This window comes from Bos taurus, chromosome 8, assembly GCF_002263795.3.
Source record: "Bos taurus isolate L1 Dominette 01449 registration number 42190680 breed Hereford chromosome 8, ARS-UCD2.0, whole genome shotgun sequence".
Classification (NCBI taxonomy): domain Eukaryota; kingdom Metazoa; phylum Chordata; class Mammalia; order Artiodactyla; family Bovidae; genus Bos; species Bos taurus.
Window position 1 is genome coordinate 88,918,453 of NC_037335.1, and position 288,358 is coordinate 89,206,810.

General features: G+C 43.2%; 2 protein-coding genes and 1 pseudogene across 8 annotated transcripts; 1 reads left to right on the top strand and 2 right to left on the bottom strand.

The window, feature by feature from the left end:
* Nucleotides 1-335: 335 nt before the first annotated feature.
* On the bottom strand, nucleotides 336-1,515 carry LOC107132722 (large ribosomal subunit protein uL23-like; annotated as a pseudogene).
* Nucleotides 1,516-11,388: 9,873 nt separating this feature from the next.
* SHC3 (SHC adaptor protein 3) lies at nucleotides 11,389-203,080 on the top strand. Of its 6 annotated transcripts, none has more exons than XM_059889513.1 (16): nucleotides 11,389-11,858; nucleotides 12,181-12,354; nucleotides 12,954-13,762; nucleotides 66,158-66,228; nucleotides 71,542-71,632; nucleotides 71,979-72,058; nucleotides 117,747-117,810; nucleotides 120,281-120,400; nucleotides 123,894-123,947; nucleotides 132,976-133,027; nucleotides 148,325-148,451; nucleotides 166,034-166,184; nucleotides 167,178-167,265; nucleotides 169,722-169,880; nucleotides 173,833-174,128; nucleotides 194,622-203,080. In XM_059889513.1, exons 3-16 carry the CDS (start codon nucleotides 13,307-13,309, stop codon nucleotides 194,748-194,750), a joined length of 1,938 nt encoding a protein of 645 aa, XP_059745496.1. In that variant the 5' UTR covers nucleotides 11,389-11,858; nucleotides 12,181-12,354; nucleotides 12,954-13,306; the 3' UTR covers nucleotides 194,751-203,080. The 6 variants fall into 6 exon arrangements, with proteins under 6 accessions (XP_059745496.1, XP_059745494.1, XP_059745495.1 ...); XM_059889511.1 differs by having other exon boundaries at nucleotides 11,391-11,858; nucleotides 167,178-167,277; XM_059889512.1 differs by having other exon boundaries at nucleotides 11,391-11,858; nucleotides 12,181-13,762; nucleotides 167,178-167,277.
* A 1,130-nt stretch (nucleotides 203,081-204,210) lies between these two features.
* S1PR3 (sphingosine-1-phosphate receptor 3) lies at nucleotides 204,211-217,441 on the bottom strand. 2 transcript variants are annotated; one of them, XM_005210473.5, is made up of 2 exons: nucleotides 216,871-217,070; nucleotides 204,211-207,893 (listed from the first exon to the last, which is right to left on the bottom strand). In XM_005210473.5, exon 2 carries the CDS (start codon nucleotides 207,748-207,750, stop codon nucleotides 206,614-206,616), a length of 1,137 nt encoding a protein of 378 aa, XP_005210530.1. In that variant the 5' UTR covers nucleotides 207,751-207,893; nucleotides 216,871-217,070; the 3' UTR covers nucleotides 204,211-206,613.
* Nucleotides 217,442-288,358: the final 70,917 nt, after the last annotated feature.

Below are 288,358 nucleotides of genomic sequence, written 5' to 3' on the forward strand. Positions count from 1 at the left end.
CTGGCAGAACCACTTAGTATGAATTTCTATAAAATAAGCCATCCGTCTTGGCAGTCTCTCACCATGCATCCTGACAACCATAAGAACCTTCACCCAATGCATCAATTCACTTAGACTTGTAGAAATATACTTTACAGCCAGTTCCTCCTGGCAAGACCACTAAGACACAAAACTGCCAGAATCAGAGGCTTAAGGGAGAACACTTTTTTTTCCTGGTTGGGTATCGGATCATAGTACTTGATCTACAAACCTCCGGTCTAAAGTTATGTATGCACGTCATCTGCATGCTCCATCTGCTGTATAAGACATGTTGGGAGAAATGGCAGCCCTCATCCATTGTTTTCCCAGCAGTAATGAGTTTCCATTATTTCTTGGAATCAATTGGTTATTCAAAATTTATAAAACATTCACACCATAAATTCACTTCCCAGACCACAATTCTCCCTGTACAAATACAGTGTATTTTGACTAGATTAACATTCAGTATTTACATTATTTTGAACATGCGAATATTACTGAGAACTGAGCCATGTATTACATGGCAATTATTTTTCCTTTTCTGCACCAATTTCTTACATTCCTTGGAGTTGAAAGGTTGCCTTTTTAATTTGTTTCAGATTCTTTGTACTTATCATGAGTAGTATCCCAAGTTCCATCAGGAGTCTGAACTGCCTCTCTCTGTGTCCAGTTTTGCATTCCTGAAACATGCTTTCCTGTCACCCTCTGCCTGCTCTTGCAAGGCCATCTTGGAAGTCCCCTCATTATCACCCCTGAATTTCCCTTCCCCTCTGTCTGGGATTGGGTCCCATTTCTTGCATCCTATGGCTTCCTCTTTTAAATATTTGCCCTGATGGGTAAGGGGAAGTACATCTCATAGTAGCTGCCTGAGGAAAAATGCAGAATTTTTTTTGAGATTTTTTTTTTTTTATGCATAGTGAAAACTTTTATATTTGGAATTAGCCAGCTAGACTCAGTTTAGATGATCCCAGTTTTGTTGGTAATGTCCGAAGCATCATAGTCAGGAGCCAGTCGTACATATACCTTCTTCTCTCCATCAGGCCTGATCAGAGTATTGACCTGACATGTCAATGGGATAGAGGTTCTTCACAGCCTGTTTAATTTGGTGCTTGTTGGCCTTGACATCCACAATGAATACCAGTGTGTTACTATCTTCTGTTTTCTTCATGGCTGACTCGGTGGTGAGGGGGAGTTTGATGATGGCATAGTGGTCAAGTCTGTTTCTCCTAGGGGTGCTCTTCCGAGGATATTTGGGCTGCCTCCTGAGCCACAGTGTTTAGGGCCGTCGGGAAGTGGGTGACGTCCAGATTTTTTGTGTGTATGTGGGTGTGGGCGCCTTTCAACACTACTTTCTTGGCCTTCAAAGCCTTTGCTTTGGCTTTGGCTTTAGGAGGGGCAGGGGCTTCCTTCTTTGCCTTCAGTGCCATCTTCATGAAAAGGCTTTTTTGAGACTTGGAATATCTAAAACTGTCTTTGTTCTACCTTCACCTTTGTTGATTATTTGGCTGGGTATAAAACTCTAATCAGAAATAATTACCCCCTCATTATTTTGAGGGCATGGCTCTAGGGACATCTGCTTTCCAGTGTTTCTGATCCTGATTCTTTATATGTGACCTGCTTTTCTTTTTCTGTCTCTCTCTGTGTGTCTCCCACTGAGGCTTTTCAACATAGAAAGATCTCATTGTGCCCCAATCTTGGTCAATCTCAGTATTCATGTGCTTCAGTTCAAGGGAATTTTGCTATTATTTTATTATTTCCTCTTCTCATTTTCCATCCCTTCCTTATCTCCTTTCCTTTCTCCCTCCCCTCCCACCTCTATCTTTATTTTTTCTTCCTGCAATTCCTACAATTTGCTTGATGAATTTTCTGATATGGTGTTCTAATTTCATCTTTTCTTCTTTCCATCTTTTTGTAATTTTGTTCAGCTTTCTAGATATCCTCAAAAATTTCTGTTGGGTTTTAATTATCAGAAAGGAAGAGCAGGGGCCCTTTGTGGTGGATTTACTGTGGCAACATTTGCCAGCCCAGCCTCTCCCTGGCGGTGCTTACTCTTGTCTGCACGGGGTGTGTCAGGACAGATGCCTCCATCCCACTTTCTCCAAAGCAAAAACAACTTATCTTCAGCAGGGTGGGCAGGAAGCTACAGCCTGGATGTGGATGGTTGGGGAAAGACTTTGGAAACTACCTCTAAACAGACTTTCAAGTAAGCCTGCTTACTTCAGCTCTTACTCTTTACATGCTAGTCCCCAGGTACCTGGTGTTGCTAACTCCTAAGACTGTAGGTCAGTCAACAGCCTGGTTGACCAGAGCTGCCAAAGCCAAGGCCTGGCTCTAGCTTGTGACTGTGAACCATTATTTAAGCTCTCTGTGCCTCAGTTTCTCCATCTATAAAACAAAGACAGTGCGGTGTATATGTAATTTGGGAATTTGCAAAAATGAAAGACCATTTAGAGTACTTAGAAAAGTATTTGGCACATCTTTTTCACTATTATTATTTTGGAGGTTCTTGGTTTAAATTTCTGGTTTCTTTGACAAGGAAGTTCTCGAGATTTCCAATGTGCAGCCAACATTGGGAACTCTGTTGCAGAGGAATTTCACATTGTGAAGTTCACCAAGAGTTCTACTGAACTCCTTGAAGATGCTGTGTAAGGAATTTGCCAAGATTTTGTCTTATCGGGCTTCTCAAGGTTGACCACCTTGATGTCCTGAGATGTTGGCAGGTGGAACCATTTCAGTCTGTTGGGTACTGTGTGGCTGGAACATATCCAGGGGGTGTGCTTTCAATTTGGGATCACTGACCTGATTTGCACATTTACTGTGTGGTCAATGGACATTGTTCATGTGGGAAGTAATTGGGTAGCATAACTGGGAACCATCAACATCTACTAAATCCAGGAATGCCAGGTGATGCCAGCCTTCTTCATGGTGACACATCCACCAGGGAATCCTTGTCTGAGAACCATGACAACACAGAGGGGCTGCTGGTGGCTGCAGTGGGAAAACATACAGAATTTTTATTCTCAGTCTTACTAAGTGCATCAAAGACAGTGAAGTCCTTTCTAGTGTACCAGTGTCAGCATATTGATGCCCCAGCATTGTTGCTTCTGACTCCACACATGAAGAATAAATAATATGTATAATTAATATACATAAATATTATGTTGACAAAGATTGTATAAGTAGGTCAGTATATATGCATGCATGCTTAGTCACTCAGTTGTGTCCAACTCTTTGTGAACCCCATGGACTGCAGCTGGCTAAAATTCTGCCCATGGAATTTTCCAGGCAAGAATATTGAAATGGGTTTTCATTTCCTTCTCCAGGGGATCTTCCTGATCCAGGAATTGAACCTGTGTCTTCTATATTGGCAGGTGGATTCTTTATCACTGAGCTACCTGGGAAGCTCCTATGTTGGTATGTATTTTTTCTTTCTAAGTCACTTCAGTCATGTCCGACTCTGTGTGACCCCATAGATGGCAGCCCACCAGCCTCCCCCGTCCCTGGGATTCTCCAGGCAAGAACACTGGAGTGGGTTGCCGTTTCCTTCTCCAGTGCATGAAAGTGAAAAGTGAAAGTGAAGTCACTCAGTCGTGTCTGACTCTTTGAGACCCCATGGACTGCAGCCTACCAGGCTCCTCTGTCCATGGGATTTTCCAGGCAAGAGTACTGGAGTAGGGTGCCATCACCTTCTCCGGAAAGTATGTATAATTATGTGTAAATCATAAGACATAATACATGCATATCAAAGAGCAATAATACATATAATTAATACACATAAAGATGTATAAATGTAGGTTATATAAGTATATTAATATATATGGTTGTGTATTATAGAAATCATAACACATATTCATATGAAAGAGAAATAATACTTTAATATTAATATATATCAATATTATACCAATATAGCTTATATAGGTATATTAATATACAAAATTATGTGTAAATAATAATGCATAATATATAATCTGTAAACAATTATATAACAATGTAACTATATTATACATAATTATATATATAATAAAATATTTTTTGAAAAAGCTAAAAGTGATAAACATTTGACTATAGGGAGAACCCACACAGAGTCTAGAAGAAATAATCTAAATTAGAAATAGCCAAAACAATGCTGTGAGTCCAGAAAGATAAGTGTGAGATTCAAAACAGGCCCTCTGTTTGATGGAAAGATGTAGGTAAGGGTCTGTACAAGTTCAAGTCCACAGGTAGACCGGTTCCCACCACCCTACTTCCTTATCCAAATCTGGGCAAATCTTGTTAATTTTGGTTTGGAGCCAACCAGTCCCTATGAAGGCAGAGTTATGGCATCCCTTCCACCAATCAAGAGCCCAGACTAGAATAACCATCTTGAAAACTATTAAATAAGAAAAAGAATTTGTTACTATGAAAACCAGAAAAACAACAAAAACCCAAAACTGGTGAGGTTGCAGAAACACAGGTCTACCGATTGCTGTCAGAAGTGAAAACATAAAGAATTTCAGGAAAGGCACTTGGCAATGGCAATCAAGAGGTATGGAAGTTTGTTTTTCCCTGTGATTTATACTGAGAGATTACCCAATGATACAGAGGAAGCTGGGTGTGTGAAGTCTCTCCTTATGTCACTGTTTATGGCGTTGATAAATTAGAAACAACCAGTGGCCAGTGATGGGGAAAGCCTAAAGGAATTGTGTTTTCTCAATTCCATGAAACATGAAATGTATTTGTGGAGATTATATTATTAACTAAAACATCCCTGAAAATAGATTCTTTAGAGGAGAATGAGGAACACGAAATTGTTTCTACATAAAACTAAACATGCATATGATCAAGGAATTGATGGGAATATAGAATTCACTAAGTTGTTTTCTGAATAAATTAATTCTTCAGTAAAAGCTATAATTTATTTTACAAAGGAATATAAGGAAAATTATGACACTGATGAAAGAAATTGAAGATGACACAACAGATGGAAAGATACACAGTCTTCACAGATAGGCAGAATTTATATTGTTAAAATGACCATACTACCCAAGAGACTCAGTGCAATCCCTATCAAAATACCAATGGCATTTTTCACAGAACTGGAACAAATAATTCTAAAATTTGTATAGAAATATCAATACAAAAGTCCCCAGATGGCCAAACAATTTTGAGAAAGAAGAAGAAAGCTGGAGGTATGACGCTACCTGATTTCAAACTATATTGCAAAGCTATAGTGATCAAAATAATATGGTATGGCACAAAAACGGACACATTGATTAATGACACGGAATAGAAGGCCCAGAAATTAACCCACATATAGATGAACAATCAACACATATATATCTGTGTGTGTTTGTATGTACGTGTGTGTGTGTGTATAGGACTATTACTCAGCCATGAAAACAAATAATATTTTGCCATTTGCAACAACATGGATAGATCTGGAGGGTATTATGTTAAGTGAAATAAGACAGAGAGAAAGACAAATACTGTATGTTATCACTTATATGTGGAATCTAAAAAGTAAACAAACCAGCAAATATAACAAAAATGAAACAGAGTCACAGATATGCAGAACAAATTTGTGGTTACAAGCTGGGAGAGGAAAGGGAGTGGTGGAGTAAGATAAGAATAGGGGATTAAGAGAATCAAACTACTATGTATAAAATAAATGAGATACAAAGATATATTGTACAGCACAGGGAACATAAGCCAAGATTTTATAATAAGTAGAAATGGAATATGATTCTAAAAATTGTGAATCACTCAGTTGTACACCTGAAACTTTTGTAATATTGTTAATCAGCTATACCTCAATTTAAAAATTAAATTAAAAAAAAAACAACTGTTGGGGCTTTCCTGGTGCTCTAGTGCTTAAGAATCTGCTTGCCAGTGCAGGGGACACAGGTTCAATCCCCAGTCTGGGAAGATGACACATACCACAGGGCAACTAAGCCCGTGCACTGTGACTACTGAGCTTGCGCTCTAGAGCCTGTGCTTTGCAAGAGAAGCCACCACAATGAGAAATCCCCACACCTCAACGGAGAGTGGTGCTGGCTCACTATGATTAGGGAAAGTACTTGTGTGGCAATGAAGACCCAGAGTAGCTAAAAATAAGTTAATCTTTAAAAAAAAAAATAGAAAAAATAAAAAGGATGTCCTTGATGCTGAACTGTTGGGCACACCCAGTTTTCAGCAGCCAGGTTTGTCGCCTCCGGGTGACTTGTTACAGAGGATTCCTGTACCACAGACAGTCCTACCTTCAGGCACCTTAGGAGCCCTACAGAGAAGACATCTGCCCACCTCAGTCTGGGAACCTTTCTCCACGGTCAGGTCTGGGTTTGACTCACATTTCTTCCTGTCTAAACATCCTGTATTCTCGTTCTGTCTTCCCTAGTGCCCATCCCTTCCCACCTTGTTGTGGGAAATGAGTTTTCTTTTGTTCCCCAGCCTGCCCCCAGGATGACTCGAACCTCTGGTTTTAGTGAACCTGTCACCCCTGACCCCTGCTTTGCCCTCCTGTGAGGCAGCTCCTATGTTTCAGGGGCATAGTTAGGGGCTTTCTGCTCCCTCCCACCTCCCTTGGATATGCATCCCAAAGGATCCAAGCAGCCACCTCCCCAGTGCTTCTCCTCGATACCACTGTGCTGCACTTGCTGCTGCTTCCACAGCCACTTCCATCTCTGTGCTTCTTCTCCCCACTGCCCATCTCCCACTCCTGCTAGTCTGCCTTCTCTCCTTCCCGCCTCTACCTGCATCCTCGAATGAACCTTCTACCTAATGATATGCTATCTTCCAGCTCATATGTCAGCAGATGAACCTTTAGAAAATCACACCTCTGCCCTCATATAGTTATGGTGGATTCATAATGCAGAACAGGAACATCTTTGCTTTTCCTCATTTGTCAGCAGCATCATCTCTTTTCCTCAGCAGGCTCTGTACGCGTTCATCCTCACTTCAGTTTTCTTACTTAAATGGACTACCTTAACTTTTTAAGTACAATCTTGGTCTTTGTGTTACAGAGATCAGGTATAACTCCACATTAGGCATCAAAGTCTTTTGGCTTCCTACCATGAGCGCAGATAGATTTATCTGCAGACACAGTCACGGTGACAGCCGCGGTCCACCTCCCTTTACTCTTCCTTGCCTGCTACGTTCCTGGGAGACTGGTCCCTCACTCCCCACCACCAAGTTCCCTGAACCTCTGGCTTCTTGTGAATTTGGCTAATGGAAGGTGCTAACAGGAGTCAGAGACTGGGAAGAGAGAAGCTGGGGTATTTATTCTCTGTTTCCTCCCATCATTGGTTCTACTTCTCCATCAGTAACTGTATTCCTTTAAAACTACAGCTCCTCCCAGTGGCCCTACCTCTAAAATTCCCTCTGAAACTCCACTGGTTCTAGAAATTCAGTTGTTTTCCCATTACTTCAGCCCTAAAGGTGGGAATGACTTTTGGCTCTTAGGAATCCCTGGTGTGTCACATTGACCAAAGAAAAGTGTACAACCTAAATTTGCAAGTTAAGATTTATTTGGGAATCTTTCTGAGGACTATACTGGACTTAGCAGGAGGTGCTAGTGATAAAGAACCCACCTGCCAATGCAGGAGACGTAAGAAAAACGAGTTTGATCTCTGAGTTGGGAAGATCCCCTGGAGAAGGGTATGGCAACTCACTCCAGTATTCTTGCCTGGAGAATCCCCATGGACAGAGGAGCCTGGCGGGCTACAGCTCATAGGGCACACAGAGTTGGACACTACTGAAGCAACTTAGAATGTATGCACTGAGGACTGTACTCAGGAGACAGCCTCTCAGGTTGCTCTGAATGAACTGTTCTGAAGAGGTAAGGGAAGAGACAGGATATATACAAGTTTCTTTTGCTGGGGGGGGGGTGGGGAAACATGTAGTTGAACATCATAAGATTACTGCTAATCACAAAAATCCAGACATCTCAACTTAATGATTTCAGTGCTTTTCTGTATGTATAAGAAGATGCAAGAATCTGAGTCCATTGAAATTATTCCTTGATATATGTGTCTTACGGGCTTCCCTGGTAGCTCAGCTAGTAAAGAATCTGCCTGCAATGCAGGAGACTCTGGTTTGATTCCTGGGTTGGTAAGTGCCCCTGGAGAAGGGATAGGCTACCCACTCCAGTATTCTTGAGCTTCATGGGTGGCTCAGATGGTAAAGAATCCACCTGCAATACAAGAGACCTTGTTCAATCCCTGGGTGGAAAAGATCCCCTAGAGGAGGGTGTGGCAATCCACTCCAGTTCTTGCCTGGAGAATTCGCAGGGACAGAGGAGCCTGGTGGGCTACCGTCCACGGAGTCATAAAGAGTGGGACATGACTGAGCGACTAAGCATATATATGTCTTACCTATTTAGGGCCAATATCCAAAGCACAGAATATTTTCTGTTTTCCTCCATCCTGAATTCCCTTCAGGGTGCACTGTTGGGCAGTTACAGTGGCTAATGACTTGATGCTAATAGAACTGGTATATTCCTTGTTTACAGTCACTATCCTTTGGAATTTCTTAACCTCTTCTCTGAAAACGGGTCTCCTCCTTGGAACCACCTATTTCCTGCTCAACCCCAAATGACCTGCTCCCCAGTTCCTCCATCTCTCCCACTGTCCTTTCTAGGGTGATAGCTCCACCTATCCTCTTGACCCCCACCTCTTTCCTGGATCTCCATTTCTTCCATTCTGATCTAATCTAAAGCCCTCACCTGTATTCTTTTTTTTTTGTTTTTGCACAAGGTGGGATGTAGGACCTTAGTTCCTTGACCAGGGATAGAAACCCCAGCCCCATGCATTGGAAGGCAGAGTCTTAGCCACTGGGCCGTCAGGGAAGTCCTGCCCTCATCTTTCTTCTAAATATACCCCCAACTCTTCTATTATCTGTTCTAAACTCCCTGCTGTACCTCCAGCCATTGCCCTATATTCTCCCTTTCATGGCAATTAGTCTTCTGGAAAGTATGACTGCTTTCATCCATTTCATCATCTCTCATTCAGTTGGCACCACCCCGTGACCTAAATGACAGTCCCTCTGTTACACTGCAAAGGTGTTGTCTTGGGGAACCACCACCTCCATAGTTGATTCTCAGTAGGTCCTTACTCAAGCTTGCTGAGGCCGTGGTCATGAACATGGATTTGGAGTCAGACAGAATGGCCAGTTCCTAACCCTGTGTGTCCTGGGCAGATCTCATAACCCCTCTGATCCTGCTTCTTTCTGTGCAGAATGGAGCCTCTGCTGTTTGGCTGGAGGCCATTACTCCTGGGGCAGCTGAGGGAGTGAGTAGTGAAGGAGAAAGGAAAGCCCACCAGGCCCCAGGGGGACCCTCAGTGGGGAGCCCACCAGGCTGGGGTATGTGTGGCTTCACAAAGGCCCACTTCTCCCTCTGCCCATACCTCTAGCCTTCTCCTGCCTCCCATGGAGTTTGGTCCTTAACAAGCATCTTGCACCCCAAACTCCATCTCAGCTTTGCCTCCAGATAAGCCAACCTGGCCCACTTTTTCTCACCCATCTTTGTCATCCAGGTCATTTTATTGTCTCTTGTTCAGCCCACTGCTTTGGTCTTCCTTCAAGACTCCATCACTTTTCATTTGTTCTGTAAACAACTCCTCAAGGCCACCCCACCTCACTGTCAAGGTGCCCACATAAAATATAGACCTGACTGTGTCACCTCTCTCAAGCCACTGCAAACCTGCTCAAGCATCTCAAGGAAGTCATTGGTTATTCCTAGATGCTCTGGGTCAGGCCATCTTAGTGGCTTGGCTTCCCAATACTATGCATCAGCCCAACCAAGATTCTGGAAATCTTGAACTCGCTCAAGACTTGAGCTGTTCCCTACCCAGCATCTCCTCTTGAGGTACCTTTTTTCCTCAGCCTATCTGGAAGATCCCAGTAGTGCCTCAAATATTTTCTTGGGGGGTCATCTGCCTGCTGAAGTCAACCCTGACATCCTTAGTTCACGCTACTTCCGTATGGTACCCTATGGATACGTTTTGTATATCACACATACTACAGCATTCACATAGCATACTGCATAGTAATATTAATTTTCAATTTTCTGCCTCTCTAGTTGGAATGAAATCTATGGGCAAAGCCACGCTCCCCAGGGTCCAACTTATGGCCCATTCTCAGGAGCACAGGTTCAGACAGCCTCTGGAAGCAGGAGAAGGCACAGAGAAGGCAATTCTTCTCTAGAAATCCCAGAGGAATGAGCCTTGCTCACACCTTCACTTAATCTGCTTGTGAGCCATTTTGGACTTCTGATCTACAGCACTGGGAGATAAATTTGCATTGCTTTAAACCACTGATTTTGTGGTTATGGCAGCAATAGAAAATCAATACACTTTTAAATGAACAGATTTAAAAAGAAAAGCAGATATTCTGGAAAGGCCCTAGGCTGCCTGGCTTTCTTGAGGCTGACTTAATAGTGGTTTCATTTTTTCTGTTTTGTTGTTGTTGTTGCTGTCTGTGTCACCAGACTATGAAAATTTCATCCATTATCCATCTTTATATTGCCACAGGCTGATAAATCTGATACTTGGGCTTCTGGGATAATGTTTAAAATAAGCAATAACAGCCCCCAGTGAGGGCCCACAGGGCTGTCCTGGGAAGGAAGGTGGAGGCGGGGAGTGCTTCTTGGCTGGGTTGCAGCTTCTATTTTGGTGCTGAGAAACCTTTGGGATCCTCTTTTTGCTTTTCTCCTAAGTCCCCAAATGCTGATACCATCTCCCTGATAAGTGAGGTTTTACTGTCCTATTGTATTCTTAAAATATTAATCTCCCTCTTAGATTATATCTTCTTCACATGTGGTACATTTATATTGCTATTTACTTTTTTAAAGTGGTCAATTTCCCTTTACTTGCCTCATTATAACAAAAGAAACGAATGTCTCCTGTTGGCTAAAGGGTTAACGTTGTAGCTTCGGGTTTTTTCCCTCTCCTTGGGGACTCAGAACGTGCATGCCTGTTCTATATTCCTTTCACAAAAAGGATCAAGGGCGAGGAGCCTGGGTATTGAATGTGCATTCACTGTACATTCATAATAAATGCTGAACAGAATGGCACATTCATGATTGCTCTTGATGTAAATGAATGGCTGAATGAAAGTTTTAGGGCATAGCTCACCTCCAAGAGGGCAGTCCTATTCGCACTCATACCTGTCCAGTGGATCTTGAATTTCCTTGGAAAAACTAGTTTTTCCTCTCATCATAACAGCCGTCTCCTTCCTCCCTACATCTTTGTAATCAGGCTTTTTTTTTTTTTTTTTCCCACACTGCTGTTGGATGAAAGATCCCGCCTTTGATTGAAATGGAATCTTCCACTATTGAGCAAGCTTTTGTTGAATGAGTCATCGGGGCGGCTGCTCATTGGCTGAGGCCGCTGGAACCAGGGGATTGCCTGGCGCCGGCTGCAAGGCCCGGCTTCATTCACAGAAACGCTGGCTCGCTCGCTAGCCCTTTCATTCACACAAACAGCATTTCATTCACATTTTGCTGTTTTTGTCTGCTTCTAATGAAGATCACGGTTTGGGAATGATAGGGAAGTTTTGCTTTAGATCTGGGGGGACTTGGATAACCATCACCACCATCTCTGGAGTGTGCATTTGCTGTTGCTATGCCAGCAAGGGGAAGAAAAAAAATGAGTGCCATGCGGCTGCTCGGCTAGGCCTGCGGCCCTGGGAGGGGAGCTGCCGCTTCTCCACGCTCCTGCGTCCCCGCAGCGGGCCTCACCTGGCCCACCTTGAGTGGCACTCGTCACACCCTGTTCCATAAAGCTTTTCAAGGCTGGGTGCCTCAAGTGTCACATGTCTAGCCGTGGGTGTGAGAAGACTAAGGCTAATCTGATAACGTGCTAGAGGTAAATTCATTTTTTGCATAGAAGTAGACGGGAAACTTGGACAGGGAGCGAAAGCGTTCCACTGTGAAGGGCAGCTTCTCTCAATAGACCGATGAAGACCGATGAAGACCGGCAGAGCCCGTGGTGACAGGGGTCAGTGGGTTTGCGTCTCCGCAGACCTTCTGGGGTGGGGTGGAGGGGGTCAGTGCTGTGTTCCGCGGACAGCAAGGAGGCCTGTGTGTTTCACTTGCAGCCGGTGTCTGACTCCTGAAAACAAGGCATCTTTCGGCGGGCTTGATCAGTGTACTGACAGCAGCTGCATTTTTTCTCTTTCTTTCTGCAGGGTTGCAAGCAGCAACCAAAGGGATATTGAAATGTATCTGTAGCGTTTCTTAGGCATTTCTCCAGAGCTTGAACACATTCAGTTGGAATAAAGCTTCAAGCACAGCCCCCCCTTTGGAATGGATTTCTGGAGCTTGTTGCCATTCATCAAAAGAAACACTCTTCTTTTTCAGAAGTAGGTTTTCAGCTTAACCCTGGCTGAGAAAGACTGCTGTAAATTATCAGGGAAGAGACCCTCAGTGGCTCTGGGCAGAAGTTCATACGCAGATTTTTTTTTTTCCTGGGAGGGGGAGGAACTGCATCGCCACAAAGACTCTTGTCATGGCTGCTCTGTTGACTTGAAAAAAACCTTGGAGATTGATATTTTATGTTCACCTGGGAATGAATATTTTCTTTTTGGCTATTTAAGAATTCCTGCTGCTTTCCAAATCAAAATTCATGAGGATCCGCTGAAGATCTTATTCTTAAAAATCCTTCGTCACATTTTAACGCTGCACCGTCAGACACTTTTCTAGGCTCACAGATGGGCTGAACAGGGAAGAAAAAACCCTAGCTTAGAATAATGGGTTTCAGAAAGTTCATTTGAAAGAACAGTATTTACCTCTGGCATAGATGCTGAGAGGGGGCAGGGAAAGGGGAGGTGAAAAACCAAAGGTTGGAAGGAAATGTCTGGGAAGGTAGAGAAAGGAAATTTGAGAATTGATTGGCTCTAGTGTGCTGTCAGTGGGTGTATGTGGTTTTTTTTCTTCTTCTTCTTTTTTTTTTTTGCTACAGGAAGTGATTTGCAGTGCTCACCGAGCCTTTGTTGAGAAGGGTCTCCTCTCGGAGTGAGTCATGCTTTTGCTGTGAGCAGCCCCAAGCAGCTGGGCGCGCAGCAGAGGAAACTATGACTTTTGCAAAGCGAACGTACCGCCCTCAGCAGCCGAGTCCGGGGCCGGGGCTGCGCGGCCGCGGCCGTGCGGGGTGTTAGCGGTGGGAGGCCGGCGCCGCTGCTCGCGCCCCCCAGCCTGCTGTCCCGGCCGCTCCGTCCCGCCCCGGGGACCGCGGCTCGCCTGCTATGCGCGGCAGCCTGCGCCGGGGCCGGCACCTGCAGCGCCCGGGCGGATGCGGCGAGCCCACGGAGGGGCATGCTTCCACGCACCAAGTACAACCGCTTCAGGAATGACTCGGTGACATCGGTCGATGACCTTCTGCACAACCTGTCGGTGAGCGGCGGTGGCAAGGTCTCGGCGGCGCGCGCGGCCCCGGCGGCGGCCCCCTACCTGGTGTCCGGAGAAGCGCTGCGCAGGGCGCCCGACGATGGGCCGGGCAGCCTGGGCCACCTGCTCCACAAGGTGTCCCACCTGAAACTCTCCAGCTCGGGCCTCCGCGGCCTGTCGGCGGCCAGGGAGCGGGCGGGCGCGCGGCTCTCGGGCAGCTGCAGCGCGCCCAGCCTGGCCGCCCCGGACGGCAGCGCGCCCCCCGGCCCCCGCGCCCCGGCCATGCGCGCCGCCAGGAAGGGCCGACCCGGCGACGAGCCGCCGCCCCGCGCCCCGCACGCCAACGACCAGGTGCTGGGGGCAGGAGTCACCTACGTCGTCAAGGTGGGTGCGGGCGCCGGCCGCCGGGTGGGAAAGCCCGGGCGCAGAGGCGTCCGGCACAGTGGGTCGCCTTGGAGGCCCGGGGGTGCGCACTTTTTCGCAGCCAGCTCGTTTGGCAGAGGGGACCCAGCTCAGAAAACGCACCCATTGCGCATCCAGTGGGAGAAGCTTTGAAATTGGTGACCTCACTGTCCTGGTTTCCCCTGGCTCCGCTCCTTTGGCATGCCTTTGCCACCGAGCTTTGCCATGTGTCCGGCCAGTACCCCTCTCGGCATGGACCACTCTCCCTGGGAACTGTGCATCAGGTCTGCCTAGGGTACACACTTGGAAGAACTGGGCAGTCCCTGCGATGAGAAAGGCAGGTGGAGTCACTACTTCTGTGTTTGCCCCAGGCGGCAGGGTAGATGGTTTCATTTCTTCCCTTAGCAAGAATTTCCAGCTTCTTGCAGTGCAGCCCAAGTACTGTCTTTTATACCAGATAGGTAGCAATTTCTTAGCCAGCAAGGTTTTCTTTGGTTTCTGCCTTTCCTTCCATACCTCCTTTGGTTTACAGCAGCAGAAGGAAATTTGGGACTGTTTTTCCCTGGGGACTGGCCTTCCCTTTAAATAGGCTAAAGGAAGCTGAGCCACAGGCTGGAAAGTAGATTTTTTTTTTCCTCCAACACAGAGAATTATACAACCATGCCTGATGTAGTCCACAAAATTCTTCTCTTATGCAAGTATTCTATGATATTTAAAGAACAAATACTTGGCAGTATTCCACTGGCCTGCCACATGCTTATCACATCCTTCTGGTCGTTGGGCAGCAGAGGATCACCACAGTGCTCTTCCAGCTGGGCAGACAGCCTCCAGACAGTGGAAAGGGGCCAAAATGACATTATTTCAGACTGGTCACTCCAAGACATGACTTTTTGTTTTAAGAGAAATGAAATGCACACTGTCCCCACGGTGCTGTCAATCACACTGAGAAACCTGCAGGCTCTTAGTGGATATTAATACTTACTGGCTACAGATCCAGTTTCAAAATTCTACAGACCACATCCCCTGGCAAAATATATCTTGATAATTTTGAACCAAATATTAAAGGAAACAGTTGACTTTGTGGATTATCTTTAACTATCTCAAAAGTACTAACAAAAGGAATGAGATCATCAGCATTAAAAATGGACCTGTTCTCCTTTTGAGTCTCCTTTTTAATTTAATCTTCATTCTTAGCTTCTGAGAGTGAATTAATCATGTATATTACAAAAGGGATGAAGATCAACATATAGTATGCACAGCTGGTTGAGTTTATTGTAAAAGAAAAGGAATATTCCTCTTGTATGCCTTCTTTAAGTTATATAACCAGGAGCCGAAAACAAAAGGAAAAAAGAAGAAACAAAACCAAACAACAAAACCCCTGACAACGCTGAGGTTAAGAAGTGATGCCAGAGTATATTACTTGTGGCATGTGTAATATAGTATAATTGCTATCTGAAGAAAAAAAAGAACCATGTTAGACAGATGTTGGCAAAGGTTTTTATACCTGTCATGTTGAACATAGAGGGTAGTTTCCAAATGGAGGGAGAATTTTAGAAACTTAAGTCTCTAAAGTTTCCTTTAAAAAAATAACTTGCTTTGCTTAGGGCTTTACTCTTGCTTTTTGAAGGATGAAGGCTGACATCCAGTTCTAAATGTCAGTTGTGGCCGAAGAAAACTAGTCTACTGTGCTGGGCTATTAGGTTGTGACATCCGGTTCCCTCAACCCCAAAGCAAGAGCAGCACTCAAATAAGTGAAAGGCTGGGTCTGCCTAGAGCCTTCTGGATTTGGGGTCATTTTGCTGTGCCAAAGGATTGTAGTGACCTGGGGGCACATAGCATGCCTGGTTAGTGCTCCTTGCTGTCGCCTGGTCCATCTTCAGTGGTGAATGGTGGCGTCACAGGAATATAAGCTCAGGTTTCCCTGGAGAAGTTTGAAATCACACAGCAAAGGAGTCCAGACACTAAAGGACAATTTCTTCTGCGCACGTTTGATTCACAGCATCACATGGCCTTCTGTCAGTGCACATTTCTGAATTGCCCTTGTTGAGTTTAGAACCGTGAGTTTATTTTCTTGAAAGATCACAAAACTAAAAAAAGAAAAGAAAGAAAGAAACCTGGTATTATTGGCTGATTTGCAAATAGTTTTATTGGTGTCCTTACTTTGAAAGATCTCTGGTAGATAGAAAAGAGGTAGTCTTTATAACTTGCTTGTACATCAACAGCAGAATCGAAAGGCTTGGAGTTTGGGAGAGAACTTGTTATTATTCTCTTTGATTTAAATGTATGTCTAAATTAAGGAAAACCCCAAATGTTTTCTAGTTTCCTGGAAGACTCATCTGCTATATAATTATAGATTTCCTGCCTCACAGACATATCTACCTAAAGACAATATTAGGATATTGCACACAGATTTATTCTTTAAAAACATTTCAATGTAATCTACTTACATAAAAATGGACATTGTAAAATATAGATGTCTGGTGTATCAATTAGGAAACACCAAATTGTTTGAAGAGCAGTTTGTAATATTAATTAATGAAGGATTTGAAATTTAAAAATAGTAATACCTGAGCAGCAGTAGAATTCCAGGCTCAGAGCACGTTTAATTTGTCCTTCGTGCCTTCACTTGAATCTGATGTTAATAACAGCATGAGATTATGCAAATGAGCAAGGGTTCAGGTTTGTGTTTGTTTACTTCAGGACACCCATTGGTGGTACCTTTGTACCTGCCTAAGTATGCCTGACACTGGGTTTTGTTTTGTGTGTGTGTGTGTGTGTGTTTCTTTTTTGGTGACACAAAAGGAAAAGAACAAGAAAGTATGTCCTTGAGATAAAGGAAAATCATAACAGCAAAGAGCAATGGATATTTTCATTATAATTCTATTTTAAAACTATTTTACATTTGGGCTTAAAAGGCCTAGAGACAAGTATGGAGGACACTGCTGCCCACTTTCAAATTCTATTGCCTAGAAATCCAAGCTGGCGAGGAGCCTGAGTGCCCGTGGGGGCTGCTACTGATGTTTAGCAGGTCCCAAAGGCAATATTGGGATGCTCTACACACAGATTCGCAGGGCGAACAGTTTAGGAAGGAAAGATAGCCAAGAACAGTTGGGGGTCAGTTCTTTAAAATAGCCACTGGCTGTTGTGAAAGAGTCATTTGAAGCAAGCTTGTCTTGAGGTTCAGCCTTGACCACCCCTGATGGAAGGCAATACTGTGTGGGCTACACCTGAGTTAGCTGTTGTCCCTCAGTGGGAGGGTTCTGTAGAAGAAGAGTTCGCTTTACAGCACATGACACCACAGGCTCAAAACAGGATCAGGATAAGAAGTGGCCACATTCAGGGCTGACCCGAGTGCCCACAGCAAGAATCAGGAGGTCAAGATGCTTGCTGATCACCAGCAACCCAGTGAGAATGTAGGTTGTACTTCGTCACTCAGTCATGTCCAACTGTTTGCAACCCCACGGACTGTAGCCCGCCAGACTCCTTTGTCCATGGGATTCTCCAGGCAAGAATACTGGAGTGGATTGCCATGCCCTCCGACAAGGGAACTTCCCAACCCAGGAATCGAACCCAGGTCTCCTGTATTGCAAGCAGATTCTTTACCGACTGAGCCAATGGGAAAGCCACCAGAGAAAGTAGGTTATTCACCCTTAAATCCTGTGACAGCCCCCTCAGACAGCCAAGGTTTTGGTCTGCAAAGAGTGGTGCTGGGTCTTTACTGACAATAGCTTCACATTATGAGCTGTTTATAGGAGATTTTAATAATCAGAGAACTGCTGAATTATTTCCTGAAGTGCTGGATTGTTTTTCTTTTGGGATGAAGCCTTGTTTTTACAGAAGCTCTTTAAAAATTATTTTGTTTCTCCCATTTGTGACTCTGATGATATTTAGGGTGTATGAATTATTCATTTTATTTATAAATGTTCTATTGCTTTTTATAGGTGGTCTTTATTAACTGTTCTTACTCTAAAATTTATTCTTAATTGGTATTTTTTTCTCACTTGCCTCACTGTCTTTAAAAGTATTTTAAATTTATTCTTAGAAAAAGTATCTACAATCTTTTTTCTTTTATTAGCACTGTATTCTTTTGATAACTATGAGCTAAGTAAGGTCATATTAAACAGTCACCAACAAAGTTATTTCATGTATAGCCATGATATAGTATTGTGGTGGGATTGATCGAATTTTGTTTTAATTCTAGATTAGTAAGTTGTTCCTTGATATAGAACACAATTTTAAAAGTTGATTTTTTTCTTAAAATTGTTGAAAAATCTCATGAGTGCATGGCTTATATGTAAACTGTCAAAATGATTTGAAAAACAGTTTAAGAAATTTTTGTGAGATTAGACAAAATTATTTATTTGATCTGGAAAGCATGACACCTCTTTTTTTTTTATGTGACACAAGTATAGCAGATGTGTGAAATGTGTGTATGTATACACACACCACATCACACATAAACACATATACACATATCCCACACCACACACACATACACACACATATACACACATACACACACACTGAGTAGACAACTTGTAATGACTTCAGACAGGGTCATTAGAAAATAGTAAATGTTATATTTCCAGAAATGCCTGATTATTTCATTCATTATTTTTACATTCACATTTAAGAGAAAATAATTCTGAAAGATAAGCTTTTGGTGAAACTTAAATCTTACAAAGAGTGGACTTCTTGCTCCTTTACGTTCCCACTCGGTTTTATTTTTGAATATATGTCATATTTGTCATATATGAGAAATATCATTTAAGGAAAGTTGTGATAATGGGACACTTGGGCAACAGACATGTAAGACATGTAAGAGGCTGATTTTCCAGCCAACTGGCTTGTTCTGAAGGGTGTGTGAAGCCTGCCGCCCCTCACTTGGTTGTGGTGTCTCCGAGCAGGAACATGGCCTGGATGTGGAGAATCTGCAGGGTGCCTGGACACCAGGACCCCAGATCCATTTGGCCACCTCAGAGTGTGGGGCTCAAGAGGTCAGCCTGTCATGGCTGGGGCAGGTCTTTGCTCCTGAACCTCGTGCATTTGGAAGAAAGGGGCCTCCGGCTTGCACCATGGTGTCGGGCTGTGCTTCCCCAGGTCACGTGCCTTCTGGGTGGCTGCGGCCAAGACCAGACCCCATGGTGCTACTGCCCAGAAAGTTGCATAGGGTTCAGGGGGAAGCACAGTGAGGATTCAACACTTCAAACGAAAATACCCCAAAACAAATAAAGTTACATGGAATTAATTCAGAAAAAGATAGTTTCAAATGAAATGCAAAAAAATGATCAATTGGGCATATTTCCTGGGTAAAGCACAAGAAAAAAATTGAATTTAACATAAAAAATTTACAATGTGTAGTGGATGAAGAATGTCTTTATGGTGGGAGGAATTAAGTGTAAGAATGTCCTGCTGAGTGGGTGGATGTTGGCTTTGTGTGTGTGTGTGTGTGTGTGTGCACATGCAGCTGCGCAAGTTGCTTTTGGTCCTGCAAATTCATAAGCATTGATTTTCAGTTGAGGTTAAAAAAAAAACCACCAAAAAACAACAAATCATTCTGTCCCCATGTGGTTTAGCCACTTCCCTAACCACCACCAGCGTGGAGACAATAACCCGTTGATATGTGTCAGTCTGGGCTTCCCATGTGGCTCAGCGGTAAAGGCTCAGCAATAAAGAATCTGCCTGCCAATACAGGAGACACAGGAGACACGGGTTCAATCCCTGGATTGGGAAGATCCCCTGAAGGAGAAAATGGCAACCCAATCCAGTATTCTTGCCTGGAAAATCCCATGGACAGAGCAGTCTGGTGGGCTCTCGACCATGGAGTTGCAAAGAGTCAGACATGACTGAGCAACTAATCACACACATATACAGACACACACACAGGCATCAGTCTGTGCCTCCCAGCACTAGGATTGGTGCTGCTTTCCTAAAATAAACAGAAAGACACTAGTTAAACTTGGAGGGCCAGGGCCAGGAATCCCCACGAGAACCACTGAATTCCAAGATGCTGGGTCAAAGGCTGAGTTTCCATGGTTCACGCAGGGCTGTTCTCTTCACCTTGGTGGGGAGAAGGTGCCATGCATACCTGTGATGCACTTGGGAGGAGAGGACCAGTTGCTGCTGTCCTTGGGGAACTGGTTTCCTCGAGCATCTTCTTGACTCTGCAGTGCCTCAGGCTGGGATCAGCCTCTGCCCTTGCTCTGGTAGGTGATAGCAACTCAGGGCATCCTTGGTCTTTGGCCCTCAGACTCTGGGCTCACACTTGCCTTGCCTCTCGATAAGAGAGGTCTGGCAAGTTCCACCACCTTCCAGCTGAGATCTCCATTTCTAGCCATGGTCTCATCTCCTGCAGGAGCTGTCGGGAAACCTGGGTGCCGGAGGAGAAGCTGCAGAAATGGGAGAGTTGAAGGGCAGGAGACTTACCTCATTACTGGTGTTTCTGACGCTCAGCAGCTTTAAAGTACCTGAAACCCTCCAAGCCAAGACTTTCTGAGGAAGAATGTTCAAAGAGCTTGTTGTTATCATGCTCCTTGCTTTCTATATTTATTTATTGGCCACACCACCTGGCATGAAGGATCTTACTTCCCTGACCAGGGATTGAACCATCGTCCCCTGCAGTGGAAGTGTAGAATCTTAATCAGGGAGGTCCCAGCTGCTTACTTTCAAGCTGACTTGAAGCCATCCTAGTTTTTCTGAAACGTGTTGTTTTGCTAAAGTAAAAGCCCCTCAGAAGAACCTTTCCTCACTTCTGTCTATTGAATGGGCAAAAAATCTGCAAAGATTTGATTTCAAATTTTAAGAAATTTAAATTTGTACCAACTCCACAGACTCAGTGGAACTTAGCCTTCACCCAGCCTCTCTGCTGGGACCCTTCTGACAAACTTTATTTTATCAAATTCCATTAAGCATAATTGTTTGGCAGTCTAAACAGCCTCACAGACCAGGTTCAATCCTATTGCATTTGCAAATATTCAGCATTTCTAATACCGCTTGCCCATATAAAAATCTTCTGTTTAAAATTTTTTTGAAAAACCACAGCACAGCTCTAGCTCTGTTGAGGGAAAACTAGCCCCTAACCTGTTTTCAGCAGAAACACTATAAAATCAGGGTCTCTTATGCTTTCCCCCAAAGAGGGAGAAACAACGTTTTTATCTCTGGTGATGAAACCATGAAAAGGTGACTGTTTTTTGAGTGTTCTTCATGGTGAAGAACCAGCCCTTTCATTGGCCCTCCTGGAGGTGGACTCAGTGTGTGTGCACAGTTCGGGTTCTGCTGCGATCACTGTGCTGCACCAGGTCCGATCCTGAAGACCCCTTTCCCTCCTAGGACTTGGCACATACTCCTTACTTCCTTTCCCTCCGGGCCTCGGTTTGGACACTGATGTTACCGAGCAGAGACCTGTTCAAGCAGAAGTCCCCACAGCCTGCTCAGCAGGAGAGGACCTTTGCCCTCCCCCAACCCCGGGGAGGAGGGCGTATGGGGGGAGAGATGGTTGTCCCCTAATGCTGAATCTGTAAGGCAGCAATAATGAGAAAGGCAGCCTCTGGGGCCTGGAACCCATTATCTGATGGGTCCCAGGGCCCGCAGAGAAACACGGTCATGGACTCTAAGCCCAGACACTGATGGGCCACTTTCTGTTGCTGGCAGTCCTGCAGCCTTGTGATGTCTCTCACCTGCTTCTTTTGTACACCTTTCTTTTTTTTTTTTTCTAAATGTATGTTATTACTGTTTGGCTGCTCCCAGGTCTTATTTGCAGCATGTGGGATCTTTAGCTGTAGCATTCGGACTTTCAGTTGTCATAAGTGGAACCTGATTTCCTGACCAGGGACTGAACCCAGTCCCCCTGCACTGGGAGGGTAGAGTCTTAGAAGTCCCATCAACCTTTCTTTATAAAATGTAAACATGTGCTGTGGAGATTTTCAAACACACACTGAGCATACAAAACATCAACATAAAAAAAAGAGAGGATGGTCTGATGAGCCCTCAGTTACCCGAGTCAGCTTCTCCAGCTGCCAGCTCATGGCCTCCCCCACTTCCTGAATGGTGCAGGGCTGGGGCGCTCAGACAGAACTCGAGGTTCTGATGAATAAGTTGCAGGATTGGGTTTCATAGTGCTTCCACATCTGGCAGAGCATGTTCAGGGTCACAGGCCCTGGGACACCCTTGCATTCGACTCTGCGGTCCCCAGCACAGAGACAGTAGGGCAGCCCTTGTGGTTTCTTCTTTAAAGGTGCTGACTTTGGGCTCCAAGAGGCACTGCTGATGGGCACCCCCAGGGGATGGGGTGGGAGCTGTACCTCGCTACCGACCCTGCTCGGGCTCCCCTGGACCACCCCTCTTCTGACTCTCTAGTAACCAGATGACCCTTTGAGGAACGGGTTTTCTCCCAAACTGTTTTTATAGCAGTGTATTAGTCCAGGGTCTCCAGAGATAGAGAACCAATAGGATGTACGTATAGGAGGAGATTTGTGACAAGACATTGGCGTATGTGATTACTGAGAAGTCCTCAGGGTGAGTCAGCAGGCTTATGACCCAGGAAGAGACAACATTTCAGTGTGAGTCCAAAGGTAGGAGAAAGCCATTATCCCAGTTTGAAGGCCCTCAGGTGGGAGGAATTACCTCTTATCCTAGGGGAGTGTCTGTCTTTTGTTCTATTCAGGCCTTCAGTTGATTGGATGAGACGCACCCACATTGGGAAAGGCAGTCTGCTTTACTCAGTCTATCCATTTAAATGTTAAAGTCATCCGTAAACACCTTCACAGAAACACCCAGAATCACTGTTGGTCCGTCTCTGGGCACCCGGTGGCCTAGCCAAGTTAACACACAAATTCACCATCACAGGCATAGCCACAAACTTTTGGAGTCTCATCTAGGATGGCCATTAGTTCACCCAAACAGTTAGAGAGATTCATGTGCCCTGGAAGAATGGAGATGAAAGATAAGAAACGCCTAAGTAAATCTCCTGGAAGAATCTCAGGTTTTCTTACCATTTCTCTGGGCACCAAATGGAGACACCTTTAAAAATTCCTCAAGCAGGACCTCAAACCAAAACCCTGGAGTATAAGACAGATGAACTCTGACCCCTGCACACCAGGAGAGCTGTGGAACTTTTGAGACCAGTGGCAAGAGTGTGTCTGTGGTTTGACACTTGCTCAGAGTGGAGGCCGGATACGTGCGGTGTCACACCTAACATTATCACCAGAGGCCAGAACAAGTTCACTGGTGGAAATACAGCCCCCTTGTGTGTCTGTGTACAGGCTCTCAACCAGGGACAGACGCTCTAGGAGGGAAACAGGTGTTTCTAGATCCGTGTGTTATTGTTGTTGTATAGTCACTAAGTCATGTCCAGTTCCTTTTGTGACCCCATGGTCTGAAGTCTGCTAGGCTCCTCTGTCCATTGGATTCTCCAGGCAAGAGTACTGGAGTGGGTTGCCATTTCCTTCTCCAGGGGATCTTTCTGACTCAGGGATCAAACTCATGTCTCCTGCGTCTCCCGCCTTGGCAAGTGGATTCTTTACCGGTGAGCCACTTGGGAAGCCCCACTGGGAGTCATTACTAAAATGGAAAAACTGTGCATTTTCTTTATGATTTGCAAATAATAATAGTAATTTATGGGCCTAGTTTTCTCAATTTAAGAGTTGCTCTCATAGATTTTTAAAAAGTGGTTTCATGTGAGCTTCTGTTTGTAGCCTTGAGCAAATTAGAGAATGAAGAGTATATATTACCAGACAGTGGAAGTAGCTAGGGCTGGTCCCTTTCAGAAACTGGGCTTTGTGTGAAAAGCTGATTATCACTTGAGCAAGCTGGCCTGAGTCCTGGGCCAGAGGAAGCACTGTTAAACACTTGGGACTTTCCTGAGCTCACGTTCTGAGAAGCTCCTATCTTTTGTCCATGTTCTTGTAACTGATGGAAGCTGGGGCACAGTCTAGAAGTCCTGATTCTCGCACGTGTCAGCCTTGTTTGTCCTTGTCTGGTTCTGCTGGCTTCAGTCCTTCAGGAGCCCCGCCTTTAGACTTTCCTCCTGGTCTCTGGGCTAGAGACATTGTTTTAAAATTTTTAAATTATTATTATTATTTTGGGGCCTCACAGTGTGGCATGCAGGATCTTCCCTGACCAGGGATAGAACCTGTGTCCCCGGCACTGAAGTCCGGAGTCTTAACCACTGGACCACCAGGGGAGTCCAAACACTGCTTTTTAAAAAGTTGTCTTATTTATTTATTTGGCTGCACCCAGTCGTAGTTGCAGCACTCAGCATCTTGAATCTTCATACAGCACAAGAACTCTTATTTGCAACATGTGGGATCTAGTTCCCTGACCAGGGATCGAACCAGGACCCCCTGCATTGGGAACATGGAGTCTTAGGCACTAAACCACAGAGAAGTCCCCAAACACTGCTTTTTTTTTAAGGATGGTTATTTGTGAGGTGGTGGTGGCTGCACTCTCTAAAGGACTGAGCTGTGAATTTGTTCACTGGAAGTAGCAACTCCTGTAATAGATAATAATCTTGTTTGCAGAGTGACTTAGTTACTTATTCACTAACATGGGAGAAGAAAATAAAAATCATCAAATGATGGCTAAGAGGAGGGGGGTTCCAATGTTCCAGTGTGATCCACAAACTCCTGTCCTTTAATTGCATTCCCCATTTCTGTTGCACCCTGCCGCCCACCCCACCCTCTCTCACTCCTGCACTATCTGTTGGTTAAGACTCCCAGGGCAGGGATTTGCTGAGAAAAGTTAACACCTGGCTTTCTGGACAAAAGCATGATTTATGTGCTGTGTATGTTCGTGCATGTTCAGTTGTGTCCAACTTTTTGAGATCCCATGAACTGTAGCCCATTAAGCTTCTCTGTCCATGGATTTTTCAGTTAAGAATACTGGAGTGGCTTGCCATTTCCTGCTCCAGGGGATCTTCCCAGAGTTTGCCAATTCTTGGGGTGTAAATAGTTATGGGATGTGGGAAAAGATGTGTAGTAACACAGCTTTGCAGACTCTTAACTTCAAGGGTGTGGATGATATTGACATGTCACACAATACTTAGAAGTGCTGAGTTTTGAGTATTACTTTTTATAAAATATAACTGATTGTTTGGACCTCCTCCTTAGGCTGTGCCATGCTTAGTCACTCAGTCATATCTGACTCTTTGCGACTCCAGGGACTATAGCTCTCTGGGCTCCTCTGTCCATGGGATTCTCCAGGCAAGAATACTGGAGTGGGTTACCATGTCCTCCTCCCTCCTTAGGCTGCTTGTACCTAAAACAAATTCCCCTCCAAGTATCCCTTCTTCCCTTGCTACTCCACCTTCCTCATTTCACTTTCTTTCACCTAATTCATGCCAACATGAGACAATTGACTTCTTCTGACCTGTGGACAGTGTCTGGAAAAGGTTCCTGGGTGACCCCCTAATTATAAAATCAAAAACCCACTTCATCTGGTGCTGACACCTCACAGCCTCTCTCCCAGACTCCTGGCATCTGGTGTGAAGGTTCTTCTTCTTTGCTTTTTCTCCTCATTTTTATTCCTGGATTATTTATAAACAGTCTTACCCTCTCTGTTCCTCTTCTCATTCATTAACTCCTCCATCAATCTACTAACCAATTATTTTATTCAGTTCAGTTCAGTTCAGTTCAGTTCAGTCATCCAGTCGTGTCTGACTCTTTGCAACCCCACGAATCTCAGGACGCCAGGCCTCCCTCTCCATCACCAACTCCCAGAGTTCACTGAGACTCACATCCATCGAGTCGGTGATGCCATCCAGCCATCTCATCCTCTGTCGTCCCCTTCTCCTCCTGCCCCGAATCCCTCCCAGCATCAGAGTCTTTTCCAATGAGTCAACTCTTCGCATGAGGTGGCCAAAGTACTGGAGTTTCAGCTTTAGCATCATTCCTTCCAAAGAACACCCAGGACTGATCCCCTTTAGAATGGACTGGTTGGATCTCCTTGCAGTCCAAGGGACTCTCAAGAGTCTTCTCCAACTAAGTTCCCATCCTGGGGTAATGTGTTGGGGATAAAGAGGTGATTGCTGCTGCTGCTGCTAAGTTGCTTCAGTCGTGTTCGACTCTGTGCGACCCTATAGATGGCAGCCCACCAGGCTCCCCTGTCCCTGGTATTCTCCAAGCAAGAACACTGGACTGGGTTGCCATTTCCTTCTCCAATGCATGAAAATAAAAAGCGAAAGTGAAGTCTCTCAGTCATGTCCGACTCTTAGCGATCCCATGGACTGCAGCCTACCAGGCTCCTCTGTCCGTGGGATTTTCCAGGCATGAGTACTGGAGTGGGGTGCCATTGCCTTCTCCAAAAGAGGGGATTAAATAAGCATAATTCCTGCTCTTTTGGTGCCAGTGGTGGAGACAGAGGAGAGAAAGTACCAGGAGATCACATTGGTGGTGAGGATGTGGAGATCAAGGGTGGCTTCTCAGAGGAGGTGATATGGAAGTTGAGCCCTAGATATCCAGGAAGATGGATGGAATTGGTATGCAGATGTGTTCAAGCATGAGTGAGTGTGTGTGTGCATGCATGTTCCATTCTAGGAGGAGATGGAAACTGACAGTAGCCAATGTAATTAGTGTATTGAGTCAGGGGAGGGTCCCTAGGGGCTGGCCAGCACTAGGCAAGTACAGTGGGAAACCACTGGAGATTTTCTGAAAGACTATTCTATCTTCTGTGTGGAGAACAGATTGGAAAGTCAGGAATAAAAGTAGAGACAGTTGAGAGGTAATAAGGAGGAGTGATGGTGGCTTGGACCCGTGTCATAGGTCAAAGGCCAGTGGCATATGTTGGGCGCAGGTCCGTATTGTTCACTGTCCATGTAACATGCACATCCTCTCTTTCAGGGCCCCTTAAATGAAACAAATCTCAAACTGAATTCATAACCTTTCCCACCTCAGTTAAGGGTTTCATTGCTCACGTACTTCTCAAATTCAAGACCTCAAAGCCATCCTTGAATGCCTCCTTTTCCTAAACTCATTGTATCCATTCAATCACTGAGCTATCATTTCTATTCCACAGGGTTTCAAATCTTTTTTTCTTTTCCTTTTGCCCTGATTCATACCTTCATCATTTCTTGCTGTGACTATTACAATGTACTAACCAGTCTTCGATGATTGCTTTGGGAAGGACTCTTCTTTTTTAAATTAAATAAAAAAGATGATATAGTCTTACTTAGATGTTTCAGAGTGTCCTCTCAACAGCCTTCCCTTCAAATTTTCTTCCTTTCATAGATAATCACCATCACCTGTTTGCTATTTGTGTTTCCAGACACACATATGCACACTTTTTTACCTTTCTTTCTTGTATCTTTTCTTTTCCCTTTCTGTTTCACAAAGCAAAATATCCTACATACACTTTTCTGTGACTTGCTTTTTTAAAAAATTTAATATGCCTTGGAAATCGTTCAGCATTAGTATTTATAATTCTGCTTCCTTCTTTTTGGCATTTGCTTAACATTCATGCACATGTTACATGCACAGTATACATGCATGCATGTATGTGTGCATGCGTGTGTGCTAAGTCGCTTCAGTCGTGTCTGACTCTTTGCGACCCCATGGGCTGTAGCCCACCAGGCTTCTCTGTCCATGGGATAATCCAGGCAAGAGCACTGGAATAGGTTGCCATATTCTCCAGGGGATTTTCTCTACTCAGGGACTGAATCCATGTTTCTTATGTCTCATGCATTGGCAGGCAGTTCTTTACTACTAAGCCACCTGGGAAGCCAAATATCCACCTGAGAGGCCAAATATTCATGTATATGGAGGTGCTAATACTTATTTAGTCAGTTCTCTATTGTTAGACTGGAGAAGGCAATGGCACCCCACTCCAGTACTCTTGCCTGGAAAATCCCATGGATGGAGGAGCCTGGTAGGCTGCAGTCCATGGGGTCGCGAAGAGTCGGATACAACTGAGTGACTTCACTTTCACTTTTCACTTTCATGCATTGGAGAAGGAAATGGCAACTCCCTCCAGTGTTCTTGCCTGGAGAATCCCAGGGACTGGGGAGCCTTGTGGGCTGCCGTCTCTGGGCTTGCACAGATTCGGACATGACTGAAGAGACTTAGCAGCAGCAGCAGCTATTGTTAGACATGTAGATATTTTCCAATTTATCCCAGTAAAATAATGAACATTCTTCTACACACGTGTTTCCATTTGGGCAAATATTTTTGCCTGTGAGTACAGTAAGTTTTAGCTAATATTAATCTTTTCCTATGATACATGTGGGAGCTAGAGAACAGTGATCAATTCTATTGATGAAGGTGACTTTTTCACTCCTGGCTACAAAGTGAGTCCTCTTACTTAACTATAAAGGAGGACATTTACTGTCATATACCCTTTTACAAGTTAAGAAACATTTCTTATAATCTTAGTTTCAAAAACTTTCAAATTAGTTTCCAGCATCTAGTGAGTAAATATATATTTTTTGCATTCTTCTCTTAATGTGGTGAGTCATTTATCTTTGTAAAATGCATATCTCATCTTCTTAATTCAAATCTCTCTGTCGCTTGATTTGGCTTATGGAATTTAATCCAAATGAATTCCATATGACACCCAGACTTTTACAATTTGGCTTCAGTTTAGTTCTTGAGCTTCAACTCTTGCCCCTCCAGTTTCCAGCCTCATAAAACAACTTGTTTTCCTCAAACAAGTTGCAACTCTGGCCTTAGTTCCAAGGCCATTTTCCCACTCTGGGCCTCCTCTGTCCACTCCATCTTGGCCTGGAATAACTCGGTTGTTGTTCAGTCGCTCAGTTGTGCCTGACTCTGTGACTCCATGGACTGCAACATGCCAGGCTACTCTGTCCTCCACTGTCTCCTAGAGTTTTCTCAAAATCATATCCCTTGAGATGGAGAGTCCATTAACTCTGTTAGCTTTCAAGAGCTTTGGGCAGCTGTTCCCTCCTGTCTCTCTGGTGAGGCAGAGTTAGTGTCACTCCTCAGGGTCTCCACAGCCCTGTAGGCCTGTCTTTGTGTTCATCAGTTCAATCCATGCTGAGTGAGAACCTGCCAGATTCATGTTGCTGGAGCTCCTGCAAACCTAACATGAATTCAATGGTCCCTGCTTTCAAGAAATCATTCTCCAGAGAAGGTTTACATGGCCATGCACTGTGGAAAAGGAGGTCAGCTGGCTCTCCCCAAAATGTCCCTGGGTAAAGAGCCTGTGACAAACATTTATTATGTGAAAATGGAGGAATCAAGGTGGCTGGAGGCCACTGGGGTGTATGACAGAGCAACAGAGACTGGTTAGGAGGGAGACCTGTGGTCCTGTCATATATGGTTGGTGATTAAGAATGTGACTTCAGAGAGGCACATTTTGAACTCTGTTCTGTTTAAAAGTCCCTTGATGATTGTTCTTTCTGTGAACTGGCATGTATGAAATAGCCCATCCAAAGTCTTTACAGGGTGTTCCCTAGATCAGAGGGACCCATGAATTCTGTTTTGTATTGCTTTTTCTCTAACACTAATTGCAGAAAGATTTCAATAAGAGAATCAACTTTAATGAGAGCCATGAATAATTATTATTAAGTTAAAATATTGTATAACCAAATGTCACCAGGACATTTCCAAACAGAAAGCTAAACTGAACACTTCCACATGCTCCCACCTCTAATTAAAGCACGTGGATTTATGAAAAAGAATGAGGGAAAATGAATGTATCAACAAGTATTTTCTGAGGACTCAATTACTTGCCTTGTCCTGTGGAAGGTATTGTGGATTGTGAAAGAGGTACAGGGTGATTTTACAAAAGGAACTTGTGATCCAGTTGAGAAGGAAAAGCAGCTTCATTTTAAAAAGAAAGAAAAAAAAAATCATGCTCAATAAGGTTCTAATGGCATAGTGAGAGATTAGTGGTGGCTGGAGTTATCAAGAAAGGCTTCACAGAAGGTGTGGGATTTTTTTTTTTCTGAGTCCTGAAAGACTGTCCAGATCTGGGTAGGTGGAAGAGTGGAGGGTGTTCAAGCAAGAGAGCCAGGGTGAGAAACACTTTGAAGGTGGGAGGAGGCATGGTGTTTGACTAGGGGTTGGCCAGAGTCAGAGGGACGGTGAGAGGTCAGCTGCCATCTCTAGCCTCTTAGAGTCAGGATGCTCCCTATTTAATGGAGGGACCATTCTAACGCTGGTCCTTGTTGGATTACACTGGATGGCTTCCCCCCATGTGGTTGACGTTTGCAGGTCTGATCTTCATTATTAGGTTACAGAGCCTGAGAGAGCTGGAGGAATGTTTCCCTTACTTTCTTCTCTCCAAGTTAAACATTTCTCACTCAATCAACAGTCCCAATCTCATGATATCCTGGATTCTATTTGTTTATGTATTAGTTTGTTAATTACTTTTGAGAGACGTTGCTCGTGTGAAAAATTTGGTGGAATTGTTTGGATTAGTGTATATTATATTTTTAGAGTTTTGTCCTGTTCTCATCTCACATGCTAGTAAAGTAATGCTCAAAATTCTCCAAGTCAGGCTTCAGCAATATGTGAACCGTGAACTTCCTGATGTTCAAGCTGGTTTTAGAAAAGGAAGAGGAACCAGAGATCAAATTGCCAACATCCGCTGGATTATGGAAAAAGCAAGAGAGTTCCAGAAAAGCATCTATTTCTGCTTTATTGACTATGCCAAAGCCTTTGACTGTGTGGATCACAAGAAACTGTGGAAAATTCTTCAAGAGATGGGAATACCAGACCACCTGATCTGCCTCCTGAGAAATCTGTATGCAGGTCAGGAAGCAACAGTTAGAACTGGACATGGAACAACAGACTGGTTCCAAATAGGAAAAGGAGTACTGCAAGGCAGTATATTGTCACCCTGTTTATTTAACTTATGTGCAGAGTACATCATGAGAAACGCTGGACTGGAAGAAACACAAGCTGGAATCAAGATTGCCGGGAGAAATATCAATAACCTCAGATATGCAGATGACACCACCCTTATGGCAGAAAGTGAAGAACTAAAGAGCCTCTGGATGAAAGTGAAAGAAGAGAGTGAAAAAGTTGGCTTAAAATTCAGTATTCAGAAAACTAAAATCATGGCATCCAGTTCCATCACTTCATGGCAAATAGATGGGGAAACCATGGAAATGGTGACAGACTTTATTTTTGGGGCTCCAAAATCACTGCAGATGGTGATTGCAGCCATGAAATTAAAAGACGCTTGGTTCTTAGAAGAAAAGTTATGACCAACCTAGATAGCTCATTAAAAAGCAAAGACATTACTTTGCCAACAAAGGTCCATCTAGTCAAAGCTATGGTTTTTCCAGTGGTCATGTATGGATGTGAGAGTTGGACTATAAAGAAAGCTGAGCACCGAAGAATTGATGCTTTTGAACTGTGGTGTTGGAGAAGACTCTTGAGAGTCCCTTGGACAGCGAAGACACCCAACCAGTCCATTTTAAAGGAAATCAGTCCTGATTATTCATTGGAAGGACTGATGCTGAAGCTGAAAGTCCAATACTTTGGCCACCTGATGCAAAGAATTTTCTCATTGGAAAAAATCCTGATGCTGGGAAAGATTGAAGGCGGGAGGAGAAGGGGACAACAGAGGACGAGATGGTTTATGGCATCATTGACTCAATGGACATGAATTTGAGTAGACTCTGGGAGTTGGTGATGGACAGGGAGGTCTGGAGCGCTGCAGTCCATGGGGTTGCAAAGAATCAGACATGACTGAGCGACTGAACTGAACTGAAGGATAATTTGGGCCTTAGTTCATATGCTGCCATGACAGAGGTAAATTCACATTTGTCTAAGATACAGCTGCTCTGTTTTCCAAGAAAGGATGATAGGGCTTTCTTTGTGGATTATTCGTTATAATCTACAAACAGATGATTTTCAGAGTCACAGTTCCTTTTATCAAAAGACTCAGTGCAGATTCATCTGTGCCCTCTTATCCTCCTCCTATAGGCCATACAACTACTGTGAACTTCCAACCATCAACCTCGGTCATCAAAACTCAGAATCACAATTAAGAAGGACAGCGGAATCGTCACTGAAAATAACGCTACCCATAAAATAAAGCAAATGTCCCCCAGCAGAATGGTGGAATAAGTTGTGGTGTATTAACACCACACAGTAACATGCAGACGTTTAAAACAGTGAGTTAGAGTTTTATAGTTGATTGGATTTCACAAGGCATTGTTGGATGAGAAGAGCATAGTTTAGCTACATGTGTATTATGAATTAATTCTTGTAACAGAAGCAAGTACAGGAATGCTTGTATATACCTACAGTTATAGATGGAGGTTTCTACAGCTCACCCCAAGCAATGGATAGGTTACTGTGCTGAAAATCAGCTGCTGCAGCTGCTGCTAAGTCACTTCAATAAATGGTGCTGGGAAAACTGGACAGCTACATGTAAAAGAATGAAATTAGAACTCTTCCTAACAGCATGCTGCTGCTGCTGCTGCTGCTAAGTCACTTCAGTCATGTCTGACTCTGTGCGACCCCAGAGACGGCAGTCCACCAGGCTCCCCGTCCCTGGGATTCTCCAGGCAAGAACACTGGAGTGGGTTGCCATTTCCTTCTCCAGTGCATGAAAGTGAAAAGTGAAAAGTGAAAGTGAAGTCTCTCAGTCATGTCCAACTCTTCTCGACCCCATGGACTGCAGCCTACCAGGCTCCTCCATCCATGAGATTTATCAGGCAAGAGTACTAGAGTGGGGTGCCATTGCCTTCTGCAGAAAATCAGCAAAGATATACACAACTGAGCAACATAATCAACTATAGGGGCGGATAGACATCTGTAGAGTCCTCTATGAAACCACAACAGACTAAACATTCTTATCAAGTACTCATGGAATATCTACTAAGATAGACCACAGTTCAAGCCATAAAGCAAGCAAACCTAACCAAGTTTAAAATAATTGAAATCATACAAAGTATGTTCTCTATGACCACAATGAATTCAAGTTAGAAATTGATAAGGAAAGACAACAGAAAAATATACAAACACTTGAAAATTAAGCAATATGCCTATAAATAATCCCTGGACAAAGGACAAATTGCAAAGGAAGTTCAAAAATACATAGAAGGGAATGAAAATGAAACTACATCATATCAAAATATGTGGGACACAGCTAGAATAGTACCAAGAGGGAAATTTATAGCAGCAAATGCTTACTTTGGAAAAGAGAAAATTTCTCCAAGCAGTGACCCAAGTATCTAGCTCAAGACACTAAAAAAGAACAAAATAAAGCCAAATCAAGTAGCAGGAAGGAAATAACAAAGATAAAAGCAGAAATCAATGTAATGAAAAACAAAATCAATAGGAAAAAAAAATCATGAAACAAAAATCTGATTCTGTGGAAAAAATAATCAATAAGATGGATAAGCCTAATAAAACTGACAAGTATCAAAAGAAAGAAGATACAAGTCACCATCCCTAGGAATGTGAAGGGGCTGATTCAAGAGATCCGGTTGCCATGACAAGCTATTCTAAGATAGCTTGGCCAGGTTCTCAGTTGTCAGCGTCCAGATGCTGGGCTGGCAGCCGCTCACTAAGAGCCAGGACAGTGAGGCAGGCTCTAGGCAAAAGGGAGTGTGGCAAGGAATGGAAGACAAAGCCAGGCATCCAGATACAGTCTGATTCAATAATACGGAGGCCCAGTGCTGAGATTGGAGCTCAAGGCCCAGTGGGTCCACAGAAGAAGCCTGGCTGGGCTGAGAATGTGGCTGTTGACACTACACCTATAAAGGTTCAACTACACAGAGAGGAGCTAAGGAGACTTCAGGGGCCATCTTGTCCAATAATCTTTTTATTTATTTTTTTCAGGTGGGGTTGGGAAGTAAAGAAAACCAATTCTACAGGCAAGAGAATGTATCTTCTGAGACCAAACAGCTAGTTCAGTGTCAGAGTGAATGGAGTCTTTGTAGGCTAAAGAGGGCCGGTCAGCTTCGCCTCCTTCACACATTAGCTATAACGTGGCTTTAGCTGTCATACCCATAGGTATTTTGGGAATATTTCTTCCCTCTTTTCCTTTGGCTTTGAATAGCAGATGTGGCCTATTGCGTTGCCTGTGATTTTCAGATGAAATGAAGCACAGTGGTTTACTTTTAACCAAACCCCAGTCATACTTCCTCTCTCTGACTCAGCTTCCTCGTCGTAAATGAGATGGATGACACACGCCACCAGCTAACATTTACAAAGACATCCTGGCTTTTTTTTTTTTTAATGAAAGCCTATATGGCATTTGTATTAATATAATTTTCTCTGTTAGATGAAAGATTAAACGAGAATTGTCACACTAGCTAAGGAAACGTAGACGTAGGATGCCTATGGAACCAAATGGCTAATTTCTTCCTTGTGTAGGAGCTGAAAAAAATCTAATAAAGAAAATAGGGAGACTGAAAGTGGGTCATCACCTCTCTCAACACTCAACCCTTTCATTCCCACCAGACCGTCCTGCAGCGTGCTCCTCTTCATGTGCACTTTTTTTTTTTTAACTGCACCGGAAACATATTTTCTGGCTTTATTCTTAACAACAGATACCCTGAGTTCTCTGGACTTAACAACAGGTACCCCCGGTGGCTCAGATGGTGAAGAAACTGCCTGCAATACAGGAGACCTGGGTTCAATCCCTGGGTCAGGAAGATCCCCTAAAGAAGGAAATGGCAACCCATTCCAGTATTCTTGCCTAGAGAATTCCATAGACAGAGAAGCCTGGTGGGCTACAATCCATGGGGTTGCAAAGAGTCAGACACGACTGAGTGACTAAGCTAACATTTTCACTTGCACTTTATTATTCCAAGTTCTCTGAACAGGTGACAACTTTACTTAACTCTTAGTTGTCCATTCCCCAGGGTGATGCCCACCAGGAGGAGGTGCATCAGAGCCTCAAGTCTGAAGTGGGGATGACTACAGCACCATCTCATAGGGCTGGTCAGAAAGAGTGCAGTCAATGAACATTAGTAGGGCAATTGGCTCAGCGCCTAGCAGGTGATAGAGGCTTCCTGAAAGCTTGCTATTTGAGCCATCCGTGTCCCTATTATTGAATCCGGAGCTCACCTCTCCAAAGTTTTATGAGTCAGGGACGACCTCTGTCTTCAGTCAAAGAGACTGATTATTCATTTACTTTATTCAAGAAAGAGTACTGTCATATCACAAGATTGTGACTCCAGCTCTGTGTCAGCTCAGCCTCCTAACTCATGTGGATCTGTTCCAGGAGGCAGATGTGATGGTACAGTGCTGTTCTACATGCCCCTGAGGGGAGCTGAGGTTGAGATTTGATGGGATGAAAGCTGGGGAGTGATCACTTGCTCTTCCTGGTCCCCATTTTGGGTTGTCAGCTTCCCAACTTCTGCAGATTTTCTTTGGGGCTACAATATGAACAGCATGGGTTTGTCATGGAGGGTGAGTAGCAAGGTAATTACCAGCAACTGGTTTTTGCTCCTGGAAAGAAGCAGTGTGGATATTGGAAACAGGTTTCATTGTGGGTGAGTGATGTCTATGTGGCTGCAGTGCCCAGCACCAGTGTTGAAGTTGATAGGTGTTGGTACAGAACTTGCTAGCTGCCCTATAAGCCAGTACACAGAAGCTGAGTTGTCATAGGGCTTCAGACAACATGTATCATAATGCCAAGTTATTTTGGTGGGTGGATTAGAAATGATTTTCATTTTTTGATGCTTGTCTGTATTTTCCAAATTTTGCTACAAGGAACATACATTGTCAGAAGAAAATGAGCATTAAAAATAAAGTGATTTGAGGATTTTTTTTAAAAAGCAATGATCTTTTGTTCTTTTTATTGACCACATAGTAGACTATGTGACCTTGAGTGTTTAGCTCAACGAACATCATATATATATAGAAACACATTACACCTACAGAGCACCTGACAAAGATCTAAAGGACATTCCCAGGCTTTCTGTGTCCCAGCCAGTCAGGAACCTCCCAAATGTACCCATTCTTCTGACTTCTGCCACCATTGATTAGTTTATGTCCATAAACTTTTTTTCCCAACCTTGAAACTTCTTATTTTGTATTGGGGTATAGCTGATTAATGGAGAAGGCAATGGCACCCCACTCCAGTACTCTTGCCTGGAAAATCCCATGGACGGAGAAGTCTGGTAGGCTGCAGTCCATGGGGTCACGAAGAGTTGGACACGACTGAGTGACTTCACTTTCACTTTTCACTTTCATACATTGGAGAAGGAAATGGCAACCCACTCCAGTGTTCTTGCCTGGAGAATCCCAGGGATGGGGGAACCTGGTGGGCTGCCGTCTATGGGGTCGAACAGAGTCAGACACGACTGAAGTGACTTAGCATAGCATAGCATAGCTGATTAACAATGTTGTGGTAGTTTCAGATGAACTGCAAAGGGCCTTAGCCATAAAAATACATGTATCCTTTCTCCCCCCACAAAGCCCCCTTCCATCCAGGCTGGCGCATAATATTGAACAGAGTTCCATGTGTTATGAACAGGTCTTTGTTATCCATTTAAAATATAGCAGTGTGTACATGACCTTCCCAAAGTTCCTAGCTATCCCTTCTTTCCCAGCAGCAATAAATTCATTTTCTAAGTCTATGTGTCTCTTTCTGTTTTGTAAGTTCATTTCTATCATTTCTTTTTAGATTCGGCATATGAGGGATGTCATATGCTATTTCTCCTTCTCTGTCTGAGTTCACTCAGTATGACCCTCTCTAGGTCCATCCATGTTGCTGCAAATGGCACTATTTCATTCTTTTTAACGGCTGAGTAATATTCCATTGTATATGCACCACACCTTTATCCATTCCTCTGTTGATGTACATTTAGGTTGCTTCCATGTCTTGACTATTGTAAGCAGTGCTGCAATGAACATTAGGGTGCATGTATCCTTTCCGGTCATGTTTTTCTCTGGTTACATGCCCAGCAGTAAGATTGTTGGCTCACATGTAGCTCTAGTTTTAGCTTTTGAAGGAACCTCCATACTGTTTTACACAGTGGCTGTACCAATTTACATTCCCATCAACAGTAAGAGGGTCCCCTTTTCTTCACACTGTCTGCAGATTTGTTCTTTGTAGAGAAGTTACTCTTGAACACAAATGTTTGTGGTTGATTTGCTAAGATGGTTGGGCCACAGCTAACTTCAGCAATTCTAAAGAATTTTTCAAACCTAAAATTTCTGGAACAGAATTTTGCTTGAATTTAAAGTTGTCACACATTCTGTAAGTCTGTGACATTTGAATTCTAATTGATTGTAGGTGTGTAGTGAAGTGACCTGGAATATTAGGCACTCAGTCACGTTCAACTCTTTGCAGTCCCATGGACTATAGCCCACCAGGCTCCTCCATCCACAGAGTTCTCCAGGCAAGAGTACTGGAATGGGTTGCCATGCCCTTCTCCAGGGGATCTTCTTCACCCAGGGATTGAACCTGGGTCTCCTGCATTGCAGGCAGCTTCTTTACCATGTGAGCCACCAGGGAAGCCAGTTGGTTAGCCCTTGTCTGTGCTTAGGTGCAATGGTCACCACTGGGGATTTGGATGAAAGAGATGAAGTTCACAGCCTGCCCTGGGCCTTTGGGTTCCCACAGGTTATCGAGTGATGGTTGACCAGGTCACAGATGAGACTCAGGCAGGAGCTTGTTTATAGTATATCTTATATGCCTCACATCTTTAACTCGAATTTCCCAGAGAACACATCAAAAGTGCCAGTTTCCCTATAGAACCTGAAACCCTTTAAGTCACTAGCGATCTGTACCACTAACAACTAAAATCTTAAAAACAGAACCATTGACTATTATTGCAAATCTGAAAGTCTATAGACAACCTTACCAAATATGGATACTTTTAGTTAATAACGTTATCTTTCTCTTATGAAGGCAATGCAAGAAAATTGCAGGAAAAGTAGAAACTAAGGTATAAAGAAGAAAATTAAAATTACCTGTAATCACAATTTTCCATAATAATTGCTATTAAGATTTCCATGATTGTTTTAGCCCTTATTTTCACTTATGCAGAATTGAGATCGAGTTCAATGATTCTCTGAATTATTAAATATTCTTAGAAGGCATTTTTTTTTTTTTTTTGGCCATGCCATGCCATGCAGTTTGCAGGATCTTATTTCCCTGATCAGGGATTGAACCCAGGAGTTTGGCATTGGAAGGGAGCCTTAACCACTGAACTGCCAAGGAATTCCCTAGAAAATATGTTTCGCTTTTGGCTGTGCTGTGGGGCTTGTGGGATCTTAGTTTCCTCCTCAGGGATAGAATCTGGGGCCCTGCCAGTGAAAGCACCAAGTCCCAACCCCTGGATCACCAGGGAATTCCTGAAGATATGATTTTTAATGATTGCATAATATTCTATCTCATTAATTCATTATAACTTAAACACTTTCTTATTTTTTAATATTTATGCTATTTCCAATATTTTTTTGCTATAAAAACTTGGATATTCAATCATTCATTCATTTACTCAATAAATCACACTGAGTTTACACTCGGGCCCTGTACAGGTGCCAAGGGTAGAAACTGGGAATTAAAGAAAAGTAGATGTGGTCTCTTACTTCATAGAGCTTACATTTCAGTGAGGAATCAGAAACTAATACAATAAACAAGCTAACAAAATAGAGAATTTAAAAATTAATTAAATAATTTAAAAATGCAATCATGCTCAGAAGAGCCAAAATGATCTTGATAGGAAAAAGTTAGAAGACTCAAAGTTTTTGATTTCAAGACAGTATGATACTGGCCTAAGTGTAGACATATAGATCAATGAATATAGATCATACAGAATTGAGAATCCATACATTTATGGCCAATTTATTTTTGATAAGGATTCCAACACTGTGTCTTTTTAGCAGATGGTGCTCAGACAACTGGATATCCACAGGCAAAGAATGAAGTTGGACCCCTTCCCACATCATATATCAAAATAAATTCACAGTGAATCAAAAACTTAAATATAAGAGCTAAAACCATGCAATGCATAGAGAACACATTGCGGTACATTTTTGTGACCCTGGATCAGGCAATGGTCTCTTAGCTGTATTACTAAAAGCACAAACAACAAAAGAAAAGTGGGTAAATTTAGCTTCATTAAAATGAAAGAACTTTGTGCTTCAAAGGACACTGTCAAAAAAGTGAAAAGACAACCACAGAATGGGAGAAAATATTTGTGAATCATGTCTGATAAGGGACTGACATCTAGAATACATAAGGAATTATTATAATTCAATAATAGAGATGAAAATAACTCAATTTAAAAAAATGAGCAAAGGATTTGAACAGGCATTTCTCCAAAAAAGACATACAGATGGTCAGTAATCACATGAAGAGATGCTCAACATCTTTAGTCATTCAGTTCAGTTCAGTCGCTCAGTCGTGGCCGACTCTTTGCGACCCCATGAATTGCAGCACACCAGGCCTCCCTGTCCATCACCAACTCCTGGAGTCTACCCAAACACATATCCATTGAGTCGATGATGCCATCCAACCATCTTGTCCTCTGTCATCCCCTTCTCCTCCTGCCCTCAATTTTTCCCAGCATCAGGGTCTTTTCCAATGAGTCAGCTCCTCACATCAGGTGGCCAAAGTATTGGAGTTTCAGCCTCAACATCAGTCCTTCCAATGAACACTCAGGACTGATCTCCTTTAGGATGGACTGGTTGGATCTCCTTGCAGTCCAAGGAACTCTCAACAACACTACAGTTCAAAAGCATTAATTCTTTGGTGCTCAGCTTTCTTTATAGTCCAACTCTCACATCCATACATGACCACTGGAAAAACCATAGCCTTGACTACACAGACCTATGTTGGCAAAGTAATGTCTCTGCTTTTTAATATGCTGTCTAGGTTGGTCATAACTTTCCTTCCAAGGAGTAAGCGTCTTTTAATTTCATGGCTGCAGTCACCATCTGCAGTGATTTTGGAGCCCAAAAAAATAAAGTCAGCCACTGTTTCCATTGTTTCCCCATCTATCTGCCATGAAGTGATGGCACTGGATGCCATGATCTTCGTTTTCTGAATGTTGAGCTTTAAGCCAACGTTTTCATTCTCCTCTTTCACTTTCATCATGAGGCTCTTTAGTTCTTCTTCACTTTCTGCCGTAAGGGTGGTGTCATCTGCATATCTGAGGTGATTGATATTTCTCCCAGCAATCTTGATTCCAGCTTGTGCTTCCTCCAGCCCAGCGTTTCTCATGATGTACTCTGCATACAACTTAAATAAGGGAAATACAAATCAAAAATCACAATAAGATATCGCTTTATGCCCACTAGAATAGCTGAAATAAAAAAGACAGACAATAAGAAGTGTTGTTGGTCAGGATGTGGAGGAATTGAAACTCATGTTGCTGATGGGAATGTAAAATGCTATACCTGCTTTGGAAAAAGTTTTGGTGGTTCTTCAAAATGTTAAATATAGAGTTACCACGTGGCCCAGCAATTCCACTCCTAGGTATACGCCCAGGAGAACTGAAATCATATGTTCATGTGAAAACTTGTACATGAATGTTCATGGCAGTTTTCTTCATAATAGCCCCAAAGTGGAAATAACCCAAATACCCATCAACTGCTGAGTGGATGGATTCAACTGTAAAAATGAATAAAATACTGATGCGTGCTATAACTTGGAAGAGCCTTGAAAACATGCTAAGTGAAAGAACCCAGGCACAAAAGGGCACATATTGTATAATTCCATTTATATGGAATGTCCAGAATTGGTCATTTTTAGAAATAAAAATTAGATTAGTGGTTGCCAAGAGGTGTGGTGGGGAGAAGGTAGAGACTGCTAATGAGTCCCTTACCCAGATTTATTTTGGGAATGATGAAAGTGTTCTGGAATTAAATAGTGGGGATGGTTATACAATATAGTGCATATACTAAAAATGACTGAACTGTAAATATTGACAGGATGGATGACTTTTCATAGCAGGTGAATTTTTTTTTTAGACAAGGCTTCAACTTCTTTCTTTTAAAAGCTATGTATGTATTTATTTGGTTGTGCTGGGTCTTTGTTGCACGAGGGCTTTCTCTAGTTGCAGTGAGTGGGGGGCTGCTCTTCCTTGCAGTGCTCAGGCTTCTCACTGTGGTGGCACCCCTGTTGCGGAGCACAAGCTCTAAGCCCATGGGCTTCTGTAGTTCTGGCCCTTGGGCTCAGTAGTTGCAGCTTTCTGGCTCCAGAGTGCAGACTGACACATGGACATCGCAGTTGCCTCGCAGCATGTGGGATATTCCCGGAGCAGGGATTGAACCCGCATATCCTGAACTGGCAGGCAGATTCTTAACCACTGGACCACCAAGGAAGCCCACATCTCACTTCTGAAACAATAAAATTCATTGTAAAAGTTATTTTTCAGGTAAATAACAAAATGAAGATAAATCACAGCCTGCAGACGTGGCAAAGAGGAAGGGGAAGGGTGCTCTCACATACCATGAATGGATGTATAAATCGGTACAAGTTTATGAAAAGCCAATTGAAATCCTTATCACAGGAGCCTGATGTGGATGAATCGTCAGTATTCTGAGTATAGTACACGTAGCTTTCACAGCTTAATTAATGCCACTCTTCTACAACCTGTGCTGTCTGGTGTATCTTTCACAGTAATTCCATTTTATAGATGAGAAAAAATAAACTCAGAAAGGCCTGCAGTAAAAAAGTTTGCTGCAGTTCACACAGCCACGAGGTGGGTCTGTGACGTAGGGCTGTGTGAGTCCAAAGTCTGCTCTTGTCTGACTATCAAGATGAATGCAGGAATATATGCAGGTTTTGCAGGGCTTTGTCATTTGCCATTCAGCAAAAGTGATACGTTGACAAAGGTCCCTCTAGTCAAAGCTATGGTTTTTCCAGTAGTTGTGCGTGGATGTGAGAATTGGACCATAAAGAAAGCTGAGCGCTAAAGAATGGATGCTTTTGAACTGTGGTGTTGGAGAAGACTCTTGAGAGTCCCTTGGACTGCAAGGAGATCAAACCAGTCCATCCTAAAGGAAATCAATCCTGGATATTCATTGGAAGGGCTGAAGCTGAAGCTCCAGCTCTGGCCGCCTGATACGAAGACCTGACTCATCAGAAAAGACCCTGGTGCTGGGAAAGATTGAAGGCAGGAAGAGATGGGGACAACAGAGGATAAGATGGTTGGATGGCATCCCTGACTCGATGGACATAAATTTTGAGCTAGCTCTGGGAGTTGGTGATGGACAGGGAAGCCTGGCATGCTGCAGTCCATGGGGTCTCAGAATCAGATAAGACTGAATGACTGAACTGAACTAACAGGTGGCGCTAGTGGTAAAGAACCCACCTGCAGTGCAGGAGCCACAGAGATGTGGGTTGATCCCTGGGTCGGGAAGATGCCCTGGAGAAGGAAATCACAACCACTCTGGTATTCTTGCCTGGAGAATCCCATGGACAGAGGAGCCTGGTGGGCTATAGTCCATAGGGTCGCAAAGAGTCAGATATGACTGAAGCGACTTAGAACAATGCATAAAAGTGATTTGCCTTTTGTAGAACAGTCTTCTTATGCTTTTAAAAGAACGGAAGACAGAGGAGTGAAATTTGAGATCAATGATTTTTCTTGTTCATTTTTGTATTGTAGTGGTTGGCATATAGAAACATTAAATACTTGTTGAATTGTGTAATTATGGCATACTCAACAGAAAAACACACATGCCAGTTAACATATAGACTTAGAGAGAAGGTAGTTGACTCATAGAAAATGTATTTATTTAAAAATTATAATTAGTCACTGGGAAACTCTAAGCATGTAATTCATTTGGAAAACTACCAACTACTGACCTTTTAGAAAATGCACCTGTTATACCAATTGAATGTTACCTGTATCAATTTCCAGGATACTGCTCCATATGGGTAAAAACTGGCACGGAGGTAAACTGAGAGAAAATGTTGAAGTTTATAGCAATAGTGTTATAGTCTGCTTTTTTCTATTCCTGAATTTTTAAGCATCTTTTTATTTTGAAATAATTACAGAATATTGTTGCAAATATTTATTGTGCTTTTTACTCTTCTCCTCCTTTGCTAGGATCGGCATTCCCATCTCCTACTGTGTTTTCCTTATTGTTCTTTAACTTAAAATACACACTGTCAGACACTCACTTGGATTAATATAGCTAAGTGAAAAGGCCTATTTAACAGTTAAATATCTAAATTCCAGAATAATTTCAGGGAAACACAATCAGTGAATGTTCGAGTATGTTACATATCACAAACCAGGGTAAACTGCTGCTAATAAGTGAAATAAAAAGTTAATTAAAAATTATGATTCATGAGATTCCCACATTATCAAATGAAGTGTTATAAGCTTTCTGGTTCTATTGCTGGAGAGATGCTGAAAGCATCTTTAACTTCATTAGCCTTTAGTGAATATATTCACCAAATGTTTACTTTGTACCCATTTCATTGAGGCATTAGGAATGCAAAGAGGAATAAAGACACAGGCCTGTGGATTCTTCCAGCTGACAAAGTGTGTGAGTGGGTGCTGGAGCCTGCACTGGGTTTGGGGATGAGGGTGCAGGGCAAAAACGGGATATTTTGGAGACAAGCTGAGATATTGGGGAATTGAGAGGGAGGGAGGGCATGGAAATGTCAGAGAAACTTAAAGGTTTAAATTTTCTTCATTTTGAATTTTGGCAGCATCACTTTGTTACATTCTCTGTGTAAAGCATCATGCCACACTAAAATGGTGAAAAAGGATCATGCAAACAGGCAGAGGTCATGGCTGCAGAACACAAGAAGTGCTCTTGCAAGATAAGGGATATTACCACTTGAGGAGGGAGGGCACTTTCTGGGTGTCTGATATTTGACACAAATCATGAAGGATTGGAAGTCATCTGAGAAGGGGAAGTGGGGAGGGAGGAAAGGAAAGAAGGAGTTGTAGGGAGGAGGATATTGCCTCTATGGACACAAGAGGTGTGACGAGATGGGATGCACGAGGTAGAGATGAAAGATTTGGTTTGGTAGGAGTATGGGTGTGGAGGTGGTGTGTGAAACCCAAAAGGCAGGTGAAGGATAAAATCATGCTTTATTTATATGTATTACCTACTTTCCTGACTAGCATGGACCTTCAGTCAGAGCATGCTCTCGTCTATACTGTTCGCTGGTGTCCTTTCATCTGTCTAGACCAGTTCTGGCACAGAGTAGGGGCTCCATCAACATTTACAGAATGAATGATGTGTTGGAAGGATCTGCTTTTTCAATTACAGAGAGAAGCTGTTGCATATCGTTGAGGTGCTTCCAATTTTCACTGCTGCATCATCACCTTGTTTTGTGAATATACTGCTATGTATTATTAATTACACCATTGATGGGTATTTGGTTTTCCTTCAGTTAGGGACTACTATGCATAGTGCTACTGTGAATATTTTCATACATTTATTTTGGTGGGCAGATGGATTTATTTCTCTTGGAGTGGAATTGCTGTATCACAGGGTATGAACATATTCAGTTTCAGAAGAAAATGCCAGTTTTCCCAAGTGTTTTCCACAATTTATATACCTACCAGCAGTGCAAGAGTTCCTGTTGCTCCACCCCCTACTCTTGATATTGTATTTTCCACTTTACCAACCAGGTGGGTGTGTAGTGTGTGCACTGTGGTTCAATGAACAGTTACTTGATGACTAATGAAACTGATCACCTTTTGTTCATGTATTTGCCACTTGAAGTTACCTTAAAATGTAATGCACAATTTAAACTGCTATATTTCTAATACCAGCTTTAGTATCTGATGTTAGTATTCTAGTCCAAAGGAGACAAGAGCCTCACTATCTTATCTTTCATTTCTCTTCATTCCCCATCTTCCCTCTGCTATGCTCCTTCTATCTTCCATGTCATTGTAGAACCTTCAGTTCAGTTCAGTTCAGTTGCTCAGTCGTGTCCCACTCTTTGCCACCCAATGAATTGCAGCACACCAGGCCTCCCTGTCCATCACCAACTCCCAGAGTTCAGCCAAACTCATGTCCATTGAGTCAGTGATGCCTTCCAGCCGTATCATCCTCTGTTGTCCCCTTCTCCTCCTGCCCCCAATCCCTCCCAGCATCAGGGTCTTTTCCAATGAATCAACTCTTTGCATGAGGTGGCCAAAGTACTGGAGTTTCAGCTTTAGCATCAGTCCTTCCAAAGAACACCCAGGACTGATCTCCTTTAGAATGGACTGGTTGGATCTCCTTGCCGTCCAAGGGACTCTCAAGAGTCTTCTCCAACACCACAGTTCAAAAGCATCAATTCTTCGGCACTCACCCTTCTTCACAGTCCAACTCTCACATCCATACATGACCACTGGAAAAACCATAGCCTTGACTAGACGGACCTTTGTTGGCAAAGTAATGTCTCTGCTTTTTAATATGCTGTCTAGATTGGTCATAACTTTCCTTCCAAGGAGTAAGCGTCTTTTAATTTCATGGCTGCAGTCACCATCTGTAGTGATTTTGGAGCCCAGAAAAATAAAGTCTGACACTGTTTCCACTGTTTCCCCATCTATCTGCCATGAAGTGATGGGACCAGATGCTATGATCTTAGTTTTCTGAATGTTGAGCTTTAAGCCAACTTTTTCACTCTCCTCTTTCACTTTCATCAAGAGGCTTTTGAGTTCCTCTTCACTTTATTTGCATATCTGAGGTTATTGATATTTCTCCCAGCAATCTTGATTCCAGCTTGTGCTTCCTACAGCCCAGAGTTTCTCATGATGTACTCTGCATATAACTTAAATAAGCAGGGTGACAATATACAGCCTTGATGTACTCCTTTTCCTATTTGGAACCAGTCTGTTGTTCCATGTCCAGTTCTAACTGTTGCTTCCTGACCTGCATATAGGTTTCTCAAGAGGCAAGTCAGGTGGTCTGGTATTCCCATCTCTTTCAGAATTTTCCACAGTTTATTGTGATCCACACAGTCAAAGGCTTTCGCATAGTCAATAATGCAGAAATAGATGTTTTTCTGCAATTCTCTTGCTTTTTCTATGAGCCAGTGGATGTTGGCAATTTGATCTCTGACTCCTCTGCCTTTTCTAAAACCAGCTTGAACATCAGGAAATTCACGGTTCTCGTATTGCTGAAGCCTGGTTTGGAGAATTTTGAGCATTACTTTACTAGCGTGAGATGAGTGCAATTGTGTGGTAATTTGAGCATTCTTTGGCATTGCCTTTCTTTGGGATTGGAATGAAAACTGACCTTTTCCAGTCCTGTGGCCACTGCTGAGTTTTCCAAATTTGCTGGCATATTGAGTGCAGCACTTTCACAGCATCATCTTTCAGGATTTGAAATAGCTCAACCGGAATTCCATCACCTCCACTAGCTTTGTTCGTAGTGATGCTTTCTAAGGCCTACTTGACTTCACATTCCAGGATGTCTGTCTCTAGGTCAGTGATCACACCATTGTTGATTATCTTGGTCATGAAGCTCTTTTTTGTACAGTTCTTCTGTGTATTCTTGCCATCTCTTCTTAATATCTTCTGCTTCTGTTAGGTCCATACCATTTCTGTCCTTTATCGAGCCCATCTTAGAACCTTAGTTCCAGATTATTGTTATTATATTAAGACACAACCACAAGACATTTAGACTTAACAGTTAATTTCATTGATTATTAAATATTGTGTTTTATTTACCATTTCTTTTTCTAGGATTTAATTCTCACTGAATGCAACATCAGGTAATTCTTTCAGAGAGTTTCCATACAGTAAACTTTCTGAATCTATGTGTATCTGCAAATGTTTTCGACCTGTTCCCCTGCACAATATAGTTTAGCTGGGTGTTGAAGTCTATGTTCAAAAATTATCTTCCTTCAGAATTTTGAAGATGTTGCTGTATTATCTTTTTTTGTATCTGAAGTTGCTGGTGAGAGGTTGCTATCCATATGCTTGTTCTTTTGTCTATGTATTTATGTATGTATGTATATTAAATTGTGCTAAAATATATACAAACATAAAATTCCCCATTTTAACCATTTTAAGTATACAGTTCAGAAGCATCAAGTACATTCACATTTTCGTGTTTAACTCTTTTTTTTTTTTTTTTTTAAAGTAACTGAATACTCTTATGCAACACCCAAACTTTTGAGGATTTCCTCTATCATTGTTCTGACATTTTATCAAGACATGGGAGCTTTTGTTCATTTGTTCTTTTAATCTTTTTTTGATTGCACTGTGCAGCTTGTAAGATCTTAATTTGCCGACCCAGGATTGAACCTGTGCCCCCTGCAGTGGAAGTGAGGAATCCTAACCAACTGGACCACCAGAGAATTCCCTGTTCTTGGTGGAACATTTCAAAGGAGAAATTGGATCTTCTCTATTATCTTTTCTCTATATTCTTATGCCTGCATCTTATATTTGATGGGTCCTGAAATATCTGAATCTATCTTCAATGTCTATATTCAATGTCTTTTAAATTTTCTTTTACTCATCCCAATTCTTTGTTCTTTTATGCTGTTGGTGTTTAGTATGGTTGATCCCACAGTCTCCTTTTGCTCTTTTCATGTGTGTAGCCGCAGTGGGTTTTAGGAATTGTGTCCATCTCTAGGTGTGGTCTTGAATACGCTGTCAATCATTGTAATCGAATCCTCCTGTAAGCACTTAGTTCAGGAACCAGGATGAAACCTCAGCAAGGCATTCTCTTGGCAACATCCTCTTGATGCTGTCTGCGCATCAGTGCTCCAGTGTCAGTCCCATGCTTCATGCATGACTGTGACTTCCTTCTTCAGCCCTACTCTGATTGGCTTTCCTCTTTCAGGGATGCCTTAATGTGGCCGGTCCGCTGATACACCCCTTCTTCTGCTTCCCATTGTAATTAGGGATTCACCTATTCTTTCTAACTCTTCTGCCAGTACTGGGGATTTAAGTGGAAGTGAGAGGCTGCAGTGTGCATGCAAACAGCCAACATCATCCAAAGACTTTATCAATTTTTAAACAGAAAAGTTTTTCCCTCATTCATAGTATGAATGCATTTCCTTTTTAACTTCCCTAGTTTCATTAAGTCTAGTTGTATTTTGGGGTGATGCCCACTGTTAGGGAAAGGATATGTGTTGCCAGCTCTGTACTTGTCTCCCACCCTGGAGAGCTGAGTCCTGCTTGGAGCTCAGCTCAGGTTCACACCAGGAAGTCCCTGCCTCAGGCAGATGCTTTACTGAGCAAAGGGTATGTTATGTTATTACATAACAAAGTTATGTAATTTTTTAAAATTTACCAAAGCATTGCATACTTATGAACTTTGGAAAATGCAGAAAATACAGTTTAAGGATTTTCAAGATGAGTTGATATTATACTTAAACGTCCAATAAGTATATTTTAAAAAATAGTCAAAAAACAAATCCTCTTTAATCCCACCACACAAAGAAGATAACTCTGGGCAGCAGGTGGTTGAGGTCAAGATTTAGGGTCTGATATGAGGTGGCCGGGGTTCAAATTTGGACTCCTCCCGTGATCCTGTAAGCTCAGCATTTCACCTTTCTAAGGACTGAGTGTGGCTTCTTCCAAGTGTGACTTCTGACCAGATATTCGCATCAGGCCCCTTACAGACCACTGAGTCAAACTCTGGGGTGGAGAGGGCTTAGCACTCTGGGCTCAACAAGGCCTTCGGGTGCTTCTGATGTGTGCTCAATTTTAAGAGCCATTATTCTAAGCATGGTTTCCTTCATGTGCCTTTTAAAGTGAAAGTGAAGTCACTCAGTCGTGTCCGACTCTTTGCAACCCCATGGACTGTAGCCTACCACGCTCCTCTGTCCATGGGATTTTCCAGGCAAGAGTACTGGAATGGGTTGCCATTTCCTTCCCCAGAGGATCCTCCTAACCCAGGGATTGAACCCGAGTCTCCCGCATTGTAGGTAGACGCTTTACCATCTGAGCCAGCAGGGAAGTCCTCATGTGCCCTTAGCTATTAATTATTTGTAATTGCATAAGTAATATGTGGGTACATTCTTGTTGAAAAACATCATGTCACACAGAATGAAAAAGCAGAAGTCTCTCTTCATTACCGTCAGGTATTGAATTCCTTTCCACCGGTCACTGCAGCTACCAGTTTGCTGCCTGTTCTTGTAGATTTTTTTTTTCCTGTGGATATATTTGTATCTTTGCAGTCATATATGTCACTAGGAATAAGTAGTTTTGTGGGTTTTTTTTTTTGCTTTTAACTTAAATGGTATCATAGCATGCATACTTTCCCAAAGTTAGCTTTATTATTGTTATTTATTTGCTTGCCTTGAAAAAAGTTTCAAAAACAGAGCCATATTTTTTTTTAATTACTGCTTGATCAACCATGATTAAATTTCTTTCTGATATAAGCACACAGTAAAAATCTTTGATGTGCCCCCTCTTAAAATGTATGAGAATCTCCACAAGTACTTTCTCATGGGAGAGGTTTTGGGTCAAAAGGGAGAAGTGCGTATTTAAATTTTTGAGCCATTCTCTGAAATGCTTGTATCAGTTGTGGTTCCACCAGTAGTAAATACAGACTTTCATCTCATCTCCAGCAACACTGATGTGGCTGAATTTTTCAAAATTTTTTCCCCAATTTTCAATTTCTCATTTTGCTCTAACTACATAGGTTTGTGTGCTAATGAAATTACATAGGTTTGATCACTGCTCATAATGGTCAGCACCATGTCTGTCACATAGTGATTGTTTAATAAAAGTTAGCTTTTAACGATTAACATTTTGGTATAGTCCTTCTGATTTTTTATATATAGCTTTTGAAAGACCTAGTTATTATCATACTATAGATAGTTTGAAAAAACTGACTGCACTGCATTCCTTTTTACTAACTTATTTATTTTAAAAATATTTAAATATTTATTTATTTGGCTATGTCGGGTCTTATTTGCAGCACATGGGCTTCTCTCCAGCTGTGGCTTGTATAGCACAGGGTTAGTTGCCCCACAGCTTGTGGGAGCTTAGTTCTCTGACCAGTGATTGAAACCATGTCCCTTGCAGATTCTAATAAGGCAGGTTCTTAACCACTAGACCACCAGGGAAGTCCCTATTGCATTCTTTCCTCAGTATTTATGTAGTCTTTATAAATATGTAATGATGACATAACTCCTCTGATAGCTTCGCCACACTGACCCTCATCTCCTGAGGAGCACTTAGTTTGTGTCTTTGTTGTTTTTGTAACAAATAATAGTTGATAGGGCTTCCCAGGGGGCTCAGTGGGAAAGAATCCACCTGCCAATGCGGGAGACACAGTTTCAATCCCTGCAAAGATCTCCTGGAGGAGGAAATAGCAAACCACTCCAGTATTCTTGCCTGGAGAATCCCATGGACAGAGGAGCTTGGTGGGCTACAGTCCATGGGGTTGAAAAGTGTTGGACACGACTGAACAACAAAACAACACAACTAAACAGCAAGAGGATCTTTATGCATAATGGTTTTTTTAAGAGTAGGGATCATTAAGATCCATTCCTTATGTTAAAATTTCAGAAATGGAATTTCTGGAACAAAAGAACAGTGTTGAGCCTCTTATATGTGTAGAAAAAATATTTTCTGTGTGGTTATATAAATTAAAAATATTTTTATTACGAGTAATGCATTTACTCTTATTGCACTTATTACACACACACGTGAAAATCCAACAGTCCTAATGTGTGAAATCAAAATGCGAGGGTACTTCTCTCCCTCAGCATACTCCTGGTGGCATACCAAGTATATATCTTGTCAGATATCCTTTATCTATATAAACACACACACAGAAATGTGGATATATGTTTGATTAGGCAGAGAAAACTTGAGAAAAAAGAATGCATTTGTTCAGATTATAATGATTATTTTAAATAAAAGACAATATTGCCCTGCTTTTTTTTTTTTTTTAGCATTTGCAGATGTCTTTTATTGTGATTTATGTTGGGAAGATCCCCTGGAGAAGGGAAAGGTTACCCACTCCAGTATTCTGGCCTGGAGAATTCCATACACTGTACAGTCTATGGGGTTGTAAAGAGTTGGACACGGCTGAGCGACTTTCGCATTTCACTTTCATGCTTCCATTTCTTAGGTTCGTGGAATTTCAAGCTAAACTTTATCTTTCTTTAAATATGATCCATTGCAGATGGATCCTCAAGGTGAAAACTCAGATCTGGTCTGAAGAGCAAGCACTAAGGGCTCAGGACACAACCCTAGAGCCTGCTGAAGGCCCAAGAAGGGGCCTTTGAAAGTCTGGATGTTTCTCCATGCCCTGAGAGTGGGCACATAATTATTTTCCTCTCCATGAAGAGAGAGGTTGGAAGAAAACTTATGACCAACCTAGACAGCATATTAAAAAGCAGAGACATTACTTTGCCAACAAAAGTCCATCTAGTCAAGGCTATGGTTTTTCCAGTGGTCATGTATGGATGTGAGAGCTGGACTATAAAGAAAGCTGAGCACCTAAGAATTGATGCTTTTGAATTGTGGTGTTGGAGAAGACTCTTGAGAGTCCCTTGGACAGCAAAGAGATCTAACCAGTCCATCCTAAAGGAAATCAGTCCTGAATATTCATTGGAAGGACTGATGCTGAAGCTGAAACTCCAATACTTTGGCCATCTGATTCGAAGAACTGACTCATTTGAAGAGACCCTGATGCTGGGAATAATTGAAGGTGGGAGGAGAAGGGAAGATGAGATGATTGGATGGCATCACCAACTCAATGGACATGAGTTTGAGTAAGCTCTGGGAATTGGTGATGGACAGGGAAGCCTGGCGTACTGCAGTCCATGGAGTTGCAAAGAGTCGGACATGACTGTGCCACTGAACTAAACTGAACTGCAGAATGAGGGGCGTGTATGTAGCTCAAGTTTTGCTTGCCAGTTTGTGAAGCCCACCGACACTAACTAACCATATAAGAGGCCCTACCCCTCAGGTTCTGGAGGGTCCAAGCAGCTGGCAAGAGTGAAATGAATTTGGGGGCCTGGGAGTTATTGGTTCAAGGTGGCAGGTTTCAGTGAGCACTGTAAACCTTTCTTGGCATCCCGGCCCTCCTGTGAGTCCTGAGCTCCTGGCAGTTTTTGGTTGTTCTAGGACCTGAGTCTCTCTGTCCGTGAATTCCTGCATCCCATGGGGAACTTCTAAGGGCTTCCCTGATGGCTCAGATGGTAAAGAATCCACCTGCAATGCAGGAGACCTGGGTTCAATCCCTGGGTTGGGAAGATCCCCTGGAGAATGGAATGGCTATCCACTCCAGTATTCTTGCCTGGTGAATTCCATGGACAGAGGAGCCTGGCGGGCTACAGTCCATGGGGTTGCAAAGAGTTGGCCACTACTGAGCAACTAACACACACACGTTGGGGAACTTTTACAATTCTGGCTCCAGCAATATGTCCCTGACCCCCAGTCTCCTTCACTTCCTAAAACACTTGGTGGGGCAGGGGGAAAACGCAGCTACTAAGATAATTCTGACGTCACCTTCATCCTCAGGCACTCAGGGCCAGGGCTGTGTCTCCAGGTAGACTTCTGAGATGGCAGTCCCAGTCCTTGGGGTGAAGCGAGAGTCGGTGGAGGGTGACAGATCTGTGGCTAATCTTTTCCCAACCTTTTTTTTTTTTTTGGCTCCCTGCCCTTTCCATTCATTTGAAACTGGCTCAGGCACACAGCTGCTGAGAAACGTCTTTATCAAGACCCTCTTTTACAAAATGATGACTTCTGTCTTAGTGCTATTGGCGGTTATCGCTCTTTTCTTCTGTATTGAAGGAACATTTCCCCTTATTTTCCTCCTGCTCTGGATGAATTGAGTTTTCTTTCAGAATCATTGTAAGTTGCAGTTGTTTTTCTAAGGGCTCTGGATTCTTGCCTACACACCCTATTATTTCTTTGAATCCTTTAAAAATTTTTCTTTGAATTCTTGAACAAGCTGGCTCAGTTTATTCTCACTGACACTCACTTCTGTTACAGGAACTCTGTCTCCAACCCCAGATGTTTTTGCTTTGAACGCTTCTCATCCAGAAAGCTGATTTTATTCTGTGCCCTTGAGTTATTATTTTTAATAATAGTGTTGTTTGCCTGTATTCCTCTGTTTCCTGAAGAAAGTCTTCGGACACAATTGGAAATTCTTTATTTTAATATCATGAACTTGGGTTTTCACAGAGTCCGTTTACCAATGTTATGCCATCAGTTTCCCAAGATTTGGCGTGTTTGGACGCCCTACCTGGGGGCTATTACCAGGTTTACTTCAGAAAGCAGGAGAAGCCAAAAGCTACAAAACTCTGAAACACCCAAGGTTAGCTGGAGAATGAAAAAAAAAAATAAAACGCACGAAAACATATGCCATTTTTAACTAAATATAAACTGTTTATATTTAACCTCAGCCACATTCTTATGAAGATACCCTTAGGAACTTGGCCTGAAGTGTACAAAATAATAATATTACTGGTATCTTAAGCCATGTATATGGCAGGAGTTATGTGAAATATTTTACAGGTGAGTTTTATACTCACAGCAAATCCATTTAAGGAAAGTAAGGCTGTAGCTGTGCACTTGTATGCTCGCTCAGTCGCTCAGTCCTATCTGAGTCTTTGTGACCCCATGGACTGTAGCACTCCAGGCTCCTCTGTCCATGGAATTTCCCAGGCAAGGATACTGGAGTGGGTTGCCATGCCCTCCTCCAGGGGATCTTCCTGATCCAGGGATCAAACCTGCGACTCTTACACTTCTGCATTGGCAGGCAGATTCTTTACTACTGTGCCACGTGGGAAGCCCAAGGCTCTGGGAGAATTAACTAAAAAGCAAGCAAACCTAGGTTTCAAGTATTGAATGGAAAAACCAAGATTTGAACTTGCATAGCCTTAGACACGGAGAAGGCAATGGCACCCCACTCTAGTACTCTTGCCTGGAAAATCCCATGGACAGAGGAGCCTGGTAGTCTGCAGTCCATGGGGTCTCAAAGAGTCGGACATGACTGAGCAACTTCACTTTCACTTTTCACTTTCATGCACTGGAGAAGGAAATGGCAACCCACTCCAGTATTCTTGCTTGGAGAATCCCAGGGACAGAGGAGCCTGTTGGGCTGCCGTCTATGGGGTTGCACAGAGTCGGACACGACTGATGCGACTTAGCAGCAGCAGCAGCAACAGCCTTCGTACAACATTGATCAGATAAAGAAAGGTTGGAATGTTAAATCAGTACTATATAGACAAATCTCAGACTTGAGTGGACATCAGAATCCCTGGAGAGCTTGCAGGACTTTCTAACAGGTTCTGAGATGCTGCTGCTGGCCAGGGGACCACACTTTGACATTCACTGCCTCATATACATAGTACATTTGGACATTGCTTCATGGTCTCTCCTTTGATTTCCCAACAATTTGTCTTTCATCCTGGTTCTGACACATTTCTTTTGCTGCCCCATGATGTAGCTGTCAAAGAATGACCAGTAAACTGTGAGTTCTTCAAAGGCATGATGCCTGTTCAAGTTCTTTCTATGTGAGCCTCCTAACAGGTGCAGATAAGTGTTCATTAACACTTATGATGAGAATGGTGTAGGGTCTTCTTACATGTAGTTAGTAAACAATGGGCTTCCCAGACGTGTTAGTGGTAAAGAACCTGCCTGCCAATGCAGGAGATGTAAGAGATGCAGGTTCGACCCCTGGGTCAGGAAGATCCCCTGGAGAAGCAATTCACTTAGAATTTAAGTAAATAGCAATTCACAATAGCAATTCACTTCAGTATTCTTGCCTGGAGAATCCCATGGGCAGAGGAGCCTAGCAAGCTACAGTGCATAGGGTTGCACAGAGTCAGACATGATTGAAGTGACTTAGCACATATGCAGTAAGCAAATGCTTATATTCAGTTCAGTTCAGTTGCTCAGTCTTGTCCAACTCTTTGTGACCCCATGAGCTGCAGCACGCCAGGGCTCCCTGTCCAACAGCAACTCCTGGAGCCTGCCCAAACTCATGTCCATTGAGTTGGTGGTGCCATCCAACCATCTTATCCTTTGTCATCCCCTTCTCCTCCTGCCCCCAATCTTTCCCAGCATCAGGGTCTTTTCAAATGAGTCAGCTCTTTGCATCAGGTGGCCAAAGTATTGGCATTTCAGCTTCAACTTCAGACCTTCCAATGAACACCCAGGACTGATCTCCTTTAGGATGGACTGGTTGGATCTCCTTGCCGTCCAAGGGACTCTCAAGAGTCTTCTCCAACACCACAGTTCAAAAGCATCAATTCTTCATCGCTCAGGCCTCTTCACGGTCCAACTCTCACATCCATACGTGACTACTGGAAAAACCATAGCCTTGACTAGATGGACTTTGTTGGCAAAGTAATGTCTCTGCTTTTTAATATGCTGTCTAGGTTGGTCATAACTTTCCTTCCAAGGAGTAAGCGTCTTTTAATTTCATGGCTGCAATCATCATCTGCAGTGATTTTGGAGCCCAGAAAAATAAATTCTCACACTGTTTCCACTGTTTCCCCATCTATTTGCCATGAAGTGATGGGACCAGATGCCATGATCTTTGTTTTCTGAATGCTGAGCTTTAAGCCAACTTTTTCACTCTCCTCTTTCACTTTCATCAAGAGGCTCTTTAGTTCTTCTTCACTTTCTGCCATAAGGGTGGTGTCATCCGCATATCTGAGGTTATTGACATTTCTCCTGGCAATCTTGATTCCAGCTTGTGCTTCATCCAGCTCAGCGTTTTTCATGATGTACTTACTCTGCATATAAGTTAAATAAGCAGGGTGACAATATACAGTCTTGAGGTACTCCTCTTCCTATTTGGAACCAGTCTGTTGTTCCATGTCAAGTTCTAATTGTTGCTTCCTGACCTGCATACAGGTTTCTCTAGAGGCAGGTCAGGTTGTCTGGTATTCCCATCTCTTGAAGAATTTTCCAAAGTTTGTTGTGATCCACACAGTCAAACACTTTGGCATAGTCAATGAAACAGAAGTAGATGTTTTTCTGGAACTCTCTTGCTTTTTTGATGATCCAACAGATGTTGGCAGTTTGATCTCTGATTCCTTGCCTTTTCTAAATCCAGCTTGAACATCTGGAAGTTTAAGATTTGCATATTGTTGAAGCCTGGCTTGGAGAATTTTGAGCATTACTTTACTAGCGTGTGAGATGAGTGCAATTGGGCGGTAGTTTGAGCATTCTTGGAGAAGGCAATGGCACCCCACTCCAGTACTCTTGCTTGGAAAATCCCATGGATGGAGGAGCCTGTTAGGCTGCAATCCATGGGGTTGCTAAGAGTCAGACACGACTGAACGACTTCACTTTCACTTTTCACTTTCATGCGTTGGAGATGGAAATGGCAACCCACTCCAGTGTCTTGCCTGGAGAATCCCAGGGACAGGGGAGCCTGGTGGGCTGCTGTCTATGGGGTCGCACAGAGTTGGACACGACTGAAGTGACTTAGCATAGCATAGCATTGAGCATTCTTTGGCATTGCCTTTCTTTGGGATTGGAATGAAAACTGACCCTTTCCAATCCTATGGCCATTGCTGAGTTTTCCAAGTTTGCTGGCATATTGAGTGCAGCACTTTCACAGCATCATCTTTTAGGATTTGAAATAGCTCAACTGAAATTCCATCACTTCCGCTAGCTTTGTTTGTAGTGATGCTTCCTAAGGCCCACTTGACTTGACATTCCAAGATGTCTGGCTCTAGGTGAGTGATCACACCATGATGATTATTTGGATCATTATGATCTTTTTTGTATAGTTCTTCTGTGTATTCTTGCCACCTCTTCTTAATATCTTCTGCTGCTGTTAGGTCCATACCATTTCTGTCCTTTATTGTGCCCATCTTTACATGAAATGTTCCCTTGGTATCTCTAATTTTCTTGAAGAGATCTCTAGTTTTTCCCATTCTATTGTTTTCCTCTATTTCTTTGCATTGATTACTGAGAAAGGTTTTTTTTTTTTTAAATCTCTCCTTGCTATTCTTTAGAACTCTGCATTCAAATGGGTATACATTTCCTTTTCTCCTTTGCCTTTCACTTTTCTTCTTTTCTCAGCTATTTGTAAGGCCTCCTCAGACAACCATTTTGTCTTTTTGCATTTGTTTTTCTTGGGAATGGTCTTGATCACTGTCTCCTGTACAATGTCACGAATCTTTGTTCATAGTTCTTCAGGCACTCTATCAGATCTAATCCCTTGAATCTATTTGTCACTTCCACTGTATAATCATAAGGGTTTTGATTTAGGTCATACCTGAATGGTCTAGTGATTTTCCCTACTTTATTTGATTTAAATCTGAATTTTGCAATAAGGAGTTCATGCAACATGGATGACATTCCCATTTAGGGGCCATGCTTGAAAATTATAAGCCTAGGCTTACCATCATTCCAAATGAAATTGGAATGGGGCCTCTTATAGGCAATGAAGCTAGAAGTCACCAGGGTTAGTTATTCATAAACTCTTCTAACCTCTGAAAGTAAAGGTATGGGGACTGAGGAACAGTTATTAATTGGACGGAAGAGCCTGGCAGGCTATAGTCCATGGGGTCACAAGAGTTGGACATGACTTAGTGACTAAACCACCACCACCACAGCTCTCAGAAGCTGCTCTGGTCCAGACAGTTCCACCAAAACCCCCAGGACTCTGACTTGTTGGCCTGGATGGGATCACACACACATCCTTGACCAACTCTGAGGCTGGAGTTCAAAGACACCCATCATAGAAGTAGCTTTCCTGAGAGGTGTGGCTGGTTTCATGGATCACTTCCCTCACTATTGCATCATCAGAACAAGGTAGCTCTCTAGAAGTTCTGGGAGGGCTGCTTAAGATCCTTTGTCATTTGAGACACCAAGATGACCTTAATAACTTTTTGGTCCATCTGCATCTTGGCTTGGAGGTCCAATTTTATTAAGCATGGTCTGTTTCTTTTGGTGGAAAATATTTTTATTTTTCCTCATTTTGTAATTGTATGAGTAATAAACGAACATGTTCTTGCTATGTAAAATGTCTATAAACAACACAGAAGGATTCAGAGCTAATACTCCTTCCGAATCATTCCTCCTCCCACTCTTCTTCCCAGCAATACCCACGCTGTCTTTGGCTCCTCTCTGTGCCCCAGGTCTCTGAAGGTCGACCCAGTGAACTAAGCATCCTCATGTTCATACGCTTATGTGGTCCAGTCTTCTTTAGCAAGTTTCCCTTATCCTCCTCAACCACTTTTTTCTTTGTCCCCTACCAGCCATACTGAGATCATCTGAGATTTCAGTTTCCCGTCAGTATAAAAAAAAACTTAGAGTTATGCATCAATAATTGCTTAGGTATAAAGTGTACCTGAAAATTTTGTTGATTCTTTTCTTATCATTGTTTCTTGCAGCCCACATCCTTCTCTTTTTTTGTAGTCCTTGTTTTCCTGAAATGCTTCTTTCATAGAACGTCTGTGGGTGGTTAACTTTCTGAGTCTTTGCTTTGCCCTCCTATTTGAATGCTAGTTTGGGTGGATATAAGATTCTTGGCTTAATACTCTTCTTCATCCTTTCTATGGTATTTGTTTTCATATATCTGGTGCTGAAAGAGAACTTTCCCTCTACTTTTTTCTTTTATTTTCCTGGAATTCCCATGAAGCTAATGTGGAAACTTCTGCATCTAAATTTCATGACTTTACACTGTGTTTTATGTTTCAGTCTGTTTGGTGGTAGGAGGTTGTCTTCAGTTTTGGGAGGTTTTCTGGGCTCCATTGTCCAGGTTTGCACAGTTCTTCAATTTTGTACATCTCTGGAGCCCAGTGATTGAATTTTCTATGTAGTAAAAACCAGGTAGACACATGATGGAAAAATCAAACTCTCATTCCTTGTGGTTACCAAAATTTATACAAAAATGCCTTCAGTTCAGTCACTCAGTCATGTCTGAATCTTTGCGAGCCCATGAACCACAGCATGCCAGGCCTCCCTGTCCATTACCAACTCCTGGAGTTTATTCAAACTCATGTCCATTGAGTCCATGATGCCATCTAACCATCTAATTCTCTGTTGCCCCTCCTCCCACCCTCAATCTTTCCCAGCATCAGGGTCTTTTCCAATGAATCAGGTCTTTGCATCAGGTGGCCAAAGTTTTGGAACTTCAGCTTCAACATCAGTCTTTCCAGTGAACACCCAGGACTGATCTCCTTTAGGATGGACTGGTGGGATCTCCTTGTAGTCCAAGGGACTCTCAAGAGTCTTCTCCAAAACCACAGTTGAAAAGCATCAATTCTTCTGTGCTCAGCTTTCTTTATAGTCCAACTCTCACATCCATACATGACTACTGGAAAAACCATAGCCCTGACTAGATGGACCTTTGCTGACAATGTAATGTCTCTGCTTTTTAATATGCTGTCTAGGTTGGTCATAACTTTCCTTTCAAGGAGTAAGCGACTTTTAATTTCATGGCTGCAATCACCATCGGCAGTGATTTTGGAGCCCAAAAATGCCTTGGAATACACCAAGAAAAGTATGAGATTTATATAATAAAAACTGCAGTCTTATTAAAGACAATAAATAATATCTGAATTTGAGACAACTCTCATGTTTGTGGATAAAAAACTTAATAATAAATGTAAATTCTTTTCAAGGTAGCATATGAAATTTCAATGGAATTCAAATGGTTTTTTAGGTGTGGGAGAATCTCATTAAATAATCTTAAAGTTCTTAAGGAAAAATATGCACAAGAGACTCATAAATTGACCAATGACATATAAGAGAGTTCAGATAAAGGTCCATACAGAAATAGGAATTTAACATACCACAAAGTTGGCACATTAATCCAGCAAGACATGAATGAATGATTAAATCAGTGATATTCATATAAATTCTTACTTAAGTACTTGTATAAGCCTTACAAATAGCTGAGAAGAGAAGAGAAAGGCTAAGAAGAAAGGGAAAGATATACCCAACTGAATGCAGAGTTCCAGAGAATAGTAAGGAGAGATAAGAACACTTTCTTAGGTGAACAATGCAAAGAAATAGAGGAAAAAAATAGAATGGGAAAGATGAGAGATCTCTTCAAGAAATTTGAGATACCAAGGGAACATTTCATACAAAGTTGGGCACAATAAAGGACAGAAATGGCATGGACCTACCAGAAACAGAAGATAATAAGAAGTGGCAAGAATACACAGAAGAACTATACACAAAAGCTCTTAATGACCTGAGTAATCATAATGGTGTGGTCACTAACCTAGAGCCAGACATCCTGGAGTGTGAAGCCGAGTGGACCTTAGGAAACTTTACTACAAAAAAGCTAGTGGAGGTGATGGAATTCCTGCTGAGCTATTTCAAATCCTGAAAGATGATGCTGTTAGGATCAAGTGCTACACTCAATATCCCAGCAAATTTGGAAAACTCAGCAATGGCCACAGGACTGGAAAAGGCTAGCTTTTGTTCTAATTCCAAAGAAAGGCAGTGTTGAAGAATATTCAAACTACTGCACAATTTCACTCATTTCACATTCTAGCAAGGTCGTGCTCAAAATCCTTCGAGCTAGGCTTTTACAGTACATGAACCAAGAACTTCCAGATGTACAAGCTGGATTTAGAAGAGGTAGAGGAGCTAGAGATCAAATTGTCAACATCTGTTGGGTCATAGAGAAAGCAAAGGAATTCTGAAAACCTCTACTTCTGCTTCACTGACTATGCTAAAACCTTTGACTGTGTGAAGTGAGTGAAAGTCGCTCAGTCATGTCCAACTGTTTGCGACCCCATGGACTGTAGTCCATGGAATTCTCCAGGCCAGACTACTGGAGTAGTTAGCCTTTCACTTCTCCAGGGGATCTTCCCAACCCAGGGATTGAACCCAGGTCTCCCGCATTGCAGGTGGATTCTTTACCGGCTGAGCCACCAGGGAAGCCCAAGAATACTGGAGTGGGTAGCCTGTCCCTTCTCCTGTGGATCTTTCCAACCCAGGAATTGAACTGGGGTCTCCTGCTTTGCAGGCAGATTCTTTACCAATTGAGCTATCCTGTGTGGATCACAACAAACTGTGGAAAATTCTTAAAGAGATGGGAATATTAGAGCACTTTACCTGTCTCCTGAGAAACCTGTATGTAGGTCAAGAAGCAGAGCTAGAACTGGACATGAATCAACTGGCTGGTTCAAAATTGGGAAAGGTGTACATCAAGGCTGTATATTGTCACCCTGCTTATTTAACTTATATGTAGGGAGAAAAGTGAAAGTTAGTCCCTCAGTTGTGTCCCAGTCTTTGCAACCCTATGGACTATAGCCTGTCAGGCTCCTCTGTCCATGAAATTCTCCAGGCAAGAATAGCAGAGTGTGTAGCCATTCTGTTCTCCGGGGGATCTTTCCCACCCAAGGATTGAACCTGGGTCTCCTGCATTGCAGGTGGATTCTTTACCATCTGAGTCACCAGGGAAGCCCCAGAGTCATTATGTGAAATGCTGGGCTGGATGGCTCACAAGCTGAAATCGATTGCCAGGAGAAATATCAACAACCTCAGATATGCAGATGATTCCACTCTAATGGCAAAAAGCAAAGAAGAAATAAAGAGCCTCTTGATAGGTGAAAGAGGAGAGTGAAAAAGCTGGCTTGAAACTCAGCTTTCTAAAAACTAAGATCATGGTATCTAGTCCCATCACTTCATGGCAAACAGATAGGGAAAAAGTGGAAACAGTGGAAGATTTTATTCTCTTTGGCTCCAAAATCAATGTGGATAGTGACTGCAGAGATGAAATTAAAAGATGCTTTCTCCTTGGAAGAAAAGCTATGAAAAACCCAGACAGCATATTCAAAAGCAGAGAAATCACTTTTCCGATCAAGGTCTGTATAGTCAAAGCTATTGTTTTTCTGGTAATCATTTATTATGGATGTGAGAGTTGAACCATAAAGCAGGCTGATGCTGAAGAATTGATGCTTTCAAACTGTGGTGCTGGAGAAGACTCTTGAGAGCCTCTTGGACAGCAAGGAGATCAAATCAGTCAATCCCAAAGGAAATCAACCATGGATATTCATTGGGAGGACTGCTGCTGAAGTTGAAGCTCCAAAACTTTGGCTACCTGATGCAAAGAGCTGACTCATTGGAAAAGACCTGATGCTGGGAAAGATTGAGGGCAGGAGGAGAAGGGGAACACAGAGGATGAGATGATTGGATGCCATCACTGACTCAGTGGACATGCGTTTGAGGAAACTCTCAGAGATAGTGAAAGACAGGGTAGCCTGGCATGCTGTATTCCATGGGGTTGCAAAGATTTGGACATGACTTAGCAACTGAACAACAACAACTCATAAAGTAGTAGTCCATTTGAAGGCTAGCATTATAATTCATGCCATAGCCTATATAGACAAATAAATCCCAAATAGATTTAAAAGCTAAACGAAAACCATTAAATAAACTGAAAGCATAGATAGGTAAATAATAAATAAATATTCTTAAAATAAAATTTGGAAGATTATTATGAAGACCTGTGGACACAAGATCTTCTCATGCAAGATAAGGCATTCCAAAGCCACACCAGAAAGGATAGGCATGTAATCACAGGAATTATTACTATATTACTATGGTAACAAGTTCTTTTAGGTAAAATGTAGAAACTGACCATCAAAAGATTAACATCACATTAATCTAGAAGAAAAAGATGAAGAACCTAATAGAAAACTGGACCAAAGATATGAACAGTCAGTTAACAGAAAAAGAAGTGCAAATAGCCAATAAACAATAGAAAACTACACAATCTAATTAGATGACAGGGAGATTCAAATGAAAACAACAACAGAAAAGAAATACTTTTGCCCACAAGAGGCAAAGTTTCAAAAGATTGATGTTGTCCACTGTTATGTATGGATGTGAGAGTTGGACTGTGAAGAAAGCTGAGCGCCGAAGAATTGATGCTTTTGAACTGTGGTGTTGGAGAAAACTCTTGAGAGTCCCTTGGACTGCAAGGAGACCCAACCAGTCCATTCTGAAGGAGATCAGCCCTGGGAGTTCTTTGGAAGGAATGATGCTAAAGCTGAAACTCTAGTACTTTGGCCACCTCATGCGAAGAGTTGACTCATTGGAAAAGACTCTGATGCTGGGAGGGATTGGGGGCAGGAGGAGAAGGGGACGACAGAGGGTGAGATGGCTGGATGGCATCACTGACTCGATGGACGTGAGTCTGAGTGAACTCCGGGAGTTGGTGATGGACAGGGAGGCCTGGCGTGCTGCGATTCATGGGGTCGCAAAGAGTGGAACACGACTGAGTGACTGAACTGAACTGAACTGTTACAAAGGGTAGAGAAGTAAACTTGCTTAGACATTGGTGGGGACAGGACAAATTGCTACAGACCCTCGGGAGGGTAATTCCACTTGGCAGTGTTGGTGGTGATGTTTATGTAGTGCCGCGAGTGTGGCAGTGTTTGTCATCTTATATGATTCCCTGAAGTTGGACATGGTCTTTATATAACTGTGACAGCAGTGGAGGTACTGGCATACCTGTGAAGGTTGTGGTGGTGGTAATAACAACTCTGAGAAGTTAGTCTACATGTTATTCTGCACATTCGTCAAGGAATTCACATAGCTTTGCATTAGTGTTGGTGGTGGTATTCACAAGAATCTGTGATGTTGGTTGTGGTCATATTCATATAACTGCAGAGTTGGTGGCTGTGGTATTCATGTGACTGTGCAAGGATCTAAGTGGTAGTGTTCATCTACCTCTGTAGTGGTGAGCATGTTATGGGTTTTTCTGTGGAATGGGTGTAGACGGTCTTCATATAATTCTGCTGTGGGGGACATGATATTCATATATCTGCAGTGTTGCTGATAGCATTGAAATGATGTTGGATGTTGTTTATGGTGTTTACACAACCTGTGGTGTTGGTTGTGGTAATCACATAACTCAGTGGTTGTGTTGGTGATAGTCTTCTCATAACCTCACCATTGGCTGTCTGTTCCCATAGCTCCCACGGCTCCCATAGCTGTGATGTTGGTCATGGTATCCACACAGCCCTATCATGGTGGTGATATTTGCATACACATAATGTGCCACCATGATAAGTGCATTCATATGACTTTATGATGTTGCTGATGTTATTTCCATGGCCTTTTGAGGTTGGCCAGGTGTTTGCATTTCACATATCATCATTGTCAGGGCAGAGGTGGTGGATGATCCGGCCACCCAGGATGGCTGTTTTCTTGCTCTCTGTACATCCCCTGCTTGACCAGTGCCAGCTATACCTACACCCTACTCACATGACTAACCTTCCCACATCCTTGCCCCCGGCCCCAGCCAGTGATCATTCTAAGCTTTGGTTTAGAGCATCTCCACCATGATACCTTATCAAATGGGCCATTATGGACATGCTCACTTGCTGGTTTTCCCTGGTAACTGATAGCCAACCTGATGTCAGTTCCCCCTATAACTGGTAACCTCCCTCTCCCCCTAGGAGCGAAGACTACTGCCCTGTTCTGCCCGCTGTCTGCTGCACATGGTGGGTTGTTGCTCCGGGACCTTGCTTCAGACATGTGAGATTCCCCCCATCCATTAAGCCATTGATGTCTCTGTTGCTGACACCAGCTCTTTCTTGGGTCTTGAAGCGGGGCAAATGCCGGGCTTGCAGGCCTGTAGGGTTCAGCCCAACAGGTGATATTCAAATAACTGTGTGGCAGAGGTCTTGTATTCACATGACCCCGCATCACTGGGGAAGGTTGTGTTCGTAGACACTGCAATTCATCACAGTATTCATAATCCTAAGATGTTATTTTGTCATGGCATAATTGTATAGCATTGATATTGTTATTCACAGATCTTGTGAGGTTGGTGATGGTGTAATTCAGATAACATCAGGACTTGGGCGTGGAATTCACACAGCTCTACAATGATGGTCGTGTTGGCATTAGCATGGCACTGTGGGGTAGTGATATTCCCATAACTGAGAGAGCATTCACAGAATTCACATTTTGCTATGGTTGTGTGGGTGGTATCATATAATTCTGCAGTGTTATAAAATGGTCTTCAATAGCTCTGTGATGATGGGCATAGTAACTATCTGACCTGCAGTGATTATGTCATATTCACACATCTGCAGTGGTGGGCATGGAGGTTTCCATAACTGCAGTGGTGGTAGGAATGGTCGTCACACATTTTAGAGTTATTGACCAACTTTGCCACTTTGGTTGAAGTAATTACTTCACTTTGTAATGTTGCTGGTGATGGTGTTCACATACCTCTGGGATGTGGTTGTGATGTTCACATAACTGTGACAGTGGTGGTCTTGACAATCCTGTAACTCAGCAAAGGGGGTCGTGGTCTGCACATATCTTAGTGACAGTGGTCATCATCTAACCCTGCTGTGGCGATGATGGCATCCACACAAGTCTATAATAGCGATAGTGGTAGTCACGTGATCATGCACTGTTGTTTACTGTTTTCCTGTGACTTGCGACCTCGTTGTAGTATACATAACTCTGCAATGTTAGTCATGGTACTCATGTACGTTTGTGATAATGGATGTGGTATTCGAGTAAGTCTTCGACTTTGGTGGTGGAGGTGGTAGTTATATAATCCTGTGATGCTGGTCTCAGCATTCACGTGATTCTGTGATATTGTCCCTTTAATCATATGACTCTGCAGGGTTGGTGGTCATCTTATTCATATGTCTCTGTGACCGTTCATGGTACCCACTTAACTGATGGAGGTGGTGGTATTTAAATAACTCTGTGACTGTGCAGTGGTTGGAGTAATAGTCACATTTCAGAGAAGTTTGAAGTTTTGCTTGAGGTTATGTAAGATGATATGACAGAGCCAGGCTCAAATTCAGTTTTTCTGTATAATTTAAATGCAGTCTTTTCTGTACTACACCATGAGGTCCCTTCCTGCTATGTCTAAATTTAAAGTCATTAGTATAAAACATCTGTACCTTCAAACTCCCCCAAGGGCTTTGGAACACGAATATTCTATCTCTTCCATTCTAGTTGTTTGTCTGTAGCTTTAACTGTGGCCATATATTCACATGTACACATACATTCTCATGTATAAAACTGATAAACAAATGTAGCTACAAATTTAGATGTTAAGTTGAAATTCTGGAAATTTATGTTAAATAATTCAGAAGAGGTCTTTCTGGTAAACCAAAATAAAACACCGTTGGGGATACTCTGTAGTTTGTTCAAAGCCCAAAATGTATTTACTAAATAGTGAAGTGTAAAGTTGGCCAAAATGTTGGTACTATAGTGTTTTCGTTCTTTCTTTAAATATTATAAACTTCTGGAAATTTAGTAAAGGACTGGAAATGGGATGCTGGGATGTTGGGTGGTGGTTACATGACAGGTGCATGTTTAAATGATCATTGAGTTGTACATTTATGATTTCTGCATTTTATGACATACAAGTTATACCTCAACAAAAGCTTTTGAAGGTGTATTGCTAAAGAAAGTGAACATCCTAATGGGTTTCGTGAAAGTTAAGTATAGTGCCAAATGTAAGCACTCAGGATATTTTCTGATGGGTGTGAGTTATTACTTCTATAGAAACAGAACGAAGTGTCACCATGAATAAAAAGTTACAATGTGGTTGAAAAATTGTGTATGGCTCCCCCAAATGACTTTGCTTTGGTTAGGAATCATCTCTTCATCTTAGTTCTCTGACTCATGACTTACATTTTCTCTCCTTGCAGTATCTGGGGTGCATTGAAGTTCTTCGCTCCATGAGGTCTCTTGACTTCAGTACAAGGACGCAAATTACCAGGTAAGCCCTCTTGAAAATGGACTCCTGTGATTTTACTTGAGAAAGGAATGATTTCTGAAGTAAACCACTAGAAATTTCCAGAGGGAAAGTCTGCCCCTTGAGTGCTGGTGACCAGGGACAGGGAGTCAGGACTCACTGTCTCAAGTCTCCTGAGTGTTCTATGTTTGTGACATGTATGTCTTGACACAAGCCTCCTGAAGAACACTCCTCACTTCCAAACTCTTTTTATAATTAAGTTGCAGACAAATGGAGTGTTTATGTTTGTTTCTTTAATAAAAGAAACTCTTAGACCAGACTGATATTTTAAATCTCTGTTATTTCTTTTTTTTTTTTAAATCAAGATGTCAAGAGAGAATTTCCAATGGTATACACAGAAATTAAAATGCACAGAGTTGGAAGTAGAAATCTTAATGGGAGTAATAATTTAGAAAGCAGACTGATTCTTTTAAGGCTTCAGTGATTTTGAGCAGGTTTATATGTTTTAAACCAGATTTTAAACTTGAGGGCCAATTCTGTTTTTAAGCATGTTTTTATAAAATTCATAGCCTAGTAGAACTTGTATCTTTAGAAAAATGCCAATTTCAAGTCATCTTGAAGAAGAGAACCAGAAAGCTAGGACTAGGTCTGTGAAATAGCTACATTTCAGAAGGCGATGAGCTTATATTGCTTTGGCAGTAGTGGCATTGTTTAATTTAAACAGTGACCTCAGAAAATGCCTCAATTTTATTTCGTTCAAATTTGTCTATTGGATATCTTTGCATTAGCAAGCCAAAAACTAAAGATTGAGCTTTAGAAAGCAATTATTTATGGTAATTAGCTGCTCAGTAATTTACATACCTCAGTTCTACGTTTTAAGCATCACAATGAAACCTCTTCTTGCTCATTGAAGAAATTCATGTTCAAAAGAGTTGATGTCTTCCTTCTCTCTCAAGCAACTCAAGACACACTTATTGTGAACACAGTAGTAATCTACGCCAAGGGGAGAATCCATCTCCACATATTTGTAGAAAATGGTTTATGGATATTGCCAAGGCAAAAGAATGGTATTTTGAAGTGAGAGCAGTTAGAATAAAAGTCTGAGTGTTTAGTCAATCACTCATTCATCCCAGCTGTGAGAAGGCAGTGCTGTGTAGGGGGTGTGGGCAGAATGCTTAACCATGGACCTAGGGACACTGGAACCCCTGACTCTGGTCACCTGCTCATGGGGGGGTGGTAGTTGTTGTGTTTTTTTAACTTCAAAACCCTGAAGTATATTTGATTTACAATGTTGTGTATGGTGCCGTTGTTTTTTAAAGAGAATTGTCAGCCATTTCTATTGAATTTTCTTTATAGGTCCTAGAACTTCCGAGATAATTTATGTCATTTTAATTCTTCTGATATATTTTTTGAGTCTTTACCATGGCTGCTGTCCTGCTTTGCCAGACCCCCTGTTTTGGGGGAGAAAGACACACATGCAAATGGCCAAGTCCTGCTTTTCAGGAATGGAGGTGGGCAGGACGGCCAGTAGCAATCCCGGTGTGCCTTTGGATCAAGGTCTGGGCATTCTTTGGGTGCCAAATGGCCAGATAAAATCATGGTAGTGGTAGAAAAAAGCTGTGGAGCAGACATCCAATTCCACTCTATTTAGATTCTAGCAGCGGTGCAGCACTGTAATGGGCCAAGTGAAGTGCCATTCCTTGACTCAGGAAACTCGGTGTTGTACTTTGATTATATCAGAATTGCCTTGGGTTTATTAGACTTAAAAAATATCAATATATTTATTTTAATTGAAATATAGTTGATTTATGATATCATGTTAACTTCTGTTGTACTGCAAAGTGATTCAGTTATACATACATATAAATATATGTATACATTGTTCTCGATTTATTAGACTTTTTGAAAACTGTTTGCTTTTCTCTGTGATGCTTTTTGTCTTTTGCCTCATTTTTATCATGTGACCTGTTTCTTATTTTGTTACGAGCCAGACAGCACTTGTAGGAAACGGTTTGACAAATCAACATCAGAAAGCAGCCTTCACACCCAGGACAAGAATGCTCAATGGTGTCCTGTGGATGTGGCACGATTTCAAGTCTGTGTGGCAGCTGAGTGTTAAACATACCTGTGATTAAATTCTCCCATCTTGATGTGCTTTATATGCTAAAGGCATTCTTGAAAGGTTGTAGGGAAACCTAATGCTGTAGTTAAGTTCTATTGTTGATGTTGTCTCTAAGTCATGTCCAACTCTTGCAACCTTATGGATTGTAGCCCGCCAGGCTCCTCTGTCCATGGGGATCTCCAGGCAAGAAGGTTGTAAGTGCATTGGCATTTCCTTCTTCAGGGGGTCTTCCTGACCCAGGGATTGAACCTGTGTCTCCTGTATTGGCAGGGAGATTCTTTACCATTGAGCCACCTAGGAAGCCCAGCTATATAGTACTATACTGTAAAAAATTTAAAATACTTTTCATACAAATAATATATAAAAAAGCAAACAAAAAATAAATAAAACATTTTTAATCTTACAGGATAGTACCTTGAAAAGTACAGGAGTACCTGCTACATCACTGCTGCTGTAATGCTTGCTTCCAGGCATCCTGAACTTGAAATAAAGATACCGTACCTCTATACTCTAGACAATACTGTAGTAAAGTACCCAAAAGCACAACCCCTGGAAGAGGGTGCACCCATGTGACAGTGTGTGCCACACGTGTGAACTCATTTATGTGATTTGGACATGTGAACCATGTTCACATCTTAGCAAGTTTGCAACTTGAAGGCTTGGGCTTCCCTGATGGCTCAGCAGTAGAGAATCTGCCTGCAGTGCAGGAGATGCATGAGACCTGAGTTTGATTCCTGGGTTGGGAAGATCCCCTGGAGAAGGGCATGGCAACCCACTCCAGTATTCTTGCTTGCAGAATCCCATGGACAGAGGAGCCTAGCAGGCTACAGTCCACGGGGTCACAGAGTCGGACATGACTGAAGCGACTGAGCGTGCACGCGCGCGCGCGCACACACACACAAACTTGAAGGATCATATGTGGGGACTTACTGTATTTATGAAAGTCTGCTCAGGGGACAGAGACGCTTGACAGATGAAGAAAAAACTTTTGCAGAAGAACTAGTTGGTGGTGGACAGGGAAGCCTGTTGTGCTGCAGTCCATGGGGTCGTAAAGAGTCGGACACAACTGAGCGACTGAACAGAACTGAACTGAGAAGAACTAGCTTCCCAATGTTCCCCTGGTCCCTGCACCTGCATGGCCTTGAAGAGGGTGACTCCCTTTAGTTCCGACCCCACAACGTGACCCCTGTCAGCACGCCTCCCCACACCCTTATAACTCAGCACTATTAAGGCCACACAGGAACCCCACAGCAGAAGCTGGGCCACTCAAGAGCTTGAGGAAACTGCCTTCTGTTGTCTCCCCCATCACCAGCGCCACCTCATGGTCTGTGAAACCTGAAACCCACGTGGGGAACCAACTTTCTCCCTGCATGGATTTCCCTGTGCTGTGCAGCCCCGGAGGACTGTGGGGAGGGTCTCAGCTTGGTGTCACCCTGAGGAAGGTGGGGGCTTGAAGCAGGGAGGACCCAGCTCCCCAGCTGGAAGTCAAATCAGAGACCTATGCTTTCATCTGCGTTAAGCTACTGGGTCTTCACATGAGGAGACTGTGGCAGAATGCTGATGGCCACTGCTGTGGCTTCTGGCCACTCTGCCCATGGGGACCACACTCTGTGCCTCGGGGGATGGCTTGGACTGAGTTACTGTACTTCCTGTCAGAGCGTGACGTGCCTCATTAGATGGGGTGTTGGTCTGACTCGGCGAGCAGCCTGTCAGGCCACCCTGCAGGGTGACAGGAAGTGCCCATGTGCCATGGTCACGGGAAAAGCAAGGCCTTACTTTCTTCCCCTTCCCATCTGCTAATTTGATTTGCCGTGTTCAATTTGATTTATTATTGGAAATCACCTTAAGCTGTTTTTATGGCATGGAAGGCTATAAATATATATGCGGTTAGACCCAGAGCACTCAGCAAGCTGGTCCTTCTCCAACAGTAACTGAGATGGTCTGACGTGTATTTTTGGTTCTAAACGACCCCAGCTGACCTCCTGCAGTGCTTGGATTCATCCAATAACCATCAAGTTTGCTTTCCACTCAGCCTCGCATAGACACATGAGCTCAATGTGCATGGCTTTGCTACACTTTCTGTAAATGAAGGTGAGGGTGAATTCCTGTAAATGTACAAAATGTTGAGCAGAGACCAACACAAACTTGCTTTTTTCAAACTGTAGAGAGAAAACAGTTGAATCTAGTTTAGGTTTTTCGTCTCCCTTATTTTATTAACCATGCTCTAACCAACTGAGCTAACTGGCCCCTTCCCCTTATTTTAAAGCTGTCATAGTTTCAATGGGCCCTGAAGATGCAGGTTTAGCCCAGACCTTGACCAGCACGGCCCATGGACGAGATTGCTCCCTAGCACTCCACTTAGCATCCACTTGCTGGAGGGTTCTGCTTCAGAGTCCAGGTGTTTTGAAAATTCCCCAGGAACATGTATGAAATATTTTTGGTTTGAAACCAAACTCAAAGTTTGTGTAAGGACAACATCCTTCTTTGAGGAAGGCATTTCCTTTTGTTCTTTTAAAAAATATATTTCATTTATTTGGCTGCACCAAGTTATAGTTGCAGTACACCAACCACCAGCTCTTAGTCGTGGCATGTGGGATCTAGTTCCCTGACTAGGGATCAAACCCCGTCCCCCTGCATTGGGAACACCGAGTCTTAGCTGGACCACTAAGGAAGTCCCTCCTTGTGTTCTGATTCAACCTATCAATGGGGGTCTCTGAAGACTTGTATCATGGATGCTAGCATGAGTTGAAGTTCAGAGTCACCTGGCCACAACTTTCTCACATTACTACAGCCTGAGGGGGCAGAGTGTAATGGACACAGAATCCGCCATGAGCTGGTGAGTCAGACTGAACGTTGTGATGCTGGGATCTTTTATGTCCAACGTTTCCCTCAGGGAGTTTGGTTAGATGGTAGATGTGTGACTGTGTGGAATGGGTCTGACAGTGCTGGGCACTGTGATGGCTACAGGGCCATGATTTTGAACAAAATAACCAGCACGCCCTGGCGGCCAGAAGGAGAAGGGAACCCGCAGACGAGGTGTTAAAGATCTATTGCAGATGCTCCTGATACAGCCTGATACAGCGAGAATGGCGGCCTGGCTTGCGGGGGTCTATTGCCAGTTAGGAGCATGGAGGGGTCAATCCTCAGCCTGAAAGACGGCTAGCTGGATGGCCTAAGTCCAGTTTCTTCTCTCCATCCACCCTCTCTTCCCCGAGTCGACCTGGCAGCCTTGGTAACGCTCACTTGTCCAGTCACTTCTGGCTTCCAACATTCTCTCAGTGCTCTCAAAAAAAGAAAAAGGCCAAGGTAAAACCTTTCACCACATAGTCCTTCAGGTCCATCGACTCCCCCAGCATCCTCATCTGTGTGCATCCATCCCAGCTGTGCTGTCTCTCCTCATGTGCATGAAGGCCTCCCGCCACCGCGTGCCCTCGTTGGACTTCCTGCGAGAGAGGGACCGACCAGGCTGCGGGGCTAGGCACCCTGGCCTCCTCCACCCCCGCGACGTCCACCACAGCCCTTTGCCATCTCACATCAAACTTCTGTGACACGTGGCCATTTCATCACCAGCTCATGGGGGAGTGGATCAGTGCCCGGGCTGAGGTTTGGGGTAAGGCCACATTTACTAATGAGCTATTTGTGTTGTTTGTAGAAGATTTCCCATCCTCAGGGTGGCGTTCAGCCTGTGAGGAGCTGTGGGGAGAGGAGATGGACGCAGAGGAAGAAGGGCAGGTAAGGCGCTGTGCAGCTCTGCCTCTGGGAGAACTGTACACGGTCTGGGGATGACCTGGGGTCTGATCACATATCCTGACCAGGAGGAAGCTGGAAACACCCAGGCAGGGAGGGGCTCTGAACATCTTCTGTTCAGTTTTGAGGTGATCGCTTCCTCTTGGACCATGGCATGGATCCCACATGCTGCACGAAATGGGCAGGACTTTGATTCTGTAGCTTTCTCACCTAGCAGATCCAGAGGATGAATTTGGAAGGGCCCTGGCTTCCCTGGTAGCTCAGCTGGTCAAGAATCTACCTGCAATGCAGGAGACCCCGGTTCAATTCCTGGGTAGGGAAGATCCCCTGGAGAAGGGATAGGCTACCCACTCCAGTTTTTTGGGGCTTCCCTGGTGGCTAAGACGGTAAAGAATCTGCCTGCAATGTGGGAAATCTGGGTTCAATCACTGGGTTGGGAAGTCCCTGGAAGAGGGAATGGGCTACCCACTCCAGTATTCTGGCCTGGAGAATTCCGTGGACAGAGGAGCCTGGCAGGCTACAGTCCATGAGGTCCTAAAGAGTGGGACACGACTGAGTGACTTTCACTCTTATTTATCTGCAAACCCATTGTATCAAAGGTGTTAAGATGTGTGCTTGATACTTGGCAGGTGACATGAAAAACGAGACTGACTTTTGGTCAGGTGCCTTCAGGCTCCAGGATCTTATCTCGCCAATTAGACTCCTCCCCAATCATACTGGAGAATTCCTTTTTCGCTACAAAAGAAACACGGCTAATGTCGATTTAAGTTCAACACGCCAGGAAAAGGAAGAAATCTGTAAAAATCTTTCCCGAGGCTGGTTGACTCTCAGAATTAGAAAGGGGAGTAGTGGGTGTGAACAGCCTGCCTGCCCATCCCTGTGTACATCCTGCCGGCACAGGATGGCTAACTTATGATTTCAGCCTTACGGCTCGCTCTAAATTTATTTGTTCGGAACACGTTTCTCAGGCTGAGCCTTTCGAAGACTTCCACCCCCAGAGGGGCGAGGCCTGGCAGGGAGGGAGTTAGTGTTTTCTCAGTTTAGAATTCTTTTTGAAAACACCAGCTTGCCTGCGTGCAAACGCATCCGGGCTTTGGATGTAGCGGGCTGAGTCCTTCCGCTTTCCTTCTACGTTGTTACTCAGGGCTTACCACCAACCGAAGTAGTTTTGTGCTTTGCGCCTCATTCGTCATTATTTGCGTGCGAGAATGTGATAGATGGGGGTGTGTGCATCACAGGTGCCCAAAAAGCCACGACTAGGGAAAGAGGGCCAGAGTCACGAGGCAGTGGGTCAGGTGACAGCAAGCGCATAAAAAGTACCACAGGAAAACGGAAGAGGCTTGGACGAATCTGGGAGGACTTCCTGGGGAAGGAAGCGTTTAACCCTGGGGTGAATTTCCCTGACCACGTGGCAGACCGGAAGAAAGCAAGAAACTGAGGCAGCTGCTCCCACTTGGGCCTCTCAAGGTTTCTACCTGTCTGCCTCTGGGCAGTAATGCTAATACCCGCCAGAGGCTGGGGCCTGATTCGGATGAAGGAACACAGGCACACCCTGCACCTGTCTGAGTCCTGGGCCCAAGCCCGGCTGCCTTTAGGACAGAAAAAGAGTTCTGGGGCTGAGGGATATAGGCATCTGCTTTCTGATTGGCCTCAGTTTGGTGTTCCATCTCATCTTGCTAATATATGTTGATGCATTCACCCACTTTGTGAGGAATAAATGAGAGGTTACATCATCTGGCACAAGCTGTGTACAGGTAAAGTCTCAAGGCCATTCCATTGACCAGACCCACACATGTGCATTCATCTGTCCCCTAGAGGACCCTGAGACTTAGTGTGAGGAGCCTACTGGGGAGCGTGTTGCAGGGAGCAGAGGGTGGGAATGGGGCCACTGGTGCTGGTGAAGCCCCTATCAGAGCAATGGAGGCCAGACTCTGGCCCTGGAGGGAGCATAGCCATTTTTATGGGGATGTCCATGGAGCCCAGGGTGGACTAGGGGCTGCAAAATGACAGCTCTAGCTGAAGGCTCACAGCATGACTTGGTCTCCAGGCTTGTCTCTCTGAATCCTCTCCAAATCAAATTTTTCTCTTGGGGCTCTCTGAGCAGCCGTCCTAGCCTGATCTTTGGACAGCAATCTCCTGACCCAAGCAGCAGAGCCTTATTTACAGGTGGGGTTCCTAACCTAGCAGGTGAGTAAAGGGATCCGTAGGTACCAGCTCATAATTACCTCTCACCAGAGAGGAGCATCCTAGGTTCTCATTACTTCTCAGGGTTGGCTCCTCACCTGTGGAATAGGGATGGAATCCCTACAAATGGCTTGTTTAGAGTCTTAAACCTACAAAGTGCTGGGGCTGCACCTGGTTTGCCAGGTAACACATAGTATGTGTTCAGCAAATCTGGATAGGGTCTTTATCATGGATTTAATTTTGCAGTTCACTCACTCTTTCCAAATTTCTGTATATGATAATACCGACTGTTGATTGACATTATTCTAATTATCAATATCAACCAGTTCCATTCAGGACAGGTTTTCTAGCTGAAAAGAAACACTGGTTTGATGCAACAAACTAAAGTTACTGAAAATTGAAATTTTTGGTAATGTAGCATTGATTTTCACTTACGCCAATATTATCTGGTATTTCATTCTATCTTCTTGCTTTGCTAATTGCAGCTGTTGCTGATAATAATAATGATGATAATAATAATACCAACACTATTATTGAATACTTGCTATATTGCTCTAAACATGTCATTCATTCATTCAACAAATTTTTATTGATCACATGTCGTGTTCAGTCACTATTTAGATATTAGGAACAGGACACTAAATAAAAACTAAACTTCTATTGCAGGGAGAGAGAATAAGCACATAGACATATCAAAAGAAGGATGAACTTATAGTTTTCTTAGTTGACAATAGTCAAATTTCAGCAGTTTCATGTTATTTGGCATAATAATTTCAGATAGCGATGAGAGCATGTGGTTTCTTGTCTCAGAATCCTTGGGAGGTGGACTGTGTACATTTTGGAGATGAGGAAACCAAGGATCAGAATGTTTACAAAAACTGTCAAAGATCACAGTGCCAGGAAGTGGTGAAGTTGAGACTGGAACCAGAGCAAGTCTGAATCTAGAGTCAGGAGTCACCCACTGCTACTTGAACAAGAGGGTTGCATCCTTAGGGAAGCCACAAATGCTGGCAAACTCCAGACACACACTGGGCAGGGGGGCACCATTGGCAGATGGAAATTCCTTGTTAATTAACAATTCCTTTCCCAAACACAGTGACATGATGGCCTTGAGCAGGCCATGGAGAAAATGAGGCACTTGCAGTCCGGTTGGGATGAATGGGGCAAATACACATAAGGAAAAGGGTCAGCTGTGGGGCAGAGTGGGCTCTTCAAAGACTGTGCTGCTTGCCTTCTACTTGCTTTATTCATCCTGGGAGTGCTTGTCCTGTGCTTCAGCAACTCTTCATTGAATGTCACTAAATTATAGAAGTAAATATAATACAAGTGTTTTTTTTTTTTTTAAACTTTTCATGTAAATAGTTTGTAGAAAGGATGAGACTCTTGCCACCTTAACTAGCTCAAAGTGAGTAGGGTAGGTTAGAATGGGGAGAGGTGGGGTGGAAAGGGGGTGATTGAGAGGTGATAGGATAGATGAGTTGAGGAAGGGTGGCTAGGTGGGGGTTTTGGAATGGGAAACGCTGAGTAGGGGTGGGGAGAGATAGGGCGGGCTGGGTAAGGTGGAGGGGGCTGGGAGGAAAGGATGAGATGCCATCTTTCTCTCCAAAGGGTTTTAAGTGAGTCGTCTTTTCTCACCTTGACCATTGGGATAAACTAGAATCAAAATTGCTGGGAGAAATATCAATCACCTCAGATATGCAGATGACACCACCCTTATGGCAGAAAGTGAAGAAGAACTAAAGAGCCTTTTGATGAAAGTGAAAGGGGAGAGTGAAAAAGTTGGCTTAAAGCTCAACATTCAGAAAACAAAGATCATGGCATCCGGTCCCATCACTTCATGGCAAATAGATGGAGAAACAGTGGAAACAGTAGCAGACTCTTTTTTTTGGCTCCAAAATCACTGCAGATGGTGACTGCAGCCATGAAATTAAAAGACGCTTACTCCTTGGAAGAAAAGTTACAACCAACCTAGACAGCATATTAAAAAGCAGAAACATTACTTTGCCAACAAAGGTCCGTCTAGTCAAGGCTATGGTTTTTCCAGTAGTCATGTATGGATGTGAGAGTTGGACTATAAGGAAAGCTGAGTGTCGAAGAATTGATGCTTTTGAACTGTGGTGTTGGAGAAGACTCTTGAGAGTCCCTTGGACTGCAAGGAGACCCAACCAGTCCATCCTAAAGGAAATCAGTCCTGAATGTTCGTTGGAAGGACTGATTTTGAAGCTGAAACTCTAATACTTTGGCCACCTGATGCGAAGAACTGACTCATTTGAAAAAACCCTGATGCTGGGCAAGATTGAAGGTGAGAGAAGGGGACAACAGAGAATGAGATGGTTGGATGGTATCACTGACTCGATGGACATGAGTTTGAGTAAACTTCGTAAGTTTGTGATGGAGAGGGAGGCCTGGCGTGTTGCAGCCCGTGGGGTCGCAAAGACTCAGACACGACTGAGCTACTGAACTGAACTGAACTGAGTCTGATTCTTGGTGTTTTTTTCCCCCCCTCAACTGGAAAATATGACATTATTCTACTTCCTCATTTCTACTTTCATTTCAGACAGTGGTCAACACGTTGTCAGGATGTCCTTATCACCGTAATTTTCTGACAAGATGCTTAGGAGATCAGCTTCAAGATAAGTAGCTGTCTCTCCCAGTGAGGGCATAGTGCCCAAGAGCATGTAAACCTCCAACCATGGGACCTGTTCCTGGGAACCTGGGTAGAGAGATCTTTCTACTGACAGTCTGCTGGGTGGGAGTGTCAGTGTCCGCTGGACTTGCATGGCATGGGCTTGGACAGCCAGTTGGCTGCACACATGAGCCAGGATCTCATGGGATGTGGGGCTAGGAAGGGTGAGTGGCTAGAATAAGTTCAGATGTCACTGAAACACAGAGAAAGGGGTTAGACACAATGTCTAAGAGTTTAATGCTGAACTAGTTGAGGACTTGGCAGAGCCTCACTTTCCAAGCCTCGAGTTTTTTTTTTTTTTGGTTACTTATTTACTTCTTTAGCAACTAGCTCTGTCTCCTAGCGAAAGGTTTGTTTAGTAAAGACATATCACTCTTTGAAGGGAAGACAGAGAAAACAGGAAAATTGTCAATTACCATAATCTCCTCCCATGGAGAGAATTCTGCTGCAGTTGGCTGGGGCGAGGCCTGGGTGATTCCCAGGGTGGCCTGATAATATCTCTGGATGACAGCAACAGGAACGGAAGATCTTTTTCTCTTCTTTACCATATTACACCACCTGGAAAGGACTCTTCACCTAACCCGGGCTCCACTGTACTCTGGATTTCTTGAAGAATCTAGCAAGCTGGAATACAGGGGCCCCACAGATATGTTCTGACCTGGGACAGGGTCCCCAGAGATTTAATGACACATACACATATCATCTCATTTTCTAGAGTGGTTCTCAAACTCAAACATACATCAAAATTACCTGGAAAGTTTGTTACAACAGATGGTGGGACCTCACCCTCAGAGTTTCTGATGCAATAGGTCTGGGGTGGGGGCTGAAAATGTGTATTTCTACCAAGTTTTCAGAGGCGGATGCTGAGGCTGCCAACTCAGGTACCACATTTTGAGAAGCAACATTCCAGAGTTCTATTTTTCACTTCTGAACCATTTGCAACTACCATGTATGAAACCACAGCTTTGAAAATAGGTCTATTTATTTTTTTTCCAGTGTTTCCACTCATCCAACAATTATAAAAATGGAGAGCATTCTCGAGTTCATGGTTTAGAATGGTTTAAATAGAATCCATAAGATGAATGTGTGGCATTCATTCCATACTCTCCTTAAGGACCATCTGGCGTAGTGTATATTTATAATCCTCATGCCAGAAGCACGTTTGTGTAAGAATGTACCCCCCTGATTGCTCCTTTTCTGTCTCTTTCTCTGAGTTCATTTACCCCCAAGTATATCGTTCCATAAGGAACTTTTTGCTCTTGCAGAGAGACACTAGTGTTGGAGGTTCTGGAGTCAGATTTGGCTTCTATTAGGCTGAGTAACTTTCCAGCTTGTGATCTTGTGCAAATAGCTTATGTTCTCTGTGTCTCAGTTTCTCTGTCTTTAAAATGGGAATCATCATGGTGCCTCTTTCATAGGATTGAGAAGAAATTGCGTTGATATCTGGAAAGCACTTAACATGTTGTCTTGTACATGGAAGGGCTTAAGGCATGTGAATATCATACTGATATTTTCATTTTTATTATATCCCCTCTTTGTTGGTAATCTCACTGCCTTAAATAACACTTCTAGGTGTATAAGCCACAAATCTGTATCTGTACCTCTGGATCTTCTCTTAGGTACAGCCCTGTATTTTTAGCAACTGATGGACCTGTGTCTTCTTGCTCAGTAAGTTGCCAAGTCCTAAGCAACCTATCTCTGACTCTCTGTTCTGTTTATGTCTCTCCATTCTCATCTCTATTACCATAGTTGGGTCCAGCTCACAACTCCCTGAATGTTTGTCACAACTACAACCCACGCATTCTCTCAAAGTAGGAACCAGGGAGTCAGTCTAATATCATCTCTCTTCCCTGTACAGTTACCAATGCTGTGGTACCAATGCTTATCCTTTGGAAGCCTCCCTAGTAATTTCTCTCCTTTTTTCTAGTCTCTCTTGCCTTCAGTTTTATTTGTATTTGCTAATCCATTAATGTGCCTAAAACATATTACTTCCTATTAAGTTTCATTGTCTTACCCACTACCTGCAGAATACAATGAAAAAAAATTTAACTTAATATTCAATGTTCTATTTTAGCTGCCCCAGCATACCTTTCCAAATATATTTCTTATACTCCCCATTATGCTTCCTTTGCACAACCACACCAACCTACACACTGCTCCATTCTCCTGGTCCACTGTGACACCTTGAAGTGGAATATTCAGCCATAAGAAGTATTCATTTTTAGCCTGAGCTATAAGACCACTTTGTCTGAATTGCTTTGTAGGCTTTTACCTTATGCACATTGTATTAGACTTTTAAAGACACAGGCCATATTTCATCTATTCAAATATCATCTATATATAAAACACTTCTTTTTTTTATAACCACTAAAAAAGTCACTGTCAATTAATATATGACGCAATGCTTTCACATCACTTAGATTCAATTTACATATATTGAAAAAGCTATTTGGATATTTTGCAGACACAGATTTATATCATTGTAATACTTGTACATTTGTTAGAAGGAAAATATAAGTAATATGAAAAAAGATGTTCCTAGAAATTTCTTCTAATTCAGAGTCTGAATAAGGTGAATCATTTTTTTTTGACTCCAAGTCTTGTTGTCTATGTTTTTCTAAATTTTATTGTCCTTTAGGTTATTTCAAGAGCATTAGAAGGCAATAAAATTAGAATCAGGAAAAGAATAGAAAACAAGTTTGAAACTGAAAGGTAGTTTTTTAAAAGGCACTAAAACTGATAAACTACTACCTAGATTGGTCAAGGAAAGAGAGAGAAAATTCAGTTTACCAGTAACAGGAAGGAAGAAGGGAACATTACTATAGATACTACAAACACTGCCACGATAGGAAGGGAATATTATGGACAATTTATGTCGACAAATTGAATAACTTAGATAAAATGGTACAACTGCCAAAGTGGCTTAAGGGAAAAATAGATAAACATAATAGGTCTGTATCTATTAAAGAAATTAAATACATGGTAAAAGCAATAAGCAAATCTTTCCATAGAGAAAACTCCAGGGACACATGATTCCATTGGTAAATTCTACCAAACATTAATGTTTAAACAATAAATATAGTTTATTGTTATCTTTTTGATACATTGTACATATATGATACATATATGATACATTGGAGGGGTTATCTAAGGCTTGTAAGGTTGGTTCAACATTTAAAAAAATCCATGTAATTACACATATCAGCAGACTGAAAAAGAAAAAGAAATATGAAAATCTCAATAGAGGAAGAAAAGCCTTTGATGAAATTTAAGACACATTTGTGATAAAAACTCTCAGCACACTACCAATAGAAGGAAACTTCCTTAATCTGATAAGACATCCACAAAAACCCAATAGCCCATACCACAATTAGTGATGAAAAATTAAATATTTTCCCTCTAATATCAGGAACAAGACAGGAATATCTACTTTCACAACTCATATAACATTGTACTAGAGATTTTAGTAAGATAATAAAAAAGGAAAAGGAAAAATCATACAAATTAGGAAGAAATAAAGCTGCCTTTATTTGCAGATTATATAATCATTCATAAAAATTCCTGAAGACTCTATACATAGAAGCTACTAGAACTAATAAATGAGTTTAGCAAATTTGCAGAATACAATTGATATAAATATCAGTTGTATCCTGTATTTTTACATACTAACAAGAATTAGTTGAAAACTGAAATTTAAAAAGAACCATTTACAATAGCACAAGACATGAAATAGTGTTAAATTAGGAAAATATGTTAGATTTATATGCAAAAACTTCTAAACATTGATGAGAGAAATTTTAAAAGATCTAAATAAGAGGAGAAATGTACTGGGTTCATGGTTTGGAAGACAGAATGCTTAAAATACCACATCTTTATATGTAGTCGCTTGATATATTTTAATACAATTCTAATCAAAGTCTCATTAAGCTTTTTGTAGAGAGCAACAAGCTGATTCTTCAGTATATATAGGATAATCAAAGACCTAGAATAGTCAAAACAATTTTGAAAAAGCCATACAAAGAGAACTTGCACAAATTTGCAGTAACCAATATAGCACAATGTTAGCATAAGGACACAAGGACAGACATGTAGAGTTCAGAAACATATGCACACATATGGTCAATTTGTTTTTGACAAAGGTGTCAAGGTAACTCAATGGAGAAAGGATGGTCTTTTCAATAATGCTGCTGAGACAACTGCATATCTACATGCAAAAACCAAGAACAACACAAACAACAATGGCCTTCTATCACCACTTACAACAAACTCCCTCACACATATACAAAAATTAACTTGGAAACACAAAAGTTGAAATGCCTTGTAGTCTTAAATCCAAATGCTAAAACCACATAACTTCTGGAATGAAACAGTTGAAATAGTCTTTGTAATCTTGGATTAGGGAAAGACTTCTTAGAACATGAAAAACACAAATCACAAAAGAAAAAGGATAAATTTGCTTCATCAAATTAAAAATTTTCTCTTTGAAAAACATAGTTAAAAGAATGAAAGACAAACCACTGACTGGGCAAAAATATTTACAAAACATGTATCTGGTAAAGATGTGTATCTGCAACACAGGAAGAAGTTTTGCAACAAACCAGTTTTTAAAAATGAGCAGGTGATGTGACTAGCACTTCACCAAAGAAGAAATATGGAAGACAAATAAACACATGGAAAGATGGTCAACATTGTTAGTCATTGGTGGTGGTGGTGTAGTCGCTAAGTTGTGTCCAACTTCTGAGACCAGACCTGATGGACTGTGGCCTGCCAGACTTCTTTATCCATGGGATTCTCCAGGCAAGAATACCTGGGGTGGATAGCTATTTTCTGCTCCAGGGGATCTTCTCCATCCAGGATTTGAACCCAGGTCTCCTGCATTGCAGGCTGATTGTTTACCCACTGAGCAATGAGGGAATTAGGGAAATGCAAATTGGGGCTTCCCCAGTGGCTCAACACTAAAGAATCCACCAGCAATGCAGGATCTGCCAGAGATGCACGTTCGATGCCTAGGTCAGGAAGATCCCCTGGAGGAGGGCATGGCAACCCACTCCAGAATTCTTGCCTGGAGAATCCTGTGGACAGAGGAGCCTAGCAGGCTGTAGTCCATAGGGTCACAAAGAGTTGGACACAACTGAATTGACTTAACATGCACACAAATGCAAGTTAAAAATGTGTTGAGTTACCACTACACACCTACTGAAATACCAAACAACTCAAAACAAAACAAAGCACCCTGGCAATACCAAGGGCTGGCTACGATACGGAGGAGCAGCTGTAACTTTCAACAGGGCTGCTGGGCATGCAAAGTATTGTTACTTTGGGAAAAAGTATGGCAACTTCTTATACAGTTAGTCACTTACCATATGACCCAGCAATCCCACTTCTTTTTATTTTAAAGAGAAGTGAAAGCATATCCATATAACACACAAAACCCTGTATGAAGGTTTATAACAACTTTATTTGCAATTGTCTCAAATTGGGAAAAGCTCAAATATCTATCTACTGGATAATGGGCAGACCAAATTGTATGTCAACATAATGGAATGAAAGTGAAAGTCGCTCAGTCATGTCCCACGATACAGTCCATGGAATTCTCTAGGCCAGAATACTGGAGTGGGTGGCTTTTCGCTTCTCCAGGGGATCTTCCCAACCCAGGGTTAGAACCGAGGTATCTCACATAATGGAATACTACTGAGTGATAAAGAGGAACAAAATCTTAAAAAATTTTATAGTCAGCATGCTGTACATTGTATCCCCAGAACTTAGTTACAGCTACAAGTTTGTATCTTTTGACTGCTTTCACCTATTTCCCTCAACCTCTCCCCTCACTTCTGGCCACCACCAATCTGTTCCCTGTTTTTATGAGTTTAATTTTTTAGATATTACAAATAAGTAATATTATAGAATATTTGTCTTTCTCTGTCTGACTTACTCAGTTAGCATGATGCCCTCAAGATCCATCCATGTTGTCATAAATGGCAGGATTTCCTTTTTTTTATGGCTGAATAATGTTTGATTGGATATATGTCCCCTGTTTTTTTAATCCATTCATTTATTGATGGACATTTAGGTTGTTTCCAAGTCTTGGCTGTTGTAAATAATGCTACAGTGAATAAGGGGGTACAGATGGCTCTTTGAGATAGTTATTTTATTGTCTTTGGATATATACTCAAAAGTGGAATTATTGAATCACATAGTAGTTCTCACAGCCATGTCCATTGAGTCAATGATGCCATCCAATCATCTCATCACACTCCGGGAGATAGTGGAGAACAGGTAAGCCTGATGTGCTTCAGTCAACCTGGTCTCAAAGAGTCAGACACGACTGAGCAACTGAACAATAACAACATGCTAGTCTATTTTTAATTTTTTGAGGAATCTCCACACTGGTTTCCATAGTGACTGAACTAATTTACATTTCCAGCAACAGTGCACGAGGATTCCCTTTCTCCACATTCTCAAAAACTCTTACCTTTTCTGTTTCTGATAAGAGCCACTCTAACAGGTTGGCACCTGATATCTTACTATGGTTTTGATTTGCGCTGCTGTAATGATTAGTACTGTTGATCACCTTTTGATGTCCCTATTGGCTACTTGTATGTCTTCTTTGAAAAATGTCCATTCAGTTCCTCTGTCCATTTTTTAATCGTATTGGGTTTTTTTTTGGCTATTGAGTTGTGTGAGTGCTTTATATATTTTAGATACTAACCTTTTATCAGATAGATGATTTGCAAATACTTTCTCCGATTCTGTATTCTGCTTTTTCATTTCGTTGATGGTTTCTTTTGCTGTGCAGAAGCTTTTTAGTTTGAGGAAGTCCCACTTGTTTACTTTTGCTTTTGTTACCTTTTATTTTGGTGTCAAACCCAAAAAATCATTGACAAGACCTATGTCAAGGAGCTTATCCTCTGTTTTTTTTCTTTTAGAAAATTCAGGTCTTACGCTCAAATCTTCAATCCATTTGAGTTTATTTTTGTGTATTGTGTGAGATGGTCCAATTTCATTCTTTTACATGTGACTGTCCAGTTTTCCCAACACCATTTATTGAATATGTTTTCCTTATTGTATATTCTTGGCTCCTTTGTTGTAAATCAGTTGACTATATATGAATGGGTTCATTTCTATGCTATCCGTTCCATTTTTATGACTATGGCTTAGAAGTCAGGAAACATTGTTTCCAGCTTTGTTCTTTCTTAAGATTGCTCTGGAAACTCTGGGTGTGTCATGGTTCCATACAAAGTTTAAGATTGTCTGTTCTTTTTCTGTGAGAAATGCTCCTGGAATTTTGATAGAAATTGCATTGAATCTGTATAATGCTTTCGATAGTATAGATATTTTAATAGTATTAATTCCTTCAGTCCATGAGCATGGAATATCTTCTTTTATTTGTGTCTTTGATTACTTTCATCAGTGTCTTACAGTTTTCAGTGTACAGATCTTGCACCTTCTTGGTTAAATTTATTCATACCTGTTTTATTCTTTTTGATGCAATTGTAAATGGGATTGTTTTCTTAATTTCTTTCTGATAGTTCGTTGTGCTTTTTGTGTATTGATTTTGTTTCCTGCAGCTTTACTGAATCTGTTTATCAGTTCTAACAGTTGTTTTTTCTTTTTTTTTGGTGGAGTCTTTAGAGTTTTCTATACATAATATGTATGTATTTAGAGTTTTCTATACATAATATGTATGTATATTTCTGACATATACATAATATGTCACTTGCAAATAGAGACAGTTTTAGTTCTTCCTTTCCAATCCAATTCGGATGCTTTTTATATCCTTTTCTTGCCTAATTGCTCTGGTTACAGCTTCCAGTACTCCGTGGTATAAAAGTAGTGAGAATGGGCATCCTTGTCTTGTTCCTGATCTTGGAGCTTCAGGCTTTTGCAATTAAGTATGATGTTAGCTGTGGGCTTGTTACATATGTCTTTTATTATGTTGAGGTATTTTAATTTTTTTGGTGAGAATTTATTGAGGGTTTTTGTCATAATTGGATACTGAATATTGTCAAGGTTTTTTCTATGTCTACTGATATGAACATTTCAATTTTTATCATTCTTTTTCTTAATGTGTATCACATTGATTGATTTGCAGATGTTGCTGCTGCTAAGTCGCCTCAATCGTGTCCGACTCTGTGCGACCCCATAGACGGCAGCCCACAGGCTCCCCCGTCCCTGGGATTCTCCAGGCAAGAACACTGGAGTGGGTTGCCATTTCCTTCTCCAATGCCTGAAAGTGAAAAGTGAAAGTGAAGCCACTCAGTCGTGTCCGACTCTGATCGACCCCATGGACTGCAGCCCACCAGGCTCTTCCGTCCATGGGATTTTCCAGGCAAGAGTACTGGAGTGGGGTGCCATTGCCGTTGAACCATCCTTATATCTCTAGAGTAACTCCAACTTGATCATGGTGTATATCCTTCTTTTAATGGTTGTTGAATTTAGTTTGCTAATATCATGTTGAGGATTTTTGCATCTATGTTCATCAGGGGTACTGGCCTAGGCTTGCTTTTCTTATGTTGTCCTGGTCTGGTTTTGGTGTCTGGATAATGCTAGCCTCATAAGATGAGTTTGAAACTTTCCCCTCCTCTCCTGATTTTTTGGAAAACTTTGAAAAGAATTAGTTTTAATTCTTCTTTAAATATTTTAAAGCTGATTCATTACATCTAAGAGTTGAAATGTGGTATTTTAAAATATTTAACAGTGTTGAGTTTATGGGTAGGAGTTTACACTGCTTCTATACACTCCAATGAAGCCATTTGATCCTGGGATTTTCTATATTAGAAGTTTTTGTTTTTTTAATTTTTATTGGAGTGTAGTTGCTTTGTTGTGTTAGTTTCTGCTGTACAGCAAAGTGAATCAGCTATATGTATCCATATATCCCCTCTTTTTCAGATTTTCTTCCCATTTAGGTCACCACAGAGCACTGACTACGGTCCCCTGTGCTAGACAGTAGATTCTCATTAGTTACCTATTTCATACACAGTAGTGTATCTATGTCAATCCCAATCTCCCAATTCATTTCATCTTTCTTCCCCCTTTGGTGTGTTGGGAAGTTTTAAATTACTGATTCTATATTACTAATGGTCTGATCAAGAAAATCTTCTTACATGCAATAATAGAGATAAATTTCAAAAGCACTGTGCTGAGTGAAAGAAGTCAGACACAAAAGGCTACATGCTGTATGATTGATTTATATGATAATCTGGAAAAGGTGAAGTTAAAAGCAGAGTTCAGCTCCCTAGTTGCCAAGGTCTGGAGGAGGGAGAAAAGGAATGACCACAGAAGGGACATATGGACCCCTTTCAGGGATAATGAAAATAGTCTCTCTCTTGATTTTATTATGGTTACATTAGTGTACATACTTTTCAAAATCCATAAAACTGAACATCTAAAAGAGTGAATTTTACCTTATGTAAATTTTATTTCAAGAGATCTGTCTTTCCACTATTGTCTTAAAATTTTTTTGTCTTGAAATTGTTTTTTTTTTTTTTCAAACTAATGATACTTATTCTGCAAATTATGATGCGTATATGCAGGAAATGGTAACTACATCATAAATGCTGCCTGGCCCACAGAAGTTTTGGAAACATTAAAATACGAAAAAAATATGCCTTTTAGAATCAATGCATTGGGATTCCTTCTCTTCCCTAGGGAAGGGAACACTTGAAGCTTCTAAGACCCTTCATGGCATCTTTGGAGACTGGCTTTTCCTTACACTTCACAATCTTTGGTTAATAATTATTGAGTCATTTAATGCTTTTTACATTAGAGAGGCTTCTTAAACCTGAACTAATAGGTAGGGAATTTTATGCCTTTGGAGACAAAGGGAATGCACAAATAATAATCAGGCATAAGATTTTCATGAAATAGCTCTATTCTGTGGATCAAAATGTATTCTTTTTTCTGAGTATAAAAATAACACCCCAAATTAATGTATGTCTATTGGTACAACATTGGAGTGCATAGAAGCAGTATAACCTCCTACCCATACACCCAACACCGTTAAATATTTTAAAATACCACATTTCAACTCTCAGATGCACTCTTTTCACATATTAACATCTCTGAAATCTGGATACATTTATACTGAGTCATATCTTAACCTCTTTCAGTTCAGTGGACTGAAGTTGTATCAGTTCAGTTCAGTTGCTCAATCGTGTCTGACTCTTTGCAATCCCATGGACAACAGCATGCGAGGCCTCCCTGTCCATCAGCAACTCCCGGAGTTTATTCAAATTCATGTCCATTGAATCAGTGATGCCATCCAACCATCTCATCCTCTGTCGTCCCTTTCTCCTCCCACCTTCAATCTTTCCCAGCATCATGGTCTTTTCCAATGAGTCTGTTCTTCGCATCAGGTGGCCAAAATAGTGGAGTTTCAGCTTCAGCATCAGTCCTTCCAATGAATATTCAGGACTGATTTCCTTTAGGATGGACTGGTTGGATCTCTTTGCTGTCCAAGGGACTCTCAAGAGTCTTCTCCAATACCACAGTTCAAAAGCATCAATTCTTTGACACTCAGCTTTCTTTATAGTCTAAATCTCACATCCATACACGACTACTGGAAAAACCATAGCCTTGACTAGACAGACCTTTGTTGGCAGATTAATGCCTCTGCTTTTTAATATGCTGTCTAGGTTGGTAATAACTTTTCTTCCAAGGAGTGTTTTTTAATTTCATGGCTGTAATCACCATCTGCAGTGATTTTGGAGCCCTCCAAAATAAAATCTGTCACTGTTTCCATTGTCTCTCCATCTATTTGCCACGAAGTGATGGGACCAGATGCCATGATCTTAGTTTTCTGAATGTTGAGTTTTAAACCAACATTTTCACTCTCCTCTTTCACTTTCATCAAGAGGCTCTTTAGTTCTTCACTTTCTGCCATAAGGGTAGTGTCATCTGCATATCTGAGGTTATTGATATTTCTCCTGTGAATCTTGATTTAAGCTTGTGCTTCATCCAGTCCAGCATTTCTCATGATGCACCCTGCATATAAGTTAAATAAGCAGAGTGACAATATACAGCCTTGATGTACTCCTTTCCCTATTTGGAACCAGTCTGTTGTTCCATGTCCAGTTCTAATTGTTGCTTCCTGACCTGCATACAGATTTCTCAAGAGGCAGATCATGTGGTCTGGTATTCCCATCGCTTTCAGAATTTTCCAAAGTTTGTTGCGATCCACACAGTCAAAGGCTTCACACAGTCAAAGGCTTTGGCATAGTCAATGAAGCAGAAATAGATGTTTCTCTGGAACCCTCTTGTTTTATGATCCAGCAAATGTTGGCAGTTTGATCTCTGGTTCCTCTGCCTTTTCTAAATCTAGCTTAAACATCTGGAAGCTCACCGTTCACATATTGTTGAAGCTGGCTTGGAGAATTTTGAGTATTATTTTACTAGCGTGTGAGACGAGTGCAGTTGTGTGGTAGATTGAACATTCTTTGGCATTGCCTTTCTTTGGGATTGGAATGAAAACTGAGCTTTTCCAGTCCTGTGGCCACTGCTGAGTTTTCCAAATTTGCTGGCATATTGAGTGCAGCACTTTCACAGCATCATCTTTTAGGATTTGAAATAGCTCAACTGGAATTCCGTCATGTCCACTAGCTTTGTTCGTAGTGATGTTTCCGAAGACCCATTTGATTTCGCATTCCAGGATGTCTGGCTCTAGGTGAGTGATCACACCATTGTGATTATCTGGGTCATGAACATCTTTTTGTATAGTTCTTCTGTGTATTCTTGCCACCTCTTCTTAATATCTTCTTCTGTTAGGTCCATACCATTTCTGTCCTTTATTGTGCCCGTCTATACATGAAATGTTTCCTTTGAATCTCTAATTTTCTTGAAGAGATCTTTAGTCTTTCCCATTCTATTGCTTTCCTCTATTTCTTTGCATTGATCACTGAGGAAGGCTTTCTTATCTCTCCTTGCTATTCTTTGGAACTCTGCATTCAAATGGGTGTACCTTTCCTTTCTGCTTTGCTTTTCACTTCTCTTCTTTTCACAGCTATTTGTAAGGCCTCCTCAGGCAGCCATTTTGCTTTTTTGCATTTCTTTTTCTTGGGGATGGTCTTGATCCCTGTCTCCTGAACAATGTTACAAACCTCTGTCCATAGTTCTTCAGGCACTCTATCAGATCTAATCCCTTGATTCTATTTGTCCATTCCACTGTATAATCGTAAGTGATTTGATTTAGGTCCTACCTGAATGGTCCAGTGGTTTTCCCTACTTTCTTCAATTTAAATCTGAATTTCGCAATAAGAAGTTCATGATCTGAGCCATAGTCAGCTCCCCGTCTTGTTTTTACTGACTGTATAGAGTTTCTTCATCTTTGGCTGCAAAGAATATAATCAATCTGATTTTGGTATTGACCATCTGGTGATGTCCATGTGTAGAGTCTTCTCTTGTGTTGTTGGAAGAGGGTGTTTCTTATGACCAGTGCATTCTCTTGGCACAACTCAGTTAGCCTTTGTCCTGCTTCATTCTGTACTCCAAGGTCAAATTTGCCTGGTACTCCAGGTATCTCTCGACTTCTTACTTTTGCATTCCAGTCCCCTATAATGAAAAGAACATCTTTTTTGGGTGTTAGTTCTAGAAGGTCTTAAAGGTCTTCATAGAACCATTCAACTTAAGCTTCTTCAGCATTACTGGTTGGGGCATAGACTTGGATTACTGTGATATTGAATGGTTTGCCTTGGAAACCAACAGAGATCATTCTGTCATTTTTGAGACTGATTCCAAGTACTACATCTCAGACTCTTTTGTTGACTATGATGGCTACTCCATTTCTTCTAAGGGATTCTTGCCCACAGTAGTAGATATAATGGTCATCTGAGTTAAATTCACCCATTCCAGTTCATTTTAATTCACTGATTCCTAAAATGATGTTCACTCTTGCCATCCTGTTTGACCACTTCCAGTTTGCCTTGATTCATGGACCTAACATTCCAGGTTCCTATGCAATATTGCTCTTACAGCGTCGGACTTAGCTCCCATCACCAGTCACATCCACAACTGGGTGTTGTTTTTGCCTTGGCTCTGTCTTTTCATTCTTTCTGGAGTTATTTCTCCACTGATCTCCAGTAGCATATTGGGCAGCTACCAACCTGTGGAGTTCATCTTTCAGTATCTTACTTTTTGCCTTTTCATAGTGTTCATGAGGTTCTCAAGGCAAGAATACTGAAGTGGTTTGCCATTCCCTTCTCCCATGCGTCACATTTTCTCAGAACTCTCCACCATGACCCGTCTGTCTTGAGTGGCCCTACACAGCGTGGCTCATAGTTTCATTGAGCTAGACAAGGCTGTGGTCCATGTGATCAGATTGGTTAGTTTTCTGTGATTGTGGTTTTCAGTCTGTGCTCTCTGCTGGAGAATGATAAAAGGCTTATGGAATCTTCTTGATGACAGAGACTGACTGAGGGGGAAACTGGGTCTTGTTCTGATGGGCGGGGCCATGCTCAGTAAATCTTTAATCCAGTTTTCCGTTGATGGTTGGAGCTGTGTTCCGTCCCCATTATTTACCCGGGACCAAACTAAGTGGAGGCAATGAAGATAATGGTGACCTCCTTCAAAAGGTCCCATGCATGCACTGCTACACTCAGTGCCCCCAACCCTGCAGCAGGCCACCACCGACCCATGCCTCCACTGGAGACTCCTAGACACTCCTGGGCAAGTCTTGGTCAGTGTCTTATGGGTCACTGCTCCTTTCTTCTGGTCCTGGTGCTCACAAGGTTTGTGTGAGCCCTCTGAGCATCTCTGGTGGGAATGGGGTTTGATTCTAAATGCAAATTCGCCCCTCCTAGCGTCTTGCAGGGGCTTCTCCTTTGCCCTTGCTGTCATTGCTGAGCATGGGAATATCTGCTGATTGCTCATGTCAGCTCAAGTAGACAACTTTGACCCTCGATGGTCAGTTCACCAACCATTCAAGGGAATGTAAGTCTTCAAAATGGGTCAAAATCCTTCCCCCAAGACCTTTTGGAAAGGTCAAGCATTAACTCTTGCATAATAGGCCTCAGTGGCTTGGAAGAAAATACCAAAATAGTAACAGAGCATTCATTTAAAAACTGCTGTCTCACCTGCATTCTGGATGGCTCAGAGGATGATGTTGCATAGAAATGCACAGATACCAACAACTGAATCATAACATGATTCAGAAGTGTTGAAACCACAATGGCAACCCACTCCAGTGTTCTTGCCTGGAGAATCCCAGGGATGGGGGAGCCTGGTGGGCTGCTGTCTATGGGGTCACAGAGAGTCAGACACGACTGAAGTGACTTAGCAGTAGCATGCATCAATAAGTCTAAAAAAGTTCTCTAAAAGTATAAAAGACAAATTCTAAGGGATGAAGTATTGTGTCACAGTTTTCTCTTTAGTTGTGGGACATACAATGAGCATTTTTTATTTCTGAGACATACCATGTGATCTCTTTTGCAATTGGGTTCATCTTCAATTTGACTAAGGATAACATTTCCTTCATCTTTTCTGTGCATTTTAAAACATTTTTGCTTGTGATTTTAAGCAGAAAATGTGTAAGAATAGGACAAAAGATCCCTGCCAATCTTTAATTTTTTTTTCTGAACCATTCAAAGCTACGTAAGAGTGTCTTTCCTCAGGACGATAACATTTCCTTACATATCTGGAGTACAGTGATCAAATCTGCAACTGTAACACTGATAGAACAGCCCATCTAATCTACAGCCCATCTCCACATTTCATCAATTGTCCCAGTAATGTCTTCCACAGCTGTTTTTGCCCAGTCTAGAATTCCATCCAGGATCTCACATTATATTTAGTCATCATGTTTCTTTGGACTCTTTTAATTTGGAACAGTTACCTAGCCTTTCTTTGTCTTTATTGAGGCTGACATTTATTAAGAGTACATGCCAGTTACTTTGTAGAATTTACCACACTTTTAATTTTCCTGTTGCTTTCCCGTGATTCATTTTGGGTTATATTTGGCAGCGAACAATAGAAATTATTGTTTCCTTCTCAGTGCATGACCTTAGGAGATACATGATGTAACTTTTTCCATATTAGTGACATCAACTTTGATGAGTTAGTTTGATACAACTATGATGGTTTACTTTTCTTATACATTGTTGATAGAGTAGTGTTCAGACTGTATATGAAAGGTTTGTTCATCTTTCCTCCCTTAGAATCATAAACATATGTCATTATTAAAAACTCTCAGTGTATGTTATTATGCAAAAAGAGCAAAGTCTAAAATGTCTGAATGCAGTCAGGGTTGAGCCAAGTTATCTTGGAAGTTGGGTTTGAGTTTCCTTGATGAGTTCACAGGGAGGCATTTTCATGGCCCACAAAGCCAACAGACTGTCCCTAGTAGAGACTTAGGCCCTGAGCCAGTACATGCTGCTGCTGCTGCTAAGTCGCTTCAGTCGTGTCCGACTCTGTGCGACCCCATAGATGTCAGCCCACCAGGCTCTCCCATTCCTGGGATTCTCCAGGCAAGAACACTGGAGTGGGTTGCCATGTCCTTCTCCAATGCATGAAAGTGAAAAGTGAAAGTGAAGTCGCCCAGTCCTGTCTGACTCTTCTCGACCCCATGGACTGCAGCCTACCAGGCTCCTCCTTCCATGGGATTTTCCAGGCAAGAGCACTGGAGTGGGTTGCCATTGCCTTACATAGTAGGTGCTCAATCAATGTCAGTTGAAATCTTAAGTTTTCACGAATCCAGGGAAATAACTACAAATGAAGCATCGGATAAAAGCAAATTGCAGATAGTGGCAGCCCATCTGAAGATGTGATTAATAAGACAAACTCTGAGTAGAAAGAGCGATTTAAATTTTTTCCTTCCTTTTGCCCCCAGGACCTTTTCTGTGAAAATGAGTACAGCTACATCTGCTGAGCAGAATGGAAGTCACTTATTTTTAGAAGACCAGGCTTCCTTTGTTTGAATATAATATTGTGGGATAGTGTCCTTTCTCTTCACATTTTCATTTTCTACTTATGACCTGGAAAAATGAAGACTTGTTGGATAATTTCCAGATTAGCAGCTTATAGCTCCTTTTGTAGTAAAGCCTTTAAGCACTGGGAAGTGAATTCAATTAGCTAATCTGTTATTTCCTGTAATTTAGTTTAATGCACTTTAATACCTAAAATATCTATTGGAGGTAGACATATTGTTGAGCGGTGAGTCTGATCCTGACTTCTCTGGGGGACACGACAGGGTCTGTGGTTGGTTGTTCTTTTAAGCGAATGAGCTCCTCATACTGCTTGCTGGAACCTGGCCTGGGAAGCATCTACTCTGGTGCATTCCATCCAGCATCCAGGGTCTCTACAGCGCCCCCTCTGGTGGAACTTCTAACTCCGCTTGTCCCCTGGTCTGGGGGCACCTGTCCTAGAGGGCTCCCCCAGAAGGGCTGGGGTGACTGGTTCCTGCTGCCTAATGCAGTTTCCTCCACTCTCTTACTGGGCCCTGGTCGCTCCTTGTGCTGTCTTTTGTTTCAGCAAAGCAATCTTCCCTTCCTCAGACCCTGAGTTTCGCAGGACCAGCCTCGCATAGGTGGCTGCTGAACTTGTCCACTCCACTCTGTCCAGAGCCCAAGACCCCTCACCCTGGGGAAGGCAGCTGGCAGGCAGATCCTGGGGGTCTGGTTTTCAGACCCTTCAAGGAGCATCTGAAGCACTATCAAACTCTGCCTGCTGCCTGTGAACATCAAAGGCCCCGGCTGTCCTCACCCTTGTTCCCTCTTGACCTGCAGGTACCTGCAGGACAGCCAGGTGATGGTGAAGATGAAGGTGCTGCAGCCTGCACACTGGGTCACCCCTGAGTGTGCACCGGGAGGGTGGGGGCAGCCCCTCCAGTGGCTTTCATACTGAGTCTACCTTCCTTGAACATCTTCCTCTCCTGTAAAAGGGGCATCCATGAACTCCTCCTGGGAGAACACACACATACACACACACACACACAAGCACAGCTGGTACTGCTGCTGGCCTGGGGAGTGGGATCCAGGGCACTGTGATCCCTTACGGAAAACAAAAACTAGGCTCCATCCCAGGGTTTCTCAGCCTTGGCATCCTTTAATTTTGGAGTCAGATCACGCTTTGTTGGGGGGACTGTTGTGTGTATTTTAGGACATTTAAAAGCCCCTCTGAGCTCTACCTACTAAACAACCCCTCCCACAATGTCCAACCTGTCTTCAGACTCTGCCCAATGTCCCTTGGATTAAAACTGCTGCTTTATACTAACCTGCATGCATGCTAAGTAGCTTCAGTCGTGTCCGACTCTGTGCGACCCTATGGACTGTACCCCTTAGGCTCCTCTGTCCACGGGAATCTCCAGGCGAGAATACTGCAGTGGGTTGCTGTGTCCTCCTCCAGGGAATCTTCCTGACCCAGGGATTGAACTCACATCTCTTAAGTCTCCTGCACTGGCAGGTGGATTCTTTACCACTAGCGCCACCTGCCTACCTTAAAACTAAATTTGATTTCATCATAAAATTACATATACATGCCCACCAGAAAAATTTTAGAAAACAAAGAAACGTACCCCCCAAAAGAAGGGGGATGTTTTCCTGTAATCTTTCACATTTGTTCAATCACACTATGCAAAGTTCTGTGCCCTTCATTTTTTTGTCCAAAATAACATTAAGTAACATCAGGTTCAGATTATTAATTTAATCTTATGTTATGTACATATATTATCTCCAGCTCACTCCCTCCAGTCTACTCACTTAGTCTAGATGGAAATTAACTCAGCCCTTCATGCCTGGTGGGAGGCGAGTCTGAGTGCAAACCTCACTTGGGGGTGGATGGGATCAAGTCTGCCCCACAGTCTCCATCCAGCTTCCTGAATCCAGGACACAAGCAAATACTGATGCCCTGGTTCTCGGGGGATCAAGAATCATTTCATGCCCATTTATTAGCCAGTAACATTTTATGTGTTTGACAGAATTCTTGTTTTTATCTGACTGTGATTCTCTTATCCATCCATATTCAACATTAGTGTGTGTAGTAGAGTAGACCCTGATCCTCTGAAATGTATGTGCCTAAATATATGTTATTTATTATTTTTTAGCTGTGGTTTGTTTGTATCTGAGGCAGTGCTTTCTGACATGTGGCCAGACGCCCACAAAGCCTTTTAATAGCTGCAGAGCACAGGCTGTGCCGAAGGATGTCCCACGAGAAGCATATTATCATTTAAGTTTGAAAAGGCCTTACTTAGTTCAATTATTTATAGTCTCAGGCAGGAATTCTATCTTTATGGGCAAAAAAATATATTGAAGAATGATGATGCATTTGACAGGAAATGCTGAAGGTTTAATTATACCCAAGATGAAGGACACGGTTAAAATCGATGAGTATCGGTCAGTGGCCTGTAGACCAGTGGGTTAGCCTGTAGGTGTGAGACACACTACGCTTTTACGCCAGGCTGCTGTCATGGCCCTCGTGGGGGTACACATGGCCCTTGGTGTCTGGCTCTGACAGCAGTGATTGTTTTTTATTTTTATTTTGGTTAAACAGAAAATTCACCATTCTAACCATTAGCCATTTTTAACTGGTTAAGTGACATCAAGTACTTTTACCTTGTAGTGTAGCCATCACCACCGTCCATCTGTAGGTGGATTCTGTCTTCCCAAATGCAATTCTGTCCCCATTAAATCATCACTTTCTATTCCTTTCTCCCCCTAGCCCCTGGCAACTTCCATCCTACTTTCTGTCTCTATGAGTTTCACTTCTCCTCCATATAGGAGGCATCATGCAGTGTTTGTCTTTTTATAGACTGGCTGATTTCACTTAGCAGAATGGCCTCCAAGTTCATCCATGTTGTAGCATGTGTCAAATTCCTGCTTTTTAAGGGCCAAGTAGTATTCCACTTGGAGAAGGAAATGGCAACCCACTCCAGTACTCTTGCCTGGAGAATCCCAGGGACAGAGGAGCCTGGTGGGCTGTAGTCTATGGGGTCGCACAGAGTCGGACACGACTGAAGTGACTTAGCAGTAGCAGCAGCAGCAGTATTCCACTTAGGTATGTTTCACATTGGTGTATCCATTTGCCTGATCAATGGATACTTGAGTTGTTACCATCTTTTGGATATTGTGAATAATGCTGCTATGAATATGGGTGTACAAATATGTGGATCCCTACATATGATATATATATATGGATTTGTACACCTATATATATATATATAGACATCCTGGAATGTGAAGTCCAGTGGGCCTTAGAAAGCATCACTATGAACAAAGCTAGTGGAGGTGATGGAATTCCAGTTGAGCTATTCCAAATCCTGAAAGATGATGCTGTGAAAGTACTGCACTCAATATGCCTGCAAATTTGGAAAACTCAGCAGTGGCCACAGGACTGGAAAAGGTCAATTTTCATTCTGATCCCAAAGAAAGGCAATGCCAAAGAATGCTCAAACTACCGCACAATTGCACTCATCTCACACGCTAGTAAAGTAATGCTCAAAATTCTCCAAGCCAGGCTTCAGCAATATGTGAACTGTGAACTTCCTGATGTTCAAGCTGGTTTTAGAAAAGGCAGAAGAACCAGAGATCAAATTGCCAACATCCGCTGGATCATGGAAAAAGCAAGAGAGTTCCAGAAAAACATCTATTTCTGCTTTATTGACTATGCCAAAGCCTTTGACTGTGTGGATCACAAGAAACTGTGGAAAATTCTTCAAGAGATGGGAATACCAGACCACCTGATCTGCCTCTTGAGAAATTTGTATGCAGGTCAGGAAGCAACACTTAGAACTGGACATGGAACAACAGACTGGTTCCAAATAAGAACAGGAGTTCGTCAAGGCTGTATATTGTCATCCTGTTTATTTAACTTATATGCAGAGTACATCATGAGAAACGCTGGACTGGAAGAAACACAAGCTGGAATCAAGATTGCTGGGAGAAATATCAATAACCTCAGATATGCAGATGATACCACCCTTATGGCAGAAAGTGAAGAAGAACTCAAAAGCCTCTTGATGAAAGTGAAAGTGGAGAGTGAAAAAGTGGGCTTAAAGCTCAACATTCAGAAAACGAAGACCATGGCATCCGGTCCCACCACTTCATGGGAAATAGATGGGGAAACAGTGGAAACAGTGTCAGACTTTATTTTTCTGGGCTCCAAATTTGCTACAGATGGTGACTGCAGCCATGAAATTAAAAGACACTTACTCCTTGGAAGGAAAGTTATGACCAACCTAGATAGCATATTGAAAAGCAGAGACATTACTTTGCCAACAAAGGTCCGTCTAGTCAAGGCTATGGTTTTTCCTGTGGTCATGTATGGATGTGAGATTTGGACTGTGAAGAAGGCTGAGCGCCAAAGAATTGATGCTTTTGAACTGTGGTGTTGGAGAAGACTCTTGAGAGTCCCTTGGACTGCAAGGAGATCCAACCAGTCCATTCTGAAGGAGATCAGCCCTGGGATTTCTTTGGAAGGAATGATGCTAAAGCTGAAATTCCAGTACTTTGGCCACCTCATGCGAAGAGTTGATTCATTGGAAAAGACCCTGATGCTGGGAAAGATTGGGGGCAGGAGGAGAAGGGGACGACAGAGGATGAGATGGCTGGATGGCATCACTGACTCGATGGACGTGAGTCTGAGTGAACTCCGGGAGTTGGTGATGGACAGGGAGGCCTGGTGTGCTGTGATTCATGGGGTCGTAAAGAGTCGGACACGACTGAGCGACTGAACTGAACTGATCTGATATATATGTGTGTGTGTGTGTGTGTATATATATATATGTGTGTGTGTGTGTATATATGTATATATATATATAATTTTTTGGATATACACCCAAAAATGGAATTGCTGTATCATATGGTCAGTTTTAGGTGTTCTCGGTGGCTCAGATGGTAAAGAATCTTCCTGCAATGCAGGAGACCCAGAGCATCCCCTGGAGAAGGAAATGGCAGCCCGCTCCAGCATTCTTGCTTGGAAAATCCCATGGACAGAGGACCCTGATGGGCTAGAGTCCATGGGGTCGCAAAGAATCAGACATGATTGAGCGACTAACATTTTCACAGCTCTCATGGTCAGTCTGTGCTTAATTTTTTGAGGAACTTTCATGCCACTTCCCACAGCAGCACCATTTTACTTTCCTACCAGCAATGAACAAGTGTTCCAGTTTCTCCACATCTTTGCCAACACTTACTATTTTCAGTTTACTTAAAATTTTATTTTAATCATAGTCATCTTGATAGGTATGACTTGGCATCTCATTGTGGCTTCTCTATTTCTTTTTTTATTGGAGGACAATTGCTTTACAATATTGTGTTGGCCTCCGCCATACAATAACATCACTGTGGCTTTAACAGAAATTATTATTTACAGTGTTTTGCTTTTTTATCTCAAAGTCCTTTCGCATGTGAGTTCACCTTTGATCCCTTCATAGGTAATGGATGTTCACTGTGACTCTGAATGCCAGGTGCCCCAGTCTGAACTTGTCAAATTTCTTCCCACATCCAGGGCTTATGATGCAAACTAGATCCATTCCCCACCACCACCTCCCAGTTGTGTGACCTCAGATGGGCCATTTAACCTCTCTGGTCTTAGGTTCTCACCTGTAGAATGGGAATCATAATATTAAAATATTCATATGCTCAAAATAAATAGAACAGGGCCAGTCACTGAACAAACACTCCATAAGTATTAGTTGTGGATATTATTACTTTTTCAATCTTCCTACCTTGATAATAACATTACCCTGTCACCAGACTCAGAGTCAGTGTCTTCAGCCTGTGTGTGCTCTGCTTGAAAACACCTCTTATATTCTCACTTTCCTTTCATCCCACCTCAGCTCTCCCCAGGATTCTTTAGCCGCAGAGACTCACTTTCACATTTGACCCCTAAATATTTGCCCAGTAACACTTCCTCCTCCAATTTTTCCTTTAAAAAGATCACATCCCTGTTCCAAAATTTTCATCACTTTTTTCTCTGGCTTCAAAAGCTACAGTGGGTCCTAATGACAGTGGGTCCTAATGTAGCAGAATACATTCCAGTCCTGCTGACTGGTTTTGTTGTTTGAATTTTCATTTTTGTTGGTGTTTAACAATGAATTCATTGAGATATTAATATAACATACCTCCTGTAGAGTGTCCAAATATTCAGCGTATAATTCACTGGAATTTTACACACGCATACACTGAACAGCTGACACCCAGATCAAGACTTAGAACGTTCCCAGACCCCAGAACTCCCTCTGTGGCTTCCCAAGCCAGTAAACCCCGACCCTGTTCTTGAACTTCTTATAAATGGAAGCATATACCCTGTCCTTGTGCCAGTCTTTTTCCTTTCTCTCATCGTTTCCTGTTTCCTCTTCGACGTTCATTCTTGCTGTCTGTTGTTTCTACTGATGAATGGTACCCAGGGACTGTGATGCCACAGGCTGCTATGCATGGCTTTGTGCATCTCTTCCAGGGAATGCACGCATGCATTTCTCTTGGATATGCACCTTAGTGTGCACCAAGTGTAGGCCATGTTTCTTATTTCATTAGAAATTTTTGTTGTTATAAATGTTCCCCTTGGTTCATTGAGGTCTGACTTACACAGATAGAATCCACCTATTGTAAGTGTACAGTTTGAGGAGTGATGGCAGTTGTATACAGTCATTTCATTGCAGAAGATTTTTGTCCCCTCTTCCAAATTCCCTATGCTTTTTGTAGTTGATAGCCATCCCCAAGTCTGCCCCACGCAACTATAGTACTTTCTGGTCCTTTAATGTTGCCTTTTCTAGAATTTCACGTGAACAAAATCATGCCGAAAGAGGTTTTCTGTGTCTGCCTTCCTCCATTCCCCACAATGCTTTGAGGGCCCCAGCAACGTGATTGTGTCATTGCTGTTAAGGATGCAAAATGGCACAACACTTTGGAAAGTAGCTGAACAGTTTTTTTTCTAAAAAGTTATTTAAATGTATTTATTTTATTTATTTGGCTGTACCAGGTCTTAGTTGCAGCACTCAAGATCTGTAGTTGCAGCATGTGGGATCTAATTTCCTGACCAGGGATCAAACCTGACCAGAGGCCCCCTGCATTGGGAGTGTGAAATCCTGGCCATGAACTACTAAGGAAGTTCTTGGACAGTTTTTTAAATGAAATTGATATAAACTTACCAGATAAGCCAGCAAAACATATATGCACAGCAGGTGGATGTTCACAGGATTATAATTCATAATAGACCCAAGCTATAAACAGCCCAACCCCATTGATCAGCCAGTAAATAAATAAACAAATTCTGGTATGTACCTGCTATAAATACCATTTAGCAATAAAAAAGAGGAATTACTGATGTATGTGACCACATAGACTGATTTCTTGTTCTATTAAACTTGTTTTTCTTTAAAAATTTCATTAATACAGTAGGTGCTTATTATAATGAGTTAAAAAGGATAGAAGTACAGAAAGAAAAGGTAAAGTTTCTCTGCTCCAGTCATAGCTACTTGAGGTGAGGTAACAGGTAATCACATTTTCTTTTTTGCACTCACACACTGCACACACATGCACGCACCACACATCACACACCACATATATATAGCACACACACACACACACACACACATGCACCACACATCACACACCACACATATATAGCACACATACACACACGCATAGTAACTCCCCACTCTTTTTGTTAAAAATAAATTGATACTACACTGATTTCCACAATTTGCCTTCTTCATGAACAAATCAGTAGATTTGGGTCTGACTCCTTCATTTTGTAATGGCTGCCAAGTCATTATGGCTATGGGCCAATTTAGTCAGCTCCTCCCATATCTGTTGTTTTCTGGACAAAGCCACCCTGTAAGGTCACAGGCAACTCTGTCCTTGGTGCTGAAGCTCAGGTTTTCATAGGATTCCTTGACATGGGGCTGCTGCAGGGTCGCTTCTCAAGTTCACACCATTTTGAGCAATTTATAAATACAGCCCCCACTCATTTTTTTTTTATACATTTGAGCACTGAGTCTTAATGTTAATTTTACCAGTTTTATGGTCAAAACAATGTTGCTTTTGTTTTCCTTTAAGGTTTTTGTGCACCAGAAAGGTGGCACCTTCTCACACATATTTGCCAGCTGGTTTCCTTTCCTTTTTAATGAATCACTTTTACATCACCTGACTATTTTTCTGTTGGGTTCTTTTTCATTTTCTTGTCAATTTGGGGGAGCTTTTTGCACACACAATTGTAGTTTGCAATACAATGTTTCCCTCACTGTAAGATCACACTAATGATTATTAATATTTTACTTTATTTTTTGCATCTGGATTTTTTAGTTCACCTCTCATAAGGTACAAGTGCCCAAACGGCATCTCAAGCTGAGTTGAATTCCACCTTGTGTGTGTGTGCTTAGTCGCTTAGTTGTGTCCAACTCTTTTGAACTGTGGTGTTGGAGAAGACTCTTGAGAGTCCCTTGGACTGCAAGGAAATCCAACCAGTCCATCCTAAAGGAGATCAGTCCTGAGTGTTCTTTGGAAGGACTGATGTTGAAGCTGAAACTCCAATACTTTGGCCACCTGATGCGAAGGGCTGACTCATTTGAAAAGACCCTGATGCTGGGAAAGATTGAGGGCGGGAAGAGAAGGGGATGACAGATGATGAGATGGTTGGATGGCATCACCGACTTGATGAGATGAGTTTGAGTAAACTCTGGGAGCTGGTGATGGACAGGGAGGCCTGGCATGCTGTGGTCCATGGGGTCGTGAAGAGTCGGACATGACTGATGAACTGAATTGAACTGAACTGTGTCCAACTCTTTGCGACACCATGGACAGTAGCCCGCCAAGTTCCTCTGTCCATGGGATTCTCCAGGCAAAATTACTGGAGTGGGTTGCCATTCCCTTCTTCAGGGGATCTTCCTGACCCAGGGATTAAACCCACATCTCCTGCACTGGCAGGCGGATTCTTTACCACCTGAAAGCCTTGAGCCACCAGGAAAGCCCAAATTCCACTTTTTCATCTACTAAATTCCCTATACCCTTGGCTCTGTTTCTGTGTCCTATATTAGTCTACCTACAGATTTGTCTTCTGTGTACCAATAACCTACAGTTCTTGATCTTGGTGGTGGTATAGCCATGTTCCTGATCTTGTAGGAGGCATTGCTCCTCATTAGTCTTTCTTGTTGTTTAAAGCCTTTTCTTCTCAAGTTTTGAACTTTCTTGTGCATTCTAATATCATACTGTTGAGTACAAAAAGATCTCATTAGGATTACAATTATAATCAAATTAATTTATTGTATTGGGGAGAAGTTGCATGTCTATGATGTCTTTGTATCTGGGGACATTCATTCAGACCTCGTTATGTCCTGTGATGACATTTTATGTTTGTCTTCATACAGGTGCTGCCCCACGTGTTACACTCCACTCTGTGTCTTGTCATCCATATGTGTAGGGCTCCCCACCCTTCACCCCACCATTCCCCTTTCTATATGCTCACTGCTATCAGAACGAAGAGTCTTTCTTGTTTGTCTCTACGTTACCAGACTTCCATCTTTCTTCCCAGTAATTTTTCCTTTACATCTCTTCAACAACATAATTTCTCCCATGATGTTCACAACACCACCCTTGTGGGTAACTTGCCTGTTTCTTTGTTTCCTGTCCAAGGTCCCACTCCAGACCAGCCCTCTGGGCTCTGTAGCTGCCTTCCAGGCTCCTCCTGGTCCACTAGGGCCCACCCTCCCTTCTCTCTGTTTCTACATCTTTGCTTGTCCTCCCCTTTCCTGCATGGCATTTGGCACCCTTCTCAACAGAGAGCCCACCAAAACCCCTAGAGGGTCAGCCTGTGCCCATTAGCAAAGGACTTCCCTGCTCTGACCCTGCACTTGAAGGCCCGTGGTCTTTCCTTTCTCTGAGGCCTTTGTCATGTCACACAGTGTGAGGTTGGATGTGGCCCTTCCTCCTCCACACTCCACGCGTTTGGTCTCACTTCTTGTATCAGCTCTGAATAGATCCCACGCAGGTGGCTCTTCTTTGTTTCTGTCCCCACTGCCCACTGGGTCTGGCTACTCTTCACACGCTCGACCCTCAAGTGGGAAGGGCTGGTCCAGGCCTACCCTAGTGCCAGTGCTGGCCTTGTGGTCTCACATGATCTGCTTGGTCTCCCCACACCCCAAGAGGAGAGTGAAATGAACAGGAGTTCGAATGTCTGCCCCCCTGCCTCTTGTGATCTAAGTGAGATGCTGGGTCTAAAGGTTCTCTTCTGACCTGACCTGGCTCATCAATGCTGAGTGCCCACCCATTGTGTGGGTTCCTGGGATTGTGTGTGGACCCAGTGGTGTGCTTGAGTAGCTTTTGAAGTGCAGAGCTCAACTCTGGAATGCTGAGCATCCTTGCAAGAGATGAAAGCTTGGAACTCTGGGGCCGTGCTCAGCCTCACCTAGCAGTGCTACATACCCAGTGGTGTTGCCTCTGGTCATTGTGGGCTGTGGCGACGGGGCAGGATCTCACACCTGAGCCGGGGGTCCCGTCTTCCTGTGTGACCATGGAGGTGCCTGTTTCCTTGCTCACAGTGGCTGATGGCAGGCAGTCCCTGGGTCACTGAGTGCATCAGGTGAGTTAAGGTGGCCAGGGCTTCCCCATCATCACCTCTAAGGAGGCTCAGGGCTGTGGAGCCCCAAGGATCTAATTCAGATTTTGACTCTTCTAATATAATGTGATTCTGGGAAGAATTAAGTACCTTCTCTGAACTGAATTCATTTTGAAAGTGAAAATGAAAGTCATTCAGTCGTGTCTGACTCTTTGAGACCCCATGGACTGTGGCCTGCCAGGCTCCTCTGCCCATGGAATTCTCCAGGCAGGAATACTGGAGTGGGTAGCTATTCCCTTCTCCAGGGGACCTTCCCAACCTCGGGATCGAACCCAGGTCTCCCAAATAGCATTTGGATTCTTTACCATCTGAGCCACAGGGAAGCCCAAGAAAACTGGAGTGGGTAGCCTATCCCTTCCCCAGTGGGTCTTCCAGACCCAGGAATTGAACTGGGGTCTCCTGCTTTGCAGGTGGATTCTTTACCAGCTGAGCTCCCAGGGAATTCATTTTATCTTAGTTCATTTTTCCCAAAGGGGAAAGATGCTGGATACATCTCAGGGGTGGTAACTCAGGGAGATGAGGGGTGTGAAGGCACACAGCAGAGGCCAATTTCCTTACTCTTGGGGTGCTGGCTCCCATGGAATGAGCATATATGTGTATGCGTGTGTGTGTGTGTGTGTGTTCGTGTGAGGCCCCCTCCTACAGCTTAGAGTCCTTGTTTGCAGGGAGCCTGAAGATCTACCCTCTGGGTCCCAGGCCCCCAGTCCGCTCTTGCTCTGCCCCTTAAATTGAGAATTACCTCCACACACAGGCAGCTGCTCAAGCATATTTTTTTGAAAGTTTATTTATTGTTTTCTAATGTTTCCCTCAAGCCCCATCTCCTTCCCTCTTCCTTTCTTTTCTGCAAAATCAATCAGAGGGACTTGTTTTCACACTACATAGAAACAGCCAAATACAGACAGAAAGTCAGACAAGAGGGCTAAGAAGGGAACTCTCTCCAAATGGAACAGCCTGTGATGCACAGAGTTTGTTGAATGATCAGAGAAGGGAAATGTCGCTTGTTTAAATAAACACCCACATGATGGGTACCTCCCATAGGAAGGGGTGAGATTAACACCATTTGTACATGAGGAAGAATCAAACCAGATTTTCTCTCTTGCTTTCCAGATGTACTGTCTGTCTGAAAGGCACTATCTGAGGACTTGCGGAGGGGGACCTTCACACCCTTGGAGCGCCCTGGCCACCTTGGGTCTAGCCAGGTGCTGTATCCTGAGCCCTGAATTCTCTGTTCTCCACAGTGAGGCTCCTGCCCTGCCCACTCCCCTAATCCTGCACTTCCCCACCTCTCTGGGGTCTCCGCCTCCTTACCCACAGGGCGCTGTAATCACCCTTTTGATTGACCGCCTTGTAGTTCTTGCCTGATATTAAACATCTTTTTGAGAAAAACAACCCATTGTGTCTATGTGGTCTTTATTTCTAGGAATTTGTACTTTGGCTTCCTATATTCCATGCTGCTCATCTTCTGGAGTTTGTTTATATAAGAATCTGTTGCTGTTCTATTATTAATAAAATGGTGACAGAAAGGATGTTTGGGGACCAATGAAGTAGGTCCTCGAAAGAGACGGGAGCGTGGGGAGTTGCCTGCCTCTCCCTCCCCTTCCCTTCTCTGACCCCTGGGCTCCCCAGGGCTCCTCCTCACTCCTCCTTCAACCTCCAGTGGCTGCTCTGAAAGGGGAAGCTCACTGTGGTGGCCCCCACAAGAGAAGAGAAGAGGAGGTGTTCAGACTGAGACAGCGCCTGAGTTTCTGTGAGGCTGGCATGAGCTCCCCCCGCCCTGATGTCAGGAGGCACAGGAGGGAGCAGGAAGCAGAGGCCAGGAGGGAAGAGGTTTAGGCCAGAGTATCTGCTGGGGTTTCCATGGGAAAGGCAAGACAGGGCGGTGTGTGCAGTCCAGCCTAGCTAGCTTGAATAACTCCTGTGGGTTCTGAGCTATAGCAGTCGCCTGGCACCCAGTCCGGTGATGAGAGAGGCAGAGGAATGCTGCCTCTGGGGTGCAGGGGCCTGAGAGAGGAGGCCTGGCTCTGAATTTGTTCATTGGCATGTCACTGGTGCTCCACTGGGCCCTTTTCTGTCTCTAAAGAATCAGCTAATCCCAGAGGAGTGGTCTGTCCCCAGCTAGAAAGTTTCTTTAAGATGTCAAAATGTCATGATATACAGAAAATAATGACAGAGGACATGTCTGTGCGAGGCTCAGGACTGTTAAATAGGGCTGCATTGGAGATCCTCCTGTTGGCTAAACCTATTTTTAGCTGCTGCCTCTGAGAACTGCATCCATCCACCCACAGGATCCTAAAGGGGAAGATCTCATTGGGCAATGGCTTCTGGGTCTGCAGTGCAGTACAGAGCACAGCACGGGAGCCAGCCCAGCCTAGTGTCTGAGCTGTCTGGCCAAAGGGACACCCACAATGCTGTAGCTGCCATTTTACAAAGGAAAGTGAACGCAGAGGACGGAGTGAAGGAAGAGCAGGTGTCTGTTCCAGATTTAGGCAGTGCAGCCAAGACTAGAGCCACAGAGAGGCTTGATGATGGAAACCTGTCCTGACTTGACCAGACGTGGTTGGGAATCTTGGACTCAGGCTTCTCCCAGGGAGTATGGGAACAGGCTCGTTCCTCCTGTGGTCTCCCAGTCACACACAGAGCACCATCACATATAGATTGGTGTGCATTTCCTGGAATTTTTATATATGTGGAATCAGGTAGCACTTACTCTCTTTTGTCTGACCTCCCTCATGCATATAACTTTGTTCACACTCATTCATGTTCTGTGTGGATCTGTAGTCTGCTCTTTTTCACTTCTGGCACAATTTTACTCAAATATGGTTTATTTATCCATTCCATAGGTTTTGGATATTATGGCACCTGTTTTTTTTACTCACAACCCTCATCTTTCCCACCACTCAAGGTCCCCAGTGGGTTAGAAATGGTGTTGAGGACTTCCAAGGCCTTATGTAGTTCTGAGGTGGTGAGGATGCTAAGATTCTGAGTCAGTTGCTGGTGACCTTGCTGAGGAACATGTGGGTGGGCTCTCCCGAGGTCCAGAGAGAGACAGATTCAAAATATGCACCATCTCTGTGGATGTGATCTGGTCTTGGAGCTGAGGGTTCAGTCCCAGGACTCCAAGCAGGCTCAAAAGCTTGCTGGCTGTGTGATCTCAGACACTTCGCTTAACTACTCTGTGTCTTCATCTCCTCAACTGTAAAACCAGAATCAGTGGTCCTATCTGCCAAGGATGTGTGAGGATTAAATGATGCCATACCTTGAAAGAGACGCGGATTCGGTCCTTGGGTCAGGAAGATCCCCTGGAGAAGGAAATGGCATCCCACTCCAGTATTCCTGCCTGGAGAATCCCCATGGACAGAGGAGCCTGGCAGGCTATGGTCCATAGGGTTGCAAAGAGTCAGACACGACTGAAGTGACTGAGCACGCACACATACCTTGAAAGCATGTAGAACAGAGCCTGGAAAATGTCAGGCCCCCTTTTGCTTTTGGTGGCTGTTCAGTTGCTCAGTCGTGTCGGATTCTTTGTGACCCTGTGGATTGCAGCACACCAGGCCTCCTTGTCCTTCACTCTCTCCCCGAGTTTGCCCAAGTTCATGTCCACTGAATCAGTGATGCCTTCCAACCATCTCATCCTCTGTCACCCTCTTCTCCTTTTGCCTTCAATCTTTCCCAGCATCAGGGTGTTCTCTGATGAGTTAGCTGTTCATGTCAGGTGGCCAAAGTACTAGAGTTTCAACCTTGGCAATAGTACTTCCAATTGAATATGCAGGGTTGATTTCCTTTAGAATTGACTGGTTTGCTTTTGGTATGTGTATCCAAAGGGTCAGAGATTTTGAGGTCAGGTTTGCTTGCTTCTTCTATATTTCTGCTGTGCTATAAGGAAGCAGGTTTCAGTGGCATTGGGTTCTTTAGAGCCTGTGGTATTTGATCTCAGAAGATGAATCTCTCTTAAAAGCTGGCATTAAAGATAGATATAGGCAGGGTTTCCAAGGTCTGTGGATTCCACGCTTCTTTGGGCAGCCCCATTTAATCTCTTGGTGGCTGGCATTCAGAGGGAAGTGGGACTGCCTTGCCTGTAGCACAGTGTGGGTCATGGACTCATCCTGATTACCTGAGAATTTGGCTTTTTATAAACTTGTGCCTGTCCAAAAAGAGCAATTATGAGGTATACCTTTCTCTTTGATTGGCTTATCAGCAGCTTGAAACAGTTGAATTGGGAGCACTTTTTCTAACCCACCAATGAGAATGTTAAAGGGGAAAAGAAAATGCAGTGGAAGTACTCATAAGAATAAATAAGGCAAGGGTTTGAACTCTCAGCCAGAGATGTCTGTGACCACCACAGACCACCACACATCTTGAGCAGACATTAGTTATTTAAACCATTAGGAATATTAGGTTTAATATTGTCTCAGGGAGCTTTCTCTTTGGTTCAGACATTTTTAGCAATCTCAAGGGTTTATGTTTCACTTGGGGATATCAAGGTGCTTAAGGAATGTCTTTTCTACTTTTCTGTTGGGCTTTTATTTTAAATGAGAAATTATAGGATACTAGTTTTTGTATCTGTTTAGTAATCAGCAACCAGTATTTATTGACACCTACTGTGTACATATGTCTGGGGCAAATCACAAACATTGGGAATGTTGGGATAACAATGGCAGAGTTGACAGTAAAATTGTGACAGTTGGGAACTTGCTTTGGTATCTTACTGATTCTTCAAGTGGTACAGAGATTTCAAAATCCATGGCTGTTTCTGCTTGCAACATACCTATTGTTGGAAAACTTAAGTGGTTTTGACTTGTTATGGTGAAATTCCTTTTGACAAATTAAATTTGAGGTATTTTTGATGCCTAAAATTGTATTTAATCCTGTATGATGCTTTAGATTGTAGGTGTTGGGAAATTTCCATCCATCTGCATGGATGAAGCTGGGAAGAAGCCATCTGCTCTAAGTCCTCCTCCTGGCATGTTGAGCATCCATGTCCCCTCTGACCCTGACTGGCAGCCTCCTGGCCCCATCCTTGCTGGGTGTTGGCTCTCATACCTTGCCTGCCTGTCTCATGGCTTCACGATGGAGATAATGGGCCACTTTCAAGCATCTTTGGGGGAAGATAGAGGCCATCCTAATAGTGAGAGTGAGCTGTCTATGGCCCCACTCTTAGCTCTACTCACCACTATCAGGCAGGCCTGTTGAGTTTTCTTCTCCAAATGCGCCTCTTTTTCTTGTCATTTTCACCACAGAAGTCTGGGCTGGTCTCCCTGCCTGCTGTTTCTCAGTCCTCTCTGTCTGGCATACTGCTGCTAGGTAATGTCCATTCAATTTTATTTCTATCATATCAACCCTATTTCTTTAATGTTGAGTTAGTTTCTATTGTACAGGAAAATGAATCTGCTGCTGCTGCTGCTAAGTCGCTTCAGTCGTGTCCGACTCTGTGTGACCCCATAGACAGCAGCCCACTAGGCTCTGGGATTCTCCAGGCAAGAACACTGGAGTGGGGTGCCATTGCCTTCGCCACGAATCAGCTCTACATATACATATATCCCCTCTTTTTTGGATTTTCTTCCCATTTAGGTCACCACAGAGCATTGAGTAGAGTTACCTAAGCTGTACAATAGGTTCTCATTAGTTATCTATTTTATGCTATGCTATGCTAAGTCAGTTCAGTCGTGTCCAACTCTGTGCGACCCCATAGACGGCAGCCCACCAGGCTTCCCTGTCCCTGGGATTCTCCAGGCAAGAACACTGGAGTGGGTTGCCATTTCCTTCTCCAATGCATGAAAGTGAAAAGTGAAAGTGAAGTCGCTCAGTCGTGTACAACCCTCAGCGACCCCATGGACTGCAGCCTTCCAGGCTCCTCCATCCATGGGATTTTCCAGGCAAGAGTACTGGAGTGGGGTGCCATTGCCTTCTCCTATCTATTTTATACATAGTATCAATAGTATATGTATGGAGTTCCAATCTCCCAATTTATCCCACCCTTTCCTTCCTGCTTTAGTGTCCATATGTTTGTTCTTTACGTCTGTGTCTTTATTTCTGTTTTTCAAATAAGATCATCATGCCATTTTTCTAGATTCCACATATACTTGTTAATACACAATATTTGTTTTTCTCTTTCTGACTTATCCCACTCTGTACAACAGTCTCAAGGTCCATCCATGTTTCTACAAATGACCCAATTTCATTCCTATTTTAGGCGGAGTAATACTCCATTGTATATGTACTACATTTTCTTATTCCATTTCTCTGCTGATGGACTCTTAGGTTGCTCCCATGTACCTGCTATTGTAAATAGTGCTGCAATGAACATTGGGGTGCATGTATCTTTCTAAATTATGGTTTCTCTGGTTATATGCCCTGTAGTGGGATTTCTGGGTCATATGGTAGCTCTCCATACTGTTCTCCATAGTGGCTGTATCAATTTACATTCCCACCAAAAGTGCAAGAGGGTTCCCATTTCTCCACACCCTCTCCAGCATTTATTGTTTGTAGGTTTTTTGATAATGGCCAATATCAGCCCTATTTAAAAGGCCTCTGTTTGTCACTCCTCAGAGCACCTCTGAATACTTCTTGGATCTCGGTCTGAATTTTAAACCCATCTGTTTCTTTCTCCCTGCCCTCTGCAAATCTGACCCAGTCTGCTGTTTCCCAGACCACCCATTGCTCCCTGAGGCTGCTCCTTATACTTCCATCATGTCATGCTTCTCTGATCCCATTTCCAGTCTGTATTTTCTCCTGAGATCTTCTACCACCCCTGGCCTCCAGCTCCTTTAGCACGGAGGCCTCTCTGTGGACAAAATGTACCTGCCTTTTTGCTTCTCTCAAAGACAGAATTGCCTTCTGGTAGTTGACAGTGCACGCGCTCTGGCTACTGCTTTCTCTAGAGTATTCCGTGAGTCGCTGGTCTCCTCCTCTGCTCTGTAGGTTTCTGGAGAGCGTAGACTGTCTTGCTTCTCCACGGTGGTCAGAGCTCTGATGGATTTGGTGTGATGGATTTGGTGATCCTCCCATGAGTGGCATGGGAGGGTCAAGGACAGCTCCTGGGTGTGGGGTGGGGGTAGCTCTCTGGACCATGGTCCTGTTTTCTACCATGGGAAGACCAGGGAAGGAATGCTTTTGGTAGGGACAATCAAGGCTTTGTTTGAAAACAAGTCTGAGAAAACTTTAGACAATGAGCTGGAGATAGCAACTGGATGTGGTAATTGTCTATAAAATCCTGGTACCAACATCCTGGGAAAGACTGAAGCTGGGGATGAAGACAAATGAGGCATTTGGAGCTAGAGATAATAAGGCACCTTAGGACAGAAATAGGCAGAGGTAACCACAGAGTAAAATTGGACTCTGCCTTTGTTTAGCAGAGGTCCAGGCAGGGCATGGCTCCAGCACTCCTGGAGGGCTGAGGTGTGGGATCACCACAGATGGGTGTGGAACCTACTTTGCTGTTGTTTTCCCAATACTCACCCGGAAGGCATAATGAATGATGTTGGGAATTATGGAGAGGATTTCTCTGGCTAGAGTCTTGTGTCTTGTGGTCTCTACCCTGCTAATGTGGGAGGGGCCAGATGGTTTCCTCTTGCTTCAGACACAGTGATGGGCTTTGAGAAAATGACACAGACTTTGGCATGTGTCACCGGGAGCTCAGGCAGCCTAGTGGATCAACAGAATTGCAACATTGAGACCTTAAGCAGGAGGAAATGTGTTTGGAGAGAAACTACCTGTAGCTGATAGAAGGTGCTGTGCACAGGAGGCACCCTAATGGGTCATGAGCCCACTGAATCCATGCTAGAAAGCATTCAGCTAAAGAATGAGGTTGTGTCAGCAGCAACAGGCTGGAGCTACTCCATGGGTGTGATGCTAGGAGGGGCAGGTGTGTGGGTAGATGAAGGATGGACATTATCTATTTGATAGCACAGGCACCCAACTATTCTTGGGAGAGGGGGAAGGAGCTGTCAAAGAAGCAAGTTCAGACCCTCAGTCATGTCCAACTTTGTTACCCCATGGACTGCAGCATGTCAGGCCTCCCTGTCCATCACCCTCTCTGAGAGTTTACTCAAACTCATGTCCATTGAGTCGGTGATGCCATCCAACCATCTCATCCTCTGCCATCCCCTTCTCCTCCCTCCTTCAATCTTTCCCAGCATCAGGGTCTTTTCCAATGAGTCAGTTCTTCGCATCAGGTGACCAAAGTATTGGAGTTTTAGCTTCACCATCAGTCCTTCCAATGAATATTCAGGACTGATTTCCTTCAGAATGGACTGGTTGGATCTCCTTGCAGTCCAAGGGACTCTCAAGAGTCTTCTCCAACACCACCGTTCAAAAGCACTAATTCTTTGGTGCTCAGCCTGCTTTATGGTTCAACTTTCACATCCATACATGACTACTGGAAAAACCATAGCTTTGACTAGACGGACCTTTGTTGGCAAGGTAATGTCTCTGCTTTTTAATATGCTGTCTAAGTTGGTCATAGCTTTTTTTCCAAGGGGAAAGTGTCTTTTAATTTCATGGCTGCAGTCACCATCTGCAGTGATTTTGGAGCCCCCAAAAATAAAGTCTGTCACTGTTTGCACTGTTTCCCCTTCTATTTACCATGAAGTGATGGACCAGATGCCATGATCTTAGTTTTCTGAATGTTGAGTTTTAAGCCAACTTTTTCACTCTCCCCTTTCACTTTCATCAAGAGGCTCTTTAGTTCTTCTTCACTTTCTGCCATAGGGGTGGTGTCATCTGCATATCTGAAATTATTGATATTTCTCCTGGCAATCTTGATCCCAGCTTGTGCTTCATCCAGTCCAGCATTTCTCGTGATGTATTCTGCATAAGAAGCAATGAGAGTGCCTATTAGAGGAGTCTGCTGCAAATCTCAATCCTGGCCTGAGGGCCCAGACCCAGGGCTGGCAGTGTCCCTCAGTGCTCCCTGACTTCTTTGTATGCATCCCCAGACCTCTATCCCAGCTGTGTCCAGAGGATGGAAGACACCTCCTTCCTTGGCCACCAGGAGGTTTTGGGCTCCAGACACTGCTAACAGAGGAGAAGAGCTCTAACTTTAAATGATGTTCCAGGCTTTAACTATTACACTGGTACTAAACATTTTAAATCACTGAAAATAGGAAAATGGAGTCATTTGTAAGTGATTGAGAACATTTTCTTGTCCAGAAGTGAGTTGACCAGATGTAGGGTGTGCCCAAGGGCTTCATCCAGAGCCAGGGAGGAGCTGGCTCCCTGAGTGGATTTAGACAGAAGATGTTTGGGCAGTAAATTTGTTCTCAGATTGCACCATCTACTTGTCCAGGTTATACAGAGGACAGAGAGGAGTTGGGCTGAATAGATCCCTGGGGCTCTCTACGACTTAGAGTCATGGAGAAGGTGAGAAACTGACCGGAAACACTCAGGAGGGTGGAGCTTGTCAGAAGAGTGTGGAAGCAAGAAGTCAAGAAAAGTAAGTATGTCAAGGAAGTGAGGACAGGAGATCATGGGTCAATTTGGTGCCAGGGAGGGTGTTGGCGACTTTGCAGGAACAGTTAGTGTGAACAAGAGTGACTTGGAGAAAGCTGAGGAGGAAAAGGGAGGTGAGAGTGGAGAGGGCACCATCAACAATGCTATTGATAGTTCATTTAATGGAGGTACCATAAGTTGTTGAACTGGTCCCATGATAGACATTGTTTCCCATCTGCATGTTAAAGACTTTGCTGCAATCAGTGGTGCTGTATGTAAGTCTTTTATCTTGTTTCTGAGTGTATTTAGAGGATACATTTCTGAAGGTAGAACTGCTGGATGAAAGGGTCTATGCGTCTTTCATTCTGTCAGGGATATGACCAGTCTGCTCCCATAGAGGCTATACCAACTTACACATTCTCACTGATGTAGGTACTTTACCTACAAAGTCTTATCAAGCTTAAATCTTTGGCTGTGAAAGTTGATTTTTAGTATAAGCTTTAATTTGTATTCTTACTATGGTAAAGCTGAGAATCTTGTCATATTTTCAAGAGCCATTTATTTCCTGTGTGAACTCTTTGTTCATATCTTTTACCCATTTTCCATTGGGTTTTTGATGTTTTCTTTAGTGACTTATATTAGGACAGTTATCTCTTTGATTGTGAAATGTTGCCATTTTTTCTTGTGCATGAAGTTTTATGATATTGTGTCAATATTTTCTTTTCTGGCTTCTGTATCATTTTAAGAGATTTTTAAAAAGTCTTCCAAGTTTTCTTTTAGTACTCTTATGGTTTCATCACAAACAAATTAAATTTGTGATCCATCTAGGATCTATTTGCATACTTGTATAAATATAAGATAGGAACTCAACTTACTTTTTCCTAGATGGTTACCCAGGCACTTAAATGACCTCACTGGGTAACTTTTCCCTTCAACTGATATACATTACGACATTTATTCTGTAGGGGAGGAAAAAACTTTTGTGCTCTACCCTCCTATGTTCTTTGCCTGGGACCCTAAAATAAAGACTAACAGAAGACAGAGTAATGAGAGAAAGATGAACTGTTGATTAAAGCATGCAGTGCATATACACACAGTGAAACTCAGCAATGAGTAACACAAAGAAGTGGTTAGAACTTGGGCTTATATCTTAATTGAAGGATACATCTGTACAGAATTGACAAGGCACAAGGAAAAAGACTGAGTTTCTAGGGGTGACAAATTGTGGGAAGATAAAATGCATGAGGGAACTAATGGATAATAATAGTTAGGAACAAGGTTTGCTATGCAGATTCCGATGGTGCATTTCTTAGTTGATCAAGGTCTAGCATTGTCTCCGGCTTCCCTGGTGGCTCAGAGGGTGTAGAATCTGCCTGCAATGCAGGAGACCCAGGTTCGATCCCTGAGTCAGGAAGATCCTGGGAAGAGGAAATCGCAACCCACTCCAATATTCTTGCCTGGAGAATTCCATGGTCAGGCCATCAGCTACAGTCCATTGGGTCACAAAGAGTAAGACATGACTGAGCAACTAACACACACACACAGCATTGTCTCCAGTTGTCCTTCCAGGTAGAGAGGAGAAAGAAATACCTTTGAAAATTCATGTCCTAATTTTAGGCAAATAGGGGAAGTGCAGGGTGCTTTTCTTATATCTGCTTCTTCTCAATTGCCTTCAGGTCAAAATGATCCTTAGACCAGAGAGGCATATTTGAGGGTGGCAGGTTCTACTTATCTACACATTCTACATACCTCTACTTTTTGTTTCTTCATGAAGTTGATTGCAATTTGTGATTATATGTGTGTGTTTGTTGCACACCCAACCCACTAGAATATGAGTGATAAGTGTAGAAATAACCCAGATGTCCTGTTTTTCTTCTTTTTATTGTTTTAGTCTATAAAATATGTGTGTGTGTGTGTGTGTGTGTGTGTTTGGGGAGATAAGGTAGGCAGCAATGAGATTGTGAGTAGGGAATAAGGTGATGCTGCATGATTTCAAAGGGTCTAGTACTGTATTCCAATGAAAAAGCTATTAAATCTCAAGGGTACTGGCTCTAACAATAAGAATTTTAGACTGAAAAAGGGACGATGGTGAAATCATAAGAAAGTAAAGATTAGCATATAGGGCTGGCTATTGAAGCCAGTAATTGTACTCTCAGATGACTCTGGAGGTGCCAAACATTCCATTTTCATATTAACTGAACTCCAAGGTCATGGTTGACTTACCAAAATGGGATCTCACTGGACAGAATGTTAGGATGCAATTTCCATGATTAAAAACAGGGCAAAAGCACAACTGGAGGCTCGAACTAGGATTAAATGGACTTATACAAAGGCTAAATAATGATTGCTAAATGAACCAGTTGAAATAATACTCATCACCAAGAGGCACTCTGCTAGGGAGTAAGGAGGGACAATAAAAATTGTTACAGTTAAATTAGACTTTGAAGTTCAAGCTAATTTCAGTCATCTAACTATTGCGCTTATTAATAGTTATGTCACATTTCTATTTCAAACAGAAATGAATACCATCAACCTGATTGAAATGAGAATTCACACTCATGAGGAATACGGTCATTAGAAACAAGTTTCTGCCAATGATGAAAGGAGAGCATTTTTTCTGAAAAGTAGCTTGGTTTGCAAACCTCCTTGGGGATTCTAAAGACTGGCTCACAAGGGGGATCCCTAGGACTTCCCTGAGTCCCTGAGCTCTGAGACATTTCTAGAAGGTCTTACATTTGCAAAGTTTAAGGCCAAAAGATTGAGTCTCTGAACATGCCCTGAGATGGCTGCTTATCTGTCTATGGGAGGGATAGAGATAATGGGATTTGTTTGATAGACCATGTTTATTATTTGCAACATTTTCACCACAATCCCATTCTTAATGCTCACTGGTCTTTCCCAACTCCCTAAGTGGTACATAGTAGCAAGGCCTGTTGCCCAAGCTTCGTGGCTTGACTCCGTGGGACATTTGATGATGTGTAAAAGCTACATACTAAAGTAGACATTTGACATTTCTTTCTTGAAGCCTGTCATCCAAGACCAGTTTTTTTCCTCTTGCATATTGGTGGAAGGGAAAAGAAATCTGATGCTTACTAGGGGTATTTAAAAAATGACTAACTGGAAATTTTTCACCAAATAATGTCTTTCTAGCCTGCTGGGACTATCAGAGACTGAACTGCTTTGCTCAGCTAAATATATCATTTAATATAACACACACAGTGCAGACAGGCATCAAACTTTAAAAAAATTAAACAGATACAATATAGTAACTTTTTAAAAAATGCATGCTTCTCTAGAGAAATGACTCGACTCTATTCAATAAGGCGTTTACCTTTAGAAAATACTTCGGATGATCATTTTGAGAGAACCACTTTTAGAATAATAGTATTTTAAAATAAATGACTAAGGATAAACATAAAAAAATTTGTTTCTTTCAAATAAACTTTTTCTGCGTCATGATGATTCATTGTCTACAGTTTTTATGGCATCTGAACTTTTAGAATAGTATTTCTTTCTCTTTTCTCTACAATGAGTTGAATGGCAAATGTAAAGCTTATCTTAATAGTCTCTTGCTTAATTTGACAAGGTCATATTTCTCTTAAAAGCATTCTATTGTGACAGTAATAATGTTTAGATGATAGAAATAATTGCAAGAAGTATTCAGCTGAAAAAGTTTTGAAATGTTACTGAGGACCCATTATCTTCTTTATTATTCAATGTGTCTCCAATTCCTATTTATTATTTTTTTTAATGTTCTTTTACTATTTTGTCCTTTTCCATGTGGGAGTTAGAAGTTAACCCAGCTCTTTTCGGGGCTCCTGACTTTGAGGCCTCACTTGGCATATCACTTATCATGTCTCACTGAGACTGAGTCACAAAACTGTGCTACACATGCATTCAAGCACCCACCAGAGCCACGTTCTGCCCAGCTTCCAGCATCTGGACTATAGCAGCCTCCACCTGGTCTTACTTTTGTACCCACCCACTGCTCCTGTGGGTGCCCGGGGCGGCTCAGTGGTAAAGAATCTGTCTGCAATACAGGAGACGCACGTTCGATCCCCGGGTCAGGAAGATCCCCTGGAGGAGGGCATGGCAATCCACTCTAGTATTCCTGCCTGGAAAATCCTATGGACAGAGGAATGTGGCAGGCTACAGTCCACAGGGATGCAAAGAATTGGACATGACTGAGCATGCATGCACTGCTTCATGCCTCCTGCCCCGGACAGGCCTGTGGGTCAGACGCTCTGCAGCTGGTCCTCCTGTCAGTCCCCCTTGGTACCTACATTCCTTGTCTCCTTCCTCAAGACTGTGCCCAGCACATTGTAGCTACTCTAGAAATGCCTGCACAGAGCCTCATTTCTGGCTCATTTGTATACCCCCGGAGTTCCTCTCCTCTTTCAAAACTCTCTTGATTTTATGATATTTAGTAACTGCAGAAGCTGGGAATAACACTCAGAGGACTGAATTTCTTTTAATTACATTCTGACTCACTTCAGAAGGATCTTGATCAATAGCAGTGCTTGATTAGGATTGGGCCTTGTGCCATGACCACAGCAATGGAGAGAACATCCAGAAAAGTACACTTCAGCGCTTCATGGCACTGATTTTCTAAAATGGAATCTTAACCAAATGTTGAAAAAGAAAAAAGCAAGTGTGGCATTGATACATCTTACAGCCTTAGGAAATGGTCATTGCAACAGATAGAACTATGATACTGGCAGTCAGACGTTCTAAGATACACTGCTTGTAGATTTTTTATTTTGTTTTTTGTACATGTAGACAATCTGGGTTATGTAATCCTGATGGATGTGATAAAATGGATCTCTCTTCCTGTCCTCTTAGGGAAGCCATCAGCCGGGTTTGTGAAGCTGTCCCTGGATCCAAGGGAGCCTTCAGGAAGAGAAAGGTACCGTCCTCCCAGCTCTATGTCTGCCTGTGTCTCCTTCGCTTTTCCCCACTTCTGTCACCACACAGCATCTTTAATCACACGCCTTGTTCAGTTTCTCTTTCCCATGGCTTGGCTGTTGTCACTTTTTTTTTTGGCTGAGCAGTGGGGAACCAAGAGTCATCTGTTGGTTTAAAGAGGGTAACTTACAGTGACAATGACTTTTGTCACTTTTAAAAACAAAAAGAGCTTAGTTTCCCTCTTTGCCATATGGTCGATGAGGACAGTTAGCTCTCAAGGCTAACTGATAGGGTTGCCAAAGTCAACACCCCAGGTCTACACTTAAAGCCCTGTAAACCAGGGCCAGATGCTCTTCTCAGCTTTTCTGTACATTAATTAATTTCATTAGAGCAACTCTTTGTGGTTGATGCCCTCAGGGATGTACTGGTAAAAGTTGAGCAACAGGCTCTTGAGGCTGGAGATGGAGACTGAGAAGCACTAAATTGGTCTTGTTTGCCAGTTTCCATGGTGTAAATGCTCCAGTATGGCCAATTTCAAGCTCTAACCTGATATCCCTAAAGGGGAGTTGGGAAGAAGTATGTTTTAGGTCACTGTTACACAACATCCCTGCCACATGTCATGGACATAAGTAACCTGAAGAGCACGGGCATGCATACTCAAGTCTCTTGGTCACGTCCGACTCTTTGTGACCCCATGCCCTGTAGCCTGCCAGGCTCCTCTGTCCGTGGAATTTTCCAGGTAAGGATACTGCAGTGGGGTGCCATTTCCTTCTCTAGGGGATCTTTCTGACTCAGGGATCGAACCCGAGTCTTCTGCATCTCCTGTACTGGTAGGTGGATGCTTTACCACTGAGTCACCAACCTGAACAGCATAGCTAATACATAATGTAGCAACAATTAGGAAGTGATGAGTTTTGAGTATTTATTGCTTGTTTTACAAATGTAATTGATTTAATTGTAAGTCTACATAAATTAATTTTAGGTAGCAGCTCCTTTTAATGACCAGCTCATGTTGTTGTTCAGTCACTCAGTCATGTCCAACTCTTTGTCACCAGCTCATAAAACTCCTAAAAAATTAATAATTGGCTTTCTTTAGCTAGAACAAACCAGCTCTAGAATACCACTGGCTATCCCCATTTTACAGATGATAGAAACTGAGGTACAGGGATGGGAACTTACAGTGTGAGAAGGTGGTGGAGCTTCTCAAGCTCAGGCCGCCTGGCTTCAGGGGTTGCACTTTTAATTCCTTGACCTTTTCATCCTGAAGGTGGTTGGACCAGAAAGGGAAAAAAAAAAAACAAACTTGGTTAAGAGAAAACATAGAAAAACTCCTTCCTTAAGTGTCTAGTATATATGTAATTAAATACCCACCATCTGGACTTTTCTAAGCCTGGACTGAATGGTGAGGAGTTCGTGCATCCCTGTCTTCGAGTCTGTCCCAAGGCTGAGGTTCTGGGGCAGGTTGTGTCATTGCCTCCGCTGCTTCCAAGGCTGTGGGTCAGCTCTGTTTTCATAGCTTGCAGACATTTGTGAACCCACAGAGTAACTGGATTTCAGGCAGATATTTTGGATGAAGGCTCAACTTGATGCGCTAGCCTGTGTTTCAATCAGCCCAGGGCAGACATAGAGGACCAGGCAGGCTCCAAAATTTTGCAAACAGGAATGCTTTTATAGTCACATGGTACTTGACCAGCAGTTCTCAGGGTTCCCTCACGATCCTCTTGACAAAAGTGGGGGAAGCAATTTCTATTTTGAGGCTCCACTCTGGTATACTTAATCAGAATCTCCTGGGTGGGCCTCAGGCATCTCTGTTTTTAAATAGCTCTGGCAGGGGATTCAAAAATAGTGCCTGCCTGGTTAAGAACTAGTATGCATTGGCATCTTAGAAGAGGGCATGTTCTAATCTGAAAAGGAAGGATGGTGGGGCAGTTGGTCCCTGTGCCAAGGACAATTCTGGAGGACTGTTTAATGCACCAGTTGGAGCAGAACTGGGTCTGTCCGTCCTTGTGCTGGCCCCAGACCCAACAGTTTTAACTGGACCATTTGATTGTTCATCAGCCCCATGAGCTGGCCCATTTAGTCTAGTCCTGAGTAGTTTCCTGGTGGGATGAAACCAGTTTCTGAGGCTGCAAAACTTGTGGCCCGTGATGCTTTTCTGAGGCTTATGAGTGACCCCCATGAGACTGCATCCCAGACGAGCTGCCTGGTGTACTGACACCTCTGACCTTCCTGCAGGGTCCTCATCTCAGTGTGTGCATGTTAGGTGTTTTAGTTTGCATACTGCATACTCTAGAATTGATGTGTTAGGGTCAGATCTCACCCTCCCAGCTCATTTCTGTGACATTGCCTTCATGGGCCTGATGAGAGGGGATGGTGGAGGTTGGAGGTGTGGCAGATAGAACAGCGTGGGGGCCCTGACAGTGTGGCCTCCCTAGAATGGAAAGCTAAAATAATGCTTCTTCATTTCACAGCCTCCGAGCAAAATGTTGTCTAGCATCTTGGGCAAGAGCAACCTCCAGTTTGCAGGCATGAGCATTTCCCTGACCATTTCCACCGCCAGCCTGAACCTGCGGACGCCGGACTCCAAACAGGTCTGTAGGTGCCCAGGCCCTGCCGTGCCCAGAACCTCCAAACCATGGCTGCTTGAAAGGGCTTCCCATTTCCAGCTTTATCGGGTCCCTGTGAAACATATTTGTATAAACTTTCACCAGTCTACAAACTCTGGCCACTTTTAAAGTTCATCAAGTGAGTGATAGCTGGAATTGGGTCTTTTGAATTCTGATATAAACCTTTTTTTGTTGGGGGAGGGAAGGAAAATGCATGAAATCAGTGATATACTTAGAGTTAAAAAGAGGTGTATTTGTATATGCAGAAGTTTCCTATCAATGTCCCTTTGCCCCATTTTGTTTTCTCTTATGCTGTATTTTGTTGGTTCTACAGCCCACATTTAATTTTCACATTTATCGTCTTTGAAATGGTCACATGCTGTGGTTTTATTGATAGCATTTTTAATTTCTTAGTGGGTCATTATTTTGGAGGCTCTCGCGGTTGAGACTGTCATGGAGTTGACGTGACATGGTGCATCTGTGGCATGCCCAGTGTGGAGGGGTCCTGGCTGACTGAGGTGGGGGTGATGAAGCTTACTGAGGCAAACTCTGTTAAGATAGTTGGGTTTTTCCACATTGTCTGTCATTTAAGTTTCTTTGACTGTTAGTTCCTTCAGCTGGGAAAATGGGTGTATGAGTAGCTATCCTGGAACCAAGAGAACTTTGGTTCTGAAGGCCAAAGGAAGTAAAGGAGGTAAACATGCTCAGCTCAGTCTGGGGTTCTGTTGGCAGCAGTGTAAGCTGGGATTCAGGTGTGTCTCCATGGAGGAGGCTGGGCAATCCACAGACCTCTGAGTGACATACTTCCCCACTCTGCAGTGTGTTACCAGGGATGCCCAGGGTTACCTTCATCTTGCTAAACATAGTCATATTTATTGATTTCCACACCCTCAAGTAAGCAAGCAGCATGCCCAGCTTCATTTAGGATGAATAGGACACCACCTCCAACCCCAGATGCTAAAGTAAATTCTAGATCTGGCATAGAAACGAGAGGCAATGCCTAGGCTGTGCTTTGGCATACTGCATGCCACTTCTCCCTCCATTCCTTTGTTCTCACTCAACTGATGGATAATTCCTTCTCACCAGCCCTTCTGAGGGATGGGTAACCAGTCCTCTGGTGGTAGATTAGAAACATTCAATGGGCTCAGCCTTTCTCTGGAGCTGCCTCTAGCTGAGCACTGTGGTGACTTGGGGTGTAGCACGCTTGAGCATGAAAACTAATGAGATAGGTTTCCTCAGGGTTTCCCTCACATGCCCACTTTCATTCTTTTTTTTCAAATTGAAGTATAGTTGATTTACAATGTTTTGTAAATTTCTATTGTACAGCAAAGTGATTCAGTTATATATGTATTTATATATGTATATTCTTTAAAAAATTCTTTTCCATTGTGATTTATCACATGATATTGAATATATTTCCCTGTGCCATAGTGTAGGACCTTGTTGTTTATTCATTCTCTATATAATGGTTTACATTTGCTAATCCCCGACTCTCAATGTTTCCCTCCTGCCCTCTCTCCCCTTGGCAACTGCAATCTGTTCTCTTCCATTTTTATTGCATGTGACTGTTGCATCTTTTGTTTCTAGGAATCCTCAGGCCATGGTCCTCAATTCTGTGAGATCATTGTAATTCCACATTATACTTTGTGTCCCACCTCAAAAAATAAAAAGAGAGAGAGAGGCAGACTCTCAGAGCAGAAAGGATGAGGTCACAGTGGTTGGCCTTCCCCATCCTGGGGTAGGGGGCTGGTTGGGTATGTCCTGGTCTCATCGTCCTGCCCTTGGGAGGGTGTGCTAGGCTCAAGAGTCCTGGGAGATGCCAGTGCAGATGACATGAGCACAGTCTGAGGGAGATTTGGCAGGAGCCAGAGCCCACATTCCTCAGCCTTTCCCGAGTTTAGGCCTGGCTGTAGCAAATTGAGAAGGAGCTTGAGTGGGCCTGCCCTTCCCAATCCAGAGAGACAACAGAAGTGCAGTGCTAGCTCTCCTCTGCAGAGCTTGCAAGGAGGAGAAACCAGACGAAACACCCTCAGAGCAAAGCACATCCTTTAGTTAATTAGCTCTCATTTTCTTACTCTCCTTTTCAATTTCTACTCTACCCAAAGGGACAACATAAAATGACACAGTAATGGTCATGTTGACCAAATGTGATGTCCATTTTATTCTGACATCTTTGATTTCCAAATCTCAGCTTTAGGACTGCTTTAGAATAAAAAATTAAAACACTTAACAAGCAGAAATGAACAACTATAGAAGTCACCGTTTGTCATCATTGGGGGACTGCTACGTCCTCATCGCTCTCCTGGGAGCCCCCTACCCCTAGACTAGAGGCAGGAAACAGCTGCAAAAGGCAACCATTAGTTTGATCCAGCTGGGTTTGAGTACAGGCTACAGAGCTGGACTCACTGTTTTTATTCATGTATATGCTCAGGATTTTTCTAGATTATGAGTAGTTTTGTGAGTGCCAACAACTGAAGTAGGCATTTAAAAATATCTCATTTTATCTTGAAATTCAGTTATAGCTTTGCTTTGAGTTTTACTGGCGCACGATCAGAAAAATCCCTTGGATGGTAGGATTACGGCTCTGTGAATTCTGCCTGCCTGCCTGCTGGCGAGGGCCCGAGGGGGCTGTGCAGAAACAAACTTGGTTATGCTGGGCTGGAGGCAAGAGTACTGTTCCCACCCCCGAAAATTTACCTCAGTGTCACTGCATTGTCTTTGGAAAGATAAAAATAGCAGGGAAGACTTATGTAGCTTTTTAAATTTAGGGCAGCTTCTAATTTGCTCAGTGTCTACTGGATTCCTGTGTATGCTGCAGTTGATAATGCTAATGGAAATTTCCTATTTTAAAATTAACTTGGAACATTCTTGCTGGTTTTTAAATTGATCAATGACAAGAGTGCTGGAGAGGGCATGGATTGTGATCTTGGATGTAAGCTAATTCGTGTGCTCATGATACAAACCAGATGAAGCTGGGGACAACCACATTTCCCTCCCCTCCAGCTATGGGGTCTTTAGACCCCATTATGTCTTTGGAAACAAACTGCACAGTTTTGGTGTGTAGGTGAGACGTTTTCCTTCTCAAAGAGGCATGGTTATTAAGACCCTCTGTGTTCAGGTCTCAGCTCTGCCTTTTATTAGCTTTAGAGCTTTGAGCCAACTGCTTGCTTAGCCTCTGGGGGCCTCAGGCTCTTCATCTGCAAAATGGGATTGCAATAGTTACATACCTCCCAGGGCTGCTGTGAGACATAAATGAGATAATTCTGGCAAAGTAGTTAAATGAACAGCTGATATGCTGTGAAAGTTCACTCGAGGGTATCTATTATTATTACTTTTATAATTGTTCTTTTCATTGGGTACCAATTTTACCAGTTTCCAGGACACCTTATTGATTTGTATCGTCTGTCAACAGTTTGTTCTCCAAGACGTGGGAAGGGTAATAACGGTGCATCTTGGTTTCTTGTTTTCGGCCTGGCAGATTATAGCGAATCATCATATGCAGTCCATCTCCTTCGCCTCCGGGGGAGACCCGGTAAGTACCCCTGGTGTTGTTTTCGCTTGTTTTCGTCAGAGTTGCTGAGAAGGGACCCTGCTTCAAAAGCATGCCTCTTCGAGCCCTGTAAGGAAATTTAACTGTGATACCAGATATTTCTGCTCCCATTCCATAAGCTCTTCCTATAGTTTTTTTTAGGGGTGACCCATGGCAGCGACCTACTATTAGATTTCATTTCATTAGTCAAAAGCTGTCAGAAGTCTCCGAAGCAGCGGCTTTCTTAAGGGACAGTGACATAGCTCCCTAGTTTTCAAAGTGGCCGCTGTGTGCCTGACTCTGCCGGTCCTGCTTCATGTACGTTTTTCTCTTGGCTCTCCCCCGGAGTTCTCCATTTGGGGATTTTAAGTTTATTCAAAGGCTGTGAATTTACTTACTCTGACTTATTCATGAATATTTGAAACTGGTATTTTTCTCTCCAAATTTAACACTGTCGTCTTTTAATGATTTGTTTTGCCAACAGGGAAGGAGTTGTGGAGAGAGAGGATAGAGAATAGGAGAATGTTCCAGTTTTTGTTGCTTCTTTTATTAAGAAGGTGGCATGACCAGGGAATTTGCTGTCCACATATGGTCAGGAAATCTACAATACAAGGCTAGCATTCAGTTTCAGGGTCAGGAAAACCATTCCTTCCTCAGGCAGGACAGTATTTTTGTTATCCTTATTGTTGTTTGTATTATTTTATCAAATTGTTGGTAGCCAGTGTTCAGATTTTATGTAAGGCTTACTGGTCCAAGATAGCCTGAGTAATCAATGCATTATATTAATTACTTCTTATCCCAAGGCCAGGGACCTTGTCTATTTCTAGCTGGGAAAGGGGATTTTTCCCAGACTCCATGTTTAACTCATATACCTTTCTTCCACACTCCTACCTGGGTAGCCTGATTGTAAAACTGCTGTTGGCACATTGAAAGCTAAATCAAGGGAGTGATTTCTTCTGCTGGTTCCAGTCTCACATTTCCAAAGGACAGTGTAATCATGACATTGAATATATTCGCTATAGGAAAGCCTGTGCTTGCTGTTCTCTCGCCCACCTGCTGCAGCCTCCATGGAGGTATCACTCCCATCTCCCCAGCATCACTCAGATGCTCCTGCTGGGGAGATACAGGCTGTGTCTCAAGGGTCTGAGACAGAGAGATGCCTGAACCAAGGCCACTGGCAGGAGAGGGACTTGGCCACCCTGCAGATGGCTCTTTGCCCTTAAACCTCTGCTAAAGTGTCACCCTTATGGCAGATAGTGAAGAAGAACTAAAGAGCCTCTTGATGGAAATGAAAGAGGAGAATGAAAAAGTTGGCTTAAAACTCAACATTCAGAAAACTAAGATCATGGCATCTGGTCCCATCACTTCATGGCAAATAGACAGGGAAACAGTGAGAGACTATTTTTGGGGGCTCCAAAATCACTGCAGATGGTGACTGCATCCATGATATTAAAAGACGCTTACTCCTTGGGAGAAAAGTTACAACCAAAGTTACCTAGACAGCATATTAAAAAGCAGAGACATTACTTTCCCAACAAAGTTACGTCTAGTCAAAGCTATGGTTTTTCCCATAGTCATGTATGGATATGAGAGTTGGACTATAAAGAAAGCTGAGCGCCGAAGAATTGATGCTTTTGAAATGTGGTGTTGGAGAAGACTCTTGTGAGTCCTTTGAACAGCAAGGAGATCCAACCAGTCCATCCTAAAGGAGATAAGTCCTGAATATTCATTGGAAGGACTGATGCTGAAGCTGAAACTGCAATACTTTAGCCACCTGATGCGAAGAATAGACTCATTTGAAAAGACCCTGATGCTGGGAAACATTGAAGGCGGGAGGAGAAGGGGATGACAGAGGATGAGATGGTTGGATGTCATCATCGACTCAATGGACATGAGTTTGAGTAAATTCCAGGAGTTGGTGATGGACAGGGAGGCTTGGCGTGCTGTGATCCATGAGGTCGCAAAGTGTCGGACACAACTGAGTGAATGAACTGAACTGAAATTGTCACAGAATGACCAAAGCATTATTTCAACATCTTATTCAGTGCGTTTCACTGGCTTTAGCCCTATTTCATTCTTAGGGTCTAATTTTCAGAAGTCTTCCAGGATGCTTTCCTCTTCTTTTTTCCTTTCCTTTCCTTCCTTTATTTTCTTTTCAATCCTTTGATTTTTTACCATCCACTGCAAAATGAAATACCTCATTGAGATGTACGTTTAGAAAGTGGAAGTCTTCCATAATCAAGCCCATCCAAGGAGCACTTCTGAAGATTATATCAAGACATGATTACACACTTATCCTCTACCTGTGCTACACATATACTAGACATATACACATGTCTATACTTACATCTGTAGCCAGGTTTAATTATTTTGCACACATATCTATACTTACATATGTTCGGTTCAGTTCAGTTCAGTTGCTCAGTCGTGTCCGACTCTTTGCAACCCCATGAATCGCAGCACGCCAGGCCTCCCTGTCCATCACCAACTCCTGGAGTTCACTCAAACTCACTGTCCATCGACTCAGTGATGCCATCCAGCCATCTCATCCTCTGTCGTCCCCTTCTCCTCCTGCCCCCAATCCCTCCCAGCATCAGAGTCTTTTCCAATGAGTCAACTCTTCGCATGAGGTGGCCAAGGTACTGGAGTTTCAGCTTTAGCATCAGTCCTTCCAAAGAACACCCAGGACTGATCTCCTTTAGAATGGACTGGTTGGATCTCCTTGCAGTCCAAGGGACTCTCAAGAGTCTTCTCCAACACCACAGCTCAAAAGCATCAATTCTTCGGCGCTCAGCTTTCTTCACAGTCCAACCCTCACATCCACACATGACCACAGGAAAAACCATAGCCTTGACTAGATGGATATTTGTCAGCAAAGTAATGTCTCTGCTTTTGAATATGCATTCTAGGTTGGTCATAACTTTCCTTCCAAGGAGGAAGCGTCTTTTAATTTCATGGCTGCAGTCACCATCTGCAGTGATTGTGGAGCCCCAAGAATAAAGTCTGACATTGTTTCTACTGTTTCCCCATCTATTTCTCATGAAGTGATGGGACCAGATGCCATCCATGATCTTCGTTTTCTGAATGTTGAGCTTGAAGCTAACTTTTTCACTCTCTACTTTCACTTTCATCAGGAGGCTTTTGAGTTCCTCTTCACTTTCTGCCATAAGGGTGGTGTCATCTGCATATCTGAGGTTATTGATATTTCTCCCAGCAATCTTGATTCCAGCTTGTGCTTCTTCCAGCCCAGCATTTCTCATGATGTACTCTGCATAGAAGTTAAATAAGCAGGGTGACAATATACAGCCTTGATGTACTCCTTTTCCTATTTGGAACCAGTCTGTTGTTCCATGTCCAGTTCTAACTGTTGCTTCCTGACCTGCATACAAATTTCTCAAGAGGCAGGTCAGGTGGTCTGGTATTCCCATCTCTTTCAGAATTTTCCAAAGTTTATTGTGACCCACACTTACATCTGTAACCAGGTCTAATTATTCTGCACTGGCTGTCTACTTGCCTAATGTAATGCTTGGAACCAGTTTCTTAAATTTGGAAGTTGACCCAGTTTGAAAAACAAGAAGCAGAAACACTGAATACCTGCATCAACATCTCCTTTCAAGAACTTGTCTCAAACCTCATCTTCTTTTTTTTTTTAATTTTATTTTATTTAACTTTACAATATTATGTTTGTTTTGCCATATATCAAAATGAATCTGCCACAGGTATACATGTGTTTCCCATCCTGAACCCTCCTCTCACCTCCCTCCCCATACCATCCCTCTGGGTCGTCCCAGTACACCAGCCCCAAGCATCCAGTATCGTGCATCAAACCTGGACTGGCGACTCATTTCATATATGATATTATACATGTTTCAATGCCATTCTCCCAAATCATCCCACCCTCTTCCTCTCCCACAGAGTCCAAAAGACTGTTCTATACATCAGTGTCTCTTTTGCTGTCTCGTATACAGGGTTATTGCTACCATCGTTCTAAATTCCATATATATGCGTTAGTATACTGTATTGGTGTCAAACCTCATCTTCATGATGATATTATGAGAGGAGGTGCAAAGATATGGGAAATGGAAAGTCAAATGCGTTGTCCTTATCCAGGATGCACTAAGATCTGTGAACTATTTTCAATTTTCATCATCAGATCAGATCAGTCGCTCAGTCGTGTCCAACTCTGCGACCCCATGAATCGCAGCACGCCAGGCCTCCTTGTCCATCACCAACTCCCGGAGTTCACTGAGACTCATGTCCATCGAGTCAGTGATGCCATCCAGCCATCTCATTCTCTGTCGTCCCCTTCTCCTCTTGCCCCCAATCCATCATCACCTCTTCTTAAAAAGGGAAACATCTTAGTGACCCCTAAAGTAATTCATAACTTTTAATGTTTTTTCTGATACAAAAAAATGTTATGATTCTAGGGGATAGGAAACCTAGTTACTTTTTAATTTTAAGCAATTCAAATGCATATCACCTTGTGCCTGAGTTCCCATTCCAAATTTACTTGTAACCATTACAGTTGGTCAGATCAGATCAGATCAGATCAGTCGCTCAGTCGTGTCCGACTCTTTGCAACCCAATGAATCGCAGCACACCAGGCCTCCCTGTCCAACACTAACTCCCAGAGTTCACTCAGACTCACAATTCTTATTTCTCTTCCTTGTTCTAATGCTAAGTATGTGTCAAATTTTTGCTTTGTGCCTCAGTTTACTGGGTAAGAATATGGTGTTTTGAAATGTCAAATAAGACAGACTGGAATAGGACAGTATTTGTCTTATTATTATTCATTATAATTGTCTGATTCTTATTCATTATAAGAATAAGATGAATAAGACATACTGTTAATCCTTACAATAAATAGGCATACTACAATTATTATCTACTATTATTAGCAGTTTTAAAAGATCACTAAAAGAATGTCAGAATAATGGTTGGGCTCAGAAAAGCTTGGGAGTGAGAAGACACATGTATAAATACAGAATAAGCACTTGGCAGCTCCATCTTTGGAACTTAGAGTGCTCACGGTATGACTGGGTGATGTCAATGGCATTGTTCGGAATAGCAATACATTTCCCTGCTGTGCCAGAAGTGCATCGTTTTTGGCATCAGAAAGGCTGTGTCCTTGGCTTAACCGCTGACCAGCTGAGTGGCAGGGGCACATCAGGTCTCTTGCCTAGTCTTCCTTCCCTAGCTTGGAGCCAGCACAGCATTTCTCAGACTGGAGTAAGGATTGAAATAGAAGAATTTCCTTGTATATGCCAGAAGTGTGGACTCTAATTTTGTTATCAAAATATGTGCAAAAATAAATTATGGGTAGACTCCTTTTGTTTACATCTTTTATTGAACTGTAAATCCCAATCAAACTTGGAAGTGCAAATAAACACAGTAAGACTCGACAACATTCAAAGTAAAATTAATTTACTGTGATGCATAAAGTTTTGCTGAAACTAAATCTCTGCTCCCAATGTGACTCTAAAACCGGCCACCATGGTGCTTTTGAGGGCAGCAACTGTACTATCACAGGCATCGGATGACTCACTCTTTCCACTAATTTCTTCTATTCAAGTAAACACTTCAGTCATACATCATTGCGTACAAAAGTGACATTAAATTGCTTCAGGTGGGGCAAAGCCATCTAGTCTGCTTGTTCTTTTCTCTCTAATTCTTTAAAAAATGTGGCACCCAGAAGGTTGGAAACCCCACTGAAAATCTTGGCACTGAAATTGTATGCAGAGCTTGATGACACAGTTGTTGTTCGAATGATCCTGCATTTTCTTGTATTAACTTTTAAGATTCTTATGGAAAGGAAACCATACAAGAGATTCTGGTGATATCTCAAAAGCTGGAGAATATACCTGCCCAAACCCAGCGTTCCATGGATCTCAGATTGAGAAACACTAGTGCTTTCTAGGGTCACTTCTGACATTCACATCTCTTGCACCCAGAAAGAGTGTCTATGATTACAAGCTACAATCCTTATTTTTGCCAAATAGCTTCAGATTCTGAGCAGATCTTCCCTGATGAAACAATAGGAAGCTGTGTTGACTGTTGGTCTCCCACTCCAATTCCCTGGTCAGTCTGTGAATATACCAAAGGAGAGTGGTCTGGGCAGGAAGAGGAAACAGCTTAGCCAGGCTGCATGCTGGAGAATGACCCCAGGCTAGCAGTCCAATATATCAAGAGCTGCTGGAAGCTCTCTCCTTTTTTAGGGAATGGTTGTGAGTTCTGGAGAGTGATTTTTGGAAAAATACCTTGAACCATGAACTCCCTGCCATGGATGATCATACCATGGCATCCTCCACCCCCACCCCCACTCTCCCCCTTTCCCTCTCACATTGGAGGGTTTTCTGGAGTGCTGTAGGGAGAGAAGGGGTTGTCGTCTCTGCCCACAGAGAATCACAATGAAGGAACTCATGACAGTCTTGCAAATGCTGAAAAAAAAAAACAAAAAAAACAAATAACCTTGGAGTCCTCTGAAACCATCACATTGGGGAAATACTGGCAACCATGGGGAGAACTTTACCAGTTGCCCCCCTGCCTTGAGAATTTTTTGAATGTTGAAAATATCAACTGTGCAGTAAAGTCTTTCTTTTGCTTTGAAGAATTCAGAGATGGGATTTCCTTGGTGGTCTATTTCAGTTCAGTTCAGTCACTCAGGTATGTCCAACTCTTTGTGACACCATTGACTGCAGCGTGCCAGGCATCCCTGTCCATCACCAACCCCAGAGTTTACTCAAACTCATGTCCATTGAGTCAGTGATGCCATCCAACCATCTCATCCTCTGTCGTCCCCTTCTCCTCCAGTCTTCAATCTTTTCCAGAATAAGGGTCTTTTCAAATAAGTAGCTCTTCACATCAGGTGGCCAAAGTATTGAAGTTTCAGCTTCAGCATCAGTCCTTCCAATGAATATTCAGGACTGATCTCCTTTAGGATGGACTGGTTGGATCTCCTTGCAGTCCAAGGGACTCGAAAGAGTCTTCTTCAACATCACAGTTCAAAAGCATCAATTCTTCTGTGCTCAGCTTTCCTTATAGTCCAACTCTCACATCCATACACGACTACTGGAAGAACCATAGCCTTGACTAGACGAACCTTTGTTGACAAAGTAACGTCTCTGCTTTTTAATATGCTGTCTAGGTTGGTCATAACTTTTCTCCCAAGGAGTAAGCGTCTTTTAATTTCATGGCTGTAGTCACCATCTGCAGTGATTTTGGAGCCCAGAAATAAAGTCTGCCACTGTTTCCATTGTTTCTCCATCTTGCCATGAAGTGATGAGACCAGATGCCATGATCTTTGTTTTCTGAATGTTGAGCTTTAAGCCAAATTTTTCACTCTCCTCTTTCACTTTCATCAAGAGGCTCTTTAGTTCTTCTTCACTTTCTGCCATAAGGGTGGTATCATCTGCATATCTGAGGTTATTGATATTTCTCCTGGCAATCTTGATTTTTCTCATGATGTTCCCTGCATATAAGTTAAATAAGTAGAGTGACAATACACAGCCTTGACGTACTCCTTTGCCTATTTGGAACCAGTCTGTTGTTCCATGCCCAGTTCTAATTGTTGCTTCCTGACCTGCATACAGATTTCTCAAGAGGCAGGTCAAGTGGTCTAGTATTCCCATCTCTTTCAGAATTTCCCACAGCTTATTGTGATCCACACAGTCAAAGGCTTTGGCATAGTCAATAAAGCAGAAATGGATGTTTTTCTGGAACTCTCTTGCTTTTTCGATGATCCAACAGATGTTGGCAATTTGATCTCTGGTTCCTCTGCCTTTTCTAAATCCAGCTTGAACATCTGGAAGTTCACAGTTCACATATTGTTGAAGCCTGGCTTGGAGAAATGTGAGCATTACTTTACTAGTGTGTGAGATGAGTGCAATTGTGTGGTAGTTTGAGCATTCTTTGGCATTGCTTTTCTTAGGGATTAGGATGAAAACTGACCTTTTCCAGTCCTGTGGGCACTGCTGGTGGTCCAGTGGTTGAGAATTGGCCTGCCAATTCAGGTTTGATCCCTGGTCTGGCAATTGAGCTCATAGGCTTCAGGGCAACTAAGCCCATGTGCTCTAGAGCCTATGCTCCACAACAAGAGAAGCTCCCTTAATGAGAAGCCTGGGGACAACTAGCGAGTAGCCCTTGCTTGCAGCAACTATAGAAAGCCCACGTGCAGCAATGAAGACCCAGTACAACCAAAAAAAAAAAAAGAATTCAGAGAATTGTTGGTTCCTCTGTTTAGAAACTAAAATCCACATGATTGCCTAGGCCACTTCTGAGATCATCAATTACTTTGTGTGCCAAGTAGGTGAATCAGGAAGGGGACTTTATATTTCATGTGTAAGGGGGAGACTTCTCAATAGAATTCAAACTTTGGAAACATCTCAAAAGCATTAAAATCAGTCATTAAGTCATCATACCTCACCCACCCCTTAGGGGTATTTGTAACCGATCTTTGAACATCCACTTCTGATTTTCTCAATGTGGCCCCCAGATCAGCAGCAGCAGCAGCTGCCTGGACGCTTGTCAGAAATGTACATTTTGGGCCCTCAGCTCGGACCTGCACAGCTGGAGACCCTGGGGTGGGGCCCAGCCATCTACGCTGTAACAAGCCTTGCGGGGAACTCTTGACATCAGCTCAGATTTGAGCACCATTGTTGGAGAGCTGATGGCAGTGTTTCTCAGCCCTGGTCCATAATAGAATTATCTGTTTTGCTTTTAAAAATTCTGATGCCCGGGGCCCACATCCACTCTGGTTATATCAGATTATCTGGGAGCTGGGACTCAGCGATCAGTGTTTTTACAACTCCTTGGGTGATCCAACATGTTGAGTACCTGGGCCTTCCAGATCCTTGCTGCTCGCAGTGTGAGAGCTGTCTGCCGATCTCTGGTGATCCCTGCCCTGCGTACAGTTCGAGATGTGTCCTTTAGCTGGTCTGTCGTTTGGGCTGCTCTTGGTATCTGAGCTGCTGTGTACACGATGCATCTGCTTCCCCCGTAATCAGTGATGTGACATCTCCTTTCTCTTTCACAGGACACAACAGACTACGTTGCGTATGTTGCTAAGGACCCTGTTAATCGCAGAGGTAAGCTGTGTGTGACCTTTGTCATTTCTCATTCACGTGCAGTTGGGCTTAACACTGGATACAAGTTGGTCTTCATGATCTCAGCCCTCTTCACCTGCACGAACAAGTGTTCTCTCGTACTGTCAGTGATAATTTAGTTTTACAGGCAGTGAAGTGTGGCGGCACACCTGGCTGGGTTAGGAGACACTGGATATCTGAGAGTCTGAATCATACTCTGTATAGGAGACGCTGGATATCTGAGAGCCTGAAACACACACCTGTATCCAGACGGCTAGCACTTGGTACACCTGACCTGTGCAAGGCAGCTCCCACTTAGACTCTGAAGGTGGACTCAGTTACACCTGAAGGCTTTACAAGCCGCTGGCCTCCCGCCCGACACCATCTCCTCATTTGTCCACTGACAACTGTTTCACACTGCTCTGCATGGCTCCGGAGGCCAGTGTCCAAGCTCAGGGCTCTCCTCTTAAACCCTACAAAAAATGCTAGACACGGGCCTCAGACACAGGCTAGGTAGGAGATTCGAAGGATCAAGTACGTCCCATCCTCATGGACCCTTTATTCCTAGACCTTCCCTTCGTACCCACCATCCCATCTGTTACAAACAGTGGCCCCATCCCTCCTGTGTTAGGCTTGGGCCGGTGGGCTGAGTGAGGAGGGTGCTACGCTTGAATTCCAGGCAGCCGCCAGGTGGCGCACGACTCCAATTGAGAATCACCCATGACACCAGTGGGGCTTGTAACAACGCAAAATGGCCCTTCCCTTCACCACCCATTGGTTCCCCTCCTCCTCCCACCCTCTACCCCAGAAACCAAATAAAATTTCCTAGTTGGCTTTGCAAAATTTTTGTCTGTACACACACACACACACACACACACAAACACACTTCTTTTAAAATTTCAACACAGATGTGATTTTGGAATGCTGTTTTCCCACTAACCTTGGGGGAGGAGGATGTGGCAGGCTGCACCACATTCCAGAGTTATACTGGTTGAAGTTCTTCTTTTATTTTTGTTTGTTCCAAGTTAACCTCAAGTAATCCTAGACTTTCTTTTGATATGTTAAATGGTTCCTAAGTCAATGGTTCTTAAAATGAGCTATATTTTAAATCACCTCAGTTCAATTCAGTTCAGTTGCTCAGTCGTGTCCGACTCTTTGTGACCCCATGAATCGCAGCATGCCAGGCCTCCCTGTCCATCACCAACTCCTGGAGTTCACCCAGACTCACGTCCATCGAGTCAGTGATGCCATCCAGCCATCTCATCCTCTGTCGGCCCCTTCTCCTCCTGCCCCCAATCCCTCCCAGCATTAGAGTCTTTTCCAATGAGTCAACTCTTCGAATGAGGTGGCCAAAGTACTGGAGTTTCAGCTTTAGCATCATTCCTTCCAAAGAAATCCCAGGGCTGATCTCCTTCAGAATGGACTGGTTGGATCTCCTTGCAGTCCAAGGGACTCTCAAGAGTCTTCTCCAACACCACAGTTCAAAATCATCAATTCTTTGGCACTCAGCTTTCTTCACAGTCCAATTCTCACATCCATACATGACCACTGGAAAAACCATAGCCTTGACTAGATGGACCTTTCTTGGCAAAGTAATGTTGCTGCTTTTGAATATGCATTCTATTTTCTTCCAAGGAGTAAGCGTCTTTTAATTTCATGGCTGCAATCACCATCTGCAGTGATTTTGAAGCCCCCAAAAATAAAGTCTGACACTGTTTCCACTGTTTCCCCATCTATTTCCCATGAAGTGATGGGACCAGATGCCATGATCTTCGTTTTCTGAATGTTGAGCTTTAAGCCAACTCTTTCACTGTCCACTTTCACTTTCATCAAGAGGCTTTTGAGTTCCTCTTCACTTTCTGCCATAAGGGTGGTGTCATCTGCATATCTGAGGTTATTGATATTTCTCCCAGCAATCTTGATTCCAGCTTGTGCTTCTTCCAGCCCAGCATTTCTCATGATGTACTCTGCAAAGAAGTTGAATAAGCAGGGTGACAATATACAGCCTTGATGTACTCCTTTTCCTATTTGGAACCAGTCTGTTGTTCCATGTCCAGTTCTAACTGTTGCTTCCTGACCTGTATACAGGTTTCTCAAGAGGCAGGTCAGGTGGTCTGGTATTCCCATCTCTTTCAGAATTTTCCACAGTTTATTGTGATCCACAGTCAAAGGCTTTGGCATAGTCAATAAAGCAGAAATAGATGTTTTTCTGGAACTCTCTTGCTTTTTCAACGATCCAGCAGATGTTGGCAATTTGATCTCTGGTTCCTCTGCCTTTTCTAAAACTAGCTTGAACATCTGGAAGCTCACGGTTCACATATTGCTGAAGCCTGGCTTGAAGAATTTTGAGCATTATTTTACTAGAGTGTGAGATGAGTGCAATTGTGCGGTTGTTTGAGAATTCTTTGGCATTGCCTTTCTTTGGGATTGGAATGAAAACTGACCTTTTCCAGTCCTGTGGCCACTGCTGAGTTTTCCAAATTTGCTGGCATATTGAGTGCAGCACTTTCACAGCATCATCTTTCAGGATTTGAAATAGCTCAACTGGAATTCCATCACCTCCACTAGCTTTGTTCGTAGTGATGCTTTCTAAGGCCCACTGGACTTCACATTCCAGGATGTCTGGTTCTAGGTGAGTGATCACACCATTGTGATTATCTGGGTCGTGAAGATCTTTTTTGTACAGTTCTTCTGTGTATTCTTGCCACCTCTTCTTAATATCTTCTGCTTCTGTTAAGTCCATACTATTTCTGTCCTTTATCGAGCCCATCTTTGCATGAAATTTTCCCTTGGTATCTCTGATTTTCTTGAAGAGATCTCTCGTCTTTCCCATTCTAGTTGTTTTCCTCTATTTCTTTGCACTGATCGCTGAAGAAGGCTTTCTTATCTCTTCTTGCTATTCTTTGGAACTCTGCATTCAGGTGTTTATATCTTTCCTTTTCTCCTTTGCTTTTCGCTTCTCTTCTTTCCTCAGCTATTTGTAAGGCCTCCTCAGACAGCCATTTAGCTTTTTTGCATTTCTTTTCCACGGGGATGGTCTTGATCCCTGTCTCCTGTACAATGTCACGAACCTCATTCCATAGTTCATCAGGCACTCTATCTATCAGATCTAGTCCCTTAAATCTATTTCTCACTTCCACTGTATAATCATAAGGGATTTGATTTAAGTCATACCTGAAGGGTCTAGTGGTTTTCCCTACTTTCTTCAATTTAAGTCTGAATTTGGCAATAAGGAGTTCATGATCTGAGCCACAGTCAGCTTCTGGTCTTGTTTTTGTTGACTGTATAGAGCTTCTCCATCTTTGGCTGCAAAGAATATAATCAATCTGATTTCAGTGCTGACCATCACCTAGGGAGTTTTAAAAATCCCAGTGCTCAGACCTCAAAGCAGTGGTGCCCATGCTCAGTCAAGGCTGTGAAATCAGGCTCTAGGGACAGACCCTGAAGGAATATAACCCCATGCAATTTGACTTAGGGCCATAGACACATACAAGCTATTGTCTTGTTTCACAGGCAGAAACCAGCAGTGCCTTCTGCCCACAGTGCCTTTTCAAAGTCATGGAAATCAGGATATATTTCACATGCGTGTTGGTTTCTAGACCAGCTCCCCCATGGGACCCATGTGCAGTGCTAGTGTGAAGACAAATGCCAGACCTCTGGCTATGCTGCTGGTGCTTTGATGGTACCATCAGCCAAGTGGTCCTTTGATGCTTTGTGGGAGATGTTCACTCTTTCTTTCCAGTTATTTGTTGTCTGTAATACAGCTTTGTGGGTTAAAGACCATCATTTTAAAAGTATTTTTTGATATACTGTGTCACGAGTCCAGGCAGGGCTCAGTTGGCCAATTTTTCTGCTCTATGTGGCATCAGTGGGGTCTTGGGTGGTCTTTGGCTGGTAGTTGGCCTGGTCTAGAAGGGCCAGATTGATTTCACGTCTATGCCTCATACGTTGGCAGGAAGGACTAGAAGTCTAAGCCAGCAGGGTCCTCCTCTCTCTGCATGGAGTCTCAGGGTCCCTCCAGATGGTTCCTCCATCAGAGAAGTAGGACGTCCCATGTAGCAACTCTGGGCTCCATGATGCCAATGTGGACACATCCAGTGGAAGGCCAGGCATGGCTCCACCTCTGTCATAGTTTACCAATCAAAGCAGTCCTAGCCAGCTCAGATTCAGGGGACAAGGGAACCAGACCTGCCCTCTGACAGGAATTTGTGGCTTTCTTTATCCGTCACATCTCTGTCCCCACCCCTGCCACCCCTGCGAACACACACATACAGGGAGCTACAGCCTTCTGCGAGGCAGTAAGTGAAGGCAGGAGGGCGGCATGAGCCCAGCTATGAACAGTATCTCAGAGTCGGCTTTGCCTTCATCCCATGTATGTCCACCCCACCACTACCTCCTTGCATAAGATGCTGGTGGAGGGCTCCTCTTGTTGCCCTGTTCTTCTTCCTCCTCCCGGAATTTAACTTCCAGTAAGAGAGTTTAATTTAGTAAGAATGGCCTCTGACATGCAGGAGTTGTATTAGCAAGGTATTCTGGGAGTAAGTGTTCTTATTTGGACTCTTAGATAGCCAACTCCTCACACAGTGGCCCCAGTCGATATGCTAGGGGAAGCCTTGTAGCCTTGTGGTTCCCTGGCTGCCGGCAGAGCTCCTTAGAATGAACAGACATCTGGTTCCACATCTGGAACTCAGAAAGTCTTCTGTCAAAATCCTACAGAGATGAATCAGAATCCCTCACCATTATCATTCATCTTTTCCACATTGATTCCTGCTTATACATTCCTGTGTGTGTTTTCGTTAATCTAGAAGTATTTATGGACCAGCATCTATATTTTTCTCTTGAGTATCAAGAGTCCATGGCTTATCTAATTAATCTGGTGGAAGAGCAAAGGATCTCTGACCCAAGTCATTAAGTTCTATGGTAACCACCACTACCATCTCGAGGAGATAAGCATTGCAAATGAGCAAGTTTCACGAAGTTGGAAACTTACCTTTGAAAGGCAAAGCCAACCAGGAAGGAGGCCTGGAAGGTAACTCCTGATATATGTAGGATAAAACTCTCAACAAAGCAGGCTTTGCAGGATCCTAACATACCATTTTCACAATGGAATTTGGATTATGACACAATGACTCCCATCCCCTGCAACCTAATGTCTTTTGGTTCAGGATGGACTGTCTGGGTCACAAAAGTAGCTAAAAGATAATGTTCTGCTTAGACATATGGCTGCCTGCAGGTGGCTTGTATTCCTATAACCTATAAGCACAGAAGCATCCCTGTTCAGGCACCTGCTAGAGCTCCTGAACTTGCTGTAGAATGTCCTGTGGTGTTGACCTGATGGCAGAGAGCCCTCTGTTCAGCTTGTATAGCTTCTAATCCCAGGGTTAGAGGTTGCTTTTCCCCCAGGGTTTCCTGAATAAGGGGAAATGCGGTGAATGGGCTCTAGAGGGAAGTCCCCCGTGGACTGCTGCTCACACAACCACACTTCCTTCTTCAGGCTGCTCTATTAGCTCACGGTCATTTCAACCCTGAATTTAGGGTTCCTCTGGCTTTGGACCAGAGGCCCCAGAAGGTAACTTTGTAGGTTACCTTAACTTTGTAGGTCCCAGAAAGTAACTTTCTGGTAGAACCTCACAGAGTATGTACTCCTTAAATAATAGAGCACTTCCTTCGACTTTTCCTTCCCTAGAAGCAAAACCTCATCACCTCATTTTAGGTGAAAGCAATGATTTGATTTGTTTAAGCCAGGAGGTTAAATTTCATCAAATAACTCTGTGGTGGGAGGTTAATTTTCCTGTGGGAGAATGATTAGGTTGTTGTTTCCCTTATCTGGCTATTGTCAACAGTGTTTTTTTTTACAAACAAGCCAACCTCTGGGCTTTAAATATGCTGTGCAGAAGACCCTGAATATTTCTGCCTAGCCCAGAAAGTCAGACTTTCAGACTCTGGCTGAAAGTCAGACTTGTACCAGCCTGTTGCGCATCTCTGCTCACAAGTCTCCTAGGCCCCCCGCTGTGATAAGCCATGAGCTAAGTCTTTCCTCCCTCCATAGAGCTTTTCTCACTCGTCACGATGTGAGCTGATCCTGGTCTATCTGCTGTCTTGTTTCCTATGATTTTCTCCCACCTCCACTCCAGCTCCACTCCTTTATGGCTCATCCTTGAACCTGCCTCAGGGCCTTTGCACCTGTTAACCCCATGCCTGTGACATTCTTACACTAGACCTTCCCATGGTTCACTCCCTGACTTCCTCTGGGCTTCTTCTGTGACATCACCTCCTAGGTCACCTTCCCTCATCATCCTGTATTTTATCCTATACTTCTGCTGCTGCTAAGTCACTTTAGTCGTGTCCAACTCTGTATGACCCCATAGATGGCAGCCCACCAGGCTCCCCCGTCCCTGGGATTCTCCAGGCAAGAACACTGGAGTGGGTTACCATTTTGTTCTCCAATGCATGAAAGTAAAAAGTAAAGTGAAGTCGCTCAGTCTTGTCTGACTCATAGCGACCCCATGGACTGCAGCCTACCAGGCACCTCCATCCATGAGATTTTCCAGGCAAGAGTACTGGAGTGGGGTGCCATTGCCTTCTCCATTATCCTATACTGTCATCCTTAATTTACATTTACATTATTGTCTTTATGGTTGTATTGGTTTTCTGTGACTGTGCTGTGCTTAGTCGCTCAGTTGTGTCCAACTCTTTGTGGCCCCATGGATTGTAGCCCATCACATGGACTGTAGCCTGCTAGGCTCCTCTGTCCATGGGATTCTCCAGGCAAGAATACTGGAGTGGATTGCCATTTCCTCCTCCAGACGATCTTCCCAACCCAGGGATGAAACCCAGGTCTCCTGCATTGTAGACAGATTCTTTACCATCTGTGCCACCAGGGAAGCCCAGAAATACTGGAGTGGGTAGCTTGTCCCTTCTCCAGGGAATCTTTCTGACCCAGGAATTGAACTGGGGTCTCCTGCATTACAGGTGGATTCTTTACCAGCTGAGTTACCAGGGGAGCCCTGTGACCACTGGAACAAATTACCACTAACTTTGTGACTTAAAGACAACAAAAGTTGCTCTCTCATAGTTCTGGAGGCTCAGGGTCTAAAATCAAGATGTGGGCAGGGCTATGCTTCCTCCATAGGTTCCGGGGAGGAGCCTTCCTGCCTTTTCCAGCGTCTGGTGGCTCCAGGAGCCCTTGGCTTGTGGTTGCATCACTCTAGTCTTGGCATCCATCTTCACATCATCTCCCCCTCCTCTGTGTCTGTGTCGTCTCCTCTTCTGTCCCTTATAATAAGAAACTTGTTATTGGATTTAGGGCCCATCCTAATCCAGAATGATCTCATCTTGAGGTCCTTAACTTAAGGACATCTGCAAAGACCCTTTTACACAGGTTCAAGAGGTCAGGATGCAGACAGGGCTTTGTGCAGGGGCACCGTTCAATCCATGCAAATGGTGTATTTTTCCTTTCTTGTTTTCAGTGTCCACCCTCTCGACTGTCAGCTTCAGGAGAGCAGGACTCCGTTTTGTTTCTTGCTGTATCTGTAGAGTATAGGCTAGGGCATGGTACACACTTTATGTTCAACAAGTGTCTACTGAGAGAAGTCTCCAGTAGAGATTTTGTACATTTGCCCATGCTCACGTGCAAGAATGTTCTTAGGGATTATACCTCTGTGACAAATCACTGTTTTGGGACATCTTCAACTTAAAAAAAAAATGGTTATTTCACTTTGCAATTCCATAAGTGGCACAGGAGGACTCCTTGGCTTCTTCAACACTTGGCATTTTCAGGTTTTTAGATTCCTGCCAGTCTGAGGGGTGCAAAATTATCTCCTTATAATTTTAATTTGCTGCTCTAGGGCTAGAACACATATTAAACTCAATTTTTAAAATTTCATTATTTTTTGTTGGAATATAGTTGCTTTACAATGTTATGTTTGTTTCTGTTGTACAGCAGTGAATGAGCTGAGCATATACATACATCCCCTCTTTCTTGGATTTCCATCCCATTTAGGTCATCACGGAGCATTGAGTAGAGTTCCCTGTGCTACATGTTAGGTTCTCATTGGTTATTTATTTTATACACAGTAGCATACATACGCTACTTCTGTTGATGGACATTTAGGTTGCTTCCATGTCCTGACTATTGTAAATAGTGCTGCAGTGAGCATTGGGGTGCATTTATCTTTTTGTTTATTTCTTATTGGGGTACAGTTACTTTATGATATCGTGCTAGCGTCTGTTGTACAATGAAGTGAATCAGCTACATGAACACATCTAGCCCGCCCTCTTGCGTCTCTCTCCCACCCCCCACATGACTGCCGAGCACTGAGCTGAGCTCACTGTGCCATACAGCGGCTTCCCACCAGCTGTCTATTCGACACACGGTGGTGCAGCTGTGTCAGTCCTCACTTTCCAATTCATTTCACGCTCCTTTCCCACCCTGTGCCCACATGTCTGTTCTCTATGTTTGAGTCTGTATTCCTGCCCTGGAAATAGGTTCATCTGTACCACTTTTCTAGATTCCACATATATATGTGTTAATATGAATTATGGTCTTCTCAGAGTATATGCCCAGGAGTGGGATTTCTGGGTCATATGGTAGCTCTACTTTTAGTGTTTTTAAGGAACCTCCATACTGTTCTTCACAGTGGTAGTATCAATTGACATTTCCACCAATAATGTAAAAGAATTCCCCTTTCTCCACACCCTCTTCAGCACTTACTGTTTGTAGATTTTTTGATGATGGCCAGTCTGACTGGTGTGAGGTGATGCCTCACTGTGGTTTTAGTTTGCATTTCTCTAATAATTAGTAATGTTGAAAACAACTCTTAATTAAGAGCATAGCAGCTGAATCTTGACATTCTTACCTGTCTTGGATTAAAAAATCTGAAACAATGAGGAGCATGTGAATAAGTGAACACGCTAGAGTTGGCTGAAAACTATGCTTGAGTTTGTAGCCTCTAGCTCTCTGCTAAGAATTCATTGGTGGTCAGTGTTCCCCTTAAGGGGTGAGAGTTATCAGCCCACTAGGAGAAAGAGAGAGCAGTCATTGTTTGGTAGGGTCTTTTTCTGATTGGCCAGTGATTCCAGGTGTCTCTGAGATTCCCTGTGTTAGTCACCAGTTGGTAGAGAATGTGGCTGTGAACTTGAACTCTTGGAGAGTCTGTGAGTCTAGATATGAGGACAGGAGGAGAGTCCAAGATGGGACCACTGCAAGGGCTGGGCTGCCTTGGGGAGGCTGGATGGCTGTGAAGTGTGAGTTGGGAGTGGTGTCGGTGTGGGTGTGGGTGTGGGTGTGGGTGGAAGGGGTCATGACTTCCTGAAAGAGCAGCACAGATCCTGAGAGGTTTTCTGCCCACATGTGCAGAGTCCACCCACACCCCCAACATGGAACTAATGCCCACCAAGGCGGGGTGGTCCATCCCACAGGGTATTGACGTGGCCATTGTGGTGGGAGACACATGCTGGAGCCTCTGTCTATAGTCGCCGCTGATCTGAGATAGAGGGGGTACTACCTTGTAATCATACATAAAAGGTGCAGTGAACCAGTGACATCCTTTCTGTGTGTCAGTGGCTCCAGGACCAAAGAGGGGGTATGGGAAGTGGGGTCTTACTTTCACAAACACACACACACAATAATCAGATAAGGAATCAACCCCTCCAAACTCTAAATGATTAAGAAAAGTTTTCCAGAGATGGAAAGATGAATTTTTATCCATCTAAGTATAAATATCTCACTCAAAATATTTATCTTGCTTTGATATAATAACTGACAGTGTGATGCTTTCAGAGTCAACAAGAGATCTTGAACTTTTGTTTATCTTTGTTGCGTCATTTTTGAAAGGTAAAAAGAGTGTCAGTCGTGTCCGACTCTTTGTGACCCCATGGACTGTAGCCTGCAAGGCTCCTCTGCCCATGGGATTCTCCAGGCAGAAATACTGGAGTGGGTTGTCATTCCCTTCTCCAGGGGATCTTCCCTACCCAGGGATCAAACCAGTGTCTCCTGCATTGCAGACAGATTCTTTACTGTCTGAGCCACCAGAGAAGCCCTATGTGTTTTAAAATATATTTTTATAATATACATACCATTATATTGAGCTTCTCAAGAGGCTAGTGATAAAGAATTCACCTGTCAATGCAGCAGACACAGAAGATGCAGGTTTGATTCCTGGATCCAGAAAAACCCTGGAGTAGGAAATGGCAACTCGCTCCAGTATTCTTGCCTGGAAAATTCCATTGACAGAGGAGCCTGGCAGGTTACAGTTCATGGGGTCGCAAAGAGTTGGACATGACTAAGCACAGGAAAGAAGGAACTAGTATATTATGTTCATAATTTATAAATAAGTTAACATCTATTTGGGACATATGCTCAGTATAGTGAAGAGTTCTTTCCTGGTAAGCATGAACAAACTTTGACAACTTCTTATTTACAGAAGTAAAGCCATTTGGGTGTTTGGTGCACGTGATAAGCATTGCTAGTGCTCACTTATGTCTTGACCTCCTTCCTCCCGAGCTCCCAGGGGACAGTACTGCCAGCCTTTCCTGGGTAGAGGAGGAGCCAGGTGACAGTTCTGTGTGAGAGCAGAATGCATAGGTGCTGGTACAAGGCCCTGCTGTCTCTTTCTTCTCTGGCTTGTGGAGGAGGCCTTGTACTGAAACTCAGGATTGAAAGATCAAAGCAGCCTGGCTCATGGTGTCGCCACCTGGTTGAGGAGAGTTAAGGTGATTGAGTAGAGTTGCCCAGGAATGAGCAGACAAGAATGGAGTTGTCTTGTCACCGAGATGCTGGGGCTCTTTCTTATTTCAGCATCACTTGTTTGTGCCAACTAACAGAGCAGCTGTCCCAGGCAGGGCTCAGAGAGCAAGCTCAGATAAATGGAGATCCCGGTGGCCTGCAGTCCGCTTATCAGTTGGATGGCCAGGGCAGCCTTGAACACCAGTGGACAGGTGTGGCCACTGGCCTCTGGACTTGTTTGGAGCCATGGGGAGACTGAACCAGCATCTTACATAGTAACTTCTGCCCTGCCAGTGTCTACTGTGCGTGGAAGATGTGTGGTTGCCACGTGAGTAAAGATGTCACATCTCAGTTCTATCTGATGTGATTACAAGGGCCTCAGCACATGCTGCTCTCAACTGGCTCATCCCAGGTTGGGAGAGGCCTTTGTGGCCAAGCCCGATGCGGCCCCTTGCTAGTGTCAGGGCTGAGGTGGCTGCTGTGTGGTCTGAGTGAGCTCCTGGAGAGTGATGCCAGCCTCGCTTTTGGTCAAGAAGAGAGACCAGCTGGGCAAACAAGCGCCTCTGGTCCTCACCCCGTCTGTACACTACTGTTCACCCCCAGTGGTACACTGCTGTGCCGCTACAAAAGAGCCAGTTTCCTCCAAGAGGGACGGATTGAGGAACCTCAATTTTTGCTCATTTTGCTGCTCCTGTGTTTGTTTGGGGGCCACATTTTAGGTTTTACAACGTCGTTTTGAGTCTTGACTCTGGGCCCCACCACTCTGTATGTACTTTTTATCCAGAGCTTCTCCTTCTCACTCATGAATGACAGACACCTCCATCCCCCTGTTTGCGTTGTGGGATGTAAAACAAGCAGCTCTGGTGGTCACCTTTGGGGAGGCCCTCATACTCCTCCCACAAGCGAGGCTAGATGATAGTGGCTTTTAAGCTAAAAACCATTGCAACACCAAGAGAAAATCCCAGACCCAGAGAGACTGTCAGCCCAGGTTGGTTTTAGATTTGGAGTGAGTTTCTGGAGCACAGAGAAGACATTCTACAGAAGGATCCTCAGACCCAACTAACAGATGATCCTTACTCAGTCCACTGAGGATGGAGCCGGCCCCAGAGCCTGGAGTCATGATTTAATTCTGCATCTGCAGGTTCTGTCACCCTCTTGTATCCAAATACTAGGGCTCCACTGTCACCAAGCGAGGGTGCTTCCACCCAGAGCCCAGCATCTTCCAAATGTCCCAGGAACTGACTTAAAGAAGACCTATTTCAGGCCTGGACTTCTTTGGTGTGTAGAAGGTGAGAGAGCTGTGTGGACCTCAGCAGAAACCTTATTCTTCATTCACTGTGTTAAAGCCTAGGGAGCTGCTCTTCTCCTTAAAAGAAAGACAAGCTTCACTTTCTTGACTCATCCCCAGTTGTTATTCTGGTTCTCCAAATTACTAGCCAGCTGGTTCCCTCGGCTGGTGCCGATGCTGAGTGGAGGGGACAGGTGTGGCTGGAAACCCAGGGTAGGAGGGGGAGCCAGGTGTCTTTCCCTCAATCCATCCTAGACTCCTATTTCCTTATTGGCTGGAAAGACACCTCCAATCCTGTCTGTTAATGAACAACCACACGACTACAACAGCTGCTTAATATGGGCTTGCTTTATGCTTACCTGGGTTAATAATAAATACTAATACCAATAATAACATAAAACAATATCATTATTGGCTCACAGAAATACAGCTGGGACATCTGTCTCCTGGGACAAATCCCTTGGCCATATCTGTGCTAGGGCTAGTGTACCAAGTGATAGGGCTTCCCTGGTGGTTCAGTGGTAAAGTATCCACCTGCCAGTGTAGGAGATGAGGAGACATGGGTTTGATTCCTGGATCGGGAAGATCCCCTGGAGAAGGAAATGACAGCTCGCTCCAGTATACTTGCCTGGGAAAGCCTATGGACAGAGGAGCCTGGCAGGCTGCAGTCCATAGGGTCACAAGAGTTGGACATGACTAACCAACTGAGCATGGGCGTGAGACCCAAGGGGACTGCACTGCAGCCCAAAGCAGTGATCCAGTTACACTTGGTCTTCCCAGAAAATTCTTGTTTCTGTGTCCTCAGAGGCATGCTCCTTCCTTGAGCCTGTGAGGAGGAGAAACCTCAGGCTCCCCAGCCCAGCAGCCACCATCAGGGTGGGCTGTGCAGTGCCTGGCTGGCATTGTGCATAGAGAAGGCGGCATCGTGATGGAAGAGCGGCCAAACTGTGGAGGTGGTGATGTCTCTGCTCCTTCCCTCGCAGCTTCCCATCTTAATGAGTCCTCTCTTTGCTGACTTCCCCTGCAGTGGCAGTGCTTCTGCATCTCCCTAATCACTGCCCCAGGGAACAGCTCACTGCTGTAACAATGCCTCTCCTCACTGCTGGGCATCCACCATGCTCCTGGAGGAACCTCCTTGAAACACAGTTGTGTCCTAACTGGTGGCAAGAAAAAGATGGAGTGTGACACACACATCTGTCATTTTCTCCAGGGAGAATGTCTTTATCTCATTAGTAGCAGAACATGTTCCACTGGTCAGGATGCCACGTGGAGGGGCTGAGATGCTTCTGTGGGATGCCATGGACATGTGTCTGGGGAGGAGACAGTTCTACTTGTAGAGCAAAGGGGGCCTTCTCTGGCACCTTCCTCCATTTGACCCTTTATTCTCTGAAGGTTCCGCATGGATTATGCCACAGCCTGGCCACCAGGAAGGCAGACACCCCAGTGGGTTAAGGGTTGCTCCAGGTTCCTGAGGGGCCCTTATCTGACTGCCAACACCCCTTTGATGAGAACCAGCATGAATGTCCAGCCTCTTCTGGTGTATATGCAGATGGCATGTGGTGGGTCAGTCATACTGGCTAATTAGTATCTCTTTAAATGTATCTTAAAAGTTAAGATGCTTTGAGTTGAGTCTTAGTGCTTAGAATTGCCACATTTGGTGATGACACTTTACTTGCCCTAGGAAATAAGCAAACAACTTGCTCCAAGGCCATAGGATACCTCAGGATTCATTCAGTAAGACTCTCTTTAACTACAATGAGGTATCTCCTCACACTGTTTAGAATGGCCATCATCAAAAAAAGTCTACAAACAGTAAATACTGTAGAAAAGGGAACCTTCTTGCACGATTGGTGGGAATGTAAATTGATACAGTTCACTATGGAGAACAGATTTCTTGAAAAATCTAGGAATAAAACTACCATATGAGCCAGCAATCCCACTATTAGGCATATACCCTAAGAAAAACCATGATTCTAAAAGACGCATGTACCCCAATGTTCATTGCAGCACTATTTACAATAGACGGGACATGGAAACAGCCTAGATGTCCTTCGACAGATGAATGGATAAAGAAGTTGTTGTACAAATATACAATGGAATATTACTCTGTCATAAAAGGAATGAGTTTGAGTCAGTTCTAGTGAGGTGGATGAAACTAGAACCTATTATACAGAGTGAAGTAAGTCAGAAAGAAAAAACAAATATCGCATATTAACGCATATACATGAAATCTAGAAAAATGGTACCGATGAACCTATTTGCAGGGCAGCAATAGAGACACAGACAGAGAACAGACTTGTGGACCCAGCAAGGAAGGGACAGGCTGGGATGAATTGAGAGGGCAGCGCTGAAGCTTATACATTACCACATGTAAAACAGATAGCCAGTGGGAACTTGCTGTATGATGCAGGCAGCTCAACTCACAGCTCTGTGACAACCTAGAGGGGGTGGGAGGGAGACAGATGTGGGGAGGGAGGTTCGGGAGGGAGGGGACATATGTGTACCTAAGGCCGATTCATGCTGATGTATGGCAGAAACCAACACAACATTGTGAAGCAGTTATCCTCCAATTAAAAATAAATACATTTTAAAAAGAGTCAGTTTAAGTCCATTTTTAAGGCTCATGGGGTCTTAGAGGGATCCCTTTGTCATGTTAAGATTTCCCTCCAAATTCTATTTCCCAATTGAGTTCAAAGTTGATATTTTATAGACTCTCAAGCAATTGAAAAGCCATCAATTTTAAAAACTTAAAATGGACTTACAAATAGAACCTTTACTTTTGCAGGAGAATAAGCTATTAAGATGGAGAAGGCAATGGCACCCCACTCCAGTACTCTTGCCTGGAAAATCCCATGGACGGAGGAGCCTGGTAGGCTGCAGTCCATGGGGTCGCTAAGAGTCGGACACAACTGAGCGACTTCACTTTCACTTTTCACTTTCATGCATTGGAGAAGGAAATGGCAACCCGCTCCAGTGTTCTTGCCTGGAGAATCCCAGGGACGGAGGAGCCTGATGGGCTGCCATCTATGGGGTCGCAGAGAGTTCGACACGACTGAAGTGACTTAGCAGCAGCAGCAAGCTATTAAGAAATGGATCCCTGTGGTGAAGCTGTGTGTCTGGGGGCTCCTGGGATTAAACTGCAGACAGAGCTGCCAGGACATGTTATGAAAGCCACCTCCTTGGCCCCCTCTTCTTCCCTAGGCTGGGGGGTTTTACCCTCAGGAAGAAGGAGCCTGGGTAGCTCCAGTGTCTGCCTCTAATGGGCCTGTGTCCCTTGCTCCCACAGCTTGTCACATTCTGGAGTGTTGTGATGGGCTGGCCCAGGATGTCATCGGCTCCATCGGACAAGCCTTTGAGCTCCGGTTTAAGCAGTATTTGCAGTGTCCTTCCAAGATCGCGGCTCTTCATGACCGGTGAGTAGTGCTGTGACACCATTTGCAGTGGCCTCTCTGCATTTTCTGACCCTTCCTCTTAAAATGACTTAAAAGGAGAAAAACCACAAAACAGCTCCCTGAGGAGTGCTCTGAACAGACAGTTAATCACAGGGCTTCCTGGGCCTGGAGACACCTGGCCGGTGCTGGGCTGGGGCTCAAAAAACCGACAGATGGAAGCTGACATATGGGTGATGCTCCCAATGTTTAGAAAAACATTTTCTTGAAACTATAGTGACAGTAGCTAAGGTTACCAAAAAAACAGTGTAATATGTTTTTATTCTGTTTTCTCTGCAAGCATGTGATGTCTCCATATGTTGTCTTCTTGGGTCGGTGTCACCCCGGGTTCTACCTGTGCTGCTGTCCTCGTCATCAGGGTTAGACAGAGTCCTGGTTCGGAGGCTTCTGTCATGAGGCACTGTGCTTGGGATGGCCAGCATGGTTCTGCTTTATTGGACTTTGTAGCTTTCAGGCTCAATGGCTGTAGGGTCCTGATCTTTGTCTCAGCAGTTTTCTTTCTGTAGGGAGAAGACTCTTGAGAGTCCCTAGGACTGCAAGGAGATCAAACCAGTCAATACTAAAGGAAATCAACCATGAAAATTCATTGGAAGGATTGACGCTGAAGCTGGAGCTCCAATCCTTTGGTCATTTGATGTTATGAGCTGACTCATTGGAAAAGACCCCGAAGCTGGGAAAGATTGAGAGCAAGGGGAGAAAAAGTGGGTGACAGAGGATGAGATGGTGGGTGGCATCACCAACTCAATGGAAATGAGTTTGAGCTAACTCCAGGAGACAGTGAAGGGCAGGGAAGCATGGTGGGCTGCAGTGCCTGGGCATCACAAAGAGTTGGACACAACTTACTGACTGAACAATAAGTTTTCTCTGTAAAATAGGAATAATAGAAGCTTGCAATATTTTAAACATTAAGTTCAGTTCAGTTCAGCTCAGTTGCTCAGTCATGTCTGACCCTTTGTGACCCTATGGACTGCAGCATGCTAAGCTTCCCCGTCCATCACCAACTCCTGGAGCTTGCTCAAACTCAGGTCCATCGAGTTGGTGATGCCATCCAACCATCTCATCCTCTGTCATCCTGTTCTTCTCCTACCTTCAATCTTTCCCAGCATCATGGTGTTTTCCAATGAGTCAGTTCTTCCCATCAGGTGGTCAAAGTATTGGAGTTTCAGCTTCAGCATCAGTCTTTCCAATGAATATTCAGGACTGATTTCCTTTAGGATGGACTGGTTGGATCTCCTTGCAGTCCAAGGCGCTCTCAAGAGTCTTCTCCAACACCACAGTTTAAAAGCATCAATTCTTTGGTGCTCAGCTTTCTTCATAGTCCAACTGTCACATCCATATATGACTACTGGAAAAAACATAGCTTTGACTGTATGAAACTTTGTTGGCAAAGTAATATCTCTGCTTTTTAATATGCTGTCTGGGTTGGTCATAGCTTTTCTCCCAAGGAGCCAATGTCTTTTAATTTCATGGCTGCAGTCACCATCTGCAGTGATTTTGGAGCCCAAGAAATTGAAGTCTGTCATTGTTTCCACTGTTTCCCTATATATTTGCCATGAAGTGATGGGACTGGATGCCATGATCTTAGTTTTTTGAATGTTGAGTTTTAAGGCAGCTTTTTCACTGTCTTCTTTCACCTTCATCAAGAGGCTCTTTAGTTTCTCTTCATTTTCTGCCATAAGGGTGGTGTCATCTGCATATCTGAGGTTATTGATATTTCTCCCGGCAATCTTGATTCCAGCTTGTGCTTCATCCAGCCTGGCATTTTGCATTATGTACTCTGCATATAAGATAAATTAGCAAGGTGACAATATACAGCTTTGATGTACTCCTTACCCAATTTGGAATCAGTCTGTTGTTCCATGTCCAGTTCTAACTGTTGCTTCCTGACCTGCATACAGATTTCTCAGGAGGCAGGTAAGGTCATCTGGTATTCCCATCTCTTTAAGAACTTTCCACAGTTTGTAATGATTCACACAGTGAAAGGCTTTAGCATAGCCAATGAAATAAAAGTAGATGTTTTTCTGGAACTCTCTTGCTTTTTTGATGATCCAGTGGATGTTAGCAATTTGATCTCTGGTTCCTCTGCCTTTTCTAAATCCACCTTGAACATCTGGAGGTTCTCAGTTCACATGCTGTTAAAGCCTAGCTTGGAGAATTTTGAGTATTACTTTGCTAGCCTGTGAGATGAGTGCAATTGTGTGGTAGTTTGAGCATTCTTTGGCATTGCCTTTCTTTGGGACTGGAATGGAAAGTGACCTTTTCCAGTCCTGTGGCCACTGCTGAGTTTTCCAAATTTGTTGGCATATTGAGTGCATCACTTTCACAGCATCATCTTTTAGGATTTGAAATAGCTCAGCTGGAATTCCATCACCTCCACTAGTTTTGTTCATACTGATGCTTCCTAAGGCTCACTTGACTTCTCACTCCAGGATGTCTGGTTCTAGGTGAGTGATCACACCATCATAGTTATCTGAGTCATGAAGATATTTTTTGTATAGTTCTTCTGTGTATTCTTGCCACCTCTTCTTAATATCTTCTTCTTCTGTTAGGTCTATACATTTCTGTCCTTTATTGAGCCCATCTTTGCATGAAATGTTCCCTTGGTATCTCTGATTTTCTTGAAGAGATCTCTAGTCTTTCCCATTCTGTTGTTTTCCTCTATTTCTTTGCATTGATCGCTGAGGAAGGCTTTCTTAGTTCTCCTTGCTGTTCTTTGGAACTCTGCATTCAGATGGATATATCTTTCCTTTTCTCCTTTGCCTTTCACTTCTCTTCTTTCCTCAGCTATTTGTAAGGCCTCCTCAGATAACCATTTTGCCTTTTTGCATTTCTTCTTCTTGGGGATGGTTTTGATCACTGCCTCCAGTACAATGTTACAAACCTCTGTCCATAGTTCTTCAGGCACTCTATCTATCAGATCTAATCCCTTGAATCTATTTGTCACTTTCACTGTATAATTGTAAGGGATTTATTTAATTTAGGTCATACCTGAATGGTCTAGTGTTTTTTCCCTACTTTTTTCAATTTAAGTCTGCATTTGGCAATAAGGAGTTCATGATCTGAGCCACAGTCAGCTCCTGGTTTTGTTTTTGCTGACTGTATAGAGCTTCTCCATCTTTGTCTGCAAAGACTATAAGCCATCTAATTTCGGTTTTGAACACCTGGTGATGTCCATGTATAGCATTGTCCCTTGTGTTGTTGGAAGAAGGTGTTTGCTATGACCAGTATGCTGTCTTGGCAAAACTTTCTTAGCCTTTTCCCTGCTTCATTTTGTACTCCAAGACCAAACTTGCCTGTTACTCCAGGTATCTCTTGACTTCCTACTTTTGCGTTCCAGTCCCCTATGAGGAAAATAAACTCTTTTTTTGGTGTGTTCTAGAAGGTCTAGATCTGAGGTTAAATGTTTCATTTAAACATTAAATGAAATAGTAAATGTAAACAGGAATTGTGAGATGTTTAGTTTTTATAAAAAATGTTCAGTGTCTACTCTTGAGTTTCCTTAGGAGATAAGAATATTCCATGCAGCACTAAAAAGAAAGTAATGAGGCATATTGGTCATTCAGTCACTTCTACTGAAAGCTTATTACAATGGTGTGTTAACTGTCAATAAAGGTTAATTTCTCCTGAATTTACTTTTCCTCCAACTTCTATGGCCATATTCCAGACTTAGTTGTAAAGGCATTATACTCCTCTGTCTTCATTATCTCTCTGAAGTCTTCATCTTTCTTGAAAGAGATTTTTAATTTTTTTTCATCCACTGGAAAATTTCTTTTAAGGTATTCATTCTGGGGGTGCCTATGAAAGCCCCATTTTTCCTGGTTGACAAGGACTTCTGCAAACTCATATAAGCCGTTTGGAAAGGAGTTAGAAAGTAGTGGGGACCCTATAGCCCTTGGCAGGACAGTGGGTGAACAAAGTTCTAAATTTTATATTATAATGGAATATAGTCATTAAACAGAATTCATCAGTATATGTGTATTATAAAAATGAATCTCAACATTTCAAATGAAGTAAAAAAGGATAGGAACCATTTATGAAAATTTTAAAAACACATAAATGACTGTATATGTAGCTTATGGATAAATGCATGTGTATAAAGAGTATAAAAACATGCAAGAATATTACATACCAACTCTAGGACATTTGAGGATGACAGGAACATGTATGCATGCATGTTCAGTCATGTCCAACTCTTTGCAACCCCATGGGCTATAGCCCACCAGGCTCCTCTGTCCATGGAGTTTCCCAGGGAAGAATACTGGAGTGATTTGCCATTTCCTACTCTAGATGATCTTTCTGACCCACGGATTGAACCCATGTCTCTTGCATCTCCTGCATTGGCAAGCAGATTATTTACCACTGTGTCACCTGGGAAGCCCAAATTTTTGTACATAGGAGCTAGGTGCATGCATGCTAAGTCGTGTCCCACTCTTTGTGACCCCATAGACTGTAAACCACCAGGCTCCTCTGTCCATGGGATTCTCCAGGCCAGAAGACTGAAGTGGGTTGCCACTTCCTCCTTCAGGGGGTCTTCCCAACTCAGGGACTGAACTCACGTCATCTATGTATCCTATATTGACAGGCAGATTATTTACTACTAAGCCACCTGGGAAACTGACAGGGGCTTAGGGTGGGCTATAACTGGCTTTGTTAAGTGTATCTCTTCCCTAACATTTTATAAGAACAGTATTCCAGTATGTAAAAAGAATTTTGCAGTGAACACCTGTACAACCAACCACCTAGATTCTACTATTAACATTTTACTGTTAATATCACATACTTATTCATCCAATGTGAGTCTGACAAATTTTATTTCTTTGAAAAGAAAGGAATCAAATATAGCAAAATGTTCACACTTGTTTAATCTCAGTGGTGGATGTGTAGGTGTCTTTTATATTAATTTAGCTTTTCTGTACTTTCAAAATGTTACATAAAAGTCAAATAAATACTATTAAATGAGTATGTACAAAAATGAGTGGGGAGAGTTAATTGAACTACATGCTTCTCTGGGCATATACTTAAGGTATGAAGTCCTTACATGTTTCTATAAAATAAAATTTGAAGAAGTTTTGGGGAAAGAAAATGAAGTAGAGAGATCTTATCTATTGAGAAAACTTTGAATCCAATATGCAAGTAATGGTATAAAATTTCTAAAGCAGAGCATCAACCAGGGGTCCTGTGTTCCTTGGCATCATTCTCATCTGGTCTGACAAGCTGCTTGTGTCCACTGAGCCGGTCTGAGACCCATCAGGTGGGAACGTGCCACCTTCTGGCCCTGCTGGGGCCATGAGAGAGCACATCTTGCCTCCAGCTGCCACACTCTTTGCCCCCTCAGAGACCTTGGACTGCAGAAGTCACTGGCCCATTTTCCTTCTAGATTTCCCAGAGGCCAGCAAGACAGGAGGTTCTGTTTGTGAGCAGTTCTCCTTGGGTTTACTTCTTGCTTGCTCAGGCCATCTCTCTTCAAATTGGGAATGAGCTGCAAGTGTGAGAATTTGGTATAATCAGCTTCTTTGTCCACATTCCTTAGAGTAGAGTTGGGGACAGATGAGTGTAGAGTGAGTGTGGTGGCGTTAGGGCCCAGTACGCTGCCCCAGCATCTCAAAGTTTCAGGTTGGTGCACATGGCTTCCTCTCTCTTCTCTTGCTGCTGGTGGTTGGATGACTTTACTTATTATTCATGAATTATTTTTTGCTCATCGTATTAATTATTGGGAGACAGACTCTGTATCTGGAATCATCACCCATCTCCAACTGGAAATCAAAAATAGTACTTTTAAATGAATGGAATTTTTGGTATGGTCTGATTTTCCTTAGAAGATTTTTCCTCTGATTTTTCTTGCCAAAATCCAGGGTCATTTTCAACAGAAAACCAGAGAAGACAATGAAAAAGAATTCAAATGTAGTCAAATCTCTTTTTATTATTAAAAAAAAGTTTTGATATATAATTTATGATGAAAATTCATTCCTTTTGGAATATATAGTTCTGTAGTATTTAGTACTGTCAGAGACTGTATAATTATTGTTCCTAAATAATTCCAGAACATTTTCATCACCCCAGCAAGAAACTCCATACTTATTAGCAGTTAATTCCCCAACTTGCAATCTTCTCTCCCCAGACAATCATTGCTCTACTTTCTGTCTTCATTGATTTGCCAGTTCTGGATATTTTATATGAATGGAATCATACAATATATGCTTGAGTTCTTTCACTTATTGGATTGTTTTCAAGATTAAGCTATGTTGTAGCATGTATGAGTATGGCATTTTTAGGTTTGAATAATATTCTTTTGCATACATTTGTTACCTTTTGTTTATTCATTCCTTGGTTTATGGATATTAGGGTTGTTTTTACCTTTTAGTTCTCATGAATTGTGCTCCTGTGAACATGTGTACAAATTCTTGTGAACAGATGTTTCAATACTCTTGGGTATATAACTAGGAATAGAATTGCCTAGTCATATGGTAACTCTGTGCTAAAGTTTTAGAAACTGCCAAACTGATTTCCAAAGGGGTTGTACCATTTTATATTTTCACCAGAATGTATGAGTTTCAATTTCACTGATATTTGTTATTGTCCATCATTTTGATTTTAGCTATCCTAGTGAGTACAAAGTGGTTTCTGTGATTTTGATTTGCATTTTCTTGATGACTATTGATGTCAAGCATCTTTCCATGTGCTTATTGGCTATTTGTATATCTTATTTGGAGAGATGTCTGCTCAAATCCATAGACTATTTTAAAAATTATAGTTGATTTACAGTGCCGTGTTACTTTCTGCTATACAACAATGTGAGTCAGTTATATATATATATATAAAACATATATATATGTATATATCTCCACTTCTTTTTAGATTTTCTTTCCATATAGGTCATTATAGAGTACTGAATAGAGTTCCCTGAGCTATACAGTAGGTTCTTGTTAGTTATTTATTTCATATACAGTAGTGTGTATATGTTAGTTTCAATCTTACAGTTTATCCCTCCCTCCCTTTTTCCCCCCGGTAACCATAAGAACGTTTTCTGCATCTGTGACAATTTGTTTCATAAATAGGTTAATTTGTACCATTTATTTGTTAGATTCCCATGTATGGGAATCTAACAAATCCCATCCTATGATATTTATCTTTCTGTGTCTGACTTACTTTACTCAGTGCTGAGTAATATTCCATTGCATATATGTGCCACATTTTATTTATCCATTCTTCTGTCGATGGACATTTAGTTTGATCCCATGTCCTGGCTATTGTAAATAGTGCTGTAATGAACATTGGGGTGCATGTATTATTTCAAATTATGATTTTTCTCTGGATCTATGCCTATCAGTAAGATTGCTGGATCACATGGTAGCTCTATTTTTAGTAAGGAATATCCATAGTGTTCTCCATTGTGGCTGTACCAATTTACATTCCTACCAGTGGTGGAGGAGAGTTCCCTTTTCTGCACACCCTCTCCAGCATTTATTGTTTGAAGATTTTTTGATGATGGCCATTTTGACTAGTGTGAGGTAATACCTCATTGTAGTTTTGATTTGTATTTCTCTAATAATTAGTGATATTGAGCATCTTTTGTGTGATTTTTGACCATCTGGATGTCTTCTTTGGAGAAATGTCTTTTTAGATCTTCCGCCCATTTTTGATTGGGTTGTTTGTTCTTTATAATGAGCTGCATGAGCTGTTTACATATTTTAGATTAATCTCTTGTTGGTTGCTGTGTTTGAAAATATTTTCTCCAATTCTATGGGTTTTCTTTTCATTTTGTTGATGATGTCTTTTGCTGTGCAAAAGCTTTTAAGTTTATTTAGGTTCCGTTTATTTATTTTTATTTTTGTTAATCTTGGAGATTAACCAAAAAAGATCTTGCTGTGATTTATGTCAGAAAGTGTTCTGCCGATGTTTTCCTGTAAGCATTTTATAGTGTCTGGTCTTTCATGTAGGTCTTTAATCCATTTTGAATTTGTATATGAGCATGTTCTAATTTCATCCTTTTACATGTAGTTGTCCGGTTTTCCCAGCTCACTTATTGAGGACACTGTCTTTTCTTCATTATATATTCTTCCCTCCTTGGTCACAGAATAGGTGACCATAGGTGTCTAAGTTTATCTCTGGACTTTCTTTCCTGTTCCACTGATTTATATTTCTGTTTTTGTTTTGCTTACTGTAGCTTGGTAGTATAGTCTGAAGTCAGAGAGACTCATTCCCCCAGCTCTATTTTTCCTTTCTCAAGATTGTCTTGGCTCATCAGTGTCTTTTGTGTTTCCATACAAATTGTAAAATTTTTCTTGCTGTAATTCTGTGAAAAATGTTATTGGTAATTTGATAGAAGTTTCATTGAATCTGCTGATTACTTTGGGTAGTATAGTCATTTTGACAATGTTGATTCTTCCAATCTAAGAATGTGGTATATTTCTCCTTCTGTTTACATTATCTTTAATTTCTTTCATCAGTACCTTGTAGTTCTCTGAGTATAGGTCTTTTGCCTCCTTAAGGTTTATTCCTAGGTATTTTATTCTTTCTGATGCAGTGGTAAATGGGGTTGTTTCCTTAGTTTCTCTGATCTTTTGTTGTTAGTGTATTGGAATGCAAGAGATTTTTGTATATTAATTTTGTATCCTGCAACTTTACCAAATTCTGTTCTGGTAACATCTTTAGGACTTTCTATGTATAGTATCATGTCATTTGCAAACAGTGACAAATTTACTTCTTGTTTTCCAGTTTGAATTCTTTAATTTCTCTTTTTTTCCCCTCTGATTGCTGTGGCTAGGACTCACAAAACTGTGTTGAATAAAAGTGGCAAGACTGCACATCCTTGTCTTATTCCTGATCTTAGAGGAAATCCTTTCAAATTTTTCACTCTTGAGAATGATATTTGCTGTGGGTTTTCATATATGGCCTTTATTATGTTATATTATCTTTATGCTTACTTTCTGGAGAGTTTTTCTCATAAATGGTGTTGAATTTTGTCAAAAGCTTTCTCTATCTCTGTTAAGATGATCATATAGTTGTTATTCTTCAGTTCATTAGTATGGTGTATTATATTGATTGATTTACATATGTTGAAGAATCCTTGCATCCCCAGGATAAATACCACTTAATCATGTGTATGATCCTTTTAATGTATTGTTGGATTCAGTTTCTAAGTATTTTGTTGAGGATTTTTGTGTCTTTGTTCATCAATGATATTGGCCTGTAAATTTCTTTTTTTGTGTGTGGGATCTTTGTTGAGGTTTGGTATCAGGGAGATAGTGGCCTTGTAGAATGGCCACTTGTAGAGTGGCCTTGAGAGTATTCCTTCCTCTATAATTTTTTGGAATAGTTTGAGAAGGATAGGTTTTAACTCTTTTCTAGATGTTTGATAGAATTCATCTGTGAAGCCATCTGGCTCTGGACTTTTGTTTGTTTGAAGTTTTAAAATCACAGTTTCAATTTCAGTGATTCACGTGTTCATATTCTCTATTTCTACATGTTTCAGTCTTTGAAAGTTGTCCCTTTCTAAGAATTTGTCCATTTCTCTCAGATTGTCCATTTTACTGGCAAATAGTTGCTTGCAGTAGTCGCTTACGGGCCTTTGTGTGTCTGTGGTGTCTGTTGTAACTTCTCCTTTTTTCATTTCTAATTTTATTGATTCGAGTCCTCTCCCTGTTTTTCTTGATGAGTCTAGCTAAAGGTTTATCAACATTATCTTCTCAAAGAACCAGCTTTTAGTTTCATTGATCTTTGCTATTGTTTTCTTTGTCTCTGTATCATTTATTCCTGTTCTGATCTTTATGACTTCTTTCCTTCTTGAGGATTGTGGAGATTTTGTTTGTTCTTCTGTCTCTGGTTGCTTTCTTCTCTCTCTGGTTGTGTAAATTTAGGTTGTTTACTTGAGATTTTTCTCATTTCTTAAGGTAAGATTGTATTGCTATAAAGGTCCTTCTTAGAACTGCTTTTGCTGAATCTCACAGATTTTGGATTGTCATGTTTTTGGTGCCATTTGTCTCTAGATGTTTTTTGATTTCCTCTTTGATTTCTTCAGAGATCTGTTGATTGTTTAGTAACATATTGTTTAATTTCCATGTGTTTCTTTTTAACAAATTTTTCTTTTTACTGTAATTGATTTCTAATCTCATAGCATTGTGGTCAGAAAAGATGATTAATATGATTCAAATTTTCTTGAATTTACCAAGTCTTGATTTGTGGTCCAAAATGTTATCTATCCTGGAGAATGTTCCATGTGCACTTGAGAAGAAAGTGTATTCTGCTGCTTTTGGATGGAATTTCTTATAGATATCAATTAAGTCTATCTAATCTAACGTGTCACTTAAGGCTTGTATTTATTTATTACTTTTCTCTCTGCATGATCTGTCCATTGGTGTACGCAGGTGTTAAAGTTCCCCAGTATTATTGTATTACTGTTGATTTCCCCTTTCATGTCTGTTAGCATTTGCTTTATATATTGAGGTGCTCCCTATGTTGGGTACATATACATTTATAATTGTTATATCTTCTTGGATTGATCCATTGATCCTTATGTAATGACCTTTGTCTTTTGTAACAGTCTTTATTTTAATGTCTATTTTGACTGATGTAAGTATTTCTACTGCAGCTTTCTTTTGATTTCCATTTGCAAGGAATGTCTTTTCCCATTCCCTCAATTTCAGCCTGTATGTGTTTCTAGGTCTGAAGTGAGTCTCTTGTAGACAGCACATATATTGGTCTTGCTTTTGTATCCATTCAGCCAGTTTATGTCTTTTGGTTGAAGCATTTGATCCATTTACATTTAATGTAATTATTGATATGCATGTTCCTATAGCCATTTTCTTAACTGCTTTGGGTTTGTTTTTGTAGTTCTTTTCTCTTCACATCTTCTTTTGTTCTCTTCTCTTGTGGTTTGGTGACCATCTTTAGTGTTGTGTTTGAGTTGCTTTTTCTTTTTTGTATATGTGTCTATTGTAGTTTTTGTTTGCTGTCATCAGTTCTGATCTAGCAGTCTACATATGTACAAAGTCTCATGTTTTAGGTTGCTGGTCTCGTTCTACCTAGAGAAGTTTGTTAGCATTTGTTGTAAAGCTGGTTTAGTGGTGCTGAATTTTCTTAGATTTTGTTTGTCTGTAAAGCTTTGGATTCCTCCACCAAATCTAAATGATATCCTTTCTGGATAGAGTATTCTTGGTCGTTGGTTTTTCCCTTTCATCACTTGAAATACATCATGCCACTCCCTTCTGGTGTAGAGTTATGGGAATTCTTTGTATATTACTTGTTGCTTTTCCCTTGTTACTTTTCATATTTTTTCTTTGTCTTTAACTTTTGTCAGTTTGATGAATATGTGTCTTGGTTTGTTCCTCCATGGTTTCACCCTGTATGGGATTCTCTGCACTTCCTGGACTTGAGTGAGTGTTTCCTTTCTCATGTTAAGGAAGTTTTTGACTATAATATCTTCAATTATTTTCTCCAGCCCTTTCTCTTTCTGTTCTCCATCTGGGACCCCTATAGTGTGAATGTCGGTGCATTTAATACTGTCCCAGAGGTCTCTGAGAGTACCTTCATTTCTTTTCATTCTTTTTTCTTTACTCTGTTCTGTGACAGTGGTTTCCGTCACTCTGTCTTCCAGCTCACTTACTTGTTCTTCTGCCTCAGTTATTCTGCTACTGATTCTGTCTAGTCTATTATTCATTTCAGTTGTTGTATTATTCACCTCTGTTCATTTGTTCTTTAAGTCTTCTAGCTCTTTATTGAACATTTTATATATATTCTTCATCTGTACCTCCACTCTTTTTCAGAGATTTTTGGATCATCTTTACTATCATTACTATGAATTCTTTTTCAGGTAGATTGCCTATCTCCTCTTCAGTTAGTTGTTCTTGTGGGTTTCTATCTTGTTCCTTTGTTTGCAACATATTTCTCTGTCATCTCATTTTGTATAATTTCCTGTGTTTGTGGTCTCCTTTCCACAGGCTTCAGTATTGTATTTCCTCTTGCTTCTGGCATCTTCCCACTATTGGATGAGATTTGTCTAAGGGCTTGTGTAGGCTTCCTGGTGGAAGGGACTGGTGCCTACCCTCTTGTGGGTGGAGCTGGTCTTGAACCTCTGATGGGCAGGGTCCTTAGCCCATTTTTAAGATTGCATTATTTGTCTTTTTATTGTTGACTTGTAGAAATTCTTTATATATTCTGGATACAAGTCTCTTTCCAGACATACAATTAGCAAATATTTTCTCTTATTTTTTGTGTTGTCTTGCATTTTCTTAATAATGTCCTTTGAAGGACCATAGTTTTTAACTTTGGTGAAGTCCAAGTAATTTACTTATTTTCTCTTTGGTTGCTTTTGCGTTTGGTGTCATGTGTAAGAAACCATTGCCTAATCCAAGATCATGAGGATTTACATCTATGTTTTCTTCTAAGTTTTAGCTCTTACATTTTGATCTTTAATCCATTTGAATTAATTTTTGTATATGGTGTGACTTAAGGGTCCAACTTTCACAAACGACTATCCAGTCATCATAGCACCATTTGCTGAAAAGACTGTTCTTTTACATAGTAAATTGTTTGGGCATCCTTGTTGAAATCGATTGACTCTAAATGTATGGGTTTATTTATGGACTCTTAATTCTGTTCCATTGATTTATTTATGTGTCTATCCTTATGCCAATACCATATAGTCTTGAATAGTATAGCTTTATAGTTAGTTTGAAGTGAGGTAGTATGTGTCTTCCAAAGACATTCTTCTTTATTAACGTTTGACCCTGTTCACTATTCTGAGCCTCTTGCAATTTCAAAGGAATGGCATAGCTTGTTTATTTTTACCAAAGAAGACAATTGTGATTTTGATAGAAATTATCTTAAATCTATAGACCTATTTGGGGAGTCCTTCCATCTTAACAGTATTACATCTTTCAATTCATAAGTGCAGGATGTCTTTCCACTTATTTAGAATTCCTTAATTTCTTTCAACAATGTTTTGTAATTTCCCGTTATGAGTCTTACACTTGTTTTGATAATTTTTACTACCAAAAGAATAAATCTTTTATTCTTTTTGATACTATAATAAGTGAAATTTCTTGTTAATTTTGTTTTTATTGTTAATATATAAAAATACAATTGACTTTATACACTGATTGTGTATTGTGGAAACTTGCTGAATTCATTTATTTTTTATTATTCACTTAGCTCTGATAATTTGGGTGTGTATGTGTATTCCTTAGTATTTATTATATACAAGATCATGTCTTGTGCAAGAAAATATAGTTTTATTTTGACTTACTAATCTGAATGCCTTTTCTTTCTTTTTATTATATAATTGTCCTGGCTAGAATCTCTAGTACAATGAATAGAGGTGTAAAGATGGGACAAACTTATTATGTTCCTGATCTTAGGAGGAAAATATTCAGAATTTTCCCATTAATCATGTTCTTAGCTGTGGACTTTTCATAGATTCTCTTTTTCATGTTGAGAAAAATGCCTTTTAATTCCAAGATTTTTGAGGGTTTTTTATCATGGAAAACTGTCAGATTTTCTCAAATGATTTTTCTGTGTCTAGATGTGAGTATTTGGCTTTTTTTTTATTTTATTGGTATGATATATTACATTAGTTGATTTTGAATGTTTAAACAACCTTGCATTACCAGAGAAATATCACTTAGTCATGGTGCATGATTTTTTTGTATTTTGCTGGAGGATTTTTGGCTTGCTAGTATTTTGTTGAGGATTTTTCCATTCATATTCATAAAAGATATTGGTCTGCAGTTTTTTTTTTTCCTGCAGTGTCTTTGGTTTTGGCATCTGGATAATTCTGTCATCATAAATCTAGTTTGAAAACTTCCCTCCTCTTCTATTTTTTGGAGGAGTTATGAAAAATTGCTATTAATTCTCCTTCAGATATTAGATAGAATTCACCAGGAAGCCGTATGATTCTGGGCTTTTCTTGGGATACAAGATTTTGATTACTAATTTAGTCTCGTTGTTACAGTTATCTTCAGATTTTCTATTTCTTCTTGAGTTATTTTTTGATAGATGGAGTCTTCATAGGAATTTTCCCATTTCATCTAGATTATCTAGTTTGTTGGTATATAATTTTTAATAGTTTCTCTTATAATCCTTTTAGTTCATGTATGGCTGGTAGCAGTTTTTCCTCTTTTCTTCCTAATTTTGGTAATTTGAGTCTGCTCTCTTCTTTCTTAGTCAGTCTAGCTAAAGATTTGTCAATACTGTTGATCTTTCTAAGAACCAACTCTTGGTTTCATTGCTTTTCTCTACTGATTTTCTATTTTTATTTCTACCTTAATCTTTATTGTTTTTCCTTCTGCTTGCTTTGGGTTTAACTCTTATTTTCTGGTTTACTAAGGCAGAAATTCAGGTTGTTGATTTGATATTGTCTATTATTATATAGGCATTTATATCTCATAAAGTTCTGTGTAAACACAGACTTTCCCTGTAAGTCTTAAACCCCTCAAAGTCATCCACGAGGGTTGAAACTAACTTCTTCCAAACTTCTATTAATGTTGAATGAAGATTTTACCTCTTTCCATGAATCATGAGTGTTTTTGATGGCATCTAGAATGCTTAGCAGAGAAGGCAATGGCACCCCACTCCAGTACTCTTGCCTGGAAAATCCCATGGATGGAGGAGCCTGGTAGGCTGCAGTCCATGGGGTCACTAAGGGTCGGACATGACTGAGTGACTTCACTTTCACTTTTCACTTTCATGCATTGGAGAAGGAAATGGCAACCCACTCCAGTGTTCTTGCCTGGAGAATCCCAGGGACGGGGGAGCCTAGTGGGCTGCTGTCTATGGGGTTGCACGACTGAAGCAGCCTAGTGGGCTGCTGTCTATGGGGTTGCATGACTGAAGCGACTTAGCAGCAGCAGCAGCAGCAGCAGCAGCAGCAGAATGCTCAGTCCTTTCTAGAAGGCTTTCAATTGACTTTGCTCAGGTCAATCAGAGGAATCACTATTTGTGGCAGCTATAGGCTTATGAAATGTATTTCTTATAAGACTTGAAAGTTGAAATTACTCCTTGATTCAGGGGTTGCAGGATGAATGTTGTGTTAGCAAGCATGAAGACCACATCAATCTCAATTAGAACTCTTGGGTGACCAGGTGCATTGTCAATGAGTAGTAATATTTTGAAAGGAATTGTTTCTTTCCAAGCAATAGGTCTCAACATTGGGCTTAAAATATTCAGTAAACCAAGCTATAAATAGATATGCTGTTGTCCAGACTTTGCTGATCCATTTATAGAGCATAGACAGAGTAGATTTAGCATAATTCCTAAGGGCCCTAAAATTTTCAGAATGGTAAATGAGTACTGGCTTCAACTTAAAGTCACCGACTGCATTAGCCCCTAGCAAGAGTCAGTTTGTTCTTTGAAGCTTTGAAGCTGGGCATTGACTTTCTCTAGCTCTGAAATTCCTAGATGGTGTCTTCCAATATGAAGCTATTTTGTTTACACTGAAAGTCTGTTGTTTAGTGTAGCCACCTCCATTATCTTAGTGAGATACTCCAAGTAACTTACAATTGTTTCTATCAATACAGGAGCATTTGCTGCTTTGCCTTGCACTTTGATGTTATGGAAATAGCTTCTTTCCTTAAATCTCATGAACAAACCTCTGCTAGATTCAAGCTTTTCTTCTGCAGCGTCCTCATCTCTCATAAATTGAAAATAGGATTCACTTGCTCTGGATTAGGCCTTGCTGCTGCTAAGTCGCTTCAGTCGTGTCCGACTCTGTGCGACCCCAGAGACGGCAGCCCACCAGGCTCCCCCGTCCCTGGGGTTCTCCAGGCAAGAACACTGGAGTGGGTTGCCATTTCCTCCTCCAATGCATGAAAGTGAAAAGTGAAAGTGAAGTCGAGCAGTCGTGTCCGACTCTGAGCGACCCCATGGACTGCAGCCCACCAGGCTCCTCCGTTCATGAGATTTCCAGTCAAGAGTACTGGAGTGGGGTGCCATTGCCTTCTCCGTTAAGGTAATGTTGAGGCTGGTTTTATCCTCTATCTAGATCGCTCATAAGGTCTCCATATAAACAATATGACTGTTTACTTTCTTATTACTTCTGTGTTCACTGGAGTAGCTGTTGTTGCTGTTTGTTGTGGTTGTTTGTTTTAATGATTTTCCTAAACCAACTTGGTCAAGTCTATATTTTGTTACATATGACCACTGACAACTCTGCTCAGTTCACTTATTAGACAGCTAATGATCAAAGAGAGATTTAAACGTCTGAAACCACTAAGTCCCCCAGTTTTTGCTGAGGTGCTCTGTGTGAATCTTGGGGAACTCCTTCAACACTTGGCTAGGCAGTTGACAACTCTGCTTTAGCTTTGACTTTCTGCTTGTGCAAAACTTCAAGGTCAGTGCAGATGAGAACTAATGCCTTTTTACATCTTTTCTGAGCAGGCACACAACCCGGATGTGAAAATAGTTCTATACATGTAGATGCCTAGATTCCTAGAAATATGTCAAAATTTATAATTTCCTAGCTTTTTCTTTTAAGCTTTTTGACTAGCTTACTCTTTAGCCAAATGTTATCTATTGTTTCAGGGAGTCATAGTGTTAAATAATTGCCTCTAATTGTTTTTGACAAATGACCTTATGGAAGAAGCTGTTTTCCATAGACAAGCTCTGAATCAGGTCATATAAAGACAGTTTTGGGAGTGGAGTCTTATAGAGAATGAACAGAAAGGTCATAATGACTGTTTTCTGGGAATAGGAATTTACAGGAACCTAAATGCTTTTTTGCCTCCTCCCATGTCTAGCTATTTAAGCTGCTGGTTTTCACTGTCACTACTGGATTTTGGCTTTTAAGTCTATCCTGGAGATGGCAACAGAGCAAGTTAAAATGCAACAAAGCTCTTGTCCTGACAGCTATTTATGTCTTTTTTGTTTGTTTGTTTAATAAACACTCTCTGCTGCTGCTGCTGCTGCTAAGTCACTTCAGTCATGTCCGACTCTGTGTGACCCCATGGACTGCAGCCTGCCAGGCTCCTCCATCCATGGGATTTTCCAGGCAAGAGTACTAGAGTGGGGTGCCATTGCCTTCTCCAAAACACTCTCTATATTGGTACAAACTTCTGATTAATTTCCAGAGTTCTAAAAATGTTGATCATGAAAACATTTTTTGCTAGCTTTCTTGTTGTCATTACAGAGGAAAGAATAATTCAGAGGTCCTTACTCTGTCATTTTCCTTGATGTCACTAAATCTCCATTAAAGTTAATTTTGTTTTGGGTAAATTTCATGATATACTAAAATGTGTGTCTATACCTCAAGAAGCTGATTATCATTACCTATAAACTATGTATTTTCTTATTAAAGTGTACTTTTAATAAAGGAGTTGTTTTCTGTTTCAAATAAGACTGGAATTTTCTAAAATTTCTAAATTCACACTGTGAATAAGGCGGGGATATTTGGCTGAACCATTCATCTGCTGTTTATATGTGCCTGAGACCTAGATCGTTGAAGGGGGAGTGACTAAACTCTGCTTTCTGGGTCTATAGTTACTAACATTAGATTTTTTTGTTTTGACAGTAAGCTCAAATTTTGGCTAAAGTTCTCGAAAATCCTCTTTTAACAGAATGCAGAGTCTAGATGAACCATGGACTGAAGAGGAGAGTGATGGCTCAGACCACCCATATTACAACAGCATTCCAAGCAAGACACCTCCTCCAGGGGGGTTTGCCGATGCTCGCCTGAAAGCCAGACCCCACGGTCCTGACACAGCCCAGGTGAGTCTTATATCTTTCCCTGAATGGTAGCTAACTGGACTTCATTTCCTATTGCTTTCTTCAACTCTATTTTCAGGCTGATGTTCTATCCAGACAGAAAAACTCACAAACTTCCTCCCCTTGAATTTCATAAAGCAGACAGTAGGGGAAGCTTTTGCTTTAACATCACAAGGTTTAGTCAAATGCCTTGGAACTCCATTGTGATTCCTGAGATACAAGTCTGCAAGTTCCCTCTTCATCCTAGGACAAATCCCATTGTATTGTGAACTTAATGAGGAAAAGAGAGAGTTCAAGACTTTTGAAAGCCTGGGGTTCTTTGAGTTCTCTGGAAATAGAAAGAATGTAAGCCTTTAACATAAGGTTTTTTTTTTTTTGTTTGTTTTGTTTTGAAGTTTTCTGTTTTACTTATCTCCCTGATTTTCCCTCTAATTCAAAATTCTAGTAAGGCATTCTCTTTCTAGAGTTATGGTATCTCTATGATATCTTTTTGTTAAAGGGAATTTTTTGATGTCATTTACCTTATGTGGATGACAATAAAAGCGGTAAATAACACTGAAGCCAAATGTCAATAGCTCTATAAGAAGGAATCGACAAGGTGGATTTGCCCAGGAATGAATGGTTATAGGTGTATATGCTGGGAACTATGTTCTGACACATAGATAGTCTCTAACTGAAATCTATTTTAAGGCATGTTGGTGATGTGGCTGTATGTAGAGAATTCAATTTATGGTCACACTTAGGGAAGGGAGGTGGCGGGGTGGGTACTGAAAGCAGGGAACATCTGTAGTTTTAATGAGATGTAGCTTCTTTTTCACACCCATGCAGACTAACTTCCCAAATCATGCCAACTGTGAGGCATGAAGGGAAAACTGAGTACAACAGGGATGCAATCCACTGGCCACTGAAGTCCCTTCTTCTGTATTATGGCTTTCAAAAGTGGAGACGCAAGAAGAGGAGGACTTTTTCTTGTTTTGTATTTACATATGTCTATAGTTTGCAGGAAAAGAGCAAACTTACTACCAGGGAAGACACTTAGGAGACCCGTTTGGTGAAGACTGGCAGCAAACACCTGTCAGGCAAGGTGAGCGGCAAGGTAAGGTGGACAAGAAACATAAAAAATACTTTTCAAAAGTTCCTGTCCTGTGGAGTGGCAGAATGGCTGACTGGAAATAACTGCTGTGGGTGGGGCTACAGTTTCCCAACCGGATCACAGAAATAGAAAGAATGGCTGTCAGGGATGTTGGAGGGCACGCATCAGATAACCCATCCCTGGGCACCAGGACCAGCTCACTCTTCATGCCTCCCAGTTCTTCCTGTTCTCCTGCACAGAGACTGTGCATCTAAGGCCCTTTTCTGGCGAGAGGGCTTGCCCCTCCAGAGACTGAGGAATTCACCTCCCCAGGGCCAACTCCATACCCAGTTCGAACGAGGCTAAGGTGGGAGACTCTGGAGTCAATATTGAATCCTTGTAGCTTCTAATGGCAGCTTGTAGTTTTCCCCTCCTTTCCTCTGCCCCACCTCCCCCTTCTATGGTCACCTTTAGGAAGAATGGAGTGACACCAGCCCTGGCAGAGATGGCACCTGGAATACAAGTCTGTCACAGGGCCTGGGTCCTTTTAGAGGACACTTCATTTCTTATCAAACCTATAAGCAAGCACCTACATCCCACATTAAAAATAGTGTGACTAATTAAGCACTATTTAGTTTAATTGCTAACATTAGTCTCTATTCTCTAGACAGTTATTTTTAGACAAGCATACACATGTATGTATCTATACATTTTAAAGGTTTCTTTTAATTTTAAACATTTTACCTCCTCAAACATTTTGAGAACTTTTGATGGTTCCAGGGTCCTGGCTACAGGGTCTGAAGGAGATGGAGTGATAAATGAATGAAGATCCGATGTATGCTTCTATGTATATATTTTAACCATTTTTTGGTTTAACATTAAGGTTTTCACCTACATTATTGCCATTTGTGCCAGTGGGTAAATGACAATATATTTTTAAAATGTTTCTCCCGTGAAATAATTTTATGTCTTACCTGCCCCAGCTGAAAGATGACCCGTTTGTGCTGCCCAGTTAATAATCCATAAAAGAGTCAACAGACTACTTGACTGTACCTCAGAACAGGATGGAAATAGCAAATTAAAGTTATAACTTTGCCAGAGGCACTTTTTTACATTTTCAATTTTGTTCTGTATACATTTAAAGCATTTTATACAACAATCATGTACTTAGACATAGAATAACTATTAAAGACTAAGACACATTACATACATTAGATATTGACTCTACTGAAAAATTTGTTAGATTTATTTGAAAATGAGGTCTTTTTTATATCCAGGTTATTCCAGCCAGATCAAGAACAGACAATGTAAGAAATTCACCAGAGAAAAAAAATGAGCCTTATATAAGTTCTTGGCCTGGAACTTGAGACTCATAACTCTTAATGAATTTCAAGTTCGTATTGGAAACCAATAAATACCTTGTCTGTAGAACAAATAAACCCCTATTAATCTGCTAGCAGCCATTTCCCCTAAATGAAACTGAACTCTGGGTACCACCACCAGGGAGTGTATAGCTCCCTGCCCTGTACTCAGCACTCGCAATCATCTGAAGTTGATGACTTTCTCAGGACACTTGCATTCTCAGGCTTGTAGGCAGAGACAGTGGTCTGCCAAAAGTCCTTCAGTGGGCTCTTGAGAAAGCTTCTTAAAGAATCCTGAACCCACTCTTGCTGGTTGAATTGAGCCAACTCTCATGCCCCACCACCTGGAGAGGTGATCTCTCTCCAGGTCCAAGTTGGTCTTGAGAGTGTCTGTGGAAGTTTGTTAGAAATAGTGACCTGTACAAAGAACCAGATGGTGACCCGAGCAGGGCCACACCCTTCATTCACCTTGGTTGACAATAGCAGTGACCGCCCCAGTTGAGCCTCAGCAGTCTTGGTTCAGTTGGGAAGTCCGATGATGGCACAAGCCTGATTCTGTTTTATAAGGAAAGTGTCTCAATTCACTAGGAAGCAAATGGGGTAAATATTGCTTTATTTCTAAAAATGGGGCCAGAGCATTGGAAATGCATTGCATTTCTTTGGAGTTAATATATGAAGCATTCACCTATACTTAAAAAAAGAGCAGTGAAAATAAGGCTCATTGTTCTTCTGCTCAGTTATTTTGATCTCAGTCCTTCGCAGAGGGAATGAGGAGGCTGGGGGAGCTTCTGTAGCAGGTGTAGTTCCCCTGCCCCTCCCGCCCACCCAGCCTGAGTCAGATGGGCCTAGGGTCTTGACAAGGCTCCTAACCTTCATGGTGTCCATCATCCTGGGATGGCAGGTCCCATTTTGACAGGCAGGAGTGGAGAGTATCCTAGCCGAAGCACAGCAGGGTAAGAGAGTCAGAGAAGAGAGTTAATAGACGGGCATCTGAAAGAAGGATTTTCTTATGAATGGACTGAAGGAACTTCTCTGTGAAACATTGGGTGGCTTAACATGAATAGCATTATGATCAGAAGAGAAAGGAGGTCTATTTTCTTGTTGCAGGATCCTTGGACATCTACAGCATGCCTGAAGGGAAATCACATGTGGCTCCTACGGGAGAAGCCCCCACCTATGTCAATACCCAGCGTATCCCCCAGCAGACAGGGCCGGCCACGGGCAGCAGTGCAGAGAGCAGTCCGCGGAAAGACCTCTTTGACATGAGTGTGTTTCCATTTGCTATTGTTTTTTTCTCTTTTAAGGCTGTGTGTTTTTTTTTTAAACTTTGTCTTTTGTTTGAAATCTGTGCAATTACTGAATTTTCTTCCAGTGTAGTTTTGATTAAGGATGCTGATTAGCTGTTTTTTTCCTGGGTTATGACTGAGTTTTTCAAGGCTTTGAACTTGGCTGACCCCTGCTTTCATATTACAACCTTCTCTGCAGTTCTCTGCAAAAGACAAAGCAACTTCCCCTCCTCTTTTTATAATTAATTTTGTTCTTGACAATCACATTGAGACAAATGATATACATAAGTGAATGCATTCATTTATTTCTTCACTTAGGTATTAATTGGATATTGTGTGCCTAAAATACGGTATCAGTTTTAAGGATGCTGAAATGCCTTGGCCCCTATTTTCACAGAGCTCTTAATCTGCTGAACAAAGCTAGCATGTAAGCAAGAAATTGTAATATACCCATCTGTTTGCATATACGCACCTACTTTCCTTCTCCCCTTCTTCCTCTCCACTGAACACCTCAGGTATCAAATACTATTCTATTTACTGGGGATATACAGGAAAACAAAACAGACAAAGTCCCTCCTCTCATGGAGTTTAAATAACCACCATGTGTTACAGGTAGCGACAAATGCTCTGATGAAAAATAAAATGGGACGAGAAGAGTGACCCCAAACTACTGTTGCTTGCACTCTAGTGTAATGTGTGTCAGGGACCTCTGTTTGTCATACAGATTGGGAAAAATAAATCATCTGTGAACTGGTTAATGAAAGTGTAAATTGTTGTTAAAGAATTCTGAAAGAGATGGGAATACCAGACCACCTGACCTGCCTCTTGAGAAACCTGTATGCAGGTCAGGAAGCAACAGTTAGAACTGGACATGGAACAACAGACTGGTTCCAAATAGGAAAAGGAGTACATCAAGGCTGTATATTGTCACCCTGCTTATTTAACTTCTATGCAGAGTACATTATGAGAAACACTGGGCTGGAAGAAGCACAAGCTGGAATCAAGATTGCCAGGAGAACTATCAATAACCTCAGATATGCAGATGACACCACCCTTATGGCAGAAAGTGAAGAGGAACTCAAAAGCCTCTTGATGAAAGTGAAAGTGGAGAGTGAAAAAGTTGGCTTAAAGCTCAACATTCAGAAAACGAAGATCATGGCATCTGGTCCCATCACTTCATGGGAAATAGATGGGGAAACAGTGGAAACAATGTCAGACTTTATTTTTCTGGGCTCCAAAATCACTGCAGATGGTGACTGTAGCCATGAAATTAAAAGATGCTTACTCCTTGGAAGGAAAGTTACAACCAACCTAGATAGCATATTGAAAGGCAGAGACATTACTTTGCTAACAAAGGTCCATCTAGTCAAGGCTATGGTTTTTCCTGTGGTCATGTATGGATGTGAGAGTTGGACTGTGAAGAAAGCTGAGCGCCGAAGAATTGATGCTTTTGAATTGTGGTATTGTAGAAGGCTCTTGAGAGTCCCTTGGACTACAAGGAGATCCAACCAGTCCATTCTGAAGGAGATCAGCTCTGGGATTTTTTTGGAAGGAATGATGCTAAAGCTGAAACTCCCATACTTTGACCACCTCATGTGAAGAGTTGACTCATTGGAAAAGACTCTGATACAGGAGGGATTGAGGGGCAAGAGGAAAAGGGGATGACAGAGGATGAGATGGCTGGATGGCATCACTGACTCGATGGACGTGAGTCTGAGTGAGCTCCGGGAGTTGGTGATGGGCAGGGAGGCCTGGTGTGCTGCAATTCATGGGGGTCACAAAAAGTCGGACATGACTGAGTGACTGCACCATGACAACAATAGTCTATTTCTCCCAAGATGACAGGCAAAAATTCACCAGAGCCAGAAGAACTGCAGATCATCCAATCCAATCTCTTCATTTTAAAAATATGTGGAAATAGCCTAGGAGATATGAAGCAACTTTGCAAAATTTAGAACCAACTGTTAGCTCCTTGACCCTCTGCTCCAGTTTTAACAATGTCTCCCAACTTCACTTTAGTAGTTGAATTTTTGGCAGACCATTTTCACTGCTTAACTTAGTCAAGTTGCCAGTGAATTCTGGCCCCAGAGCCTGAGGAGAGTTAGATTAGGCTGGGGTTTGAGATGGAAAAATGAAAGTCCAAGCTACCCTTTTCAAATCCCTCAATTTCCACTCCTACTCCCAAAACTAGAGAAGGGGAGAGAGAAAGTAGATAGAGCCCTGGAGAAGCTAATATCTATTGAAAAGTATTAGAGAAGTAGACCTAGTGCTCTGTTTATCTTGAACCCCAAGTCCAAGTGTTAGTCATTCAGTCGTGTCTAACTCTTTGTGACCCCATGGACTGTAGCCTGCCAGGCTCCTCTGTCCATGGAATTTCCCAGGCAAGAATACTGGCATGGGTTGCCATTCCCTTCTCCAGGGGATCTTCCTGATGCAGGGATTGAATCCAGGTGTCCTGGTTTGCAGGCAGATTGCTTACCGTCTGAGCTACCAGCGAAGCAGTATCTTGAACCAGTATATCTAAATAACAATAGTGCTAATGGTGCTGATTGTTCTGGTAATGGTGCTGATGGTGGTGGTGATGATACTGACGGTCATGAAGGTGACGATAATGATGAAATGGTGATAGTGGTGTTGGTGATGATGATGTTAATAGTGATAGTGATGCTGGTGCTCATGGGTCTGAGATGATGGTGATGATGATGCTGATGTTGTGGTGATGGTGATGGTATAGAAATAGAATACAAATTTTCAACTACTCCCAGTAATCAGGGGAAAAAGTAGAATGAAAAAAGAAAATACACAAACAATTTTAGCCCATAGTTTTAACCTCTTCTTTTTTGGGGGAGGGTGGGCACCCAAATCTGTAAATAATTTAGTAAGTTGTCAAAACGTCTTAGTTTTGGTTTCATTTATTCACTTCACTTCTGCCCATTCTCTGCTAACATTTAACAAACGGGTCTGATTTTACAGCACTCCCTGAATGTTTACAGGGTACAAACTATGACCCAGGAGCAGTGTTGGTCTCTGGGGATGCAGCCATGCCCAGGAGAGAAGCCTTCCTGGTCTTGTGGTGTTTGCATTGTAGCATGTTGGCAGTGTGGCCCTCAATAAACATCGCAACACCTTACTTTTGTGTAGCACTGTGTGCATTTTTCAGAGTGCTGTTGTACGTATTGCTTTGTTTGAAAATCCAACATTGAGATTTAATTAGATGTGCCTGTCGACTTCTCTCACTGCTGATATTTGTTGCTGTTTAGAACAATGCCCCGCAGTGAGAAGTGTGTTCTGAAGGGCATGGAGTCAAGCTCAATCTCAAACATTCATACAAGAGCCTTTTTCCCCAGGGAAGCAAGTGAAGGTCAAGGGGAGGTAGAGCTCCTAGCCTGGGGCAAGTCACACAAAGGGCTGCTAATAAATGTTGGTTTTCTTCTCTTTTAAAAATGCACCTATTTTGAAAGAAACATTTGTTGGGCTGGGTTTTGGTTTTGCACAAAACCTTGCAATTTGTCTTTTCCTCTGTGTATTTTCTTTGGTATTGACAGATTTTTATTCAGAAGAGAGCACATTTGTTGAAGAGGCTAGCCAATGTACCAGAGAAAGTAGATGGCATGTAGTATGCCTGGCCTCTTGCAGCATGCAAAAACGAAGTCATACCAGTGAGACAAAGGGTGTGCTTGAACCGTTGGCACAAGACACAATGCCCAGCTGTCTTGGGAAAGCAGACTCATCAGAGAGAGTCATGCCAAGGTTTGGGCTGTGTTTTCAGATGCCATTACGATGAATCTTGTTATCTTACCAGCCAGTCCGTTTTCTCTACTTTACTTTTTTTTTCTGGTCGAAGTTGCCTTTGCATTGCCAACCCTCACATTGTGTTGTTTATCTTTTGCTCTCCTTGGAATTGACGTGCTGCTGGCACATGTTGTTGGCAGAGCCTTTTGAAGATGCTCTCAAGATTCAGTCCTTGGGGCCTGTGTTGAGCAAGGCAGCCTCCATGGAATGCATCAGCCCCGTCTCACCCAGAGCACCAGATGCCAAGATGCTGGAAGAACTGAAAGCAGAGCCTTGGTACCAAGGGGAGATGAGCAGGAAGGAGGCAGAGGGGCTGCTAAAGAGAGATGGAGACTTCTTGGTCAGGAAGAGTACCACCAACCCGGGATCCTTCGTCCTCACTGGCATGCACAATGGCCAGGCCAAACACTTGCTGCTCGTGGACCCAGAAGGCACGGTGAGCACAGGGCGGAGTACGGCCTGCACTGGCCACCCTTCCTCCAACAGTCTCCCCTAGGTCACTGCACTGGGACCACTTTCCCTTCTCTACCCACATATGTCTGCTGAGTCCTGACAGTCACTCCTCTGGGACCCTGGAGACCAGGCCCAGAGGACTTACTTTCAGGCCAGAGTCAGATTACTGGAGCCTATGGTTAGAGCCCCATGCAACTTATAAGACTTGGAAATTCACCAGAACCCAGGTGGAAAGCCTTAATTCTCGTGTTCTTTAAAGTGAATACAATAACTGCGAGAGTTTCCCTTCCAAACACATTCATAGTGAATCTTTGTTCCCAAGTGCAGGGTTTCTGGGCTTTTGATACGCACCTCAAATTTCTCTACAAGTTGAACCACAAGATTTTATTTGCAGGTTGTAAAATGTGACGGAGCAGTAGGTAAGCCTCCTATTAATTGTCTCTTGGTTTCCCACCCAGAGAAGTAATAGCTCATGACAGTGAGTTTGGCTTTTTGGCTCTTCCTAGCAGAATGACTGTGTCTGAATAATTCTGTAGGGTTGACTGAATACCCCATCTTCCAGTAAGTAAACAAAATTTGACTTCACCCTGGCATAGTCCAAGAATTACTAAGTTTAATAAATGTAGTTACACTAACCTAACCATTGAGTAAATTCCAGGATTGTTGTTTAAAATCTTTTATCCAGTGAGAACAATGCAGCAGGTAGAGTTATCTCAATAGTAAAGGATATTGTATTTTTAAAAATTTTGTTGAAGTATAGTTGATTTATAATGTGTTAATTTTTGCTGTACAGAAAAGTGACTCAGTTATACTTACAGACATATATATATATGTACGTGTATATATATATATTCTTTTGCATTGTGGCTTATCACAGGACATTGGATATAGTTCCCTGTGTATATAGTAGAACCTTGTTGTTATCCTACCTCTGTATAATAGTTTGCATCTGCTAATCCCAAACTCCCAGTCCTTCCCTCCCCCATCCCCTCCCTCCTTTGGCAACCACAAGTCTGTTCTCTATGACAGATATTGCATTTTTTGATTGACAGGTAGGGATGTAGACAGTCTTCAGTTGAATTTGGACACAACTGAACTGTGTGTGTTAGAGATGATGCTTTGCCTCAGGTGTCTGGACTTAGCTGCCTGCCTATCTTGGCTCCCTAGACTTCTGCATCTCCTCTTTCCCTTCCACCTGGGCAACCATGCCCCATAAATGTAATTTATAGCCTTCCAATCCACTTTCCTCAGAGAAGGCAATGGCACCCCACTCCAGTACTCTTGCCTGGAAAATTCCATGGACAGAGGAGCCTGGTGGGCTGCAGTCTATGAGGTCACTAAGAGTCGGACATGACTGAGCGACTTCACTTTCACTTTTCACTTTCATGCATTGGAGAAGGAAATGGCAACCCACTCCAGTATTCTTGCCTGGAGAATCCCAGGGACGAGGGAGCCTGGTGGGCTGCTGTCTATGGGGTCGAACAGAGTCGGACACGACTGAAGCGACTTAGCAGCAGCAGCAGCAATCCACTTTCCTTAGTTGTATGGATTTTTTTCTCACATATATACATACAAGGGAAAATACATATTTTGTATTTCTGTGTTTTAGAAATTCACAAACATGATATTGTTCTGCAAATCATTTCTTTCTTTTCCCCTTCGGTACATGTTTTTGAGATCTGTCAGTGGTGCCTCTGCGTGATGAACTGTTTCTTGGGTGGGCCATCTGGGGCTCACTGGATACACAGTCTACACATCACTTCCTGAGCTCTTTTGTGAAGGATTAAAACCCTGAAGGCGCTGCAAACCTTGCGCTTGTTTCCCCCTGCACCTGGTACGGCCTCTCTTGGGCATATCCCAAGATAGGAATTTTTGATCGCAGAATGTATATACATTTAATGTCACTGTGGGGTTGCATTTACTTCCAGAATGGCTAGGGTTATCAACATGCACAGTGGCAGAGGATGAAGGTCCCTCATCTGCCTCTTCTCTCTCTAATTATGCTAATATGACCGGGGTGGGGAGTGAAAAGATGTCTTATTGTTTGCCATGCAATTCTTTGGTTGCACTTTAACAGGTTTCTCCGTAAATTTTGTATTCCTATCTTTCCCCCATATTTCCCTTTTAATTTTCTTATTGGGCTTCCTTGCGTTTTCTCCAGTCATAGAATGTCCATTTGTACTCTCCCATGTCTTCACCTCTCAGATAATTTTGTCTGTGACCTTCATCAAATAAAAGTCTTTTTTTCTGAGAATATAGCTAAATCCATTAATTTTCCCCTTTATGGTTTATAGTTTTTAGTTTTAAAAGATTTCTCACCTACCAATCACAGGTATACTGCATCTTTCTTCCGTATTTTCTCCTATTAGCTTCATGGTTTTATCTTTCACATCTACCTTTCAAGCCCAACTGAAGATACTTTAGAAGATGATATAAGAGAAGGAGCCAACATCTAAAAAATCGCCACGTATTGAGTCCATTTTCCCATCACTATTTACCGAAGAATTCATCTTTTCTCTGTGGTGGTGACGCTCCTTCTAACACACACGAAGTTCTCTGTGTCGTGGGTCCGTTTCTGGACTCTCAGTTCTGTTCTGTTGGTTTGATGCTCTGTTCTTTGTCCGTGTTCCATACCGCTTTAGTCATTACTGCTTTAAACTATCCTAATATCTGGTGGCGAGTCCTTCCTCTTGAATCTCCTTTTCATAAGTTGTCTTAGATATTCTCAGACCTTTATTCTTTGTTCTGAGTTTAGATTCAGTTTACCAAGTCACCAAAAATATATGCTGGGATTTTGAGAGGACTTGTGCTTAATTTGTAGATTAATTTGAGGACAGCTGACATTTTTTTTAATAGTAAATCATCACCTCCATGAACATGGCATGTCCCCACTTATTTAGTGTTAAGATATCTTTTGTTAGAATTTTAAAATTCTCTCCAGAAAGTTCTTCTGTTTCCTTTATCAGGTTACTTCCTTGGGTGCCTAGTTTTAGTGCCTGTTTTAAGTGATATGTTATTTTTGATTACTTCTTTTCAGTAGTTATTGCTTCAGAGAGAGGAAAGTAGTGTGATCTGGATTCTGGAAAATTTTCTGACTGTTGTAGTTTTACCGGACCAGCGGTCATGCTATTGCAAACACTGACAGTTTTTCCCTCCTGTCCTCCAAATCCCAGACCTCACAGGGTACTGCTGAGCTGACCAGGGCATCTTTGAGCATTGGCCAGGAGGGGGCGCCCTTGTGCAGTTTCCAACCTGAAAAGGAATGGCCTCTAAATTTTCTTGCGGGCTTCTGTGGTGGCTCAGACAGTGAAGAATCTGCCTGCAGTGCAGAAGACCCGGGTTTAATCCCTGGGATGGGAAGATCCCCTGGAGAAGAGAACAGCTTCCCACTCCAGTATTCTTGCCTGGAGAATTTCATGGACAGGGGAGCCTGGTGGTCTACAGTCCATGGGGTCGCAAAGAATCAGACAAGACTGAGTGTCTTTCACTTTCTCCCTTAAGGATGATGAAAGCTTTTATAGATGTTCTAATCAGCCTAAAGGACTTCATTCATTCATTCATTCTTCACTCAACAAATGTGTACTGAAGGACTACTAATCCAGATATTGATTTTGGCACCTGGTATATGTCTATGACCAGTTGGAAGGATAATCTCTGCTCTCATTAACATATATATTAATTACCCAATTACTTTTATCATGTATAGGTATTGAACTTTATCAAATGTTTCTTCAACAGCTTTTGAGATAATACCATGATTTGTTTCCCCTAAAGTCCATTTGTCTGGGGAATTACACAGGTAGATTTTTCTGATGTTTCATCCTGGCATAAACTCTGCTTGGTCTATGACATAGTAATCATGGATTTGGATTTGGAGTCTGAATATTTTCTTTAGAATTTTTTCAGGTGCTGTTCATAAGAGAAATCTGTCTTCATCGTCTTTGCTTCCTTTGGTTGTGTGTTCATCAAGCGATGTCAAGATTATGGGGTTATAATCACCTCTTACAATGATCTACCGCTGCTGCTGCTGCTAAGTCGCTTCAGTCGTGTCCGACTCTGTGCGACCCCATAGACGGCAACCCACCAGGCTCCCCGGTCCCCGGGATTCTCCAGGCAAGAACACTGGAGTGGGTTGCCATTGCCTTCTCCTACAATGATCTAGGTTTACTCCAAATCAGAGAAACCTCCTCCCCCCACCATTTTATCTCATAGAGAATACTTTGTATAACTGCTACTTCTTTACCCTGATTTATTCTTACCCTTAAGCACTTATCACAAACAAGCACTCTTTTATTTGCTAATTTATCATTTAGCTTCCCCAACTAGACAACAGGGCTTCCCTAGTGGCTCAGCAGTAAAGAATCTGCCTGCCAATGCAGGAGACGTGAGTTCAGTAAGTTCAGTCCCTGTGTTGGGAAGATCTCCTGGAGAAGGAAACGGCAACCTACTCCAGTATTCTTGCCTTGGAAATCCCATGAGCAGAGGAGCCTGGCGGGCTACAGTTCACAGGGTCATGAAATAGTTGGACACGACTTAGAGACTAAACAACAACAACTAGACTATAATCCCCATAAGGGTAGCAGTCTTGTTCAGTGTTGTTATTTGCCACCATCTAGAATAGGTCCTGGCACATAAGTGGTGTTCAATAAGCAATGGTTAACTGAATACATAAAGCAACCTCAGACTTTTGCAGGTTGGGAACTGAGGACCCAAGAAGACAGCCTGGGTTCACAAATAAGTTTTCTACACAGACTCAGTCCAGAGTTCTTTCCGTCCACATTGACTACCTATGAAATTTGTTGTAGTTATCTCTAAGTAAATAGGAGAGAAAATATCTAAGCAATTCTATGAGAATATAAATATTTTGGTTGAAAATTTTAGGTATTTTTAAAAAATTTAAAATTTAGCTAAATTATACCCTCTTATAGATCAAAGATGATTAGTATTTTTTTTTTGGTCACTCAGTCCTTATAGACAAAAGGATGATTTATGAAAAGATATGTACTACTAATATATTATACATTCACAAGCCAGTATAGAAATAATGTAGAAGGTAAGAAGGAGATGAAGTTAGACCAGATGTCTGAGCAAGCCCCGAGCACCCCGCACTGTGTTGTCTCTACAACTTTAATTTTGGAGCAGAAATTTGCAGTATGGTTGGGAAAATGTGTGAATCACACCTACTAATAACTGTTCTTTTGGGGGGCTTTTCACTGGATCTGATTATCTAGCTTAATTGATCCTATGGAGGACAGCTTTAGTTGAAAGGGAAAATGGAAATCAAAGACTTAATTAAAAATATAATGTCGCTTGCTTGCTGTGAGGACACGAAAATAGACGATGAACACATTCTCTTCAATATTTATTCATCTGATTTTCATGGTAATTGGTTGGTCCCAGACTATAAAGGGGAAAACTTGGCAGAACAGATTACTCAGAAAAATAAGGATGCAAAACAGTTCTGCGTCTAAATTTACCCCCGAGTATATCAACCTATGTGCCTTCCCACTGTGCACTGATTGTTCAAGGCTCCTGAGGGCACTGATAACGGGTAACGGGGATGGTTGTGGCTGGGCTTCTGAGCTCCTGGGGAGTTGCTGAAGCTATCGACCCTTGAAAATACCAGCTGGAAATAGGCCCATGAGTTGGTCTGTAGGAACAGCCTCAGAGATGGCATCTGGTGCATTTTTTTTTTAATCTTTTCAACATCTTTCAGAAACATTTAGTCAGCGCTCTGTGTCTAAAATTATTCCCTGAGTCATTTATCACTGATTCATCACTTTGGCCCTGAAGGGCCAGCAAAGCGTGGTGGGCAGTGAGCGTGCTTGCATTTGAACAAGCTGCTGTCACACATGGCTGGGTGTTCCGTGGGCTTCATTAATGTGACCTCAGGTTGTTTGTTAATGTCGTCTCAGGTTGTGACAGGTTTGAGAGCACATAGGGGCTTTTGCTTTCATAAAATCACCAAACCACAACAGCCATCCAACATTCACATTTATTAGATTGTTACTTTCTTCTTAGTGTAATTAAGAAAACACAAAGCCTTCCCCCAATCCCTCCACTTAATAAAGCCATGTTATTATTTTTAAATTCCCTTTTTACCAGTCAGTCTAGACTGTGCTGCCTTAATAAATAAAAGGTGAATTCTGGTTAAAAATGATTAAATCCAGCAGAGCTTCTGTTCCCACTCACACCAAGCTGGTGTTTGTGGCTCTCTAGCCTCTCCGGTCCTTGCTTGGGTGGCTCAGGGATGCAGGCTCGTCCATCTCCTGGGTCTGCCTTGTCACCATGGAGAAGAGAGGGATGGAGGAAGATCAGTGGCCTCACTGGGGAAGTGACACATGTCACGTACCTCATGGTTCATTAGTCCCCTCCTGACTCCAAGAGGGGTGGAGAAATGTAAGGAAGCATGAAAAGTGCTTGACTGACAAGGTCATCTCAACAATCTGTCTTTTAACTTTCTGTCAATATAGTGTCCCCAGATATGAACAAAAAGACAGAAAGGGTTTAATGAAAACTGATAGGCCCCCTCCTTCCTCCCTACCCTATTTCTGATTCCAAGAGAGACAGGCTCTGCCAACGGATTCTCTTTAAAGTTCTTTGAAGAGTGCTTGATTCATTAATTTAAAATTTCCAGACATTGTTTCTTGATGTTCCCTGCGAACACTCTTTAGTCTACCTCATTTTTGCTACCTCTTTAATTTTTTGACAAGTATTTTAGTTTTTCTAGTGCTTGTTTTTGTGCCTTGCGATCTACCGCGGCTCTCTCCAGTTCCATCAGTGTAAGGACCGGTGTCTCACAACTTCGTCCCCTGCCCCAGGCAGAGCGGGCACCGGGCAGGTCCTTTCTTTCCTCCCCCTTCTTCCTCCATCTGTCTTGTGTCAGCACTGGCTTTACATTTTTCTTTAATGCACTGGAGCAAAGAAAGTGGTCTAATGGATTCCCAAGTACTTATTAATGGCTGCAAAAATGACCAATATTGTTCTAATATCATTTCACCTGTATCTCACCCCATTCATTTTTTTTGGAGTATCTTTTGGAAGCACAGTATACAAAAACTTTCTTCTCTGGAATCATTTGAGAGTCAACTGCTCAGATATTCCATCACCCCCTTGAGTACTGGAGTATGAATTCCTGCTAACAATTCTCCTGCCTAACCATGGTACAGACACCCGAATGAATCAGACCTTTATCCTGCTGCATCACCACCAGCTCATCCCAAGAGTGTCCTTTGTCCTGAAAGGATCCAGTTCAGAATCATGTGCTGCATTCAGTGCTGATGTCTATTTAGCCTCCTTCAACCTACAACAGTTCTCAGCTCAGGTTCCTCTGATGTTTCCTCATTATTGGAGTCAGCTTACACATCTTGGCTGAACTATCATAGGAACACTGCTCGCTGTATGTGTATAGGAACACATCTCCCTGCTGGGGAGATGCTGACTGCTGGTGAGTGTTCACCTGGACGACTTCACTGGGGAGGTGTTGGCATCCTTCCCCATAGCAGACCCTCTCCTTTCCCTTGAATTAACATTTGGGGGAGGTGCTTTGAGAACTACATAACTTCCCTCTTCATAGATCAAACTTTCCATCTAATCACTTATTTTTGCTGTTGTAGATTTCTAGTTTCCTGTTTTATTCAGTGGGCTATTTGTTGTTGTTGCTCAGTCGCTTAGTCATGTCGGACTCTGCGACCCCATGGACTGCAGCACACCAGGCTTCCCTGTCCTTCACCATCTCCTGGAGCTTGCTCAAACTCATGTCCATTGAGTTGGTGATGCCATCCAACAGGTGATACTTAGTTATTTTATTCATTTTGATGCTCCTTCAAGCTGGCTTCTATGTCCTTTTGACATGTCTTTATCTTTCAGCATCTTCTTTCTTCTGATGCAAAATGATAAAACTTGGCCACCTGGCCAAGTCCTGCAGTTACCCACTTCTCCAAATGAACTCTGGTCTGGTTCCTTCAGAGACCAAGATCTGGGCATTGCACATGCTCATTGCTGGTGGGGTGTTGCTGCTACCAGACGCTCTAAATGGACAGACACTGTACACACACACACACACACACATTTATTTCCATGTCTATTTCTATATCTGTCTGTGAAAGTGAAGCTTTGCTTGCTCAGTTGTGTCTGACTCTTTGCGACCATGTGGACTGTAGCCACCTGGCTCCTCTGTCCATGGGATTCTCCAGGCAAGAACGCTTGAGTGGGTAGCCATCCCTTCTCCAGGAGATCTTCTCCACCCCAGGGCTGAACCCGAGTCTCCTGCATTGCAGGCAGATTCTTTGCCATCTGAGCCACCAGAGAACTGGAAACCAGATGTTCACAAAAATTCTTCTAATTTCAAGCTACAATCACAGGGTTCATTTTTACTTTTTTCCTTTTCTCTATCTACAACTCCCTTCTCCAACAAGAAACTTGACTCCCATTATTCTTAACAATTTAACCTATTTGATGAACTCCTTTTTATGTGATACATCACCCATCACGGCTGCTGCCCCTACTGTGTGTGGAAACCTTCCTCACCCAGACTTGACTTGGACTGCCCGGCCCAACCCTTCTCCATGCGATTCCCTCCTCACCTTGTTCATGCTCCGATGTCTGTGCCACTCTACCCTCCTACATACACACCCTCCCCCTCCTTGGCTCTGACCACCATACTGCACTGCCCAACCTTCTCCCTGGCATGGATGTCTCTGAAACCCTGTGCCAGTCCATCCAGCCATCCCACGGGCATTTCCACTCTGCTAACACTCCAGGATGCCATGTGGGGCCATTGTGACTACATGACCCTCATAGCACCGAGACCTATCTTCTTGGCTTTTGGACTGATTGTTCTTTTAGGAAGGAAAAGGAGAAGAAAGGAAGGGGAAGGAGGAAATTTTCAAAGTAATTCATAGCAGATTCTGGGCTTCCTGTCATTTCTCCTGTAACTTCTGCAGGAATCTCTACCAATAAGGACATTGCAACAATAACATACCATCGTTATACCAACAAAACCAAAAATAATTATGGAACATATTGAAATTTTCCTGATTATCTTAAAGATGTTCTTTTTATAGGAAGGTTGTTGGAATCAGAATTGATAGATGATCCGCATAATGCATTTCGTTATGTCTCCTATGGCTCTCACTCTGTTGCAACTTTCTTTCTGCCTCTCTCTTGACTTATTTGAGGAATTAAATCCCCCTTGATTTATTTGAGGAATTAGACATTTGTCTGTAAAATATCCTGCATTATGATTTGGGTACATTATGATTTGGGTCCTTGTTTCCTTGTGGCATTATTTAACTTTTTTCTTGCCTCCTATATTTTCTATGAACTGGTAGACATAGAGATCTTTAAAAACAGCTTTATTGGGATATAATTTACATAATACCCATTTAAAGTGTACGATCCAGTGGTTTTTAGTATATTCACAGATATGTGCATCCATCATCACAGTCCGTTTTGTAATTTCATGCTGTACCATTTAGCTATCACCCTCCTAGTCTCCCATTCTCCAGCATTAGGAACCACTCAGCAGTTTTCTGTCTCTGCAGATTATACCATTCTAGACTTTCATATGAACAGAATCATATAACATGTACACTTTCGTGACTAATTTTTTTCACTTAGCATAATGTTTTAAAGGCTTATCTATGCTGTAACATGTGTTAGCACTTCCTTTTTATGGATGAATAATACTCAATTTATGGATATACAACATTTTATTTATGATTAATCTGTTGATGGGCAGTTGGCAATTGTGAATAATGCCACTGTAAACATTATATAAAAGTTTCTGAAAGGACATATATTTCATTTACCTTGGATATATACCTAGGAGTTGAATTAGTATGTCAAATGGTAACTTTATAAATAGTCACTTGAAATGCCAGACAATTTTCCAAAGCAGCTGCATCATTAAGCAGTGTATAAGGGGTTCTAATTTCTCTGTGTCATCACCAACACTTGTTATTATCTGACTTTTAAATTTGAGAATACTAGTGGATATAAAGTGGTATACCATTGTGGTTTTGATTTGCATTTTCCTTGATGACTCTTGATGTTGAGCACCCTTTCATGTGCTTATTGGCCATTTGGGTATCTTCTTTGGAGAAATATCTGTTCAGATCTTTTGCTCATTTTTTTCCCTTCTTTTTATTTTTTCCCTTCATTTTTTTTTATTGTAGTAAAATATATATAGTATAAAATTTACCATCTTAACCATTTTTGAGTGTACGGTGATATTAAGTATGTTCATATAGATATGCAACCATCACCACCATCCACCTCCAGAAATCTTTTTGTCTTGCAACACTGAAACTTTATACTTGTTAAGCAATAACTCCTGCCTGCAATGCAGGAGACCTGGGTTTGATCCCTGGGTTTGGAAGATCCCCTGGTGAAGGGAAAGGCTACTCACTCCAGTATTCTGGCCTGGAGAATTCCATGGACTGTATAGTCCATGGGGTCACAAAGAGTCAGACACGACTGAGCGACATTCACTCACTCACTCATTCCCATCTCACAGCCCCTGGCCTTCACCAGTTTACTTCCTCTGTCAATGATTTTGACTACTCCAGGTACCTCATGGGCTTCTCCAGTGACTCAGTGGTAAAGAACCCATCCCATCTGCAATTCAGGAGACATGGCAGGAACTTCGGGTTTAATTCCTGGGTCAGGAAGATCCCCTGGAGAAGGAAATGGCAACCCAACCCAGTATTCTTGTCTGGAAAATCCCACAGACAGTCCATGGGGTCTCAAAAGAGTTGGGTATGACTTAGCAACTAAACAACAAGTACCTCATATACTTGGATTCATATAGTATTTGTCTTTTTATGTTTGGTTTCTTTCACTTAATATAATGCCCTCAAGTTTTATTCATACTGTAGCATGTGTACTAATTACCTTCCTTTTTAAAGCTAACTAATATTCCATTGTATGTATGAGTTCCAGCTTCCACACATCTTTGCCAACATTTCTTATTTTCTGTTTTTTTTTTTTTTTAAATAATAGCCATCACAATGGCTATGAGATGTACCTCATTATACTTTGGTCTTAGATCCATTTTCAGTTAGTTTTTGTATGTTGCGTCAGTTAAGGGTGCGGCTTTATTTTTTTGCATGTGGATATCCAGTTTTCCCAGAGACATTTGTTGAAAAAACTGTCCTTTCTCTAGTGAAAGGCCTTGGCTTCCCAGTCAAAAAAATTTGCCCACATGTTGTGGGCGTTTTGTTTTCTGGGCTCTCTATTCTATTCCCTTGGTCTATATGCCTATCTTTAAACCAATATCTTATTGTTTTGATTACTGTAACTTTGTAGTGAGTTTTGAAATCAGGAAGTGTGAGTCTTCTAACTTAGTTCTTTTTTTTTTTTCAAGACTTTTTGGTTATTCATGTCCCTTGAAAGCAGAGATATTACTTTGCCAACAAAGGTCCATCTAGTCAAGGCTATGGTTTTTCCAGTGGTCATGTATGGATGTGAGAGTTGGACTGTGAAGAAGGCTGAGCACCGAAGAATTGATGCTTTTGAACTGTGGTGTTGGAGAAGACTCTTGAGAGTCCCTTGGACTGCAAGGAGATCCAACCAGTCCATCCTAAAGGACATCAGTCCTGGGTATTCATTGGAAGGACTGATGTTGAGGCTGAAACTCCAATACTTTGGCCACCTAATGTGAAGAGCTGACTCATTTGAAGAGAACCTGATGCTGGGAAAGATTGAGGGCAGGAGGAGAAGGGGACGACAGAGGATGAGATGGTTGGATGGCATCACCGACTCAATGGACTTGGGTTTGGATGGACTCCGGGAGTTGGTGATGGACACGGAGGCCTGGCGTGCTGCAATTCATGGGGTTGCAAAGAGTCAGACACGATTGAGCAACTAAACTGAACTGAACTGAATATAAATAGTATTTTAAATTTCAAATTCAGCTTGTTCATTGCTTACATATAGAAAAGCAATTGACTTTTGTATATTAACCTCTTATCCTGAAACCTTGATGCAATCACTTATTCATTCCAGGAAAGTTTTTTTTGTTGTTGTTGTTGTTGCTGTTGACTTTTTTGAGTTTTATTCATAGATAATCATATTATCTGTGAGCAAGCGCGGTTTTATTTTTTCCTTCTCAAGTATTTCCTTTCTTGACTTATTGTATTAGCTAGCACTTCCATTTTGGTGTTGAGAAAGAGTAATGTAATGGGACATCCTTGCTTTGTTTCTAGTTATAGTGGGAAAGCATCATTACTTATAATATTCCTTTATTTTCCTTTTAATGTTCATGAGATCTGTAGTGATAACCCTTCTTTCACTTCTGATATGAGTAATTTGTGTCTTCTTTCTTTTTCTCTTAGGTAGCCTGGTTAGAGGCTTACTGATTTTAACTTTTAAGAGAACTAGCTTTTGGACTCATTGATTTTCTATACTGATTTCCTATTTCAATTTCATTGATTTCTGCTCTAATTTTTATTATTTCTCTCTCTTACTTTGAACTTAAATTTCTGTTGCTTTTCTAGTTTCCTATGGTGGAAGTTTACATGATTGACTTCAGATCTTTCTTCTTTTATAATACATGCATATTTTAGTCTATCCTCCTTGTTCAGTCACTAAGTCATGTCCAACTCTTTGCCACCCCATGAACTGCAGCATGCCAGGCTTCCCTGTCCTTCATTATCTCCTGGAGTTTGCTCAAACTCATGCTCATGGTGATGCCATCCAACTGTCTCATCCTCTGCCGCACATAGTTTTCTAGGGTTAACATTCCTTGTGTCATTTTTGTAGCAAAGTCCTTTATGCATCTGGAGGAGTTTGTCCTAAGTTTATCTGGGTTGCTGGGCTTTTAAAATCAGCCTTTGACATTTCCAACACATGGCAGGTCAGCCCCACAGATAGCTCTGTGGGCTGCAAGTTCTCTGGGCAGAATCCAGATGGGCTTGCAGCATGTATTTATGGAAGTGAAGTGAACTATTTCTTTATATTTCTTACTCCTTCTGTGTGCCTTTGTTTCCATGTGTGCCTGTTTATACTGGCCATCCTATGCACTACAAAAACATTGACAAGTGGTCCTCAGCTTGGGCAGAATGCTGCAGTCATGGAGGGAATATGAAACATGCCAGTGGCCAGGCCTCACCCCAAGCTCCTGGTGGAGCTGGCCTGGGCATGGAATTCTGGAAAGCAACTCAGGTGATGCCAACGTGAGTCTAGGTTCAGACCATTGTCCCAGACACCTCCCCATCATAAATCCTGCATCTGCCCTATTGCCGTAGAACAGAAATGAATGTTAATCCTTGCTGCTGCTACTGCTGCTAAGTCGCTTCAGTCGTGTCCGACTCTGTGTGACCCCATAGATGGCAGCCCACCAGGCTCCGCCATCCCTGGGATTCTCCAGGCAAGAACGCTGGAGTGGGTTGCCATTTCCTTCTCCAATGCATGAAAGTGAAAAGTGAAAGGGAAGTTGCTCAGTCGTATCCGACTCTTAGCGACCCCATGGACTACAGCCTACCAGGCTCCTCAGCCCATGGGATTTTCCAAGCAAGAGTACTGGAGTGGGGTGCCATTGTCTTCTCCATATTAATCCTTAAGAAGTGGGAATAAGGAATCAATGTAAAGGCAACACCCTGACAGTACTAGGCTCAAGCTGACTTCCTGGATGCCTTCATCCTCCTAAAAGGGGTCTGCTATGGCACTCAGGGGTCTTTCTGGATGGGGAATTCCACGGAGCTCCAGGAGGATTAAACAACCTTGATGCAAAGATGCCAGAAAGTCTTGCATAAGGTGTTTTTTTGTTTTTTGTTTTTTTTCCTGAATGTGCCCATCAGATTACATCCTTACTGAGGCTTAATGCCCAAGAGTCAGGGGACCTGACTGGGAAGTTTCTTCCCCTTCAATACTTACAGAGGTGGGTGGAGAGGGGCCTCATAGCAGACTTGGATCCCAGGAGAGGAAAACATCCTCATTTAAAAAAGTTTAAAACCCGAAGCAGATGGCTTCTGATATCCACATCTGGAGCATAGAGTTAGTGGAAGAGTGGGATATGGGACTAAAGGCCCAGAGATACAGGACCGAAAGACATCCCATGTCTTTGGGGTTGATGGAAGGGGAGGGATAAGAGTGACCACATTATGGCAGGGGAGTGAGACTAAGAACTTGGGGAAAGATGAATGGACCTAGAGATTGTCACACTGAGTGAAGTATCAGACAAAGAAAGAAAAATATCATATGATATCACTTACATGTGCTTATAAAAAAATGGTTCAAATGAACTTATTTACAAAACAGAAATAGAGTCACAGATGTAGAAAACCAACTTATGGTTACCAGGGAAGAAAGTGGGAAGGGATAAATTGGGAGGGTGAGGTTGACATATACACACTACTATATATAAAATAGATAATGAATAAGAACATAGTGTATATCATATATGAAATGAGTCGCCAGTCCAGGTTCGATGCACGATACTGGATGCTTGGGGCCGGTGCAATGGGACGACCCAGAGGGATGGTATGGGGAGGGAGGAGGGAGGACGGTTCAGGATGGGGAACACATGTATACCTGTGGCAGATTCATTTCGATATATGGCAAAACCAATACAATATTGTAAAGTTTATAAATAAAATAAAATTTAAAAAAAAAACATAGTGTATAGCACAGGGAACTCTGTGCTGTAATGGCCTATACAGGAAAACCATCTAAAAAAGAGTGGATATATGTAATATTGGACAAGGAAATGGCAACCCACTTCAGTATCCTTGTCTGGACAATCCCATGGACAGAGTAGCCTGGCGGGCTACAGTCCACGGGGTCACAAAGAGTTGGATATGACTGAGCGACTAACAACACACACACACACACACACACGTATATGTATGGGATTCTACATGGCACTAGTGGTAAAGAACCCGCCTGCTAATGCAGGAGATATAAGAGACACAGGTTTGATCTTTGGATAGGGGAGATTCCCTGGAAGAGGGCATGACAACCCACCCCTGGAATTCTTGCCTGGAATATTCTGGTACTTGCCTCTAGTATTCTTGCCTCCATGGACAGAGGAGCCTGGAAGACTACAGTCCAGTTCAGTTCAGTCACTCAGTTGTGTCTGACTCTTTGTGACCTCCTGGACTGCAGCACGCCAGGCCTCCCTGTCCATCATCAACTCCCAGAGTTTACTCAAACTCATGTCCATTGAGTCGGTGATGCCATCCAACCATCTCATCCTCTGTCTTCCTCTTCTCCTCCTGCCTTCAATCTTTCCCAGCATCAGGGTCTTTTCAAATGAGTCAGTGTTTCATATCAGGTGGCCAAAGTATTGAAGTTTCAGCTTCACCATCAGTCCTTTCAATGAATATTCAGGACTGATTTCCTGATGGACTGGTTTGATCTTCTTGCACCTGAGGGACTCTCAAGAGTCTCCTCCAAGACCTCAGTTCAAAAACATCAATTCTTTAATGCTCAGCTTTCTTTATAATCCAACTCTCACATCCATACATGACTACTAAAAAAAACCATAGCTTTGACTAGATGGACCTTTGTTGGCAAAGTAATGTCTCTGTTTTTTCATATGCTGTCTAGATTGGCCATAACTTTTCCTCCAATAAGCAAGCGGCTTTAATTTTATGGCTGAAGTCACCATCTGCAGTGATTTTGGAGCCCACCAAAATAAAGTCTGTCAATGTTTCCACTGTTTCCCCTGTTCCCCATCTATTTGCCATGAAGTGATGGGACCAGATGCCATGATCTTAGTTTTCTGAATGTTGAGTTTTAAGCCAACTTTTTCACTCTCCTCTTTCACTTTCATCAAGAGGCTCTTTAGTTCTTCACTTTCTGCCATAAAGGTGGTATCATCTGCATATCTGAGGTTACTGATATTTCTCCCAGCAATCTTGATTCCAGCTTGAGCTTCATCCAGTCCAGCATTTCTCATGATATACCCTGCATAAGTTAAATAAGCAGAGTGACAATATACTTGCCTTGACATACTCCTTTCCCGATTTGGAACCATTCTGTTGTTCCATGTCCAGTTCCAACTGTTGCTTCCTGACCTGCATACAGATTTCTCAGGAGGCAGGTCAGGTGGTCTGGCATTTCCATCTCTTGAAGAATTTACCACAGTTTGTTGTGATCCACACAGTCAAAGGCTTTGGCATAGTCAATAAAGCAGAAGTAGATGTCTTTCTGGAACTCTCTTGCTTTTCCGATGATCCAATAGATGTTGGCAATTTGATCTCTGTTTCCTCTGCCTTTTCTAAATCCAGCTTGAACATCTGGAAGTTCAACATGTACTGTTGAAGCCTGGCTTGGAGAATTTTCAGCATAACTTCGCTAGCATGAGATGAGTGCAATTGTGCAGTAGTTTGAACACTCTTTAGCATTGCCTTTCTTTGGGATTGGAATGAAAACTGACCTTTTCCAGTCCTGTGGCCACTGCTGAGTTTTCCAAATTTGCTGGCATATTGAGTGCAGTGCTTTCACCGAATCATCTTTTAGGATTTGAAATAGCTCAACTGGAATTCCATCACCTCCACTAGCTTTGTTTGTAGTGATGCTTCCTAAGGCCCACTTGACTTCGCATTCCAGGATGTCTGACTCTAGGTAAGTTATCATACCATCATGATTAGCTGGGTCAGGAAGATCTGTTTTGTACAGTCCTTCTGTGTATTCTTGCAACTTCTTCTTAATATCTTCTGCTTCTGTTAGGTGCATACCATTTCTGTCCTTAATTGTGCCCATATTTGCATGAAATGTTCCCTTGGTATCTTTAATTTTCTTGAAGAGATCTCTAGTCTTTCCCATTCTATTATTTTCCTCTATTTCTTTGCACTGATCACTGAGGAAGGCTTTTTTATCTCTCCTCGCTATTCTTTGGAACTCTGCATTCAAATAGGTATATCTTTCCTTTTCTCCTTTGCCTTTAACTTCTCTTCTTTTCACAGATATTTGCAAGGCCTCCCCAGACAACCATTTTGCCTTTTTGCATTTCTTTTTCTTGGAGATGGTCTTGATCCCTGCCTCCTGTACAATGTCATGAACCTCTGTCCATAGTTCTTCAGGCACTCTGTCTGTCAGATCTAGTCCCTTGAATCTATTTCTCGCTTCCACTGTATAATTGTAAGGGATTTGATTTAGGTAGGTCAAACCTGAATGGTGCAGTGGTTTTCCCTACTTTCTTCAATTTAAGTCTGAATTTTGCCATAAGGTGTTCATGATCTGAGCCACAGCCAGCTCCTGGTCTTGTGTTTGCTGACTGTATAAAGCTTCTCCATCTTTGGCTGCAAAGAATATAATCAGTCTGATTTTGGTATTGACCATCTGGTGGTGTACATGTGAGGAGTCTTCTCTTGTGTTGTTGGAAGAGGGTGTTTGCTATGACCAGTGTGTTCTCTTGGCAAAACTCTCTTAGCCTTTGCCCTGCTTCATTCCAAGGCCAAATTTGCCTGTTACTCCAGGTATTTCTTGACTTCCTACTTTTGCATTCCAGTCCCCTATAATGAAAAGGACATCTTTTTTTTGGGGTGTTATTTCTAGAAGGTCTTGTAGGTCTTCACAGAACCGTTCAACTTCAGCTTCTTCAGTGTTACTGGTTGGGGCATAGACTTGGATTACGGTGATATTGAATGGCTTGCCTTTCAATATCACAGTATTTCTGGAAAGGAACAGAAATTATTCTGTCATTTTTGATATTGCAGCCAAGGACATGGAACAACAGACTGGTTCCAAATAGGAAAAGGAGTACGTCAAGGCTGTATATTGTCACCCTGCTTATTTAATTTACATGCAGAGTACATCATGAGAAACACTACACTGGAGGAAGCACAAGCTGGAATCAAGATTGCTGGGAGAAATATCAATAACCTCAGATATGCAGATGACACCACCCTTATGGCAGCAAGTGAAGAAGAACTAAAGAGCCTCTTGATGAAAGTGAAAGAGGAGAGTGAAAACGTTGGCTTAAAGCTCAACATTCAGAAAACTAAGACCATGGCATCCAATCCCATCACTTCGTGGCAAGTAGATGGGGAAACAGTGGATACAGTGGCTGACTTAATTTTTCTGGGCTCCAAAATCACTGCAGATGGTGATTGCAGCCATGAAATTAAAAGACGCTTACTCCTTGGAAGGAAAGTCATGACTAACCTAGACAGCATATTAAAAAGCAGAGACATTACTTTGTCAACAAAGGTCCATCTAGTCAAGGCTATGGTTTTTCTAGTGGTTATGTATGGATGTGAGAGTTGGACTATAAAGAATGCTGAGCGCTGAAGAATTGATTCTTTTGAACTGTGATGTTGGAGAAGACTCTTGAGAGTCCCTTGGACTACAAAGAGATCCAACCAGTCCATCCTAAAGGAGATCAGTCCTGGGTGTTCATTGGAAGGACTGATGCTGAGGCTGAAACTCCAATACTTTGGGCACCGGATGCGAAGAGCTGACTCATTTGAGAAGACCCTGATGCTGGGCAAGATTGAGGGCAGGAGGAGAAGGGGATGACAGAGGATGAGATGGTTGGATGGCATCACCGACTCCATGGACATGGGTTTGAGTGGACTCTGGGAGTTGATGATGGACAGGGAGGCCTGGTGTGCTGCAGTTCATGGGGTCACAAAGAGTCAGACATGACAGAGTGACTGAACTGAACTGCATCTCGGACTCTTTTGTTGACTATGATGGCTATTCCATTTCTTCTAAGGGATTCTTGCCCACAATAGTAGATATAATGGTCATCTAAGTTAAATTCACCCATTCCAGTCCATTTTAATTTGCTGATTCCTAAAATGTTGATGTTCACTCTTGCCATCTCCTGTTTGACAACTTCTAATTTGCCTTGATTCATGGACCTAACATTCCAGGTTCCTGTGCAATATTGCTCTTTATAGTATCAGACTTTACTTCCATCACCAGTCACATCCACAACTGGGTATTGTTTTTGCTTTGGCTCTGTCTCTTCATTCTTTCTGGAGTTATTTCTCCACTGATCTCCAGTAGCATATTAATAGGGCACCTACCGACCTGGGAAGTTCATCTTTCAGTGTCCTATCTTTTTGCCTTTTCATACTGTTCATGGGGTCCTCAAGGCAAGAATACTGAAGTGGTTTGCCATTCCTTTTTCCAGTGGAACACATTTTGTCAGAACTCTCCACCATGACCTGTCCGTTTTGGGTGGCCCTACATAGCATGGCTCATAGTTTCATTGAGTTAGACAGGACTACAGTCTATAGGTTTGCAAAGCATCCAACACAACTGAAGTGACTTAGCACACAATGCATGCATGTGTGTGTATAACTGACACACTTTGCTGTACAGCAGAAACTAACACAATACTTTAAATCAACTATTTGTATTGATACTACAACTATTTATATTGGAATATATTTTACTCCAATATAATAAAATAAAAAGGAACTTGGGGAAAGAATATTGAGACAATTAAGGAGAATGGATGCATCTTCAGGTCCCCAAGGTAGGAATGGGAGATATCTGGTTGCTCTGGGAGGGATAAGTTCTGAGCAATGAGGCTGGAAAGAGAGTGGAGTACCCAGGCATCCCAGATACATTGTGAGGGCCAACTACGGGCTTGGAGCATCTGTGGATGTAGTGAGGTGCCTACTCCCTGCCCCACCTCCCCTCCCTCTCAAAGGAGCAGGGCCCCAGGGCTGCATCCAAAACAAGAGAGACTGCTCCTGGCCAGACTTCATACTGCCTCTTTCAAGTGTGGTCTCTCCTATGAGTGTACTGACTCAGGGTGGTGGGTGGGACTGGTGGCCTCCAGGGACCAGAGCACAGGCCCAGTGAGCAGAGCAAAGAGACAGAGTTCCTCCTGGGACCCTCACCCCATCTCAGGCCCTCATCTGTTCAGGAGGAGTTCATGGACAGGCACCATACCTGGCTCCAGAACTGAGTGACCAGGAACTGCAGCACTGCCCCTCTATTGCAGCTAGAGTCACCCTCCAGTGGAAACTTGGAGCCACTCCTCACAGCTGTGGACTCCTTCCTGGCAGGCAGGCAGGATGCTGGTGGGTGGCCTGGGGAGAGTTGGTATGGAAGGAAGGAACCCGAGAGTGCTGAGCTGGAGGCTGAGTTGGGTTTCCAGGTGGAAGAAGCACAGTCTGGGCAAGGGACCACTGTCCAAAGGCCCAAAGGTCGCAGGGGCTCTGGAGCCTGTAGACACTGCTGGGTGGTGTGGGACAGAGGTTTCTGGGTCCCAGGAGGGCAGGAGGGGAGCAGGAGAGAGGAGGCTGGCACCAGGTGAGCGAGCTCACCAGTCCCTGGTTGCTAAAGGCAGGGGAGGGCATGGTTCAGTCCCAGAGGGGTGGACAAATGAGCTGACTAAATTGACTGGCCAGTGACAGTGGCCAGGGGCTTGGCAGACACCATCTCTGGAAGGGTGATCCTGGGTGCCTAAGGAGCCTGCCCTTCCAGTTTCGACTGCCGGTGGGGAGCGATGTTCTCTGTCCTCTGACTGCGGGTGGTGCTAACCTTCCTTGTGCATCCCTCCCAGATCCGGACAAAGGACAGGATCTTTGACAGTATCAGCCACCTCATCAACCACCACCTGGAAAACAGCCTGCCCATCGTCTCCGCCGGGAGCGAGCTCTGCCTGCAGCAGCCGGTGGAGAGGAACCCGTGACCCGTCAGCTGCCCTGTCCGACACTGCACCTGTGGTCAGGAGGGCTTGGTTCTTCCCAGTAGATGGGTATCGGGGCCCGGGAACGTGAGCCGCTGTCCATTGGCTCAGAGCTTTGTTCAGAAGCCCCAGGAGGAAGGCTTCCCTAAGATGCAAGTTTCATAAACTTGTTCAGAATTCTCATTAGCATATTAAAGGTGTACATACCTATACATCCTGTACAAATTATCCCTCTATATTTATATTTTTTAAGACTAAGAAAGATGTAAGACTAATGTTCTGTGCTGTATGTTTTTAATGAAAACTAAGTTTGACTGTAGTTGTCCAGGCAAAATGTTAATTCAGCTGACCCATTCCACTGGGAAATTCCACTGGGAAAGTGTTACCTATTAAGCACAATACAGGGAATAGAAGCAGCAGGAGGGTCAGTACTAAATACTTGGGATGTAACAGAGTAAGACAAGATGCAGCCCGTGCTCTGCATGCAAAGCACCATGAAGTGCTGGTCCTTAGGGCCGTCCCTTCTCATTGGTGACGCCTCCCGGGCTGCCTGCACCACACCCATGGGGTTTCCAGCACCAGAGTTTGGGGTGCTGTGCTAAAAGCAGACGTCACTCCAGCTGTTTCAGGTAGTACTGAGCACAGGCATGCTTCTCCCATGACCCTGGTTGTCCAGGGGTTCTTGGGGTTTCACTTCACTGCCAAACAGGGCACAAAATAAGCCTCATGGATCAAGATCTTCACAGGTAAATGCTTCCTTTGTTTTTATCAGTATAATGGCAAAACGAGGGTGTGTGCAGGGATATTGGGTAGCTGGGGATGTGTACATCCCCTCAGCCAATGGGCTGCGGCCATACCTGCTAGTGAAATCCTGTCCCCTTTATATTCAGTAGAGGAGGAAGCATGCGTTCAACCTGTGCAGAATTTGGGTGAAAACACGTGTGCTCAGAGACGTTCCTTCGGTCATGGATGATTAAGGTTTGCCTAAACCTAGGGACCAACCCACTCCAGTGTTCTTGCCTGGAGAATCCCAGGGACGGGGGAGCCTGGTTGGCTGCCGTCTATGGGGTCGCACAGAGTCGGACACGACTGAAGCGACTTAGCAGCAGCAGCAGCAGCAAACCTAGGGACCAGGCTCAGGAGCTTTGGGAATCAGTTTGAAGTCCTGCTTCTGGAGAGATGGGTGGATCTAGTGTCTGGTTTGTTTCCACAATAGGTTTCCCAACTGCTCCATGAAGAGGGTACCTGCCCCAGGCAGCACTTTGTCCCAGCTCCTTCCTTCAGGATCAAACGCTCTGATCTCCTACTGGGTCTTCTGGTTTTAGGAAATTGACAATGTTTTTAAATGTCTGGCTTGAGATTTCCATGGGATTTAACAGGTGTTGACTTTTGAAAGGTAGAAAGATTCATTCATTCACCGGCACCTTCCCACTAGTGCCACAACATTGGCTCTTGCCCAGTTGAAATCCCCTCTTGGGCAGCCCCCCTTCATCAGTGCAACAGAAAGACCCTCCACACACACTTAGCCTTTAATAGTAATAAATTTGATGCTTCCAGAATGAGGAGCAAAAAGTAGATTTTTGAAAACACTGACGAGCACTAATTCCACAAAGTTCTAATGCTCAGTGTGTGAACCCTATTTCTACTTTGAGGGGGTGTGCTTGGCCAGGATGGGAGAAGGGGGTAGAGCTGACAGTTGAGGATGGGTTGGGGAAGGTCCAAAGCTTCATATTAGCATTCTGTGGAATTTTACCCCGTGAATCCAAGCTGACAGTTGTTTTAATCTTCTAGAATGTTCTGCCGTGAATGGGAACTCTGTGGGGAGTCTGACACTAATCTAGAACCACCCCCCTCCCCACCCCTGCCTCCTCCTGGACTGGTTCTGATTTCAGGTGTACCTGTTCCAGCTCATCCAGAGGCAGTAGGGGCTGAATGGGGATGGGCTGAGTAGCTGGGTTGGGCCTCTCCCCTGTGACAATGTAGATTTGGGGTGGCTGTGAGAATTGCCCTGCATTCTTTATGTATATCTGCATCCTGGAGATGTCCATAAAGGTCTGACCTCTGTGTGGAGGCATGATCCTTCTCTGTATGTGAGTGTACACACATATTCATGGATCAAATGACTTCTTTCAACAGTCTTGCACTCTCTGCTGCATAAGGCCAAAACATTAATGTTTAGGGCAGAATAGAGAAGGAAACAAGAGCGAAGACCTGAGAGCCCCTGAACACTTGATCTGTGTCTTCTTTTCTCTCCGGTGTGCAAGAAATGCTAATCAGTTTTAGTAGCTCTCTGCTCTGAAGTTAGTCTTTATCTCAGTGGTGATAAGCAATATATGGTTTTTTTTTTTTTTTTTTTTTTGCATGAGAATCAATTTAGAAAATTGAAAGTATGGGGGGATCAAATATCATTTCAGTGTTACTTAAAATATGTATTTTTAAGTTCAGATTATACCTTGCCTCCCATGGGGCAGTGGGACAAACCGGCACTCTTGTAGCCACTGGAGAGGATTTGAGACACAGCAAATGGCAGTGATTTTCTAGTCTTTGTTTTCTCCCGTTTGTAAAGCATGTAAGAGCTCACCAGGCCATCTCATCTCTTCCTTCAAGCGCCATGTGCCGGGTATCACGGAGCCTCACACACGGATGGCGAAACTGAGGCTCAGGTGGTGCCCACTTGCTCAAGTCCACGCGGTCGGCGGCAGCGAGCTGTTTCCCGCTCCTCTAGGCGATTCCTGAGCTCCGCTGCGCTGGAAGCTCCGGTTTCCGAAGCAAACTCCCGCCCACGCGACCATGCGCTCCAGGGCCTCCGACTCCCAGGGCGTGGTCCCTACGCACTGTGAGGGCCACCTGGGCCCCCGGAGCGTACTAGGACCTGCTGCCCCTCTCGTGGGACCCCTGCCACTTTACCCAGGCCCTTGTGTCTGCTGGGAGGACCTGGCGAGTCCAAAATGGACCCTTTTGCTAAGTGGCCCTGGAGACGGCTCCTCCGTCCCCCATCATCTTGTGGGAATTAGCTGTGCCTTCTAGCGATTCCCAGCTACTGAGAGTCTGCAGGGCTTCCTGTGGGGCTGCTGGTCACTGGTTTCAGCCAGCTTTGAGGCCTGACTCTTACGGATACTCTGAAAGGCTCACAGTAGAAGCAGGGGGAGAATTCCCTGGGGGGTCCGTGTGTGAAGGGAGAGGCCTAGTTTCAGGCAGGGAGGGTGGATGGAGCAGCACTTGGTGAGGCCCCATTCCCCACAAAGAGCCCTGTGCTCCAGGACAGTGTTGACTCCTGGCTCCATGTCCAGCCCTGTGTCCTCAAGTGCCCCCTTCCTGTAGTGGAGCTCTCCTTTCAGGTAGCACTGAAGCATTATGTAAGTAATGCTTACATAACGGAACGAACGTCCTGGTCCTCAATTCCCTGAAGCGGTCACCCCGTGGAGGCCAGTCACAGGATCCCAGGCTCCCATGGCAACCCACCTCAGCTCCTGCATGCAGAACCACGTGGCCTTGCGCTGGCTGCTGGGTTTCTCTGAGCCCCGCCCCGCCGCCTGCACCACAGGGCAGTACCTGACCTTAAGAGGGTGTGGGGGTTGATGACTGTGTGTGAGCACCAAAGACAGTTGTTTTCTGGGATGTTTCACTCTCAAAGTGTGCATCTGTGCTCTATTGCTGTCCAAGCACATATGGACAGCAGCCATAAATACTTTTCTGTGAATGGTGGTGTGCGTGCGTGCTAAGTCGCTTCAGTCGTGTCTGACTCTGCGGGACCCCATGGACTGTAGCCTGCCACGTTCCTCTGTCCATGGGATCAGATACTGGAATGGGTTGCCATGTCCTCCTTTGGGGGATCTTCCTGACCCAGGGATTGAACCTGCATTTCTTATGTCTTCTGCATTGGCAGGCAGATTCTTTACCACTAAAGAATCTTCCACCACTAGGTGGAAGCCTAGTGGAAAATGGGAAGGAGACTGGAAAGATTACCAATAGATAACTATAGGACACAGACAGTCTTGACCTTGTGTGTGCGCTCAGTCGTGTCCTACTCTTTGTGACCCCAAGGACATAGCCTGCCGGGCTCCTCTGTCTGTGGGATTCTCCAGGCAAGAATACTGGAGTGGGTTGCCATGCCCTCCTCCATGGAATCTTCCCAACTCAGGTGTGGAACCCACGTCTTTTATGTCTCCTGCATTGGCAGGTGGGCGGGTTCTTTACCACTAGTGCCACCTGGGAACTGCAGGACACAGACAAATCTTGACCTTGGGTTTCAGAAAAACACTCTTGGGTTCTGTAGTAAAACTTCAAGTTGGTTTTAATAAAGAGAAGTGGAAAAATGACTTTACTGGCACATGTCATAAACCTGGAACTGTCCCTGCTTCTCAGAGGACAGCAAACGAGGGAGCGTCTTCAGATAGCACAGCTGGAAGGATCCCTTTTTCAGTGGGGATATTAGAGCTGATTGATTTCCTAGAAGGTGGTGACAGTCAGTGGCTGAATCTAGGACAGAATGCAGGACTTATCAGGGTCCTTCAGGGTTTCTACGTAAAGTTCAGCCCCTGGTGGAAAATGGCAAGTAGTACTTCCCTCCTTGACTGTATCTTTATGTTCTTCCCCACCCCCCTCCCCAAATGCATAGAAGCATGAGCCATTTACAGACAAGGAAGTGTTTCTCTTCCTTTGTTTAGTTTGTGTGTCCGACCCTTTGTGATCCTATGTAGCTGGGCCCCTCTGTCCATGGGATTCTCCAGGCAAGAATACTGGAGTGGGTTGCCATTTCTTTCTCCAGGGATCTTCCTGACCCAGGAATTGAACCCATGTCTCCTGCATTGGCAGGCAAGTTCTTTACCACTAGCACCACCTGGGAAGCCCCAAATTTTCATTTTTTATATTGGAGCATAGTTGATTTCCCAATATTTTTGCCTAGGAAATCCCACGGACAGAGGATCCTGGTAGGCTACAGTTCATAGGGTCACACAAAGTCAGACATGACTTAGCGACTAAACAGTAAGGTAGGTGACTAACAGTGATGTGTCCGTGATCGATGTCTGGCAAAGTGATTCAGTTATGCCCATAGCGTGAATATTAGAGTGGGTTTCCGCGCCCCTCTCCAGGGGCTCTTCCTGATCCAGGTGTCAAACCCGCCTCTCTTATACGTCCTTCATTGGCAAGCAGGTTCTTTACCACTAGTGCCACCTGGGAAGCCCCAGTTTAGTTTGGGGTCCCACAGAAGCAGACCCTGAGAAAGGCTCTGAGTATATACAGACTCAGGGTTGGGGAAGGAAGCTGATGAGGAAGGCATGATCAAGCAAATCACCAAGATGTAGATAACTAATTGCACTGGGGACTGAGAGGCAGGGCTGGGCAGACCTAAGAGCTAACCCACCGGGGCAGGGATCGAGCCAGACATTTACCCAGACAGCCCAGAGCTGGTGGAAGGCTGTTTCTGGCCACAGTGTCCTGGCTGGTCCTTCACACACCAAACCGAGGAGTCCTTGGGTGGAGAGACAGCCCTTCATAAGCAGACTTGGGGTGAAAGGCAGGCATCAGAGCCTTCGGGGATCCTCCCCAGAGTTCCTGACTCGGTAGTTCTGGATGGGGCCAGAGAATTTGCATTTTTAGTAAATTGCAGTTGATGCTGGCAGGCGGTCTTGACTTTCAGAACCATCATCAGGTATGAATTGCTAGCCCTTACCTGTCTCAATGACTGTTTTTCCCCTCTAACATATGGTTGTTTTCATGCCACTTCATGTTATAGATCCCAGAGTCCAAGCTGTGAGTTCAAAAGTGGAGGATTAATAAGCATTTATAACTCCATGCAATCACTACTGGCAGATAAAATGCCATCTGCCAGACACAATTTATTTATAATGGGGTTTATACATATTTATAAGTTTGCAAGCAACAAATGCACAGTTTTAAAACTGGCATATTTTATAGCAGCCAGAAAAATTGCAACTTTATACCAGGACTTGTGAATATCAACTGCATATGTGTATATATATATATATAAATACACACACATACGTATACCTACTAATTATGACAGATGTCTGTCTCCGTCTGTCTGTACATACATATATACACATGCATATACCTACATTGATTATGACGGACACACATCTCTGTCTACATGTGTGCACATGCAGGTTGGTACCTTGGGACTCCTCCCTGGATTTTGATATTTTAATTAACATGGACAATTAGAAAATTACACACATGTTGAGAGTTTGGGGACCGATACGTCCTGGCATCTGCACATGGTCCTGGATGCTGGTCTTGGGAGGATGGTCTTGGATGCTGCAGGAACAAGACAAGAGTGCCATGAGGGGGCCACTGTGGGAAGTGACAAAGGGACATCGGGAAGAGAAGCCAGTGGGGGGAGACAGGAAAGGAGAGGCTGGGAGAACAGAGAAGGAAAAAGAAAAAAGGTAGGGGGCAGCAAGTCCAGACCTACATCCTGTGTTCATCCAGCAGTGTGTAAAGATAAGCAGGGGCAGGTGTCGGGGAGGCTGCCCAGGCAGGTGTGCCTAGGGGCTGAGCGTTGTCTTCCGGGTGCGGCTACACTGCTTGTTGCCTCCACTAACCAGCCTCCTCTTGGCCTTGTCTCACGTTCGTTCACGTGAGGCAAGCACTGTGTTGCGCTTCTATGATCATGCAAAGGTTCTGCCTGTCCGCAGTTACAATTCAGTAGAAAATACACACACAGAGGGTATGGGGCCGCGACAAGCCTGATGTGTGTCCCACTTCATAGGACCCTGGAGGGTGGGGCTCCTGGGTGGGTCTGGGGATTCTGGAGGTTGCAGACAGGATGGAGAAGGTTAGAACAGGCAGACACAGTGTGGATGGCCCAGGAGGAGGCAGAGACACCCTCATGCATGAACAGTGGTCAGGGTTGGGAGGGATGTTGGAGGCATCCCTGGGGTGCTCCTGCCTCATTCTTGCCTCCTTCTCACAACCACAGATGACCAGAATAATGACCCCCTTAGGCCCAAACACACGGGGCTCCCTCCTGAGGGCTAAGGTATGGAAGAGGCATTCTCATTGAAGAAAGCATGAGAAATGAAATTCCATCCAATTTCCAGTTTCTATTTTGTTGTTTCACCTTGAAATGCTGTAGGCAGAAACACACACATGTGGGGACACATGCTGTGGCCCTGGGTGACTGAAGTCATGAATTCACACTCATCTGGGACGTTTTTACCACAACCAAAGTTTCTAACCACGGAATCAAGGGATGATTAAAGCAGAAATCAATAGACAAATCCATTTTTGAACACTGAATAAACTTTTTTGTAACAATTATATGTTGGTTGCAAGTGGAATGTTCTCTGTTCCTTTGACTTTTGAATATAACTTGTTCCAGAGTAAATCTTGTAAAATTAAGGACATGAATGTTTCTTTGTATCCAGAACTAAATAAGAATTAAAATTTGATGCTTAAATCCAAGGATTAGGAGAGAACTACGTCCAGTGTACATCTAATGTGTAACAATGAGATATTTATTACTTTTAAAAAAGCATTTGGATGGGAAATTATACCTATTGGTAAATATTAGAAAATTTCATGTTTATTTTCCATTAACTTTTGTGAAACAAAAAAGAATTACTGTGAAGATCTCTGGTTTATTGCCAATTTATCACTTTCTATGTTGCTACTGGATAAGAAGTGGTGTTGGAGATCTCTGAGGAGTGGAAACACAAAACCAACTTCAAGTTTTCTAAATTCTGTTCTTTGAAAGGTAATAAAACTGAAATTATTTGGCCAACATCTGGGAGATTTGACAACACAATGGGTTAAGAGAATTGGCTTAAATTCCCTCCTCATGCTCAGTGATTCCACTTTACTCCTTCAGTAAATGATGTGGTTTCCTGTTGTGAGCTCTGCTGCCATGCCAGGCACGTCCCTGAGCTTCTAGGGCAGCCAGTTGGAGGTGCCACGTGGCATTTCTGTGTGTCACCACCATGGCCCAGGAGCAGAGGTTGTCACTCCCACTTAGGCGCGACTGCACTCCTTGTCACTGGTTATCGGAAAATGTGCCTTCATTTTCAGAATAGTGGTGTGTGCGTTTCTGATTATGTAGCAAACCCTTTGATATTTGACTTAGATACTAAAAACATTTGAGTGTGGAGGTTTTGCACTCGTAGATACATTTAAAAGCATGGAATTGGTAATTTAACTACAAGTTTTCTATAACATACACCTCGTTAATAATGCATTTCTGTGAAAGGCTCTTTTCCAGTGTAGATGAACCATGGGTCAAGGGTGGAGAGAAACAACTGTTCTCTAAATAGTCTGATGTTAACTGACTGTCAATGTGAGTCTGTGGGCAATAAAGAATATTGTGAAAAGTCTCTCATTTGGATGGTGGATCTTGTATTGCCTCATGAAGGAGAGGAGGAGAGTTGGAAGCCTTTCCATAGAAAGCAGATATTCTCAATTATTCCCCAAGAGACCTCTTAAAATACAATCACAGCAGAGTCCTGGTGGGGACACCAAAGGTGTGGGATGGAAATGGCAGTTTGACAAAAGCCTTCCTGATGGGATTTAGGTAAACTTCTGCCCACTTGGCCTTGGGCAGTATCAAAGGGGGCAGTTGGTTGTGGTCTTTATTACATAATGGTACCACACTCTGCAGCTTGCGCATGTATCAGTGGCAGACATTTGAAATCCAAGTGCTCTGTAACACAGAAATGATGAATTTCTGTGTACACCCACAGTTCCTTTTGGGGGCAGATTGCTTCAGGAATGTCACTACCAACTGGTGATGCCAAACACTGGCTCCTTTCTGTGTAAAAATGCAGGGTGGAGAGGTAAAAACTTACCATCTGTGATGGAGAAAGCTAGAGAAAGGGCTGGTTTATCAAGTCTCTCCTGTTGCCTCCATTGCACCAAATGGAGCAGAACCCATAGTCCCATCTCTTTTGGCTGCACTTTGGCTGCCGTGACTCTTAAAATTTCTCCCCATTGAAAGCTTAGTCTATTAACCTCCTTCCCTATTGACCTACCAAAATTGGTGGAAAGTAAAAGTGTTAGTTGCTCAGTCATATCTGACTCTTTGCAACCCCATGGACTATAACCCACCAGGCTCCCCTGTCCATGGAATTCTCCAGCAAGAATACTGGAGTGGGTTGCCATTCTCTTCTCCAGGGAATCTTCCTGACCCAGGGATTGAACCTGGGTCTCCTGCATTGCAGGTGGATTCTTTACCATCTGAGCCACTTCCCACAAGCAGAGCTGGTATTTTCGGAACCTTTGGTGTATTGGGTGCTATTCCACCAATTTTAGCACCCAATACACCGAAGTTTCCTAAAATACCAGTTCTTCTATTGGGAAGTATAGGGGAAATGCAACTAGGGTTCTCAGAGTGGTTTAATTCCTGGAGGAACAGCTAGCAGCAGGAGAGAGTTCATGATGTCACTCTGCATATCATCAGGGGTGGCCTTAGAGTACACAGCTCCCCACATGGACTCCCAACAACCAGTTTATACAAAGGCTTTCAATTTTATTTTATTTTATTTTTAACAAACATACATGGGACTCGATAAAGGCTACTAACTGAATGAGCTCTAACAGACAGGTTCTCTCTGGCTTTGACACACTCAACTTCTAGATGATCAGCTAGCTAGTTAGGATTGTACACTTGATACTTTTTGTTGTTGTTCAGTCACTCAATCGTGTCCAGCTCTTTGCTGCCTCATGGACTGTAGCCCACAAGGCTCCTCTGTCCATGGGATTTCCCAGGCAAGATTATGGGAGTGGGTTGCCATTTCCTTCTCCAACACTTGGTACTAAATTTGATTATTATTACTTTTTGCATATATCAAATAGACACAATGTCTGTTTTGGGGTATTTTTCATTCAAATTGATTGAAAGTGTTGTGCTACCTCAAAAAAAGTTGAGGTTATGGTGCAGTGTTATATTTTTAGTGCCAGAGAGCTGGAGCCCCCAAGCAACTCAGAACTAATATGTAAAGTTCTTAAGTCATTTCTCCACTGAAGACAAAATGCAATACTCAATATTCTGGCTCTTGGAGGCAATTTTGTTGTTATTTTCTTAACTCAGTATCTTAATGCTTAACTTTTCTATAAATGTTCTTGGTTTTCTCAGGCTGTTTGACAAGAGAATAAGCTCCTTTTCAGTGATGTAATGAAAACAACTAAAATGCCACTGATGAGCATGTCCTTGCAAATAGGATTTATCTCCATCAGCAACAAAAATTAAGAAAGATGTTGGGTGGTATATGGTCACCCAGTACCCATGAAAATGTTCCTTTATAAAGAGGAGCTGGCACGAGATAACAAAGAGGAATCACTTTTTCTCTGAAAAGTTACTCATGTATTAAGACTACTCTTTTAGTCTTTACTCAGGCAAAATTCCCACTGAACCTAAAAACTTCAGGGGTTCTGAAGTGAGGCTTACGCAGATAAGAATCCTTTTGAAGGTTCCTTTTTATCTTTTTAAAAAACGAAGGACTCAGTACATCAACTATATACTTATGATAACTCTGCAAATTTGTATATTTTTCATCCATTTGTACTTCATGAAGAATCCTTGGGGATGACTGTGTACAAAAATGCCTTCTACATAATTCCTTCTAAAGGTAAAGAGTGGTACAGGGTCAACCTGTGTTAAAATGAAAGATTACAGTATTACTACATCTTTTTGAAGAAAGCACAAACTGCCAGATCACAATTAAACTGCTCTAATGGTCGCGGTCAGGGTCAGCTTTCAGGAATCCACAAGGCTGTTGACGGCCCCAGCTGCTCAGCCGTAACAGCACAGTGGGGTTACTAACTTGGTGCTTTTCTGATCCGGATTCTAACTCAACACAGGATCACAGTGCTGTCCTGTAAGCATCTTCGAATTCAACGGAAACTCCCCATTACGTTGGAAAGGTGAAATGGGCCAGGGGTCTGTCCTCTGCTTCTCCCTCTTGGATTCTTTTCTTGATTGGTGTGGGGCACAGGCTCCTGGAATACCTTGGCTGGCTTTTCTAGGATTTGGAGAAACCCCAAACAACCGGGTAATTTGGCTAATTTGACTTTTGGATGAGCTTAAGACTCCTCAGGGAGAAATGACGGAAGACAAGCAGGGGTCCCCTTGGGGGACGTACATCCACAGAACTCACTTGTTCTCTCCTGGATCCTCCAGATGCTGTCAAGGGCATCTCAGGACAGTTGGGGGTCAGATGCATACATCTGAGACCAGCCTCGGACAAGCCCTTTTAGAGGGGTTGCGCTTTCAAAATCTGCTTAACATGACACTTTGTGTCAGTCAGAGGAGACTGGGACTGACCTGTTCACCTAGTTCTCAGTCACATCCTCATACTTGGGGGTTCAGCCAGAACTTACTTGTACTCCCTGTTACATAACGACACCATGTACTGCAGCTGACATGTACCAGTGGCAGACATGTGAAACGCAAGTGCTCTGTAACAGAAATGATGACTATAGCATCCTTCTGTGCACAGTCGATGTAGTGTACAGTCACAGAACATCATCCTGGGATGAAGAGGTTCCTGGGAAACACATTGCACAGTGTGTGTGGTCCGACACCTTCCCTCTCCAGACAGAGGCCAGAGGGGAGGGAGGATTCAGGAGAAGTCGGCTGCTGACATCAGCAGCTTGGTACATTTGGAAGACCCTAGAGCCTAAATGGACAAGGCATGGTGTCTGCATTGAAATGCATCAGCAATTCCTTGAGTCCCCTCCTTAAGAGACATCCACACCAGTCCAGGCTGTTGGCAGAACAGCTTTCTCGAGTCCCAGATCTGGAAATACCCCCATGGGTGAGGCATGCAATCCAGAAGAACGTGGCTGCAGGGTTGGCTGCCGCTCTTCCTGTGGCGATGCAAGGACCCCAGGTTCCTTGAGGCCTGCACTCTCACTTGTAGATGACTCCATTCTGCAGGGTTTTGTTTCTGTCGGTGATGCAGGGTGAGGCGGCCGTTTGGGGGAGGTCTTCCTTGCTTTTGGGGGAGGGGCTGCTGTTGTTGCTGCCGCTGGATTTGCTTCTGCTTGGGTCGAGAGCGGGCTGGATGGGTGAAGAGTGGGCTCCCCGGCCCCTGACCAGGCAGGTGCAGACAAGTCGGAAGAAGGCCCGCCGCATCTCCTTGCTGGCCAGCGTGTAGATGATGGGGTTCATGGCGGAGTTGAGCACAGCCAGCACGATGAACCACTGGGCCTTGAACAGGACAGCACACTCCTTGACCTTGCAGGCCACGTCCACAAGGAAAAGGATGAAGAGGGGGGACCAGCAGGCGATGAACACGCTCACCACGATCACCACGGTCCGCAGCAGGGCCATGGACCGCTCTGAGTTGTGCGGGCTGGCCACCCTGCGGCTGCTGGACTTCACCAGGAAGTAGATGCGTGCGTACAGGATCACGATGGTCACCAGGATGGCCATGAAGATGCTGATGCAGAATGCGATGTACTTCTTGGAGTAGAGGGGCAGGATGGTGGAGCAGTCGGGGAGGTTGTGCAGGCAGTTCCAGCCCAGGATGGGTAAGGCGCCCAGTGAGAATGCGATGAGCCAGCACATCCCGATCAGAAGAAACACGCGGTGCTTCTTGTTGGCATCGTACGGCCTCATTTTGATCATGGTCAAGTGTCTCTCGATAGCAATGGCCAGCAGGCTGCAGGTGGACGCCCCAAGGGCCACAAACATGCTGCCTTCCCGTAGGAACCAGACCGTCAGGGAGAGGCTCAGTGTCCTCTTGCCCGACATCAGAATGTTGACCTTGTACGCAATGCCAGCCAGCAGGTCGCAGAGGGCCAGGTTACCAATGAAAAAGTACATGCGGTTGTGGAATTTATTGTTTTTCCAGATGGCAATCAAGACCATCAGGTTCTCCAAAACAATGAAGCTGCAGATGATCAAGAACAGCACGGTGGTGAGTGTGCTGCCCTCGGGGGCGTCCTTCAGCCTGCCTTCCAGCTTGCCCACGTAGCTGTAATGTTCGTGCAGGGTTTCGTTGGAGGTGTAAGGTCTGGGGCGTGGCGTGAGAATCATCGCCATCGCTTGGAACTCACAATCAGTTAGCTCCTGAATCCACCAGAGGGCGCCCTGAGAACGTCCATTTCCAGGGAAAACACTGCTTTCTGCTTAGGCTGCAACAGGGATCCAGGCGAAACACCGGCTAGGGTGTTGAGGATAGGCTCCTATGAAAAGACAAAAGGAGAGAGAGCCCAGTGATAAAGTAACAGCACCTAAAAACAACAGCAGCAACAGAGTTGGAGAAAGGCACTAAAAATGCTGAAGCATTTGGGTGGCTGGTCCATAAGGGCCCAAAGAGGGCCTTTAACCCAGGCCAACTTCCTATGTGACTATGGAGCCCAGAAGAAGCAATTCTGTGTCTACAGTTGCCAAGGAGGGAAATTCTGTCATTGGGCACTGCCACCATTCAATCATGTAATCCAAACACACGGATTTAAACCCAAAGAACACTTCCACCTGGAAATCTCAAGGCACTTAAAACGCTAACCAGTTCATACTCATCTACTGTGCATGCGTGCATGCTAAGTCACTTCAATCATGTCCAACTCTGTGTGACCCTATGGACTCTAGCCTGCCAGGCCCCTCTGTCCACGGGATTCTCCAGGCAAGAATACTGGAGTGGGTTGCCATGCCCTCCTCCAGGGAATCTTTCCAATCCAGGAATCGAACCTGCATCTCTGTGTCTCCTGCATGGGCAAGTGGATTCTTTACCACTAGCACCACCTGAGCAGCCCCATCTCCTGCCCAGGAGCTGGTAAACCCTTATTCCCAGTTACTGAGAGAAAAACAGAGATTATGTCAGGCCCAAAAAATAGGATGGAATTCAGAATAAGGCCCACTGATTTCTGAAACCTCCTTGGTGGGCTTTGGAGCAATGTTGTAGGAAGTAGTCACACTTCCCTGGAATCCCTGGGACCAAGGCCAAGACCAGAAATCAAATCTAGATGGCCCCCAGGTCTGCCCCACAGAGAGCTCAGAGACAAACCATCTGGTCACCAAAGGAAGAACAGCACAGCCCACACATGGCCCACAGGGCCACTCCCTGAGCGAGCAGCTAATCGTGGAGCCAGGGGAAGAAAGAATATAAACCTGTAAAAGTGGAATCAACTGCTACTGAGACTAAAGGAAGAAGAGCAAGGACAAACAAGTGGATTTTTGAGTTTGGCTTAAAATTCAGAGTTTAGATACAACTGTCGAAACCGCCAAAACTCAACCGGTGTGTGTGATGGAAAGAAACAACCAACCTGGGAGCACTGGTGACGGTGGGGCAGAGAGCCCAAGAGCCAGGCTTCCAACGGCCCTCCGCCCTCCAGACCTCTATGCACCCCCCAGCCCTACGTGGCTTTATCCAAAGGCTTCTTGTGATGTCCAAGGCAGAGCAGACCCAAGTACCAAGGTAGAAATGGTTTTTGCTAAATGCACTGATTCTAAATCAAAATTATTTGAATATTTAAATACATAATTAAACTCAAACAAGGTCAATTTACATCAGCCTACTGTGTGGATCCGCTGAAGTTTTTCAACTTTTATAAGTCGCAGCCCTCAGTTTGGCTTGGTGGCACATGGACCACTCTCCAGAGAAATGGGGCTCTGCATTTTGGGGTGCAGTGGAATCTGAAGGCCTGGTACAACTGCTGAGCTCATTCCAGAGAAGGCCTCAGTGGCAGGGGGACCCTGGGGCTCAGCCTGGGTAGCTGCTCTGTGAGTGGGAAGCAGAGGAGGCTCCAGACAGAGCTTCCTGACCAAGGGCCCTCCAGGTGGATGCTCTCCTGCCACTTGGGTGCTGGTTCCAGGGCCCTGAGGATGTTGTCAAGCCTCCACTCCCTTAATCTGGGTGAGACTGGTTTTCTGACATGGGGCAACAATGATCCCACTGCTTCTTTGCAGAGATTTCTTCTGTGTCCTGGAGGTTTGTTTGTGGCTTATTGTGGAAACCACATGAGCCCCTGGTGTCTCAGTGCAGTTTGAGGTCACGGAGGGCTGGGAGTCAGCTTTACCACCAAATGTTGGGGCCTGCCAAGGTCTCCACATCGCTGATGAGCCTCGGAGGCAGCATCCAACCCTGGGGCTGTCTCCCCTCACCCAGGGGCACTGTGAGGCCTCATGCAGGAGGCAGACTCCCCAGCCAGCTCTGGTCCCCCCTGCTTGGTCTGTGATAAGGGGCCTGGTCTCCCAGAGACAGAAGCAGGGATGGTGGGAGTCAGCTCGTGGGCCACTCCCCCCCACCAGCTTACCTCTTTTCCATTTTTATTTAAATCATGCCCATCCTTAAGGCTCCAGGTCAACTTCTACCAGCTCTATAGCGTTTTCTGGAATCATCCTGCCCCAGCACACCACTTTTTAAAACAAACTGCAAAGTGTTTTTTAAGGATAGAGACAGGAGCAGCAGCTGACACTCTCGGAGCACTTTCCTGGAGCCCCTTATTTCATCCTCTCCATCTCCTCTCACACCACCACGTACATTAACGGTGCCCAGTAAATGCATGTGCCCCTCGTTGCTGTTCATCTAAGTGCTCTCGTCTGTGGGCGCTGAATGGAGTCTCTGTGCTCCCACTTTGCTGACCCTTCCTGGCTGTTGTAGGAAACCAGGCACAGGAGAACCTAGTCGCCTGGTTATCTTTCCAACACCTCCCACCCCAGAGCACAACCCTGAGAGAGTGCTTGGCATTCCCGCATGGATACCCTGTCACGGCACCACGTGTGTCCTTGTTCACAGAAAAGGCATGACCCAAAGGTAGGGCAGAGGAACACACGGGCTGCTCCAGTGAGAGTCACAAAGCGGCAGCATCCTGAGAGGGGCTGTTTTTCCTTTGGTGGCAGTGGGGTCATATAGCTGGCCGGAGGGCCCTCCAACACTCCCTGTCCCCACGCTCGCCCTTGCCCCCACCACTCCAGGCCACCGGCTGCCATGTCCAGGTGGCCGCCCCTCCATCCCAGGACCTGATACTGGTGAGCATAACGTGAGGAGTTATGATGGTGACTTAGCACCAGAAGACCCTGAATGATAAAAATATACAAACATTACAGAAAAGGAGAACAATGGGAATTGTATCGTAATTCCCCCTCACACTGGGGCGAAACAGCTCCAGGAAACTGCATCTGAAAGCCTTTTGAAAACAGGTATGTCCAAAGTTTCTCTCCTGTGCCCTAGTTTGCCTGAGATAACTCCATGGCCTTGAATACCTCATGGCCTCCTCGAGACAGTCTCTGCCCCTCTGACTGTGCTCTACAGTACAGACAGCAGGGCTGCGAGTCCCTTTAAAATTGCTGGATGTGGACTTCTCTTGGGAATAAAGGGCGGAGGAAGTACACGGCAGGCTCCACAGACTCACATTCATTTTTTTCCCCTTCAATATGTAGAGTTTTGATAAACTTGAGTAGAAGGTATGAAAGGAAACAACAAAAACGAATACCCAGCAAGAAAATAACCAAAATAACAATACTTTAAGATGTGCCAGAAACCCATCAAAACCATGAATCCTGAGGGTGAACACATCTTCCCATTAATGCTCGATTAATGATTTCCCTTAATTAAATATGTATCACTCAAGGAGCATATTTTCTCAGAACATTTTTTGTTATAAAATACCAATCTCCACACTTTGCGTAACTGGAAGATACCCATCTCTCTTTGGAACCCAAAAGCTTATTTTCTTTAGATTAACAATATTAAAAAGCTGATCCCATCTGAGAGTTTTGTGCCAGGCCAAAGATAAGATTGATTTTGGATAGATCTGAATGCCACTACGCATGGCCAAAACCGTCTCATGGGCGAATTCCTGCCTCCATCCGGAGGGACGCAACACAGACTCCAAGTCTGCGGGGAGAACGCTCTGTCCCCTCCCTGGTCCCCGAATCTTTGAGAGTCAGCTGGCTCTGCTCATGGAGAGGTGGGCATCGGCCCTCTGTGGCTCACCCACCCTGCTGCTGCCAGTCACTGCAGGAGTGCTGGGCACTGCGGGCACCAGGGCCCCTGGGAGACCCAACCTTTCCTATCCCTCATGGCCTCTTCTAGTCACTAACCACTAGAATGGAGCACTCTCTGGACTTCTTATCCCTTAGAGTAATTTAGCCTGTGTCTGACCCTCACATAAATGGAGTCATGAAGCTGTGCCTGGCATCTTCTTCTCAATGTGGTGTTCCTGTGAGCTTCCTGCTCAAGGTGAGTCATGCAGAGAGATGCGGGTAACTCCTTCCCATTGCTCCCGCTGGGTGGACGGATACATTCTGGGCTGTGGACGTGGAGTGGCTTCCCTGTGCCGTTGTCCTCAGCAGTGCTGTTAGGATGAGTTGAGGATGTCCCCCACGGCCTGTGTCCCAAGGGGTACCGTGGACTTCCTACTGCTGATGCCTAGGCTGGATTTTGATGGAGGGTCCCCACAGAGGCTTACGGGTCTCAGCCAGTGGTCCTGAGAACTGTCTTTGTGGGTAGCTGGAGAAGTCCCCAGCGAGGGTGAGAGTTACACGTTACAAATGCTCACACTTTATTTTAAAAGATAAGTGTCCGGGGCTGGTAGTGACCTGACCAGTATCTGCCTTTCCATTGTAAAAACTGGATCACTGCTTAATTTCCACCTGAATACTGAAAAATACAGCCTAATGCTGAAAATGTCGCTGGGTGCCAGCTAGTCATGTACATATTCAGAAAACCTGGCCAGTTATAGAAGACATGTGGGTGCTCCTGCTCATGCGCAGTGGCCTTCCAACAAACCCAGATTCCGACAGAGCTGTGCCTGAGAGCTGGCCTTACTTATATCCGTAAGCAGAGCTCTCCTCCCAAACTGTGCTCAGGTCATCCAGACCCCCGCAGACTTCTCCCCTCACCCACTCTGAGTGAGGATTTGACTGCCTGCATCTCACTGTGAAGGTAAAGATAGTACACTGCCCACTCCTGGGCTTGCCTTCCATCTATTCAACAAAGATCTGCTACCTGAGTTTTCACTCCATCCTCATTCAGGTGGGGTCTTCGAGTCTACCTCAAGGCATTCCAACACCAAGGCTTTTCTTTCTGCAGAGAAGGAATATGACACCTTCTAGAAGGTGGTTCATAGGGGTGTCACCCCATCCCCCTCCCTCCATTCCAAGGAAGAGCATCTGTTGGGGGAGGGGGAGGGAGCCAGGCAGGGCCCAATGGATTCCAGATGTGTTTTCCATGCTGGAGAGTCACTTTCTCTACTCACATCACTTTGAAAAATAAACAAACTATAAAAAGAAGGAAAAGGGAAAAAAAAACAGAGGAAAATATTTCACCAGTCTGGGGTCTGTCTCTTTCTCTTTGTAATGGCCAAAAAAAAAAAAAAGGCACAATAAGATTGTGAGACATTGATTTCTCCTGGTAAGATGCAAGGCATTATATTTTTAAAATGCTATATTCTCCCATTTCATCCCATAAACTGAATTAAAACACAAAGCATTTGTCCACAAGTAAAATTTCTTGGAAAGCAAGATATTTTTCCCCCCACTTAGAAGAATTTAGAAAGGAAATAATGAGTTGGCCGTTTCATGGCCCCAACAAAATTCCTTTGCTAATGAGTATTTCCCGTCACTCAGGGGTTTCTTAGGTGACCTCACTCTGCTCTCAGAGATGGTTCATGACAAGAGGTGTTACATACTCAGCCTTGCATGCCTGCATGTTGCTCTGGACCTATTAGTGGAGCGCCTGGTGAGAAAGGCTGTTACAGATGAACCACATCAGGATTCTACATCTTCCCCTTTCTTCTCCAGATTGCGGAAGCAAGTTTGTCCCTGGTCGGATTTCCTACTTTTATGCAGCTTCTCCAAAGGTTATTCTCTCAGCAAACAAGGCTCAGATGCTAACAGAGATCTGACAGCAGTCCAAGGAGTCCCATGTATGCAGGTTGTGCCCACAATCAAGTCCAGCTTGAACATCTGCCTCTCTGCATATTCTCCTGGGCATCCAGGCTCATCAGTCTGAGGGCAAATGCTTTTGATGCAAGAGGTCTTTATCTTCATTGCTTTTCTGCCAGGTTTCTCAAACTTTCTCTTCTCTGTTTTTTCTAAGGAAGGGTACAGGACTGAATTTCTACCAAGGCTGTCACAGCACGAATCAAAGTGTGTGGAAATGAGTTCCTCTAGGCATACGAAAATGAGAGGTGTTCTGGGCAGGAAGTGGTAACCGCGGGGCTCCCTTCATCTGTTCCCACAACAGCACTCTTGCTCGGTGGCCTGGCATGCGCACTGCGCACTGTGCCTTGCAGGCGCCATGTCTGAGCCCACCACAGCATCTGCTTCCAAATGGACACAGCGGGAAACTGAACCTGTGGCACAGTTTGGAAGAGGCTGCGCTGGGCTGGATGCCCATGTCATAGGATTCTAGTGCACCACATTAGGGATAAGCTCTTCCAGAAGCTGTTGCACTTCCATGTGTTCCTTACCTATCTAGAGACACGGGTGTCACCAGCATACTTGGGACCGAACTACTTTTAGCTACTATGCTAGCAAAATGCTGGAATGCTGAATCTGGGGGCTTGACTGAAACATATGGAAAACTTTGACCCCAAGGAAATGGAGCAGCATCTTCAAGGCCAAAGAGCCTAAAAATGACTCAGGATTCCCACTCCAGCTTATGGTTCCAACCAGATGTTAGAACCACCTGATCAGTTCCACACTGTCCTCTGAACAACCTTGTCACTGATTTACCTGACTGGCTATCCCCTGCCCTCTCACAGATGCCACTGTGATTCCTCAAAAACAGAATAAAAATGAAACAAAAGGTAACTTTATGCCTGGTAACTATAACAACAAGTTAAAAAGTATTATTAACTAAAGCTAGACAGGATTCCACTAAGTCTAGCATATCGTCTCCAAAAGCTCATGGAATATCTCTTTTTCATTTATTTATTTTTTAACTGGAGGATAATTGCTTTACAATATTGTGCTGGTTTCTGCCATACATCAACAAGAATCAGCCATAGGTGAACATATGTGCCCTCCCTCTTGAAGCTCCCTCCCACCTCCCACCCCATTCCACCCCTCTAGGTTGTCACAGAACACCTGATTTGAGTTCCCTGCTTCAAACAGCAAATCTTCACTGGTTATTTAATTTTACATATGGTAATGTGTATATTTCAATGCGCTTAAGGTAATTAACCAATTTTACAGAAAACATATGGCAAGGGAATAATACAAAATGGCTCGAAAACTGATAAGAAAGGAATCACGAAACCAAATGTGAGGAAACAGAAAGCCTTGTATAGCCCGGGGGCAGCTCAGTCTCGGCTAACTGGCCAACACAGTAGATTGCCCAAGGCTGCCATGCCAGCTGTATCAGCCCCAGAGTCATAGTCCCAAGTCCTGGCAGAGAAAAAGGGTTTTTCCAGTTGGGCAACAACAAATGTTTCAAGATTATTTTATGCTCAAATTCCCATGTCTTTGTAACAAAAATATATGCATAGACAGTAGGTCTTGAAACATTTTTAGGGAGTCGAAGAGATACCATGGAATCAAATTAGTGTCATCATTTCCTGGTAAAGGAAAATCAGTCCCTAAATTTTGAGACATAAAGTCATTAGGCCAAATCATAAGGTAGGCCTTGTACAGGAAATGGTAGCTTCAGTATCCACATATGGTAGAAAATTAGGAGAGTCATGCATTTTAATGGAATTCACAAATATAAAGAGGAAAGCAGCATTTTCAGAGATGAATATTGGTCGAGGAATCATTGCATCTGTATCTTAAGGGCTGATTTTGCGTTTTGGATCCTTGGTGTCAGGAGACTAGAGCGCCTAGACTAGCAGGCCCAAAGTGAAAGTTTTCTGACTGAGAAAACCCAATGTGTGGTTCACCTATGGTAATAACAGTATTCAAACTGGCACTGAGCTCTGCATCAGTGAGTCCACAACTCTTTGAGCACCACATACACACACCCCCCCCGCCCCAGAACCACCACCATCCTCATTAGTCATATACCCACAGATCATAATCCTGCCCTTGTACTTTCTAGGAATTAAGTTTTTCTTAACCATGCTTGTACGATTTTCATCAATGAAGAAAGGAATGTTGTAAAGATAAATCATGAAGACATAATTCTTTGGGGCTTCCCTGATGGCTCAGATGGAAAAGAATCCGCCTGCAATGGGGGTTTGGATCCCGGAGAAGGGGATGGCTATCCACTCCAGTATTTTTACCTGGAGGATTCTATGGACAGAGGAGCCTGGTGGGCTACAGCCCACGGGGTTATGAAGAAGCAGACAGGACTGAGTGACTAACACTTTACTTTCAAGATTCTGTACAATGTCTGCAACTTCTAACTCCAGACTTTAAAAAGATGCCTAATTCTGGAAGTACCCAGAGCTCCAGAAGAGCCAGACTCATTCATGCTCTTCATCTTCAAAGTAAAGCATGTTTCCTTTAAAAATCCAACAAGAAGTCCCTCTCTTACATCTAAATATAAATACACCACAAAGAAATATGTCCTTGGCAGTGTCCAACGTCAGGAAGAGAGAAAGTAAGGAGAAGGAGGAGAGAACAATTTGGAGACTATGGTGGGGGCAGGGGGTTAAAAGTGGCAAAGTTAGCACTTTCCTGCAATCGGCTCGAAGAAGGACCAGTCCTGTCGCTTCCCCGGATTTATCCCAGATATGAGTATAACTTACTGATCTTCCCTGGGAACCTCATTACTTCATCATAGAACTTTTGTCTTCCAGACTCCTCTTCCCGCCCCCCCAACCCCGCCCCCCGCCCGGTTCCCACAGCACTGACTGCCTTGTTTGAGAAATAGAAGGAAAACTGGAACTTTGTGGCCAAGAAAATAAAATAGAACGATTTCCCCAAGGGAACAAGAACACACACTTCCAGAGCCCCCAGGTCCGCATTCCAGGCCGTATAAACTTAATTATCCCAGGAAAAGGACCCATGGCGTGTCTCTGTGAAGAGTCACTTCTCTTTCATTCGGCGTTTAAATGCTCTAACTGTAGTTTAAAAAGGAACCATCCCCACTTCCCCTGCCCGGGTTCAGTCACCAGAATGGACGACCTGGTGGGAATGGGCGATGCTGATGTGGTGTGCTCGCCCGCCCAGGTCCACGTCGCGATGGGCTGGATGGCCTGGAAGACGGGCTGGAAATCCGTAAGAAAAGCGGACCCGGCTGCTCCCACCCAGCCCGGGGGCCCGCCGGCTCACCTCCATCCGAGAAGGGCGCTCGGACCCTCGGCATCTTGGCACCCCTTCCTCCCCTCCCAGTGCCGGGGCGCCGGGATAGACTTGGCGCTCGGGGCTGGGGACACTGCCCGGGCCGCAGAGTCTCGCTCGGGTTCCTGCGGCCACCGCGCTGAGCGTCGGGTTCCTGTCGCGTGTCTCCCAGACCGGCTTCCTCAGCCTCTGCCCCCGCCGGCCCCGGCGCCAACTTTTCCAGCTAACCTCGGGGGCTGGGCCCGCGCCCCGCCTCCCTGCCCTGCCGTCCAGCCCTCATCTGCCCGCGTCCTTACTCCCGCCCCCGCAATACCCCTCCTACCCCGACCTCCTTCCGCACCTCCCGGCTCCCCGCCCCATCTCCCGGCCCCGCTGCATCTCCCCCGCTCCCTGCGGCTCTCCCACAGCATCTTTTCCCCCCGGCACCTTGAGTCCCCACCTTCCGGCTTCCCGCGCTCCGCACCGTCCTTGGCTCCTCCCCCGTCTCCCCGCCCTCTGGCCTCACCTCGTCACTTCTCGGTCCCCACCACGTTTGTACTTCTTCCCTCAGCGTTGAGCCCCTATATCCCCATCCCTTCTCCCCTCCCCGCAGCCCCAGCATCCCACTTTCTCGCTCCCGGCTCCCGCTCTCGCTCCTCAACCCCTTTATCCTCCTCCCCGACTGCCACCCCTGGAGTGTCCCCGCCTTTCGTGTCCGCCCCCGCAGTCGAGCCTCTGGCGGGCCCCTGACATTCTCCTGTCGCCCCCGCCTCCCTCGGCAGTCCCCCTGAGCTTGGCTCGCCCCTCCGCCTCTGTCCCAGAACTGCCCTTCAGATCCTCCGCCCCGCCGAGTAGTTCAAGGCTGCTGACCCCTGCCCAGCACCCAGCGGGGAAGGTCCAAACCGGATCGGGACTAGGCGTGGACCGGGTGCATTGAGGGCGAGGGTCTGCCAATTATTGCTGTTAGTTTCATCATCATCATCTTTGTCGCGATCACGATCATTTTTGGTTGGAATTGACTGACCGCCGACTTGAGGGGAGACATCTGGCCGCATTTTGATTTGAACCCTGCGCCTACCACCTCCGTTCTGCTCTGAGCCTCCAGGGCAGAGGCTGTTTCCCGGAGGGCACACAGGCTCTGAATCCCCGGATCTACCCCGGCACAAGAGCTCGTGGGCCTGCAGGGGCAGATCTCAGCGATTCGCCTCTCTTGTGTGTATGAATGAGATAGTCTATGTGAAAGCTTCCTAAAGAAGAATCCCCAGGGAGGGGACGACCAACTCTATTGGACAGGGAAAGTGAAGGTCCTGAGTAAGTGAACACAGAACCAACCCTCCAAGCTTCTAGCCGGATGGAAAAAGAAAGAGATGGGCGGTTGGGCAGGGGGTGGAGGAGGGGAGGGCAGGGGAAGGGTTAGGAGGAAAAGGAGAGAGGCAGGAAGAAGGAACCAGAAGGCCTGATATCATAGCAAGGCTGTGCATTCCTGGGAAGAGGGGACTGGGACCACAGGGCTCCCTGGAGCAAGTTGGGGAGTTGCTCAGTTACCTGTCTGTGATTCGCTCTTGCTTCTAGAGGAGGAACCCCAAGCATCCTTCCCCTCAAGCTGGGAGCAAATGCCCATTAGGGGTGGGACTGAGCCCTGATGGGTAGGCAAGGGAATGCAAGTTGCCAGCACTTCTGCCTGCCTTTTGAATTGGTCCCTGTTGAGAAAGCCCAGCCCTGGAGAAAAAGGGGTATTGGTGTGGGTTTGCACACCTTTGGCGCTCAGTGGAGGGCTGGTGTTGCCCTCGCCTTGCTTCCACTTAATCTACTCTGAGTTCCCTCTGGTCGCCTTCCCAACTGGCTCAGAGTATCCTGTGCCAGCTCTGAGAAGCCATTTCTGCTCCAGATTACAAGGGGAACCAAGTGTGTTCTCATCTTTCCACTTCTACAACAGCAAGTCAGGAAAAGGAGACGAGAGATCACGCATTTTCAGCCAATCACCACGACCAGGGTAAAAAGAAAGAGTACTGGCCATGGTGCTTACAACTGACCAAAACAATCAGTTGGTTCATTGACAAGTCTGTTCAATTAGTTGCTTCGCGTTGTGAAAAATGCACTACTAGGTTTGTTTTGATTGGTGCCCATATCTTCATTCACTGGATGATGTCTGAAATCTTGACATCACCAGGGCAACCTTGAGGCCTAGTGATGCCTCCAAAACCAGTGTCAGGACCTGGACTCCAGAAGCCTGAAAACTTGTGAGACTCTACTGCAGGTATCCAAGGGACATGAGAGGATTTGACATACAGGCATATCTGAAACTCCTTTTCCGCAAAGATTTCCCATCCTGAGCAGCTCTATCCATACACGGTCCTCTAACTGGCCCAGTGCCCAACTCTGCTTGCTCCTCCTTCCCTTAAAGCTCAGACAGTGGACCTTGACTTGGGGGGGGGGTGCCCTCTGTGCCCCCACACAACTCTTAGAGACCATATTCTCTCATGACTTTTCTGGAGAGAACCAGTTCTCCCTAAGAGTCTGTGGGATAAAAGTCTTCCCCTCTGCAGGGACAGCTCTCTCCAGAGGAATGATGTTTCGCAAATGCAGAACTAATGAGAGAACTGGGCTTCCCTGGTGGCTCAGTGGTAAAGAATCTACTTGTAGTGCAGGAGATGTGGGTTTTGTCACAGGGTTGGGAAGATCCCCTGGAGAAGGAAAAGGCAACCCACTTCGGTATTGTTGCCTGGGAAATCCCACGGATAGAGGAGCCTGGCAGGCTATGGTCCATGGGGTGGCAAAGGAGCTGGACATGACTTAGTGACTAAACAACAGTGGGATAATTGGGAAGTTCCCAGTGTGCAGTGGTCAGTGAAATAACTGAGTTAGAGAAGGCAGTTTTATGCAGGGCCCTATGAAGATGTGGAGAGTTGGTGAAGCACAGAGCTAACTGGAAAAGTAAGAACATTCTCCACTTTCAGTGGACACATCTGGCTGTCAGGGCCTTCAGGAGGGATCAAACTTAGCGTCTCTCATATCGAATCAACCTGATACTGGATGCAGAATCCAGCACACAGCATCACCAATGCTGTGTTCTTGCTAAAAATACTTAACTTGAATCAAAGTTCAAGCCTGCAGCCTTTCTGGTTTACAAGAAAGAAGGGTTTGAACAGCAAAGTAAATGACTCCAGGGAGAAAAGATCAGATAGGTGCAGAGAGCAGAACATTCTGTATCAATTTTTCTGGTCTCTTCAAAAATGTCAGTGTCAGAGAAAGAGTGGGAATGTTCTAGTACAAAATCAGCTAAAAAGGAGCAATATTCATAACAAACATGGACACTGATCAACTCCTAAGTCAACTAACCAGTGTGAAACAGTTTGGAGGAAGTTTCAACATGATGATGTATTGAATGATATTGTAGAATTATTGTTCACATTGTTCGGTGTGTTAGCAAGCACACTGCTTGCTAGAATGACTTTATTTTTAGAAGATGCCTGCTTAACTATTGAAGGGTCTGGATACCTGAAACTTGATTTTAAATGATTCAGCAAAAACAGTGAAGTGAAGTGAAGAAGTGAAGTTGCTCAGTCGTGTCCAACTCTTTGAGACCCCATGGACTGTAGCCTACAAGGCTCCTCCTTCCTTGAAATTTTCCAGGCAAGAAGACTGGACTGGGTTGCCATTTCCTTCTCCAGGGGATCTTCCCAACCCAGGGATCGAACCTAGGTCTTCTGCATTGCAGGCAGACGCTTTACCATCTGAGCTACCACAGTATGTACAAGTAAAGCTGATATAACAAAATGTTAGCAGTAATTTGATCTCCAGGGTGGATGGGGAGACTTGTGCTATGTGTTCCCCTTCTCTAAGAGCTTGAAATTTTTCCATGATAAAAATTTAGAGAAAAATAAAATGTGAGGTTCAGTTCAGTTCAGTCAGTTCAGTCACTCAGTTATGTCTGACTCTTTGCGACCCCATGAATCACAGCACTCCAGGCCTCCCTGTCCATCACCAACTCCTGGAGTTTACTCAAACTCATGTCCATCGAGTCAGTGATGCCATCCAGCCATCTCATCCTCTGTCATCCCTTTCTCCTCCTGCCCCCAATCCCGCCCAGCATCAGAGTCTTTTCCAATGAGTCAACTCTTCGCATGAGGTGGCCAAAGTACTGGAGTTTCAGCTTCAGCATTATTCCCTCCAAAGAAATCCCAGGGCTGATCTCCTTCAGAATGGACTGGTTGGATCTCCTTGCAGTCCAAGGGACTCCCAAGAGTCTTCTCCAACACCACAGTTCAAAAGCATCATTCTTCGGCACTCAGCTTTCTTCACAGTCCAACTCTCACATCCATACATGACCACTGGAAAAACCATAGCCTTGACTAAGTAATTAAAAAAATTCTCCATCTCTGTGCTCAAACTATCAAATGAAATCTAGGCTTATGGGGATTAAATTAAAAGATACGATCATTTATGTCTGTATACTTTTGAAAACCATGTGATCGCAGACAAATATAATTTGAGCAAATGTGTATTATCACGTGGACTTCCCAGGTGGCGCTAGTGGTAAAGAACCCACCTGCCAGTGCAGGTAAACCGAAGAGACTTGGGTTTGATCCCTGGGTTGGGAAGGTCCCCTGGAGGAGGGCATGAGAACCCACTCCAGTATTCTTGCCTGGAAAATCCCATGGACAGAGCAGCCTGGCGGGCTATGGTCCATTGGGTCGCAAAGAGTAGGACTCAACTGAACATACACACCCGCACACATACACATATTATATTCTTATGTGTAGTTTTTTTTTTTTTTTTTAAAGAAATACACTTTATTTTTACAGCACATTAGTGCCTGAAACATGGCCTGCAGGTGCCACATGGTGAAAAGACATCCAGTTTTGAGACTCTAACCCACAGGGAAGCCTTCCCCAGCAGAGCTGAGATGCTGCAGAAGTAGTTGTAGGAACAGATAAGCTGGGAAAGCCAGACACTTGTGCCTATAAATGCACTTTCTTTCCTCCCTGCTTGCCTCTGCCTCTTGGATCTCTGTCTTGCTCTTATCCTGAGTGAGTGTACATGCTACTTTTGGGGGGGTTTCAGAGGTTGATCTGTAAAGATGCAATGTGGTGTGAGTCCACACGTGTGGACAAGTGGTGGGAGCTCTGGGCAGGGGGTGGGATAGAGTAGGTTGGCCACAGGGAAGGGTACCCAGTAGAAAAGAGTCCCTGGGGGGCCCTGGTCTTGTGGTTTCCAGCAGATCACCACAGTGGAAGTTATTTACATAGTGCTGGAGAGAAATGAAGTGAAAGTAACTCACTCATGTCTGACTCTTTGCCACCCTATGGACTATACAGTCCATGGAATTCTCCAGGCCAGAATACTGGAGTGGGTAGCCTTTCCCTTCTCCAGGGGATCTTTCCAACTCAGGGATTGAACCCAGGTGGATATTTTTACCAGCTGAGCCACAAGGGAAGCCCAAGATACTGGAGTAGGTAGCTGATCCCTTCTCCAGTGGATCTTTCCAGCCCAGGAATTGAACCGGTGTCTCCTACATCGCAGGTGGATTCTTTACCAACTGAACCATCAGGGAGAGAAATAGCTCCAAAACATCGATCTGGATTGGATCTGCAGCATGGAAATTGGCCTTTTGTACCTAATAACCCTGGCTGGGGCCAAGTGAAGCCTCTGCCTCTCTGTCAGAGCTCTTTCCCAGTGAGTTTTCTTTCTTTGACAGAGATTCCTACCAAAGCTAGCCTTCATGACTTTGTGACTTTCATAGTTATTACATCATCTGTCCCTATCTTTATGCCTCATCCATCCCCTTTCTCCACTCTTGCTCAGTGGAGAACCAACAGATTCCAGGAATTGTTCTTTTCACATTTCATATTTTGTAAGGCTGTTTCTAATATTCAGACACCTAATTAGTGTGTGTGTTCATATAAGTGTGTAACTGTATATATGTGTGTGCATTGTGTGTGGGTGTATGAGTGTATGTGTGTATTTGTATACATGTATGTATGTACCTGCATGCATAAGTGCATGCACATGTGTGTATGTGTGCATGTATATGCTGCAGAGGTAACTCCTGTGAGGGAGGTAATAGGTTTGACCCTCCCTGGAAGATAAGCCCATGGACCCTGTAGTATGCTGCTGCTGCTGCTGCTGCTGCTGCTACTGCTACTGCTACTAAGTCGCTTCAGTCGTGTCCGACTCTGTGCGACCCCATAGACGGCAACCCACCAGGCTCCCCCGCCCCTGGGATTCTCCAGGCAAGAGTACTGGAGTGGGGTGCCATTGCCTTCTCCGACCCTGTAGTATAGCACAAAATAAATATTTGGTCTTTGCTCCTGATTCTTGGGGCTTCCCTGGTGGCTCGGACAGTAAAGAATCTGCCTGCCAATGCAGGAGATGCAAGAGATGCAGGTTCAGTCTCTGGGTGAGGAAGATCCCCTAGAGAAGGAAATGGCAACCCACTCCAGTATTCTTGCCTGGGAAATCCCATGGACAGAAGAGCCTGGCAGGCTAGAGTCCAGGGGGTTGCAAAGAGTTGGATACCACTGACAGAACTCCTAAAATCCTCAAATCTATTGTCTTTTGCTTGCTAATGAGATGGCTGGTGGTTGGGGCCCTGGAAAGCTTCAGGATGGGAGCTGGTTGAGAGGAACCAGCCACGTGATCACAGAGTTGGAACTTTCACACCCATTCTGGGGAGGAGGGTGGCTGGAGATAATCACGGCCAGTGATTTAATCAATGAAGCCTACATAGTGAAACCTCCGTGGAAGCCCCTGCACAACTGAGCTTCTGGGTTGGTGAACATATCTATATGCTGGGCACATGATAGACCCAGAGAGGGCATGGACTTTCCAAGGTCTTTCCCCATACCTTGCTCTGTGCATCTCTTCCATTTGGCTATTCCTGAGCTGTATCACTTATAATAAACCTGTAACATAAGTAAATTTGTAGTCTGCTGGGCAGAAGTTTCAGTGGGAGCAGATAAACAGAGAAATGTAAGCTCAGCCTGGGCTGGTGGTGAAGGTCTAGTATGTTGGTGTATTTGCCCTTGTGGCATGTTTTCAGTTAGAAGCGTGTGTTCTCTGACAGCAGGAGGAGACAGGGTGGGCTGGAAGGCACTCCAAAGGGTGGAGGCACTCCTGAGTCTCTCCATTGTTTTGTTGAGGAGACCTGTCTTAGGCTTGCGGCGATGCCTGCACTAAACCTCACAAACTGGGTAGCTCAGTCTTCGGCAGCCTGAAACTTTGAGTCGTTTGTCCCTAAAAGTGCTTTTCTTGCTGGATATTGCTTCTGGGAAATTGTGGTGGGGGCTGACTTGCTGGAGAAGAGCTTTCCATTTATGGAGGACTGTTGATATATATAGTCTGGGTTGTAATTCAGCAAAAATGCCTGGGTTGTGTTTATCCTATCATTCACATAGCCCTCAGTGAATGGGGTGGTTTTGCGCAAACCTGTCTGCACTCTGCTTAGACTGGTTCCATGTATTCCTCGCCTGCCCCTGGCTATTTGAACAAGTGTCTGCAACATTATTGAATGACTTGGCTTTTCCTTGGCTGTGGAAGGGTTGTTTGGAGATGAAGGTGGAGAGACAGGGTGACGAGATGAGGGCAAAAGTAATTGCCAATTTCCTCACTCCTGTACCATCAGAGACTGAATCTTAAGTGGAAAGGGCTGAAGGAGTTTGGATGGGGGAAGTCAGAGCAAATATCAGTACTGATTTGGTACCTACTCCTGCCAGAGCTTGTTCAAAGAACTTCACACAAAGTAACTCCTTAACCCTCAGAGCAACCCTAGGAGATGGACACCAATATCATTCCATTTCTCAGAAGAGGAAAGTGAAATGCTGAGCTGATCATACATTTACCCAAAGTCACACAGTTGGCAAGCAGTGGAGTTGGGTTGCCCTGTCTATCTGGAGTATGTTGATTTACTTTAGCACTTTGGAAGTTGCAGCCCTCCTGAAAGACCTAGGCTGGCCTTTATGCATGGATGTCCACTATCCAGGTGCCTGCAAAGAGGCCCAGGGCCTGGCTCCTTTGACCTAACTTGACTTGAGCCTGAGGGCAAGAAGAGGAAGGTAGATGCCATCCACTGACCCTCACTCTTGCCAGTCCCCACATCTACTCTGGGTTGTAGACTGTGCATGGCTGGTTTTGGGGTGGAACCTGCCCAGATCCCTTGTGGACAGCCTCTGCTCCAACTGGTGAGAATGGCTAGCACAGGCTGGAATGCTGTAGTGGGGAGAAGGGTGGGGAGTGTTGCTTCTACCATCATTGTTAATTAATAAAGAAACTGCCACACATCTGAGTGTCAGGGTCCGCATCTAGAAAATGGCACATTGTACTCCGTTTAATGGGTACAATGCTAACTATCTGGGCATTTAAATGGATCATAGAATTTCTACAACTTTTCATAAAAAGAAAAAGCTTTTCCTTCTATATTCATTGAATTGAAACCATGCACAAGCTCTTCTTCTTGATTAAAACATTTTTTTTTTTCGTGCACAGTTCTTGTTTTTTCCAACCATCTTTTCCATCAAAATCAATAGTTACCTTATTTTGGTGACATATTGAGTTTAATTCATTTTATTTTTTAATTTATTTTTTTTAATTGGAGGATAATTGCTTTACAATGTTGTGTCTGTTTATGCCGTACACCAAAGTGAATCAGTCATAACTATATGTGTATATATCCCCTTCCTCGTGAGCCTCCCTCCCCCCATCACAACTCCTACAGAACACCTGCTGAACGCTGGCAGAAGACCTCAGACTTCCAAAACATGTTTTTAAAAGCTGAGATTAGAAAATAAAATAGACTCAAATCAATAGTCTAAGCTCTCACCTCAGGAAATAGGAAAAAGAAGGCCAAGCAAATCTAAAGCAAGCAGAAAGAAGGAAGGAAGAAAGATAAGAGCAGAAATTAATTAAATGAAAACAGAAAAATGATCAATGAAATAAATGGTGGTTGTTTTGAAGGTCAATAAACAGACAAAGCTCTAACAGGGTTGACACAAAATATAGCAAGACAGACATTAGCAGTATTAGGAATGAAACAGGTAATGACTACACTCCCTGCAGACATCAGAAACATACAAAAGGAAAACTAGAAACAGTTCTACACACATACATTTGACAACTTAGATGGAAAGAACCAATTCTTTGAAAAGCACAATCTACCACAACTCTCCCAATATGAAATAAAACATTTCAAATTTGGATTGCCCTATAGCTATCAAAGAAAAGGAATTAATAATTTTTAAATTCTGAAAAAATAAATCTTCAGGCCAGATGGTTTTGCTGAAAATTCTACCAAAGTGTGAAAAGAAGAATTAACAAATGCCAATTTTGCACAATTCTTTCAGAAAATAAAAGTGAGAACATCAACTCATTTTGTAAAGCAAGTATTATCCTGAAAGCAAAAAAAGTACAAAAAAAAAAAAAAGACTACAGGCCCATATTCATCAATATAGCTACATAGATTCTTAAGAAAATGTTAACAAATAGAATTCAGTAATATATAAAATAATTATCATGAGCAAGTTGGGTTTATTCTAAGGATGAAATGCTGGTTTAATATTCACAGATCAAGCAATATAATCCATAATACTTACAAGCTAAAGAAGAAAAATCATATGATCCTATCAGCTGATGCAGAAAAATCATTTGACAAAATTCAGCATTATTTATGATAAAACTGTCAGAGAACTAGGAATACCGTGAACCTTCATCAACTTGGTAAAGAACATCTGCAAAATCCCTACTGCCAACATTATATGTGATGGTGAAAGAGTTGAATGTTTTCCCCTAAGATCAGACACAAGACAAGGACACTGACACCACCTCTCTTCAGCATGCTACCGTAAGTCCTAGACAGCAAAACAGAAACAAGAAAGGAATGAAAGATATACAGGTCAGAAAGAAAGAAATAAAACAGCCCCCATTTGCAGATGGCATGAGGGTCTTCAGAAAAACCCTAAGGAATCTACAGAAGACAAACAAGCAAAAAACAAACACAAAAACACCTGGAACTAATAGACAAGTGTTCAGGCTATGCGATCAATGTGCAAACATTAATTGTATTTCTACGTACTGGCAATAAATATATGAAAACTGAAACTTAAAATATAATATGACTTATAATCACTTATAATATGACTTATAAGCAAAAAGAAATTCTGAGGTGTAAATCTAATAAAATATGCACAGGTATGCTAAAAACTACAGAGTGCTGAAGAAAGAAGTCAAAGACATAAATAAGTGGAGAATATACTACGTTCATAAATTGGAGAACTTAAAGAAGTAAATTCTCCAAAACTGATATAAGGTTTAACACAATTCCCAAAAAACTTCCAGAGAAAGGGAAGATAAACCAGGCCACATGCCAGAACATGGTCATCATAACAAGTACCGGATTTCTCAACAGTAGCTTTGACAGACAGTGGAGCCTGGAATCCTACACTCAGCCAAATCATCAGCCAAGTCTGAAGGTATTATAAAGATATTTTCAGACAAAGCAAGGATTTAAACAATTCTCCTTCTATGTCCCTTTCTTAGGAAGTTACTTGAGGATGAGTTTCAGCAAAACGAGAGTAAACTAAGAAAGAGGACAGCATGCGGCCTGAACATAAGAAACCTAAGCTAGAAAGAGAAAGCAGCTCTCATGATGCCTGAGAAGGAAAGTTTCTGGATGATGGCTCTACAGGAAATTCATCTGTGATTATCTCTACCCTTCTCCCCGCTACTGTCATACCAATGGACAGTTTAAAAGGGTCAGACCTGGAGAGTAATCTTCCTTCCGTTTTCTTTGTGGCTATTTCTACTTTGTCTATAACGCCTCTGTTTATGAACCACATTAAACATTGCTGTCCCTGGGGAATGGGAAAATCTTGCAATTAGTTAAGATGGGAGCATTTGGGATAAGCAGAGGTTTACTGGGAAAGCATGACCAGATAAAGAAAGAGAGAAAAGACATCGCTGTATTTTTGGTAGAAGGAGGAGGCTGGCTACCAAAGAAATGTTTTAGAAGGAACCACGTGAAATTACCACACTTGACCACTTGTAACCACTAATATGGTAATTTTATACAGTGCACGCTAAAAGAATAATGCTAAGAAACACAGAGGTGTTCTCTAGAAATGCTCTCAGACTTCTATAAACCAAGTATACAAACACGCCCTGTCGTCCTTCAATGACTCTTGCTCCCTTCTCTATTCCAAAAAACAGGGAAGAAATAAAGTAATTTCTCTCTCTAGTCCCTCAGTGCAGAAATCCCCTGTGAAGTCCCTTGCTTCAGGGCTGCAATCTCTTAACTAGCAATGGTAACCAAAGGACTCCAGATTCATAGTTCTGTGGGCTGTAGGATCTTGCAAAGTCAGATAAAAGCAGAGACAAATCATAAACCAGAAATAAATCCTGCCTGCAAGGCTGACCTGCTGCCTGAAGCATCCAAGTAATTGAGAGTCCTCAACAATCATTTGAAAACAGATTCCGTTACACTGGAAGGAACTGACTTTGATTCATAAAGAGTAAATTCCATTCAATAAAAGTCACAGGAAATGTTCCAGGACTACACTGGCTATAATGCTCACATAGGCATTTAAAGATAAATAAAGAGGACAAAAAGGAAAAAAAAAAAAACCAATCTTTGGAGCATTATGCTTTTAAATGCAGAGTCTCGGGGAGAGTCAGTGGAGAGCAGTGGGGTAAACCCAGGAGAAACAAAGGCCCCAACAGGGGACTGTGTGGTTACTGAGAGAGGCAATGAGTCAGAGGCAATGAGCCACTTGAGAACCCAAAGGAGGCAGCACGGAAATGGCCAGAAGCCCTGGCTCTGAGCACTTCTCCAGGTACCCAGAGAGCATGTAGCGCCGTGGCCTTCCTCCAGCTTCCCCAGTCACTGTGGGATCCTGGGACTTGCTGATTCAAGGGTTTCCAGTTCCATGCACTCCATTGCCAGAGAAGGCAATGGCAACCCACTCCAGTACTCTTGCCTGGAAAATCCCATGGACGGCGGAGCCTGGTAGGGTGCAGTCCATGGGGTTGTGAACAGTCGGACACAACTGAGCAAATTCACATTCACGCATTGGAGAAGGAAATGGTAACCCACTCCAGTGTTCTTGCCTGGAGAATCCCAGGGATGGTGGAGCCTGGTGGGCTGCCGTCTATAGGGTCGCACAGAGTCAGACACGACTGAAGTGACTTAGCAGCAGCAGCAGCACTCCATTGCACTGTCCAGAAAGGAGGCACCTCAGGAAAAAAAAAAAAAAAAAAACACTCCACATTGAGACGACCAGCACTGGAGCAGCAGGTCCATGGGATATCTACATGGGGTCTTTCTGTCCCCTTCCCATTCTTCCTAACAGAGAGGTATTCGGTTCTTTCCCACTGGGGGTCTTCACCCAGGTTCTTGTACATATCATGAGAACATACCCTTCAGTTTTCCCACTGGAACAAGGACATCATGTGTTAAAACTTTCACAAGAAAATATAAGGACTTCCTGATTTTTCACTTATTTAAAATTTTAATTTTTGAAAGTGAAAGTATTAGTCAATCAGTAGTGTCTGACCCTTTGCGACCCCATGGACCGTAGCCCACAAGGCTCCTCCGTCTATGGAATTCTCCAGGCAAGAATACTGGAGTGGGTAGCTATTTCCTTCTCCAGGGTATCTTCCTGACCCAGGGATCGACCCCAGGTCTCTTGCTTTGCAGGCAGATTCTTTACTGTCTGAGCCACCAGGAAAGTCAAAATGTTAACTTTTTATTCTAAAATAATTGTAGATGCATAGGATTCTACAAGTTACCCAGCCATGGAGAGTGTGTATGTGGTTCTGTGCCGTTTAATCACTTGTGTAGGTTCTTATAACCATCTCCTGGCTGTGCCCTGAGAGCAGGTGGGATGGGGACATGGGCTCCCAGTTGGATTCTCTTGTTTCTCCAGACCAAAGGCTTCCTGGGGTTCTCCTTGTCAGCATCCCTCCCTGCTAGCCTTCCTAAGGCAGTTCCCTCCCCTTCATCCAGGTGTTCTCTTTCCAAATTTCCATGAGTGTCTCTTTCCCCGATGTCCCATTGCATTTCTCTTTATCCCTATTGCACAAGGGATAAGGGGTTTCAGGAAGGAGATAAGGTTGTGTTTGGTTAATGTAACATGGGTTTCCCAGGTGACACTAGTGGTAAAGAACTCGCCTGCTGGTGCAGGAAATCTAAGAGACATAGGTTCAATCCCTGGTGGGGAAGATCCCCTGGAGAAGGGCAAGGCGACCCATGCCAGTATTCTTGCCTGGAAAATCCCACGGGCAGAGGAGCCTGGAGGGTTACAGTTCATAGGGTGGCAAAGAGTCAGACACGACTGAAGTGACTTAGCATGCATGCACAATGTAATACATTCAGTCAGACAGCCTAAAGACAGGTTTTTAAACATTCTCATTCTAAACAATGCTAACAACAACAAAACAAGTTCCTCCTTTGATGATTTCCTCTTCCCCACGGCTATCATCTTTCGTCTCCTTCCTAGAAAGTTGCTATTTTCTCCCTTTCTGCTTCTCTCTTCAGTACACTCCCATTTAGCTTGTATCTGTCGCTCCAACCTTAATATCTCTTGCTAAGGTCACAAGGATCCAAATGCTGCTAAGCCCAGTATGCTTCTTCTTACACTGTGGTCCCTCAGCAGACTGTCATGTTGACACACCTCTTGGGCAGTCCTTCTTTCCTTGGCTGTCTATTTATCCTCCTCTCTGATGATCCCTTACTCTCCTTTGTGGGTAACTTTGTCTTCACTCGAGGTTAACCTTTGACTTACCTCAGGGCTGGATCTAGGCCCCCTCAACTTTAATTTCCACCGTGGTCATGCACAAACACAGCTGAGCTCACCCTAGTTCTCCTTTCCCACTGCCACCGAAAGGATCTTTTCAAAATGCACAGTGATGACCTCTCTCCTCAGCTCTAGCCCCTCCCAGCTGCTAGGAGCTTCTAGTGCTGTCCCCATCATTTCATGGCCTGATGTCCTGCATGTCCTTTCTCCAGCCCACCTCCTGCCTTGTGCCTCTTCCTTGCCGCACTGCTTCCCACCTCAGGACCTTTTGCACGTGTTGCTCTCACACCCTCCTCATCTCAGTAGATCCTCGTCACACTCTGGCTTTCAGATGAAGAGGCTCTTCTTGCAGGAAGTCCTGCTTGATGCACCTAATTGTCTCTCTGTTTCCTCTTGGCCACTAAAGAGATAATGCTCCTCTACTTCTTCCTCCCCTCACCTTTCGTCTGTATTCCACATCTGCCTCCAGACCCTAAACTCTATTATCAGGAGAGCCGGGGTCTCTATTATCTTTGGAAAGCAACACTTTCTAGAGGGTTTTGCATCATTTCAGCCAGTCTCAATGTAGAATGGCAGGAATTCTGTTTTCCCATGTAGCAGAAATACAATTTACATTTACTCTGCTGGCTTGCTAAGAAGTATGCACAGTTCCTCATCCTTTTTTAACGTGAATTTTTGAATTTTTTGAATTCATGTAATTAAAATATACATGTAACATAGGTTGACATTGCAGGATGTGAGAAGTATTTTTGTTCTCACACTGACATGCCACAGCCGCCCCATGCTGGGGCCTGGCTTGCTGCAGCCCCAGGAAGCACCTGGGGATCCTGATCCCCTCCAGCCAGGTGGCTGCTTACCTGGGGGTAAAACCCCCGAGGTGGCCAGGTGTGCAGAGGAGATTTCATTTAATTTACAGCCTTCCAGGGTCAAGGGGTTTTCATTCACTAAATTAAAATGTTTGACAGTTGATTGCTTAATATAAGTGGGCAGGAGGGAAATCTACACTTGGGACCAGGGCTCAGGAAAACAGACCTCCCCTTTGGACGTATTCCAAACCCAGAGACTAGAGAAATGTTGGCTCAGCAACTCTGTGGTCTAAAGTCCAGTGTGACTCTGGGAAAAGTGTGGAGTGTGCGTGTGTATACGTGAGTGTCTGCATGTATGTACGTGAGTGTCTGCATGTGTGTACGTGAGTGTCTGCATGTGTGTACGTGAATGTCTGCATGTGTGTACGTGTGTGTCTGCATGTGTGTACGTGTGCATCTGGGCACTTGTGGGGCAGAGATCTCAGGCCCAGACAGCACTTCTCCTCAGGCTGACTTTGGAGTAGCCACCCTGTTGTCTCACTAGCTCCTCGCTTAGCAGTTGTCCTGCAGGGCTGGTGGCTCTGACAGTGACTTCTGAATTTCATGTCAATTACCACTTTGGTGTGTAGTATTCTTACTCTGTTTTCTGTTGACTACACTGAAAGACAATTTAACATGAAATTATTCTTATTTCTCTGTTATTTTCTTCCCCACACTCAACCTTATGTGACTTGGATTACAATGAGGCAACGTGAACCTGTGTTCACCTTGAATTTTAAATATTCCTGCTGGTCCTTATAGCACGTTCACCTGAATGTGCAGGATAGTAACCATGCCATGAGTTTCCACCCAGTTGATTAGATCCACCCACTTAATCAGTGACTATACTCATGTCACCTTGAATTGACTCTTCTAAAGGTAGGGCACCAGCTACATTCACTGGGCACTCTTGGTCTTGCCACATGGAGTGTAAGTTCTGAAGTCTTAAAAAGAAATAAGAAACAGGGTTTGGAGAGCTAAATACTTTCCTCTCGCCTGCCTTCTCTCCTTCCTTCTCATCTCTCATTCGTTCTTTTTTTTTTTTTTTTAATTTATCAACCAACAGGGCTTGCCAGGTGGCTCAGATGATAAAGAATCTGCCTGCAATGGAGGAGACTCAGGTTTGATCCCTGGGTTGGGAAGATCCCCTGGAGAAGGGAATGGCTACCCAAACAACTAACACTTGTGAAGCCAGACCCAGAGTGGGCATTGGATCCTGTTCTTAAATCCCCTCTAATCCAGTAGAGTGGGAAAGACCAGAAAGTGGACAACTGCTAAGCAAGGAGCTAGTGAGACAACAGGGTGGCTACTCCAAAGTCAGCCTGAGGAGAAGTGCTGTCTGGGCCTGACATCTCTGCCCCACAAGTGCCCAGATGCACCCTCCTGCTTTTAAGGAGGGTGGGGGTCACAACCCAGTCTACGGAGGTGGTTAAGGCTTCCTGCAGGAGGGGCTTGCCCTCCATCTTACATCTTACAGATACAAAACATGCAGGGTCCAGCAGTGAAGGGCTGGGTGGCAGGTGCCAAGCCTGGAGAGCGTGTGCCTCCTGGGCCTTGCATCATGTTAGATGTGACTTAAGATCTGTGTGTATTGGGGTGGGAGTGGGAAGTCATGGCAAGTAAGGCCATGGGAAGGGTCTGACCTCTCAGTCATCACACCAAGAATTTCCAACTATCTTTTCAGACTAAGGCCTTTGCTGGCTTTGAAGCAATGGTGTCCTGATCCAATAGGCCTGTGAAGACACACATCAGCCTCACTTTTTACCCTCACACCTTGGTGTGCACACCGTGAGGAAGTCCTCCCTGTGCAGCCTTGAAGGAGAGGGAAGGCAGAATCCTGGGGAGGCCTGGCTGGGCAGACTCCTGGGGGATGCAAGAGCCTTCGTGCTCTGAATCACTAGAGACTAGAGTTCCAGGGCAGGCAAGAGCTTGGTGGGTATGGACAACACTGTCATCACTTACTGAGAATGTCTTAGGTGACATGTGCTCCTGGTTGGTTGCTCTGTGAATACATATGTTATTTGTTAACATCCAGGCACTGCAAACCTGTCAATCCTAGAGGAAATGAACCTTGAATATTCATTGAAAGGACTGATGCTGGAGCTGAAGCTCCAATACTTTGGTCACCTGATGCAAAGAGCCAACTCATTGAAAAAAAACCCTGATCCTGGGAAAGATCGAAGGCAGGAGGAGAGGGGGCAAACAGAGGATTAGGTAGTGGAATGACATCACTGACTCAATGGACATGAATTTGAGAAAGCTCCTGGAGATGGTGAAGGACAGGGAAGCCTGGTGTGCTGCAGTCCATGTGGTCAGAAAGAGTCAGACGTGACTTAGCACCTGAACATCGAGGACACTTTGAGGTGAGTTCTTGCTTGCAGGTGTAAGCAATTGGACAGAAGAAAATCTTGTTAAAGAGCCCACTTTCTTTGTGGAAGCATGATGTTGGGTTTGGTGTTGCCCAGGAGCTCATCAGAAATGCAGGTACTGAGGCCCACTGTTCCTCCTGCACCAGAACATGCATTTTAACAGACCTGCAGGCGTTTTCTGAGGCACTGAGGTGGGAGGAACTCTGAGCAACAGCAGCAGTTCCCTGTCTCCCTGCGTCAGAGGAGCCTGGTGGACTAAAGTCCATGGGCTTGCAAAGAGTTGGATGTGACTGAGTCACACACACACACACACGCACGCACACACACACACACACACACACACACACACACACACACACTGCACATTAGCATCACCAGAGATTTCACACTCCCCAGATCCAGCCACATGCCAGGCCAGCAGAGCCAGCTGCTGGTGTGCAGCTGGTGCCCTGCACAGCCAGGGCTGAGGAGCTGCTCCACCTGCTGGATCTGGCTCACCTGAGCCCACAGCTCAATCTCCCCGATGTAGAGCTGATCCTTGGTCCTTGCTTGGGTTGGTCTGAGTCTGGCACCTTCCAGTCAGGCCTCTATAGTCCTATATTCCTGGTGTTCTCACTGTCTCTCCAAGGGCTCCCCTCACTCTCCTGCACATCCTCCACGGCTCCCTTCCTACAGGATTTCTGCATTCATCTCCCACATGTCTTTACCCTTCTTCCCCCAGGTAGGAGTTCATTGTCCATTACTATCATTGCTCCTCGGTCAAGTCCCCAACAACTTTCGCACTTCCCACCACCAGTTGAGTCTCTGCCGAAACTTTATTTAATCAAACCTGAATCTGAATCACAGCAAAATGACAGGGAGAGCTGAAGGCAAACATGATAAATGGGCGTTTGAAAATTGTCTTTTACTCTAAGAAATAAAGTGTAAGCAGTAGATGAAAAGACAGGCTTTGAGAGTGACCACAGGGCAAGGACTGGGTGGTTGTTAACAATGCAGTGGGAAGAGAGGAGCTGCGGCTTTGGGCATACCTGGCATTTCAGTTAGGGGAGACTGGGTGTGCAATTAGGGAGATGGGGTGCCCAGTAGCCTGCCATACCCTGGGATCCTGAGAGTCTTAGCTGAATATGGCCAAGGCCAGGGTCTAATCAGTGCTCCTGTGACATGGAGGCAAGTTACTTGTATAGCTACTTCTTTAATTAAATATCCAAGGAAGTTTTCACTCTAATAATAGCTCCAAAATGATAGCTGGTGGCAAGAAGCCTATGGACAGTGATAAAGCCCCGATACAGGTTTCTGAGCAACTGAGGACCTTGGGATCCAGACAGGGCAAAGGGCACATGGAGCACTGCAGAGTGTGGCAGAAACGAGGACTGGGATGCTGGGCAGAGGTCAGCTTGCTGTGGGATGTGGGCTGGGTGCCTAGAGCAGGACTATGAGGGCCTCAAGAGCCCCCATAAGCCTGGCAGCAATGTGATGAGCCAGGACTCAGGTGGCCTCATTGGGGTAAAAACTTTGGCTCTGAGGTGGCTTATAGGCAAGTACGTCACAGGGAACTGTAGGTCCCACGTTAAGGGGAAGGGCTTAGCCAGGCGACAGGTGGAGAAGCCCACCACAGATCAGGCTCAGGTGTGCAGAATCTGGTGACAGGACCCTGGTGGCTCCCAGGAAGGGGCAGGGGGGTCTCCAGATCCTCATCAATGGCCCCCTTTGGGGCAGAGAAAAGGAGACTGTCTCTCTACTCAGGTTCAGTTGGCTTCCAGGAACTGAGATCAGAATGGCCTGAGTCAGGGCAGGATGTGGCCAGCTGTGGTGGGCAGGGTGTGTGGGAGCCAGGGCCACTGCCTCCTGCAGCTATCAGTCTTGCAGTGGCTCACAGACCCGTCAGGAGTTTCCGAAACAGGACCGTGGGAGGGAGGTGGGTGAACCCCTAGGTTGGTGATCTGGGGAAATCCATTCTTCATAATAATGATTTTTGCTTTTGTTTTTGTTACTTCGGCTTGGCCTCTTTTATTTGACATGCTGTTTTGAGATTCATTTTATGTTGTTCCACACATCAGTAGTTTGTCCCTTTTTAAAAAATTGAACTATAGTTGTAGTTGTGTTAATTTCAGCAAAGTGCTTCAGTTATGGATGTATCTTTTTTCCCCAGATGTTTTCCATTAAACATAATGACTTGAAAATGCATTCCTTTACTGACCATGACTTTTTTCTTTCTTGTCTCCCTTCTTTCCCTCCTTCCTGCCTTTCTTCCCCTCTCCCACTATATCAGTTTCAGGTACACAGAATTATAATATGCCACCTGTGTACACTGTAGGGTTGTCATAGCCACAAGTCTAGGTGCCATCCATCACCATAAGGTGGACCCCCTCCAACGGTTTCACCCTCCCCTCAACCCCAGGTGCCATCCATCACCATAAGGTGGACCCCCTCCAAGGTTTCACCCTCCCCTCAACCCCCTTCCCCTCTGATCACCACTAATCTTTTCTCTGTACCTATGAGTTTGTTTTGTTTAATTTTGTTTGTTTGTTTATAGCTTTTTTATGTGAATGATATCTTTCTCCATCTGATTTATTTCACTTGGCATAATACCCTCTAGGTCAATCCATGTTGTTGGAAATGACAAAATTTCACTTCATATTTTATGGTTGAGTAATACTACACACACACACACACACACACACACACACACACACTTTCTAGGTGACTCAATGATAAAGAATCTACCTACCAATGCAGGAGATACAGGAGATATGGGTTCAATCCCTAGGTCTGGAAGCTCCTAGAGGCAACCCACTCCAGTAGTCTTGCCTGGAAAATCCCACAGACAGAGGAGCCTGATAGGCTCCAGTCCATGGGGTCAGAAAGAGTTGGACATGACTGACTGACTGGGCACACTCAGCAGGCACACCTATATGTGCCACATCTTCTTTATCAGTTCATCCATTGATGAGTACTTGGGTTGCTTCCATGTTTCCATCTCTTGGCAGTTGTAAATAATGATGTAATTGAACATAGATATCTTTTCAAATTAGTGTTTTCATGTTTTTTGAATAAACACCCAATAGTGGAATAGCTGGATAATATGGCAGTTGCAGTCTTAATTTTTTGAAGAACCTCCTTTCTGTTCTTCATAGTGGCTGTATCGATTTATATTCCCACCACCTGTGCGCGAGTCCCTTTTTCTCCACATCCTCTTCAACATTTGTTGTTTCTTGTCTTTTCCATAATAGTCATTTTAACAGGTATGAGGTAGTATCTCATTGTGTTTTGATTTGCATTTCTCCAATAACTGGTGATGTTGAAAATCTTTTCATGTGCCTGCTGGCCATCTGTATGTGTTCTTTGGAAAAATGCCTATCCAAACACTTCCTTTTTAAGTGGGTTGTTTCTTTTTGTTGTTGAGTAGTATGAGGTTTATAAATATATTTTGGATATCAGACATATTATTTGCAAGTATCTTATCAGATACATGATTTGCAAGCATCTTCTCCCCTTAGAGGGGTTGCCTTTTCAGTTTGATGATTATTTCCTTCACTGACCAGAAGCTTTGTAGTTTGATATAGTCCAATTTGCTTATTTTTGCTTTTGTTTCCCTTGCCTTTGAAATCAGACCACACACAAAAAAGTCACTAAGACCAATGACAGTGAAGTTACTGCCTATATTTTCTTTTAGGAATTTTATGTTTTCAGGTCTAACATTGTAAGATAGTGATCTAGTTTTGTTTTGTTTTGTTTTTGCATGTGACTGTCCAGTTTATTCAACACCATTAATTGAAGAATGGTGTTGAGAATACTTTTTTCATTGTATGTTCTTTCCTTTGCCATAGTTTTTCCATATATGTGTGAATTTATTTCTAGGCTCTCGATCTGTTCTGCTATTCTATATATATATATATTTTTTTGCCAGTATTATACTGTTCTGGAGGAGGAAATGGCAACCCACTCCAGTATTCTTGTCTGGAAAATTCCATGGACAGAGGGGCCTGGCAGGCTACAGTCCATGAGGTCACAAAAGAGTCAACATGACTGCAACTGAGCACAGCATACTGTTCAGATTACCATAGCTACTCTATATATTATATATAGTATATATATATATATACACTAACATATACTTGATATATGTTAGCATATTCTGAAATCAGGATGTATGATACCTCCAACTCTGTTCTTCCTTAAAATTGTCTTGGATATTTATGATCTTTTGTGGTTCCATAAAATTTTTAGAGTATTTGTTCTAGTTTTGTGAAATATGCCATTGGGATTTTGATAAGGATTGCATTGAACCTTCAGATTGTTGTAGATATTATGGACATTTAAACAATATTAATACTTCTAATCCATGAACATGGAATGTCTTTCCATTTATTTGTGTCTTCTTCGGTTTCTTTGAAAAGTGTCTTAGTTTTCAGTTGTATAGGCTTTTCACCTTCTTGGTTAAATTTATTCCCAAGTAATTTATTCTTTTTCATGCTATTGTAAATGGGATTTTAAAAATTTCTTTTTCTGATAATTTGTTATTAGTCTGTAGAAATGCCACAGATTTCTGTTTATTGATTTTTTTTAATTTAAATTTATATATTTTAATTAGAGGCTAATTACTTTACAATATTGTATTGGTTTTGCCATACATCAACATGAATCTGCCACGGGTGTACACGTGTTCCCAATCCTGAACCCCCTCCCACCTCCCTCCCCATACCATCCCTCTGGGTTATCCCAGTGCACCAGCCCCAAGCTTCCTATATCCTGCATCGAACCTGGACTGGCGATTGGTTTCTTATATGATATTATACATGTTTCAATGCCATTCACTGCGATCCAACAGTCTACAAGCAATAAATGCTGGAGAGGATGTGGAGAAAAGGGAACCCTCTTACACTGTTGGTGGGAATGCAAACTAATACAACCACTATGGAGAACAGTGTGGAGATTCCTTAAAAAACTGGAAATAGAACTGCCATATGACCCAGCATTTGTTCACTTTGTTAATTATGTATTAATCATTAATGTGTCATATTGATGGATTTGTTGATGTTGAACATCCTTGCATCCTGGAATAAATCCCAGTTGAATATGGTGTATGACCTTTTTAATATATTGTTGGATTTGGCTTGCTACCATTTTGTTGAGGATTTTTGCATCTGTGTTTATTAAGGATCAGTTCAGTTCAGTTCAGTTTGGTCACTCAGTCGTGTCCGACTTTTGGCGACCCCATGAATCGCAGCATGCCAGGCCTCCCTGTCTATCACCAACTCCCGGAGTTCACCTAAACTCATGTACATAGAGTCGGTGATGCCATCCAGCCATCTCATCCTCTGTCGTCCCCTTCTCCTCCTGCCCCCAATCCCTCCCAGCATCAGAGTCTTTTCCAATGAGTCAACTCTTTGAATGAGGCGGCCAAAGTATTGGAGTTTCAGCTTCAATATCTGTCCTTCCAGTGAATACCCAGGACTGATCTCCTATAGGATGGACTGGTTGTATCTCCTTGCAGTCCAAGGGACTCTCAAGAGTCTTCTCCAACACCACAGTTCAAAAGCATCAATTGTTTGGCACTCAGCTTTCTTCACAGTCCAACTCTCACATTCATACATGACCACTGGAAAAACCATAGCCTTGACTAGACGGACCTTTGTTGACAAAGTAGTATCTCTGCTTTTTAATATGCTGTTTAGGTTTGTCATAACTTTCCTTCCAACAAGTAAGAGCCTTTTAATTTTATGGCTGCAGTCACCATCTGCAGTGATTTTGGAGCCACCCCAAATTAAGAATATTGAGCTGTAATTTTATTTTTTGTGTGTGTGGTGTCCTTGTCTGATTTTGGTATAGGGCTGAAAGTGGAAATCACTCAGTCATATTCAACTCTTTGTGACCTCTGGACTATACAGTCCCTGGAATTCTCCAGGCCAGAATAGTGGAGTGGGTAGCCTTTCCCTTCTTCAGGGGATCTTCCTAACCCAGGGATCGAACCCAGGTCTCCCACATTGCGGGTGGATTCTTTACCAGCTGAGTCACAAGGGAAGCCCAGTACAGGGTAATGCTGGCTTTATAAAATGTGTTTGGAAGGTTTCCCTTCCCTTCACATTTTTATAAGAATTTGAGAAGGGTAAGTAGTATCTTCTATGAATATTTTGTAGAATTCACGAGTGAGACCAACTAGTCCTGGGCTTTCAGTTGTTGGGAGATTTTGATTACAATCGCAATTTCCTTACTAGTAATCTGTCTACTCAGATTTTCTATTCCTCCAAGACTCAGTCTTGGAAGACTATATGTTTCTAGGAATTTATCCATTTCTTCTAGATTGCCTAAATTGTTGATGTATAAGTGATTGTAGCAGTCTTTTATGAAATGCTGTATTTCTATGTATTAGTTGAAATTTCTTTCATCTTTAATTTTATTTATTTAAATCTCTTTTATTTTCCTGTTGAGTCCAGCTAAAGGTGTGTTGATTTTGTCTTTTCTAACAATTGGCTCTTAGTTTTATCTTTTCTATTTCCTTGTAGCTTCTATTTCATTAATTTCTGCTCTGATCTTTGCTATTTTCTTCCTTTTACTAATTTTGGGCTTCATTTAAAAAAATTTCTTTAGAAGTAAGGTTAGATTTTTCATTTGTGATTTTTCTTGAGGTAGATTGCTATGAACTTATCTTTTGGCATATGTGGGAGTTTTTTGTTGCTAGTATGTTTTGATTTTTCCTTTAATTTCTTCAATGACTCCTTGGTTTTCAGTACCATGTTGTTTAATCTTCACGTTTACGTGGCTTTGAGTTTCTTCCCACTTGTGATTGATTTCTACATTAATACCATTGCAGTTGGAGAAGGTGCTTGATACAATTTCAATCTTGAATTTATTGGCTCTTTTCTTGTGACCCAATATGTCACATATCCTAGAGAATGTTTCACATGCATTTGAGAAGAATGTGTATTCTGCTGCTTTTGGATGAAATGTTCTATCTATAAATGCGAAGTTTATTGATCTAATATGTTGTCTAAGTCTGATGTTTCTTTATTGATTTCCTGTTTGGATGATCTATCTATTGATTTACTGTTAATCACTCAGTTGTGTCCAACTCTTTGCAACCCCATGGACTGTATGTAGCCTGTCCATGGAATTCTCCAGGCAAGAATACTGGAATGGGTTGCCATTCCCTTCTCCAGGAGATCTTTTTGACCGAGGAATCAAACCCATCTGCATTACAGGCAGATTCCTTACCATCTGAGCCACATGGGAAGCCCATTCAATGATTTAAGTGGGGGTGCTTATTACTATTAGTACTTTTACTGTTGTACTATTATTTTGTTTACTTTATTATTTTATTCTTTCTGCTATTATTTTGTTGTTTACAATTTTCCCTTTAAAATGTTAACATTTGCTTTATATATCTTGGTGCTCCTCTGTTGGTGCATGTACATTTATAAATTATAAAAGTGTATCTTCTTACAGGATTGATCCCTTTATCATTGTGCAATATTTTGCTTTGTCTTTTTATTACACTCTCTGTTTTAAAGTTTATTTTGTCTGGTATGAGTATAGCTGCTCCAGATATCATTTCCATTTGTATGGAATATCTTTTTCCATCCTTTTCATTCTTTATGTACTTTCTCTGAAGTGGCTTGTAGGCAGCATATAGATGTGTCTTGTTTTGTTATCCATTCAGTTGCTCTATGTTTTGATTGGTGAATTTAGCATTTTACATTTAATTAGTGTATGTACATACTTATTGACAATTTGTTAGTTGTTTTGTGGCTGTTTATGTAGTTTATCTCTGTAACTTTCTTCTTCTCTTTCTCTCTTACCTCATGTATTGGTGGTTTTCTTTAGTGTTGCATTTTTTTCTCATTTTCTTTTATTTACTATAAGCTTTTTTCTTTGTGGTTTCTATGAAGTTCACATATAACATCCTATATAAATAGTAGCCTGTTTTAATTGGTAGCAACATTCCAAAACTTTATCCTTTTACTCTACCCCACCACATTTTGGGCTTCCCACATAGCTCAGCTGGTAAGGAATCCTCCTAAAATACAGGAGACCCCAGTTCAATTCCTGGATCAGGAAGATCCCCTGGAGAAGGGATAGCCTACCCACTCCAGTATTCTTGGGCTTCCCTGGTGGCTCAGATGGTAAAGAACTCCCTTGCAATGCAGGAGCCCTGGGTTCCATCCCTGGGTTGGGAAGATCCCTTGGAGGAGGGCATGGCAACCCACTCCAGTATTCTTGGGCTTCCCTGGTGGCTTTGCAAAGAACTCCCTTGCAATGCAGGAGCCCTGGGTTCCATCCCTGGGTTGGGAAGATCCCCTGGAGGAGGGCATGGCAACCCACTCCAGTATTCTTGGCTTCCCTGGTGGCTTTGCAAAGAACTCCCTTGCAATGCAGGAGCCCTGGGTTCCATCCCTGGGTTGGGAAAATCCCCTGGAGGACAGCATGGCAACCCACTCTAGTATTCTTGCCTGGAGAATCTGCATAAACAGAGGAAACTGGCGGGCTATGGTCCATGCGGTTGCAAAGAGTTGGACATGACTGAGCAACTAAGCACAGCTCCACAGTTTGTAATTTTGATAATACATTTTACCCCATTTTATTTTATGCATCCCTTGATTAATTGTTATAATTTTAGTAATATTTACTACTTTTGATCCATTATCTTTATTTTACAGTAAGTCCCCTACACATGAATGAATTCTATTCCAAAAGCTCATTCCTAAGTCCAACAAAGTTAACTTAGGTACCCAACTAACACAATTGGCTATATAGTACTTTACTATAATGGGTTTAAAATACTTTTCACACAAATAATACATAAAAAATAAACACAAAAAAATAAAGAAAGCATTTTTAATCTTAAAGTATAGTACCTTTAAATGTACAATAGTACAGTATAGCAGCTGCCATTCAGGGGTTGGCATTGTGTAAACAGGCAAGAAGAGTTACTGACTGGAGGAGGGAGAGGAGTTGGGAGATGATAGAGCTGAAGGATTTTCAGCAATATGAAATGGAGGGCAAATTGCAATTTCACTCACACCTGACTTTGATGGCATGCATGTTTGCAACTTTGAAAGTTTGCAACTTGATGGTTTGTATTTAGGGGACTTACTGTATATCCAAAATCACTGCAGATGGTGACTGCAGCCATGAAATTAAAAGACTCTTACTCTTTGGAAGGAAAGTTATGACCAACCTAGATAGCATATTCAAAAGCAGAGACATTACTTTGCCAACAAAGGTCCGTCTAGTCAAGGCTATGGTTTTTCCAGTGGTCATATATGGATGTGAGAGTTGGACTGTGAAGAAAGCTGAGCACCGAAGAATTGATGCTTTTGAACTGTGGTGTTGGAGAAGACTCTTGAGAGTCCCTTGGACTGCAAGGAGATCCAACCAGTCCATTCTGAAGGAGATCACCCCTGGGTGTTCTTTGGAAGGAATGATGCTGAAGTTGAAACTCCCGTACTTTGGCCACCTCACGCGAAGAGTTGACTCATTGGAAAAGACTCTGATGCTGGGAGGGATTGGGGGCAGGAGGAGAAGGGGACGACAGAGGATGAGATGGCTGGATGGCATCACTGACTCGATGGACATGAGTTTGAGTGAACTCCGGAGTTGGTGATGGACAGGGAGGCCTGGTGTGCTGTGATTCATGGGGTCACAAAGAGTCAGACACAACTGAGTGACTGAACTGAACTGAACTGTACTATGATATATGTTATATATTGTCTTTTCCACTGCGATTTTTACTTTAATATTGTTTTCTTATTATTAATTAGTGCCATTTCTTTCAGCTTAAAGAAATCCCTTTAATATTTCTTACAGGGTTAGTTTAATTGTGATAAACTTTTTTTTTTTTTTAACTTTTGCTTATCTGGGAAACTCTTGATCTCTTCTTCAATTCTGAATGAAAACCTTGCTCAATAGAGAATTCTTGGTTTGGAGTTCTTTTCAGCACTGAATATGGCATACTATTCCCTTTTGGTTTGTAAAAATTTCTGCTGATTTTGGGTGTTTTCCTTATATTTAACAAATTTTTTTTCTCCTGCTACTGTTAAAAGTCTTTCTTTAACTTTTATCTTTTTTAATTACAATGCTCATCTTATTTGGTATTTTCTGAGCTTTCTAGACTTGAATGCCTATTTTCTTTACCAAATTAGGGAAATTTTCAGCCACTATTTCTCCAAATAATTTTTCTGGCCCTTTCCCTTTCTTTTCTTCTGGGACCTTGTGCTAAGTTGCTTCAGGCATGTCTGACTCTGTGTGACCCTATGGACTGCAGCCTCCTAGGCTCCTTTGTCCATGGGATTCTCCAGGCAAGAATGAATAATGGACCGTGTTGCCATTTCCTTCTCCATCTGGAACCTTACAACACAACATCTACCTGATGTTTTTCCAAAGGTCCTTTAAGATATTTTCACTTTTTAAAGTTCTTTTTTATTTTATTTTATTTTTTAACTTTACAATATTGTATTGGTTTTGCCACATATCAGCATGAATCCGCCACAGGTATACACGTGTTCCCCATCCTGAACCTTCGCTGCTCTGACTGGGTGAATTCCATTGCTTTGTCTTCCATCTCACTGATTCATTTTTCTACCATATCCAGTCTGCTGTTGCACCCCTTTAGTGTGTTTTTCAGTTTAGTTATAACTTCTGTTTGGTAATTTCTTGTATTTTCTATCTTTTTGTTGAAGTTCATCCATTCTTCTCCCAAGTTCTGTGAGCATTCTTATGACCATTATTTTGAATATTTTACCAGATAGCTTGCTTATCTCTGTTTGAGTTAGTTCTTTTCCTGAAGCTTTGTTTTGTTTTTTCGATTGGAACATATTCTTCTGTCTTCTCATTTTATTTTATTTCTGTCTTCTCTGTTTATTTCTCTGTATTAGCTACTTGGGAAAAATCGTTGGCAGAAGGAGAAGAGGGCATCAGAGAATGAGAATGCTGGATGGCATCACTGATGCAATGAGCATGAACTTGGACAAACTCCAGGAGGTGGTGCGGGACAGGGAGGCCTGGCATGCTGCAGTCCATGGGATGGCAAAGAGTCACACATGACCCGACAACTGAACAACATCAACAACAGCAATATTAGGTATATTATCTCTCACAGTCTTGGAGGAGTGACTCAGCCCCTACGGAGTCTTGCAACTTATTCCTTCCTTTCCAGCAGATGCTTCAAGATTAGTAAGTGGGTCTCCTTCACCTATGGCCCATATGCTTTTAAATCTGGTGTTTCTGAGCTATTTTTGAGATTGAGTGAATTTTGCACATGATCCTTTTAAGAGTGGGTTCTCCATTCCCTATAGTTCTATAGTTTTCCTGGGCATATTCCTTGTTGATTTTCAAAGCCAGGTGTTTCAGGGGCTCATCTCTCCTGTACAGGATCTAGAGGTTGGAGTATCAGATGTGAAGCTCAAATCCCTTAGTCTTCGGGGAAATGACCCATACCTTTGTGATCTCTCCCGATTGTGGATCACTGTAGCTGGGATCTGGGTTTTTCCTTGGCAAGCCTGTATCTCTGCCTCTTTTACCCATATAGATGCTATCCTTTTACCCTTTGCTGTGGAGGCTCTGGGTTTTAGGTCTCTTTCTGAGGGAATTATTTCCTATGTATTTGTAGGTTTTTTGTAACCACGGTAGGAGGTGAGATCAGGATCTTCCTACACTTGCCGTCTTGAAGCCTCTCTGGCTGTGACTGCAGTGCAGGAGGAATGGTTAAAGACGTAGTTGGGAGAAATGCTTTGACAATGTTAAAAATGATAACTATGAAGTGCTTAAGACTGTTTTCTGACACAATGAATACAGCTACTTTTCTTTACTTTTTCTTTAAGTTTTCAGGCACTTTGAAATGATGGATAAGAACAAGGCCATCAGCAGAAATGAAGAACATGAACGTAAATTACATCAGGAGGTCAGGATTTCCCATTCTGGACACTTTTCAAGGATGATCTTCAAAGCAAGGACATTTTCAATGCTTGGGTTTGTTAAATAAAAAGCTAATGTTCGATTTAACCTGTGTGTGTGTTCATGTGGTTATTCTCCTTCCTTGAGGCAGCTTTCTCTGTCTCTGAAAAATGCAAACATGTCCTGCATCAGGAGAATTTCTGAGTAGTCTTTTCTTCCTAACTCCTTTGCAGAAGGTGGACTACAAAGGACGCTTGTCTCTTCCTGAAGAGACAGTTCCTAGTGACGGGCTGTATAGATCTGAGCTCGCAGCGCAAGAACAGAGACCTGGAAATAGAATGAAAGGAGAGACTGTGATATGTCAGGAGGCCTTCAGGAGATTTTTGACCTCTGAGAACAAGGGGGTCACCTGGATGCAGACTGCCTGTTCCATTCAGTACTCCAAGGGAGAGTGGGCCCAGATACCCTGGAGGGCCTGAGTCTGAACTCACAGGGGGCCCGTCTGATGGATTTAGACAGAAGAAAATAACATCCTGAGTCACCTTGCAGGATATCTGTTTTTCTGCTGAGAGATGTGGTCCTTAATTCCACGTGCAACCACATGCAGTAACATATTCATAGGTTCCAGGGATTAAGACATGATTAGGCTGCCTCTGAGGGGCCAGTCATTACCAACCAGGAAAGGAATTTGCATTTTTATCCTGTGTGTGGCAGGAGCTTTTGGAGGAATTCACATAGGGAATTATTCTGATTAAGAGCCGCCCCCTCAACAGGGTGTCACAGTGTTATAGAACCCTTCAGGGTGTACAGGGCTTCCCTTGTAGCTCAAATGGTAAAGAATCTTCCTACAATGCAGGAGACCCAGGTTCAATCCCTGGGATTGAGGGAAGATACCCTGGAGAAGGGCATGGATACCCTCTCCAGTATTCTTGCCTGGAGAACTCCATGGACAGAGGAGCCTGTTCATGGGAATCACCAGAGTTGGACACGACTGAGCGACTAACACACACGAGGTGTTTCTGGGCTTCCCAGGTGGCGCTAGTGGTAAAGAACACGCCTGCCAGTGCAGGAGACAAAAGAGATATGAGTTCCATTTCTGAGTTGGGAAGATCCTCTAGAGGAGGGCATGGCAACCCACTCCAGTTTTCTTGCCAGGACAATCCCATGGACAGGGGAGCCTGGCAGGCTATGGTCCACGGTGTCTCAAAGAGTTGGACATGAATAAAATGACCTAGCATGCATGTAGGCTATTTCTGGCAACTGTCATAGCCCCATTCTCAGAGAAACAGTCTGCTGGGTGCCAGGCCCTCCCTGGGACCCATGGAAGCCTAGCTGCCCACTGTGTGCGTCCAGTGCAGAGGGGAAAGGGAGCTGGAGAGGAATCCTGTCCACCATCCGGCTTCTTCTGGCCAGAGCCTCTTCCTTGATTCAGCCCTCATTGCATTCCAGAGTTCTCCAAGCTATGTGTTCAAGAGATTGAAACAGTGAAATGTCCACTGGTCAGTGTCTTTTAAAGAAGACGAGAACCCCAAATACCTTTGAATCTATTAGGGGTCTGGCCCTCTTCATATTGCAAGAGGGGACTATATTGTTTTGAGAGTCCCATTTTTATTTTTGGTAACTCTATGTCACATCTACTTTTCTATTCAACTGAAGAGGCATCTTCAATGCAATCCCTAAATTAGTAAATCGTCCATGCTAAGTATTGGGTTGGCCAAAAAGTTCCTTCGGTTTTAAGTATTGTAATGTACTTACTGTGATCGATATTCTTGTATAATGAATGAGGCTTGTCCTATTTAAGTGTTTATATAAGCTAGTTATATGAAGTGCCAGGTAATGACTATTATCATAGTAAGTTGTTTTTGTAAATTTGCACAAGTTTTTGAAACTCATTGGTAAAACAGAAAAATTTTGGTTTAAGACTAATCTTCACCGAAGCCTGGAAGTTCACTCTAACAGCTTGCACCTGGGTTACATTTACTCTGTCCTATTCTGTGGAAGTTGTTACAATATTTGACAACCATCTAGTAGGAAGAGAGGGAGACAGTCCCTAGAGAAGGCTCTTTCCAAGGAGGCCAGGTGCAGGGGAGGGAGATGTGACCTTAGTTAATATCTCTTCACTTTTTGGGGAGTGGAATATATGCATGATGGGTTTTAGTGCACCTGGAAGCATCAACTGATGCATATTTCTTGAGTGTTGCAATATATTTGTCTCCTGGGAGGCTGATAAGAACAAATTTGTGCTGACCATACGTGAAGCAATGGGGCAAGTGCGGGCTTGGACTTCGCTTCCTCTGATTCCAGTAGTGGTGGAAGTCAAGGAGATGCTCACATGCTCAAGATAGGAGAGAGAACTTTTCAGGTTATGATTCTGGATTCTCACCTCTTCCTGAAGCAATCATCATCATTATCCATCCTTCAGTCTCTCTTTTGTGTTCTTGCAACCAAAACAAACACAAATTACTCTGTTAAACTCCTAGCTGCTGTAATAATGAATAACAAAACATGTTCAACCTTGTGCTTGGTTCTTGATATGCATGCAGTGCTTATAGTTAGCATGTTATTTCTGTGTTCTGCTCTTTCATATTTTTGATATTATTGCTTTCATATTTTTGATATTGTTGCTTTCATTTTTATGGTTTTAATCAGTTTCTCTCAATTTTTATTTATTTATTTCTCTGTCTACATTTATTACTTTCAAAATAGTTTTATTTTCAAAAGACTATTTTCAAATAGTCTTGTGGCCTATTTGTCCTTTCCTATTTCTTTTTCTTTTTAATATTTCTTTTGTTGTGTCTCAGTCATTTCTTTCCATTCTCAAACCTTTGATTATGTCAACAATTTCTAACTATCCATAAGCTTCCTTAAGTGTAAGGGCTCAGAAATGCCTGTAACTGTGACCTAATCTTATTCATCTTATTGAGTTCCATGATATATGCTGAATAATACCTACGGAAATGGAAAGTTGAATTTCCAAAATATTAAGCAGTAAATTTCCAGCAACTAAAGCCCACACTCATAATTTTTAGCATGATTTTCTTGGGCACCATCTCCTAATGGTCAGAACCACAGACTGCAGGCTCTGCTGAGGAGACCATTGCACAAAGAGACCCATCAACCCGCATAAGTCTAACCCTTTCTCTTAAGTCCTGAAACAACATTCTGCTATGACTAAATTACCTAAGATGTACTCACTGGTGTTACCAACTCCCAGGATGTTGAAATGAGAATTGTGGCTTGGCCACAGTTATAAACAATCTATAACTTTAAATCTCTTACCATCTGGCTACAGGGAAGCCTTCTTATGAATGGTTTGCTTTCTTCAGTCTTAACTCTTTTTGCGTATTTGTGTTGCTTGTTCTGTCTAGACTCTGTCTTCCCTGAATAAACGCAACATGAAGTTACAACCTGTTAACTTGGTCATGAAAGGTAGAAGGTAGGGATGGGTGGCTGGCTGGAGGGTAGACAGGTGGCGAGATGGATGGATATGTGATAAAGCAAGTAGGGTCAAATGGGCATCGTAAGATCTAGATGGCATGCATATTGCCTTTTACTGCAATATTCTTTTGGTTTTTCAGTTTATTTGAAACATTTCACAACAAAATTTTGGAGGAAAAACTTGGAGATGGTGGGATGATGGTTCAAAATCTTATAAATCCCTATGACTTTGATTTTCTCCCCTAGTTAGTTATGTGCAGCTTATCTCTGGCCAAGTTCAGGCAGGTGCACCTACAGAACACATTCACCAGAGCTGCTGCTATTCAGTCCAGTAGTTGTGGGTGTGAGTCTTCTCAGTTAGATGCTGATCTCCTTTGGCAGGGATCAAGTTATACCCATTTTCTCTTTGTGTCTATGGATCAATACTGAGCACAGAGTGAATTTTCAAATACGACAATTTTACCAAGGTTGGTTGGAAAGCTGGCTCCCACAGTGTATTTCTTATTATGTTGACAAACCAGACAGGGTCAGTGGAAACGAAGTAACCGATCCCTTCATCAGCCACTTGGGTGTTGTCGGTATTCAGTTCCTTCCTTCTTGTATCAGTTATCTCTTGAGGGTACCAGGCCTCCAGTTCTGGGAACACAAAGCTGGAAGACATGATCACTGCTGTTCAGGAGTTTATGGAGAAATGGAGATGGTTACAGTGTGATGTTCATGTTTGCTGGGGGAGGTCAGTGGGATTAGCAAAAGTGAGAGCCTTGTCCTTGGCCCTTACCTACTCCAGAGGCTGCATGCCCCTCTCGTAGACCACCTCCAAGCAGGCCCAGACTCCAATGTCAGGAAAGGCTGGGGAACCAATGCCCAAGGTCACCCCTCACCAAAGAGGAGCCTGGACTGAGGACTTCTGTCTTTCTTGCTCCATGGGGCAATTGCACATCTCTGGAGTGTTCCCAGCAGGACTGAGCCCCAGGTGCCCACAGAACTGTGGCACACACTTCATCAATCCTCCTCCCCTCTCCCTGAGTAAGTGCTTCCTGCAGCTGTCTCCAAATGAACTAATGTAATGAAACTTTGTCGCTTTGGGAAAGACTCAAACTAGGACACAAGCACAAACCACCTGGAGCCAGGTGGGATCAATGCAGGTCTAGGGCTCCATCCATCAGCCAAGGTAGGGTGGGATGAAGAGGTGGGTGGGCGTGGGGAACACACACACCACTTGGAGACATAAGGCTATAAGTAGGAGACCTATTTAACTAAATCACTGAAAAACAAATTAAGGTTCTAAAAAAGCATATAGAGCAGGATTTCTTGCTTTCTGTATTAATTTTTAAAACCTTTTTTTAAAATTATGTATTGGGGTGTAGCCAGTTAACAATGCTGTGATAGTTTCAGGTGGACAGCATAGAGACTCAGCCATACATAAACATGTATCCATTCTCTCCCAAACTCCCCTCCTATCCAGGCTGCCACATAACCACCTTTGGCATTTTGGGCCAGAAAATTCTTTCCTGTGGAGACTGTTCTGTGCACTGTAGGAAGTCGGGCCTCTACCCATTAGATGCCAATAGCACGTCTTCCTCCCAGATGTGACAACCAAAAATATCTTCCAGGCACAGCCAAATGTTTCCTGGGGTGTGGGGTGGGGGGGAAATCACATTCAGCTGAGAACCACTGACACAGAGTTTCTGGAGTTTCAAAGTGGCATCCTGATTCTAGAACATCCCCCAATATACAGGTGCTCCTGTGATGGTGCTGCCAGGGCCATCATGGGGGTGGTCCAGAAGCCCACATCACTGATGGGGCAGCTCTGTGCTCTGCAAGAAAGCCTCCTGCCCGTTGGCTGCATGCTGCCCTGGGGGTACAGTGCTGTGAATTTGTGGGGGTCCCTTGGAAGAGTCGAGTAGGGGAGAGCTGGAGCTGACCTGCCTGATGCCAATCCTAAAGCAGCCCCAATACCTCCTCTCCCACCTCTGTGACCAGTTTTGGGAGTCCCAGGCTTGGCATTTCCTTGGCTGCAGAACTTGGGCAGCCTTGAAGTCACTTTAGTGAGCTTTCCACTGAAGATTGGGCTGGGATGTGCCAGGCACCTGTGGAGGGAGATACTTGTGGGACCCGATGAGTTTAGGCTGCCTCCCAGGAGAGCCACTGGACAGGCCCAAAAAGGTTCTGAATCAAAATGTGCTACAGAGCCTCCGCTCCTGCTCCCAAACCAGCTCAGAGTCCTGGGATCCAGCCCACCTGGAATCCCCAGGGGCGGTTAAGCGTTCTCACATACAGGGTGGCAATCCTTGTTTGGCAGGCCTCCCCAGAGTCTCCCTTGTAGCTCAGTCTGTAAAGAATCTGCCTGTAATGCAGGAGACTTGGGTTAGATTCCTGGGTCAGGAAGATCCCCTGGAGAAGGAAATGGCAACCTGCTCCAGTATTCTTGCCTGGAGAATTCCATGGACAGAGGAACCTGGCGAGCCCCAGTCCATGGGGTCGTAGGAGTCGGACATGACCTAGGACTAAACCACCACCACTACCCAGGGGTCTGTCGGTGTTCACGGAGGGCTCATGCATGCACACAGGTGAGAAATCTGTAGAGAACTCTGTTCCCTCTGGGAGTTTTCAAATTCAGTCTGGAGGATGAGGCAGGCACATCACAGTGGAGAAGATTATCAGTGCCCTGCAGGACCACACTTCTGACCCCCGTGAGAGCATCACATCGGCGAACACGCCACTGTCCCAACTGCCTGGGGGGCTGGCTCTTCTTAGTGGCCCCTCTACTTGGTCTCTGGTTGAGATTGCCTGGGAGCTTTTCTGCCTCCCCACTCCCCACCTTCTCTGCAATGGTCTAAGAAACCCACTCTTGGAGTAGCAGTGAATGTGTTGGCTGAAGGGTGAAGACAGCCTAGTACAGAGTGGTGGGCAAGGCAGAGAGGACGCCTCCCTGCTCTGAAGCCTATCCGGTCCCTAAAGACAAGGCAATCTCGTAAACTTCAGCTTGCCTAAGGGACCAGAGTTTCTCTTAAATGCAGGTGATGAGGCTCTGGCCCCCAAAATTTGGATTTGATGGTCTCAGGAAGCAGATTTTCAGGTTCATTTTATTTATTTTTAAAATGTTTTATTTTATATTGGAGTATAGCCAATTAACAATGTTGTGTGTTTCAGGTGGACAGCAAAGGGACTCAGCCAACCATATACATATATCCATTCTCCCCCAAACTCCCCTCCCCTCCAGGCTGCCACTTAACACTGAACAAAGTTTCTTATTCTGTACAGTAGGTCCTTGCTGGTTATCCATTTTAAATAGAGCAGTGTGTACATGTCCATCCCAAACTCCTAACTATCCCTTCCCCCTGTCCTTCCCTCTGGCAATCGTAAGTTTGTTCTCTAAGCCTGTGAATCTAATTCTGTTTTGTAAATAAGTTCATTTATATCATTTGTTTTTAGTTTTTGCATAAAAGGGATGTCACACAATATTTCTCCTCTGCCTGACTTACTTCACTCAGTATGACAATCTCTAGGTCCGTCCATGTTACTGCAAATGGCATTATTTCATTCTTTTAAATGGCTGAGTAATAATCCATTGTATGTTTGTGAGTGCTTAGTTGCTTCAATCGTGTCTGACTCTTTGCAACTCTATGGACCATAACCCTCCGGGCTTCTCTGTCCATGGGATTTTCCAAGCAAGAATACTGGAGTGGATTGCCCTGCCCTCCTCCAGGGGATCTTCCGACCCAGTGATTGAACCCTCATCTCCTGCATCTCCTGCATTGCAGGCAGATTCTTTACCGCTGAGCCACTGGGAAAGCCCAATCCATCATATACATGTATCCATTTTAATTTTAAATAATTGTCACTAAGTAGTCAATGGACAAGGCTCTGCTCTGAGAAGCAAAGGCATCTTGCATTCTTCTGTGGGAACAGGGAAATGGGTTTTAATTGCGGGATTTCACTCACAAGCTGGAGGGAAGGCAAGCTGGTTGATGGATAGCCCACGACCACTCTGGTCTGGGAGAACATGAGGTCTTAACAGAGGGCCGATCAAGGCAGCCAGAGGCAGAGGGACCCTTATGTTGACACTGAGACAGACTGAACAGAGCAGGTCTCTCAACATGCCATCTCCCCACTGCACCAGCTTCCAGAAAAAGCCAGATCCAGTTATAAGGTAACAGAAAAGTGGTCATGACTGAGATGAGAACCATTCATCCTTCATTCCTCAGCATCCTGCTGGCCACACCTATAGGGACAGAATTTTCCAGGGACTGCTGGATTGAAAAAATTGAAAATCATCCTGAGAGAAGGGCAGAAATTGAGTTTGAGTCCACTTTCCAACCCAGATTCCTTTCCTGAGTAACCCAGGAAGCTGGGTGGGTGAGGTTGTGAAGAAGTTGGGGGAGGAGGGGCTCACCTGTGACCTCCTGCTCCTCCAGTGAAAGGCTGGCACTAAAGCACCTCACTGAGGGAAAATGGATACATGTGTATGTGTGGCTGAGTCCCTTTACTGAAACTGTCACAACACTGTCAATTTGCAATAGTGGTTTAGTCACTAAATTGTGTCTGACTCTTGTGACCCCATGGAGAGGAGCCTGCCAGGCTCTTCTGTCCATGGGATTTTCCAGGCAAGAATACTGGAGTGGGTTGCCATTTCCTTCTCCAGGGGATCTTTTTGACTCAGCGACCGAGCCTGCGTCCCCTGCATTGCAGGCAGAATCTTTACCAAGTGAGCCACCTAATTGGCTACACTTCAATATAAAATAAGAAGTTTTAAAAAGTACCTCATCTTTCCTTGAGTGATTTTCTTTTGATCTGGGCAAAGTTGATGGTTAAATGATCCTATAGATCAGCATATGCAATGGTTCACCCAACCCTCAATCTAGAAGTGAGGGATCCTTACTTATCTCAATAAGATGAATTCTCAAAGTGTAGCCCAAGGGCCATTAGCATCAACATCACCTGAGAAATGCAATTATTATGCCTTTTTCAGACCCACCGAGAAACTCACTATGCATTTTAAAGTCCTGCAGGGGCTTCTGATGCGAGGAACCACTGCAATGCAGAAATAATAAGCTCTTACCAGTGCAGATCAGCTGAGGCAGAATTCAGCCCTTGTTCCCAAGCACCAAGACCAGCAGCCCTTTCCACCATCATTCTGACACCCATTTTTCCAAAAGAACCAGACGGCATTTCATTTCTCTAGAGATCTCTTTCCAAGCTTTTTTTCTCCCACCAGAAACATTCTCTGACCACCTCACTGAACAATGGGTTTTGTCTGCCTCCTCTCAGCTTCCCAGTATCTCTGATAGTTCCTTTTCTGACTGGGGGCACCTGGAGAGCAAGGACTGTGTCTCAGTGTACGGGTCTGGGGTTGAGAAGATACACCATGATGTTCACAAGAACATCACTGATGGTGGCACTGCTTGGATTCCATCCACAAGAAAGGTACCATGAGCTCATTATCTGGAGTTTTAGTCTGGGTTCTCCTGAGAAACAGAACCAAGAGAGACAGACAAATAGATAAGGGACTTATTTTTAAGAATTGACTAATGTGATTTGTGGAGGCTTTCAAGTCCCACTCTATGGTGCAAGTTAGCAGGCTGAAAACCCAGAGAAGAGCTGATATTTCAGCTTGAGTCCAAAGTCCATGTAGGGTCAGAATCCCCTTTTTCTTGGGGATTTCAAGGTTTTTTTCTCTTCAGGTTTTTGACGGATTGGATGAGGCCTACCCACCTTATGGAGACTTATCCGATTTTCTCAAAGTCTACTGATCTAAATGTTGCTGCTACTGCTAAGTCGCTTCAGTCGTGTCTGACTCTGTGTGACCCCATAGACAGCAGCCCATCAGGCTCCCCCATCCCTGGGATTCTCCAGGCAAGAACATTGGAGTGGGTTGCCATTTCCTTCTCCAATGCATGAAAGTGAAAAGTGAAAGTGAAGTCACTCAGTCGTGTCCAACTCCTTCTCCCACCTTATGGAGACTTATCCGCTTTTCTCAAAGTCTACTGATCTAAATGTTAATTACATCTAAAACTACCTTTACAGCAGATGTTGGGCCAAACATCGATATGCCATGGCCTAGCCAAGTTGATAGTTAAAATTAAACATCAGACAGGGAATTCCCTGGTGGTCCAGTAGTTAGGATTCAATGGTTTCACTGCTGTGGCCTGGGTTCAGTCCCTGGTCCGGGAACTAAGGTTCTACAAGCCATGTGTTAAGTCGCTTCAGTCCTGTCTGACTCTGTGTGACCCCATAGATGGCAGCCCACCAGGCTCCCCCATCCCTGGGATTCTCCAGGCAAGAACACTGGAGTGGGTTGCCATTTCCTTCTCCAATGCATGAAAGTGAAAAGTGAAAGGGAAGTCGCTCAGTTGTGTCCGACCCTGAGCGACCCCATGGACTGCAGCCTTCCAGGCTCCTCCATCCATGGGATTTTCCAGGCAGGAGTACTGGAGTGGTGTAGTGTGGCCAAAAAAAAAAAACCAAAAAAACCCCACTAGTGCCACTGTGGAAGCAATGCACTTTGTGAAACTACAGAGACAAGAGCCAGGGGCAACCGCTGTTAAGCTGAGTTAGACACATATGCATCTGCTCAGGGACACACTCATGCACAAACACACCCATACACGCATGGGTGACAGAGTGTGGCAGTGACTATCCAAGAGTGTCTGTGAGAGAAAATCGTCACATTGGGGTTTTCCTTTGCACCGTCTCCTAAATATACATTTCTATTTGTAACATAAAAGCAGGTCAAAAGCCACTCTGTGTTTACCAAAAGCCCAGAGAATGCCACTGAGAACAGTAGGCAAGTCTAACAATGGAAAACCCACAGAATTTTTCTGGTTTCTGCTTTGATGTTCCTAATCAGCTGAGGACTAGCTAAGAAGATAACCCTTCATTTAAGAGGAATTAATTTTTCAATATCTACAGCTATTTCATGTCATGTTGCCACCCTTAACCAGTATGACTCATTTCTTTTCCCTGTGGTGTTTATCTCATGAAAAAACACTTCTCTGTGATTGATGGCTCTCTGAAGAGTTCAAATTCAGGGTTTTGACGTTTAGTGAACCATGATTTCCTTTTTGCTTTGGCTCTCTCTCTCTTTTTTTTTTTTTAACCATCCTCCATATTTCTCTTTATTCTTAAAACCAATGGGAATAAAAATAAAAGTGATCAAAGAGCTCCATCATTGAATTCTCTAAGTCTTAAACTGGACTTATCTCACTGATGTATACATTCCTGCAGGCAAATAATAGAGGAGCATACATTTTCGCAAAGCTTTACATTCAAGAAACTTTTGATCCTTTTAAACTGATAATGACAGTGAGTGCATTTCAGTAAGAAATTTTAAAAGTTTTTGTTTTGTTAGTCTCTGTCTGTGATGTGTTTGTATAAGAAAATTTCATAAATGTGTTATTATGAAAGACAATTAATGCAATAGGATAAACAAGCTCCAAACAAGTCCCAGGTGATTCCAATTGGGAGCCAGCCCAGCTTTGGGGGAAGGGTCAGGAGCATGCAGGGTGCCCGAGGACTTTATCAGGAGCAGGAGCCTCTGGAAGAACCCGAGTAAAGGTAACTGACTGACAAGGAGGGAGAAGCAGCAGTTGCTGTGATTGGCTGGGAAGATGTCACTGGCAATTCTAGCACAGGCACGCAGAATGCTTGTATGAACAAGTGCCTTTGTCTGACCGAGCTGTCTTCAAAGTTTCAACAGATCTCTGACCTGGGTTGAGGGTGGGGATAAACTTCACTCTGTAGGGAAAGTGGTGTAGGTCAGTGGTGCAGGAAGTGAGACTGGGGGGCCTACAAGGTGGTGGGCGGAGCATGGAAAAGGTGCCACAGGGTGCTGATGACACACAGTGGATGCTGGATGACAAGGTGCAGATTCTCGGCTTCCAGCTGGTGACTGACTGCAAGGGGCGTCTTCAGAATGGGCAGGCCAGCCAAAGAAATAGCTTTACACAGCAAACCGGCTTAAGGAGCAGGTACTAATTTGGACAAGTCATTTTCCACTCAAGTCTGCATGTCTGTGAAATCAAGCCTGGATCTTCTCTTTGAAATATTATGAAAACAGATTAGATAAGTCCTAAAAGAAGTAGCAGCTTTTTAGGCTGGTGTTTTAAGTTTTGAAGTGTTACAGGGTTTAGTAACTTTTGGCTGGCTGGGAGGGGACAAACTGAACCTTTCAACAGTAATCATTAGAGCCTGTGCACACTTGTAAGCTTGACACTGCTGGTATGTTGGCCAGGGGTTTTTGGAATATGAACGTTCAAACTTGATTGCTCTTGGGGAATTTCTATATACATTTTTAAAAATCATAAGAATTTTTATGTCTTTGGGTCACAGAGTCGGACACGACTGAAGCGACTTAGCAGCAGCAGCAGCTACAAATAGGCTGTCCTAAGACTCCAGTTCTTCTGCTGTCGGTGCAGGTTTTGGAGACCCTGGTTGCCTGGGCAAAGGATGAAAAACACCAGTCGATGGGACAAGGAGCCGCAGGCAGGTGACGGCAGCCGGGAGCCCACAGCCAGGCGCCCACAGCCGGGCTGAGACCGCCCTTGTCGGTCACACAGGGAGTGCTGCCGGAAGCAGCAGAGACGCTTCTATTCTGGGAACCATCTACACCACCTTTGAACTTTGTCTATCAGTAAGGAGTGTGTGGGCATTGTTGAGTGGCTTGGTCTTAAAATAAACTGTGCTGTCTCCAAGGTCAGATTCCAGATGCCGGACGATGCGAGTGGCGGTGGGGGTGGCGGGGGGGACCCTCTCAGGGAAGTGATGCTCTGTCTTGGTGGTGAATGAGCCACGAGCCCAGAAATGGAGTCTCCTGGCTGTGCAGAAACTCAGAGGTCTCTGATCAGTTCCAGAACGTTTCCCTACTGTATGTGCACGCCCACAGAACATTAACATGAAGGCATCTTTTCTTTTCTTTTTTTTTTTTAAAAAAAGTTGTTTTCCTTTCTGTAAAGTCAAGGGTGCTTCTCTGACAAGCTCTATTTATAGGGATGCTCATTTTTTTTGTTTAATTCTCTTTTCCCTTTGAACGCTTTTGGGTGCTTGTGCCTCAGAACTTTTCTGGAAGAGGTGACCCCTCCCTGCCCAGACTCTCCACCTCAGGGATGATACACAGAGGCGGAGATCAGGCTGGCTCTGAAGCAATTACCTCCAGAGCATTAAAACCTTCCTAATAATTACTTGGAATGAATTGAGACTTACATGCATTAAAAAACGGAGAAGGCAATGGCACCCCACTCCAGAACTCTTGCCTGGAAAATCCCATGGGCGGAGGAGCCTGATAGGCTGCCGTCCATGGGGTCTCGAAGAGTCGGACACGACTGAGTGACTTCACTTTCACTTTTCACTTTCATGTATTAGAGAAGGAAATGCAACCCACTCCAGTGTTCTAGTCTGGAGAATCCCAGGGACGGGGGAGCCTGGTGGACTGCCGTCTATGGGGTTGCACAGAGTCGAACACGACTGAAGTGACTTAGCAACTTAGCAGCATGTATTAAAAAAAAGTGAGAAATCAACCAACACCCCTCTCCCATTACAAAGGGGAATTCCCATCACAAAGGGGAACTGGAAAATATCAAAGTGGTAGATAGAAAAATTTATTCAGTCAAATAGAAGGAAAAATTTTGATCCAGAAGAAATGCAGCAGATAATACCTTGGCTGTCCCCTACTGTAAACACAAGCACACACACACACACACACACCTACCTTATGGCAACATCCCCACCCTCCCTCTTGGCTGACCTTCACCTTATGGCCAGGTCCCCAGTATGGGGTTGGTGGCCGCATACCTGGCATGATTTCAGGGTGGAAAGAAACCACTCACTCCGTAACACCTGCCCCTTCACTCACCTCTGCTGACCGATGTCTCAGATGCCCATTTTATTAGGAAAGCAATACAGTTTTAGCTTTGATTAAAAAACCCCAAGTCTCTGAGCCTAATGGGGTCATTATGAGTCACTGAACCCGTAACAACATCTATCCACTCCTGAGAACATACGGAAAAGAGGTAAGAGGGAAAATTCAGACAGCAGGAGAGTTTAGGAGCTTGGAATGTACCGGGCCTTCTTCTCAATCTGTGATAATTCAGGGAATTTTTGTTATAAACAAACTGTAGCACCTGCAAGCCCTACAACACAGCTAATATCTTAGGGATGTGTCTTGTGATTAAGCAAGAGACAGGTACAAGGATATTCATAGCAGCAATTTTTATTTATTTATTAAAGATTTTTTGATGTGGACCAGCTTTTGAAAGTCTTTATTGAATTTGGTTCAGTGTTGCTTCTATTTTATATTTTCGTTTTTCTGACCATGAGGCATGTGGGATCTTAGCTGCCTGACCAGGGATCAAACCCACACTCCCAAGCATTGGAAGGTGAAATCTTAACCATTGGACTGCCAGGGAAGTCCCACAGCAATTTTTAAATGTAAGAGTCAGAAACCAGCTTGATGTCCCTCAACAGGAGTAAATAATGGTATAGTCACAAAATGGCAAAAATGAATGTTTGACATGTACTTCTAATAAAAATGAGTAAATCTCACCAACTGCTCACATCCAAACTCCACATGACGGGCCCTAGGGTGTAACAAATTTGACCGAGCGTGGAGTAGGACAGCTGGTCCATTGCCCAAGTCCTGCTGGGGTTCCCTGGAGACAGCGCTTCTTTGAGGGTTCTCTCTGCTTCATTGCCCACTCTCAAGACCCACTCCCAAGACCCACTCCCATGAAAGTCTATTCTGGGGTTCAAAATAGCTTATGGAACCTCCCAAGTTACTCTCAGGGACATGACTGTTTCTGTAGTGCTCATGCTTCAGCCTCAGAAAAGGTAAAAGATAGATGAATAAATCACAGTCACTTTCGTTCTATCCAGAACTGTGGACACTGTGGCATTTTCTCTCCAAACACTTTTTCAGTGCTCTGTGTGTGTGCCTATGTGTGCATGTATGTGTGTATTTTTTTTTTTTGCAAAAATGGTGTATACTGAGTACTCTTTTGCAAACTGTTTCTCCATTGAATAATATTTGGCTACATGTTTCCGTGTGATTCCTTATTCTTCAGTACTTTTAAAAAATTGTCATGAAATATACATAAAATTCAATATTTTACTCATTTTTATAGCTTATTTTTAAAACTAATTTATTTTTTAAAATTAATTTTTAATTGGAGGATAATTGCTTTACAATATTATGTTGGTTTCTGCCATATATCAACATGCATCAGCCTTAGGTGTACATATGTCCCCTCCCTCTTAACTTCCTTCCCACCTCCTAACCCTCCAAGTTGTCACAGAGCACCAGATTTGAGCTCCCTGCACCACACAGCATATTTCCACTGGCTATCTAGTTTTACATATGGTAATGTATATATTTCAACGCTGGTCACTCAATTCGTCCCACTCTCTCCTTCCTGCACTGTGTCCTCAAGTCTGTTCTCTCTGTCTGCATCTCCATTGCTGCCCTGCAGATAGGTTCATCAGTACTGTCCTTCTAGATTCCACATATATGTGTAAATATATGATATTTGTCTTTCTTTTTCTGACTTACTTCACTCTGTATAATAGGCTCTAGGTTCATCCACCTCCTTAGAACTGACTCAAATGCATTCCTTTTTATGGATGAGCAATATTTCATTGTATATATGTACCATAGCTTCTTTATCCATTCATCTGTCAGTGGACATTTAGAATTTAGATTGCTTCCACATCCTGGCTATTGTAAATAGTGCTGCAATGAACTTTGGGGGTACATGTATCTTTTTCAGTTATGGTTTTCTCAGGGTGTATGACCAGTAGTGGGATTGCTGGGTCATATGGTAGTTTTGATCCTAGTTTTTTTTAAGGAATCTCCATTCTGTTCTCCGTAGTGGCTGTATCAATTTGCATTCCCACCAACAGTGCAAGAGAATTCCCTTTTCTCCACACCGTCTCCAGCATTTATAGTTTGTAGATTTTTTGATGATGGCCATTCTAACTGGTGGGAGGTGACACCTCATTGTAGTTTTGATTTGCATTTCTCTAATAATGAGTAATGTTGAGCATTTTTCATGTGTTTATTAGCCATCTGTATGTATTCTTTGGAGAAATATCTGTTTAGGTACTCTGCCCACTTTTTGATTCCAGTGTTTGTTTTTCTGTATTGAGCTGAATGAGCTGCTTGTATATTTTGGAGATTAATACTTTGTCAGTTGTTTCATTTTCTATTATTTACTCCCATGCTGAGGGTTGTCTTTTCACCTTGTTTTTAGTTTCCTCACTGTGTGCAAAATCATTTAAATTTAATTAGATCCTATTTGTTCATTTTAGTCATTAAAAAAAATACCTTTCTGTGACTTTAGGACTTTCCTGATAGATATCTCAATTGGTAAAGAATCTGCCTGCAATACAAAGACCCCAGTTTGATTCCTGGGTCTGAAAGATACTCTGGAGAAGGGATAGGCTACCACTCCAGTATTCTTGGGCTTCCCTGTGGCTCAGCTGGTAAAGAATCCACCCATAATGTAGGAGACCTGGGTTCAATCCCTGGATTGGGAAGATCCCCTGGAGAAGGGAAAGGCTATCAACTCCAGTATTCTGGCCTGGAGAATTCCATGGACTGTATAGTCCATGGGGTCCGAAGAGTTGGACACTACTGAGTGACTTTCACTTTTGTGACTTTAAGTGCATTCACAGTGTTGTGTAGCCATCACCACCATCCATCTCGAGTTTTTCATCTTCGCAAACTGAAACTCCATCCCTGTTAAACACTGCTTCCCTGTGTTTCCTCCCCCATTACCACCCCAGCCCCTGGCAACCTGAATCCTGCTTTCTGTCTCTATGAATTTGACTCCTCTAGGGATGTCCTATAGGTGGAATCATATAGTATTTGTCCTTTTGTGACTATTTTTTTCACTTAACATAATGTCCTCAGGTTTATCCATGTTGTAGCACGTGCAAAATTTCCTTCCTTTTAAAGACTGAATAATATTGCATTGTACTCTTAAATGACTACATAGTATTTCTTTTGCAAATATATCATAGCTTATTTAAATAATTCTTTGTTCTCAAATGTTTATTTCCACTTTTTAAAAATTATTATAAGCAACACAACAGTGGATATCTTCCTAGCTAAAGATTTGCACATATACCTGACTGTTTCCTTAGGATAAAATCCTAAATGGAAATGCAATTGCTGAGTAAAATGATGGAGGACACATTGTAAGTAGCTACACGAGGTACTAGCCTTTCACTTTGGTGAATGAAAGGGGCTCCCTGGCTGGTCTCTGTTGCCTGAAATTCTGTCTCTAAAAGCTTATCCTATTCAAACAGCTCTCTGGTGATAGTTATAGGCCTTCTTAAGGAAAATGAAGCTAATGGTTACCACTTTGAGCTGACTTAGGAGGCCTATTCTGTTTCTTCTGCAAGAGGAAGGACTTCGGATGGGAAAAGAAGGGGACCAACATTTTTAAAATATATCAGATGGATCAGGCTTTTTGCCTGTTATTGCCTCAATAGTCTCTCATCCTCCATTTGATGGCCCAACTGCTTGTTTTAAAACAATTTATTTTTTTAATTTGAGATAATTTATATTTACAAAGAGTCAAAAAATAGTACAGAGAACTCTCATCTTCACCATTTCTCTGATGCCAAAGTCTTATGTAACCATGGTACATTTGTCAAAACTAAGAATTTAGCATTGGGAATACACTGTTTGGGCTTCCCTGGTGGTTCAGATGGTAAAGAATCTGCTTGCAATCTTGGAGACCTGGGTTCGATCCCTGAGTAGGGAAGATTCCCCTGGAGAAGGGAATGGCTACCCACTCCAGTATCCTTGCCTGGGAAATCCCATGGACAGAGGAGTCTGGGGGCTGTAGTCCATGGGGTCACAAAGAGTTGGACACTATTGAGTGACTAACATTTGTACTTTCATTATGCTGTTTACTGAAGTCCAGACCATTCAGATGTCATCTATGTCCCCTCTAATGTCCTGTTTCTACCCTGGAATTCAATCCAGGATTCCATGTTGTGATTGGATGTACAAATCCTCCTGGGGCCAGGGACAGGTACCATGTTTCTTTGTTTTCATGACTTTGATGGTTTTGAAGAGCGTGGCTCAGGTATTTGTCAGAATGTCCCTTAGTGTGAGTCTGATGCTTTCTCGTGATTATTCTGGGAAGAATATCACAGAGGTGAGTGTTTACTCATACACTTGTATCAGGAGGAACATGCCCGAAGCACCTCCCTGGTGCTAGCTGATGACTCATCAGATAAAGAATCTGCCTGCAATGCAGGAAACGCGGGTTCAATCCCTGGGTTGGGAAGATGCCCTGGAGGAGGAAAATGGCAACCCACTTCAGTATTCTTGCCTGCAAAAATCCCATGGACAGAAGAGTCTGGCAGGCTACAGTCCAAAAGATAGCAAAGAGTCAGACATGATTGGGTGAGTAAGCACACAGGCACAAGCATTGGTTGAGGTGGGGTCTCTGTGAAGGCTCTGCTTCTCTCTTTCAGTACGTTGGAGACCAGACACTCAGTCCAGCTCACACTCAAGGGGAGGGGAAGTAAGATCCTTCTCCTGGAGGTGGATCAAAGAATCTGTGGACCATGATAAAACCACCACAGTAATTAATAAATGTTTTGCAGTAGGTACTGTGAAGTGATGCCAATATCCACTAATTTTAGCATCATCTGTGGGCCTTGCCTGCAGCAATGATTACCTAGGTGTTTTCATGGGGATTTTCTCTTTTCCTCAGTCCTTCTACACTTACTGTTTGGAATCTGTGAAGGCAGTTTTGTCCCACTTCTCCATTTATTTATTTTTCAATCATTTGTTTATATCAGCATGTACTCATAGATATTTATTTTCTTCTCTGAGTTACAATCTAATATTCCCCTTATTTATTTTGTTGCTCAACTTGTTCCAGCTTGGCCACTGGGAATTTTTCCAGGTTGGCTCCTGTACTCAGTTGAAATGTCCTAAATGTTATCCTTTTGTTCTTTTCTTGAGTACTTAATTTCTGGAACAACAAAATGTTCTGAGCTCAACTGGTATTTTCTTTGCCCCTGTCCTAGAATCAGCCATTTCTCCAGGGAGTTGTGGTTCCATTTGTTGGAATTGGTATTTAGACACTACGATCTGTGACCTGGATCTGCTTGTTGCTCCTGGAATATCAGTGCTCCAGACCCTTGAGGCTAGTTAGTGACTCTAATCTTTTTTGCTTAGAGATTAGCGCAGGCTAACCTTTAATGCACACTGGCACACTGATCGACATTTATTTTGGTATCTATCTGTCCTTATCTATATGAAAACAAAAATGAATTCTTACCAATGTCTTCAGCTTTATTCCATCATCAGCCTATTGATTTTTTAGTTAGCTTTAGAACAGGACATTTTAAAAATATATTTTTTTAATTTCAAAACTTTCTTTTAAATTTTATTTTTTAAATTGAAGCATAGTTGCTGTATAAGTTACAAGTGTATAGTATAGTGATTTCACAATTTTGAATTATACTCCATTTATAGTTATTATAAAATATCAGCTGTATTCCCTGTGCTGTACAATATATCCTTGTATCGTGTTTTATACCTAACAGTTTGTACCTTTTAATGCCCTACCTTTATACTGCTGCTCCGCCCTCCCCACTGGTAACTACTAGTTTGTTCTCTATTCTTTAAGTATGCTTCTTTTTTGTTTTATTCACTAGTTGTATTTTTTAGATTCCACATGTAGGTGATATCATACAGTATGTCTTTCTGTTTGAATTATTTCATTTAGTTTAAGGTCCTCTAAGTCCATCCATATTGCTGCAAATGGCAAAATTTCATTCTTTACAACTAAGTAATATTCTAATGTGTGTGTATGTCTACATATATAGGAGCCTGGCAGGCTACAGTCTGTGGGGTCACAAAGTGTCAGACATGACTAAGCATGCACACACGTGTTCACGTGTTCACGTGTACGCACGTGTTCACATGCATGCACACACATGCACACACATCACATCTTCTTTATCCATTCATCAGTTGATGGACACCTAGTTTGCTTCCACATCTTGGCTACTGTAAGTAGTGCAACTATGAGCATTGGGGTGTTTGTATCTTTTTGAATTGGTGTCTTTCTTTTCTTTTTTTTTCATATATATACCCCTGAGTGGAATTGCTGGATCATATGGTAGTTCTATTTTTAGCTTTTTTGGTTCATATGAATGATGTTTCTCATAAACCCTTTTGTTCCAGACTTGGTTTTCTGAAGAAAAGGCTAACTCATCACAAAACCTTATGCATGTGTTGAATGTGTTGATAAGCAGGGATTCTGAGTTCAGATCTCTATCTCAGGTCAACAAAACACAGTTATGTCTTCATTTTCCTTGAAATCTGACTCAGAGTCTTTATGCTTCCGGCTGGTAGAGAATTGAACCCCAGGCAGTCTTGGAATTTCCTTTGCTCCCAGATGGCACCTGCCCTGGGAGGTTTGTGTGATGGGAGGGGCTGCTAAGGTGAACTCCATCATGGCAGCTGCCAGCACCCAACCCTCACTAGGTTGGGCATGGGCTGGACAACTCGGGAGCTCTCTGTGCCCATATGTCAAGCAGGAAATAGGAACTTTAGCTCAGCTGAGAGTGCCTGGAGGCTGTCCCTCTTTGGCCTCCCTCCTCCTCTGGCTCCCTTATTTCTACTCCCAGCTCTCTATCATATCTACCTGGTTGACCACAGAGGCTCTTATAATAGTCTTTTTCATAAACCCAGGCCTTAGGAAAACAAAGGCCAGTGAAGGAAGAGTCTTGCTGGAAACCTCTGCTTTGGGCTTACATAAACTGCCCCCAGGAAAGAGCCTGGCTGCCTTCACAGGTTAGGACAGTGAGAAATACAGGTAGGGAAGAAAATGACAAATGATGTTGAACCTCTGGACTTCTGTAAGATCTCTGTTGCAGATTTTGCTAGTGTATCTAGATTTGTCTGGATTCATCCTTTGGCAGTTTCTCTTATATCACCAAACACTGACAGTGAATATCCACGTGTTTGCATTTTTTCCCCTGCAAGGCCGACCTTCCACATGTTTAAGTGACCTGTAGATTTGGTATGGATAATAGAGAAAGTTTCATTTTCATAATTATTGTTTTAATACTCATGTTCTGGCCTCCTATACATCTGAATTTTGTGGAAATGTTTTTAAGTTTATGTTCTTATGTTGATATTTAGCATTACCTTAGCATATCATCTTCATAAGTAAACTGCTGTTGCTTCACTAGTTTAAAATGCAGCTGATCTGCATGCATTTTTTTGAGGAGAAATTCAATGTTAATTTCTGCCAGAAGAATTAATCCAGCTGAGTTAGTACAAGGGAAGGGAAAAATAATTAGAAACAAAGAAATAACTTTTACACAAACTACATCTGTTGGAATGCTTTCAGCTGCAAATAACAGAGGACCCAAATCACATGCCTGAAACAGTATGGGTGGGGTTCAGGTAGGGACTGATCTAGAAGCTCTGTGATGACACCAAAAAATCTGAACATAGGATGTGGGATTTCTTTTAAATCTTATTCTTGATAATATTTTATAAAGCTATGGGGATAAGTTATTAACAACAATAACAACAACAAAACAACCAGATTGACGGTCTTCATCTTGTTTTTGTGTAGCTCTTTATGTAGCTGAGAAGGACTCTATGGGACTTACCTAGAACAGACCCACCCACCAAATCTTCTGCCAGCCTCTTGTCTGTAGAAAAACATTAGCCTCCTAGGCCTTCCCCTAGTTCCAAGGAGTAAATTTAATCAGAGAGGTGAGAAAATGAAGAAAGAAAGGAAAACAGTCAAGTAAAATAAAATAATAGCTTAGCCATTTAAAAAAGTTAAAGACCTTTAGTTCATCCTCAAAGGCTAAGATATTATTCTGAGACATATTCTTTGAACTGTTTTGCAGATACTGAAACCGCAACCAGGTGAGAAAAGTTAACCATATGTTTCCCACAATCTCATATACCCCAGACTGGTTGGAACCAGAAGGTTGATAATGTTGATTCCTAATTACCTCACCACAAACTGATCAAAAGAATGTTCACAAAATGACCACACACCCCACAGCTCTCCTCCCTAACCCTATACTTAAAAACCTTCTCGTGAAAGCCTTCAAGGAGTCTGGGTCTTTTAAGCAATAGCTACCTGGACTCCTTGCTTGGTGTCCTGCAATAAGTATTGCACTTTGCTTTACCACTGCTGCTGCTGTTGCTGCTAAGTCGCTTCAGTTGTGTCCAACTCTGTGCAACCCCATAGATGGCAGCCCACCAGGCTCCTCCGTCCCTGGGATTCTCCAGGCAAGAACACTGGAGTGGGTTGCCATTTCCTTCTCCAGTGCATGAAAGTGAAAAGTGAAAGTGAAGTTGCTCAGTCGTGTCCTGTTTTACCACACCCTGGTGTTAATAGATTGGCCTTTCTGTGTGCAGCCCAGCAGGTCCCAGTGTGATTTAGTAACATTTAGACAATAAACTCCATGATAAACAAAATTCTCCCACCAGTCAGGGACACTCCTGCCAGCAACTTGGATCACTACCGTGCCGGTGTTCCAACAACCTTTACATACCTCGCTTTGCACCCATGCCATATAGTCATCTTGTGATTGAAGGCTTCCACTTCCAGCTTTCTGAGCATAACCACAGCCCTCTCCTTTCTCCATCTGTGAATGGTGCTCTGACTTTCTGGAGTTTTTGAGTCCTTTGACTCCCTGCCCATGGTTTTACTGTCTTCCCTCACAACCCAGCTCTCCTTGTACATTATTTTACCTCTTTTCTATCTCCAATTCTTTGCCTTCTTGTCCATCTGCTGCAGCTGTCCTGCCAGTGTCCCACTTTAAATCCTGCCAGGCACCTGCCTTCTCACTCCCCAAGCCTTCATTCTACAGACGGATATTATCACAACTTTACAGCCTCTCACTGCAGCCCGTCTTTCAGAGTTGATGGCTGTATGTTCCATCCCCTGTCTCGGTCCTCACTCATGCTGTTTGAGCATCACCTCTCCTCACACCAGACGTCCCACCTGTGCCCCTCTCAGGAGGGGGAGACACCGCACTGCCTCTGCACTACCTGCATTGGCACATCCTTGTCCCCTTTCTCTGGATCCCTTCCTCAAGGAATGCTGCACCCACCTTTGACTTTACATCCCCCCTTTTCCTCCAGGCTCAAAGCCTGTTTCCATTTGATGTTTCAAATCAGTCATCCTTCATCTCATCTTCTCTCCTGACTCCTTGCTCCTGGATGTGTCATCTCATGAATAATTAGATGAATGAGAAGTCCTCCCTGACCCTGTGCTCACACCTCTGCCAAGATGTCCCCATTCCCTCCTGCCCTCCTCCTTCCATTTTGGTTTTGCTGGTACATAAAGAAGAAAAAAGTGAAAAGGGTCTATTACTGCCTGCAGCCTCCTCCAAAAGGGGGTGTGTGTGCTCAGTCGCTTCAGTCACATACAACTCCTTGTGACCCCACAAACTGTAGCCTACCAGGCTCCTCTGTCCATGGGATTCTTCAGGCAAGAATACTGGAGTGGGTAGCCATGCCCTCCTCCAGGGGATCTTCCAGATCCAGGGATTGAACCCACATCTCCTGCGTCTCCTGCATTGCAGATGAATTCTTTACCACTGAGCCATTGGGGAAGTCTAAAGGGATACCCCCAGGCATTAAAAGCAGGAGAAGATTCATGACCCATCGCTTGCAGGACCAGTTAAGAAGAGATGTCTGACCCTTGAACCATTGAAGGAGACTTACTGTTATGGTAGGATTCTGGTTATATAACTCTCTGATTTAGAAAGGTGTTCCCCTTCAGCCAGCCATGTATTTAGGGCTGACATTCTTTTCCAATTTTTCTGTTGTTTGGAGAATTTTAAGGATGGTGTCCTGCAGGTTGCCAGCCTTTCTGATGTCATTATTTTCCAGGGAAAACTCTACAGTAGTAAGTATTTGAAGCTCACTGAATGCCTCGATCTGAAATAATATCTGTACAAAAGTAGGCGATAATAGCATATTCAGTTTTATTTGACTCACATTGGGATTATATTAACAGTAAGCATTTTCAACATTCATAACTAAATCTTATTAATAACTGTAAAAACAATAAATAAGTTTCTCCTTACTTCATATCCCTCTTTGCTTCACCCTTATGCCTACCCCCCAAAGAAGAATTTGGAACTTTTAGTTCTAGGTCATCATTCAGTTTTAAAATATCATATGTCTCTGTTTTAAATCGTCCACACTCAGCCACATCACCACCTTCACTGTCCACGTGACTCAGATCCATCACACTATCCTTGCATGCCTGTAGGCCCTTCCACGCTCTCACCATGCTTCTCATGTCAGCATCCTTTGGTTGGAGGATTTCCTCCAGGAGTTTCCTTAGGAGTCCACAAGGGTGAACACAAGGAATAAATGAGATAATGTTCCTCAAGCACTTAGTACTATGAATGACAGGGCACACAGTAGGACCACTAAATATATATATATGCACACACATACATACACACACACCACATATATATGATGTGTGCATGTTGTATGTGTGCTATGTACTGGAAGATACTATGTACTGTGTATTTGTATGTACACACAACACATGTATATGAAATCTCTAGGGAGCTACCATATGTTGTACACTACAAATTAGTGTTGTGTGACATAAAGTCTCTATGCTACTTGTTAAAACAGGTGACAGTTTTCCTTAAGCCATAAAGTATCAAAAACAGGGTTTTCAATGGCTGTTCTCTGTGATATGGTGGTATGATCATTTAAGTTACACTCATCTACTGTCTGATGGCTAACATGCTCTGAATCATCATGGTACTGATACTCTTGTAATGAACTTCCTATGCAAAGCCCCACCCAGCCTCACTTGAGGGTGGCTTTCTGCCCATGGACCTCCAAAGAAGGGCAGAAGCAACTAATGTGATTCTGTGCCTTGTCCGGCCGGAAGTTTGCTTTGTTTCCATCCTATGTGATGTCTGCTTCACCTGAAGGTCTAGACTCACACCACTTCTCCAGATGTAGGTTAATGACTTTTCCCTAGTATGAGTGGCTACAACACATGCACCTCCCAACTGGCATATGATGGTTCCTGAAAATGCGTCTGCATGAATCTTTCCTAATGGTTGGACAATTGAAAGAAGTTGAAGTGAATTTAACTTATATAGATGGAACCTGTTTTCCTAAAATAAGACACAGAAATTTAGTAAATCTAATCATGGGCAGTTCAATTCAGTTCAGTTCAGTTGCTCAGTCATGTCTGACTCTTTGTGATCCTGTGGCATGGGCAGTTATAACTTACCAATAACCTTAAGCAGGATGATTAAAAGAAAAACAAATCCTAGTTGTTAAACATTCTTTAAATTTAACTGTTAAAGTCACATCTGCATTTAATCTCTCAAATTGAACACATACTGAATAGTTTTTCTTGGTCATAAGTTAGGGCTCATTTGCTCAGAGTAGAGGTGCTTCAGGCTCAGGAGTTAGACTGTGGTGTTTCTGGGTGGAGGCAAAGAGAGAGCCCTGACGACAACCTACTTGAATGAGAGAAGATCTTGGCAAATGACATATACAATAAGATGTTAATATCAAAAATATATAAAGAACTCACATAACTCAATATTAAAAAACCAAAAAATTCCATTTAAAAATGGGCAGAGGAACTGAACAGACATTTTTCTAATGAAAACATAAATATAGCCAATAGAAAGATGAAAAGATAACATTACTAATCATGATGGAAATACAAATCAAAACCACAAAGAGATGTCATCTCACACCTGTCAGAATGACTATTATCAAAAAGACAACAATTAACAAGTGTAATGTGCACAAAAGTGAACCCTTCTGTGCTGCTGGTAGGAATGTAAATAGGTGCAGCCACTATGGAAAACAGTATGGAGGAAAAAATAGAATTATCATATGAGCCAGCATTTCTACTTCTTGGAATTTATCTGAGGAACATGAAAACACTAATTCAAAAAGATATTTGCACCCCTACGTTCATGCAGCTTTATTTACAATAGCCATAATATAGAAGCAACCTAAGTGTCCATCAGTGATGAATGGATAAAGAAGATGTAGTACACATATATGTCATCCTGATTATTTAACTTATATGCAGAGTACATCATGCGAAATGCCAGGCTGGATGAAGCACAAGCTGGAATCAAGATTGCTGGGAGAAATATAAAAAACCTCAGATATGCAGATGACACCACCCTTATGGCAGAAAGCAAAGAACAACTGAAGAGCCTCTTGATGAAAATGAAAGAGGAGAGTGAAAAACCTGGCTTAAAACTCAACATTCGAAAAACTAAGGTCATGGCATCCAGTCCCATCACTTCATGGCAAATAGATGGGGAAACAGTAGAAACAGTGACAGACTTCATTTTCCTGGGCTCCAAAATCAGTGCAGATGGTGACTGCAGCCATGAAATTAAAAGACACCTGCTCCTTGGAAGAAAAGTTATGACCAACCTAGACAGCATATTAAAAAGCAGAGACATTACTTTGCCAACTGAGGTCTGTATAGTAAAAGCTATGGTTTTTCCATTAGTCATGTATGGATATGAGAGTTGGACTACAAAGAAAATTGAGCACCAAAGAACTGATGCTTTTGAACTGTGGTGTTGGAGAAGACACTTGAGAGTCCCTTGGACTGCAAGGAGATCCAACCAGTCCATCCTAAAGGAAATCAGTCCTGGATATTCATTGGAAGGACTGATGTTGAAGCTGAAACTCCAATACTTTGGCCACCTGATGTGAAGAACGGACTCATTTGAAAAGATCCTGATGCTGGGAAAGATTGAAGGCAGGAGGAGAAGGGGACGACAGGGGATGAGATAGTTGGATGGCATCACTGACTTGATGGACATGAGTTTGAGCAAGCTCCCAGAGTTGGTGATGGACAGGAGAGCCTGGCGTGCTGCAGGCCATGGAGTTGCAAAGAGTCGGATATGACTGAGTGACTGAACTGAACTGAATGCAAAATTTGATGAAATACAAGCAAAAAATGATCATATTAATAAAGGCAGAAAAATCACATGACAAAATTCCAAAACCCTTTCATAATAAAACCACCCAACAAACAAAAGTAGAAAGGAACTTCAACCACATAAAGGACATTTATGAAAAACTCATAGATAACATCATCTTAATGATGAAAAGTTGAAAGTTTTCCTTCAAAGATAAGATCAATATGCAAAGGCAATTGTATTTCTATACACTGGTCATGAACATTTTGAAAACAGATTTAAAGGAAATAATTCATTTTTCAACAGTATCAAAAAGAAGATACCTGGGAATAAATTTAGCAAAATGCAAAACTTTTACATGGAAAAGTATAAAACATTGTTGAAATTAATTAAAGTAGAGCTAAATAAATGTAAAGACACTGTTTTCATGGTTTATGAGCTAATACTATTAAGATTGTAGTACCCCTCCAAATAATTTACACATTCAATGTGAATTAAAATCCCATTTGGTGTTTTAGCAGAAACTGACATGCTGATTCTGTAATTCATATTGAAATGCAAGAGACCCACAGTAGCCAAAAGAATCTTGAAAATAAAGAATAAAGTTGGAGGACTCATACATCTCAACTTCAAAACTTAATACAAAGCTGCAGTAATGTAAGTATAGAAGGTGAAGTTGCTCAGTTGTGTCTGACTCTTTGTGACCCCATGGACTGTAGCCTACCATGCTGCTCTGTCCATGGGATTTTCCAGGCAAGAGTACTGGAGTGGGTTGCCATTTCCTTCTCCAGGGAATATAAGTATAAAATGAGTCATATAGGTCAATGGAATAGAATTGAGACTTAAGAAATAAATCTTGACATTTATGGTCAACTGATTTTTGACAAGCGTGCTAAGACAACATTTCAGTGGGGGAAAGAATAGCCTTTTCAACAAGTGGTGTTGGGACAACTGGATATCCATATGCTAGAAAAGGAAGTTGACCCCATATCTCACATTATACACAAAAGTAAATACAAAATGAATTATCAACCTAAAAGTGAAAGTGAAATTCATATGCAACTCTTTGAGACTCCATGGACTATATAGTCCATAGAGTTCTCTAGGCCAGAATATTTGTGGGTAGCCTTTCCCTTCTCCAGGGGATCTTCCTGACCTAGGAATTGAACCGGGATCTAGGAATTGAACTGGGATCTCCTGCATTGCAGGCAGATTCTTTACCAACTGAGCTATCAGGGAAGCCCATCCACCTAAATGTAAGAGCTAAATCTAGAAAACTCTTGAAAGAAAATAAAGGAGTAAATCTTCATGATTTTGGCATAGGCAATAGTTTCTTACATAATGACACCTAAAACACAAATAACAAAAGGAAAGAAAAGGATATGGATTAGACTCCATCAAATTTAAAAACTTTGTGCTGCAAAAGTTACATCAAAAAGGTGAGAAAGACAACCCTCAGAATGAGAGAAGTGATTTAAAAATCATATATGTGGCAAGAGGCTTGTTTCTGGAACATATAAAAAACTCTTACAACTCAATAATAAAAAGACAATCTAATTAAAAATAGACAAAAGATTTAAGCAGATACGTCTCTAAAGGAAACATACAAATGGCCCATGCGTACATAAAAAGACATCATTACTCATCAGAGAAACACAAACCAAAATATAGCTCACATACACTTGTGCATGCTAAGTCACTTCAGTGTCCAATTCTTTGTGACCCTATGGACTGTAACCTGCCAGGTTCCTCTGTCCATGGGACTTTCCAAGCAAGAATACTGGAGTGGGTTGCCATGCCCTTCTCCAGGAGATCTTCCCTACCCAGGAATCGAACCTGAGTCTCTTATGTCTCCAGCAGTGGCAGGCAGGTTCTTTACCACTAGCACCACCTGGGAAACCCCCTATGCACTAGAATGGCTTTAACAGATACAACAATTGCTGACTAGAACGTGGAGAAACTGGAAAATTCATCCCTACTGTTTGGAATGTAAAATGGGGCAGCTGGAAAACATCCTGGCAGCTCCTCAAATGGTAAATCTAGAATGACCATGTGATTCATAAATTCCACCCGTAAATATGCAAAGAGTCAGACACGACTGAGTGACTGAACTGAACTGAAATATGTGCCTAAAAGGATCAAAATATATATCCACACAAAAACATGTACACAACTATTTACAGCATATTCTTCATAATAACCATAAAGTAGAGACAACCCAAATGTCCACCAACTAATGAATGAGTAAATAAAATATGATATGTCTATACAATGTAATACTATTCAACCATATAAAAATGAATACAGTAATAATACATGTTAATTACATAGATGAATCCTGTATACAATATATTACTGAATGTATCCAGTCACTGAAGACCTCATATTATATGATTCCATTTATATGAAACTGTCCAGAATCAACATATTCATAGAGATAGAAACTAGATTTGTGGTTACATAGAGCTGAGCAGGAGTTGGGCAGGGTGTATGGAGTGACAGTTAATGTGAGAGAGAGAGAGAGTCTTAGTCGCTCAGTTGTGTCTGACTCTGCGCAACCCCATGGACTGTAGCTCTCTAGGTTCCTCTGTCCATGGAATTCTCCCAGGCAAGGATACTGGAGTGGGTTGCCATTCCCTTCTTCAGGGAATCTTCCCAACTCAGGGATCAAACCTGAATCTCCTGCCCTGCAGGCAGATGCTTTACCATCTGAGCCACCAGGGAAGTCCCAATGATAGTTCTTTCGAGAGGGATCAAAATGTGCTAGAACTAGCTAGTGTTGATGACTGCTTATCGCTGTGAATATATTACAATACACCTTTATGGATGAACTATACACCCTTATAGATGAATTGTATGTATGTGAAGTGATTACAATAAAGTGGTTTTGAAAACCAAAAACCAACTTATTATCTCACAGAACCCATGAGTCAGGAATCAGGGCATGGCTTGGCTGAGTTTTCTGCTTAGGGCTCACATGGCTGCTATCAGGGAGCACTCAGGCTGCCTTTTCCTCTGAAGCCTGCGGTCTCCTGCAGAGCTCCTGTGATTGTTGGCACACTTTAGCTGTTCCTGGCTCAGTTTTCAGAGACCTTCTAAATTTCCGACCTATCCTTAAGCAGTTCACAAGACAGTTTGCTTCTTCAAGGATAGTGAGTCTCTGTCTTATATATGAAGCAAGACAAAGACAGGAAGTATTGTAACCTACCTCAGCAGCTACATCTGGATCCCCTCTGCTTTGTTCTCCTGGCAAGGGGCAGGGCTCACAAGGGACAAATGGAGGTGAGGGATGGGGTGTGGGAATGTGGATCAGGGGCTCTCTTCTCTTCTCTCACAGGTTCCATTCTTTTCCTGAGCTGAACAACATATGTTTAAACTAGATTTTCTGCCAGAAACTTCATAAAGGAGTCTCTCTCACCTCTTTCCTGTTCTCATTACATTTTCTTTCTACATTTACCCCTTCAAATTAAGGGAGACTAGTTTTTAAGAGCCACAGCACAACCCCTCCCTAAGAGCTAATTGAGGATTTATAGCATCTGAAGCATTTTGGAGTGAAGGTAACCTGCTGGGAGCCCAGTGCATTTAAAATTTTAATAGGTGTGAGGAAAATCAGATGCCCTAAAAGCATTTCTCATTGTGCTCCAGTAAAAATCTTCCCACTGCCTTTTAAAGGCTCCTTGTAATTAATTTGGAAAAGTTTTCATATGAGTTGTTTCATGTTTATGAAGACCTTAAATGATTGTGTTAGTTTCGGTAGAATCACTGAAAACATTTATTCTGTGTCCTTTCTCACACCAAACCCTGACCTGAAATTTGCTTTAGTAGATTCTCCTTCATCCTAAACTATAGCCGGTAACACCCTCCACACACACCTTCTATATATACTTTCTATATACACCCTCTGCACAGCCCAAATCCACCCTCTACAATCAGTTTTCCTTCCAGAAAATACACCTGATTCAAATACATTCCGAATCAGCAGTTTATACTGTCCTGGCCCACTTGATTTTTTTTTTTTTTTTCTGAGAATGAGTTTATGAAATTTGCAGTTTTAGTGGTCACAGCTACTATGGGCTTAACCTCTGCATACTGGATCAGCATTTGTTGGGAATAAGAACAAAATGTGGCTCTGAAACTCTTGTTCCAGTGCCTCCTGCATGACAGGAAGTAGACCCAGGGCCAGTGAAGGCTGTTCCCCTCTGGGGGGATGCTGGCACAGGCAGTTGTCTGGTTCTTGGAGTTTAGCCCACTTTTGCACCGTCCCCAGCAGGGTCTTTCCTCCTACATGAGAGAAGACTCTGGGAAAAGGCTTGGGATTGATTTCAGATGTCTCCAGGAATTATACTTTTGCTAGGAGGCCATAGCCCTTTGGCAGAGTGGCCCAGAAGGGTGCGAGGGACATCTGGGCAGCAGGTGGGGTTCATGCTGCTGGTGAGTTCCTGCTGAAGGAGCAACTCCTGCTTACCAACAAAATTCACCTGCCTCCTCAAGAAGGAGCTGATCTGCCAGGTGCAATGGAAATGGGGAGGAAGCCAGCATGTGTGGTCAATGTGCCCAGACATTTGTGTTGGATAGATAGGGAGTTATCAAAGATGGAATTTACTAAAGAAACTATCTGATCTTCATAGAAATGACATGAGATGGGGATTGATCTAGTTATTTGGCTTACCTTTCTAGCAAAAGAATGAGGATATTAGATCTGGGGTACAGATGGAGAAAGGGCTTAGTTCAGTTCAGTTGCTCAGTCATGTCTGACTCTTTGCAACCCCATGAATTGCAGCACGCCAGGCCTCCCTGTCCATCACCAACTCCCGGAGTTCACTCAGACTCACATCCATCGAGTCAGTGATACCATCCAGCCATCTCATCCTCTGTTGTCCCCTTCTCCTCCTGCCCCCAATCCCTCCCAGCATCAGAGTCTTTTCCAATGAGTCAACTCTTCGCATGAGGTGGCCAAAGTACTGGAGTTTCAGCTTTAGCATCATTCCTTCCAAAGAAATCCCAGTGCTGATCTCCTTCAGAATTGCCTGGTTGGATCTCCTTGCAGTCCAAGGGACTCTCAAGAGTCTTCTCCACCTCAGTTCAAAAGCATCAATTCTTCGGCGCTCAGCTTTCTTCACAGTCCAACTCTCACATCCATACACGACCACAGGAAAAACCATAGCCTTGACTAGACGAACCTTTGTTGGCAAAGTAATGTCTCTGCTTTTGAATATGCTATCTAGGTTGGTCATAACTTTCCTTCCAAGGAGTAAGCATCTTTTAATTTCATGGCTGCAATCACCATCTGCAGTGATTTTGGAGCCCCTCAAAATAAAGTCTGACACTGTTTCTACTGTTTCCCCATCTATTTCCCATGAAGTGATGGGACCGGATGCCATGATCTTTGTTTTCTGAAAGTTGAGCTTTAAGCCAACTTTTTCACTCTCCACTTTCACTTTCATCAAGAGGCTTTTGAGTTCCTCTTCCCTTTCTGCCATAAGGGTGGTGTCATCTGCATATCTGAGGTTATTGATATTTCTCCCGGCAATCTTGATTCCAGCCTGCGCTTCTTCCAGCCCGGCATTTCTCACGATGTACTCTGCATATAAGTTAAATAAGCAGGGTGACAATATAGAGCCTTGACATACTCCTTTTCCTATTTGGAGCCAGTCTGTTCCATGTCCAACTGTTGCTTCCTGACCTGCATACAGGTTTCCCAAGAGGCAGATCAGGTGGTCTGGTATTCCCATCTCTTTCAGCATTTTCCACAGTTTATTGTGATCCACACAGTCAAAGGCTTTGGCATAGTCAATAAAGCAGAAATAGATGTTTTTCTGGAACTCTCTTGCTTTTTCAATGATCCATTGGAGGCTGGCAATTTGATCTCTGGTTCCTCTGCCTTTTCTAAAACCAGCTTGAACATCAGGAAGTTCACAGTTCACATATTGCTGAAGCCTGGCTTGGAGAATTTTGAGCATTACTTTACTGGCATGTGAAATGAGTGCAATTGTGTGGTAGTTTGAGCATTCTTTGGCATTGCCTTTCTTTGGGATTTGAATGAAAACTGACCTTTTCCAGTCCTGTGGCCACTGCTGAGTTTTCAAAATTTGCTGGCATATTGAGTGCAGCACTTTCACAGCATCTTCTTTCAGGATTTGAAATAGCTCAACTGGAATTCCATCACCTCCACTAGCTTTGTTCGTAGTGATAGTGTTCATTTATAGCTTCTAAGAATATATCCCTTACCTGAGTCACTGAAGCCACCTTTCTATTCCTGCCTCAAAGGATGCTCCAGGGACAGACTGCTCTCCCACAGAACACACAGCTCAGCTGTCCTCATCAAATCCCATTGAAAATGTTTCTAAAGTGCATTTTGCCAAAGGCAACTTGCAGCCATGGAATTAAAAGACGCTTACTCCTTGGAAGAAATGTTATGACCAACCTAGATAGCATATTGTAAAGCAGAGACATTACTTTGCCAACAAAGGTCCGTCTAGTCAAGGCTATGGTCTTTCCAGTAGTCATGTATGGATGTGAGAGTTGGACTGTGAAGAAGGCTGAGCGCTGAAGAATTGATGCTTTTGAACTGTGGTGTTGGAGAAGACTCTTGAGAGTCCCTTGGACTGCAAGGAGATCCAACCAGTCCATTCTAAAGGAGATAAGTCCTGGGTGTTCTTTGGAAGGAATGATGCTAAAGCTGAAACTCCAGTACTTTGGCCACCTCATGCGAAGAGTTGACTCATTGGAAAAGACTCTGATGCTGGGAGGGTTGGGGGCAGGAGGAGAAGGGGACAACAGAGGATGAGATGGCTGGATGGCATCACCGACTTGATGGACGTGAGTTTGAGTGAACTCCGGGAGTTGGTGTTGGACAGGGAGGCCTGGCATGCTGTGATTCATGGGGTCGCAAAGAGTCGGACATGACTGAGCGACTGAACTGAACTGAACTGAACTGAAGTGTTTTAAAAGATTCTATTAGCCAAGTTGCTATTGACCTTGATAAGAATTGGCTTAAACCTGAAATAAAAATAAAAACTGAGATGATGGAGCCCTGAATATGGTTTTCCTCCACTGTTTGAAGGAGACTGTTGGTTTTTTGGGTCAGGAAGGGGTATGGAGAATGCTGCTGATGCCATTTATCCAAGACTGCTGGACTTGGGCTCTAAGGGCCTGACCGGGAGCTCTTGTGGCATTTATTGACCCTTCTAGTTCTTGCTTCCTAAATCAAATGTTAGCCTGCACATCCACCAAATAACCAATGTCAGCCTTTTAAATGGTTTTACCAGACTATTGTTTTTCCAGTGGTCATGTGAGATACGAGAGTTTTGACATTTCATGTCATATGGATGTGAGAGTTGGACCATAAAGAAGGCCGAACACTGAAGAATAGATGCTTTCGAACGTTGATGCTGGAGAAAACTCTTGAGAGTTCCTTGGAGAAAAAGGAAATCAGACCAATCAATCCTAAAGGAAATCAACCCTGAATATTCATTGGAAAAAACTGATAACTGAAGCTGAAGCTCCAATATGCTGGCCACTTGATGCAAACAGCTGACTCATTGGAAAAGACCCTGATGCTGGGAAAGATTAAAGGCAGGAGGAGAAGGGGACAACAGAGGACAAGATGGTTGGATGGCATCATCTATTAAATCGACATGAATGTGAGCAAACTCTGAGAGATACTGAAGGACAGGGAAGCCTGGTGTGCTGCAGGCCATGGGGTTGCAAAGAATCGAACATGACTGAGTGAGTGAACACCACCAAGCTATTGATGTATGTGATACACCTCTGAGGGATCTGTGCAAAACCAAAAAAAAAAAAAAAAAAAAAGCAAAGCTGTGGGTGGTAGTGAGTGCCAGCTCAGAGCACAGGCTCTGGCTCACCCCTTGTCTCTGGGGCTCCTTTAGCCTGTCCTTGGCAAGTGCCATTACTGTTCTCTCCAGAGAAAGCATGTGCTGTGCTGGTTCCTAGGCTTTTTGATACTTGTTCATTTCATGGTGAATGAGCCAAGTGGCTTCTGGTCATGGCTTGCTTTCTGTGCAGCCTATTGGCAGAACAATGTGAGTGGCCCACATCGACACTCATTGTGGGAGCTCCCAGTGGGTGCTTCAGTTTCAGTAGCATTTTGGAAGTAGGTGGTGGCCTGACTGAATCTGGATCCTGCAAGAGGTCCTTACTCTTCAAAGACCCTGCAGTTGCAGTGCTCCCCAGTTTGATTGGTCTGATTGTCACATGGGCCTGTGACATTGTGCACTTGGAGGGTGGCTTTATTGACCACCCACCAGCTTCTCCCCGCACTGTAAGTACAGGGAGGCCATGGCACTGGAGTCAGCATCCCACCAGGTGATAAACAAGGGCACACATGGTTAATGCCTCAGGCTCGGTAAACAGAGCAGCAAGGAAAACACATGTGGAGAGGTGCAGCCTGGCCTTTGTTCATGATTAATGGGAAATGTCCAGCCTCAGTGATGCAGGATTATTCTGACATTCCTGAGGGTAAAGAAATCTGTTCTCTGCAAACAGTTGAAGAGAGAATATTAGAAAGGAGTGAACTGTATCAATGCAAGATCACATCAGTTGCTCAGTCATGTCCGACTCTTTGCGACCCCATGAATCGCAGCACGCCAGGCCTCCCTGTCCATCACCAACTCCCGGAGTTCACTCAGACTCACATCCATCGAGTCAGTGATACCATCCAGCCATCTCATCCTCTGTTGTCCCCTTCTCCTCCTGCCCCCAATCGCTCCCAGCATCAGAGTCTTTTCCAATGAGTCAACTCTTCGCATGAGGTGGCCAAAGTACTGGAGTTTCAGCTTTAGCATCATTCCTTCCAAAGAAATCCCAGGGCTGATCTCCTTCAGAATGGACTGGTTGGATCTCCTTGCAGTCCAAGGGACTCTCAAGAGTCTTCTCCAACACCACAGTTCAAAAGCATCAATTCTTCAGCGCTCAGCCTTCTTCACAGTCCAACTCTCACATCCATACACGACCACAGGAAAAACCATAGCCTTGACTAGACGAACCTTTGTTGGCAAAGTAATGTCTCTGCTTTTGAATATGCTATCTAGGTTGGTCGTAACTTTCCTTCCAAGGAGTAAGCATCTTTTAATTTCATGGCTGCAATCACCATCTGCAGTGATTTTGGAGCCCCCAAAAATAAAGTCAGCCACTGTTTCCCTGTTTCCCCATCTATTTCCCATGAAGTGATGGGACCGGTTGCCATGATCTTCATTTTCTGAATGTTGAGCTTTAAGCCCACTTTTTCACTCTCCACTTTCACTTTCATCAAGAGGCTTTTGATTTCCTCTTCACTTTCTGCCGTAAGGGTGGTGTCATCTGCATATCTGAGGTTATTGATATTTCTCCCAGCAATCTTGATTCCAGCTTGTGTTTCTTCCAGTCCAGCGTTTCTCATGATGTACTCTGCATATAAGTTAAATAAACAGGGTGACAATATACAGCCTTGACGTACTCCTTTCCCTATTTGGAACCAGTCTGTTGTTCCATGTCCAGTTCTAACTGTTGCTTCCTGACCTGCATACAAATTTCTCAAGAGGCAGATCAGGTAGTCTGGTATTCCCATCTCTTTCAGAATTTTCCACAGTTTCTTGTGATCCACACAAAGGCCTTGGCATAGTCAATAAAGCAGAAATAGATGTTTTTCTGGAACTCTCTTGTTTTTTCAATGATCCAGTGGATGTTGGCAATTTGGTCTCTGTTTCCTCTGCCTTTTCTAAATCCAGCTTGAACATCTGTAAGTTCACGGTTCACGTATTGCTGAAGCCTGACTTGGAGAATATTGAGCATTACTTTACTGGCATGTGAGATGAGTGCAATTGTGCGGTAGTTTGAGCATTCTTTGGCATTGCCTTTCTTTGGGATTGGAATGAAAACTGACCTTTTCCAGTCCTGTGGCCACTGCTGAGTTTTCCAAATTTGCTGGCATATTGAGTGCAGCACTTTCACAGCATCATCTTTCAGGATTTGGAATAGCTCAACTGGAATTCCATCACCTCCACTAGCTTTGTTCGTAGTGATGCTTTCTAAGGCCCACTTGCCTTCACATTCCAGGATGTCTGGCTCTAGGTCAGTGATCACACCATCATGATTATCTGGGTCATGGAGATCTTTTTTGTACAGTTCTGTGTATTCTTGTCTTCTCTTCTTAATATCTTCTGCAATGCAAGGGAGAGTATAAAAATGCATGTGGGCTCTGAAGCTCTGTGTTAGGGTAGAAGCCATAGTGAAGTTTAAAAGCATCTGGATACAGGCAGAGGAAAGCTGGCTGAATCTCTCAGAATCCTGTCAGTGAAATGACCTTTCTATTCCTGTGTGCTTTGAAGCTGGGGTGACTCCAGTAAGGGTGAAGGTCACCATGCAGACAAAGGAGTATAAGTCATGAGTGCTCCAGTCCCCACATGTGGCAGCTCCGGTCACCAGTGAGTGATGCTGTGCGGATGGCTCCTCCGGGCTGGGGGCCCCACACTTCCTAACAGCCTGAAGTCTTGTCACCATGCCACAGTATATCAGTGTTTATAGTCCAAAGAGGAGGAACATACAGAGTCAAATGAGCTGAGTCAAACCACGTTCACTTAAAATCAAATGTTAGTTTTCAGCTCTTCTATTTGGACAAATAAAGTTGGAGATTCTCAGAGAGCTTTACTTTATGATGTTGGGGATAAGGATGAAAAAAACCTGTATTATTAGTTTCACAGATGGGGTGCAAGTGAGACAACTGGTCTGAAAACTGAGATTTTAACTTGTTGTTCAGTTTTCCCAGGTGAAAGGTGGTGAAACAGATCAGAGACTGATGAAAAGTAGAAGTGAAGATGGTGCAGTCAGTGAACTCCAATGTCTCTGAAGATGAAAACAAGCTTTTTGCCTTTTCATGTGTGATGAACCTGCAGAGCTCGTGCCCAGGAAGTTGCAACTAAACCTCAAAGATCAAGGCTCAGCCCTTGTGTTTGCCACAACATTAAAGTTTCACACTTGTGGTTCATTTGTTCCACTGCAACACTGAAGAAAGGAGGGGTCTGGTTGTACACAAGGGGCAGAGCCGATCCAGAGGTTTCTAGTCTTTCTATTATGCTGTGTCAATGGGCTGCCCCTGACCCCACCTTTCTGAGCCTTGTGGGCTGAATTGTGTCCCTCCCACTCAAAAATTCATACACTACTGATTCCATGAATAAAATAGATAACTAATGTGAACTTTCCTGGTAGCTCAGATGGTAAAGAATCTGCTTGTAACACACGAGACCTGAGTTTGATCCCTGGGTCAGGAAGATCTCCTGGAGAAGAAAATGGTGATCCACTCCAGTATTCTTGCCAGGGAAATCCCATGGATAGAGGAGCCTGGCAGCCTACAGTCCATGGGTTTGCAAAGAGTCAAACATGACTGAGCTACTAACACTGTAATACAAACCCACTGCATGGCACAGGGAACTCTACTTAATGTGATGACCGGAATGGGAAGGAAGTTCAAAAGGGAGAGGATATAGGTATATCCTTTATTTTGCTGTACACTAGAAACTAACTCAACATTGTAAAGCAACTATATGCCAATAAAAGTTAATTTTAAAAAATCATATGCTGAAGTTCTAGCTTCCAGTACTTTAGAATGTAACATTATCTGGAGATAGGATCTTCGCAGAAGTAATCAAGTTAAAATGAAGTCATTGGGGAGGCCCTAATTCAATATGACTGGTGTCCTTGTGTGTGTGTGTGTGTGTCTATGTGTCTGTTCAGTCACTCAGTCGTGTCCAACTCTTTGCAACCTTACGTGCTAAGTCACTTCAGTTGTGTCTGACTCTGTGCGACCCTGTGGACTGCAGCCTGCCAGGCTTCTCTGTCCATAGGATTCTCCAGGAAAGAATACTGGAGTGGGTTGCCATACCTTTCTCTGGGGATCTTCCTGATCCAGGGATTGAATGCATGTCTCTTATGTCTCCTGCATTGGCAGGTGGGTTCTTTACCATGAGTACCACTTGGGAAGCCCTTGCAACCTTATAGAAAAAGGTAATTTGGATACAGAGACATGCACACAGGGACACATGTGAAGTAAAGAAAGCCACCTTCAAGCCAAGGAGAGAGGCCTGGAACAAATTCTCTCCCACAGCCTCAGAAGAAATCATTCCTACAGACACCTTCATCCTGGACTTTCCAGCCTTCAGAACTGAAAGATGATGATTTTCTGTTGTCTTAAGTCACAGTCTGTGGTGCTCTGTTAGAACAGCCCTAGCAAACTGGGCCTATTTGGGGCAGAGAGGACCCATGGTCATATAACTCTAGAACCCAGTGCTCTGCTTTCCTGCATCCCACATCCATCTTCCTTCTTGTGTGTGAATCATTTCTGGGGATTGGTAAATGCATAGATTTCCAGGGCCTCCCCATGCCCACTAATTTGGGATCTCTTGGGTGGTTCCCCCAAATCACCCGAGGATGCTGTTGCAACACCAACTATGATCAGTACATCTGGGTGGACCTGGATGATCTGAGGCCACCTTTCATGGTCGCGTTGGAGAATTAAACATCTTTAAGTTTGCTACTCAAAGCACAGTTTACAGACTGTTAGCATAGACATTGCCTGCGAGCTGTGCTGAGCACAGAAACTCAGGCCCTACCCCAAAGAGCTGAATGAGACTCTTGCCTGGGTGTTTCATGGCACTGTCCTTAGACATGGGGACTAAGTTTCTAAAAGCACCAAGCACTATTAAGCCAGGATAAAAAGAACTTTTTGTTCTAATAAAACAACTGGGTTTCAGGGAATTCCTAGATTTTGCTTCTTTTAGATCACCATCATCTTGTCTTCATCTTCTGATCCATACAAAGAAACAATGCAGTAAAGTAAATCTTATAGTTGGAATAAGGACTCCAGGGCATTTCTGGTAGAACATTCTGGGAATTTATACATTCCCATTGGGATTCCCCCCTTGCTGATGGTAGAAGTTCTAAATCTTATGTGTGTGTTTGTTCAAGATTAAAGTAAAAACACTTTAAAAACATGGTCAATTTGAAACTTAGAAAACACATTTCTCTACTGCCAAAGTAGTCAGATACCCCACCTTTGCCATCTCAGGGTCTGGGTACCTGTGACAGTTGCAAAATTAATCCACTGGTTCTCTCCCTCCACCAGATACCATCAGCCAGTTTCCCATCTTGAGTCTTTGTTCTCCTGGAGGGCAAAGAGATTTGGAAATCTCTGGAACTTTCCTCAAACGAATATGTCATTATTAGAAGGTAGACTTAAAATCAGTGTGGAGCTTGGTATAGACCCTGGTGGAAATAACTGAAGTTCCGCACAGCAGGGCAGGGTCTGCTAAGAGGGGAACCTCCAGCAGTGACTGAGGGTGTCAAGTTCAGCCTCACCAAGTCCTTAACCTGTGCTGGAGGGGTTATTCCAAAACATGGCTTCTCATCTCCAATTCAGGGAGGAGCGGCCCTCATCTCAGTGACGCCTTCTAGTCAGAGCAACCTGTTCATCATTTTACATCCAGAGTGAGATCAGGACACTCACTGGACCCTTCTTCCTTTCTTCACTCAGGACGTTGGCGAACCTTAACCCTCCTCAGACCACGGTTTCCTGGTCAATGACATTCTGATCATCACACAGTGAATAGTCTGTGGAACAATTCAGATGAATATGTATGGATTTTACAAAACACATCAAACTTTTATTCTAAAAGGGCCCTAGAATTTTCCAGGGGTCCAAATAGCCTCCAGGAAGTCTAGCTTTGGATGATCAGAACTATATAGTTCTGATAGGCTAATAGTTTAACTAATAGTTCTGATAGGCTCCTTAGAATCTTAAGAACAAAGACCAAGGTTGATGACAGGGAAATATGTGAGAAATAAAGTTTGGAATAAAAAAATAACTTAAGCAACCATTTCTGAAAGGATAATGGCCTCAAGAGATGGTCTTCTCTGCATGCACATGTCTATTTTAGTTGCTAATCTTGGCTCTGGGTGCATTCTGTGAAATTCTTGGGCATCAGTCTTCTCATTTACGTAATGGAGATCTGAATACCATTTGAATTTTACCAGTTGGTACCACCATCACCATCACCCCCAACCCCATCATATCAATGTCCGAGGAGGGGTTTGGGCAGGGGCACCCCAAAGCCAGCCTGGAGTCCTGGTCATACAGAGCAGTTCGTCAATCAACGTCTGTGCAGAGAGCATGGTTCCAGCTGTTCACTAATAGGGTAAGTGACATCCATACAAGGTTGAAAACATGAAACCCACATTCAGCTCTTTGAGCATCTTTGAAAATGTTTAATTGTGGCAAAATATGAATAACATAAAATTGGGATCTTAACCATTTTAGAATACACAGTTCAATCGGGTTAAGTGCATTTACATAGTTTCTGCAACCATCACCACCATTCATCCAAGAACATTTTTTCCGTCCCCATTAGACAACAATTCCCAACTACCCACTGTTCCCAAAACCTGGTACCATTCAAATTTCCATCTCCATGAATTTGACTACTCTAGGAACCTCATATAAGTGGAACCATGTAAGATTTGTTCTTTTGTGACTGGCTTATTTCATTTACATAGTGCCCTCAAGGTTCATCCATGGTGTAGCATGTGTCAGAATTCCCTTCCTTTTTAAGGCTGAATAATATTCCATTGTGTGTATATCATCTGGGCAGTGGACACCATGCGGCTATTGTGAATAATGCTGCTATGAACATGGGTATACAAATATTTCTTCAAGACCTCTATTTCAATTTTAGGGGGTATATACTCACCATGTTTTAATAACAACACATTTCATTCTGCAATTCTATCAGAAACAGGGAAGACTGAGGGTTCTGAAGATGCTTCCAGCCATCTGGGCTCTCAGTGACTGGTACCAGGTGGCTAGCTGACAACCCTCAGAGTGAGTCAGGGGTCCTAGGCCCAATCCCAGCTCTGGGTTTTTTCTGGATGAGCTGTTTTGTTTCATGGGAGGTTGCAGTTTTCTCTTGTGAAGTGAGATGATTGATTTGGTGATTGGTAAAGATCACTGAAATCATGAGAAAGGATTAATACTACTCATCACCTGAACTTCTCAGAGGCAGGAATTGGGGACAAATGGCTGCCTAGGGTATTGGTTCCTCCCTTCTCTCCTGACCACCTGGCTGTTTCCCTGGAACAGTTTCAGTTTGTATATGGTTTGTGAACTGCTAAAGCTGGAGGGTCATTCTCAAGATTTCATTCCAAGATGAAAGCTCAGAGTCCGCCTAGTTCCTGGTGGCCCTGCGTTCTGTATCCTAAGGGGTCCTCGAATGTCTTTCATCAGCTTACCTGCTCATGTCTGCTGCTCTTTGAGGTGGTCATGACCAGCTAGGAATGAGAACCCTTTACATTTATCTGTTTTTAGGTTCAATGTTTAGCCCCTGCAAGTCAACACCATTTTTCTTTTTTGGTTTTGAAGGAGGAAAAATGAGGTATTTATTTTAAGAAATGGGTTTTAGCACAGTTGGTCAAAACTCTTCAAAATCCCCTTCCCTGTGGTGATGTGGTGAGAAGCACGGTGGAAGTTGAAAGTTCAGGTTTGTTGGAAGTTTTGTTGGATGGACTGCTGAACACAAATACATGTGCCTTCAAAATAATGGTGGTGCAGTGGTAAAAAAAAAAAAAAAAATCCTTCCAATGCAAGAGATGTAATAGGCATGGGTTCAATCCCTGGGTTGGGGAGATTCCCTGGAGTAGGAAATGGCTACCCACGCCAGTATTCTTGCCTGGGAAATCCCATGGACAGAGGAGCCTCGCGGGCTACAGTCCATAAGCTCGCAAAGAAGTTAGACACAGTTGAGCAACTGAGCACACACACACACACCCAGCACACAGTATAACTCCCCTGCAGCTGTGTAACCAACAGCTAGAAAGCATGTGACAATGGGCTTGTCTGTGGGGGCTCTGGGGCTTTGTTCTTCCCTGTCTGCCAACAAGAGCCTTTTTACAGGACTGGGCCAAAGCGATTCTGCTCCCACTTGGAACTGCAGGAAGACCTGAAGAGGAAAAATGCAACAGGCACAAACAAAAGAACATTTTCTAAAACCAACACATCTAAGTTTAAGATTTGGGTAAGAAAACCTGTGGTTGCCTCTCACTAGCAAAAAACAATGGCTCTAATTTTATCTCCCTAAGTTGTGGGCACTGCATGATACTCTCAATTTTAATGAAATATAGTTCTTGAGAGCCAGTCTCTTTATGTCAGTTCATCACAAGTGCATTTGCAATTCTTTGT

Bases quoted from the DNA above. Each gene is read 5' to 3' on its own strand.
- SHC3 (XM_059889512.1), top strand. From the start codon at position 13,307: ATGCTTCCACGCACCAAGTACAACCGCTTCAGGAATGACTCGGTGACA. The intron at 71,633-71,978 runs GTAAAACCTTTC...TGTTGTTTGTAG, and splicing joins AAAAAAAGAAAAAGGCCAAG to AAGATTTCCCATCCTCAGGG. The intron at 169,881-173,832 runs GTGTGTTTCCAT...TGTTGTTGGCAG, and splicing joins GAAAGACCTCTTTGACATGA to AGCCTTTTGAAGATGCTCTC.
- S1PR3 (XM_005210473.5), bottom strand. From the start codon at position 207,750: ATGGCGATGATTCTCACGCCACGCCCCAGACCTTACACCTCCAACGAA.